At 36.5% G+C, this 263,141-nt stretch overlaps 4 protein-coding genes and 1 long non-coding RNA gene across 10 annotated transcripts; 3 read left to right on the top strand and 2 right to left on the bottom strand.

The window, feature by feature from the left end:
• The first annotated feature begins 22,762 nt into the window (after positions 1–22,762).
• Positions 22,763–132,445, top strand: LOC5574632 (Down syndrome cell adhesion molecule-like protein Dscam2). The gene is made up of 23 exons (XM_021844202.1): positions 22,763–23,459; positions 36,074–36,122; positions 54,166–54,388; positions 59,454–59,596; positions 59,661–59,822; positions 59,875–60,024; positions 61,328–61,448; positions 65,341–65,458; positions 81,638–81,861; positions 93,985–94,112; positions 104,514–104,813; positions 105,472–105,603; positions 105,660–105,809; positions 116,521–117,003; positions 117,059–117,275; positions 121,038–121,412; positions 124,151–124,761; positions 124,828–124,989; positions 125,043–125,189; positions 126,762–127,466; positions 128,320–128,755; positions 128,960–129,354; positions 132,220–132,445. The coding sequence occupies exons 1-23, from the start codon at positions 23,427–23,429 to the stop codon at positions 132,420–132,422; spliced, it is 5,667 nt and encodes a 1,888-aa protein (XP_021699894.1). The 5' UTR covers positions 22,763–23,426; the 3' UTR covers positions 132,423–132,445.
• Positions 132,446–141,138: 8,693 nt separating this feature from the next.
• On the top strand, positions 141,139–158,263 carry LOC5574637 (programmed cell death 6-interacting protein). The gene is made up of 6 exons (XM_001661504.2): positions 141,139–141,485; positions 141,556–141,674; positions 146,431–147,467; positions 150,910–151,753; positions 157,711–157,890; positions 157,955–158,263. Exons 1-6 carry the CDS (start codon positions 141,274–141,276, stop codon positions 158,071–158,073), a joined length of 2,511 nt encoding a protein of 836 aa, XP_001661554.1. The 5' UTR covers positions 141,139–141,273; the 3' UTR covers positions 158,074–158,263.
• A 1,471-nt stretch (positions 158,264–159,734) lies between these two features.
• LOC5574635 (carcinine transporter) lies at positions 159,735–184,143 on the bottom strand. Of its 2 annotated transcripts, none has more exons than XM_001661503.2 (8): positions 183,986–184,143; positions 171,280–171,375; positions 171,019–171,217; positions 170,696–170,954; positions 170,371–170,620; positions 169,931–170,307; positions 160,260–160,438; positions 159,735–160,014 (listed from the first exon to the last, which is right to left on the bottom strand). In XM_001661503.2, exons 1-8 carry the CDS (start codon positions 184,099–184,101, stop codon positions 159,835–159,837), a joined length of 1,656 nt encoding a protein of 551 aa, XP_001661553.2. In that variant the 5' UTR covers positions 184,102–184,143; the 3' UTR covers positions 159,735–159,834. The 2 variants fall into 2 exon arrangements, with proteins under 2 accessions (XP_001661553.2, XP_021699893.1); XM_021844201.1 differs by having other exon boundaries at positions 171,280–171,358; positions 183,986–184,080.
• LOC110676409 lies at positions 169,948–220,326 on the top strand. Its single transcript, XR_002500354.1, has 2 exons — positions 169,948–170,036; positions 219,774–220,326. It is a non-coding gene; the product is annotated as an uncharacterized LOC110676409 (long non-coding RNA).
• On the bottom strand, positions 199,750–262,455 carry LOC110676408. Of its 5 annotated transcripts, XM_021844197.1 has the most exons (18): positions 262,162–262,443; positions 261,889–262,045; positions 249,587–250,090; positions 243,700–243,880; positions 242,187–242,264; positions 241,366–241,505; positions 231,474–232,931; positions 230,694–230,962; positions 230,384–230,627; positions 220,332–220,519; positions 220,060–220,261; positions 219,733–219,983; positions 208,926–209,119; positions 208,731–208,864; positions 207,377–207,511; positions 204,703–205,129; positions 201,180–201,250; positions 199,750–201,123 (listed from the first exon to the last, which is right to left on the bottom strand). In XM_021844197.1, exons 3-18 carry the CDS (start codon positions 249,931–249,933, stop codon positions 200,280–200,282), a joined length of 5,163 nt encoding a protein of 1,720 aa, XP_021699889.1. In that variant the 5' UTR covers positions 249,934–250,090; positions 261,889–262,045; positions 262,162–262,443; the 3' UTR covers positions 199,750–200,279. The 5 variants fall into 5 exon arrangements, with proteins under 5 accessions (XP_021699889.1, XP_021699888.1, XP_021699891.1 ...); XM_021844196.1 differs by lacking the exon at positions 261,889–262,045 and having other exon boundaries at positions 262,162–262,455; XM_021844199.1 differs by lacking the exon at positions 261,889–262,045 and having other exon boundaries at positions 199,750–201,105; positions 262,162–262,455.
• Between the last annotated feature and the right edge of the window lie 686 nt (positions 262,456–263,141).

The following is a 263,141-nucleotide window of genomic DNA, read 5'->3' as shown; positions in this document are numbered from 1 at the left end:
GTCCACGCATTAATGACTACACTGATAGAAATACTTTAGTATTTATAATAACAGAGTCATGCTTAGTTGTACTATTTCTCAATATAGTCAACCCACCAAATCGCTTGGTGGTTCTGACCATGTTTCGTGTTATGTCCGGATTATTTCCGGAATGAAAAGAGCTTGACTTTTAAATACTGCTATAATTAAATGTTAATTTATTGGAAGTCAAATAACTAATGGGGATTTTTTTTTATTATCGTACAAATTGGGCCGATGGGTCTCAGATTTTCATGAAACTTTTTCCACAGGCAGGGCTCATGTTTTTCCGGAAAACTCAGGTGGAAATTTTTTGTTTTCCCTTGACACTACTTACTTTGAAAAATCATAACTCAAGAACAAAGCATCGTAGAAACAAAGTTTTTATATGAAAATTTAAGCAAATTTTCTCAAAAATAAAAAAAAATATGAACTGCAAAAAGTTTTCCACAAAATTTTCCACTGTTGGGAAAATTCGTAAAGAAAAGCCGGAAAAACTATGCCCGAACTCGTGGAAAATTTTCAAAAAAATATTTTCGAGAAGGTAATTTTATAAGCTTTAATCACTGAAATTTTTGGAATGCATTTTTTTTTCGTTTTTGAGTTATGGTCAATTTTGTGAAAAATGTCCAGATGTGCCATATAAGACTTTTCTTTGAAAAATCATAACTCAAGAACGAAACATTGTAGACACAAAGTTTTTATATGAAAATTTTAGCAAATTTTCTCAGAAATCCAAAAAAAAATATGAACTGGAAAAAGTTTTCCACAAAATTTTCCACCGTTAGGGAAATTCATAAAGAAAAGCTGGAAAATCTATGCCCGAACTCGCGGAAAATTTTTATTAAAATATTTTTGAGAAGGAAACTTTTTTTTTGTTCCTTAGTTATGGTCAATTTTGTGAAAAATTACCATATTAGCCTTTTCTTTGAAAACCCATATTTCAATCGAAGCATCAGAAAAACAAGATTTTTTTTATCAAAGCAATTTCAAATTTTCTAAAAGATCTGAAAGAAACGATATGGGATTGGTTTTAATGAAGTATAAGTCGGATTGGATTATATTTTTCATGAAACATTACACCGTTAAGCAAAGCTGAAAAAACTGTTTCTTTTCCATTCCAAGGGATTCTTTCTTTTCTATGGAACAAATAAGATTCTTTTTATATTTTTCTTTAATTTTATTTATTCAATTATTCAGTACATAACTTACATTTTATCTTAAAACTATCTATTTTTTCAACCGGAAAGATTGCCTTTGGTTATCCCACAGTTATGGATAGCACACAGATATGGATCAGAATTGGATTAAAATGGGAATATCTCATCAAATATAGTTGCAATTACACAGAACACATTTTACTAACGTGAAACATAAATCGGTACAACATCGCAATCAATTATAATATACTTAAGCATATTTTTTCCGTTCGTAGGAAATAAAATGTCATCCGTATTCCCAGAAGCGTTGATTCATAACTGTGGGGCATTGAAACCCATACCACAGTTATGAATCAAAGCTAAGACGATTCCGAAACAAACGTCAAAACATATGCTTTCACTAGCACACCATTCGTTTACCTCGCAGATAAATTGCTATTATAGTGTTTTGATCCATAATATGAGTCGATTTGATCCATAATACGGATCCTCCTCTCCCATTGATCCACATCTGTGGGGTGGACATCGTTTGCAATTTCCATCGAAATCGACACTTTTTCGTAAATAACCGGGTATTTTTAGGTGTATTCTCAAAAACAACTATATTTTGCAGTGTCAGGGAAGTAATTTTGTTTTGTACAACGTAACCATGTTTTTTAATCATATATTGTTCTGCAAAATTACCCTTAGTTGATCCATAACTGTGGGGTGACTGTACCACCAGAAGATTTTCGTTTCTTTGTAGTATTAAGAACCAAGGGCCCATTCACAAATTTCATAACGCTGGAGGGGGTGGGTGGGTGTCCTTGCGATGTTACGGTTCGTACAAAAACAGAAAAATATCAATACAAAAAGCGTTACATGGGGGTGGGTGGGTATCCAAAATGGCCAGTTTTAGCGTTATGAAATATATGAACAAGCCCAAAGCATGCTGTATTATCTTGGTTTTTATGTGCATCTGAGAATTCACTCGCAAAAATGCTTCGTTCGTCTTTTGGAATAAATGAATGATATTTTTTGTTCCAGGAATTGGAACAAGGTTAGAAAATCTCTCCTGAAGTAATTTTTCAGCCTCTGAATAGTCATTTTCAGTTGCATAGATGAATTCCCAATCTTTTTTAAATTGGTCTTTCACCTTTTGCGACACAGCCCAGTCAAAAAATTGTTGGGCGTTATTAATTTCCGCTGACTTTCTAATACTAGCATCTCTAGCCATTCGCTTAATATTGCCACCGATACCATCACATGGACCTTTTCCGTGTGAGGTTGGGAAAAAGTGCCATTCTGCTCTAATTTTAAAATCATTTTCATGGTTGCATACATTTTTGAAGACTTTGATCGAAGATTTGTCTTTGTAATAAATTACAAATGGATGTATTGTTACTTGAGGTCGTACAAAGTAATGGCTTTGAATGGAATCTTGTATCACGCACGAATAATTTTCCGCGAAATCCATCTGGCACATTATTTCTTTGTTTTCAACTAGTGATTCCTTTTTAGCTCTTATAAATTTATTTTGTTTATCTACTTTGAATTGATGCACAAGAAACTTCTCTGTGAGATTTTTCAAGTTTTCTATAAAATCATTTACATTTTCCTCTTTGTTGATAATTTCACAACGAGGAGAAATAATCAAAAAACAATACTTAACTTCTTCAACGTTGTTTTCGGGGGTGGGACGTTTCGCATAAAGACATTTCGCATAAGGACGTTTCGCATAATATTATGGGTGAACGTTTCGCATAATGGACGTTTGGCATAAAGAGAATTATATGCCTTCCTTAAAATGCTACCTGTTCTTATATGAAACTGCTTTATGCGAAACGTCCATTATGCCAAACGTCCTTATGCGAATCGTCCTTATGCGAAACGTCTTTATGCGAAACGGGTCACCCCCGTTGTTTTCATCTAAGCGATTGGCAACAAAATCTAATTTCTTTAATTTACAATCCTCACAGGACCTCAAGTAACAATAATCTGTACTATCTGGACATATCATTTGACTAGTGAAAAAGGTGTTAAGTTTTTTTTTTCTGTATTATGAACTTCAAAGCAATTAGTTTTTTTCAATGCATCAACCATGAATTTCATATTCTCATGTATCATGCAAACACAAACATTCATGGCCGATGAATCCTTTGTATAAACACATTGTTTTGGTTTAAGTTTCCAGAACGATGTGAATGAGACAGATTCCTGTTCACTCTTACAGGTTTCCAAATATTGTTTATATAAAGTATCCAAAGGGTCAAGCAAAATGCGTTTTTGAACATTTTGGCGCACTCCATTGGGTAACTTAATAGATATGGTATCTTTCAAGCCAGGAAATGGCCGACTGATATCATCCCTTTGGTAAAAATTTGAAACTATGTCTTGGACATCTGATCCATGCGAGGGTCGTCCTACTTTTGAAAGTGGTTGAATCCCTAAATTGTATTTTTTTTTGATTCAGTTATAACGTGCTGAGACACGTCAAAATGAGCTTTAACTTTGGCATATGACCAATTCCTAGGAAGTAATTTTAGAAGTTCAATTTGCTTGTCAGGTTCGGCTTTTGTAACAGCTGAGTTCAAATTTAATAAAACGGAATTAAAATCCTCTGTAACATCGACAATATTAGGCGGAAACCAAGTTTTTATTTTACTCAAAATTTGATTGAACATTTCGTCCATAGAAGCATTGCGATAGTTACTACTAGAAGCATCCAAACGTGAAGATTTTACTTGAAAAGAAATTTCCAAGAATTTAGCAAGCTCTTGTATTTTTTGTACATTATTTATAGAACCAACTGACTCACCCGAGGAAGGAGTTTCCTTTGGCGACGCCAACGAAGATAGTGGTGAAACTTGTTCCTCAAACGCCATTGCTTCTGGAAGATCCGTTACGAGAGCCTTCTGGTCACCGGTAATGGAGCACTTCACGCAAATTTTCATCTTTTCCGTAATCCACCGAACTCCATTCGAATGAAGCTTACTGATGAGGCCTTGGCTGATCGATCGTAGATTTGTCCTTACTGATTTGTGGCCGTCCAGTCCGAAGGGGTTACAGCATAAAGAATTGTATTCGTTATATTGAACTTTGTCCATTTCAACAGCTTCGGGAAAACTTTTTTCACCTTACAAAAAATAATAACGAGGAATATACAGCTGATAGACAACACTTGTACTTTATCACTGCTCTTTGTTAGTTTTTGGTAAACTTATGATTCTCAAGCCATTTCAACGCTTTAAACTTGAATTGGTGAATACCTATTTGTCATATTGTCTACCCATTTATTGAACTGTCAATTTTGTAGTTACCTAACAGGAAAAAATTGCCTACATTCTGATTGAAGAAAACTTTGTTTCTATGTAGTTTCGTTCTTAAGAAATTTTGTTTATGAACTTATAAATTTGTAAATATATGGTTCAAACAGCTCATCCTAGCAATATTTGATCATGTTTTAGGAACGATAAATGAGCGTATTGAAAAATATTGTAGGATTGGATCTTATTGATCGCTCTTTTCAAATATACTTTGTTTGAAGGCTGGAATAGCTAATCGGGTTTTCATTATTTGTTTTCATGAACAGTGAAAAATGTCCTGGGAAACTGATTCCATTTCAAAAATTTCATATTTTTGAGATAATTTGAATCCGGTTCGACAAGTCATGATGAGTATTGAGTCATGATTTTTAAACGAAAAGGCATGTATGGCAAATCTTTGCATTTTTTACAAAATTGACCATAGATCAGGAACTAAAGAAAAGTACTGCCTAAAAGTTACCAGAATTGAAGTTTATAAAGTTTCTTTCTTAAAAATATTTTAATTAAAAATTTCCGCGAGTTCGGGCATAGATTTTCCAGCTTTTCTTTATGAATTTCCTTAACGGTGGAAAATTTTGTGAAAAACTTTTTCCAGTTCATATTTTTTTTTTGGATTTCTGAGAAAATTTGCTAAAATTTTCATATAAAAACTTTGTTTCTACAATGTTTCGTTCTTGAGTTATGATTTTTCAAAGAAAAGTCTTATATGGCACATCTGGACATTTTTCACAAAATTGGCCATAACTCAAAAACGAAAAAAAAAAATGCATTCCAAAAATTTCAGTGATTAAAGCTTATAAAATTAGCTTCTCGAAAATATTTTTTTGAAAATTTTCCACGAGTTCGGGCATAGTTTTTGTGGCTTTTCTTTACGAATTTTCCCAACGGTGGAAAATTTTGTGGAAAACTTTTTCCAGTTCATATTTTTTTTTGGATTTTTGAGAAAATTTGCTTAAATTTTCAAATAAAAACTTTGTTTCTACGATGCTTTGTTCTTGAGTTATGATTTTTCAAAGTAAGTAGTGTCAAGGGAAAACAAAAAATTTCCACCTGAGTTTTCCGGAAAAATAGGCGACCCTGAATTTTTCTCAATATTTTTTATTCATATATCCATGAGCTCTGCCTGTGGAAAAAGTTTCATGAAAATCTGATACCCTTCGGTTCCCTATTTGGCCATATGTGTTTTCTCGAAAACTTTCACATTTTTAATATTTTTGAACGTTTTAACATCAAGATTCATTTGATATCAAACTACTAAAACATACAGAATGATTCAAAAATTGAAAATAATCAAATTATCATGTATGGTGAAATAGGGAACCATTATGTCCATAACTGGTACACCTACCCTAGTCCATATTGGTACAGCATAGGGTGTTTTATGTATTTTGGACAGTGCGTTACGCGTATATAATTTGGCCACTTCCATTTGATTTTGCCGTAAATGACCAAATTATATACGCGTAACGGTCTGTCCAAAATACTTTGATCACCCTACAACATGGCTGGCCTGAAAATTTGTTTGAATATCGAAAGCTTGTTCTTAAGACAATGTTTTGATTTTCTATTAATAAGGGGATAGAGACATTTTACATATTTATTACATTTGGCTTGAATGCCCTCAATGTGATTTTTGAAAGTTAAATTCTTATCTAGCATGAGCCCTAGATACCGTAATCCGGGGGCAAATTGATCGCTGGGGTGAATTTGATCAGGTCGCTACCAAATAGCATTTCCTTTCAAGGATGCTTAATACTTCGTTGCCATCACAGACATTCAATGTTTTCTAGTTTATAGATGTCTAATGATGATTTCAAACTATTTTATTTTGAAATAGGTCAGATTTGCATAGAAATATTCACAGTTTTTGAGGGTGTTAACAATACTGTTGAAAATATCGGTATTAAACAATCCGCTGGTGCTTAGCCTGTATGTAAACTTTGACTGTTTGAAATGTTGTGTAAGCTTCAGTTGTGAATTGCTGAACTTATTTTTGAAATCTTACGGCATTACAAGAATTGTTTTTTGCTCATAAAACCGTTTATTGTTGAATAACGTGTTTATTTTAAGGAATACATTGCATACATTTAGGTGTATTATGCAGATTTACAAAGTTTAATTTTGCAATAAAATGATAATATACACGAGTTGTAAGAATTTTGACATCATTTTCAGATTCAGGAGACCCAAATTTAGTAGATAGGGAAATTTTACATCCTAAATTATGCTTTATTTTATAGTGATCAATTTCGCCCCAATGTGTCATTTTCAATTTTTGATGTTAAAACCAATTTTATGAAATGTTAAATTTTATTTCATATAAAATCGATTACATAAACTGATAGAGATCAATGAAGTACTGATTTTAATAAAATAAATTTGACAATTTTTTAATTCCAAAGCAAAACATGACAAAAAGTTGTGAAAAAGTGATCAATTTGCCCCCGGATTACGGTACTTAACTTCATCTGACCAATTTATTGGAACCCCTCTCATCGTGACAACATGTCTACTTGAAGGTTTCAAATAAAGAGCTTTTGGTTTATGTGGGAATATTATTAGTTGAGTTTTGGAAGCATTAGGAGAAATCTTCCATTATTGCAAGTATGAAGAAAAAATATCCAAGCTTTTTTGCAATCGACTACAGATGACACGCAGGCTTCGTCCTTTGGCGGAGAGGCCTGGTGTCATCCGCAAACATAGATTTTTGACATCCCTGAGGTAACTCAGGTAAGTAATATGTGAAAATATTGTATAATATTGGTCCCAAAATGCTGCCTTGAGGAACACCAGCTCTTACAGGAAATCTTTCAGATCTGGAGTTCTGATAATTAACCTGAAGTGTACGATTGACAGATAACTTTGAATTATTCTAACAATGTATGTTGGAAAATAAAAGTTTTTTAATTTTACGATCAAACCTTCATGCCAAACACTGTCGAATGCTTTTTCTATGTCTAGAAGAGCAAGACCAGTAGAATAACCTTCAGATTTGTTGGAACGGATCAAATTTGTTACACGTAAAAGTTGATGAGTGGTCGAATGGCCATGGCGGAATCCGAACTGTTTATTGGCAAAAATTGAATTTTCGTTGATGTGGACCATCATTCTGTTCAAAATTACCTTTTCAAAAAGTTTACTGATGGAGGAAAGCAAACTGATTGGACGATAGCTAGAAGCTTCTGCAGGATTTTTGTCTGGTTTTAAAATTGGAACAACCTTAATATTTTTCCATTTGTCAGGAAAATATGTTAATGGATTAGATGCATGCCCTGATTCGCTACTCGCCACACCGTAACGCACATGCGCTAGTGTCTATGCACGAAAAATCGCTAACAGGTAACGCGAAAAATATTTGTATGGCGAAATGCATCTAACGAATTATTTCTCAAAATTGGGAACTATTTTCGAAAAAAATATTTGGTACCGGTTGTACGTAATGATAATGACTATCACGCCTACCAAATATTTTTTCGATTAAATCTTTCATTTACGAGATATTTGAAGTTAGATGCCTTTCCCCATACAAAATGAAACGAGAAAACTTCTGCTGATCAACTGTGGGCAAGAGCGAAGCAGGTAATCCATTGAAAACATTTGTTAAATATATCAACTAAAAATGATAAGCTACTTTATATGCTACATGTTCATTCGGCCAAACGTACCTCCCATTAAACTTACTGATGGAAAATTTCAATGAGTTACATGCATGCCTTGATTCGCTACTCGCCACATGGTAACGCACTTGCGCTAGTGTCTATGCACAAAAAATCGCTAAAAGGTAACGCGAAAAATATTTGTATGGCGAAATGCATCTAACGAATTATTTCTCTAAATTGGAAACTATTTTCGAAAAAAATATTTGGTAAGGTACATCAGGGCAAGTTGAAACGGGTGGGGCAAGATGAAATGCAAAGTTTTCAATAGGGTGCCAATGAATGTTAACAGATATTTTTTCCCTAAAAGTTTGTTCCGTCTGTTAACTTAATGTTTTCGTAATTAAATTTCTCATCATCGTGAAATTTCACTTCGATACTTTGCCATTCCATCTTACCCCAGCCGTTTCAAATTGCCCCGGTATACCTTACCTGTTGTGCGCAATGCTGATGGCTATCACGCCTACCAACTAGGGTAACGGTCGTATTTTGGACCCCCTAAGGAAGTGATTTTAGTTTTTTGTCCCAATTAATTAATTGCAAAACGTAACCAAGTCAAAGAACATGCCAAAATGTAGAGAAAAACTTCTTCTACGAGATAAATATGCCTATACGGTCATGTAGGATCCAAAAAACGTCGAAAATTATTGAATTGTGAAGCACTGTTTTTCATCATTTTGGACACACCAATACATTTTGGACCCTCAAAGTATATATTTTGGACCCCCGGCATTTTTTATCGTTTGGCGACAAAGTCCACAATACTGGTTGTACAATATGCTTGTTCATAGGCTAATCAATCGATTGACAATGGAAAACCGAATAAATTCTGCGCCATTAGTTCAGAAATTTGAAAAAAGTTTTTGTTTACATTTGAAAAAAAATTGATTATATTAAATTAATTTCAGATAAAATAAACACATTTTCTGAGTAAAAACGGTTGATGCAAGTGCGGAATAGTCCTATCTTTCCAAATGGTATGCGAATTGAGTTGTTCTTTCGATTTAAACTGGGAAATTTGCAGGAAACTGGCCCTGGGGGTCCAAAATATGTAGGGGTCCAAAATATATTGGTTACCCTATTGTTTTCAATGGGTTACATGCATGCCCTGATTCGCTACTCGCCACATAGTAAAGCACATGCGCTAGTGTCTATGCACAAAAAATCGCTAACAGGTAAACGCGAAAAAAATTTGTATGGCGAAAAGCATCTAACGAATTATTTCTCAAATTTGGGAGCTATTTTCGAAAAAAATATTTGGTACCGGTTGTGCGCAAGGAGGATGGCTATCACACCTACCAAATATTTTTTCGATCAAAGCTTTCATCACGAGAAATTTGAAGTTAGATGCCTTCCCCCATACAAAATGAAACGAGAAAACTTCTGCTGATCAACTGTGGACAAGAGCAAAGCAGGTAATCCATTTGATGCAGGCCAGATGTATACTATTTATCACAGATATATTTTTTCGATTAATGCTTCCATTTACGAGAAATATAAAGTTAGATGCCTTTCCCCATACAAAATAAAACGAGAAAACTTCTGCTGATCAACTGTGGACAATAGCAAAGCAAGTAATCCATTGTTCCTCTTTTGAAACTTTTTGATAATGCTCAAATATTCATGGGTTAATGTACAGTTTCATGAATATGAATTATAATACAGGCATGCCGATGATTTATCACTCATGAATTCATCCATGATTTCTCCAAAAAATTGTGGGTAGCCGGATCCTCTTCTTGGCTCTTTTAATTCATTTCGCATTAGGAGTTTTTGAAAGCCACTGAGCTAGTTTTTGGCAAAAAATGCGTCGTATTGTGGAGTTTCAGACAATTTGACCGATTATAACACCCAATTCCAAGTGAATCACGAAAGTGCCCAAGTAATTTTGATTGAAATATAGCTTGGTGCTAATAACTACTTTAACAGTTTAACTCTCAAGAACAACCTATTAAGCCTATCATCTTTATGCTAAATTTCTATTGTGCAAAACGTACCTTCCATTCATAAAACATACTGATGAAAAATTTAAATTTTACTCAAGTTAAGCCAACCATTTGCTCTCCCTTTCGGCGTTCGAAGGAGGCGTCTATGGTACACTGGTTTCAAGCAGTATTTTAATCATATTCGATCTTCTTTCATAATTTTTAATTCGAAATATTGAATAACTACCAAATATTACATCGTCCGTAATCTTGATCTTATTACACAAAATATTGGCCTTATTAGGTAGAAGTTAGTTGTGCAAGAACTTTTTTTAAGAGAATCTAATGAACTTCAATCTTAGTTTTACTTCAAATAGAAATTATACTTCTGCAAAATATTATTATTGATCGAACTACACTTTTATACTTATATTTTTCCTATACTAAAACATAAATTCTTATCGATTTGAAATCGTGTAAAACTTTTGGGATTTACACAATTTATAATGAATTCAATTCTAGCGGTGTTTAAAATGTCAATTTTTGAGACTTTTAATGAAAATGTGAGATGACAGAATTTTGATTTCACAAATCTGCTAAATTATTATTTACATATTAAAATATTTGTGATATACAATACACAAACGATATTTTTTTTTAAAAACATTGAAAATCAGCAAAAAAAAAAATTACACATTCGCGAAAATATTCACTTGTTTGATTAAAGTGTGTTTTGGCAATATCTTGAAATTTTGGAATAAATAACAATAAAAATTTCTAAATTTGATGCTCACCTAGATCTACAGTATTGGCCAAAACATTTGCAACTTTTTCGATTTCCATAAAAAAATGGTCAATTCTCAGTTATTTATGGACCGATTTGAATGAAATTTTCACAGAACATCAGATATAACTTGAATTTTAATATATATATTTTTGAATACATTTTCCAGTCACAAATTTAAATGTAATAACAATTTAACTAAAGTGTAATTTTCGCCGAAAAATTCAAAACTATTTATTTCAAAATTTGATAGCCCTACACAAAAACTGTCTTCAGCAAACTTGTTCATCATCTCAAAGTTGTAGAACTTGTTCAAATCTACAACTTTGCTGAAGATACCATCAAGCTATTCCTTCAGTGTTTTTAGTTATGTCAATTATAAAAAATCGTCAAAAAATTTACTTTAGTCAAACCCTTATTGCTTTTGAACTCGTGATTGGAAAAATCAATAAAAAATATGTGTCAAAATTCAAGTTATGTCTGATTTTCTGTTAAAATTTCATTCAAATCGGTCCATAAATAACTGAGATCTAGCTTACCAAAGTTGGTCATTTTGTATGAAAAACCGAAAAAGTTGCAAATGTTTTGTTCAACACTGTAGAACCTGCAGTAGATCACATTGGATGTTTTCTTCTTCATCGTAACACAGTGCAAATTTGATTTTAAAGTCACTTATTTAAGGATTCGAAGTCACTTTTTAGTCACTTATTTTTCAAATGTGGTCACTAAAATAATTATTTTCGGCACAATTTTTCGTTACCAGCGTTGCACACTGTAGCCGTCGCTGAAAAAATGTGATCGAAATTGTTTTGACCTTGAAAACATGATTTTTGTACTATAGTGTCTTCGGAAAAGTTTTTCCATAAAATAATCGTTATTATATGAAAGTGTCAATTTGCTGATTGATCGATCCACCTAAAAGTGAGAACAAAATTTTATTTTTCGTATTTATTAATTTAAAAATAAAGTTTATTCGAGAAAGTTGTAGGTAATATTAAAAGAAACAACTTTGCTGAAGACACCATATACATAACTTTTGATTTTCATGTACATTTGTGGAGTTTTTCGTGGAACGCCCCTAAAAATCACTTTTTTCATCATAACTTGGTTGGATTATTTTGTACAATTTTCAATTAATCTAGTGTTATTTGGTACTTGCAAAAACGCATAACTTTCTCCAAAAGAGCATATTTTTATCTCTCATGCTTTCCGAGTTATTGAAAATTTTATATAAAATTTTGCTCATTTTTGACACTAAAAATCATTAGGTTGCGCACATTTCCGCAGTCTGAAACTTGCACATCCAATGGTTTGAAACTAATACTATGAAATGTAGAGAAAGCCACTTTTACCCTGCTTTAGCCTGACGGTCAAAAGAAAGTCTGAAAAAATGTTTACTTACATGCATGTATAATTTACACTTATTTACAATACCCTATATTGGCTTAACTTGATTATCTGGCAACCCTGTATCGAATCTTAAGCCCCAAGCGCAATGTGAGCGGCAGCGCGGTACAACGGCAAAACGGCAAGCCCATCTTGAGCTACACTCTACTTGTCAAGTCAATGTTGAAAAGGATTTAGTCAACATGGGATTGATAAGTAAAGTGTAGATCAAGATGGGCATGCCGTTTTGCCGTTGTACCGCGTTGCCGTTCACATTGGGCTTGGGGCCTTATGCAACCGAATCAACAATGTAATCAATCAAAAACAGATCGGAATAATCTGTTCAAATGGGTTTATCACAGATAAACAGACTTGATATCCTACACAGACAAACAGACTAAATTCGTTCAAATATATAACGTTAGTATATGTATGAAGAAGGTGGCCAATAAGGGATTCTGATTCCGACTACTTTTGCTGAATACCGATTCTACGGAACTAAATCAATTATCACCAGTAAAATACCGATTATGAAAATTTTTCCACTAAACTTTTTAAAAATACTATACTTTTCTTGTTTTTCATTAGAAATTACTATATTTTGGTTCGATTATAGAAATCATTATTAACAATTATAACATTTATGCATTTTACAACAAATTATCAATTATATGAAAAATACTATTTTTGTTAAAAAATATTTGAATGTTTGTAATTTTTATCTGAAATATTTACCCTACCGGCTGTCATGTGATTTGCCACAACGTAACTGCTGAAATCTTAAGATCAACATATTGAAGATTAGATAACGAAATTTGTACATATATTTTTTATGATAAAATTTTGTTGCATTTGTCTATTTGTCTAATAATGAAGCATCCCGTTTATCCATCAGTTGTTATACATTGGTGATCGAACCAATGTATATAAGAGACAAATTTTAGCTACAGGTCGTCATAGTTACATAAAACGATTGTTTCATTGATGTTTACATAAATTTAAAAAATGATTTATCAAATTTTTTTGGGATCTAATCCACCAAACATGCAAAATAGGACTTTAACTTTCATTTAAGATATAATTTGGTTGAAACTACAAGGTTTAATTTAGATTAAATCATCAATCAATCAATCAATCAAAGATCAATCTCCATACAAAATTCTTCGTTTCTCTTATATGGCAAAATACAATACTTTTCTCAACCAAGAAAAAATAACTTTAGAGCATCGAAAGTATTATGAACTTTGTTGATAAATATTCTTATACACATGAGATTTAAGTTCTGAGGCAAATTAAGCAACTAAATTGCCGTACAAGCTGGCAAACTTGCATGCAAGTTGGCTGAAATCAGGGTGGATGTACGGCTGTCAACTACAAACAAAGCTCGCCTAACAATCATCTCTCGGGCGGGCCGGCCCAAACAGCATCATCTCTCACGCGGGCCGACCCAAACAGCACAGGTCGAAACGCGGGCCATGCCAGGCAGCAAATGCTGATGCATTTCAACACTCAAACAGCGGGATGCCTAGCAGCGTTGTGAACCAAACGAATACACCCACAAAACATGAACGGTAGGCGCACCTCGTTGCGTATACCCCCCCTGGCTGAAATAGTCAAATTTAGCATTTTCAACAGCAAATATCTCAAAAACTAGACGTGCTATGATATTTCTGAAAATGGCAATGGATTAAGCAACCCTTAATTAAGTAAATAGCGGTATTTTGGTGCTTGAGACAAAACCTTGTTCCGCAGTGTTATCTTAATTCAAGTTTTTTATTCGATTTATTTTGTAGAAATCGACAAATATTGCATCATAACTTGATGGGATAGAAACCAAATTTTGAACTAGCAAACATAAAACATTTATTCAAGCTTCGAAGGTCTTGCGATTCGAACCAAAGAGCTCCATATATTATGGATCCGACAGATATAAGGACAAACATTTTTTTTAAATATATATTTTCTCAATCTCCAAGCGTCGCGTCTAACATTTGAATAGTGCGCTGTGTTCATAAACATCGTAAGAATGCAGCGACACACAATATGATCGTAGAAATTTATCCGCGTGGATTTCAACCGTTCACTGTCTGTCTGCTTTGTGCCATTCTTTGAATATAAGTTTGAACCGAAGTCCACGTGTACAGGGTTCCGTTTGATACACTGGTACAGAGACGAAGCGCGTTTGCGGTTCAACCGGTTCAACACAAGTTGCAAGGTTCAAACTAGAGAAACTATAAGCAAAGAAGCGAAATGTTCCAATGGATTACCTGCTTTGCTCTTGCCCACAGTTGATCGGCAGAAGTTTTCTCGTTTCATTTTGTATGGGGAAAGGCATCTAACTTCAAATTTCTCGCAAATGAAAGCAATAATCGAAAAAATATTTGGTAGGCGTGATAGTCATTATCATTACGTACAACCGGTACCAAATATTTTTTTTAAAATAGTTCCCAATTTTGAGAAATAAATCGTTAGATGCATTTCGCCATACAAATATTTTTCGCGTTACCTGTTAGCGATTTTTCGTGCATAGACACTAGCGCAAGTGCGTTACTATGTGGCGAGTAGCGAATCAGGGCATGCATGTAACCCATTGGAATTCCAAGTTTACTGTCAATGTCATTCCAATCGAGCAGGAGACTTGTCAAACACTTTTTCACACAAGCTTAAAACGGCTCACACAAAAATGTTACCGCCCTAGAAAATTTTGCTTTTTCTGAAGTAGCATATTTTCTGAATACACGAGTGTCGGTTGCAATTTTCATGCTTTGCATAAAGTATGCTCTACTCATTACATTGATTTTCCACACATTCAGTCAATTTTTCATTCGTTACCCAAACCTGTGAAAATTCAACACAAGAAACCTGTGAGCCACTTTTAGCGTGGGATTCAACATTGGCAGTGCTGCGTAATAGATTTGGCATAGTTTCTAGATGATTTTTTTTGATTAAGATCAGATTTCGTTTCTTTGTATTTTAGACTCTTTAGTTCAAACCAAAGCGGCACATCGGTTCTGTTCATGGGAAGACTGCTGAAAAGTACTGTTTTTATAGCACTGAGAAGTACTGTTTTATTGCTTTAGGTGGTTTCAAAAACGTAGCAGAAAGATTTTGTGTACGCACAGCACAAAGGTACGATGCGCACTGAGGAAAGTAATACTAATGACACACTTGTGGTATACGTACCATGGTACAATTATCTTGAAATGGGTTCCATACTGATAATTGTCTTCATTCAAGTTAGCCTTGGAATAATTTTCTTGACAACTTGTACCATGGTATATGTATCAGATGTCTGTCCAAGGTATAAGCTGATTTAACAATATCTGCTTAAAAGCTTCCGTAGGAGTTTCATCCAGTTTAAAAAATCATACAACCTTGACATTTTTTCCATATCTCAGGAAATTAAAGAATGTATCGAAAAGTAATTAGCAACATGTTCATCTGTCCATGAAAAAAACTTTTTCATATTGTTCTTAGTGCTGTGTGTATACTTTTTATATAATAACAGGTTGCTGTTTTCCATTATTAGTTATAAAATTGTAAAGCCATTTAAAATAATTAGCACATGTTTTTAAAACTATTGTACACGTCTCAACATGCAGAAACTGTGCAAAGATGATTGAAAATTAAATGTAAATTACGCTTATGTATTCTAAATCATGCTTCCAATCATATGACTAAAATAATTTTGTAAAAACAATCATCTGCCTGTTGATTCAATAGCAAAAGTTAAATAAAGTGTAACATTAGAGCTGAATAACAGTTTTTTCTTCAGCTGAAATATGCTTAAGAGTGATTTGTTAAATTATTGTTCATCAAAAATGTTTCTTGGGAATGACCGCTAAACAGAAAAAAATGTAGGTATTTATAACAGCTATCACCAGTAATCGCTAGAAAAATAAATGTCGGGCGCTGGCAGTTTATTTTCAATAAATCATTGGAAAAAGCTCGAAAACATGTCCATTTTAAATTGTCACTTTTAGAATGATATACAAAATCTAACTTTTAGGTGAATGAATACGATTTTGTAATTTCACAGTCATATACATCATATGAGGGGCCTTCCTTAGCCGAGTGTTTAGCGTCCGCGGTTGCAAAGCAAAGCCATGCTGAAGGTATCTGGCTTGTCCTACAAATCTGAAGGCTTGCTCTTTTAGACATAGAAAAAGCATTCGACAGTGTTTGGCATGAAGGCTTGATCGTAAAATTAAAAAAAACTTTTATTTTCCAACATACATTGTCAGAATAATTCAAAGTTATCTGTCAAATCGTGCACTTCAGGTTAATTATCAGAACTCCAGATCTGAAAGACTTCCTGTAAGAGCTGGTGTTCCTCAAGGCAGCATTTTGGGACCAATATTATACAACATTTTCACATATTACTTTCCTGAGTTACCTCAGGGATGTCAAATATTTTTGTTTGGGGATGACACAGGCCTCTCCACCAAAGGACGAAGCCTGCGTGTCATCTGAAGTCGATTGCAAAAAAGTTTGGATATGTTTTCTTCATACTTGCAAAAATGGAAGATGGTGCTTCAAAAACTCAACTAATAATATTCCCACATAAATTAAAAGCTTGATTTGAAACCTTCAAGTAGTTGAAGTCAGATGAAATTAAGTATCTAGGGCTCATGCTCGATAAGAATTTAACTTTCAAAAACCACATTGAGGGCATTGAAGCCAAACGTAACAAATATGTAAAATGTCTCTATTCCCTTATTAATAGAAAATCAAAACTTTGTCTTAAGAACAAGCTTTTGATATTCAAACAAATTTTCAGGCCAGCCATGTTGTATGATGTAGCAATGTGGACTAGCTGTTGTAATACTAGGAAGAAAGCTCTGCAGAGAATTCAAAATAAAATTTTGAAAATGATTCTGAAGCTTCCTCCCTGGTATAGTACCAATGAATCACATAGAATATCCAATGTTGAAACATTGGAACAAATGTCAAATAAAATAATAAATAATTTCAGGCAAAAATCGTTACAATCTTCTATTGCCACGAATTATGCGTTATATATTTCGGTTAAGTTAGGTTAAGTAAATTGAAAGCGTTTTTTTTCTCTTGTAAGCAGGTGAAATCAACTCACCTGTAAAAAATCTGAACTGTTATGGCAAATGAAATGTAATATGTTGTTAATAAAATCTTAAATTTGTTTTACCAAATAAGGATGATAGTGTTGACTAATAACACAGAACACTTAGATATAAGAAATTAATGTAATGTTTGGAATGATGCTAATAAAGAAATTAAAAAAAATATGTCTGGATGCGAATCTGTTGATCCAGGATATTTATTGGAAAGCTGTAGGAAACTTGAGCAGAAGACGATTTTCTTGATTTGTTCTTATTGCGGATCAATTGTAGAATGGGTCAATTTTCAAACGTTTCCCATCCAATTAAAATCAAACGTATTTAAAATTCTTTACAGCGTTTACAAAGCAAATGCAGTACCAATGAACGTATTCTCATATTCAAAATAAGATTTCATGCCCATTTACGTAAATGGTTCAAAATTCTATCAGGACATACGCATTTTTGGCCCAATCTCACCCCCGACGACGGTATGCTTTAAGCATTAAGAGCAAAACTCGAAACAATTAATTGATTATTGTCTAAAGCATCAAACTGAGTACTGATTTCGATGGAATTAATAAAAAAAAGACAATTTCCGATACTAATAATTTTACCCTTGGAAGAAAGCGCTCATTGCGAAGAAACACCCTTCTTCAGTTAGGTAATGTTTAGTGAAAGTTTTTAATCTCACATTTTGGATAGGAAATTGTTGATTCGGAGATTTATCTTTCCTTTTGCCTTTTGCAGACCTCTCTGACATGTTACTAGTATTTTGAATTGCTGCGGTAAGTGAATTGTAATATGTTTTTTGCAATCCCTAATCGTAATTGGCTGTTTTTCATCATGCCAATCTGTCATGAAACGGCCTACTTTCCTGCACTGAAGTATGCAGTGCGGGAATAGTCATTACGCAACTGAAACCAGTGCTGTAATGATTCATTACGCAACGCTTCCTCATTACGCAACTGTTTTGAGTTGCGTAATGAATCATTACACAACAATTTTTCAGAAAATGTAAAATGATAGTTAATGCATTCCGATATCATCTTGAGGCATCTTGAGGCAGCGTTGCCGGATGAGGGCGAGCTCGATAGGGCCCCTCTTGAGGACTGCTGGAGGACAGTCAAAGCAGCCATTAACGACGCTGCCGAAAGCGTTGTCGGATATGTGGAACGGAGCTCAAGAAACGATTGGTTCGACGAGGAGTGCCAGGAGGTTTTAGAGGATAAGAATGCAGCATGGGCTGCAATGCTGCAGCATGGTACGCGGCAAAACGTGGAACGATACAGACTGAAGCGGAAACAGCAAACCCGCCTATTCCGGGACAAAAAGTGCCGCATGGAGGAGGTAAAATGCCAAGAGATGGAGTTGCTGTACCGCTCTCAAGAAACGCGGAAGTTCTATCAGAAGCTCAACACATCCCGCAAAGGCTTCGTGCCGCGAGCTGAGATGTGCCGGGATAAGGATGGGAGCATCTTGACGGACGGACGCGAGGTGATCGGAAGGTGGAAGCAGCACTACGATGAACACCTGAATGGCGCTGAGAACACAGGCACAGAAGGTCAGGACAGTGAAGGCGATGGCTACGTCAGCACAGCGGACAGTGGAAACCAACCAGCTCCCACGATGGGGGAAGTTAAGGATGCCATTCAACAGCTCAAAAACAACAAGGCCGCTGGCAAGGATGGTATCGGAGCCGAACTCATCAAGATGGGCCCGGATAGGTTGGCAGCTTGTCTGCATCGGCTGACAGTCAGAATCTGGAAAACGGAACAGCTACCGGAGGAGTGGAAGCAAGGCGTTATATGCCCTATCTACAAAAAGGGCGACAAACTGGAGTGTGAAAATTATCGTGCAATCACCATCCTAAATGCCGCCTACAAAGTGCTATCCCAGATTCTCTTCCGTCGTCTATCACCTATAGCAAACGAGTTCGTGGGATGTTATCAAGCAGGTTTCATCGACGGTCGCTCGACAACGGACCAAATCTTTTCCGTGCGGCAAATCCTCCAGAAATGCCGTGAGTACCAGGTCCCTACGCACCATTTGTTCATCGGTTTCAAGGCGGCATACGATAGTATCGACCACGTAGAGCTATGGAAAATCATGGACGAGAACAGCTTTCCCGGGAAGCTCACAAGATTGATCAGAGCAACGATGGACGGTGTGCAAAACTGCGTGAAGATCTCGGGCGAACACTCCAGTTCGTTCGAGTCTCGGCGGGGACTACGACAGGGCGACGGACTTTCGTGCCTGTTGTTCAATATTGCGCTTGAAGGTGTCATGCGGAGAGCCGGACTTAACAGTCGAGGCACGATTTTCACGAGATCCGGACAATTTGTTTGCTTCGCGGACGACATGGATATTATTGGGAGAAAATTTGAAACGGTGGTAGATTTGTTCACCCGCCTGAAACGCGAAGCAACAAGAGTCGGGCTAATGGTGAATGCGTCGAAAACAAAGTACATGCTGGTTGGCGGAACTGAGCGCGACAGGGCCCGCCTAGGAAGCAGTGTTACGATAGACGGGGATACCTTCGAGGTGGTCGACGAGTTCGTCTACCTTGGATCCTTGTTGACGGCTGACAACAATGTTAGTCGGGAAATACGGAGGCGCATCATCAGCGGAAGTCGTGCCTACTATGGGCTCCAGAGGAAACTGCGGTCAAAAAAGATTCACCCCCGCACCAAATGCACGATGTACAAAACGCTCATAAGACCGGTAGTGCTCTATGGGCATGAGGCGTGGACTATGCTCGAGGAGGACTTGCAAGCTCTTGGGGTTTTCGAACGCCGAGTGCTAAGGACGATCTTCGGCGGCGTGCAGGAGAACGGCTTGTGGCGGCGAAGGATGAACCACGAGCTCGCTCAACTCTACGGCGAACCCAGTATCGTGAAGGTAGCTAAAGCAGGAAGGATACGCTGGGCAGCGCATGTTGCAAGAATGCCGGACAACAACCCTGTAAAGATGGTGTTCGCTACGAATCCGGTCGGAACAAGAAGGCGTGGGGCACAGCGAGCTAGGTGGATTGACCAGGTACACCAGGACCTGGAGAGCGTGGGTCACAGTCGAGGATGGAGAGAAGCGGCCATGAACCGAGTGAATTGGCGTAATATTGTTGGCGAGGCTTTATCAAGATAATTGATGTAAAGCCAAATAAGTGAGTAAGTAAGTAAGCATTCCGATATCATTTCTGATACCCTCATGTAGTCTTCTACGAAATTACAAAAAAATTGTACGTAACTCGTTACAGAACTCGATTTTTATAGCACTCTTCGTTATTTACGACTCGTGCTGTAAAAATTATCATTCTGCAACTTGTTCCGTAAACTACTAATTACACAGTGATATAATAAAAATGAAAAAAATGACGTAGAGCATTACGTCCAGCGAAAAGTAAACTTCCAGTTCAAAAAGATCCTGAACAGTCATATCAGCAGGCTTAACGAACACTTACGATAGTACCGGTTGTTTTATGAAACATGCGTTACATTTTACATCTGTACTAATTCTCAAACAGAAATCGTTAACACTTCTCCTACAGTACATTTGGCAAGCATTATGTACATTTCCATACTTAATGAGGCCTAACAATCGACAGCTCGGAGCTTTTCCCGGAGTCAAGAATAAATCGATTTCTACATTCACCTGCAACTGTATCACATTGCATGTATTGTAAATATGTTTGTTTCTTGTGGCAGGAATCACGAGATGAAGTCTTCGAAATAAGAAAATAAAGTTATTTTTGCAGCAATCGTTTGAGTTCCCACAGAACCATATATATGTAGTGTGATATAATCAGGGATTTCAAAGCATGATAAAACAAGCCAGGTAGAACGAGTATAAAAGAAACGCACTTTGGATAATCAATTACCGGTAAACTACCAACAGTGGTACGTGTGGGACGTGATGTAGCCTAAACGAATAGATGTAGTTATACAAATATTTTGAGTTACTTGGGATTTATTATGCAATATATATATATTTGCTCCTATAGGTGAGAACTGATACAGAAGGCCTTTGAAACACGTACAATGATTGGCATCCTGATAGTAACGGTATTCCATTAGTGTGTTTGTTAATTAGTAAATTTGCTTATGGTTCAATGCCGCCATCCAAACATCATCTTGCGTCGGTCGGCATAATGCAGAGTACCTTGATATCACAAATATTTAAGTGGATTTCGGTCTCGCTTCAGTATCTATTTGAAGTAGCATCATCGATGTCATATCATCACACATGCTTATATACCTCCCGAGAGCAGAGGCGAGTGAATGGATACGGATGTCCTGATCAGATAGGGTGGCATATAGAAGCTGACTTTTACAGCAAGAGTTGTGCAGGAGAATTTATCACAAAGAGAACAACTTGTCTCGTCCTTTGCTACCTTTTTCCTACTCAGTTCATAAAAACCTAGGGGCGTTTACTTAGACGCGTGTATTTTGTAAGTGCTTGTGCCATGTGAAGTTCTAAAATATTTAAGATTTTAAAATTTTATAACAATCTGCAACAGAAGTTTAAAACCATGTTCATATTGGTCTCTGCTTCAAAACGCATTGATCTTAAAACATTTGGTAATATTTTAAATTGTGTATTGGTAAGGGGCTGTAGTTAATGGACGTGGTATATTTTGAAATTTTTTGAACATGTTTTTTTCTCATACAAAAAAAAATGAAAATTTAATTGGACCGTAAACTTAGGCCATATCACCCCTCTCCCTTCTATTGGACCACGTGGTTTGTGGATAGCAATGTTTGAAGTTCCGAAGCGTAAAGTGAAAATAAAGAATCTACACACTATTATTGTATTTAAAATTGAACTTAATTGCAAATTAATAAAAACTCGATTGCTTTATTGAAGTAACACTTGCATCATATTATTGACGGAAATGTTATAAACACTCTGTCATAATTCAATATCATGCATACATAAATTTGAAGTTTGAACTTGTGAATATGGCGAATATGGTGTTAAGATGAAGATATAATGAAGTCACTCCGAAATTCTTGCCCGACTGATTATCGCCTGGTGGTGACACTTTCGTCCAATTTTCAATATGATAAACTGTTCAGTTCTTGAGATTTGCGCTTTCAAAAATTTCAGTTTTGGATTTTAATTCATCTTCACCTTAATCGAAACATCTAACCAGGTCATTAAAGAAATGCTGTCGTATGAACATTGGCAAAAGATAACTTTATTATAATGATGTAATTTCCGATCAACATGAAATATATGCTTATAGACCACCCTAAATGACACACGTACGGCGATCTATCCACATATATACATGTTGTGGGAGTGTGAAGCGCAATCAACTAACTGGCAAGTAGTTATGTACAGACAGATATACCACAGGAAGGTAGTATACAACACATCACGAGAAATTGTTTATGTATCATGTATCATTTGAAAGGATTCTTGGCTGGAGGATATTATGCTGTTTGAAATGTGCAATGATATAGTTGGCGGCAGTATTTCGTGACGGACGGTCGTGCGGTTCTCGGTGTGCCTGGATCCTTTTTGGTTTGGCGGTGTGATGTGCTCTGAGAATTGATTCTCTAATGCTGATTTATATCCTCTTTTGGATTTGTAGCAACCAAACGTTCTGTGTGGGTATCAAACTTCATCATTTCATCATAGATGTTGCACTAGCGCAGCGTGGATAGGAATGATGTAGTGAACACGCTGCGTTGAGTAGGCTTCAGTGCATGGCGGGAAGGAGTGAGTGATATTAGTGGAGTGCCTGTTTGCTCAACACTGTGCGAGATGACGAGATGAGTATGTCGCTCTGGAACGGCTCAAATTGAATGGGGCTTTATTACCCACTCTTTTGTTTTCCACATTTGAATAAGGATGTAAAGTGATACAACGACCGTGGTGCTGGCAAGGATGAGGAAATAAAAGTGTGATAATTTATAAGCGAAACGACAAGTGTTGTGTACTTGTGGTTACCACCGGTATATGCTGAGTGTTTTGATACGATAAGATTATCCTTACTCGGAAGAAGTAAAGCAATATTAACGTATGATGGAATACAATGTGTCATGAAACAAGAGGAAGTGAAACTAATCAAACGGATTAAGGATTTGCGGAACTGCTGTTTTCAAAATCGATATGAATCGGAACAGGCGTAATATATATTTTAAAGTAAGTATTACAGAACTATTTATAGTTTTATTATGATGTACTTCGTTTTAAGAGCTCACGCACACGGGTAGAAATCAGAATCCAAAAACAAGATTATGGCTCATGATATCATGATTCCAGCGTGTTTTAGTCTTATGAAAATACACCATGATTTGGACTCATGATATCATGAGTCAGATTGCCGTAACGCAACACGCGTTAGGTTTTTGTAGCTGATTGCTCGGAATCATGATTCAAATGCCAAAAATGCTGAGTCGCGCATCGACAAAAAAAAAAAAAAAATAGCGTACATTGAGATTCGAGCCAAGAACCTTCCGATTGTAAGCCACGTATTCTACCACTCAACCGCTTTGTCATCTTGAAATAAGAGTGATCGATACGAATGAGATGAAGCAAAGTGCGACGCTTAGTGTTTTCACACTGGATGTTACGCTTATGAGGAATCATGATTATGACTCCATGAACCATGATTTGTGATCCTGATATTATGACCTAACCAATTTATTCATGGTGTGGGGATCAGATTTTTATCCGTGCACGAGGGAATATATCCGAAAACAGTTACCGTCGAGAGGGTTGACATTGGGCCTAGGGGATGACTTTGACCGCCCTTTTCGATGAACCTCATGGCTAGAGGGAACGTAAAAAAAAACTAATCTATGACCATCTAGTGGTTATTTATAACGCATTCTTGAATATTTCCACATTGTTTTCATTATTCTAGTATTCGTTTGTTTGGACCAATGTTAGGCCAACTCTTGGCCCAAAGGTAGCCTTATGGGGCAATGCCCGCACTATGGTATATTTCATTTCGTGTAACTTTGTGTAATTAAGGTATTTTGAACTGATCGTTAACCGCTAATGGATTAACTGCTTTGCTGTTGCTCACAGTTGATCAAGAGAAGTAGAATCATTTCATTTTTTTTAAACAAACTTAAACCACAAACGCAATCATAACGAACAAAACTATTTGTCAAAAAACTATGAACTGTATCATGAAAGGAGAAAAGAATGATTTTTACTAGCCAATTGTTTGACGACTCTTATTGCGTCTATCGACAAGATAGGTCATCTTTGAATAGCGATAAATGCTCGGGAGGTGGAGTTTTGCTAGCCGTTCTAACTACAAATCCCATGGGATAGATCCTCCTGGAAGTTCGATGATAAAGCAAGTTTGGATCGCTATCAGCACTGTTAATGGAATGCTATATTTATGCGTGGCATATATTCCACCAGATCGTGTAAACGACGAAATTTTAATCGAAAAACTACTTGTCTCCTTGAATGGATTACCTGCTTTGCCCTTGTCCACAGTTGATCAGCAGGAATTTTCTCATTTTATTTTGTATGAGGAAAGGCATCTAACTTCAAATTTCTTGTGAGTGGAAGCTATAATCAAAAAAATATTTGGTTGGCGTGATAGCCATTATCATCATGCACAACCGGTTGCAAATATTTTTTCGACAATAGTTCCGAATTTTGAGAAATAATTCGTTAGATGCATTTCGCCAAACAAATATTTTTCACGTTACCTTTTAGTGATTTTTCGTACATAGACACTAGCGCATGTGCGTTACTATGTGGCGAGTAGCGAATCAGGGCATGCATGTAACCCATTGCTGGTTGAGTTTTTTTTTTCAATTCTACCACGGTTTTCCGCTGATCTTCAAACTAAGCCGTACTGTAGAGATATCTTACACCTTTCCCTCTCTCTCTTTCACACATTAATATTATTATTAATCTTTTTTAATTGGATAGATTTCCCGCTTTCAAATGATGCAGTAAACGTTTAAATAGGTCTTCAATAGTATTCTGATCAAGCGTAATTTAAAAATAGAAATATTAGTAGTAGAACGCTAATGGCGCTGTTCTCACAAAAATGAATTAGTTTATTATCGCCTTTAACTGTATCTTTTCATTGTTTGTTCGATGCCATGTTGTAGTGGATGATTTTAAAATTTATTTGACACTTTGAGGACCGGTACTCAAGCTGTCAGCGCGTGGCCAACTAGATGTTGGTAACACGAACAGTAGCGACATTAGCATTCTTAGGTTATTGCTTCTACTAATTTAAAGCCTCATCATAACAAAACCAGTCATGTACGGTTTGAGGAGTTCCTACAATTCGACGTTCATCCATTTTTGAACATTTAAAATGCATTTCCTAGTACTTTTTACTTACAAATTCTTACAATTTCTATAAAATATAACTTTCACCTCAGAGTCCACGAAAAGCTTACAAAAGATTATATGAAACTAAAGTCAAGCGGACCCATGGACAGATCCGAATTGAACACCACGTAGTGTAGATAGTCCGAAAATAATGAACAAAACGGTCTCTTTTGGCGTATTTCTTCATTCTACGGCTGCATTCTACGGCTGCATTCTACGGCTGCATTCTGCGGCAGATAATCGACCTTTTAGCTTGTACTTCTTTTATTCGAATACTTGTTTTTGAACGTGCATGAACCGATCTTCGCAGTGACGTTTCCCCAAAGCTGTTAACGCATGACGGATAACTAAAGCGAAGGGCGTACTAAGGAACTCACTTCAAGGGACTAGAAAACTGCCCAGTGGTTTCGCCAACAAGAATGTTGAAGGTTTTGGCTTAACATTCATGTTTTCTTGTAATATACTGTGCGATTCAGATATAGGGGGAGATCCCCCAGTGCCGGACAGCACCCAATACCGGACAAAGTCGATACATTGAGAAATCATGGTCCAATCATGATGGTGTATTAGTAGAAAAGAAAGCTATTATGTAGACTAATGTTTGCGTAGAATAACACATCCTTGAAATATGCATCCCTTTTTAAAAAAGTAGAAAAGTTTGAAAATCTTTAAAAAATTGACGTATCTTCTTAAAGCCTGTCCACGTTAAATTTCGGACACCCAAATAATGGCAGCAAAAAATAGTTACTCATAATTCAACAAAAACAATTGTTTATTTCAGAATAAAAGAGTTATATCTACAAAATAAACAGTTGACAAGGATGATAATCCTTCTTCCCAACTGACTTCTGACTTCCCAACTTTGCGAGCCACATTTCGCACAGAAAGATTGGGATTTTTCTCAATAATGGCTACCACCTTCTTATCCATTTGTCGGGAGCATACTTTTCGATTTGTTCCACTTCCAACCTTCCGATCCACAGTCAAGCGCTGGTCAAATGATTTGCAAACACTAAATACCGTACTTTTCGGTAGCTTTAGTTTTTTGGCAAGATCGCGTACCGATAAATTCGGATTTTGCTGCCGTTCAAACAAAATGCGTTTGCGCACTTCCACTTGATTGGAAGCCATTTCAGTGAATGTTACGATAATGTAAACATGTTGTACCACGAAATAAAGTGGAGAGTTTCAGCTGTCATATAAGTGAAACGTTTCAGCAATCCGTGAAATAATTCAAAACCTACACTGAAAAAAAAGTGTCCGAAATTTATCGTGGACAGGCTTTAATTTTGAGCCTATTTAGTAATTATTTTGAATACGAAATAATACTTTGGATCCCGCAAGCATGATCGAACACAATCCTAATTTGATAGTATGAATGTATTTTGTACCACAATTGAAGTAAATATGAACAAATTACAATTTTGGTTAAGCACCTCCTGTCCCTTAGTTTCGGACAGCTTGATTTGTTATATGATATCTTTGTAATTATTGCATCAGTGTCTCAAAATACTTTCATTTTTCATGGGTACCGTCGACCATGGTATCAAACATGCAATAAAATTTAAGTGGAATGAACATTCATAACAACATCGTAAAATGTGCTATTTTTCATCATATATGAAAGAGGTTTTTGATAGGCATCTTGCAAACTAAGAAAAACTCAAATTATGTTTGTGAATGTTGCAATTGCATTGAATTGAAACTATTTCTATAGGGTAGACATTCAATGATGTTCAAATTAACCGAATTCGAGGCATTTCCAGATCGTGTCCGGTATTGGGTGCCACCTTTCAAGATCGATCAATTTGGTACTAAAATACATCATCAAAACTCAATGTCAAAATTCATATTTATATTTTCAAATTTATTTTTGTACACTATAAAGATGATAATATTTAACATAAATGGGTAACACGAGCCCATCAAATCAATATTTTTCGAACTATGAATTTAGTGGCTTAGGTGTCCGGTACTGGGGGATCTCCCCCTAAGCTAGGTATGCTGTTCCGCTCAAGAAAAGTAAAAATTTCTGCTCAAGAAATGGTCAAGAAATTTCCTACAGTGAGCTCCATTTGAAATGACATTTTTTTTTCAACTGCGTACTGCGATCAAAGAAAAATGCTTTTCTTGAGCATTTCTTGCAAGAAATTTCCCACGCATTGAGATAGTCGATTACTTTTCTGTTGAAGTGCATACTTTGCTATAAGGTGAAGAAAAACAATTAACTCAAATATTGAAAATTTAAATCATTTAAAACTGTTCTTCGAACGATCAAAATCGTTCGATTTTGAAAACATTCATTTGGTTTAGCTTGTGAATATTATAAGCTTTCATCATCATTAATAATATTCATAAAAAAACAGAGTTTTCGATTAATAATGAGGGTTTAATTTTTATACCGCAATAAATTATAAGGAATACTGCAATATAGAAAAATTACCTAATGCTTATCAAGTTTATTTGAATATTTCCTTATTTCTTTTCAATATGAACGGCTGTTTATAATACATGAAAATCATGATTGCTCGTAGTATTCCTAAAAATAAATGCAGTTACTAAAAATATATTTAAATGTGTAATATTCAGAAATTGATATTCTTTTAGCTGCGATGAAACGGATAAAAAAATGTAAATAATGAAAAATCTTGACAGTTCAATCAACAAACTTGAATCTGCCTACTAAGATCAAGCTATAAAACTTGTAGGGAATAAATGACAAATTCAATTTATCCCTCGTAGTTTTATGGCTAGCGCTGCTGCTGGATACTGCTCAATTGTACGCCTTATCCTGGAATACTCATAGGTTGTATGGACACTGTTCTACAGGAACGAGATTCAACGAATTGAGGCCGTTCAACGTGCTTCGCCCTTCGTCGACATAGGTGGAGAGACCCACTGAACTCGCCAAGCTATGAAAGCCGCTGCAAACTTATTGATCTGGACTAGTGATCCTTTATAAGAGAGATTAGCGGAAGCTGACATTTCTGTCAAAGTGTGAGCCAATCGAGCAGCGAGAGCTGTCAAAGCGTGAGCCAAACGAACATGCTTCATGTTTGTTTTTAACTTTTCTTGAGGAGTAATGTAATCCGCTTGAAATTATTTTGGTGAAAGTTGTTCTGCATAGAGCATAAAATATGAAATATTTTCCTTTTTTGAATTTTCGTCAATGCCATATTTAGTTGTTGATTTTTTCTGCTGTTTATTAGTTTGGAAATGTAGCTCAAAGATCTATAACGAAACAAAATACACTTTTTAGCAATGAGGAAGTCATGTTCGTGTTACAATATTATTCTCGACGACGAGCAAACTCAGCACTGCTGGTCTGTTGCCAAATCGTTCAATTTTACTTTCGCGTATCTCTCTATAAAGGATCACTAATCTGGACCTTACTCAGCCAAGACGAAATGTGGCAAAGCGGTGCTTCATCTCAGACCTTTTGCAAGGATCAATAGATTGTCCTCTTCTGCTCAGTTCATTGGACATCAACACTCGTCGCCAAAATCTCCGGTTTCACCCATTTCTGAACATTCCTCCCGCTTGAACCAATTATGGCCTTCTCGAACCAATGCGTAGCATGTCCCGTTAGGGTGGTTAAAAATTTAATAAAAGTGGGAAAATCCAATCTACCATATCTTCCTTACCATCCATACCATAAAAATAGTGTTCTGTGGAATTTTCAGCCTTTAGGTAGTAATTTAAAGGTGGCCCAAAGACAAAGTTGGAGAAATTTTGAAAAATGTTCCAAACACGTTAGTACTGGAATGTGAGTACAAACTTATCATCCCAAAGTAAAAACTCATTCTTCAAACCATAATGACGGATAGGAGAAATATTCATAAGTTTGTTTCTACTATTTAGCTTCATATGGGATTATAGCCCTGCAAACATGTACAAAATTTCCAAACAAAAATTGTTCTAAAGGGATTTGTTTCTTCGGCAACATCCTTCATTAAGGTTTGAAGAATGAGTTTTCACTAGTGCATGATAAGTTTGTACTTATAATATAGTACTAGCGTGTTTGGAACCTTCCTCAACATTTCTCCATCGTAATTTCCATATAAACCTACTTTGTCTTTGGGCCACCTTTAAATCACCACCGAAAAAGCTGAAAATAAATTAGAAATTGTTTTATTCAGTAATAAAAAGCGCTTGGAAACCAACGCGGAATTCGCTAAGGATTTTTAAGCACTGCTTACTTAATAGCCTTTTTTCAGTGATACTCGTGTGAGTAATTTACTAAACGAAAACTGCATCTGTTCTTGAAATCCTTCCCTTTCTTGGAGTTGGATTTCATATATGATCTGAAATTGGTCAATGCCAAACCATCTCTACAAAATCAAAAATTTTCGAATAAAAAACATTATACAAACTATTGTCAGTCAGTGTAGAATATGTTCATACTAGCGAAAATTAATTTTATTCTTTTTAGATGACGATTGCTCTTCACTGACATGAAATGATTTGAAAATGTTGTTCCAGATCCTGGGACCGTTTTTCTCAGGTTTAGATTTTTTGAATATTCTGCCAAGCTGTAAAGAAGTTTACAGATGAAATCCGACGAGTTTGTTAGTTTTATGTGAGATTTCAACCTGTGATTTAGTGAGGTTGTGTTTGAAAAAAGTAGCTGTTACGCAATAACTTTCGTTCACGCTCGATATAATTTTTGTTTTGTGTTTTGAAAAAGTCTCTATAGGATATCCGTCCTGAGGACCTATGTACGGAATTGAAATTCAAATCGTATTTCAGTTTCCAAAACCTAAATATTGTAGTATTTTGCAATGTGAAGTATCAAAACTATCCTTTATCTGGAGTATAGTAATGTAGAACAATAAAATTTGAAATCAAACATAAATTTTTTAACATAAAACTGAAGCTCTTCCTTTATCCTATTATTGCGGTATACTAACAAACATCCCGGTCAACCAGTGTAACAATTTCTTTATAGATCTTTGTTAGTTCTTACATCATGGGATATCAATTGCATCTCTGCTCTGTAGAATTTCCACCGCTCGTTATTTGTTTTTAAGAAACTCGGATATGACGTCGGATAATTCTTCGGGAGAAATCAAACGAAATCCTTCAATTAAGTATTTAGAATTTTCTTATGTGGACAGACTTATACCCCATTTTTATGTTTTGAACTAGCTTTACATAAAAATTTCATGAGATTTCCGTGAGTTCTCTTACATTGGAACTTTTAAATCAACGTCCTTCCTTTTAATCGGCTGTCCGAAGTAGACATATTAATATCGTAATATGTGGCCACCACTTTTAGATAAGTTCCATGATTTCTAATAGCTTTTAACGCTTTGAGTATAGCGTTTCTTGAATTATCAGCACGTTCTGTTGTTCTATGATAATTGCGAACATTGTATACTTATAGCTACCGTAATCCGGGGTATCATTGATCAGCGGGGTAACATTGATCGGAACGACTCATCTCATCAAAAGTTCGTATTATCATCTGTTGACGAAACATTTTCAAATCATCAATGGTGCTTCTCTTTCTTATATTCATGAGCTAATTGAAGTTAATATTTTTGCGAAAATTGTGTTTACCCCATTCGTAAATTTGTCAACTTTTCGAAATAATGATTTTAATTGACACTACCTAAAATTCATGTCTCACATAAGTTCTGCAAACGATACAAGCAAGAAAAATGTGGTTCTTAATAAAAAATGACATCGCCTAAAACTATTCCGTTGTCAAAACTTTTATAAGTATGTTCAATTAGGCAACATTACCGAATTACTGTAAAGAATGTAAAATTCCCTTAGGAAATTGCCTACCTTTAGGCGTATTCCGTGGTTCAAGGTGTTTTTAATTTAAAATAACTCAACAAGTGAATGACTTGTAAGCGTTTGACCTTCATATTCGGCTTCAGAGGCCATGATTTAAGTAAGTAACGACATTTTCAGTATTACCGAACGTTATATACATAGGTGATCAATGTTACCCCATATCAGCTAAATCCAAAAATCGCCTAAAACATTTTTTTAACATGCATAAATCTTTCATTAAACAAAATACAGTATTAAGTCTCGAGCTATGGGTGGCAGTACTTGTTTTAAAAATATAAAATTTGCAACATTTGCATTTCCAAACGAAATGTTAAAGAAACATTCAGAAAAATGATCAATGTTACCCCGGATTACGGTACCTAAAGAGAAAACACAAATTCAATTTCTAATGAGAAACTTTTCACTTGCCCCACGTGATTAGAAAATTGATGGTGTTTCAATTTAGTTATTTTTAGGTATGTATATGTCGAATTATTTCTTAACCTTTTTTTATTGCAGTTTAAAACTGTCAGAGGGGACAACTTAAAAGTGGTACAGAAAATTATTTTCTGCAACTTTTTTCCGCTGAAAATATTAAAATAAGATTGCACGTCGCCAACTTGTTACGGAGTGGTAGTTGACAGGATAACAATGTTTCGCTCTATTATGCAATTATGGCTGAAAAATCTCAGAATCGTTCCGTAGATAGAGGGACCGTATAAAAACAAAGGCTTTTCTTGATGCATCATTTAAAACTGTTCTTCGAACGATCAAAATCGTTTAATTTTGAAAACATTCATTTGGTTTAGCTTGTGAATATTATAAGCTTTCATCATCATCAATAATATTCATAGAAAACAGAGTTTTCTTTTAATAATGAGGGTTTAATTTTTATACCGCAATAAATGATAAGGAATACTGCAATAATGGGAAAATTACCTAATGCTTATCAAGTTTATTTGAATATTTCCTTATTTCATTCAATATGAACGACTGTTTATAATACATGAAAATCACTTACAGTCGACTCTCTACAATTCAATATTCTATAACTCGATATACTCTATAACACGATGGATTTTTTAGTCCCTTCAAATTTCCATACACCGTGCTCTCCATAAGTAGATATTTCTATAACTCGATATCTCCACTAGTCGATGTCACGTGAGAGGTAAATTTATCTCCATAACTCGATATCTAATATAAAATCCTCGTACATATTCGGGGAAACTTGGACCAATTATTATTTGAAAGTGAATGAATACCTGCAAGTTGTGGAAAAAAAATATGGAAAAACATGAAAAACAAAAAAAATATTGTTAATAAAACTAACGCATTTCGTAAGAAGTTTTCAAATAATAGTTTTTAGAACACTATCAGCAAAATATTATTGAATATTGAAATATAGAAGTGATCATATATGTATTAGTAGTACAGAAATTTGATCCTTCGCCTTTGGATTTTTTTGTGTTGGTGTATTCTATAATACTACGTTCAGACTAGAGCTGATATTAAGTAATATGAGCTATCTTGATATCAAACGTCATACCTCTTATTTCCAGGGAAGCTAGATGTATGGTTTCTGATATCAAGAAAGCTTATATTATTATTGCGTGTATAAAGTATTGGAAAAAGCGTGTCAGAGGGGGGAGGGGGGTCTAGAAATCTCGAAAAACTATGGACGTCATCATTGAATCGTTCTTAATACTATAAGTCGATGGTAGTGAGTGATTCCGTGCAATAAATAGCCCCAAGCAACCAAAAGTTCGGATAGAATAATATGTTTAAGCTTAATCAGCTTATCGAAGAATCATAAAAAGCATTATATGCAGCTAACTTTTTAAGTAATTATCGTAGTTCGAGTTCACAAAACGTTCACTTACACTGCTGCATAGAAAGCAGTTCATCTCAAAACAAAACCCCAATGAGAAGGAGGAAAACCAAAAAAAAGTTATTTTCACTGTTATTGTGCATCAACGCCAATATTTTGTTATGCATTACCTCATTCTTAGTAGGTGTTGATTTAGTATTTTTTAAAGTTACATTTTTTTAAATATTTGCTGCAAGACTCGAACTCGAGTTCTCCTCGTTGAAATCGTGGTCCATACCGGTACTCCATATGCGTCAATGCAATTGTGTATGAATTAACTTGTTGATTTCTTATGCTTGTGCTTCGATCTACTCATGTTGAAACTATTTATAATCTCAAATTATCTTTTAAATCATCTCTGAACCCATTATACACAGTTTGTTTTGTTTTGCAGTTTTTCCTCTGAAGTGCAAGTGGTCAAATTAAAAATAGCGAATTAAGAAAAACTTTATTGAAAAATATGAAAAAGCCTAATTATTTACTGATTTGCATTAGAAATTAACAATTTTGTGTAGGAAAAAGATATATGTACCATGCATGGGAATCCCAGGTGAGAACATTCGCAATGACAATAAAAATATTGCCTGGGAACGAAGGCGATGAAGTTTTTTGACGGACTTTACTCTAGTGAGGGAAGTGCTAGCTGTTATTTCCTCGAACCAGATAAATATTTGACTTGAACAGCATTTCTACGATGTAGGTAGGTAAATTCTACATATATTCAAGTGAAATTGTAAGTATTTTATGAACATTTTCGAGCCTTCGCGAAACAAATTGTATCGCTATTTTAGTCGCCGTTATTCCAGTTGAGGGGTGCGTTTGTTAGAACAAGTTTAACTTTTATTTATTGCTGTCTTGCATTTAAGACGACAAGAGCTTTTTTTTGCAAAGTAATACCGTAAAACTAATCACCGGAAACACTGCGGAGTGATAAAATCTGGTATCGGATTGATTGACAAAAAAGCTTTTTTTTTTTGGTTCTAAATAATGTTCAAAAGAAAGTTCAAAAGAAGTTTAGAATAAGTACGGTTAACATTTTAAGTGAACTTGTATTAGAAGTTCAAAACAAGTTCAGTTGGAACCATAACAAGTGCTTGAGAAGTTCACATTCGAACTTTATTTCTGTTTTTAAGTTGGAAAAAAGTTCACTTCTCCGCTAAATTAGATAAATCTGTAATAATTCTTGTTAATGAAGCAAGATGATTCTTCATCCTACAGCACGAAAATATGTTACGAAAAGAGATTCAGTAACGATGAAAAGAAATCGATGAATGCAGATAAACCCAACAATGCTGAATTGTACTCTTCAGCTACGGGATCATCCATTAATTGCGTGAGGGGTTATGGAGGGAGGGGGGTTTGAGATGTATTACGCGCCATACAAATTATTTTTTATTTATATACAAAAAAGGGAAGGGGGGAGGGTCGAAAAACCGCCAAAATTGTCTTACGAAATTAGTGAATCGCCCCTACTACGTTTACTGTGGGTTTTCACTTTTAAAAAATGCTCTTGTACTTCCATTACAGTACTAAACTAAACTAATTGTGGGCTTCGTAGCCGTGCGGTTAGCGACGTCAGTCGTTTAGGCGTATTGTGCTACGGAGTGTGGGATCGATTCTCACCGAATTCGAAGAAAACTTTTCGTAAAACGAAAAATTCATCACTGGTCCACTGGTCGTTCTGTGTGTCCGTTGTCTAAAGTTAGTTATGTTCAGTCTGTGCAGCCTAGAGGGTCTTGTTTCCCGGACTCGAAAAAATCCCGGGATTCGGGATTTTATTTTTAAAAATCCCGGGATCCCGGGACAAAAATCAAATGCTTCCTAAACAATCATGGAACGGCCGGAGCTGGTATTGAAGCAGTTACTAGTTTTATAGAGCAGTTTTATAATAACCGAACCTGTTTTTGAAAGTTAAGTTGAATTTTAATACTAAAAAACAATGTTATCTTATATTTCATTCATTAATATTTCACCTATCTGCAGTTAAAGTCAATGGGCATTAATTAGAGTTAATTTGAAACGAAAATCAAACGTATACATATAGCTATAGGTGATACCAATCGCTCTCAAATTTTACCAAATCTTTTTAAATCTACTCTCATGAACTCATTTACTTTCTTGTGTCATATGGAATCTTCATGCTTTTGAATAATTGGCTTGATAAACACAGTCACGTTAGTCCTGGAAAAGTGTAAGGTACTGCGGGCAAACTAAAACAATTACGAGAGAATAAAATGGCATTGATAAAATTTCATTATGATGAAAAATTCAACCACCAAAGCATTTGTTGACAAATGGAAAAAAACTGTACAGAATCCTGCTATAATTTATTGAAAATTTCGTTGCTAACAACAACAAAAAGTAAAAGCATAAGTGGCCTCAAACTTAAATAAAAACGCTTATTGAGTAAGATAAATGCAATAACTAAAATACATTCTTGCATCAACAGTCACCATAATAGCATACAGCTTGTTTTGTGCCATTATTAGAAAATAATTAAACAGTTTTTTTCTAGTTCAACAAGCAACTTCAGGAAATCCCGGGATTTTCGAAAACATCCCGGGATTCGGAATTTTCTAAGTCCCGGGATTTCCCGGGATTTTTGTCCCTCTAGTGCAGCCTATAGCTGAAGACGGTGTAAATTGTCTTTTAATGTAAGCATTTGGAACATATCTCAAAGTTTCTTTACAGTAATTTCCATTTAAACCTACTTCGTCTTTGGTACTCCTTTACACACTATAAAATTTCATTGTTGCATAATGACCTATACTTTTCTTCTTCTTTCCAGGAATCACTAAAAATGAGACTGTTATTAATGATAGGATTTTATGCAACTGGTGAGTAAAAACATTAGCAGTGTATCGAATGCCACATGGAGAGAAAAAATACTTAATCTGGGCAAGACTCTCAAAAATTTCACCTCGTTTTTTTATTGTATGTTATAACAAAAATTCCGAAGTATGCAACAGTGTTCTTAATATGTTGAAGAATATCTGTTAAGAAACAATCTGAAAATTTGTCGCACGCTTTAATCTTGAATGTGTTAAATTTAAATCTGATCACCATTAGTGTAAGAACGTACCTCATCTAATTGTCACATTTCTCACTTGTCTTGTCGCCTTTTCGTTCGTATCCTTAAAGCTAGCATCAGGTCCGTCCCACTCGGGCTCAGATTGGGTACCACTTCTAGTACTGCATTCGGTCCCTCGGTAGTGCAAAAGGTACCCAAGTTTGACAGATCGCAGTACACTTTGAACGGCATTCTAGATTACCTTATGAGCCATAAAATTTTGGGCGACTGCAAGGGACATGGGGGTCTTTAATTTGTCTTTGCTAGCATCCTTTCCACCGGTCATAAATTTTGACGCGTGTTTTTGCTATTAATCATCCCCCTTCTCCTGTGTCATAAATATGCAATGCGTTGAAAAATAACCTCACATCATAAACCGTTACTTACTTGAGCTAGCTGTGAAAGAAAAAGAAAAATGTGAAGAACAAATTGCACCGGGGACATCATTATACGAAAGGATCAGCATAACGTGTGTATGAAAGGCATACGGATCTCGATTGTTCATTGTTTTTATTTGTGAATGGGAGGATGTCATACATGCAAATAGCATGAGAGCTAAAACAATATTACACTCTCTCAACAAGGTTTTGTTTTAAAATCATTGCAGGGTGCGAAGTACCTGGCCTTTCATACTCATTAGTCTGAAAGCATATAAATTCGGAAGGTCGGTCAAATTAATCTAGTCAAGTTTCAGTTTTATGCGAGACAATATTTCAAATGTAAATTAACACATTTGAAATATTGTCTTCGGGGCAATATTGACTTTGTCAGCAACATCTTTCCGACATATTTTTTGTGGGTTCGACATTTAGAACATAATCTTATAAGGATTTGCATAAACTACGACATGCTTTCAGAAAGAGGGGATTTATGTGAACATAACAATACATTTACATTTTATTGTTTTTGTTTAATTTCTTTATTAGTGGATTGATCGCAGTAGGCAGCGCGCGCGAACGGATGTGGTGAAAATTGTGCTGTCACATTTTGTTCGTCTCCGTAAAATATAAGATTCGGCTGGTGAAACGGCTGGTATAGTTTTTGAAGAAAAAGTGTCTAGAAAAAGTGTAGTGGAAATGAAACGGTTTATTCTGCACGCGTTATGCTGCGCAATGCTTCGTAAAAGCCTAAGCAGAAGGTTATTTTTTTGTGTTTACGACACTTTACACCAGGAGGGTGTATTCGTGTCGGCAAAGGTGGACATGCATCGAGGACGGACCTTAAATTTTCAGGAGAACAAGTCTGGAGAGCCGCACATTGGATCGGATTGAGGGCTTGATCGAATGGTACTCGCTGATGATAACCAATCGATCAGGTTTTCAGCTTGAACCGCTCACGCTAAGATGGAAGTACCCATTAATGGGTAAAATAATACCCATTTCCAAGAAAAGTGGTTTAACTCATTAAAAGAGTAAAGTCGATTTACTCATTTAAGAGTATTCGCCTTGAACTTCAAATAATGGGTATTTTTCACTCTCGGTCTTCACAATGAACATGGGTAATAAAACCTCATTTTGTAAATGAATATTGCCGTAGATTGAGGTTAGGGATCCAGAGATAAAAGGTTACGAATATATCATTGAAATACCATTAAAAAACATCGTAAATGTATCGTACTATATTTACCATTCATATTTATTATTTTATTCTACAAATTTTTGAAATTTTGTCATTTGTTTATCATTGCGGATGTTCTTCCGGTGCTTTAGAATTGAAGACTGTGGGTCGCTTTAACTCCTTCAAAACATCATCCTTGGAGCCGGCCCAAACCGATTGGGTGAATTGAAATGGATGTCGAAGTGTCTGCAACAAAAGCACGATTTGTAAAAATCTTCATTTTTGAGGTCATTACAGATAGAATCGCCGAAATTACTTACGTTTCTGAAAAGCATCGTATGAAACTGGACATTTGATTTAATTGAAATATCGCGTGATTTACACTTTGACCAATTTATTTTTCAACAATTCCGGGTGGCAACGAAACAAAATCGTGCAATGGCAGTTTTGTTGATACCAAACTAGCATGTGTACAATTTACCCTTTATTTTCACAAGAGGAGATACTTCGAAATGGGGCTAAAGTACCCTTTTTTATGTCATTGGAAAATACCCTTTTTCTGACACTCCCATACTGATTATAAAAATGGGTACATGGTACCCATTTAAAGGGTACTTTAAAGTTAGCGTGCTGTCTGATTCTCTAGATTTGTGCTCTTGAGGGTTTGAGTTTTGGCTTCGTTTCATCTTTACTAGAAAAATCGTTTTTTTTTTCTTTGCGTCGTCGCGCCGCCGGACTTTTTTTATCATCGCACGAGTCCAATCGAGCTCAAATTTTCGCGTCGCCGAAGTGATATTTTGCTATTGTGAAATAAACTTGCTTATTAAAGTATCTACAGCAGCTCAATCAAGGATGGATGATAATTTTGGTGAGCTCGTTTCATGCTTTTATTTTAAATTTACAATATATTATGAAACGTATTTTTATCATGACAACGGTGGGAATGTTGCTTAAATGAATTGATTTAAAAAAATATGAACAGTTCGTCACTGTAAGTGTCGACATAGACACTTGCACATTAACATTAAAACCCCATACCTTTCCTTTTGCCTGTTTTTTTTTTCTCATCACAAAAATAAGCTTTGAATGGTTCGAAGCTAAAACTGTCGACTTACCTTATGTTCACGTTGTCTTCAATGTACTGATAGGTGATTTTTTGTACTGAGGTGCATGAATCGCATCACTTACCAAGGTGAATCCTGATCATTCAGCTATGATCCTTCCCACTAACAAAACTCCTTCCCGTGACAACCATGGAGATGCAGAGGAGATCTCGGTCTTTAGTAACAATGGATGTCACACTTATATTCCTTCCCTTCCCCGATGACCGTAAGGACGTGGCCGGCGCCGTTATTATTCGATTATTCTGGTCAATCACGGAGTAGCAACTACGAATTGTACGGTCATCAATGCTTATGCTTATGCTTTTGTTTAATTTCTTTATTAGTATTTCAAACATTACATTCATTTCTTATATAATATAACGCAGTAGAAGATTGTTCCTTATCTAGTTCGAAGAAGCTTTTCGTTAAACGGAGCACTCTCCACTGGTCTTAAGCTTTAATACTAAATAACGTCTATCAAAAACAAACAAACAAGTTTGGATCCCTTTTGAGTTTGGGTAGCTTTTTAAACAGCTCGTTCTCTTTACCATTCAAAGAACGAGCATTCCAATTTGAAATATTCAAATAAATATTTGGATCCATTGAAGAAACGTAATCGAATTATAAATTTAATAATAAATTTTACACCAACTTGGACTGTTTCAGTCATAGTGGTGTTTTAAACAGCATCAATGATTTGATTCTCAGTGCGCATCGTACCAGTACTTTTCAGTGCTAAAAAAACAGTACTTTTCAGTGCTAAAAAACAGTACTTTTCAGTGCTAAAATTAAAAACGGTACTTCTCAGTGCTACTAAAACAGCACTTTTCAGTATTATTTTTTCAACTATTGATCCCTTTACGATCCGTGCCTTCGATTTTTCGTTGGACCCGTTGGCGAAAGCTAGCGGTGGTAATCCTTCTTGGACATCGTCTTGGGAAAAACGAGACCACCTTCTTTCGTTTATTCACTAACATGGTTGCAACTACAAACAAAAGCAAGGGTGAATCTCTGAATTCACAACTTCCTTCCAAAAAAGTGGGATTTAAAACTGTCACTAAACTAGGCAAGAATGGAAGAAAGGACGTTTCTCCGGAATGCAAACTTTCTTCCAAGGGTGAAATGGATTATGTTGATAATTGCATCGAAATGAGCAATCAGTTCGATGCTCTAGACAAATTTTCTGAACACCAAATCGAAGCCGTATCTATCTCAGGCTCTTTGATTTAAGTGAGGAAGCAAAGAGTGCCGCATATCGTGGTCAGTTGTTCCGAATTTGAGGGATTTAGGCACGAGATCTTGAACACCATTAGGGGAATCAAGGTCTCCTTCCAAATCGCAAAGAAAGGAGACTGTCGCGTTTTGCCGGAAACTCTAAAAATCGCGAACTTCTTCTCAAATATCTTGAAGAGAAGAAGCACATTTTTTTTACTTATGACGACAAAACTGAACGTTTGTTTAAAGTCGTCTTGAAAGGTCTCTCAAGTGACTATAAGTCACCTGAAGAGATCAAAATTGGAATAAATGATTTACTTGGATTCAAGCATGGGAAACACTCACTCAGTTTTGGTGTTTCCCTCACTCGCTTCCACGCACAGTCGGGAGCGAGAAAGCCGTTTCTCTAACCAAGCCGAACGTTTCAATTTCCAGTGCCCATTCTGCTTCTTCGGCGAGCGCCAAGCGAAACAAAAACGGCAACTGATTGAGTCGCTACCGATTCTAAAAGCCGAAGGCAACCGAATGCATACCGAATGATTGTTTACATTCTGATTCCGTTGGAGTGGCATTCGGATTTGAGTGCTGATGAGTGTTCACTGACAGGCAATCCACACCACGGAATGATTCAGTGAGTGGGAATCCGCTCACTCAGTTCAATGCATTCGGCGAATGGATGCTTAGTGCTTTCACTCGTGCCTCGCAGATACAAGTGTATTGATATTCACTTCTCTTCGTGTTCCTTCCGATTCTTGCTTTTACACAATCGGTTTTGACGCTTTCATGCTACACTCCACCCAGTACGATTCAGCTATCACTGAATGTTCGGTAGCAGCAGATTTTTTGCTATTTTTTATCGGTGGCGTTCGGGTGAGTGAGTGAATTTTCCCATGCTTGCTTGGATTTCCCCCCAGGGGTCATGGTACAAAAAATTGCCGCATGGATGCTAAATGCATGATTTGCGGAGGTTCTTCTCACGCTAAGGACGTCTGTCCAGTGAAGGAAGATACCACCATGCTCGAATTGCGGGGGCAATCATAAATCAAATTTTTGGGCTTTCCTTTCGCGTAGGCGAGTCGTCGAGGCTCGTGCCAGGCAGATGAACAGTAATATCCGTTACGATAACGGTCGTTTCCGGAATTTGCCTGGTAGAGTATCGAACAATGCTCATTTTTCTGTTAACGATCGCTTGATTAGGAATCATACCCATCAGGTAGATCATAATCATGCTCATTCACAAACTAATTTTAATCCGTCGGGTAGCCGTTCGAGTCCTTTAATTACGAATGTATCTACCCAAGGAAAATTATTTGCCGATATCGTAGCAGGTAATTTGAACTCCTCCCCTTTTCATACTATGAGTACCCATTATAATTGTTTCAAACCAAATGGAAAAAAAACCCTGCCGCCACAGGAAACTTCTACTCCGCCTCATCGTCTACCGAAAATTCTAACGGGAAATCATCAGATAATGTACCCACTTCAAGTGATACACGCAGAGAAATCAATTTTGATATCAAATATATTCTGAATCATTACAACAAATTTTCTGTATTATTTGCCGGCTTATAGCCTTTCATTACTTCAATAACTGTTGGTAGTTAAAAATATTTATTGTTGAATTTGACGGCTGGGTATAACGCTCAACAAAATAAATATTTGATTCAATACGTTTTTCCTTCGAAACAACAATATTTTTGCATTATTTTCTTTTTAATTTTTAGAACAAAACATAGCTGTTTTTTTATTTTATGATATTTTTATTTGAAATAATAACATTTTTTTTATTGGCTACAGTCCCCTCTCTTTTCATTTTGTTTTTATTTTGTAATGAAAAACGATTATGGCTTCGACAGGCTTAATTTATTTACATTTTTCATAAATATGTTCTAAATGCTGTTAGTATCTGGGCCACTTTCCAAAAGTAGTATAATCATTGGATTTCTGCTCCGCAAACGACGAGATGAAATTAGCAGGGTTATAAATTACCGAAAATAGTTTTGATCGTTGTTTCAGATTTTTCAAAACTATTGATTGAACTTTTCCTGAAGAACGAATGAATCTTTCCTCGGCGGACATTTTCACTTTCGTTTAGAGCATAGAACAAAATGGCGGGTCACTTTACACTTCAACAGTGGCCATAATTGGAACAAAAAAATCTTCCAGTTCAAATGAAATTAGTTTTTGTTGTTTTAAAAATATATCTGATTGAGATTGCTGTCCGTAATTTCAACAACATTTCTGATTTATTTTGATAAAAATCATTGTTGTTTCAACCCAATTTATTCAATTACAACAAATTGACAGTGCTTGTTGAAAGTAATAAAAACAATCATTATTTTAAATGATTGTTAATTCTCTGCGTGTATGTCTGCCTCTGATTTTAATTTTCTAATTGAACAATTGAATCTAATGATTGATGCAATGTTCAAAATCACCACTATGACTGAAGCAGTCCAAGCCACCACTAGGACTGAAGCAGTGCCAAACATCAGTAATGGAATAATTCTCAAGTGCTCTGTAGGATATTTCTCAATTCAATGCCCTGATAGCCCTACATTAGGCCGTCTCTTATTTTTCGAAAATTCGAAATGTTATAAGTTCGTCATTGTAAAGTGCTCGTTTTGGTAAGAAAAAATCAGGTAAAAATTTGAAGTCCGTAAGTGGACGCTAAGTGGTTCCCCAACGACCCAAAAGTTATTGAGTGTAGATGGCCCCCATGCGCCAAATCGAGCTCGCTGCTCTAGTGTACGCAACATGAGTACGAAAAGCCACTAGTAACAAATTGATAATCAGCATAGAATTTTAAGTAAAATAATATTTTATACTGCGGATATCTTAATAACACTGCACGCTGATTTAAAATTCATAACTACAAAGGGATCGTTCAAATATTACGTAACGCAACAGGGGGAGGGAGGGGGTCTTCCGTAGTGTTACGTCCATACAAAAATGTTCATACAAAAGCTCTTACGTGAGGGAGGGAAGGGGTCTAAAATTGGCAAATTTTGCGTTACGTTATATTTGAATCATCTTAAATAAAACAAACTTCCATGCTAATTATCAACGCGCGCAGGACAATCTGTTACTGGTGGCTTTTCGTACTCACGCTGCGTGCACTAGAGCAGCGAGCTCGATTCTGCGCACGGGGTCATCTACACCTAATACCATTAGGGTCGTTGGGGGACCACTTAGCGTCCACTTACGGACTTCAAATTTTTACCTGATTTTTTCTTACCAAAACGAGCACTTTACAATGACGAACTTATAACATTTCGAATTTTCGAAAAATAAGGGACGGCCTACCCTACATGTTTTTTTCTCTTCTAGGAATCCATCTACGATAGACTTGGTCTTAATCGACTCTAGTCATCTCTGTAGCCAAGTAGTTACTCATGCTGATTTTGATTCTGATCATGTCCTTGTTACATTTCAAATATCCCATGAAGCGATATCCTATCAGCTCCACTTTCAATTATTTTCGAGCCGACTGGAATATATATGAAACATATATTGACTCTAATCTTGATGTTAACATTTCTTTACAAACAAAACTTGATATTGACAATGCTCTTGAAACTTCAACAAATTCCATAGTTGAAGGCAGGAGCATTGCGATTCCAAAATGTGAAGTAAAATTTGAAGTCGTGATTATAGACGATGATCCTAAACTCTTGATCCGTCTTAAAAACGTGAGGAGAAGGCAATTTCAATGCACTCGTGATCCTGCTATAAAAATTATATGGCAGGATTTGCAAAAAGAAATCAAGAAACGTTTTGCACAATTAAGAAACAAAAATTTTGAAAATATGATTTTTCAATTGGACCCTGGCTCTGAGCCCTTTTAAATCTAAAATTTATTCTAAAATTATCTAAAATTAAAAAAAAAAACCTCAGAAGCCAATATCGGCATTGAAAGAGGAAAACAAATTATTACTAACTAATTGTAAAATAGCTCGAAAACTTGCTACGCAGTTTGAAATCGCGCACAATTTTAATTTAGGACTTACTAGTCCAATTGAAAATCAAGTTACTCAGGACTTCGAAAATATTCTCAATCGAGAGAACATTTTCGAAAATTCCTGGGAGAATGATTTGGCAGAAGTGAGAACTATTATTAAAATTTTCAAAAATATGAAAGCTCCTGGCGATGATGGAATTTTCTACATCCTCATCAAGAAACTTCCAGAAGGTAGCTTATCATTCTTAGTTGAAATATATCAACATTTTTTTTCAATTAGCATATTTTCCTGACAAATGGACCAATTTTAAAACCATACAAAAATCCTACAGAAGCTTCTAGCTATCGTCCAAACAGTCTGCTTTCTTCCATCAGTAAACTTTTGGAAAGGTCATTTTGAACAGAAATCAACGAAAATGAACAGTTCGGATTCCGCCATGGACATTCGACCACTCATCAACTTATACGTGTAACAAATTTGATTCGTTCCAACAAATCTGGAGGCTATTCTACTGGTCTTACTCTTCTATATATAGAAAAAAAAAACATTCGACAGTGTTTGGCATGAAGGTTTGATCGTAAAATTAAAAAACTTCAATTTTCCAACATACATTGTTAGAATAATTCAAAGTTATCTGTCGAATCGTACACTTCAGGTTAATTATCAGAACTCCAGATATGAATGACTTCATGTAAGAGCTGGTGTTCTCCAAGGCAGCATGTTGGGACCACTATTAAACAATATTTTCACATCTGACTCACCTGAGTTACCTCAGGGATGTCAAAAATCCTTGTTTGCGGATGACACAGGCCTCTCCGCCAAAGGATGAAGTCTGCGTGTCATCTGTAGTCGATTGCAAAAAAGTTTGGATATTTTTTCTTCATACTTGCAAAACTTGAAGATTTCTCCTAATGCTTCCAAAACTCAACTTATAATATTCCCACATAAACCAAAAGCTCTTTATTTGAAACCTTCAAGTAGACATGTTGAGAGCCCAGATAGCCGTAGCGCAGATACGCGCAGCTATTCAGCAAGACCAAGCTGAGGGTCGTGGGTTTGAATCCCACCGGTCGAGGATCTTTTCGGGTTGGAAATTTTCTCGATCTACCAGGGCATAGAATATCATCGTACCTGTCACACGATATACATATGCAAAAATGGTCAATCGGCAAAGAAAGCTCTCAGTTAATAACTGTGGAAGTGCTCATAAGAACACTAATCTGAGAAGCAGTCTTTGTCCCATTTGGGACGTAACGCCAGAAAGAAGAAGAAGAAGAAGTAGACATGTTGTCACGATGAGAGGGGTTCCAATAAATTGGTCAGATGAAGTTAAGTATCTAGTAGACTGTCCCAGATCAGCATGGCAGAAAAATAATATTGAATAATTCCACGGGGCACCCCCAGGATTATTCCTTAGTGTTAGAGGAAGACTCCCTGAAAATTTCAGCTCATTTGGTCGTTCCATGAGTTGGCGCATTTGAATTGAAGTTAATATGGGATTTACAGCTCAAACATATGGGTAACAGCACATCGTCTACTGTTGGGTTCCGGAAAATTGTGGATCGCTTTCAATTGGACCCAGAATGTCAAAAACACTGTTTGATATAGTAGCGAAGAATATTGTAGAAGGTTGTACCATGATTAAAATTAATAAAGTTGGTGTTTTAACCATCTGAAGTGGATCATGCATTACTGCTTTGCATTTCGGTGGTAGCCACTTAGCGCATCATAGCCACCTATGACGCTGGGCGAGCTGAGGCACATGGCGTATGCATATAAGTGGTTGTACGGTAGGCCGTCCCTTATTTTTCGAAAATGTGAAATGTTATAAGTTCGTCATTGTAAAGTGCTCGTTTTGGTAAGAAAAAAATCATGTAAAATTTTGAAGTGGACGCTAAGTGGTCCCCCAACGACCTTGAAGGTATCAGGTGTACGCAAATTGTGCGCAAATCGAGCTCGCTGCTCTAGTGCACGCAACATGGGTATAAACAATAAGTACAATAAGCGCGTTGATAGTCATCATACAAGTTTATTTCCTTTGTAAATATGAATGTTACATCAACTAGCTTTATTCAATAGATTATCATTGTTTAAAACAAGTTATCAGTTTGGCCAGTACCACGTAGTTGGTTAAATGTTGACAATAAAAGAAAAAGATAACCTCTTTTTACCCTAATTGACAAATTGACCGGAACTAACTAACTAAAATAATATTTTATACTATGTACATCTTCATAACAGTGTACGCTGACATAAAATTAACAACTACAAATAAAACAAAATTCTATGCTCACTATCAACGCGCTCAGGGTAACTTGTTACTAGTGGCTTTTCGTACTCACGAAGCGTGCACTAAAGCAGCAAGCTCGATTTGCGCACGGCGGTCATACACCTGATACCTTCAAGGTCTTTGGGGGACCATTTAGCGTCCACGTACACGCAGAAAAATTGTGCGGTAAAAACTACCATTTTAGGGGGTTAACTTAAGCGCTCGCACCGGCAATTATCAGAAGACCAGAAATGCGCTTGATTTTACCATGTCTGAAGTTGGAATCAGATTGTTGTAAATTATTTCTGTCAAATGTGCCAGTAATGCGGTGGGGTGGGGCCCATAGCGTCGTGGTGTTTGGTAGTGGAGGAAGGGAGGAGATGACGTACCTGCTGCAACACGTGCTAGACTTCGTTGGAGAGACGTCGGAAAGAGTGGCGTCCGCATCGCTCGCCGGCGGAAAGTTTACTGGGTTTTGCACCGACGGCCGAATTTGACGTTTCGTCGGTCATCTTCGCGCCACCCCGCGGCTTATTTGAGGCGGTCACTTTGGGGATGTGTAGTGTATCGTACACACGAGGATACACTGTGAAAAACTATCCCGATCAGAAGCGTGTTTGCAGTCCTTCTTCCGCAGGCCGTTAACGTAAGAACACTGAAGGGGGTGAGGGTCCTGGTGATATATGGAAGCACCGTCTCTTTGGAGTCCGTGGGCTCAGCAGTTACACACGAAATAGTCTTCCATACCACGAACTCAACTATCGGTCTTAGCACCTCACTTCTATTGTTCCAGAGGAACCTTCGCTTAACTTCTTGTCTGCTTCCGATCCCGGACTTAAGTGAACGAGCTCCACCCGTGGATCGATCTCCACTCTCCTTTTACAAGTCCCCATCTCCATGCTCCTCCCATTCCCCCGTTGCTCCACTCCCTTCCTCTTTACAATCATACAGGATTTAGTGTTGTCGTGTTTTTGAAACATTTCAAACCGAGGGGAGTACAATGATTTCTTTAACCTCCGGGCTGTCGCGCTGTTGTACTTTGTACAACAGTTGTGATTTATATGCTATCATTTTGCAACAAAGATATCTATCGACACCAAACCAAAATGTATTCCTCAAGAATCTTCTTAAGAACAATACTCGACAGTTTCTATTTACAGTATAGCCCTTTATAATGCGGTAAAATCAAGAAATGTACATGGAAGTCGCATAATAATGAACGCACTATGTGCGGTTGTAGGAAACCACAGTTTTAAATCGTCATATCTTAAAATCCAGATAATATAGAAACTTGGGGTCTATATTAAAGTTGTTCTGGAGGTGAAGCGCTATCTGATGGTACCTCATTTAAATCGGTATTTGACCGCTAGGGGTCACTAGTGGGCATGGAAGTTTTACTTTTGTTTTGCAGATATTTCAGGATCCTGACTATTTAGAAGTATGTCGTCTTCGGCAAAGTTGTTTAGTAAGTTAAGGACTAACATTTTTCGAGCTAGTTGATTCAAAATTTTGCCACTAGGCGGCGCTAGTGAGCATGAAACTTTGAAAGCTTTGAAACTCAGGAGCCTGACCACTTAGAAAGATATTGTCTTCGGCAAAGTAGTTCAGCAGCTCAAGGGCTACCATTATTTGAGCCAAGAAATAGGGTATTTTGCCATCAGGCGGCGCTAGTGAGCATGATTTTTTTGTTTTGCGGATACTGCAGGATCTCGAATTTTTAGACAGGCCCCTTTCGGCAAAGTTGTTCAGAAGCTCAGGGACTATCATTATTTAATTTCTTGAACTTAAAGGATTAAACAAAGAAAGATTTTGAGCTATTGAACAACTCTGCCGAAGACACCATCTTTCTAAGTGGTTCTAGTGGCAACATTTTGAATCAACTAGCTCAATCAATGATAGTCCTTGAGTTACCGAACAACTTTGCGGAAGACGCCATCTTTCTAAGTGGTCAGGATCATGAGATCTGAGAAACAAAAGTTTCATGCTCACTAGCACCGCCTAGTGGCAAAATCTCGAATTTCTTGGCTATAATAATAATAGCCCTTAAGCTACTGAACAATTTTGCCGAAGACGTGGTCTTTCTAAGTGGTCAAACTCCTAGGATATTCGCAAAACTAAGGGTGTTGTACAAAGTACAACGCGCGACTACTCACGTTACAAAAATTCGCGCGACGACCGAAAGGTTAACTAGATTTTGAATTCAATTTTAGCCAATAGCAGTGGTTCTCAACTTAACTTAATGTTGCTTTCTTTCCTTAATTACTAACAATCTTTCTAGGTCAAACACTAACAATAGGATAAGTTTTAATTATTTAATATCATATGATAAGTTATTTTAAATAATAAGCTAAGGGAATACTACTACAATTATTTATTGAAAACTCAAATTAAGAAGACCTCTATTGTTGCCGATATCGTCGGTAACAGGGCCAGTCTAGTATCTAGGGCTCATGTTAGATAAGAATTTAACTTTTAAAAATCAAATTGGGGGCATTCAAGCCAAATGTAACAAATATGTAACATATGTAATATGTTAACTCTGTTAACAAAATGTTGATAAAATCTGAAATTTGTTTTATCAAATTAGGATGATAGTGTTGTCTAATAACACAGAACACTTAGATATAAGAAATGAATGTAATGTTTGGAATCAAACTAATAAAGAAATTAAAAAAAATCGTTCGGTTTAACTGTTCAGTTAGAAAACTAAAATCAGAGGGATGTTACTAGAACATGTTACTAGAAGTAGGTAAATTTTCTGTTGGGATTTTCCGTCAATGACAAGGCGGAATAGAAATTTGCCTCTGCGGCGACATAAGCATGGGTCTTTCCATTTGAATTGAATCAATTTGAACGATTACCCGTAGGGAGAAAAATTGAAATTGAAATTACCTGGGACATTTAAATTTCCTAGGGTATTTTCATTCGATCAGTTATGACGGAAGAAAATAATCTTGTGAATGTGCACTTTCTTGCCAATTTCTGCCTTTTCTAAAATAACGAGTTATTTAGGCCTAGGCTAGTGTATCTCGAGACCAAAAGATGTCGTCGCTTAGCAAACTCCAGGACAGAAATCTTTGGATTCTGCTGAAATTCCTTTAGATCTTGTAAGGAATTCTAGGTTCCACTGGAGTCCTCTCGACTACGTTTTCATTTCAGAACCTTGCTATTAATTCTTAGGATTCCTTTCTAGGATCTTTCTAGGAATCCCAGCATCTTGCAAGGAATCAGTAGCGTAGCTAGGGGGGTGCGATTCGCACCGGGCCCCGGTTTCTTAGGAGCCCCGAAATCATAGTGAATATTTCTCATGGCATTGAAAATTGAGTTTGTAACAAATTTAAATGTATAGAGGCAAGGAAAGTCAGGTTTGCAAGGGGACCTGAATTGGTAATGAGTTGGGGACCCTAAATCGTCCAGTATATTGATAAAGGTTGCATTTATTTCAACGCTAACGATCAGTACTTTTTAACAGAAAATCTTGGTTTTGGAATCAGAAATACATTTTTCTGTTAATCATCGAATATTAGAGGACCCTCTAAAAATTGAGCCTGAGAAAGCCAGGAACTGGTTTGGGAACATCTTATTATGAACCATATCCTGAACCAAGCCGAAACGAACGTAGAACATTATCTAAAGTCCTTTTTACTGTTTTTTTTTGTATTGCAATGAATGTTGATGTAAATTCTTGAGGCTCCAAAGATTACTACGCAACTACTCCATAAGTTCAAAGATATTCATTAGACTAGCCCAGCTCAGTATGGGAGAAATATAAAGTTCGATAAACCACGCGGCACCCCCCAGGATTATTCCTTAGGGTTAGAGGAAGACTTCCTGAAAATTTGGTCAATCCATGAGTTGGCGCAATTGAATTGAAGTTAATATGAGATTTTCAGTTCGAACATATGGGAAACAGTACATCATTTCCCTTTTTGGTCAGGGATAGCGGACTTTGGGACAAGTGTGCCACCCCTGCTTTTTATAAAAACTACAATATATATATTTTCTCTTTGAGCTTAACAATATGTTCCCTTATATGTAGTTCACAATACAATTATCAAAATATGACGAAAATTGTTCTATTTTTCATGTATTTACATCGACTTGCAAAGACAACCAAATTGTAGTGGATTTTTATAAGATTTCGTTGCTTCTAAATAGCATGTCGAAAGGTAAATTATTAACAGATTTTTCTAACGTACTGTACATCGTGAAACTATTCAAATGTGCAAGTTATTGTGGCATTTGAACGAAAAAAGTATTTAGTTTTACATTCAAAATCCAGTTTGGTTGAAATGTATACTTATTGGGGCAAGTGTGCCACCTACTTGGTAAACAAAAATTGTTGGAGTGAAATTTATAAAAATGTAAACATCATCAACAAAATCGTAATAATAAACCAAAATGAGGCACCAGTAGTAGTTTCTGAAGTATAGTAGGGGAATAACTGACATTTTTGCCCCCCAAAGTGATTTTTTTTCCCAAAATATTCAATAATAACATGTTTTTCGGCCTATTAAGTAGCGTTTTACATATCTACATTAATATTTTACCGTTATTTAGTGCTGATCTAGTTAAATATTATACATATTCGCCGTAACATAAGAGTTATACATATATTATATTGAATTGAGACAAAAATAACCATTTTAGTCATTCGAATTGATTAATAGGGAGTTACGCATGTTTTGAACCTTGTAATAAAGCATCCCCTTATTACGGTTAACTTAAAATTATTTTTTAAATCATCGATTAGAGTCTGCTTTGTGAGTAATATTAATAGGAAAGGTTAATGAATATGCGCTTGAATCCAGATACAACCTTTTGCAATTATGTTCATTAGGGTATCAACTAGTGAATTTGTCATTCTGGGCTCAATCGTACGCGATTAACTAGTATATCGAACGAAACATTGACATAGGGTCAATTTTCAATATATTTGAAACAAATATTCCATACAAACTTCGAATTGAATGCGCCAGCTGGGGGAGCAACCAAATGAGTTGAAATTTTGAGAGTTTTTTTTCTTACCCTAGGACAAATATCTAGGGGGTGCCCCGTTGAGTTTTACAACTTTTTTGTTTAAGGGCCAGTCTAATATTCATCTGCTGGAGTTGTTATATGGATTCATTCATAGCTTTCTTCAGGAATACATACAAAGATTTCTGTAGGAATCCTTCCAGAAACTGAAGTTGGAGAAACTTTAGCAACTCTTCCAGAAATCCATTTTGAAATTCCTTAAATAATTACTTAGGATATGCTAAGAGGAATACATTAAAAATTTACTTCAATCTTTCAACAGTCCAATAACGGATTTAAAACGCAAAATTTTCTAAAAATTATTTATAATATTCCTTTAGAAAATCTTGTAACGATTTATTCAAGAATTACACTAATTTACCTTGAAAATAATCCTACACAATATACCTAGGGAACGTTACGAATATAATTATATGTACTTGTGAATTTAATGAATTTATTTTTTGTAAGATGCTTATCCCAGGTTTATTCTAGTATTGGTGAAATTCGTGCAAAACAATTTCAAGGTACCTTATGAGAATTCTTCGAAAAGCTGTCATGAAAATTTTTCAGAAATACATCCAGCCGTTTTCAGAACCAATCATTTGAGAATTACCCAAAAATTGTCCCAGAAATTGCTCCATAAATTCTTCCAAGGGTTATTCCACAAAATCAATAAGGAATTTTTCTAGAACTTTGACAATAAATTGAACCTCATAAATTTCTACATAAATTAGGAGTACTTTCAAAGAGTTTTTGAATTATTTTTGAAATAAATTGTACACTGATTGTTCAATTTAAAATTTTATTCAGTGTTTATAATCACAAAATGACACAGCAATAATTGCTGCAGATCCTCCAAGAGTTCCGCTCAAGATTTCTCAGGGTGTTTCTTTGGAAATTTTGCTTGGTTGATTTTCTAATTATTATTTTATTAGTTTCTCTGAAGGCTCATCCAAGACTTTTTCAAGAGTCCAGAAAAAAAAGCGAAGAGCTTTCAAACACTTCCCTTTTGTATGAATTTATCATGTATTTCATCAGTGATATCTTAACGACTTCGTTTAGAAATATCATCAGGATTTTTTATGAATTTCCTCCTTAAATTTATGAAAAAATTCCATAGCATGTTGTTGGACAAATCCCTTGAGAATTCTTGTAACAATTCTTGCGGAAATTTTCATCGGAAAAAAAATCTGAGAGTATCATTGGGAAAAATTCTGGTTGAATTCTTCAACGTACCTCGAATGAAAATCCTGGATGAATTCCTTGGGAAGTCTGTGATGCAATCGTTTAATGTACTCCTGAAGAAATCTTCAAATTGACAGTTGAAGCAAATACCTGAATTAGATTCTGATAAAATTTCCGCACAAACTCATTAAATGCTACAGAAACTTTTAGAAATACGCGTTGAGAGTTGTATATCTATGGCGCTATCAGCCCTGAAGTGGTCGTTGAAAACATATCCTGTTTTCAGCATCAAGTTTATGTCATAGTTTGATATCAATACATCATTATTATATTTGATATCGTATATTGTTTTTGTTTTGCTATCTTTTTAATTTTTTGTTGATGTCAGTTTTATATAACACAATTTCTTTTAATGTTCCATCTCTAAAAACTATGATAATTTGAAAATAATGTATTTTTCTTATCGCAGGCTTATTTCGGTATCAAACTAAAAAAATGTATATCTCAGTAAGTTCTGAAACTGCTCGCAATGATTGCAGAAACAATTATCATTTTGCTTTCACTGACAGCAAAAATAGTTTTCAATTTGATTTCATGCGAATATTTTTCTGCTCTCAGTTATATTTTAACCGTTAAAACGACAACAAACTGAGTTATCAAATTTCGCAACATCACAACATCCAAATTAGTTTTCAATATGATCTCAAGCTTTGTAGGGTACTCTTCATTAATTGATATTTTTATTACTGAATAAAACGTTAAAAACCACTTCAATAACAGATGAACAGTCCATTTTTTTTCAATCCCAAAAATTACTGTTGATTGAAAATGTATTATTTTTTCGATTAATTGACTAGTCAATTGATACAAATCCCTATTTTGAAGGGCCTCCGAATTTGACTCCGCACCTGGCCCCGAAAACTCTAGCTACGCCACTGCAAGGAATGCTAATTTTCCAATGGAATGCTCGATGCCACAAACAACACAGGAATTCCAGATATGCCATCATCCAAAATTCCGCTGGAATTAGATAATTTCAAGAGTCCGTTCAAATCCATAAGATCCAGCAGGGTTCTCAATCAAAATTTTCAAGATTTCACTGAGATGCTGCTAAAATGCTACGGGATTTTGCTAATAATCTGCATATACAGCTCCCCCTCCTCCCCCTCTTCATAATGTTTTGTCTATGTAAAATTTGGAAAGCTCATGTGAAAGTCCATGTGTAGTATAAACGGCCCCGTAAGATTAGCTTCATTAGCAGTGGATTAGCTCAAGCAAAGTGTATACTTCGCACGAGCGTTTTAACTTTTATAGAGGGAGTGCTAAGACTCTCCTAGCGCTCCTTTTTTCATGCCATTGGTCCTACCCTCCCGTTGTTTTGCAAGACAAATCTCCGAGGTCTATTGAGTGCCCATACATATTTTTGCTCGTTTAGCACCCTGCTTCTTTTAATTTATTATTTAAAGATTTTTTTCTTATCATGAAATTTCATATTCACAGGAATGTTTGATTATAAATTTATTACTCGTGGATCAACTGGTCGAGAGATTGTTACTGCGAATATCCATGTTCCTCAATTCCTGCAACAACTGCCGTCGAATTTAATGTTCAGTAATGATACAGGAAGCTCTCAACTGTCGTGTTCTACATATGGTTCATCACAAGTTGAAATAGCGTGGATTCTGAGAGACGGATCTACGGCGACTAACATTCAAGGTTTAAGGTAAGGATTTTGAATTCTATTATGAAATAACTGTGTAATTTATATTTACTATCTCACACAAATCATTTAGTATATACATTTTTTTAACAACGAAAGTCAATAAAATTTTCTATGCCAAAGTCCGCGCTCCGGTCCACTTTTCGGTCCCACTGCGCAAAATTTCAGCTATATCGGTGAAACAGTAATTTAGAGCCAGCCTTTCAAAGTGATGAGAAGATGAGGAACTAACATCATGAGAATTATTTAGTGGGTTTGATAAGCTTTGTACACAATTAGAGAAAAAAATGTCTCAAGTGGCACAGTTGCCCTAAATTCCACTAACTGGTTCATATGGCCATGTATTGTGTATTTCTTTCACTACTGGACTGCGAAGTGCGGCTTCATAAGTGCGAAAGTGAGAATGAAGGTGCAGGATTGCATTCAATCATGTTGGTGTCTTCAGAGCACTTATTCTTTTATTTACAAAGAATAGGGTAACGTATATAATTTGGACATGCATATAATTTGGACAGGCTGGTCATTCTCTGCTCATTTACAAAGGGATGATGCAGAATAAATGTACGGGAAATCGTGTATTGCATTTAGAGTTACATATTTCTCAGGAGCACAGAAATGTACTGACGAGCCTCCAACCAAACCGTCTCTCAGCTCATCGGAATCCTAGTGTGCTGCGCTAGAAGGAGGCTCACGAAAATTCTAAAAGCGCGCGCTGGGTGATGTGCTCTCGGGGAGACTCGTCTCATGCGCTGTTCGGCGCTACGGCTCGCCATCGGTATCCAAGTTGTGAAACAACTGCTTAGTAACGAATAGCCTGTACAGCTATTTTCGCCTCACTATTCAGGTGTCTAGATGGCTTACATGATATAGTCGAAGACTCGCGATCCACGAGTTACAATTTCGATCCTCGTCGAAAACTTTTGTAATCACTTCAATTATTGTGCTGAATTTTAAACAGCACATGTGACGGAGCGCATGAGACCGCAGTGAGACACATCTCAATAAAAATGAGGCGCACCAAAAAAGGTCGCACAATGTACAGCGCTCCCGTGCGCTTGCAAACAATGAGGCTCCTGCACCTAAGGCTACAGCACGTGCACAGTAACTCTAATTGCATTATTAATATACTATGCTACTTATTAATGATGACCATTTTCATAACAATTACAAATTGGCTTCAAAAATATCAAAATTGTAAATTGTATCAACAGAACATCTGTGAAACCTACGAATGCAAGAGGATGTACATTTCAAGAACATACATTAAATGCAATAATAACGCTCAGAATCGGCATTTATAAAAAGTTTAGAGGTGGCAATATGATAAAATATGTCTAAAATTGAAAACCTTAACAAGAGTATATAAGGCATACATCAGGTGGTGTCCAAAATAGATTATGGTTTTTGTTCAGTTGATATAATTTGGCCATCTGATTAAACACACTGGAATGTCGTATGCATGCATACTTGCAGGCGTATTCCGTGGATCAGATGATATTTGCTTGCATTAACTTAAATTATTGATTATCACTAATATACACATCCAATAAGCGAAAAAATGCATAAGTCACATAAGAACTCTTAAAATTTTATGATGTGACCGTCTTTTTACTAAAACATTGTATGGATATTGAGATAACGCCCCTGTCCAAATTATATTTACATAAGGCTGTCCAAAATGTATATTTGGTGTCCGAAATGTATAAAAGACAGGTCGCACAAAAACGCTATTTTGGATGCTAATGCTACAGTTTGTAAGGTTTTTATCCCCAGAAACTCAAAGTACAATGAGACATTAAGCATATAAGTAACATAACGTAATCAAATATTAGTATCTAATGCAGTTAATCGATCGACGTTTCCAGACATATCCTTAGCCTGTCCAAAATACATGATTTACCCTAAGTCCCCCGAAGACATCTACCCGATTTGATGCAATTGCGCACTTTTATTAGCGTTTCCGCACTTGTAAAAACTATTTTTTCCAAAGCGCTCATATAATTTTGAAAAGCTTTATTGTTCACATTTGTCCATTATATCCATTATTACTAATTTGATTAAAACAATTTTACTTATCAACTATTGGTGGCCATTACCATAACTTGTTCTTACTTCCTCACCGTTGAACTAAATTCACTTGGTTCAGGAATTGCGAATAGAGAGGGCACGCTTCCGTATACTCCCACGAGCTCTGGGCCCGCTGTGGTGTCAAAGTTATTGGACCGAGTGAATTTTGTACACTGGTGGATAAGCCCATTGTGACACTTGATCGGGGCCAGACAGTGAATCAATTGTCACCCAACACGCAGTAACAAAGACATTGTCATCTCCTATTCTTGTTGCAACAATTTTATTACGCAACATCAGTTTATCAGCACTTGAACAGAATATGACAATGATCGATCACTACGTGCGCAACGATTTTCTAGGCTTCGCATTGCAATTTTCGAGAACTTTATCCGAGTTGGTAAGCGTTGACACATTATCGAACAGCATCCATAAAACAAATTTGGTTTTGTGTTTAAAATAACTGATAAATCGCGAGTTGAAAATGTTGCAACAATGTTGCGCTTTGTGATTGTCACGACAATTTTACTTTTTATTGTATCCTTATCCGCAACAGTTGGGACAAACGGTTGTGAGCGAGCTTGCTTTGTTGTTTGTTTTTTGTCTGTTTTGATGACAATTTGATTCACTGGGGCCAGAACACGTGGAGAGTATATGGAAGCGTGTCCCGCTCAAGTGTCACAATTCTTGGATCGAGTAAATTTAGTACACCGGTGGATAAGTGAATGGTTCACAAAGCAGCATTTAAATTTACTCAAAAGAAAAAAATATGAGATATCGTACGCAAGCTCTATATTGAAGCCATCCTGTTATTTTAAAACAGATGGAAGATTGTGGTGAATGCGATGGATTTTGTTACATGAAACTCGATGTAACATTTTTCATCTGTAAATAATACAATAAAAGTTTATACCGTGGTGAATCGATACCCGGACGCTTATCGAGAGATACATGTGCGAACTCTATTTTTAGTATTTTACGAATTTATTTGAAGTGTGATATTGACACATATAGTTATACACCATCAGATCTTGGTATAAGCGATAATTGTTATGTAAAAATTTATGAATATATCACGGAAAACATTGAAATAATCAAGAATGTCTTTGTCCTTAAATCCGGACAGCTATACGAGCATTGGTTTTAAATCCGGACACTTATAAATCAAAATCCAGACACCTGTAACGCAACATGAATTATCTTAATGAAATCCATAAAAAGTGTATTAAAATTAATTCTTATGCCACATTTAGGATCATTCAATAAAAAAATCGATGCAGGCGTTTGTTTTACGATGTAAATAGTTGTTATTTTTGCAATATTAACCGCTCGTAACACTTTAATGATATTATTTTCTGCTTTTCTATTTAATTTACTTTCCAAATTTTAATTCACACGGGTGAAACACAGTGCTTTAGAACAATGTCCGGATGTAAAGTCACTTGCACACCCGGACAGTCTCTTTTTACACGATTTGAAGTATATTTTCATGATATGCTACAAATGTAGTGCCTCAAACCATCTAAATATACGTTTTATTTACTGTTTGATCTAAAACACTTCTGGAAACGTGTAATTTAATCATACAATTGTTAACTGAACGTTGTGGTGCGTTCGTCGAGACTCTTTCGGTATTAACTCGCACTGCAAAGAAATCACGTCATACTGGAGCAACATATTTGTTTTTAGTTTTGCCAATTATTATGCATTTCTAATTAAATCACGAATGAAACTTATATGATCAATAAGGTTGAAGGAAGAAGTTATGTATAAAATGATACAAATAATTATTTAAGTTTTACATTCAAATAATGATAATTATCAGAGTGTCCGGATACTGGTACCGTCCGGATTTTTGATTCACCATGTGAGATGCAAATCTCGACAAAATGAGCTCCAAATGCTGTAAGTCAAACAAAACAAAGGACACCTAACAACGATTACTCATATCATCGCCAACCTAGTAATAAAAAGCTATCTTTGACATCGGGTTACATAAGAAAGCAATGGATTGCGCAATTGAAAATAACATGCTTATAACATAGCTCCACTAAAGGAACAGTGTTCCTATTATTAGTGCAAGGGTTTTTGCAGGGAAATTTGAAATAAATCGTGATTTCCATACATTTTAATGATAAAAGGATTTGAATTCTATCGACTTATGAGTTAAAATCACATATTTTATGATTTTATCCCTTAGGTGCACCTGCACCACTAATGATGCATTTGCCCTATACTTTTGAAATTTACACCCCTTTGTTTCCAACTCCTTCAAATGCCCTCCTTTTACAAAGCCAGTGACTCAAAATGTCCTCCATGTTGAAATATCCGTCTGGTAAGCCTAATCGCAGTCGGCCTTTACAAATCAGCAAATTTTAAGCGATAATAGTGACAGCGAGCAGCTTTGCGTGTTGAAAAGCGGATTAATTTTCAGTGAATTTATACAGTAAAACAACTTATCCTTCTAAACATGCAAAACTAATAGAATTATTTGTTTTTTTTTTATATATATTTCAATTTATTCAATGGGACATGGACTCGTGTTAAAATATCGATTCAAATTTTACTTGGTATCGAATCAAAATAACGAGTATTTACTCAATTTACTCGTATTATTCATCCCTACTTCGATTGTAAATATCTATGATTGGGACAAACATAAAAAATATCTTTTGACGGCATTCAAAAAACAAAATGATTTTTTGCATTATATTAAAAAATGCAGATGTGTTATTTTTGTAACTCAAACAAAATGCCTTAAAAGCATTTGAAATTATCAATTTCAGTAAGAAAAATTTTTGCAATTCACACTGTCTTCAGCCAAAGTAGGGTTACTGTACATCACTCGCGTCGAAAATTTGGCGCGAAATTACATTCAAATTCTACTAAAAAAACATTTGTAAAACGACGTGATTGGTCGATTTAAATCGTTTCGTCTTTTACTACATTTTACAGAATGTTATTTCACCAGAGCACTGAAAAATTCACAATTTTCTTCTAGGCAATCGTTTCCTAACGGCACTTTGTATTTCCCACCATTTCCGGGTCATTTATTTCGAACGGAAGTTCATGACACTATTTATCGATGCAGAGTATCATATCATCACTATGTTTTGCTAAGCAAAAACGTAAAAGTACGAGCAAGTAAGTTTACATTAAGATATTTTGTTTAGATTTAATAATACATTTCCTGTTCATATTCCTTCAGTTGTACGTCAGCCATACGAAATTTTAATAGAAAAGACTGATGTAGTTCTCGGTAGTACAGCATTTCTCCAATGCAATATTTCGCCTCATGCCCGCGAATTTGTTCAGGTGTCTGCTTGGTATCGTGATAAAGAAATGCTGATTCCGGATCGATCTGATTTAGGTAAAACAACTTATAAAGTGTCCATTAATTGCTATACTAACATTTCATTAAGGCATGCGTTACATCGTTACATCACCGAGTGGTGATTTATGTATACGAAATGTCAACATCGATGACAGACAGAAGCAATTCTCTTGCGTTTCAACTGATACACTCACGGGAGAAAGGAAAATAAGCACATCTGTGTTTTTAACTATAAAAGGTATGTTAACACATTAAATTTTCAATAACACAAATTTACTAAAACTATTTTTTAAAGTTTATAAAAGGCAAAATACGATTCCGTGATCCGGTTCAAATTTTTATTATATCTCACTTTTGTGGTTTTATGATTAATATCATATTAACCTATGATTAGATTTGTAATTTAGATAACATAAATAGATCTACTTACTCTTGAAATCAATTTAAAGCTATCGAAAGAGCGCCAAATGTTATTGAAATCACAAACAGTAGTTTTAAAAAAATCTGAGGCTGTATTTAACTAATATGTCACCTTTAAAAAGCAAGTGAAAACGTTGAAACAGAATATCTTAGAATGCTGCCAATGTTTTTCACTCTAATTGTAAAATTAGTTCCAAAAACACTTATCAAATGTTTCCTAAATTATCCTATCAGTCGTCGCGCGGTTTGCCGCCGTCATAACCACCACGCTGATGTGCGAGGTTTTTTCACCACTGTTATACAAAATACAAAAGCGCGACGACTGAAGTGTTGATTTGAATGAGCGTTGAAGAATTTTCGGATTATTTTCAATAGCTCCAAAGCAAGACAAGTTTCGGCATCTCGAATTTAGTGGCATATCTTCCAATACACTACGCCAAATATAGATGATTTCAAACATTAACAAGGCAGGGGTTGTCCTTTAATTACGTAAAGGTTTATGAGTGGGAGGAAGTTTTGAGTTTTGCTACGCAACACACACATTATTTTTTACTTCTATACAGAATGTCTTTCCATGGAAGGAGGAAAAGCTGCTGATATTTTTTACGTAATTAAGTCACTAAGAGCTCAAAAAACAAATTGACACGGAACTCTTGTACGTTGAAAATTTGTCCTCTTAATATGCTTAACTAGATAAATGCTGTTAATGCTACAACTAGATAACTAGAAATATTGCTTTTCTGAGTTCAGTGTGTCAAAACAAATGAGTTTGTACAGTGATTACACTATTATGAGTCACCCACTATTATGGGTAATTTCCTTTTGCATTGCATGTGAACAGAGTGACTAAATATCGTGTGATCCATAATAGTGTGACCACTGTAATTTAAAGTAACCCAGTTATAGTTTACGTTTAAATCATATTCTCTGCGGTAAAACCATCGCCTCCAAATTTTCAATGTTGCCCATCCAAAATTTTGAATTTCGTGTTATCTAGGTTGTTGTAGCATTAAAGAGACGAATTTCCCATAATGTTAATATAACTGTGTAAATCCGACTCACCGTTCTATGTCAAAATTAGTAAATGTAAATTTAATTTGTTCTTTTACATTTTTGGCAAGATTATATCCCTGATTCTGCGCCTATAACAACTCAGCGATCGGTAACTGAAATAACTTCCGATCTGGGTCACACCATTCAGCTCCCATGCAATGTACAAGGCAATCCTCAACCAATTTTCACGTAAGTATCCAGCGTTAACTTTTGATATCAATTCTTAATTTAGCAGTATTTATATCGGAAAACTTAACGGTTAATTTCTACTTTGAAACAAAACTATGTATGTATATTTTTTCACAATGAGTGCAATATTAAAGCTTTGGTGGGACATGAAGGGGACTCTGAATATGAATATGAGCAAGATTGATTGAGCCTTACTTAGACAATCGCTACTACTGTGTTCTGCGATACCATGCAATCTCTGTAATATTCAATAATTTAAATTTAGGAGATATTCTTTATAATAAACAAAGCGTCCGAGTAAGTTTACAGTCTACATGAAACTAAACCCAGTTCGATACATAATAAGGATGACTTCGAACTACTCCCAGACCAGATAACAAGATTATAACACATTTCTAACAACAGCAGTTAAAAATAACAGAAATTTATATCAAATTGTTATCAACAAGGTTTTGTTCTTAACTTCTTATATTTTTGATAATCCCTTTGTTAGTTTGTTGTAAGCAACAGTCAAAGTTATGAACAGTAATATAATTTGCAATAATTTTGTTGTTTTGTAACATCTTAGAAACACATTATATAATATTTTTGTTATACGTTTAGATATGTTCCGTTTTTATCAACACGATCGGAAATTTTCAGTTGATAAAAACGGAACCGTGACAAAATCGGAATTATTTTTTTAGAATTCTACAAATCTGAAAAGAAAATTGCAAATGGAACAGTATGTATATTTTACTTTTTTCATCATATACATGCAAAGTATTGATGTTTAGGGGCTATGAGGAATTTCCAAATTGATCATTCGCTTAGACTCGTAATGGAATTTTATTGTAGGTTCCAATCAATAAATATGACACTGCGACAAATCGTCAAAGAACAAATGCTCTGAAGACTTTTATTTACACTTTCGCACATATGAGGCCGCACTTCATAGTGCAGCGAAGGAAATGATACTCAATAAAAGCAATAATTTCATAAATGTACTATCATGAGATAGGTCATATATGTAACAATCGCTAAAGTGACTCGACAAGTCGAATACGACTCTGAAGACGGCCTTACAGTTGAGGTCGAAATACGCGTATATGTCAAAGGATAAAAACTCTAGGGGAATTAAATGGTAGAGAATTAAATTCTGATTTTTCGTTTATTTATAGCTATTCCACTTAACAGCTCGAGGATTAATTGTCGGAATAATTTGTAATTATAATAAGATTTGTAACATTCTTGTTTGAATTGATGACAATGTTGTTAGAACTTTTGTTATTTTAACTACTAACGGTACATGTTTCATAACGACTTATGATATCAAAAATCATATCAGAGAAAAACATTCTGTTATGATCTTGTTCCTTCCGTCTGGTCGAGTCATAGCATAATAAACCTGTTTTACCAATTACAACCTACATGAACTTGTGAACTCCTATTAGGTCTGTTGATTTATAACAATAATCATAGAAATAATCATTAATTAATATGGTTCACAGCCTCAATAAAATACATTCTATCAAGTTTCGAGTTCCATGATTGTTTACGGTTGTACAAATTCTCCTCTACAGGCCTTCGAATCAGCCATAGCCGGACGGTTATGAATGAAGTTCATACCCCAGCAAACTGATTATCTATCAAGTCGAAGATCCAACAGCTCTTCTTTTATTTATTTTTTCTATCAGTATTATTTAATTCAATACATTTATTCCTAGGTGTTTTATACTAGGCAATAATATCACCATAAATTTCATATTACACCTGATTCTGTTTTTCCACGGGGATGCGTACCGTGTAAAAAAAAGTTTTAACTTCAAAATTTCAAAGCCGTGCAAAAAAAGTAACTTAAAAACGGCCATGTAAAAAAAATCCGTGCAAAAACAGAATCAGTTGTATGGTATTGGTTTACCATTTCTTTCTGCCCCGAAGATCTGGAGCCTTGAGGTTTATACTCAGAGTCATTTTTGAATAATCTTAAACTGTTATGGAACTCAATTTCTTAGAATTCTGGCAGAATTTTCTATATATTATGTCATCCTGTCAAGGATTCTGCTGAAGATTCTGTGAGAGTTCTACCCAAGCTTTTCTCAATAGCATGTCAATTATTCTGTGAGAATCCTGCCCAAGCTTTTGTGACAAATCTTATATCTTCTTTAGATAATCCTTTGGATGTTGTTTGAATCCTCCCCAAAATTGTGTACAAATTTTGCCCACGATTTTGAGAGAATCCAGACTATAATTGAGTATTGAAAGTTCTTATAATCCTAATAAAGTTGCGCTAATCAACAAATAAAAACTGGTTTTCACATTACCACATACCACATAAAGATCTTTGAAAGCTAGATTTGGCTGATACAAATATTAATTTTCTTCTATTACAAACCAAATAAAAAGTCGAAATTTCAACCCTTGTTAGTTCACCCGGTAGGATGGCGATACAACTGACAATCGAACAAGGTGAAGAGAATAAAGTTACTTTGTCGATATTTTTTTAATAGAGTTAAAAAAAACCGCAAATTAACTTTCTTGGTAAATATGGATTTTACCCCTTCCCCCTCGTACCATCAAAGTGGTCTCGAACATAAGACAATTATTATTTGTATCAGCCTCATTATGAAGAATAGTTCTAATGATTATTCAAATTCCAAAAACGAGTGCATAGAATCCAGCTACTAAACATTACCTTCTATTCAAAATTTCAAATTAGAATTTAAGTAGAGCCTGAAATAGAACAATTGAACTTAATATGTTCTAACTTCAAATTGGTAGAAAAATCAATCGGCCAGATATGAAACGGGTATGTTCGGCAGCCCGTCTTAAATAATCTTTGATCTAAAATCTTGATAGAACTTAATAATTGAGCGTATTCGCAAGGCTCCGAAAGACCCCTTGTTTAATTTAAATGGCCGTTGTACTCTAAAAAATAGTAGAAAAAATCAAACAAGGCTTTATGGGTATCTATCATCCTTATCACTGGTTAAACATATTTTCAACTGTCCTCAAGAATTTCTTGTATAAGCGGTTGTTGAGCTCAATTTTGTTCATAAACCTTCGGCATATCACTTGTTATGTATGAAGATCTGTGGGGGCCCAGATAGCCGTAGCGGTAAAAACGCGCAGCTATTCAGCATGACCATGCTGAGGGTCGTGGGTTCGAATCCCGCTGGTCGAGGATCTTTTCGTAAAGGAAATTTTCTCGTTTCCCAGGGCATAGAGTATCTTCGTACCTGCCACACGATATACACATGCACAAATGGTCAGTCGGCAAAGAAAGCTCTCAGTTAATAACTGTGGAAGTGCTCATAAGAACACTAAGCTGAGAAGCAGGCTTTGTCCCAGTTGGGACGTAACGCCAGAAAGAAGAAGAAGAAGTATGAAGATCTGAAGATTTGTTTTTCACGAGTTTCGTTGTTGAACTAGAACATTAAGGCAAATCAGCGTAAATCTGATGGCATTGATTCATAAAACTTTCAGTTTCTTTATCTGTTTACATTATGATTCCATTTTCTGTAACTACTTTTTACATATACCCCTGACCCATCACGTAAATGGAAGCTTCAGTGTTTGAAGGAAAACTTACACAGTTTCTATATGTCTAAATATGGCTATCATAATAATCATAATAAATGTAATAGAGCAATAATTTTCATTTATCATTTTGTGCTAATCAAGTTAATAAACACTTGTACTTTTGATCTCTCCTTGTTGTAAAATTAATTTTTAGACATTTTTGCTAAGGATAATAATGGGATCCAATGACGAGAGATCTCGAAACAGTCTGTACCTAACAATAGCAAGAAATAACTGATACATCAAAAATTAAAAGACTCACAGTTCATACATTTCCGCCATTATCAATAAATTTAACCATCACATGGTCTAACATGTAGTTCCGTTTCAGATGGTTTCGAATTTCTGACTCCGGCTCAATGTATACAGTTCCATCAACTCAACGTATAATACCGTCACATTCGTTGCTATTCATACGGAAAACTGACATCATGGATTCAGGCAGATGGGTAATTATGTACATATAATCATATAAATAGATGTCTTTGATGGATTGCACCCGATGATACATGTGTCGCACTATTGATGTTGGAAATGATATTGGATGCATGCTATAGCATTAAATGCGTACATTGTAAGATGTTTCTTGTTTTATGTGCTTTCATTAACATACCTCGAACTCAATATCGAATTATTAGCCAAATGGAACCACCAATAAATTTATCTCAGGACACTCACATTTTCGAGAGCACATATCTTATCCATAAGACGAACATAATACAAACTAATTACTAGTTGGTAATGCACATGCACATTTTCAACCTGATTCTAGTGAAAAAGCTGTGATTAGTACTGGAGAGAATGTGGTGCAAAATGTCTGGAAGGTGTATCAGTTTTGGCTATTCTCAATCCATATTTTGTATGAAAATGCTGTAGGGGGATTTGGGGCATAATGAACATACGGTGCGAAATGGACTCAATAACTGAAAATATACACAATTCATCAAAAGTTGAAATTTGTATTGCATTTGAAATGTTTGACGGTATAAAAGTTAATTTTTTGCTCCAACTGTCCTTCAAAATTTGACTTAAAGTTTTTCTCAGTTTTAATTTGGCATACAAGCAAGGCCGTGGAAAAATCTAATTTTTAAGCAAAGTATCGAACCCAGATAGGTTCTTTTTAGCTATTATGATTAAGGGAAAGCCCTTTTACATATCGGAACGATTGACAGTCATTAAATATATTGGAATTACTAAATTTCATGCAAGTGTTCATTTCGCCCCGATACCTTTTACCAGCCTTGTTTTCGACCCAATTTTCTATCTCGCTTCTCTGACATATGATATGATTTTTGTCATCATGAATGAAAGTAGCTCGTCGTACTAACATCAAACTTGAAAACTAGCGAGGAGTATTTAAATTAAAAACATTGCCATTTTATGGTCTTAAAACGAAAATTTGCTTAACGTGTCAATTATGCCCCTAATTCCCCTTAATCACTATAAAGAACAGAATTGGCCAAACACAATAATTATCCATGACAATGGCATAGTAACTAAACTTTCTGGGTATCTTTTTCTTCTTGGCCTTACGTCCCCACTATGACAGAGCCTGCTTCTCAGCTTAGTGTTCTTATGAGCACTTCCACAGTTATTAACTGAGAGCTTTCTTTGCCAAAGTTGCCAGTTTCGCATGCGTATATCGTGTGGCAGGTACGATGGTACTCTGTGCCAGGGAAGTCAAGAAATTTCCATTACGAAAATATCCCAGACCGACCGGGAATCAAACCCAGACACCTTCAGCATGGCTTTGCTTTGTAGCCGCGTGTTAGAGAACCACACGGCTATGGAAGTCCCCAAACTGTGTAGGTATAAGATGACCAAAAATAAAATAATTGACATAACTCAATAAATTGGAGGGATAGCTATATGATGTCTTTAGCAGAGTTGTAGATTTTGATAAGAAAATCAAGATTGACGAGGACATTTTTTGCGTAGGGCTTTTCAATTTTCAGAAAAATCGTCAAAAAAATCACTTTAGTCAATCCGTTATTACTTTTAAGGTTATGATTAGAAAAATTCCTCAAAAATCTATGTTGATATTAAAGTTATGTCTAACGTGCATGAAATTTTTATGCTAGGTTTGGCCTACCGAAGTTAAACTTTATTAGGCTGATACGAATTTAATTTTGACTTTTTGTCACCCCCCCCTTCAAAAATGTCATGCCAAATTTGGAATTTTGAGGGGGCACTTCAAAAATATTTATGAAAATTTCACAACATTTTAAGATTTTCAAAAAATTCTTTAACAAATCCGATGAGTTTTAATTTTTTTTCAAATTAAATGCTTTATTATTTATTTGCCCCCCCCTCGTCCAGTCGAAGGTCAGTGGGACAAAAAGTCAAAATAATATTTGTATCGGCCTTATATGAAAAATCGAAAAAGTTGAAAAAGCGTTGTCCAATACTGTATATTTCCCTATATATAACGGTTGGACTTGAAGAAACAATCCTTTCAATCAACATTGGCAAAAATAATGCTTATCAATTTCAAACGATCGAAACGTTTGAAACTAAAAAAATATCATTGCCAGAAACTTTTCTAGAAATCGACATGCAGAGGAAACGGCTTTTTATTAAAAGCGGCTTTCGGAGGAAAGTTAGCATTACCCTGTCTGACACAAAATTGTTGAATACTTAATACAACCTTAGTTCTCGTTATTCAAAATGTTAGTGAATATCTTTATTCCATATAGCACTAAAAATATGTTTGTTTTATTTTTTTTAAATTATGGTTCATCTCTCACGGCCAACCAGCTGAGTGGAGCAACTACCGTTCAACTGAACATTACATATACTTTTCAATTGGAATAAATGAACAAATTAAAGTGAAATTTGCGAATTGTGAAACTTTTTATTATTTTGACAACTTAAATTCGAAATAGTAATTAACATAAAAAATAACAGAATTTTAACACATTTACCTATGTGACGTGTTTTGAACAGTCTGCGAGAGTTAAAATTTTTATCACTTCGAAATGAGTTGTAAACCTACATTTTACTATCACTTTCATTATAATATAAAAATTTATAATTGTTATTAGCATTTGGAGAATATTTTAAATTTTTCGTGAAAATATTGAGTTGAAGAGTTAAACTTGCATGGAAAATTGAATCAGGTAGAATCGAGTCAAGGAAGATCTAGTTAGAGAGGTATCGACTTACAGAGGGATCAGAGTATGCTAGATTGAAGGGATCGCACATTCCATAGAGATACAGAATATCAAGTAAGGGAGAGTTAACTGTAGTTGTCTTGTGTAGTAGCGTTGGATATCATTTTATGAAATATGAAAAACATAGATTCTCGTTCAGGGGCCCAGATAGCCGTAGCGATATACGCGCAGCTATTCAGCAAGATCAAGCTGAGGGTCGTGGGTTCGAATCCCACCGGTCCAGGATCTTTGCGGGTTGGAAATTTTCTCGACTTCTCAGGGCATAGAGCAGTGATTCCCAAAGTGGGCGAATTCGCCCCCCTGGGGGCGATTTTCGGGTCCAGGGGGGCGAAAATTTGCAAAATGGAATTTGGGGGCGAAAATACTGAAAAGGGGGCGAAAATGAGAGAAACTGAAAACAACGAGACTCAATTTAATAGGATATTATACTCTTATTGTCTAAAGATTCCACATCTAAATCATTCCCTCTTTTTGTTTGTATCTTTTAATATTTTCTTGTAAAATCAAGATAGACAAAACTTTGACACACATTGTCAAAGACGGAATGTGTTTGTAAAGCATACAGTTTTTTAAGCATAAGAGTAGAAACTCGCTATGAGTTTTAAATTGGTAACTGAAATTTTTCCAAACAAAACGTATGCAGAACTATATTATGTAGTCAGAGATAGTTTGAAAGTGTTTTTAAAAAGATCAATTTCAGATCAATTCAGTTATTAAATATTTTTTAGAAATTGTTTCAAATATCTAAATTTAATAAATTGAGGTTTTATTCATGAAAGGGCTTTGGAATTGGGCAGCAAGTGTTAAAATTATTGTCATCCGGGTCCTCACAGGCAAAGTTTTCGACAAAACTTGTTACTAACTTATAGCACAAACTATTAAAAAACATCAGAACATTTTGTTAACAAAAATCAGGTACCATTTTGGGAACTACCGAAGACGTTAATCATGCATCTAACAATAGATTTGAAGAATTATCGGATAAAAACTTCCAGGTTTCAAGAAAAAATAATCTAAGCACAAAAAACGGTCTTACATTGCAGTTAACAAGGCAATTGAAAGTTTTTTAGATTTACCAATGTTCTCCTTTAAGTGTCGGAGTTTTCAAAATTGTCAAACATGTATTTCACAAAATTTGTTTTTACAATTTTTAAAACAATATGTTTAATCAATCAAATTAATAAGTTTCGAAATTCAGAAAGTCAGCCAAATTTTTTAGGTGCAGTGAAAACTGGAGCAGTAGCATGTAGGTTGTTTGGTTGTTTGCTGTTATGAATTACTTACCAGTACATCATTTTAAAGAAGGTCGTTTATTGAAATTGAAGAAAATATATCAATGAATATGATATGATCAATTTCAACTTCAAAACCACATATGTTTAACATGTTTAACATTGATAACTTAACCAATATTTGATTATTTATGGTAATAAATTGGTCTGAGTTGCAGCAGAGTAGAGCGTGTAATACAAATATTTCTAAAACATATCAGGGGGGCGATTCCAAAGATATATTGGCCTCAGGGGGGCGAAAGTCAAAAAAGTTTGGGAAGCACTGGCATAGAGTATCTTCGTACCTGCCACACGATATACGCATTCAAAAATAATCATTGGCACAGTAAGCTCTCAGTTAATAACTTTGGAAGTGCTCATAAGAACACTAAGCTGAGAAGCAGGCTCTGTCCCAGTGGGGACGTAATGCCAGAAAAAAAGAAAAAAAAAGATTCTGGTTCAACTCCACCTTTTGGAGTCTATATGAATCCCATAAAAATACGCAAAATTTCAGCTTGATCGATGAAACTATAACTTAGCGCCAGCCATTCAAATTCGTAATGGGGAAAACTCACTCACGATTAATGAGGAATACGAAGAAAATTGATAAAAATGTAACATCAAATAAAAATATTAAACAATGGTTTGGACAGTTAAAACATTGCAAAATATTCTTATCGAATGTTAGCATTGTGATACCGTAAACAAAAATCAAATTGAAAATACTTCAAACTTGTCGCAATTGCTTAAGATTTTTATTTAAACTTTTGAATAAAAACAGTTTTTGGAGTTTGTACCTAATTTTACCAGTTATCATCAAGACAAATATTGGAAAAGGAATGGGAGGGAAGTGCTTTAAAATAAAACATTCAGTTGATGCTTGTTTTGTTGTGTAAGAAAATCAATAAATCAATTCATTTGTACGTATTTAAAAGAATAAGTTTTTACACTTGTTTTCAAAATTTTATTAAATTCATGTCACTAGTTTGTCAAAAGAATGAGTGTATTTCATAAGAATAAATAATACACTATATTTCAACAGTAAATTTATTTCACTTTTACACAGTTGCTACAGCGATTTTTTAGAAGTTGCTAAATGAGGTAAATAAAGGGAGTCGATGTCGGTTATGGACCTTTTGCGTATTATGGACCCCAACATAAAAACATAAAATTTACAATCAAAGCAACCTTATTCCTATGAAAATCCACCGGGGGAACTTCGATTGCATAGTAAGTCAGAAGTTTCAGGCAAAATATTTGGTTACAGATATTGGAACAGTTTTGTAAATGAAACCACACAAGAGGGTCCATAATACGCATTTCCAGGTGGATCCATAATAAGCACGTCGGCAGCGAGCCGGATTACATGGGAATCAAATGGTGGGTCCATAGTAGGAAACGTCAAATTTGTAAACATTCCTATTATGGACCCCGGGAGGGTTTCCAAATGCATATTTCGCTGGAAAAATCGAATGATTTTGTATGTTTCATAGGCGTACTATGAAGCAAATACATTCAACTTGTTGTTAGACTCCACAAAACGTATATGCGTCTGAGATTGTAAGAAACGTCAGCCCGGCAGGGCGGCCTGGAGCAGGGTACTTCAACCAAACTTTGAAGTTCGGATGGGTTAAATGGGGAAAAAGAAAATATTCAATTTAAAAAAACATATATTCTACGTCTGATCTTAACTTGCTCCACTCCTCGCTACGGCACTGGTCGACGTCACACGTTGGGGCCCTTTGTGGTTAGCAGCGGTGGCGGTGGTCGTTCTCTTCTTATTCTTCTTCCTCTCCTTCTCTTACACTTCCACTTCGCACGGATTGTGCGAAGACTTCCTTGGGCTGTATTCGCCGCCGAAGCGTCGGTCGGACCCCCCCTAGCGACGCTGGTGTTTCTACACCGCGGACACCCACTCACCGTGGATACCTCCGGTAGACTCCTCGGAGCTCTACCACAGGTGGCACGCCCCTTTGTGCCCTACCTGCATTCGTCCTTCTTGACGGTTAACTGTGGGGGCGAGGTACTCTATCGGCGGAGCCCCCCCAGTAAGGACGGCGGGTATCTACATGGGTGCTGCGAACTAAATCCCTTTATATTTTCAAGCAAATCTTGAAACATGTTTCTTGTGAAGAATTGGGTTTGTCGTATTAGTCCCTCAAACGTTACTTTAAATTCTCTGTTTATTAAATTTCGCACTCTGATCTCTCTCTGGAAAGCTTGTATGCGTTCTAGCTCACATGACTTTCTCAAAGTGTGTTTATAAATATCTTGAAATAGGCTAATAGCCGGTCGGCGAGAAGTGCGTGGATATACACACTTAGATTAATCTGCCGAGACTCGGCTTTTTAAAACCGAGATCCGCACAGCCGAGCGCTCGGCAGTGATCTCGGTTTAATCGTTTTAACTGATTTACTCGGTTTGTATAAAAGGTTTTAGCTACTGTGTTCAACTGAGAATCTCGGCATTACAGAAACTGAAATCTCAGCAAAAATTAAAAACAATCATTATTGAGGCACTTCAAGGTGCAAAAGAAATGATTAACCTTGCTTGACATTTTGATGTCGTACAATAATACAGAATACAGCATCCGTTTTGTGCCTGCTCCGTATATGGTTATTTACGTGCCTTTGAAATTCTGCCAAGTACCTTACAATTACTTCGTGACAGAGAAAGCACGTAATGCCCGACATTAAACACTAAAAAACAACAACAAAAACAACATGGGCGTACTTACGAAACACCTCTTACGTCCTCCCGCTTCACAGTTTCCAGCATTTGGTCCATATTTTTTTAATTTTTCACTATATTTTTACAACTTTTGCTCACTTTTTTGACCGAACCGAAAAGGAATCAAGATGGCGAATGGTTAAACAAAATGCTGAGAATCTCGGTAAACCTAGGTGGGAAGCCGATATGTCAGCAATCAAGACAACTGACTTCGGCGAAAACATTTTTAACGTTGGTGCTCGGCACACAGTGTAGCCGAGATACGGGTAAAACTTAGAATTTACCGAGATTTCAGTTTCATGTGCTGCCGAAAGTCAGTTACAATTATTTTTCAGCTGAGTTTTCAGCAAAATGTGAGAAAGCCGAGTAAGTTCAGCAATCTCAAATGCCGAGCTCGCGAATAATTTTTAAGTGTGTATACCATTTTTATGTTATTGGGCCTCTGAATTACAATGCGGTGTTCGTTCGAAGGTTGTCGAAGGAACGCACTATCCCCTCAATCAACAAGGTGGGCTAATATGATGTATGAACTCGATTCCTAACATCATACCGAATAACATCAAAAGCAAAGATTCGGGTGGCATCAGCATCTCGAACGCTCTTACTTAATTTATTGCTCACTCTTTTTGATAACATACGCAGATTTCATAGATAAAGTCTCTGATGTGGAAGATCATATATTAAAAACAAATATATCTTTTATCTCAGAGATAACAATACCTTCTCGTGAGATTACAATACATTCTCAAGAGAAACCTAACCACAATCTCTAATGTTTGGCTCCGGCAATCAGGCTCCCGCTTGACAAACATTTTGAGTTAGTTCGCAGCACCCAGGTATTTACTGGGGTCCTTTGCGATTAGCCGCGAGATGCGAAAACCTCCTTTTTGTTTAGCCTCTCAATGGCGGCGACTCAGTACCCTTTCACTGTCACTATACAGCACAACTTTTCGGTCACGGAGCCGGCAATTTCGAATCCAGCAGGAATCAGTCGGAAAAACGATATGGGGTCTAAAACTTCCCGGAAACACTACGCACGACTTGATCCCATCGTGACTCGAACTATTCTCCCCAAAAAACGTCATCGATCGACCAAAAAACATTCCGCCATCTCCTGCCACCGTGCTCAGCTGTTATGTTGGTTTATGTTGGCTGCCGCTTTTCTTGCTACGGGAGGAGATGGAGGCCTAATTTCATTCAGCTCACCGATACATATTATTCGATAAATTTTACCCTACATTCTAAACTAACTGACTAAATATTCTAAATAAAATTAATAATAAAACGAACGGATGTCGAAACGATAAACGAATCGAACGAAACGCGTAGAGAATGAATTTCAGCTACTAAGGGATCCATTATTAGCATTGAAACCCAGATCTTGTTTCAAATAAAAACAAATTAAGCTATCACTAAATTCTAACATTCCAAATAAACAAAATTGTTGAATTTCTCACATTCTGATACATATAGCTTTGGTCGATAAGACATTTTATTGACCCACGAGTAGTGGAAAAGGAAATTTGAGCACTGTTATTTGGGCTTATTCTACGAGTTGCGTGAGATGAGAATTGCCGGTCTCGTATAGCGAGGTTACAATTCTCGACTCGAGTGAAGTGATTCGCCGTGTAAATTAAATGGAGTGCCACTTCAATCAAGTCGAAAATTGTCACTTCGCTATACGAGACCGACGATTCTAACCTCACACCGCTTGTAGAATAAACCCGATAGGCTATTCGTCTTCATAACATCTTATGCAGTCAACACATTTCAGACTTCCGTTTCAATTTGCTTCTTCAAGTGCTGGACTGCTTCTTCTCCAGTCAGAAATGGACGTTAGATTGGCATTTAGCTGAAAAAAAGTTCAATGCTTTAATACTTCGATGAAAATTAAAAATTTTGCTGTGCCAAAGCCTTTTGCATCGCAACCATTTCCTCCTTACTTCAATAACAAAAATCTTTGCTAGATAAATCACTGCTTTGGGATGGTACATAAATTATGTCACGCTATAATTCAACTTTTTTTAACGCCCCCCCACCCTTTGTCTCACTTTTTGTATGAGTCCTCCGAAAATGTTGTAAGGCTTGTCACGCTTGGTTCGACCTCCCCCCCCCCTTGGAGCGTGACGTAATTTGTGTATGACCCCTTTCGACGTTTTGGCATTCGACATTTTGTCCTTAAACCTTTACAATAGTGTCGGATTGCTTCGCGGTGTTCGGCAAAGTTCTTCATCGTAAAAATACCTAGGGACCGTTAAAATATTACGTAACGCAACAGGGGAGGGAGGGGGTCTTACATAGTGTTACGGTTCACACAAAAATTTAAAATTTTCCATACAAAAGCTGTTACGTGGGGAGGGAGAGGGTCTAAAATTGGCAAATTTTGCGTTACGTAATACTAGAAAAAACCCCTATCGAGATCTGCATTTAGATATTTTTAAAAAGATCACGACCTCTGGAGATTTTTCATTGCAAAAATAAGTTTTCCTATAGTGAATTCGACACAAACTTTGAACGGCAGGCGCTAAATTATTGTTTCACCGATCGAGCTGACATTTTAATTCGCATTTTACTCTAATCGTAGTTTGGAGACCTAACTGTATAACATTTTATTATCTAGCAAATCTGTTCAATCGTGCATCTCACGATTCATTACTGATACTAATTGAAACGAAATGTTATACGATATAATTATGTTTAGAATGAGAACCTGTACTACTTTCCAGTTAAGGATTTAAATTTTTCAGGGAATTAAAAATCAAATAAAGCCAAATATTTTGGCAATATAAGAACACCCTTTTTTGGTACTGGCAAATATCGATGTCATCAAATTAACTTTAATAGTTGGTAGAAACTCACCAAGTCATAGTGTCAGCTGATTAATCTGAAAAAGGTAGAATGTCTATTTGAAACGGGGCGCCCAAGTTCAACAAAGGGACCAAACATTCAAATAAAAACCAAAAATGCGGTTCAATTTATTAGTAAGATTAATTTGAGAGCATAGACATGGATTTCCAAGGTGCATACCTTGCGATCATTTTCAGTGTAGAATGTCTGCTTTGTGTTCTGTATAGTCTGTAACGCTTTGTAGGCGCGCGTTCCCGTTACTTCCTTTCCTAGCTTTCTCTACGAGCATCAGTAAGTACATCAAAAGGTGTCTGATGGATAGAGAAAGGAAGGCACATATCGAGTGATAGGAAATTGCAACATTCATGCACGTTCAAGATAGCCACGAGCGAGATATATAGGAGAAAATAGATAGATACGCTTTAAATTGCACCGTAGACGACGATACGCTCCGAAATATAGAGAGGCAGCACACGTACGCCACAAACCATACGCACATATACAAATGTAACATACTCACCATCCCCCACATGAACACAGTGATATGGGATTTGCATTGCAAATGGATATAATATCAAAACAGTTACTACATACTTCTTTAGATAATCAACTCTACCATCAACTGAAGTACGGCAGGATGCTGTGGGTACGTATGGAGATAAATGTGTGTGGTGAAAGGATGATACTCTGCTCATTGAATCAAGCCAGGCGGAAATTCTATATAGAATTGGAAAATCATGAACCACTCAAAATTCAATTATTCAATATTTACTTTATTGCACATCTATTTTTTGGAGTGGTTATCGACTCATTAACCCTACATGCTGTCGTATCATGGTAATACTTTTTATAGACTACATTATGCAGCAAACAGAACTGTGACAGGACAACTAAATTAGAAGCACGTGAATCGGTATAAGAGGAAAATAACACAAAAAGTGCACACGCGTTTATGGGGTGATCCCCTAGTACCTACCGGAAAACGCAGACCGTATAAAATCAACTTGAAGCTTATAATTTAACGACTTTAAATTTCAATGCTTTAAAAATTGGTCTAGTTACCAATTAATAAATATTATCATATATTTCAAAAATTCGCATAGGGTGGCTGATCCAGTGGTAGTGTGTGTCCCAATAATAGTCTTATCAGGTTGAAATTTTCAGAGCTTGGATGAGTTACCTACTTCGACTGATAGTAGCATCATAGTACTTGGGTAATACTATTATGCACGAAAAATGTCAAGAAGATAAATCCGGAAATAATTGTATGGCAATTGTATGCATCTAAAGATTTTTTTTTTATTATTGCAAATAAAACTGAAATCCCAAATCAATATGCATGTATTTGGTAGGTTTGGTCATCATTAAGCATAAGCAGATCCAATTAATTTTTGAAAAAAAAGTTTACAATCGAAAAGTCAAAGTTTAACGAAACATTTTTGGTATTCTTATTGTGACAAGCAAATAATGTTTGAAACTTGCATATTTTCAGAGTGTTGCGCTGGTGTATTCTATTCAAGGCAATACTGGGGGTGATAGTCTAAGAATGTTCGAAGAACGCTGCTATAGGAAAATCACTCCAAGTATTTATTCCTGAATTCCTCTAGACATTACACCAAAGATTATTGTCACCTAAGAGATTCGACTAGACTTCACGCACTACACTTCTTCTACGGTTTTCAGCAAGGACGGTTTAAAGAAACTCCTCAACACCAAGGGTACTTCACAGGCAAATTCCAAAGTTCACACCAGTGGTCCTGCGGGCCAAATGCGGGTAACAAATAGGGGGAGCTTCAGAAATAGTGACGAATGGATTCTTGCAACTAAATAACATTCTCAATATGATTACTGATATGAAAATGATAAAAACTCAACACAGCTTATGGTATTATGATCATTTTTTTTTTACTAAAGTTATTTTTTGACAAGGTTTAGTTTAATAACAATGTCATTCATAAAATCTTGTAGTATGACGGAATTTTCATTGAACATAATTAAAATTAAATATTTTTAATACTCTTACTTCTTATTGTAAGCAGAGATCACAATGAAAATTTCTTAAACAATTAACTTAAAAAAATGTTGATTTGTTTTAAGTTTGCAACAGTAAAAACTAAAGAACTTACCTACATATATTGCATGTTTTTGCATTTCATATTAAACTGACGTTCGTTAGAGCTGACGTTAAAAAATAGAAAAAATAGGGGGTGATAAAACTATTTGTTTCTGATGATAATTAGGCCACAGACAAAATTAGACCTTGATAAGAACGTTCGTGCAATATTGCAATATTGATAAGAACGTTCGTGCAAACATTGCGCACGCATATTTTTCCTTCTTAGGGGTCATGCACAAATTATGTCACGCTCCAAGGGGGAGATCCAAGCGTGACAAGGGGAAGGGGTCGAAACAGCTGAACAGCGTGATTTAATTTGTGTACCATCCCTTAGATGTTTGCTGAAGGACCCATTCATTCATTTATTGGTATTACATTGTTATTACAATAAAACCGCGTCAACAATGGATTACCTGCTTTGCTCTTGTCCACAATTGATCAGCAGAAGTTTTCTCGTTTTATTTTGTATGGGGAAAGGCATCTAACTTCAAATATATTCTGAATTGAATCTCTAATCGAAAAAAAATGTTTGGTAGGCGTGATAGCCATCATCATTACGCACAGAATCTATGACAAAATGTCGAATGGATAGAAGGTCGAAAGACAAAAGGTCGAAAGGACAAAAGGTCGAAAAACTAAATTTCAGGGACAAAATGTCGAAAATCTTTTTTCAAAGAAGGAAAAATTTCCCACCAAGCAAATAATTTTCGACTTTTTGTCCTTTCGCCTTTTATCCTTTCGACGTTTTGTCTTTCGACCTTTTGTCCATAAACCTTACGCACAACCGGTACCAAATATTTTTTCGAAAATCGTTCCCAATGCACAGTGGTCCAGGAATCAGTTTTATGCGGAAAGATGCATTTTGAGCTTTAGAATGAAACATTAGACGAAAATGGTCTTCTACAAAGTTGTTTGTATTAGTAAGGTCCTTTGTTTGGTGTTATTGAAAATTAGGGTGGACCACATTTTCATAGAAATTCTGTAACTAACTTTCTTATTTGTAGAAATTATATTATTAATGCTTCAGCAAAGTTGTAGACCATTCAATTTCTAGCAACTTTGCCAAAAAAAGTTTTTTTGTATCTCTTAAATTGACCGATTTAGAGCTATTTTCCTACGGTGACATAGGGTGGTCCGAACAAAACTGGTTTGCTGGCTCTAGAGTTTTTAATTCAAATTTCTCATCAAAGTACTCTATGAAACACTTTTAGAGCTTTGAAAAATGCGTAATTTGGTGAGTGAAGAAACTCGCTGTCTCCTTCCGTTTGAGAGTTATTGTTGTTTTTCTGTCAAAAACATGCCTACTTTGATTGTGAATATCTCTGATTGGGGCAAACATAAAAAATATCTTTTGGCGCCATTAAAAAAACAAAATAAAATTGTGTATTATATCAAAAAATTACAAATGTGTTATTTTTGAAACTCTAATAGAGTGCCCTGAAAATCGAAGGAATTTTAGCAGAAAATTTTTAATAACTTTTGAACTAAAATAGATCTTCTTCTTTCTGGCGTTACGTCCCCACTGGGACAGAGCCTGCTTCTCAGCTTAGTGTTCTTATGAGCACTTCCACAGTTATTAACTGAGAGCTTACTATGCCAATGACCATTTTTGCATGCGTATATCGTGTGGCAGGTACGATGATACTTTATGCCCTGGGAAGTCGAGAAAATTTCCAACCCGAAAAGATCCTCGACCGGTGGGATTCGAACCCACGACCCTCAGCTTGGTCTTGCTGAATAGCTGCGCGTTTACCGCTACGGCTATCTGGGCCCTCAACCCTAAAATAGATATCAACTATATTTTTGCATGAAAATTTGCGTTTTGTTAAGTTCTAAAAGTCGTTCATGGACCGCTTTGACGAGAAATCTAAAATAAGAAAGATAGGGCTCTTAAACTGTTTTGAAAAATTTCAAAGTATTTTTGTATTGTGTATGTATTTTTTTTATTATTTTGCATTTTGAGCATGAAAATAAAATTTTAGACAAAAATGATCTTCTACAGAATTGTTTATGAAAATGTAAGCTTTCATACTGTGTCATTTAAAACTAGGGTGGTCCACAATATCACACAAATCATATAATCAACTTTTTATTTGCAAAAATACTAGTATTTACTCTTAGGCAAAGCAGTAGAACTTAAAATTTTGATCAACTTTGCCAAAAAAAGTTTTTCTGTAGCTCAAAATTTGACCAATCTAGAGCATTTTTTACTAATCATCGCAGGGTGGTCCAACAAAAATAAGTTTTTCAACTCTAGTATTTTTAATATTAGTTTCTCGTCAAAGTAGTCTATGAACGACTTTTAGAACTTAACAAACCGCAAATTTTCATGCAAAAAGATTTGTGATATCTATTTCAGTTCAAAAGTTATTAAAGTTTTTGTGATAAAAAATATTTGTTTTCAAGACATTTTATTGGAGTTACAAAAATAACACATCTGTAATTTTTTAATATAATATACAATATTATTTTGTCTTCTGAATGCCGTCAAAAGATATTTTTTATATTTGCCCCAATCAGAGATATTCTCAATCAAAATAGGTATGTTTTTGAGAGAAAAACAACAATAACTCTCAAACGGAAGGAGACAGCGAGTTTCTTCACTCACCAAATTACGCATTTTTCAAAGCTCTAAAGTGTTTCATAGACTACTTTGATGAGAAATTTGAATTGAAAACTCTAGAGCCAGAAAATCAGTTTTGTTCGGACCACCCTATGTCACCGTAGGAAAATAGCTCTAAATCGGGCAATTTAAGAGATACAAAAAAAAACTTTTTTTGGCAAAGTTGCTAGAAATGGAATGGTCTACAACTTTGCTCAAGCAAGTATAATATAATTTCTGCAAATAAGAAAGTTAGTTACACAATTTCTATGAAAATGTGGTTCACCCTAATTTTCAATAACACCAAACAAAGGACCTTACTAATACAAACAACTTTGTAGAAGATCATTTTCGTCTAATGTTTCATTCTAAAACTCAAAATGCATCTTTCCGCGTAAAACTGATTCCTGGACCATAGTGCAATGGGTTACTCGCCACATAGTAGGTAACGCACATGCTCTAGTGTCTATGCACGAAAATCGCTAACAGGTAAACGCGAAAAATTTTTGTATGGCGAAAAGCATCTAACGAATTATTTCTCAAATTTGGGAGCTATTTTCGAAAAAAATATTCGGTACCGATTGTGCGCAAGGAGGATGGCTATCACGCCTACCTAATATTTTTTCGATCAAAGCTTTCATTCACGAGAAATTTGAAGTTAGATGCCTTTCCCCATACAAAATGAAACGAGAAAACTTCTGCTGATCAACTGTGGACATGAGCGAAACAGGTAATCCATTTTGAGAAATAATTTGTTAGATGCATTACAATATTTTTCGCGTTACCTTTTAGCGATTTTTCGTGCATAGACACTAGCGCAAGTGCGTTACTATGTGGTGAGTACCGAATCAGGCCATGCATGTAACTATGCATGATGATGGTAGGTGTAATAAAAAATATTTTTTTGATTATAGCTTCCACTCACAAGAAATTTTAAGTTGGATGTCCTCCCGCATACACAATTAAATGAGAAAACTTTCGCTTATCAACTATGACCAAGAGCAAAGCAAGTAATCCATTGTCAACCAACATGCAACAACAAAGACATTGTCATCTCTCATTCTTGTTGCAACAATTCTATTCCACAATAACAGTTTTTCACCACTTCAACAGGATTTGACAGAGATCGCTCACTACGTGCCCAGCGATTTACTAGGCTTTGCATTGCAATTTTCTAGAACTTTCTTCATGTTGATAAACATTGCCACATTATCAAACAGCATCCATAAATTCAATTTTATGTTTAAAATATCTGATAAATCACGAGTTGAAAAGGTTACAATAATGTTTAAAAATTTAAGAAACCATCGAACATTACCGAACGATAATGATTCGACAGCTTGAAAGTTTCAGTAAATCCTTAGAATAAATACATTCATTTAAATTATGAAATTCGTTTCATAATTTAAATTCGTTTGGATTTGATCATTTAAATCCACGTTTCTCAACAAGGGGTCCGCGGACCCCTGACCATATTAAAAGCAGTCGTTTTTTCGCCGTTACCAAGGTTGAGAAACAGTGATTTAAATCAAATAATCAAAATTCTGAAACTTAAATATCCTGTGTGCATGCGTTCGTTGAATGTTATTTTTAAAATGCATGTTCTTGTCACTTGAGAATTTTTTATTTTGTTTAGAGCAATACTTTACGGTGATGGTAATTACTTTTCTTTTCTTTTTTTTTTGCATGGATTTTGATTATATTTTTTCAATGTATTTTTTATTATAGAGATTTGATTTAGTTTAATTGTCTATGAATAATTTCACTGAAATTGACATATTTTTAATATAAATTTGAATCTTCTTTAGAATATTTTTCAAATCAAATATAGTCGAGAAATAAATCACTCTAATTCGTATCAATGTATATCTCAATATAATCCATTGTAGATATGCAAGGCATCTAATCAATTTGGAGAACAGAAGCTCCAAATACGTCTGACAATCAACTCGGAATTATCAGCGCACATCAATCCACAGATACAGGTGATCAATACTGGCAGCACGGCAAAATTTAATTGCACTATCGTTGGTTCGGAAATTGGAAAAATTGAGTGGTTTCATAACGGACATGCTTTAGCCGACACCGACCGTATGGGAAACGATTTCAAAAGGTGATGAAAATAGAACAACGTTTAAACCATTATTTACTGTGAATAGGTGAATAGAGCAGACTGATGCATGGTTGTTTAAGTCAATTGAGGGGGTTGGAAGCAAAGGAGTGCAAGTGGCGCAAGCCGAATTTCGAGGAAAATGGCTTTAAAATTTTTCACTTCATACAAATAGCATGGTATGGTTTGTGACGTGCCCTGATTTGGTCACATCTTTTGGGTTGGGCACCCGAAACTTGCTACTGGGAGGCCGGTATACCGGCCAATCTTGTGAGTATTTCTAGAGTCACTTTCGATAAAAATCATAAAATTTGATGCCCATACTCCATTTATGTTTTGCAGTAGCCACATCCCTCTGGGCACTCGGGACCTGTCACAGGGCCACCAGTGAACTTAGTAGGGTTTAGATATTTTGTTTTGTTTTTTTTTTATGTATTTTGACATAATTAAAAAAAAACAAATATAATCACTTTTTCGCAACGGTTTTTGACGAAATGGTTATTCTGCCGGTGGATTTCAACGGAATCTGCTCAGATTTTTATAAACAAAAATGAAAATTCACGGCAGCTTAAAATATAAGCGCTGACATCCTTCGGAAATCCGTTACAACTCCGTTGGGAAATAGTCACAATGTCCAGAAAAAATAACCGGAACATCTTGTTCATCATCATCATCATCATCATTTTTAAGAAAGTTATGCGTGTTTCAATTCTCACATTTTTTTATATATTTCAACCTTTTCGTCCTACTCCTGTATTCTATTTTTTCCGTTGAACGGGAAAATCGCTATTGCGATATTGCAAATTTTGAAGACAAGAGATTTTTTCAGAATATGTATTCATTGCAAAATAGATCAAAATATCACTTACACTTTTCACATGTCAGTGTGATACTTTTAAGGTGATTATAAAAGGAAGCCAAACTTCGAATTTGCATGTGCACCACAAATCTAGAGAACCTGACAACCGTTTGCCTTGAAAATCTGAACGATTGGTTGCTTGCTGATGATGACCAATCGATCAAATTTTCAGCTCAGTGCGCTGTTTGATTCTCAATATTAGTGCTCTTGAAAACTCGAGATTTGGCTTAATTTTATAATCATCTTGCGGATTTTTCATTGTTTGTTCAATGCCATGTTGAAGAGTAGTGATTCCCAAAGTGGGCGGATTCAATTATAAAATTTAATTTGGGGGGCAAAAAAGCTAGAAAGGGGGTGAAAGTGGGAGAAACTTAAAATATCATCTCATATCATTTGAAGAAGGCATGGTAGAAGACACTTAATTTAGAAAGATATGCTCTAATAATTTTAAGAATTATTGATTCCACACATGCATAACTATTCCATCTCTTTTTGTCTGTACCTCTAGGCACACTCATTTTTAAATTGTAATAGACAAAGCTGTGACAAGACTTTGTCAAACATTGCATCTCATGTGTATTGAGTGTTGTTTGATCCTTCGACCTTGACGCTTGCTCCTGCGGGAGCGGGCGATGAGGGCAGGATCGAACATGTCGCGCGTCATTTGCGTAAAGAAGGCGAATCTGAATTTCCTTAAAAAAATAACGTAGATGTGATTAATTCATAGTCACAAATAACATAATGGGACTATTCCCAAATTGTGGGTGGGTGTCTTCAAAATGTTGTACAACATTTGAAGATCATCCATGTAGGAGTGAGTGTAAAAACGGGCGTTATGAAATTTGAAGAGCGTTTCGAAGTACACAAGTATGTGAAAACTTGTGAGATTTTCGTTGAAATTTGTTTCACAAACTGACAAATAATTCAATTGGGCAGACGATATTTCAGATGTTGGCATCCTGCTTTTCTCAAATAGATTTGCCAAAATTACTCATTTCAATATTCTGGGAACACGTATTCTAATCAGTTCTTATAGCAAAAAAAATTCAAAAAATCTTGGTTACTACGATGGTTCCCTCAAACAGCTTTCCAAGGAATATCTGATCTATGACTCGATATTTCCATGAAACGATGGTCTCTTAATTTTCGACTCATAGAGGTTTGATTGTATCACATTTAGAGCTCCATACCATTAAATTTGATAATTTGACCAGTTTTCAAATTATCAAATATTTTTGATGTTATATACGTGTTCGGTTCAAAACCGAAGTTTAGTTTTAAGTCATTTTTGTTTTATTTGTTTTCCACCATTTTGTTTGAATTCAGCCCTAAAATCCATTACCTTAATGTAAACCCAAAATCATTGCCCCTTTTCCCCACTCCCCATGTTAATTAGTCATTTGCGCCTTTTCCCCAATATCCACAAAAGTCAATACCTTTCCCCCATTCCCGATACGAAAAGTAATAAATGTTAGTTTGTAAGTCAGCCAATCCAAAAGTCAGCCAGAATTTTCCATCGCAGCAACCCTCTCCCATCCAGCTTTGTAGTTTTTGTTCCTTTTTGTTGTTTTTGTTTCGTCTTTTGACATTTCCATGAAGATGGGAGGAGCCTATTTGAGTCAGTCGATTGCCACGATGCTAAAAACATAGGTATATAAGTAAACCACGTTGCGCAATGCGTATCAGTATTTTTTTAACCGTTGTAGTGATAAGATCGAGAATAAATCGCCGATTGAAGAAGCCAGCAGTTCTTTCCATTCACCGAAGAGCATCCAGTTCCCGTCCTCCACTGCCAGTCGAGCCGATCGCTGCTGCTGCCGAACCACCGACCAGATACAGTCCACCGTTTGACGCTGGCAATTTGAGTTGGTCCGTTCGTTCCTGTCCACAAATTGATCCCACCCGAGGTAGTCGATTGTGGACACGGTTCGATTGCACGCGGACAGCCAATTGTCTAGCAGCATTCGAGTTCCGCCGCTTCTGGAACAACAACCAGGGTTTCATAGTAGTGTTTGTCCCCTCGATTCGATCCACGGTCAGACCTTTCCGGTAATCTGCTGTGGACACCGTTTCGACTGCACACGGGCAACCTACTAGCCCTGGCCGGTTGTTGTTAGCCAGTCGCTGGAACCGATTGCACACCCGCAAGGATCCCGTTCCCTCCCGTTTGCCACTTTGTGCACCACACATTGTTTGGTCCCATTTCGAACCGGATAGCAGCATCGGTGGCATTCCAAGCGCAGCTGGAAGGACATTTAGTCAGCTCTGGTGGAGGAAAAAGAAATTGCTCCGCGATAATCCCACCCCGTACGGCGTCACTCGCGTTCCGGAAGTACAGTTCGCGCGAAGTGAAAAAATTGAAACAGGTCCGAACAAGTTCGGTGAAAATCGCAGTGTGTGTGTGAAAAAGGACAGTTCCAGTAGTGTGTGTGCCCAACCGGGACGAAGAAAAAGTGCTAAAACGTGTGTCGATAATGCTAGAACACACCCCCGTGAAAAGCAAGCAGGACAAAATGGCCGAGCTGAAGACGCTCGTCCATCTCCGTGGCCAAGCCAAGGCCAAAGTGACCCGGATCCGGAAAGCCATCGAGGAAGTTATTGAAGGCGGCATCGTGCAGTTCACCATTGCCCAGCTGAAAGTGTACTCGAGGAATTTGGAGACCCATTTCCAGGAGTATCTCAATTTGCACCACCAAATCACAGCTTTACTGCCACCGGAAAAGCTGGATGACAATGATGCCACCTACCTTCAGTTCGAGACCCACCACACGGAAACCGCCATGTTGGTGGAAGGACTGATTTCGTCCGCTACCCCGCAACCCAACCAACCACCGCAAGTGCTCCAACCCGATGCAGGTATGCAACCACAGATTGTTGTCCAACAGCAACCACTTCCGGTTCCTATTCCGTCATTTGATGGGAAGCCGGAAAATTGGCCACGATTCCAGCAAGTGTTCTCCGACATCATGAATCGATCCAGGGACTCCAATGCTGTGAAGCTACACCATCTTGAGCGGGCACTAGCGGGTGGTTCCGCCGCGAAACTTATCGACCCGAAGACACTCAGCGACGGAAATTTCGCCCACGCTTGGGAGATATTGCTTGACGTGTACGAAGACGAACGAAAGGCAGTAGACTCTCACATCCATGGCTTGCTGGGTTTGAAGCGGATGAATAAGGAGAGCTCCAAGCAGATGAGGGAGCTTTTGAACGAGGTAACCCGCCACGTCGAAGGATTGAAGCTGTTAGAGCAGGATTTGGAAGGCGTATCCGAGAGGTTTGTCGTCGTCATCCTGTCCGATGCATTCGACCCCGAGACGAGGAAGCAGTGGGAAGCCACCATTCCCCATAAGGAAATCCCAACCTATGAAGCCACCATCAAGTTTATGAAGGAGCGATGTTCTTTGTTGGAACGTTGTGAAGCCAGCCACCCGAAGTTGTCGTCCACCAAGGAATCCAACCCGAAGTCCACCCTGAAGCCCCAACCGGCGAAGTCGTTCGCTATGGCTACACCCGTAGCTAATAGTGAGGCGACCTGTGAGATCTGTAGTGCAAGTCATCCCAACTTCAAGTGCGACAGGTTTGTTTCCCTAACGGTACCCCAACGAAGAGTCAAGGTAAGAGAGCTTAATCTTTGTTTCAATTGTTTGAGGAAGGGCCACCTTGCCTTGAAATGCTCTTCCAGTAAATCTTGCCAGGAGTGTCAAGGAAGACACCATACCCTACTGCATGAGCCCAAAATTCCAAAACCCGATCCAAAGCCTGTTGACATTCCAAAATCCAAACCAGAATCTGCCCAAGTTGTCGTTAGTTCCGAAGTTCCACCTCCAGTGGAAAGTGTTTCGCCTCCTGTTACGTCTAATCCTGTCCATAAGGTTCCTCGGTCGGATGGCACACTTTTGCTTACGGCCATGGTTGACGTCCTAGACAGCCATGGAAATTCCCATCCTTGCCGTGCATTCCTCGACTGTGGTTCCCAACCACATTTGGTTTCCCGTTCATTAGTAGAATGTTTGGGAATCGACCAGGAACCTGTCCACGTTGAAGTGTTTGGAGCAACCGGTAAAAGATCGGTGCTCGATAGGAAGGCGACACTTTCATTCCGCTCCCGTTGTTCGAATTACCAATCCAAAATCGAATGTTTAGTCACCGATGTGGTGACTGGTCCCCTCCCTGGTCGAAGGATAGATACCCAGTCTTGGAACATTCCCTCAGGTTTGTTGCTTGCCGATCCAAACTTCCATACTCCTGGAGAAGTTCAGCTTTTGATTGGAATGAAGCTTTTCTTCCATTTAATGTTGCCCGGTCAGTTGATGCTTGGTAGTCAGCTGCCAATCCTAAAGGAAACTCGTTTGGGATGGGTTGTGGCCGGTGGTGCCGAGGATGTTGATGAGAATCCGCATTGCTATACAGCCAGTTTGCGACCGCTCACAGAATGTATGGAGAAGTTTTGGTCTGTTGAGTCGGTTGAGTCCATTGATGCCGTGTCTAAGGAAGAGCAAGATTGTGAACAGCTTTTCAGTTCCACTACCGTTCGAAATCCTAATGGTACTTACACTGTCCATCTTCCGTTGAAAGAATCCGTAAGCGAACTGGGGAATAACCGTTTATTAGCTCTGAAACGTTTCCACATTCTCGAAAATCGTTTTGCCAAGAATGCTGACTTGAAACAAGCTTACGTCGATTTCATTAACGAATACAAATCGTTGTCCCATTGCCAGCCTGTAGCTGAATCTGATGATGCCCCTGACAAGCTCGTTCATTATTTGCCTCACCACGCGGTCTTGAAACCAAGCAGTTCCACTACCCGATTAAGAGTTGTCTTCGATGCCTCGGCTCGATCAACTGGTCCATCTCTGAACGATGTTCTAAAGATCGGTCCTACCGTCCAGGACGATCTGTTTTCGATAATCCTCCGATTCCGAAAGCATCGTTATGCCATAACAGCTGATATCTCCAAAATGTACAGAAGAATCCAGGTTGATGAAAGTCATTCTGGTCTTCAAAGAATTTTTTGGAGGGAAAACCCCGATGATCCACTCCAGATTCTTGAGTTGATTACTGTCACTTATGGGACAGCCAGTGCTCCATATTTGGCCACCCGAACACTTTTGCAGTTAGCCCGTGATGAATCCCAGCGTTTTCCAATAGCGTCCAAGGTAGTAGAAGAGGATGTCTATGTGGATGACGTGGTGACGGGAGCTGATACTGTTGAGCAGGCCGTCAATCTCCGTTCGGATTTGACAAATCTGTTCAACTCAGGTGGTTTTCCAGTCCATAAATGGTGTGCGAGTGATGCAACCATTCTCGACACTGTTCCAGAGGAAGACCGCGAGAAGTTTATAGAATTTGAATGCTCAGATGTCAACAGAGTTATCAAAACCCTGGGCCTACTATGGGATCCAGAGCAAGATATCTTTCGTTTTCATTGTGAGCTTAAATTCGAACCATTGTCCATGCCAACCAAACGTATCGTCTTTTCCGAGATAGCCCGGTTGTTTGATCCCTTGGGACTAGTTGCCCCGGTGATAGTTTTGGCCAAAGAGATTATGCAACGTTTGTGGAAGAATAAGGTAGGATGGGACGATCCTTTGAATGAGGATACTTTGAAGTCTTGGCTTGAGTTTCGGAATTCTTTGAAGCATATTGATATGATCAAAATTCCACGCTTTGTTGGACTGGAAGGTGTCGAGTACATTGAAGTACATGGTTTTGCCGACGCTTCCAGTCGTGCCTACGGAGCTGTGGTCTATCTGAGAGTTGTTGCTGCCAAAGGCATCAAGATCTCATTGCTCTGTAGTAAGTCAAGAATCGCCCCGCTAACTCCTTTGACAATTCCAAAAATGGAATTGTGTGCCGCCCTGTTACTGTCAAGATTGATTCCCAAGTGCATTTCCGCTTTGAAAAACGACTTCCAGCGCGTCTGTTTGTGGTCCGATAGTAGAATTGTTCTCGCTTGGCTCAAGAAGTCTGCCAACCAGCTTGAGGTCTTTGTGCGCAACCGTGTGACGGAGATTAACACCACTACTGAAGGCTATGAGTGGTCTTACATCCGATCGGAAGAAAACCCAGCTGATGTCGTGTCCAGAGGCCAAATGCCACAAACCCTTGCGAGCAATTGTCTGTGGTGGAATGGACCATCCTTTTTGAAATCGCGCCAGTATGAAGTAGCGAATCCTGATGCAATCTCAGATTCTGAATTACCCTGTCTAGTTTTGACTCTGCCAGTTGTCTGTGCTACCGTTGCTTTGGATGACGTTCCCTTTCTTGAAGCTTTCGGATCTTTCCGTAAGTTGCAGCGAGTAGTCGGATATGCTTTGCGTTTTGTGAACAACTGCAGATCCAGCCGTGCAAATCGCATAATTTCCAAAACTCTGACTGTTCCCGAACTGCGTAAGTCGATGATTGTCATCATCGGACTGGTTCAACGTATTGAAATGTCGGATGAAATTAGCCTGGTCTCATCCAAGAAACCCAGTCGTCGTTTGGCTGCGCTAGATCCAATGTTGGTTGATGGCTTGCTAAGAGTAGGCGGTAGATTGGAGAATTCTCGTCTGCCTTACGAAGCACGGCATCAAATCATACTCCCGAATAAGAGTCCAGTTTGTGACTTGCTGATTCGAGACATGCACCTGGAAAACCTTCATCTTGGTCCCTCTGGATTATTGTCCTTGCTTCGTCAGAGGTTCTGGTTGATCAACGCCAAATCAACCATTCGGAAGGTTTTGAGGAAGTGTGTGACTTGTTTCCGCAGTCGTCCTCGTTGTCTGCAGCCCATGATGGGCCGTTTACCCGAGACTCGTGTTGTTCCTTCCGCTCCATTCTCTCACACCGGCGTGGACTTTGCCGGTCCGGTTTTCGTAAAGGTTGGTCTCCGAAAGTCCGTGAGAGTGAAGGCCTACATATGTATTTTTGTTTGCCTTGTCACAAAGGCAATCCATGTAGAATTAGTTTCTGATCTGTCATCTGCAGCATTTGTCGCTGCTCTGCAAAGGTTTGTGAGCCGTCGGGGTCTCGTGGAAGAAATCCATTCCGACCACGGCACAAACTTTGCCGGAGCTAAATCCGATCTCCATGATCTCTATTTGCTGTTCCGCGACGATCAGACTATGGGAAAGATCGATAAGTTTTGTTGCGCACGAGAAATCGTCTGGAAATTCATTCCACCTCGATCTCCCAACTTTGGGGGATTGTGGGAGGCTGGGGTGAAGAGTACAAAAACCCACCTACGGAAAGTCTTGTCGAATGCCTGCCTCACATTTGAGGAGTTCTACACTGTTCTCACACAAATCGAAGCAGTGTTAAATTCGCGTCCCCTCTTCGCTAACTCTTTGGATACCCACGAACCCTCTGCCTTAACGCCTGGTCATTTCCTTATCGGCAGAGAATTGGTCGCTATTCCTGAGCCTACGCTTGAAGATATCCCTGCAAACCGTTTGACCCGATGGAAATACTTGCAATCTCTCCGTGAACACTTTTGGAGACGATGGTCAAACGAATACCTCAACAGTCTACAAGCTCGCTCTAAGTGGTTCAAGGGATCCCAAAACGTAATTCCCGGATTGATCGTTCTGGTTAAGGAAGACAATCTTCCACCGCAGTCATGGAAATTGGGCAAGATCATGAAGGTTTATCCTGGCAAGGATTTGATAGTTAGGGTAGTTGATGTAAAAACTGCAACCGGGGTATACCGTCGTCCAGTTTCCCGACTCGCACCACTTCCAATACAAGAAAACGATGACGCACTCGCATCTGCAGATCCACAGTGAATCCCGGCGGGTGTATGTTCGGTTCAAAACCGAAGTTTAGTTTTAAGTCATTTTTGTTTTATTTGTTTTCCACCATTTTGTTTGAATTCAGCCCTAAAATCCATTACCTTAATGTAAACCCAAAATCATTGCCCCTTTTCCCCACTCCCCATGTTAATTAGTCATTTGCGCCTTTTCCCCAATATCCACAAAAGTCAATACCTTTCCCCCATTCCCGATACGAAAAGTAATAAATGTTAGTTTGTAAGTCAGCCAATCCAAAAGTCAGCCAGAATTTTCCATCGCAGCAACCCTCTCCCATCCAGCTTTGTAGTTTTTGTTCCTTTTTGTTGTTTTTGTTTCGTCTTTTGACATTTCCATGAAGATGGGAGGAGCCTATTTGAGTCAGTCGATTGCCACGATGCTAAAAACATAGGTATATAAGTAAACCACGTTGCGCAATGCGTATCAGTATTTTTTTAACCGTTGTAGTGATAAGATCGAGAATAAATCGCCGATTGAAGAAGCCAGCAGTTCTTTCCATTCACCGAAGAGCATCCAGTTCCCGTCCTCCACTGCCAGTCGAGCCGATCGCTGCTGCTGCCGAACCACCGACCAGATACAGTCCACCGTTTGACGCTGGCAATTTGAGTTGGTCCGTTCGTTCCTGTCCACAAATTGATCCCACCCGAGGTAGTCGATTGTGGACACGGTTCGATTGCACGCGGACAGCCAATTGTCTAGCAGCATTCGAGTTCCGCCGCTTCTGGAACAACAACCAGGGTTTCATAGTAGTGTTTGTCCCCTCGATTCGATCCACGGTCAGACCTTTCCGGTAATCTGCTGTGGACACCGTTTCGACTGCACACGGGCAACCTACTAGCCCTGGCCGGTTGTTGTTAGCCAGTCGCTGGAACCGATTGCACACCCGCAAGGATCCCGTTCCCTCCCGTTTGCCACTTTGTGCACCACACAATACGTATATCAAAATCACATATCATGGAGGCGATTTCGAAATATATCGGCTCCAAGGGGGCGAAAGTAAAAAAAGTTTGAAAAACATTGTTGTAGACGATCATTTATTTTGGTTTTCAAAATTAATTTCACACTTTGAGGCCCGGTGCTCACGCTGTCAGTTCCTGGCAATCCAGATGATGGTAACACAAACAGTGCGACATTAGCATTCTACTGTCACAATCGCCACCTTTCCAAAAGCATGATTCTCGTTACCCAGAAAGCCAACAAAGCTGAAAATGTTGCTATTATATTAATATATAAGCAAACAACACGATAAAATTTTCAAGGCGAACGGTTGTCAGGTTCTCTAGATCTGTGTACTTGAAAATTCGAAAAGAATAAAAATAATAATTAAAAATCAGTTTTGTGATAACAGCGCCACTTCTACTACTAATATTTCTATTATTGTGAGGGACAGGCATTGCAGAATTCGCTCTCATTTGAGTATGAAGCACGATCAAAGCAAGCAAAGAAAAGCATCCCATCTGTTGCGGTCTACGATCGACAATGTATCGCAAGTTATTACAAGTCTGATAAATGGAAGCAGCGAACGAGAGCCCCAAACAGAGAGCGATGATAAAATCCATTTTTCTCGCTTGTTTATCGTTGGGGGTAGGTGTTTTTTTCTTTATTGGCACGATAAACAATCCACGAACTTCCAATAGCAATAGTGTCCCCCAGGTTTGGAGCATGTTTAGAGGGGTTTTATCATGCACTAATCAATCTGATCAAAGTTGTAGCAGTATGCGATAAACAGGCTCTCATAATGTGCAGCATATTATGATATTTACAGAGAGCGATACGTGAAAGGTTCTCTCAATTTTCTCAGGATCCAATCCCTGGTGAGGGACGTATTTGCCTTGAATTAAAAAATAACGAATTGAGAAACATGTTTCCTATCCTAGTGAAATTTATACTCAAAACTGAAGGATTCTAGTTTTTCTGGAACTATCTTATGCTCTAAACTTTAAAAAGTACCCACATACAATAATTAAAATAAAAGATTCCTTGTTGAAATTTTCCATAGCAGGTATAGCAACCATAAAAATGCATCTACGTTTATGCTCGGGAAAAACAATCTACCACAATATGAAATCGTAATTACTTATAATACTTCAAAGCCGGAACATTTATTTAAGCCTTACAGGGGATAGACAAAACTTTGCCCGATTTCAAATGCTTAAAACTTTATTTAAATTGGATTATGATGGATGCATCTGGAAGCAGTCGAGAGTAAATTTTATTTTTTATTTTTTGGCCATGCAAATTTTTTCATCGGACACCGGAGATGTTCCGGATTTTTCGAGGTCATGTCAAAATAACATTCTTTGGGTCGCTTGTATCTTTGTGTGGTGTGAAATTGTACAGATGTTTACAAATTTCCTAGAAACTAGAAATAATAGGAAGTTGAATGCCGGTGGACGCATTAAGATTCGTTGGAAATCTTCAGAAATATGATCATTTCCGTAAAACTGGTTCCCCGCAAAATATGTTCAGTCATGTGTGTATTTCCAATCATATAAATATTTTCCAGAACTATATCCAAGTGAAAATCAAACTTTAAAATGATACTTCCAGCTGTCATGACCACTGTTTGAGGTACGAGGTAGGAAGTGGCCAATTTCAAACATGTATGGAATCATATCAATATGGGGAACACACTTCAATATTTTAAAAATTCATGCTTCCGGTAGTAATTTGATCACCGTCTACCATGTGCCTTGGAGAATGTGAAGCATTTTCAGAACCATAAGATGTAATAAACACTCTAAAAAATGGATTACCTGCTTTGTTCTTGTCCACACTTGATCAGCAGAAGTTTTCTCATTTCATTTTGTATGGGGAATGGCATCAATATCTTGAGAATGGAGAATGGAAAAGCTATCATCTTGACGCACAGCCGGCACCATTTTTTTTAAATAGTTCTCAATTTTGAAAAATAATTCGTGAGATGCATTTCGCCATACAAATATTTTTCGCGTTACCTTTTACCGATTTTTCGTGTATAGACAATAGTGGATATAATACATCCCAGGGGCCCTTAGAGAAGTAGCCAATGGTTACATGCATGTGCTGAAGAACAAATTATTACGAGTACTATCCGCTATCAGAAATAAAAATGTTTGAAAAAACAGGGCTGAGGATCACTGATCTAGGTATACAACTTCACACCACATAAAAATACAAGCAACAGAAAAATTGCCATTTTGACATGAAGTAGGAAAATCCGGAACAACTCCAGTGTCCGGTGACCAATATGCATAGCCAACCAAGTTCCTAAAACTAGGCCAAATTTTCCGTCGACTGCTTGCGGATTCATCCAATTTATAAAGTTACAAGCATTTGAATTTAGGCAAAATTTTGCCTATTTTAATCATTTTGCCTATCTTCTGTATTTATTGAACTGAAGTATAGAAATAAATTAAATAATAAATTTATAAATTTTTAAACGGTTCACATTCCATTTGATAAAATTTGTATGTATTTTCAATTTTAAAACAGAGTCACCGTAACATCCGATACCATTCTCACGATAGAAAAGGTCAATAAAGAGGATAGAGGTGTTTATCAGTGCATTGTATCAAACGCAAAGAGTAGTGCGGAAGCCAGTGCTGAGCTAAAAATTGGTGGTAAGTTTTTTCATTATCTGTTTTATCACATTTCTTTGGCGCAGTAGACTACCAAGAATAGGCCTACTTACCTTACCAGTCAGGCTAAGGCCTGGGTGAAGTTTAGAGTGACGAAAATTATGTACCATACCTAAACGCGTAGCTTCAGCAAGACAAAGCAGAGGGTCGTAGGTTCAAATCCCGCAAGTCGAGGGTTCTTTCGTAAAGGAAATTTCTTTGATAACCCATAGAGTAAATTCGTACCTGCCACACGATATACTCACGCAAATATGGTCAATGGAGTACCTGCTTTGCCCATGCCCACAGTTGATCAGCAGAAGTTTTCTCATTTTATTTTGTATGGGGAAAGGCATCTAACTGCAAATTTCTCGTAAATAAAAGCTTTAACCGAAAAAATATTTGGTAGACGTGATAGCCATCATCATTCCGCACAACCGGTATATATAATATTTTTTTCGAAAATAGTCCCATTTTTTAAATTCCCGTTACATGCATATCACCATACAAATATATTCCGCCTTACCTTTTAGCGATTTTTCGTGCATTGATACTAGCTCATGTGTTACTATGTGGTGAGTAGCGAATCAGGCCATGTATGTAACCCATTCAACTGTTATACAGCAGAAAGCAAATAATGGGTTATACCTTGGACAGACATCTGATACATGTACCATGGTACAAGTTGTCAAGAAAATTATTCCAAGGCTATCTTGAATGAAGACAATTATCAGTATGAAACCCATTTCAAGATAATTGTACAATGGTACGTATACCACAAGTGTGTCATAAGTATTAGATACATGGCCTGATTCGCTACTCGCCACATAGTAACGCACATTCGCTAGTGTCTATAGTGCGCTGGTTTACATACACGTTACATGTCACCAACACTACTTAAAGAGTGCTGGTGGAAAATATAAACGAAGATCAGCTGTTCCCAGCAAAATCAAACGGTAGTATTTATTTTCAACCAGCAAATTAGCGCATGTGTTCGTGACACCGCTCGGCGAGAACTCAATGCACGAAAAATCTCTAAAAGGTAACGCGGAAAATATTTGTATGGTGAAATGCATCTAACGAATTATTTTGAAAAAAATGGCGAAATGCATCTAATGAATTATTTCTCAAAATTGGGAACTATTTTCGAAAAATATTTGGTACCGGTTGTACGTGATGATAATGACTATCACGCCTACCAGATATTTTTTCCGATTAATACTTTCATTCACGATAAATTTGAAGTTAGATACCTTTCCCCAAACAAAATAAAACAAGAATACTTCTGCTGATTAACTGACGACAAGAGTGAAGCAGGTAATCCGCCAAACAGAAGAAGAAGAAAAGACTAAAACAACAGAAGAAGAAGAAGAAGAAAAGACTAAAATATGTTATGATTAAATGCAGCTTAATTAAATTGTCTTTATATTGGAAAACATTGTATAACTTTTCAGCAGTCTCCCTATAAACAGACACGATCCCAAGTAACACAGCTTATTTATTTATTTATTTATCAAAAATTTGGAAGAGGGAAAACCCCTTTGAGTGATTTCTATAGAAATCTCTTTCAAAGAGGCACAAAACCTCTTCATCTTTTCCAAAACGTTATAATATGAATATATAATCTATAGGCTCCAACGGATATAGACCATAACAGGGCCAAGCGCTTGAATTTCCAGGGTAACAACATCATATGGATAAAGGAGGGTCTTCATAAAATTATGGTACTGATCTGAAAATAAACGAAAGAAAAAAAAAAAACGCACGAGTATCAAACAATATATGAAATTTCATTTTTTTTTTTCAATGCCGTTGCTTATCAGCCTAGTTTTTTAGTTAGGGCCTCATTACAATCTACTTCTCAAACCAAAAGAATCAATGCTTAACAGTGCTACTTTTCATAATTGGGTTCCCATATATTCTTTGTGCCAGTTATCACCATAGTGGATTTAAAAGACAATTTACACCGTCTTCAGCCAGAGGCTGCACAGACTGAACAATCACGAACATTAGGCAACGGACAACACGGAACACCCAGTAGCCCAGTGATGAATTTTTCGTTTGACGAAAAGTTTCCACCGCCTGGGAGTGGGAATTGAACCCACGCTACGTGGCACAATACGCCTAAACGACTGACGCCGCTAACCGCACGGCCACGAAGCCCACATGCTTTCTAACATTAAACGGTAAATTTGATTGCACATAAACTAAATTTGTTCATTTTTCTCAGTAGGAAGCATCCTTTCATTGTTTGAAGTAGTTTCATCGGACGAAAATATAAATTTCGGTACGGGTGTCCTCTAGCAAATAGCTAAGAACGAGACATGTGCGTAATGCAATGTTTCGAAATGTTCGTATTTCGAAGAGTATTGTACGAATGTTCTTATCAAAGCCTCATTATCATAAGAAACAAAAAGTTTTATCCTTCCTGTGAATATTACTCGCTATATTGTAGTGGAACAATAACATAAATCTATGGGTGCTCCCACGATTGCAATAATTGGTACTATAGCGATAATTGGTTCTAGTTAACCTTTCCTATTAGTTCTACAATGGTAGCCCTCTCCCAGTTCCATGTGTTGTTTTGATTTACTTGCGCGTATACCGTCTCTCCTGCAACAAACTTCCGTTTCGCAGTACCATGCATTTTGCTTCTCTGCTTTGTCACAGGATGCTTCTATTGGCGGTTTCGCTCGATGGAGTGATGCGAAACACTCGGAGAAAAACTGGCAGTGATTCTTCCAAAGTCTCTCCTCCCGAACGGATTTTCCGTAGAGTTAAGTGGGCAAAAATTCAAGTAGGGCAAATGTTTTTTGCAAGGTTTCTAGCCCAATTTAAAATAGGTATTGATGGTTATGATGGTTCGAATGCTATTCAAGCAAGAGTCGTTTACGCCCAATATCATAGATATCGATTTAGATTTGGGAACGTTATAGAGATTAAATTTTGTTGTTTTTAGATTTCAAAATTGTAATGTACGGACGATCTTTCATTACATGGAACCAGTAGCGCAACCAGGATTTGGTTCTGGGGAAAGGGGGTGGGGCATGTTGTAAACTAGAAGGTACTCTATTTAAAAAAGGTAGTTTATAATAAAAACAATGAGTCGAGAAATTCAAGTATACACAACTCTTCTAACACGCATAGTTCAAATGGATTGAACAAGATTTCAATACATTTACGTGTTTCTATTGAATTGTTATTATTCCGTGTGGTTTCTTTAATATGTTTTCAAGTTTTTCAACATTGAGAATAATTTCTAAGCGTAGGAATTTGCAATGATCAGCATTGAAAAACTTAACTGCCAGTGGCAGCATAGTCGTCCTTTTAAAAAATTGATAGGGGGAGATCCCCAGTACCGGACACTTAAGCCACTAAATTCATAGTTAAATAAATATTAGTTTTATGTGATCCTGTTACCCATTTATGACAAATATTATAATTTTTTGACCAATCATACAAGGTGGCTCATAATACCGGACACAATCTGTAAATGGCTGGATTTCTAATAATGTGTACACCATCGAATGTTTTTACTCCATGAATGTTATTTCATAGCCATTTCAATGCATTTGCAACATTCACAAGAACAATTTGAGCTTTACTTAGTTTGCAAAATGTCCATCAAAAACCTCTTTCATGTATGACGAAAATTAACAGATTTTACGATCAACGGAATCCATGAAAAATAAATGTATTTTGAGACACTGGTGCAAAAATTACAAAGGTATCATATCACAGGAGGAGCTTGACCAAAATTGAAGTTTGACCTCATTTAGTTTAAATATAATACAAAATACATTCATACTTTTAAATTATGCTTGCGTGATCCAATATATTCAAAATAATTTCTAATTATGCTTAAGTTTAAGGCAATACGTCAATTTTTAAACCTATTTCAAACATCTCTACTTTTATAAAAAGGCGTGCATATTTCAAGGATGTGTTATTCTAAGCAAACATTACTCTCCTTAATAGCTTTCTTTTATTCTGATACACCATCTTGATTGAACCATGATTTGTCATTTTTTCGACCCTGTCCGGTATTGGGTGCTGTCCGGTACTGGGAGATCTCCCCCTAATACAGAAAATCGAGTCTAAGAAACGTACCCAATGGTCTTCTCCATTAACATTCCACAATATCCCGTAACACCTATGAAAGGTCGTAGAGTTCCCTGCATCTTTCTTAAGTAGGTGTTCAATTAATCATTCCTTCCCATTCCTCAGCATTAGCAAGGACATGGCCAGGACAGCTCTCGATCGTTGGAGGATGCGACAAACTTGTCTAAGAATCAAGGGTTGGTCCCAAATCTTTGACTTTGGTAACGGACGAGAAGGAGGCAAACCTCATACATCGCTCTAGGACTGTACCACCTACGAATTTGTGCGAATGGATTATCTGCTTTCCTCTTGCCCACAGTTAATCAGCAAGAGTTTTCTCATTTTATTTTGTATGGGGAAAGGCATCTAACTTCAAATATCTTGTGAATGAAAGTTTTAATCAAAAAAAAATATTTGGTAGGCGTGATAGCCATCATCATCACGCACAACCGGTACCAAATATTTTTTCGAAAATAGTTTCCAATATTGAGAAATAATTTGTTAGATGCATTTCGCCATACAAATATTTTTCGGGTTACCTTTTAGCGAGTTTTTCTTGCATAGACACTAGCGCATGTTCGTTACGGTGTGGCGAGTAGCGAATCAGGGCATGCATGTAACCCATTGCTTAATGCTAATGCTAGTGGAGTCGGGTTTCACTAGGACCAACTTTGTTTTTGATTAATGCGTTGTATGCACCTGAAATGTAAAGTGCTCAAGTAAAATTTCTCCTTTTTACCTAAGTAATTTTGACATCTGATCCAGTACGAGCGAAATGTCACTTTTACTTGCGGAATAATTGAGCGGCACATTTTTCCGTACGGAAAAAGTCACCAAAATTTAACGTTTTACTACAGTTTTGTAAAAAACGGCAATTTTTGAGCATATTACAATTAACCCTGTTCAGGGCAACGTTGTGACCCAAATTTAGTGTGTATTTTTCTGAAAACATCACTATACGTGAATATTGTAATTTTTGGTCAAATTTTCGTTGCATGGAATCAATGGATTACCTGCTTCGCTCTTGCCCACAGTTGATCAGCAGAAGTTTTCTCGTTTCATTTTGTATGGGGAAAGGCATCTAACTTCAAATATCTCGTAAATGAAAGATTTAATCGAAAAAATATTTGGTAGGCGTGATAGTCATTATCATTACGTACAACCGGTACCAAATATTTTTTCGAAAATAGTTCCCAATTTTGAGAAATAATTCGTTAGATGCATTTCGCCATACAAATATTTTTCGCGTTACCTGTTAGCGATTTTTCGTGCATAGACACTAGCGCATGTGCGTTACGGTGTGGCGAGTAGCGAATCAGGGCATGCATCTAATCCATTGAAGATAAAATCTTTTTCAATATTTTATGTAAGGGCGTTTCTAGGCCTATCATAAGGTTGCTTTGAGGTGTATTAGTTTTTGCATAAATGCTTGAAAACAATTTTTGGCCTATAGTGGGGCAAAAGTTCGAATCAGCGGGGCAAAAGTTCGAATCAGCGGGGCAAAAGTTCGACCCATGTATAAAATCACGGAAAAATTTGCAAATTGCCTAAAATCCACATATTATCTTCAAATTTAGTTAAATTTGTCTGATCGTGTGAAAACTGTTACCCAAATTTTACATTTCCACTTAGTTTTACGAAAAACTGCTATTTTTAAGTATATTACAATCAACCCGGTTTTGGGCATTTTTTTGATGAAAATTTAGTGTATTTTTCGTCAAACTTAAGTTTACGGCTGGTTTATGACAGGCATATAAAAGGTTCGATATTTTGTGTTTTAGCCAGCGAACTTTTGCCCCACACTAGATTCGAACTCTTGCCCCACCGGTGGGGCAAAAGTTCGAATAAGACAATCAATTTTGAAACTGTTATAACTAAAAATGGGTAAATATTTTGACACAAGTTTGTTCCGCAAAATTATAGCTTATATGTTGAAGGTTCACTGTATGGTATTTGTTTTGTTTTAATTGCTATTGTTTTCCTGGAAACTTTGGTTATACCACTAAGGTCGAACTTTTGCCCCACCTTACTCTATCGATATTTTCTGTTTCAATCAGCGAACTTTTGCCCCACACATGATTCGAACTCTACCGGTGGGAATAGTTCGTTTAAGACAATCATTTTTGCAACTGTTATATTGTTCAGCAACATTATAGCCAATATGTTGAGGGTCCACTGTGTGGTAGTTATTACTTTTCCATTGTTATAGTTTTTTTTCTGAAAATATAGATTATACCACTACGGTCGAACTTTTGCCCCACTTTACTCTTAATTCGCTTTAGTGTAAATGTAGAAAACGTTGAGGAGCTAGATTGTCGTTTTGGACCATTTTGTATGTACCGTAATCCGGGGGTAACATTGATAAGCGGGGTAACATTGATTGGAACGACCCATCTAATAAAAAGTTTAAAAAAAAAACAAATATTGATGGAACATTTTCAAATTATGAGTGGTGCCTCTCTTTCTTATAATCATAAGATAATATAAATTAAGGTTTTTGCGAAAATTGCGTTTGGTTCATGCGCAAATTTGTTAACTTTTTGAAACAATGATTTCTATCATTATGACTGACACTACGATAATTCATGTCTCACATGAGTTCTGCAGACGATGTGATCAAGTAAAATGCGGTTGTTACTAATTAAAGCATCGCCGAAAACGATTCCGTTGTCAAATCAAAATAAGTTTATTCCATTAGGCAACATTAATTAATTACTGCTAAGAATGTAAAATTTCCTTAGGAAATTGCCTACCTTTAGGCGTATTCCGCGGTTCCAGGTTTTTTTTAATTTTGAAATAACTCAAAAAATAAATGACTTGTAAGGGCTTGGTTTTCATATTTGGCTTCAGGGGCCATGATTTAAGTAACGACATTTTCAATATTACCGAACGTTGTATACTTGAGTGATCAATGTTACCCCATATAAGCTGAATCAAAAAATCGCATAAAACATTTATTTAAACATGCTTAAATCATTGGGAAAACAAAATTAAGTATATAGTTACGAGCGGTGTGTACCGGTACTTGTTTTAAAAATATAAAACTTGTAACATTTGTATTGTGAAACGAAAAATTTAAGAAATACTCAAAAAAAATGTTCAATGTTACCCTGAATTACGGTATATGAATCGACAATCACGTCGACAGGGTCTGCGTAATACAAATGGATGCGTGACCAAGGCTTCGATGGAATTGATATCATAATTCGAGAGTCGGCTTGGTTGGACTTCTTCCTGTGGTAGAACAGGATGAACATCGCTTGACAAAATCTTCTAAGTATGTCCTTGTCGATTGCCTTCATTCGGACTATGAACTATGTTTATGGAAAAACTGCAAATGCGTACTTTTTCTGTTTTGTTTCTTGTCCCTAATGCTAGAAATATTGTTATTGCTTATATTTCATCTCTATAAAATACACATAATTTTATATCTAAACACAATAGACAATTTGACAAATTTCCAAACATGTAGAAACGAACTCCATAGAATAAAATGTAGCGTAGCTAGCATGTTATGTGCACAAAAAATCAGTAAAAGGTAACGCGGAACATATTTGTTTGGTGAAATGAATATAATAAATTATTTCTCGTAATTGAAAATTATTTTCGAAAAAAAAAAAATTTGATATCAGCTGTGTAGAATGATGATGACTATCACGCCTACCACATATGTTTTTTCATTGCAGCTTTCATTTTCGAGTTATTTAAAATTACCTTTATCCACACAAAAAAAAATATTAAACTTCCGCTGATCTCCAAAGCAGGTGATCCATTAAGCAGTAACTTAAAATGCTTTAAGGCTCCCCCAAATCTACGCGACCTTTTACGGCGACAGCGACAAAAAATCGTCGCGATTTCGTTGTTGTGTCGCTGCAAGCACTCTTCTATGGAACCATCTTGACGAGGGTGGGTGTACGGCTGTCAACTAAAAACAAAGCTCGCCTAACAATCTCGTTTCCGACATAACTGTCATAATAACTAGGGACAATAGAAATTCGCGATTTCGCGGAGCCGCGAAATTTGCCCTTCGGCACGAACATCAGAAAATCCCGCGATTGTACAATTGTGTTCAATTCATATGAAAATCGCAGTTTATTTCTCTTTTTTTTTTCTATTGAATGGTGAATTTATTTTGAAGTCAATGTTCCACCAACAATTTTCGTATCATTTAGTTTTAACTTGGACTTCTTCAGGTTTGCTTGTTTCGTTCAAAAATTTAAAATTGTCACTCTGGTAATAAACTTATTATCTTAATCTGTACAATAAAAAGTCAAATTACTAAAACACAGTCAAGTTTACACATTTAAAATATACTTTCACTGAAAAAATGCATTTTAGTGTGAAATTTAACAAAAAGTTTGAGACCGCGACAAAGCCGCGAAATTTTGGTTTTATCGCCTCTAAGTCATCCGCGAAAATTCAATAATTTTGCCGCGAATTTTCATTGTCCATGTTCATTGTAATGACATGTGTGGCGCTGCATTCTTATGATGCTTATGAACACAGCGCACTATACAAATATTAGTCGCGACGCTTGGAGATTGAGAAAAAAATATATTTAAAAGAAATGTTTGTCCTTATTTCTGTCGGATCCATAATATATCGCATGGCAGGCATAATGGTACTTTATTCCCAAAAAGATACAACTTATTTTTTGAAAGGTCTCAAAACCATGATCTCTATTGTATTAAAATCACTCAAAAAAATCCTTACAGTTTGAGCTAAAAATGTGATGATTTATAGTCGGTGCACCATTCTCGTCAAAATAAAACTCAAAGAAAAAGTTCGGCCATAACTTAATGAATACTCAATCGGGTTTGGGGTCATTTGGCCGAATGCCATTTGGTCAAATGCCGTTTGGCCGAATTTGAAAACAATAGTGAACTACAGTTAGCATGCATTTGTAATGAATTTCAAAAAATAGTTTATTCTTAAAGAAGGACTTAGTTCAAGAAACAGTCAGTAATGCTAAAAGAAGAACTTCCTGAATATTTTGTTTTTGTTCACTTCTCTGCTAGCGGTAATAGCTACCAGCACAGATTTTTCATTGCGTTTGTAGTCAGCTATTGACAAAAACTATATCCGGTTTGCTTCAATGCTTCGAATCGTACTAAGTAAATTTATTCATAATTCTAGCAACCACGGATTTTTTTTTTTCACAACGGAGAAACAGTGGGCCTGTTTGACGTAAGTGTCTATCAAGTCGTTTGCGTATATCCGCAAGCAACGGTGCAGAGTTAATATTGTAGGAGAATGACATCTCACCTAAGTTAGCCCTTGTGCTTCAAATATATGTTTCATTAGACTCTTTATGCGCGTATTATAAGCCATAATTCTAATAAACTATGAAAAATGTTCAAATTTGAAAGAACAGCCTATGTTCAAAAAAAGGAAAAATCTCTTATAAAAATACAATCAAGTTTCATGCAAATAGTTATTATATCAGCATAACTACAAAGAACTGACGAAGATTTAAAGAAGGTAAAATTTTCAATTAAAATATAAGCTTAATTATTGACAATAGTTATAGAACTAGTACAAATAGAAAGAATAGCCTATGTTTAAAAGAAGAAAAAAAATCTGATGAAAATTACTCTAAACCCTAGCACATCGTTGGTAACCCACAAACGAACCAACCACCAGCTTAGAGCCGTGACGCGAGTTCACAACTTCGTCCTGAATAAACGGATAGTTTTAATTATGCTCTTGGAGCACTAATATGGCGACAAACATGATGCTCGACTATATCATAAAAATCAACAAAAATAATTAGCTGATCAGTAATTGGGCCACACTTATGAATACTTCTCATCAGCGTTGAATCAAATTGATTTTTTATTTGTTCATAATTCGGCCAAACGGCATTCGGCCAAATGGCCGATTTCAAATCTTTTTACATGCTGCTGAATTCATGTTTTGGGTAGACAAATTTTATGTTCTACAAACTTTCTATGATTTTTTTTTATGACAATTGTTTGAAAAATAACAAAGTTATGTAAACAATGAAATTTCCATTACGTAAAGATCCTGGACCGATAGGGAATCGTATATAAACGCCTCCAGCATGGCTTCGCTTTGTAGCCGCGAGCTTTACCACGAGGCTGAAGAAGATCCCACAATCATATCATAAATAGGATGAAAATAATCTGAAATACGACTAAATAACACGGCTCATTATACTTATCATTTTAATTGTACTTTTGAATAACCAAGTATACAATAAACACTGAAAAACAGAAATGATACACTTCAAATACGTTATTTTTGTGCAAAACATACTATATTTGAAATATTTTCTTACAGAGACGCCTCCGGAAATCATATACAGTTTTGCCGAACAAAACGTTCATCCTTCAGCTTTTGTGTCGTTGAAATGCATGGCTTCAGGATCGCCGCATCCTCAATTCACCTGGATGCTTGACTATCAACCAATTCTTTCTTCAGTACATCGATACACGTTCGACCAGTTTATCGATGGTAATGGTCACGTAACAACGCATCTGAATATAACTCACGTGAATGTGGATGATGGTGGGCTTTATACGTGTATCGCGTCAAATCCCATGGGAAGTATTTCCCAGAAGGCTCGGTTAAATGTGTACGGTAAGTGGGTTTTTGAACATTGTTGGTGTATAATGTCGACATAAACTCTTGTACATGTTTCACATAACATTAAAAAACCATACCTAATTTTTATCATTATAAAAACCCTTTGAATGGTTCGACGTTAAAAGTGTCGACTTACCGTAGGTTCACGTTGTCTTTAGAGTGACTGATAGGTGACTTTTTGAACTGAGGTTAAATTGATCGTTTAATCAATTAATTAACTAATAATTAAAGCTATGATCCCTTCAGACTGACAAAACTCCTTACCATGACACTCATGGAGATGCAAAGGTGATCTCGGTTTCTAGTAACAACAGATACCACATTCTTTCCCTTCCCCGATGATCGTAAGGATGTGGCCGGCGCCATTATTGACTTCTGAATGTTTGAAGCTCTCGAAAGTGTACATTGAAGATGGCATGCTACTCCCATGCTACATGTGCTTCTCTTGTGCAACCTCGATTATTCTGGTCAATCGTGGAGTAGCAACTACGAATTGTACGGTCATCAATGTTCATGTTCTGGGCTATTGAAGGATAACGTTCATTATGTGTGACTCAACTCCACCCCCGCTCTAAAATAATTTTGAACACTCTTGTACAACTGTCCATATGTCAACATAAACACTCAGGATTTATTATACGTTTAATTGTAGGACCACCGTATGTTAGAGCTATAGGTTCAATAAAAGCTATATCTGGGGAAAGTAAGGAAATTTACTGTCCATTTTCTGGATATCCAATTGAACACATCAGATGGATGCGTAATGGATTGAACATATCTTCAAGTAAGAAGGGTAAAACATATGTTTCAGCACGATTGTCATGTATAAATTTCTTTTAGATTCTAGGTTTGCAGTGGCAGATATCAATCATGGAGGAACATTGTTGATTCATCATGTAGATCCACTTCAAGACAAAGGAACCTTTACTTGTGTGGTCTCTAATCCCAATGGAGATGAAGCACGGAGAGAAATACAGCTTTTAGTCAACAGTAAGTATTTGAAAAAAAAACTGATAAATCAGATTGAGATGTAAAATTTTAAAGTATTTGTAAGTATTTGCTAAAAACAGTTAGTTCATTAAAGTTTAACTGTGTGCACAGGAGAAATAAAAAGTTTACAATGGTAGAATTAGTTGGTTGTTTGTTCCTACATGGTGTGCCATCTTTTATGTCGGTATGTGAACATTGAATAACCTTGATTTTTTTAATTTCTTTATTAGTATCATTCCAAACATTACATTCATTTCTTATCCAGGTGTTCTGTGCTATTAGACAACACTATCATCCTAATTTGGTAAAACAAATTTAAGATTTTATCAACATTTTGTTAACAACATATTACATTTCATTTGCCGTAGCAGTCCAGATTTTTTACAGGTGAGTTGATTTCACCTGCTTATAAGGGAAAAACGCTTTGAATTTACTTAACCTAACTTAACCTAAACATATAACGCATTAATCGTGGCAATAGAAGATTGTAACGATTTTTGCCTGAAATTATTAATTATTTTATTTGATATTTGATATTTTTTTTAACATTGGATATTCTATGTGACTCATTGGTACTATACCAAGGAGGAAGCCTCAGAATCATTTTCAAAATTTTATTTTGAATTCTCTGCAGAGCTTTCTTCCTGGTATTACAACAGCTAGTTTATATTGGTACAGCATACAACATGGCTGGCCTGAAAACTTGTACTTAAGACAAAGTTTTAATTTTCTTATAATAAGGAGATAGAGACATTTTACATATTTGTTACATTTGGCTTGAATGCTCTCAATGTGATTTTTGAAAAAATCTTCCATTTTTGCAAGTATGAAGAAAAAATGTACTTTTTTGCAATCGACTACAGATGACACGCAGACTTCGTCCTTTGGCGGAAAGGCCTGTGTCATCCGCAAACAAGGATTTTTGACATCCCTGAGGTAACTCAGGTAAGTCAGATGTGAAAATATTGTATCATATTGGTCCCAAAATGCTGCCTTGAGGAACACCAGCTCTTACAGGAAGTCTTTCAAATCTGGGGTTCTGATAATTAACCTGAAGTGTACGATATGACAGATAACTTTGAATTATTCTAACAATGTATGTTGGAAAATTAAAGTTTTTTAATTTTACAATCAAACCTTCATGCCAAACACTGTCGAATGCTTTTTCTATGTCTAGAAGAGCAGCAGTAGAATAGCCTTCAGATTTGTTGAAACGGATCAAATTTGTTACACGTAAAAGTTGATGAGTGGTCGAATGTCCATGGCGAAATCCGAACTGTTCATTGGCAAAAATTGAATTTTCGTTGATGTGGGCCATCATTCTGTTCAAAATAACCTTTTCAACAAGTTTACTGATGGAGGAAAGCAAACTGATTGGACGATAGCTAGAAGCTTCTGCAGGACCTTAGCATTTTTCCATTTGTCAGGAAAATATGCTAATTGAAAACATTTGTTTAATATATCAACTAAGAATGATAAGCTACTTTCTGGAAGTTTATTGATGAGGATGTAGAAAATTCCATCATCGCCAGGAGCTTTCACTTCACTTACTTTTGTCATCGGGCCCCCCTCCCTTTCATTTTTAAAAGTCAGAGAGGGTAAATAAAAAAAATGTTTTATTTTGCGTATTGGTTTTCACTATTTTTCGTGTATTTTGCTAATTTTGTATTTTCAAATTTTTTGAAAAGTCAGAGAGGGTAAATAAAAAAAAAAATGTTCTTACATGAGATTACAGGTGTTATTGGTTTATAAGTCCTAAATCTGTTAGTTACTGCCAATAAGTTTGGGATTTTTTTTGAATGTTTTTCTTTTAGAATAATGTTTACGCCATTTTCACTGTAACAGCCATAGCCTTAGTGAATAGAATATTTTAGTGATTCACATGAATTATCATTTATATAAACCTTCAAAGAACATCTTGTTAAAATAATACATCTATTGGTTCTTAAAATGTATTTGAATACATGTTTTCTTATGGGATTCTTCTTCTTCTGAACATATAAATATTGAAAGCGTAATCATCATCCACAAGCTTTGTATCAAATGTGTTACTATACCTTGTCTTCATTGTGTTGTGTAAACGTTATGAATCTATTTTTTTGTTAAAGAATATAATCATATTTATGGAAAAAATTGCTCCATAAATATAAAAACTAAATGTAGAATAAGTCAAAGCTGCTTTTCAGGACACATTATCTCACATTCGCTAAGGTTTGCAAAGAACATGGCACAAGTGGACGTAGACGGGCAGTATTTGCCAATTTTCTTCAATTTTATTCAAAACTAGTGGTCCCGGCAAATCTCAAGATTTTGGCTTTTCAAGAAAACAAAAATTGTTTTTTTTTACATGAAAAAAATCCCAAATTTCCGTTTTTTCGTGTTTTGAAGGCAAAAGAGGCTATTGCTGTTCTCATTTTTTCTTGAAGGTTCAGAAAATTTTAGGTTTACTGGTTTGCTGAACCGATTTCCAATCTTTTTTATGGAATAAAAATTTAAGATTTCAACTTTTCAGAAAAAATTAAAACTCTGGAAAAAAAGGTTTTTACGCGAAAATATATAAAAAAATCTAGTTTCTTAGGAAATTTTTATATATTTTCACGTTTTTTTTTTTTTTTTTGTAAAGTTGAAATCTTAAGCTTTCATTCCATAATAAAAGATTGGAAATCGGTTGAGCTGTTCAAAAGTTATGATTTTTTAAAAATAAAAAATATAATGCGTTGAGACCTACAGTGTGTGCCGATAAAAAATGATTTTTTATTTTCAAAAAATATATCTCAAAAACTAAAAAACATGCATCGCTGAAAATTTGACAGCAAACGTAAATTTTTCTGAACTTTCAAGAAAAACTGAGAACAGCAATAGCCCCTTTTGTCACGAGCCCATCAAATCACAAAAAACGCAAATTTGTGTGTTATACGTAAAAATACATTTTTTTTGTGAAATTTTATATTTTTCTTGAAAAGTCAAAATCTTTAACTTTCATTTCGTCCAAGAAAATTAAAAATCGGTCAAACGGTTCAGAAGTTATAATTCAAAAAAAAAAATATAAATTTTGCAAAATCGCGATTTTTCTGGAAATGTGTATCCTTATTTCGGATAAGAAACGAAACAGCAAATTTTCACGGAATTCGGTGGAACTTTTCGTGGAATGGCTGTATATATAGAAGATAGATAGACAAATTAGTGAAACATTTTTACAATCAGAAGAATATAACGTACATGTTATATCAAATTAAAACAATCTAAGTTTAATTTCAAGTTCTAAGTGCAACATTTTCGCAGTGTTCTCAATATTGTTACTAGTTTTAACACAATTTGAAGGTTGTTCTTGTTGATTTTATCAATTTAGTATTTTCTCTCACCAAATGCTCACCATGCTTTCCGCTACGTCAAGCTTCCAAGGATTTGAAATATGTCGTAAGAGTTTGATATTTTTTGTGTTAAGGAAATTTTATTCATTGTAAATATGTTCTGCAGCTTTTGATTTGAAATGGTGTACATGTCCTTTTTCTGTGTCTTTGTGTGCTTTAGTAACTTCTGCTACGTGTTCTTTAAAACGTGTATTGAGAGTTCGTTTTGTTTGTCCTATGTAAATTTTATTGCAGTGGTCGCATGTAATTTGGTAAACGCTTGATTTATATAAACTGTCAATGGAAGTGTGGAATGGAATAGTGGTTAATCGTTCATCTGAACAATTCACAGATGAACAATTGACCCTACTCAACAAAGGACTGACCTACGCTATACCAAAAAAACCTGACACGACACAAACAGTCATAGACATTGAAACAGCAATCAACAATAATAATTTACAGACTTCACAAATACAGGAAATCAGAACACACACCGCCAACATCATCCGCAACACGAACACTACACCCAAAAACAAAGAACACAACATAATCAAACAACTCAACACAAAACCGGTTTTCTATTTAAGAGCAGATAAAGGTAATTCTACTGTAATTTTTGATAAATCTAAATACGAAGAAATAATGCAGAACAAAATTAAACATGGACCTTACCGTATTCAAAGAACAGATCCTCTTCCAGGAATGATAAGACGTGTTGACAAAGCGTTAAAAGAAGCAAAACCGGTTTTTGGGTAATGTTGTAAACTCTCTGAAGGAATCTAACCCTTCATTACCAAGAATTAAAGGACTTCCTAAAGTTCATAAACATAAACACGAGAACAATACAAACGTTCACTTACTACTCTGACACAAGAACATCCAACACTCAAACGTATAGCCGTCAATTACAACGATGAAACAAAAAAGCTACGCCCAATCCTACGAAAGTTTGGTTTCGAGTTAATTTTTACCAGTAGAAACAACCAACTCCAAACTCTCCTAGGTTCAACAAAAGACCCAATTGACAGTTTATATAAATCAGGCGTTTACCAAATTACATGCGACCACTGCAATAAAATTTACATAGGACAAACAAAACGAACTCTCAATACACGTTTTAAAGAACACGTGACAGAAGTTACTAAAGCACACAAAGACACAGAAAAAGGACATGTACACCATTTCAAATCAAAAGTTGCAGAACATATTTACAATGAACAACATTTCCTTAACACAAAAAATATCAAACTCTTACGACATATTTCAAATCCTTGGAAGCTTGACGTAGCGGAAAGCATAGAAATTTTCAAACAAAACCACAATAAATTACTAAACAAAGATCAAGGAAATGGGTACTCTTGGCTGTTTAGACTTATACCTAACCTTCACACACACAATACATAAACACATTGATTGACCACCTGCCAAACAAGCAGGAATTTGTAATTTTGACAATCCTTTCATTTTATTAGGTACACAATTAAAAAATGACCCCCTGTATACGATTACAGGTAGAATCTAGTTCTAACATACCCACACACTTTTTCTAGTATAAATAATAGATCCATGCGATGTTCTCTTCAAGTCGAGCACTCGACACTGAAGAAGTCTGTAAGTCGCAGACGAAATAGGCCTATCTGTCAAGATAAGCAACACATATTAGAGTTTAAAGGTATTTGCTCACCTTAGTGATTTTAGTATTTTTTTTTTTTGCAAAAAGTGAAGTGTTAAAGTTCATTTGTAGTTTCAATTTATGAATTTCATGACTTGTAAATATTAATGTGGGAATCATATTTTTATCCGTGCATGAGTTCTTAGAGGATTCTATCGAATGCCTGAGTATTTCCATCGAATTCTGTGCACTTTGACCAGGATTCTGAGGGTTTCTAGAGAGATCATTAGAATTTCTAGAGCTCTTTTCGGTATTTTCGAATTTTCTCCTTTCTTAGAAAAGAATTCTAAGCGGAGGTCTTGATCCAGTATTGTGTAAAAATCTCAAGCATTTTTAGCAAGCCTCATTGCATGAATGTAAGACTCGTGCTGTAAAAATCTTCATTTCGGATCTTGATGCGCAAACTACTATTTCACAATTTCTTATTGTAATAAGCTATTTTTCATCACGTCAATCTGTCATGAAACAGCCTACTTTCCAGTAGTTCCAGAGTTGCGTAAATTATACATTACTCAACACTCTTGCATTACGTATCTCTTTTGGACAATAGTTTTAGAAAAAATGAACAATAGTTTATATCATGTTATCCATTTCTATCACTTGTCCAAAAGACAAGTTAGAAAATATGATGAATTTCATGACTTGTAAATATTAATGTGGGAATCATATTTTTATCCGTGCATGAGTTCTTAGAGGATTCTATCGAATGCCTGAGTATTTCCATCGAAATTCTGTGCACTTTGACCAGGATTCTGAGGGTTTCTAGAGAGATCATTAGAATTTCTAGAGCTCTTTTCGGTATTTTCGAATTTTCTCCTTTCTTAGAAAAGAATTCTAAGCGGAGGTCTTGATCCAGTATTGTGTAAAAATCTCAAGCATTTTTAGCAAGCCTCATTGCATGAATGTACGACTCGTGCTGTAAAAATCTTCATTTCGCAACTTGATGCGCAAACTACTATTTCACAATTTCTTATTGTAATAAGCTATTTTTCATCACGTCAATCTGTCATGAAACAGCCTACTTTCCAGTAGTGTATTATGCACTGTGGCCAGAGTTGCGTAAATTATACATTACTCACATTGGCGTAGGAACAGGGGGGGCCAGGGGGGCCTGGCCCCCTCCAGAATCATCCAGGCCCCCCCCCCCCAGAATTTTTGATGACAATAAAAAAAAAGTAACAATTTTACATGGAGCAGAATCTTCTGAATCAATTTACATAACTCTTGTTATTGATAAAAATCTCTTCAGTAGTTACGTTATTTTATGTTAGAGAGAAAATCTCGTTTGAGTTACACAGCATCAGCGTGGCGGTTCTGAGTTCGTTGAATCGCGCGACAACCTTAAGCTTAACCGTCCGGCTGTCGTTCAATTGACTGCTGTTAGAACTAGCTTCTCGTTGTATGCGATAAGCGCAATTTTTCGACATCTCAGTTGCAAAAAAAAAAAATACCTTGGTGTAAAAGAGCGTCAATATCCTGGAAATTTGATTTCTAAAATTTCTTTTTTTTTCGTAATAACACTGTGGAACACGTTTTTGCCTCAAGCATCTAAATACCACTATTTACTTAATTAAGGGTTGCCGAATCCATTGCCGTTTTCAAAAATATCACAGTGCGTCTAGTTTTTGAGATATTGGCTGTTGAAAATGCAAAATTTGACTATTTCAGCCAACTTGCATGCAAGTTTCCCAGCTTGTATGGCAATTTATTTGAATAATTTGCCACTGAATTCAAACTTTATGTGTATAACAACACTTATCAGCAAAGTTCATAATACTATCCATGTTCAGAAGTTTGTTTTTGGTGTTTTAGAAAAGTATTATATTTTTTCATATTAGAGAAACAAAAAAAATTGTATGGAGACTGCAAGCATGTAGAAAAAATCGATTAATAAAAATTTAATCATACAATTTCAACCAAATTGTGTGTAAAATGAAAGTTGAAATCCTATTTTGCATGCTTGCTGGATTGGAGCAAAAAAAAGTTTGATAAATCATACTTTAAATCTCATGTAAACATCAATTTAACCAGTGTTTTATACAACTTTGGTGACCTGTAGCTAAAAATTGTGACGTGCAGGAACATTTCTGAGAACATCATAAGATTCAGCGGCCCCAAATCTACTAGAGACACATAATTTGAGACACGCAAAAATGTAATTTTTGTTACGCTGTGTAATCCAAAAAAATTCTGTTTCAGTATAAAGCAAGTGAATATGCACTGTTTTTGTTTTTTTAGGATACCCTGTTCGAGGTGTCCGGTGATTTCTTTTATCCTCATAAATTTCGGCATAGCCAAGTTTTCTTCAGATAAATGAAAGAAATTTAACCTGGTGTGAAATGTAACAAAATCGACCATATTGTTTTATTTCAGCAATAAATTCTCTCTTTGATTTTGATTTATTTTTTTAAATATTCTCGCATGAATAAATTCATTGCTTAAACAATATTTTTTCAAGAAATCTTATAATTTCTAGCAAATATTTAAAAAAAAACTTTTAGATGTTCTTTATACAATTTTAGTGGCTTCAGAAATTTTGCAAATATCTTGGAAATTAGTCAAATAATATTGTGGGACTTGTTCATCCTTTCAAAACAAGTCTTCCTATTGGACATCCATTCCTGCCCTGTCCATGTCTACTTTTTATTAGCAAATTGATTCCGAAATATGTTCTCAGATTTACCTAAAATATGTTACCCAATCTTTCAAAAGTTCAGTTTTCCCTCACAATTTCTCCAAAAAATAATTGATTCTGTCAAATCTAATACTGAGGTATTTCGCTGAAAATTCTACTAGAAATTCTTCTGCGAATTTCTGTAGTTTTCACAAAATTGTTATTACAATTTTTTTTCGCGAAGTTCATCAAAGTCCTTAAGAAATGTTTCCAAAATCTGTCACAAATTACGTCAAAAATTCTTCTATGTTTTTTTTCTTGAAATGTTGATTCAAATCCCCAGATTGGAAAAAAAACATTGATTTTCAAAATGTCTCTTGCCTTCGAATCTTCAGAGGAAATTTGTTGAAAAACCCTAGACAAACTTAAGCTTTCGAAACTAGCATAGCGGTAAAAGAATTTGTAGAGAAACATGTAGCAAAATAACTGAGAATGGGGAAAGCATTTTTTAAGATATTCATGAAGAAATTTGTATTGATCTTCCTTAACACACTTCTCTAAAAATAATGTATTTGATAGTGTGTCAGAGTCCATTTTTTGTTCCGCCCTCGAACTTCTAGATGTTTTCTGGCAGAATTCTAGAAAATCAGAAGTCAAGAAAGAATAGATTTCAAGGATAATATCTAATGAAGATCCGAAGGAACTTCTTGATAAGTTTTGTGTTTTATTTGTAAATTCATTAGAAAGGTTTAAATTATCATGTAATTGCACCTCTAGAGAAAAGATTATAAATTATCTCTCAATGTATCATTGCCCATCTACTGTTGCACCAGTTTCAATATTTTGTTTTTATCCTTCCTTCACATGATGCTTTGAGAAACTTCGTACAGAAATCTTTCCATACTCCAAAAAACAACATTTTGAAGAATCTTAAAACGGTAAATTGTAAGCGTTTTGAAAAATTACAAAATTCTTATACATATACGTATACGTTCCTGATTTCTGAGAGTCGATCAGGAATTCCTCAACAAATTTTCAAAGTAATGTTAAAGTTTCCCCTAAGATTTAAATTCATTAAATTCTTACATTATGAATTTTACCACATTACACCTTTGGTAATGTTTTAAAAATATACGGGCAATATTTCGCGTTAAACTTTTACAGTACTACTTTCAATAAAAAGTCCATCTGTTTCAACACCAATCATTTTCTATTAAAAAAGACTAAGAAAAAATAACAAGATTGTTTGTAGTAAATTCGACAAGGACCACCTAAGCTTTTCTGTGAGGTTACATTGTCAACAAGTTTCAGAATTCTTAAATTCTTGCATTTTACGGCAGGAATAAGGTATTTTTTCCGAATTATATTTAAGCTGCAATTATTAAAAAATACCAACAAAGTTTTTTCAAACCTTTTTTTTGTAAGTGTTTCCTTAGGAATCTAAGGAATTTGTATAGCAATCTCTAAAGATATTGATATATTTTTGGAGTAATTTTTGAACCAAAACATTATTTATAACAGAAGCCTGAGATTACAATTCGGAAAAAATGGTGTTATTTCTAAAACCCAAAAAATAGTTGTTGTAGAAGTTTTTTGTGAAGTTCAAGAATGAATTGCAAAATCTTAGTAAATCTGATGAAAATTTCTGCAAAAAATTCCCCAAAAAAATCGTTAGTGCAGTTTAACGAAAAAAGTTTCGGAAAATACTTAGATAAATCTCTGTTATTTTTTTCGGAAGAATCTTACGGAAACAATAATATAATTCTGTAAGAATAAATTACGTGCCAATTCTCTGAGTATTTTCACGGAAGAGTTTTTGAAAGAACAGTTGAACGTATTCCGCTAGGAATTTTATAAATTGTTAGAATAATTCAAACATTTCGTAATTTATGAACAAAAAAAATCGAGACAGTTTTTTACGGAATATTGCTCATTGATTTTAGAGAATTCCAAAAAAATAATTATCTGTGAAAAAATGCAGACAGATCTGCGGAAAACTTCTTTAAGAAATCATGATTAACATTTTTCCAATTGAATTATTTTTAATTGCTAATGGAATTCTTGTGGAATATTACGAGGAATCCTTAGAGTAACACGTGGAAGAATTTATGCAGGAAGTCTGGAAAATTTTTGCTGAGATTTTTTCAAACAATCCTGCAGAGGAGATTTTGGAAGTTTATAAAAGCAAAATTATAAAAACTGTAGGCGAACTCTTTGAAAAATTCGTGGAATGAATCCTTGCTTTGTACTATTTTCTGGGAGAAATCTTCAGTAATTCCTTAACAAGTTGCTAATGAACAACTGCAGGATATTTTAAACTAACAATTGGTATTTATACGTAATAAGTGCGTAGAGAACCTTACAGGAGAAATTATTAACATAATTTCTAAAACATACTCTGGCGGAATTCCCAATGAGTTTTTTAAACAATTCGAAAAAGTTTCTTCGTGAAATATTTTAGTGAGATTAGAAAGTCTCAGAACGCTTTTCCGTGGGAATCCCAGGACAAACTCAATGAAAACTGATTAAGGAGTTCTTGAAGAAAGCGCTGAAGAATACGAAAATAATTCATGAAGAAATTTCCGTAGGAATTCTCTGAGGAATCTCTTCAAAGGACATGGTTAAACACCTGAAAAACGTGGAAGAATCACAAAGGACATTCCTTGCGATATTTTTTTTTGCTAGAATTAAAGGAATTTTGACCGGATTACAAAAAGAATAAATGTTTTCCGTAGCGAAAATTGAAATTTACAAACATCACCCATGTGCCACGAAATGAGACAAAATAACAAATAAATAAAATCAATACAAATCTGTTAAAACTAAGAAATTTGTGAGAACCATGATTATTGGGACCGGCGTTACTTCTGTAAAAGAAGTATTTGCTAGGCCCCCCCTAGGCCCCCTCCAGAAAAAAATTCTAGCTACGCCAATGATTACTCAACACTCTTGCATTACGTAACTCTTTTGGACAATAGTTTTAGAAAAAATGAATAATAGTTTATATCATGTTATCCATTTCTTGATAGTTAGCAAATATGATTTTAAAATGAAGTTTTCCAATACTTCCAGGCCCACCCGTCATTGAACCGTTTTCATTTCCCAAATACGTGAAGGTTGCTGGAAGAGCACAGCTTACTTGCTCGGTATCGTCCGGTGATATCCCGATTTACTTCAGCTGGAAGAAAGACGGAATAATTATTTCACCCAGTTTACAAGTGACTGAGATAAAGGATGAATTTTTTACTCTGTTGATATTGAAAGAAATTTCCGCTAAGCACAGTGGAAAGTACACGTGTTTTGCACTCAACGCTGCAGCTCAAGTAAACTACACTGCCGAGCTTCTGGTGCAAGTCCCACCAACTTGGAAACGAGAACCAAACGACTTATCTGTAGTCCTAGGTAATACTATTTCAGTACCTTGTGAAGCAGATGGTTTCCCACAGCCTCGCATAACCTGGTTGAAAGGACAAGGCAAGATGTCTGAACAGTTTCATTCAATACCGTCAAAGAACAACACTCTCAGTGTCAACTATGCGACACCCTCGGATGCTGGTAAGTTTTTTTTTCTCTAGATTAAAAAAAATCTTATCGTTTCATTATCTTTTAGGGTACTACATGTGCGAGGCATCCAATGGAGTTGGATCTGACCTTTCAAAAATCATCCATCTGGATGTCCATGTTGCAGCTCATTTCGACATACCATCCAAGAACATGTCTTCGCGACGAGGAGATACTGTTACACTGGAATGCTTAGCTCTAGGGGACGAACCTATTGATGTTGTTTGGTCACACATGGACTCTCGGATAGATTTCAACACATATAGGTAAAACACAATGTGGCTAGCTGTGCAACTGAATTAAAATCATTATGATTTAAAACACCTTAGAGAAGGCGGCGAGGAGAGGGTGGTGGTAATATTCACATCGAGTGCAATTTTTTGAATGTTTATCGTACCTCGTGGTACCGATTCCGGATAGGTCAATTTTATTTTTCTTCTAAACTGGCAAATTTTGGTGTCCAACAAATCATTCTAAGGACATTGGCCACTTAAAGGACAGTTTCAGTGACTTCGCTATGAACCAGTTTTTTACAAAATGGGAAAATTCCGAGCTTCGACAATATTGTTAGTTTCTGGGTGGTCTACCCTTCAAATAGTTCACTTGATCAGGTTTGAGTTGGTTTTTAAATATGATGATGAAGTTTGACATTAAAGTTTGTCAGATTAGAAGAAAAATAAAATTGACCTATCTCGCATCGGCTCTAAGAATCGAAAAATTATCCATAAAAATTGGCGTAAATACGGGGGTCTTAGCCATCCCTGGAAAAGTTTAAGCCCCCCTAGAAAATTAAAACTCCCATAACAATATTGTACAATATAGTTCATACATAATTGGATCAAGACATATGCAGTAAAACTAAAGCTGATTCCAAAAGGTATTCAGAAAAGAAGAAGAAAGGTACGATACAGCTGCTTCCTACCATGCTTAAAAAGTTCAGCCTGGAGCTGGCTTTCTCCCAGTAATCATACTTTTTCTTCAACTCTACGATAACTCTTCTATTATCGGGGGCTCTAAATGCAGTTTTTAGTCACTGCCACAAACGGCACCGTTCGGCTAAGGAAGGCTCCCAAAGCTTTAATTTATTTTATTCAATTATTTTTATCTCATCTGTAGAGCCTTTTAATCACTGCTTCCATTATTTAGGAATATTGTGGTATCACCCATATTTTATTTGGTGCTCATCAAATATCCTTTCACAATTGAGATGTGATAGACATTGGTTGATGTGTCACACTGTCCCAACTGGACACAACTCGTTTTATAAAGTCTAGTACCCTATTAGGACTACCTTGCCAAATTTCCAAGGGCTCTAATAACCCTTTTCCAAATGTTAACATTCTCTGATTAAGCAATGCTCCGCAGTTGCAGAGTAAATAGTCAGCAGTTTCGTTTTTAGCTTGACAAAGCGACATTCAGAGGATTGGATTCTTCCTATCTTTTGAAGATGATACCTACTTGGGCAGTAGTATGGGACACAATTTAGATTCTCGCTCCAGTCCACTTTTTGGATTGCATTTAGGCCCCATAACAACTGTGCAAAATTTCAGCTCGATCAGTGAAACTATATTCTAGCGCCAGCCCTTCAAAGTTTGTATGGGATTTACTATGGGAAAACTTATTACGCGTTGCAAGAAAAATTTGGATTCCTGGAAAAACCACCTATATCGAGTAGGAAATTTTCCAGGCAAAACATCAAAGACAGCTATGCTCGTTACTAGGATGTTGGTTGTTTGTTTTGATTGATGACATTGGGAAACAAATCTAGATGATGATCGTTATGACTGTATTGTATGCTATGAACACTAAAACATTACTATATCTCACATAAGATATGCCATGTTATCCCAAATACAGCATCAGCAGGTGTGGACAGGTTTGGAATAGGTACCATTCAGACATGCAGATCTGCTAACTGTGTAAATAAAAACTCATGGCATGGCTTGGGTCAAAACCGATGAACGCTCGTAGTTGAATTGAGAAACACGATGCGACTCCGTTGTTCTTGTTTCATTGCACCATTGCAAATCTTTAAAAGATTACGATGCAAGTTTTCTTCAGCAACATTGTATATCTACGATGTGATAGGAAAGGCCCCCAGCTGGTGGTGAATTATTGGTGATGCTTCTATCAATCATCACGCAAAGCACACTTTGTTAATTTTGTTCTGTGCGGCGATAGCCCGGTGCGCGTTATTTCCGCGAGCCTATCCAAATTTTTAAATTTCCGCGCAATACTTTTGCAAAGAAAAATCGCCAGAGGTCGCCCATTGTCCTCTATAAAAAAAAACTTTTGAAACAAACATTTGGCTTGTATTTCAGCTTGAAACACAGTGCGACAGCGCCCCATAGCGATTACCTTGCTGATACCAGGACCGAAAACTCCAGCTCCGGTATTGTCGCCCATCTTTGACCCGTCGGTATAAATTACAATAGAACCTAGACGTAAACTTGGCCCACCAGAATCCCAAATATAGCGGCTTGGTTTAACCACTTTAAAGGGAACATCATAGTTGGTCTTCGTTGTCATCCAATCTTCTATTGTTTTCATATCGGAATTCAAATTGAATTCCTTGATGATCTTCATGTGATCAATCAAATCACTATCTAGTATTTTATTATAACGAATAAACTGCAAGGCATTTTTTGCATCTTGCAGTTTAATGCAAAGGCAGTATAATAAGAGGGTATCCAAGGCAACCGATGGTTTACTTTTCATTGCCCCTGTCATTGTTCTACAAGCAAGTCTTTATAACTTAGCCAGCTTCTTCTGAGCGGTTACCTCATTTGTCTTGGGCCATCATACCAGCGAAGCATAAGTAATTTTTGGTCGGACTATTGTTGAATAAATCCAGTTTACCATATTAGGTCGCAGTCCCCAAGTTTTTCCTAGGGCTTTAATGCAGACCCATAGGACATTAGTACCCTTACGTATGACCTTGCTCAGATGAGAGTTCCAGTTCAACTTTTTATCCAAAGTAACCCCAAGATGTTTAACTTCTTCCGAAAATTAAATTTGAACTCCATTCAAAGAAGGCTGTGTAAACTTTACCTTTTTCCTTCCGGTAAAAGGCACGATAATAGTTTTTGAAGGGTTAACGTTCAACCTCTCTTTTCTACACCATTTGAGAGTAATGTTTAACGCAGTTTGCAACCGATCGGAAATTGTGTTATCAAACTTTCCACGAACCAAGATGGCCACATCATCGGCATATCCAATTACCTCAAAACCTTGATCTTTTAGATTTCTAAGGAGTTCGTCTACTACAAGAGACCACAGTAAGGGCGATAACATTCCTCCTTGAGGAAATCCCTTAGTAGATCTTATAGATATTTGCGCACCTCCTAGATTAGTAGAAATTTTCCGATCCTTGAGCATAGTCATAACCCATTCGATAACACTTTTATCCAAGCCCCTTGCTTCCAAGCTGAAGCTCTATGACTGTAAGATGTATTATCGAATGCTTCTTCAATATCGAGAAAAGCAACCACGGCTATTTCTTTGGCTTCAACAGATTTCTCGATTTTATTTACCAGCAATTGCAGCGCCGTAATGGTAGATTTACCTGATTGATACCCAAATTGATATTTACAAACCCATTAACCTGAGTTGATGAAGTCATCAATTATTTTTTGCATTGTCTTCAAAAGAACAGAGGAAGGCTTATAAGCCTATAGGTCTAAAGGCTTTGCGAGTTGTTTCCGTTTATTCAATTTAAACCTCATGAAATTGAATGAAGTGTACTATTTCAAAAAGAAAAAAAAACTCAAATAATATGTCAACTATGTAACTAATTTAACTTCTTGCAACATGTGTAATGATGTTTTTAGTTATATATTGAATTGTTTGTTCGAAATAAGGTGAAAGCGATTTAACTTTAATAGAACAGTTAGAGAAATGCAGCTTAGGCAAATTAATTAGAACTAAAAACGATAACTGGTCACCGCTACAGGAATTTCCCAATGCAATCAGTGGTATCATACCATAGTATAAAAATAGTTATTTTTATGTTTTTTTTTTAATTCTAGGTACAGCATTGTACAGATGAAAGTAGAAAACGGAGTTCGATCACAATTATCCATAAGTCAAACGGAACGGTATGATTCTGGGAAATATGTGTGTGCAGCAGACAATTCTTATGGTTCCAGTGAACATGTTATACATCTCGCGGTACAGGAACGACCCGATGCACCATCGGATTTAGAAGTACTAGAAGTGGGAAGCAGAAGAATTAGATTGTCCTGGAAACGACCGTACGATGGAATGTCGCCAGTGCTCAGCTATCTCGTTCAGTATCAACCTTTACGTATGGTTAAGGATTATCTAGGATCAAAACTGGATACATCATGGGAAAATCCATCGGTAGTTAACATAACATTGTCAAAAGTTAATGAGGTCCAAAAGTAAGTATTTATATGACATGATACAAAAGAATAGCTTTTTTTAAAGTTATCACTTTCCAATAATGGAAGATTCAAATATGACGTCCATGATTCTAAACCCCCTCATTCTTCTGTTTTGCTTTTTCCAATATCTAATACATGCTCTGTCACATTTTCGTAAAACCAACCTCCCTCCCCAAAATGATGGACGTCATTTTTGAATTATCTCCAAGACTGATACAGATATTAATTATATTTTATGTCCAACATCACTTGGGAGGTACGAGGGAATTATTTATTATAGGCAAGAACAAAAAAATTAAAAGCAAAGGCGTTGTAGTTTTCCTATGGAAAAAAGTGATGACAAATAACGTTTTTCTTCGCACCATTTTCGTGGCATTACGTCCTCGCTGGGACAAAGCCTGCTTCTCAGGTATAGATGTTCAATGAGCACTTCCACAGTTATTAACTGAGAGCTTTTTTGCTAAAGTTGCCATTTTTTGCATTCATATATCTTGTGGCAGGTACGATGATACTTTTTGCCCAGGGAAGTCAAGGATATTTCCATTAAGGAAAGATCCTGGACAAATCGGGGATCGATCCCAGATGCCTTCAGTATGGCTTTGCTTTATAGCCGCAAAGTCTATCCACCATGCTAAGGAAGGCCCCTACCAAATTCTTATGGGAGATAACATTGCGGTGTTTCATCAAACGCGGTTGTATTGACTGGTCCGCTGAATATGATACACCGCGCGGCTGTTGTAATGTTTCTAAAAACGCGCATTTGCCCGAAATTCCACGCGGCGAATGTTCTTGGAAAGAAACAACCGCGTTTGATGAAACACCGCAATGTTAAATATCTCCCATAAGAATGAGGTGAAAAAAGAGCAAAACCGAGGTTGTTCCTTTCCTCCAGGGAACGCCGCGTGTCATTTTGAGCAAATGCGCTAAAACCTTTCCGGGAACATTCGCCGCGTGGAATTTTGGGCAAATGCGCGTTTTTAGAAACTTTACAACATCATGTAGCGGACCAGTCTGATGTTCCGTCATGCTTCGTTAACCAAGCGACAAGGGTAGTTTTTCGTTTTCCACATTTGAATCACAGTCGGAAAACATTCCTTTCGAAAAGTAGTACGATGCGACTAAATGCCTCGGTGGCACTAACCGCACGGCTACGAAGCCCACGTTTAAGCTGAAAACTTAATCGATTGGGCACTAGCTGGTGTTGACCAATCGATTAAGTTTTCAGCTCAAACGGGTGTTCGGTTCTCCAGATTTGTGCTCTTGAAAATTTGAAGCTTGGCTTCGATTCTTCACCTTAAAGACTTTTCACTAAAGTTCTTGAATAGTGACTGCAGTTTTTTTTTTTTGCATTGAGGAGCGTATCGCTGCAACATATTTTTGAGGTTTCGATTTTCTCTATATACCGTGTTTATGATACTGATAGCTGGAAGACAAAACTCACTGTATTTTGAAGACAAAACTTGCGGTATTCTTGGACTAAATTCCGATTTTTTTTTATCTAGGATGCATAATTGCGATATCTTCTAAATACCTTCTCCATGTATAAAAGTTATCGAAAAAATATGTTTAGTGTTAGTCAAGGTCCGGGATTCGAAGCGTCCGGGCAATTCAAATTAACACGGTACATTTGAAAACTGTCAACCTTTTTTTTAAATTCCTTTTCACTGCATTTTCGTCCTTTTTGACATCGAAGTAGGCTACAATCAGAGGCTGTATGTCCTCAGCTGTAAACGATTACATAGAAGACTCGATTTTGTCAGCCCCTTTTCAACACGTTTTTCGGCTGTAATTCAAAGTGTGATCAAATTATCAATGTTATTTCTTTCCCAAATTATCAATATTCATTGTACCTTCAACATAACTACTATTTTGAGAAAATTCTTTCATGAAACGGTCAGAATAAAAAGTTTTTCGCTAAAAGGGGCTGACAAAATCGGGTCATTTTAGATCAAAACAGCGAGAAAACTCATAAACATGTTAAGCTAAGTATGCGGTTTAGGTCAAGAATAGTACTGCGTACTGCGATCAGAAAAATGTGATTTTCTGGACCATTTCTGGGGAGAAATTTTCTACGCATCGAGATAGGCGATTCCTTTTCTTATCAGTAGCGAACCAGCCTTTAAGCGAAGTATGCACCTCAACAGAAAAGTAATTGCCTATCTCGATGCGTGGAAAATTTCTTGCAAGAAATGGTCAAGAAAAGCATTTTTCTTTGATCACAGTACGCAGTTGAAAAGAAATGTTATTTCGAATGGAGCTTCCTGTTGAAAATTTCTTGACCATTTCTTCCCGCAGAAATTTTTACTTTTCTTGAGCGGAACAGCATACTTAGCTTTAACCTGGAGACAATTTTTATTTAAAATAAAGTTGTTCGGGATCCCTCGGAGGATTTTTTCGAGGAACATTTAAAATGATTGCCAAAACCCTTCATTTTCGAACGGTGGAGGATTTGGCGATGCCTATTTTTGTGATAAACATTAGCCGTATACACGCCGGATAATATAAACGACTATCTCCAAAACGAAAGGACAATGTTTTTTTATTGGAAATGTTTTATCATAGTTTATAACCATTGAAAACAGGAAATTTAATCTTTAAAACTAGGTATAGCAGAACTTCAAAGATCGATCACAACTCTTAATAATTAAGCTATTTTCAGATAAAAGCTCAAGAATTGCATAAAAGATAACGGACTATATTTAGTTAAATAACCAAATTTCATTTCTCTTCGACAGTGTTGAAAGCAGTACGCGAGATGAGGCGTATGTTATAGGACTCCATCCAGCAACACAGTATTTGATGAGAATGCTTGCGATCAATGAGATCGAAAGTTCATCCTTTACCAATCCCTTAGTGGTAAAAACACACGAAGAAGCGCCAGCAGAACCACCTAGTAATTTGAAAATAAAACCCGGGGGAAAAGGTGAACTGATTGTGACGTGGAATATCCCTAACAAAAACTCGTGGAACGGTGAACTCTTAGGTTACATTATAAGTTGTGTCGAGGAGAAGCAAAATATCAACTACATAGAGAACACCAATGTAACGAATTTAACATTTACTGCAAATGGTTGGGCAACTACAAAAATGTCGATCGCCAATTTGAAGAAATTTACAAGATATGCCGTGAAGATACGAACATACAATACAATGTCAGCTGGACCATGGAGTCCAATTACTTATGGCACTACAATGGAAGATATCCCAGAAGCCCCTCCACAAAACGTTACCTGTCAAAGTCTTTCTTCTCAGAGTATTAAAATTGTCTGGCAGGAGCCTCCCCTTCAATATCACAACGGTGTTTTACAAGGGTATAAAGTTTTGTTCCGGCCACTAGCCAATAACAGTAAGCAGCTATATTCGTTTTCATGAAAAAAAAAAAAAAGAAATCTATATAAAACTATATTTTCAGATGAATTTATACTCCCATATGATATCAAAAGGACATCTAATTTAGAAACATACCTACAGGCTCTCTTAAAGGCAACAAACTATTCCATTCAGGTTCTTAGTTTCACATTGTCAGGGGACGGAATGGCAAGCAGTCCTGTGTATTGTTCTACCGAGGAAGACGGTAATGCTCTTATTTTTTCTAATCAAAAATCCTACTAATCGTTATAATTTCAGTGCCAAATTCACCGGCTGGTATCAAAGCTCTTACATTGACTGCTGATTCTATTTTAGTATCGTGGCTAAAACCCGTTCATTCCAATGGAATTATTTCGCATTACACAATTTTTAGTAAAGAAAATGGTAAAATTGGACCAGCAAAAAGTAAGTAGTTTTTTTTATTTGTTCATAAGGTCGGAACAAATTTGAAATTTTTTTTCTCATCTGGCCCCTCCAATTTGGTGAAAAGCAGGAAGGAGAAAATAAATAAAATGTCTCAATTTCAGTGTAATTTGAAGTGACCAGACGTCTCGCATTTAGCGGGATATTACCTACCGCATTATGATGATTTGTCCCGCGCTGAAATGTATCACGCAATTCCACTCAAATCATTGAAATGTTCTCATTCCTAGAACATTTTTCGAGTTATTGACGTCTATTTTGCATTTCTTTGAAAATTGTATTATTTTAATTCACTTTCAATTTAATATAGTTACTCTACATCATACAACTAGGCTAAATGCTCTAATAGTGGAGGTATTAAGCACTGCACTATTCAACTTAATTTAATCGCTCAAAATTCAAGAAGTGCAAAGTAAAGTGAATGTACATAGAGTGGCTATTCAGATATGATAAACGAGCTTCCGTTATTTTCTGGCGAATTTTAATTCCTCAACCCGTTACTTTTGTCTCTATCATTGGTACAGACACCCTATTGCTGTTAAAAAAGGAAATAAAGACCATTTACTAAATGAGAAAAATGATTTCAGTGAAAAATTATACCTCTACTATTGATAAACTGTTCCTGCGGTATCTTTTTAAGATGATTATAAAACGAGGCCATGCTTTGTGTTTTCAAGTGCACAAGACTGGAGAATCTGATAACCGTTCGCATTGAAAATCAATCAAATTGCTTGCTTGCTGGTATGTGACCAATGAGATACATTTTCAACGCAGATCGCAGTTTAGTTCTCAAGACTTATGCTCTTGAAAATTCGAGTTGTGGCTTCGTTGTATAATCACCTTCATGAGTTCCTACAGTTGCGTATCCGCTGTTTTCTTATGGAATCCTCCGTTATAGTAACACATTATCGCAACTATTGGTGCAAGTGTGAAAAGTTTAAGCAGTTTTAGTGCTATTTCATCAATTTAGAAGCGATTTAAACGATGTTTTTTACTATTTCGTGTATTGACAAGCCAATATATCGATTGGTAGTGTCGGTTCTATGGCTAATCCAATAAAATCAATATAAATGGCACTACCGCAATTATAGGAACACCCACAACCAATGAATCACTTTCCCTACTTATAACGTTTGTAATGAAATTTTACAAGTTCAAATTATGAAGATGTTGGCTGCGCAACATTTTTAGTAGACTAAATATTTATTGGTTTTAGAATTAAACATAAAAAACTGTAATATCTAACGATGTTCAATCAACGAAAAACATTCAAGTGGAAGAATTTTATAAATTGTATGATATCCGATACTTCGAACAATTGCATATTGGAGTCCCACCAATATTCTTATTTCACTGTTATAAAATTCTGTGAGAATTCCGTTCAGGATCGTGTAAAAATTCTTCCAAGGACTCTGCAGAAAACTTTTCCATGCTTAGAAGCAAGCTCTGTTCCAGTATAACACCAGAAAGAAAAAGATTTTCGCTCTGAAAAGTAAAAAGTTAAAAAAATTATAAAGTTATTAAACCTAATTTAACGTTATTTTCTTTTCCTAGGTTACATTGCACGTATAGAAGAGACAAGTCCATTGTTGCATGAAGTACGAGGATTATTAGAAAATCGCAAGTATGACTTCTGGGTCACAGCATCCACTTCAAAAGGAGAAGGTGAAGCAACTACTGTAATATCACAAACGACCAGCACTAGAGCACCGGCAAAAATAGCATCTTTTTCGCAAACAATCAAAGCTGTCGTTAGATCTACAATATTTTTGGAGTGTATCGCAGTGGGAAATCCTACGCCAAGAACACGTTGGATCACGAACGATCAACCAGTAACTTTCAGTCCCTATTATGCTATTTCACAAGGATATTTAAAAATTCATAGCGTTGAGCCAAATCTCTCCGGAAATTATACCTGCTCAGCGAAGAATTTATTTGGTGAGGATGATATATCGTATACGCTGATAGTATTGCAGACGCCGAACATAACACTATTGTCCAAACAGTATGCATCTCATGATAGCATTGGTATCATGTGGGAAACTGCAAATGATAGTGGAACGCCTATACAAGGCTATAATCTGTTCTATAGGCCAACTAATGGAAATTGGATCAGTATTCCAATATCCTCAGACCAAAATGCGTATGTTCTGAACGGTTTAAAATGTGGTTCGCAATACATTTTTAAAATTAATGCACATAACAAAGTTGGCATAGGACCTTCAACTGAAGAACTCATTGTTTGGACGAAAGGCAAAGGTAAGACTTTTGGATACATGTAGTTACATTACATTGCAATGATTATAAGATAATATTTTCGTGACAATAATTATCTATGCCAATGCATTAGCATTGATAATTATTGTCACGAAAAGATAATCTTCTAATCATTGTCTTACATAAAAGGGCTTGTGGTTATAATCCGCTGAAAACATTTTAGCCCCTCTAGAAAATTGAAACATATATTTGAAATACCAAAATTTGTATTTCATATCATTTTCACTAATTTGTTTATATAATGTTTCATTATCTACAATCGATGTTAACACTTTTTGGATTAAATTCATGTTCTCTCGCAAAATGGATTACCTGATTTACTCATGTCTACAGTTAATCAGCAGAAGTATATCTTTTAATTTTCTAGGAAGAAAGGCATATGACTTCAAGTTTCACGAAAATGAAAGCTTTAATCCCAAAAATATTCGGTAGGCTTATATTTTTAGAAAATAGTTTTCAATCTCGAGAAATAATTCCATAGCTGCAATTCACAATACAAGTATTTTCCGTGTTGCCTTCTAACGATTTTTTGGACAATAACACTAGCGTTGTGCGTTACCATGTAGTTGAGTAAATAAAAAAAATAAAGTGTTGTGGTAAGTTGTACGCCTACTAAATATACTAAAATGAAAGTTTATTAGATTTTTACCTATTAAAATGGTTTTATTTCTGTTGATCATCTGAGAACATGACGGGTAGTTCATTGATATCTCGAGTTTAGGCGCAAATTATTAGCCTAATGAACATTAATAATAGCCATGTTATACTTGAATGCCCTAAACTTTTGATCAGAGTAAAATATCTGCATAACATGTACAGTTAACATTATTTTCAGCACCACAAATACCTCAGGAGAATGATTTGATAGCAACGAATTCAACTTGTCTGTATTTAAAACTCAGTTCTTGGCATAATGGCGGATGTCCAATATCACATTTTTCTATCGAGTATCGTCGACTACACACACCTTTCTGGACAACGGTTTCTTCTGATATATCAGGAGTAGAACGGGGCAATAAAAGTATCTCATTCTGCGATTTTGTGCCTGGTACATGGTACGAACTAAAGATAACTTCCAATAATGATGCCGGAGAAACAACTGTGCAGTTCAATTTTGCAACAACTACTCTTACGGGAGACAAAATACCACCGTTCGAGTATCCAACTATTGAGATTGATAGTACAGCAGATACATCCAATATGCATGATGATTTCCAATGGATTCAAACAAGCGTTGCAGTTGTAACTTTAGGGTCAATAGCAGTTGCAGGGTAAGTACTCTCATTAGTTACATATGAATATGTTGAAAAAGGCCTTCCTTAGTATTGTCACATATTGTGTAACGTCTGCGACTATGGAACAAAGCCATGCTGGAACGGCCTTCGTTCGATTCCCGGATGGTGCATGATTTTTCTGCCAAACTACAATGCCTATAGCCAAGATGCTTATTGCTGAATCGTGTTGTTTTTTTTTAGATTCATTTTAACTCGTTATAAAAGGATTTACTGCTTTTCGAATACGAGAAACAGCATCAGTGAATTATCCAGTAACACAAATCAAAAGGACGAATGCGAATATGCACGTAATCAACAGGTTTATAGTTCATCCCCAGTAAAAATTATAGACAAGGAAGACAGTTCCGAAATGTACGAAATATCACCATATGCCACATTCAACGACAACAACGAACGTATTTTAAAAACGAGATCACGCGACAGAACACCATCGTCAATGGATTATTCACTGCATTTTCGTACATTTGGACATCCTGAAAATGAGCTCAATGCAACTGCATATCCTCTATTAGAGTGCACAGGATTTGGAAATGCCAAAGAGAAAACAAGCTGGCATAAGAAAACGCATAGTGCAGGTTAGTAAAATACTAAATAAATTGAATCTTCCATTGTAAGTTCAATAATAAAATGAAAGTGCATGATGGTGCTGGCTATCAAGCCCAACATGTTATTAATTAAAATAAAAAGTGTTAAAATTAGCTTTGGGATTTGCAGTTAAAAATTGATGTTCGATTTAGTGAGCTCTTTTCATGCTTTTATTTATATTTAACACATTTTGAAATACAGTCGCCTCTCCACATCTCGATATCGAAGGGACCATCGAGATAGGGAGAGATCGAGACAAAGAACATTAATTTAGTGAACACTAGATTGAAAATCACTCCGTTACTAGGAAAATAATAAACAAACAAACTTCATTTCAAGTTTTTAAATTTTTCTGAAACACTTAAATCTGGTCTAGTAACCTTTGATAGTGTTCATATCGACATATGGAGAGAAAATTGGGAACGAAAAATAAATAGGAACACAGCGAGATATGGAGATATAGAGATAAGGAGGATATCGAGATGTGGAGAGGGAAATCGTATGCAGAATGAAGGGACCGAAGCAATCATCGGCATAGGGAGAGATATCGAGATGTAGAACATCGAGATGTGGAGAGTTGACTGTACATATTTATCATAACAATGACAGGAGTGTTGCTTTCATGTATTTATTCAACAAAACATAAATGGTTTGTCACTATAAGTATCGACATGTTGCTCGTTTTCATATCAACCTAAGAGACATAACTTGCCGTTTGAACATTTTTAATGGTTTGTCACTAAAAGTACTAGGTATATAGCTTACGTTGGCTTTAGAGACTGATCGGTAACTTGTTGAACTGAGGTTGCAAGAGTCACATCACCTACTAAGGTGAATCCAGATCATATAGCTTTTAAACCGTCCCCACTAAAACAAACTCCTTCCTGTGGCAACCATGGAGATGCAGAGGTTTTCTCGGTCTTTAGTACCAATGGATGTCACACTCATAATCCTTCCTTTTCCCGCTGACCGTAAGAACGTGGCCGACGCCGTTATTGACTTTAAAATGACTGAAATTCTTAAAAGCGTACATTGAAGAAGGAAAGCTACTCCCAAGCTACATCTACATCTGTTGACTACTTGTACTCTGAGACGAGACTCGCGGAGACGGTCTTCTTTTTCTGTGATTGCTGATTTTTTTTTTCTCATTCCACTCTCCGTTTATATCAATCATGCGCAAGCCGTACAAACTCTCACATGAAAATCCCAGCAAAAAAATATTGCGTTTGCATCACACCGAAGAATAAGCGTACCAGACATTATGAATAAAATTAATAAAAAGTCTTGTATTTAGATTTACCAGCATCTTTGTAAAATTGAATTTCTACCCTCTTTTCCGAAAATTCCCACCAAGGGTTTGTGATCTGTATAAACAATGAAATGTTGACCATAAAGCAATGGATTACCTGCTTTGATTTTGTCCACAGTTGATCAGCAGGAGGTTTCTCGTTTCATTTTGTATGGGGAAGGGCATCTAATGTCAAATTTCTCGTAAATGAAAGCGTTTATCGGAAAAATATTTGGTAGGCGTGATAGTCATTAGGATCACGTACAACCGGTACCAAATATTTTTTCGAAAATAGTTCCCAATTTTAAGAAATAATTCGTTAGATGCCTTTCGCCATACAAATATTTTTCGCGTTACCTTTTAGCGATTTTTCGTGCATAGACACTAGCGCATATGCGTTACTATGTGGTGAGTAGCGAATGAGGGCATGCATAGATGTAGATGAAAAAACCGAATTTAGTACTTTACCATTTAATTCCACTAGAGTTTGTATCCTTTGACAGATACGCGTATTTCGACCTCAACTGTAAGGCCGTCTTCAGTGTCGTGTACTAGACTCGACACTGAAGACGGCCTTACAGTTGAGGTCGAAATACGCGTATCTGTCAAAGGATACAAACTCTAGTGGAATTAAATGGTAAAGTACTAAATTCGGTTTTTTCATCTACTTATAGGTATTCCACTAAACAGCTCGAAGATTTATTATCATGCATAGATGCCCTTCCCCATACAGAATAAAATGAACCTTAGTTGGACGTGCAACGGATTTATAATGCAATGCATATTGAGTAATGGGTTACATGCATGCCCTGATTCGCTTCTCGCCACACCGTAACGCACATGCGCTAGTGTCTATGCACGAAAAATCGCTAAAAGGTAACGCAAAAAATATTTGTATGGCGAAATGGATCTAACGAATTATTTCTCAAAATTGTGAACTATTTTCGACAAAATATTTGGTACCGGTTGTGCGTAATGATGATGGCTATCACACCTACCAAATATTTTTTTCGATTACAGCTTCCACTAACAAGATATTTGAAGTTAGATGCCTTTCACCATACAAAATGAAATGAGAAAACTCCTGCTGATCAACTGTGGGCAAGAGCAAAGCAGGTAATCCATTCCATTGTATACAACATAAGGCCATCCACAAGTACTTCTGAAATATCCTAGAGAAGGACACTATGGAAGGACGTCAATCCGATGATTGCAATCCATATCATGCGACACATCAATCTTTAAGATTTTTTACTAGGAATGTAATAATTTCTTGCAACCATTGGGTCATTTACAAGTACTTACGGGATGCTCTGGTGCCGATAATAGCATACCTTATCATATGACCCATTATTCTTCATGCAACATTTCCATTTTTAAATGCAATATTCAACAAAAATGCAAAAACCGATAATTGTTGCCCTGGATTAGGGTATCTTGAAATGCATCGAGCCATCTTTTTTTCAGATTGCAGCATCCTACCTTCTTGGATAATAATTAGGCGTATCCTTCTTGTATTTTTTTTTCTGTAATTTCCACTACTAATTTCATTCATTACTTTTTACAGGAGATTCTTCAATAAACCTACCCAGTAGCTCTGGATATAAGCACACGAGATATGAAGAAAAGTATCACTCTAGAGTCGGGAACAAAACACCAGCTCCTAGCAATTTGTCAGAATCTGATAGTAATAGCCCAGTCAACGAATTTTCAAGAGCGCCTACATTCAGAATGCCGGAAAAATCACCACGTTTCCAGAGTAATTTATGAGAATAAATAATGCAATAATAACACATAACAGTATTATTTTTATCCGAAAATGATTGCTATAATAACACATACATAACAGTACACTGAAATGAACGATGAAGGTTGAAGTAATAAGAACAATAATTTACTATTCCAATGATGGTTGACTGATTATTAATGCTTTTTATGTGCATCGATACTTTTTATTGTCGAAGTGGTACCATTGTAAAATTGAGGGCACAACCTATTTGCAATCAATACGAAATTAGTAGGGGCCCAGATAGCCGTAGCGGTAAACGCGCAGCTATTCAGCAAGACCAAGCTGAGGGTGGTGGGTTCGAATCCCACCGGTCGAGGATCTTTTCGGGTTGGAAATTTTCTTGAATTTCCTGGGCATTGAGTATCTTCGTACCTGCCACACGATATACACATGCAAAAATGGTCATTGGCATAGTAAGCTCTCAGTTAATAACTGTAGAAGTGCTCATTAGAACACAAAGCTGAGAAGCAGGCTCTGTCCCAGTGGGGACGTAACGCCAGAAAGAAGAAGAAGAAATTAGTCTGCACAAATCTAGAGGCGTTTTGCATTTCACCATCTAATAATGTATATTTAACTGCAACGCTGCACAGTGGCGCATGGCCGGACAAAATCTCAAAAACTCATGTTCTCAAAATCACTTGTTCATATTTTTTATAAACTTCTATGCCATTGAGACGGTTCCTCAAAATTTGAGATTGATCTGTTTTGTTTTCGATTTTTGGCAGCATCCTAAGTGTGGGAAAGTCAGCAAAATTGGACTGCTTAAAATTCATCAACTTCGTTCACCTTCGTTCATCTCAACGAAATCATAACCCATTTAAACTCAACAGGTCTCATTTGAAAGCGTAGCTTTCAAGTTAGCTATAATAACATAAATTTTAAAATTTTAAGTTGTTATTTGAAGCAAAAAATATTTTTTACAATCTCCCTCCAAAATTTAGGTAAATTTTCAAAACGTCGTCCGTTTTATGTGAAGAGTTTCGGTAAAATGAGTCACTCACTATGAAGCACCAAATCATCCATACTTTCAAACGTACAAAAATTTTTCTTGCCCCTCTTTTCCCCTAGGGGTGAAAAATCCATTTTCATTTTTCATTATAATTTATCTATTTCATCATTCAAATGTTTCATGTTTCATAACTCGTTTAAAGTTTACCTGAAATTGCTAAAAGAAAGTTGAATTTGTATCTCTTGTTCACCTGAACTTTATAAACCTTTATGTGCAAATTTCTGCATTTCAACCAATTTTTTTTAAATAAAAGCCTTTTTATTTGATTGGATGAAAAAACTTAAAATGGACAAATTTCACTAGAAAATCGAATTTTCAATGGATTACATGCATGGCCTGATTCGCTACTCACCACATAGTAACGCACATGCGCTAGTGTCTATGCGCGAAAAATCGCTAAAAGGTAACGCGAAAACTATTTGTATGGCGAAATGCATCTAGCGAATAATTTCTCAAATTTAGGAAATATTTCCAAAAAAATATTTGGTACCGGTTGTGCGTAATGATAAAGGCTATCATGTCTACCAAATATATTTTCGATAAAAGCTTTCATTTTAGATAAATATGAAGTTAGATGCCTTTTCCCATACAAAATGAAATGACAAAACTTCTGCTGATCAACTGTGAACAAGAGCAAAGCAGGTAATCCATTTTGAGAAATAATTCGTTAGATGCATTTCGCATACACATATTTTTCGCATTACCTTTTAGCGATTTTAACTTATTGGAATCTCAAGAAGTTGAAAAAAATCTGTTTTCTAACTCTGTTCTCTCCAGAGCAGGGTTATTTTAAACCGCTAAACGTTAAACGAACCGATGAAACGGCCTTAGAGATAAAAAACAGAAGCATTTCAAAATTCCCGATTTCAGCAACATCACCATTTTGGCAACATAAGAATCACACCTTGTTGCCAATATCGGTAAGGCACTGTATTGCTAATGATGATGACTACACGCCTGCAAAATAGTTTTTCGAAGAAAAGTTTTCATTTATAGAAAATGTGAAGTTATATGCCTTTCCCTATATAAAAATAGGATGATCGAAAATAACATGTGCCAAGCAGGTGGTCTTGAGATCAAGAATTATTTTCTAAAACGTGCCGGGCGTGGACCGAAACTACCGATGGGTTGTTCATAATGATGCTATCACGCCTACCAAATATTTTTCGAAAAATGTAATTTTCAGGAAATCTGAAGATCAGCGTTGCCAACCTTCCAGATTTGTCTGGAATATTCCAGATTTTTGAGGCCACATTTCACAAAAATCTGGAAGATTTGGCCTCAAAATGTCGCTTCAAAAATCTGGAAAATCCAGATAAAATTTGAAATGAATTTGTAAGGTTTTGTAAATATCTTCTAAGGTTCTTCATATACGACATAAGCGATCCAGACTTTTCCTGACAAATTTTTAAAATCTTGCAGATTTTTGAAAAGTTGACTTGGCATCTCTGAGTTTGATGCCCATTCGCGACTACGAATGTGATTACGTTAAGCCAAATTTCACTTCCACTTACAAAATCAAATCACTTCTTTTGATCAACTGTGAATATGAGCTCAGTTATTCGCGATGACGAAGGCAATTGCCACAGTTGACCCTATGCGTGAAGCTCAGATTTCTTCACATGGCAATGCATAGGAAGTCAATTTTCCAATTCTTCTAAAAAATTGAAAACATAATTTAATTAAGTGTACGGGGTTAAATTTATATGATAAGCTAAAGAATCCGCAGAATATCAAAAATCAAAATAATGTGTATAAAAATCAAAATAATGTACTGAAAAGATTTTGAATAGCATTTGAAATTTCCCTTCCTTGCCGGGTAAAATTTTTGACGCTTCACGCACAGACTTCACAAACTTTTTCTAGATAACGTGAGTAGGGTAGCCGACCGTTGTAACGGCCACAACGCACAATCTTGGAGTGTATTTTTTAATAAACCTTAAAATTTAAGCACAGACAAACAGACGTAACACTTGAAACAAATTTCTTTAAAATCCATCACCCAGTTTACACCATCATCATCTGGTGAGCATGTTGCACGAAATACTGTTTCGTGCAACAAGACCTGCAGATGGCGGTAGTGTGAAACGTCAAACACGAAGGAAAACGACGCGCGCGCCTTTGGTTGTGACATGTCGAATTTGAAATGATCGCTAAATAAGTGGTCGATGGAAATTTCGTCAGTGTTACGTCTGTTTGTCTGTGATTTAAGTATTTAATTTGAGTATTTAATACTCAACAGATGTCTCTAATTTGCAAAAAAAAACCAAACACAACGATTTTAGCATTGGGCGTACATGCCCTCGTGACTTTAATTGTGATCGCGATTTGTCAGTGGTGTAAACGTAACGGAGAGCAAATACTCAAAAGATGTCTCTGATTTACAACGTTTGACAGTGCGACAAGAAGTTTTCATTCGAACGAGCGTATAAAACGTGCTATTTTTTGAAAAAATATCTGATTACTCTGTAATCAGATCGCCTTACTTTTTGCGAGAAATTTGAAGTGTTTTTGAAGATAATAAAAGAGAGCATTTTTGACACCCACGCCAGGTTTCAATTCTCGATTACTTTTTCAAATCGACGTAAGTAACTTTCATACGGTTTTGAGAAAACTAATTGAGAAGAATCACAACCTGTCTTCCAAAACTGTTTTAAAATGAATCACCTTTTTAACATTTTTTCGCCGTGTACATCGCTCAAATTTTGCATACAATCAGATCGCGTTCAAAAACTAGGTAGTTTCTATTATTTTCAACAAAAATAATTATAACAAAATGATAAGCCGTTTCATACAGTTACTTTCGACGTTTTTCTACCAGTGTAAAATCGGCTCAAGTAGTGTTTTGTTTTGATTCGTGGTTAAGTCACTTTGTCTCTCTATACAGCGGGGCGGCGAAAGTAGTGGTTAGGTTGCGAATGTTGAAAATCTTACTTTCGTCGTTTTGTAAATCCGGAAATTAAACGTTCTAAAAATCTAGTTGGGTAGATGTGGAATTTCGTCTGCGAAACACGTAGTAAGTTTCGCAGACGCACTTTTTTGACTTGAGACTATTTGAATAAGTTTTCGAGAATTTATGACCTTAACCTATTTTTGAGTTAAAAATTTTTAGTGTGCATGAACGTAACGCAGAGTAAATACTCAAAAGATGTCTCTGATTTACCCGATGTTTTCGTTTAACAACGCGACAACGCGACAAACGAGCGCCGCACGAAAACGCACAAAACGATAAAAGGCGGCGTCCAATATCTTCAAGAACAACTTCAAATTTCTCGCATTAAGGCAAATGGATCAAAAGTGAAAAAGCAGTTTTCGCCGTTAAAATCGACAAATCGAAAAAAATAAAAACACAGCATTTGCAAAATAAAAAGGCTGTGTGTTTTTATTTTTTCCGATTTGTTGATTTCAAGCGCAAAAACTACTGCTTCATTTTTACTTGCACCTTAATCGGTATCCATTTGGTACGTACAACCGGTATCACATATTTTTTTTCAAAAAAAGGTCCATTGATCAGTTGATCAGCAGAAGTTTTCTCGTTTCATTTAAACAATATTTGCATTTTTGTCACCCACTTTTTGTTGAATATTTCACGAAATTTTATGATCCCTTCATAATTTTGAAATTTATGAATTTATTTCGGTGCATTGCCTTTGCGGGACTTTCCAACCGCGGGTTGCGATAATTTTTCAAACCTATTTTTGGGTTAAAATATTTTAGTGTGTTAAGTTTTTTTTAAACGTAACGGAGAGTAAATACTCAAAAGATGTCTCTGATTTACAGAAATAACAACCCTAATACTTATGACACACTTGTGGTATACGTACCGTTGTACAATTATCTTGAAATGGGTTTCTATACTGATAATGGATTACCTGCTTTGCTCTTGCCCACAGTTGATCAGCAGGAGTTTTCTCATTTTATTTTGTATGGGGAAAGGCATCTAACTGCACATATCTCGTAAATGAAAGCTTTAATCGAAAAAATATTTGGTAGGCGTGATAGCCATCATCATCACGCACAATCGGTACCAAATATTTTTTCGAAAATAGTTCCCAACTTTGAGAAATAATTCGTTAGATGCTTTTCGCCATACAAATATTTTTCGCGTTACCTGTTAGCGATTTTTCGTGCATAGACACTAGCGCAAGTGCGTTACGGTGTGGCGAGTAGCGAATCAGGGCATGCATGTAACCCATTGTCTTCATTCAAGATAGCCTTGGAATAATTTTCTTGACAGCTTGTACCATGGTATTTGTATCAGATGTCTGTCCAAGGTATAAGTTTTCGTTTGACAGCGCGACAAGAAGAACGAGCGCCGCATAAAAGGTGCATAAACTGAAACTTTTTGAAAAAATATACTGTGGTACTCTGTACCTGTACATCGATTAATGCGAGAAATTTGAAGTTTTTTTGAAGAAATTGTTAATTTTTCGTTTTCGTTGATCGAACGAGCGCCGCACGTGTTGGGGACTATTTTTGAAAAAATACCTGTTTTGTACGCCTTACTTTTTTCGATTAATGAAATTTGAAATTTTTTCGAAGAAATTCTTATTATTTTTTTTATTTTATTTTATTTTTATTAAAAAAGAGAGTTTTAACACCCCCCAATTTTTCAAACTTATTTTTGAGTTAAATTTTTTTTAGTGTACATGAACGTAACGCAGAGTAAATACTCAAAAGATGTCTCTGATTTACCCGACACGTTTGACAACGCGACAACAAGTTTTCGTTCAAACGAGCGCCGCACGAAAACGCACAAAACGATAAAAGGCGGCGTCCACAAACTAGTGAGCTCTCGCCGATCGGTGACACGAACACGTGCGCAAATGTGCTGGTTGAAAATAATGCCATTTGATTTTGCTGGGAACAGCTGATCTTTGTTTATATTTTCAACCAGCAATCTTTAAGTAGTGTTGGTGACATGTAACGTGTATGTACACGAGCGCAGAAACCACTAGTGGGACAAAAATATCAGGGCAATTTGAATTTGAAATTCTTCATACAAAAACCGTTACGTGGTCCAAATGGATTTTCAGATTGATCAGCAGAAGTTTTCTCGTTTTATTTTGTGTGCACACTGAGGATATCGGTGAAACAGCTGAACACCGTACTTTCGTCGGAATTTTACGGATTCCAGTGAATTTATACCGAATACTGTAAAAATTTACAGTACTCCGTTGATATTTTATCGAAGAAATCCCAACGAAAAAAATCTTCAAGAACAACTTCAAATTTCTCGCATTAGTCGAAAAAGATCGTACAACCGGTACCACATATTTTTTTCTTAAATAGCCCACAGTTTATCAGCAGAAGTTTTCTCGTTTCATTTTGTATGAACACCCAACCACTTGTTGTTGAATATTTCACGAAATGATCACACTCACCCACTCCCTTCAATGTGCCACATTTCGGTGCATTGCCTTTGCGGGACTTTCCGATATTTTTTCAAACCAAGTTTTCGTTCGAACGAGCGCCGCACTTTCGTGCGCATAAAAGGTGCATAAACTGAAATTTTTTGAAAAAATATCTGCTACTCTGATCGCCTTACTTTTTTCGATTCGGAATTTGAAGTTTTTTTGAAGAAATTTTTCGTTTTAGTTCGAACGAGCGCCGCCCTTTCGTGCGCATAAAACGTGGGAACTATTATTGAAAAAATACCTGTATCGCCTTACTTAATGCGAATTTTTTTTAAAGAAATTAACACCGACAACAAGAAATTAACAAAAGTGAGCAGAAAATCTTTTTTTTGACACCGTAACCCTTTGTGGTTAAATGTTTCAAACCGCGGTAATACCTATTTTTGAGCTAAATTTTTTTAGTGTACATGAACGTAACGCAGAGTAAATCTCAAAAGATGTCTCTGATTTACCCGAAGGCCCGACAAGAAGTTCAAACGAGCGCCGCACGAAAACGCACAAAACGATAAAAGGCGGCGTCCACAAACTATAGTGGGACAAAAAAATCAGGGCAAATCAACTTTTTTATAATGGATTACCTGCTTTGTTCTTGCCCACAGTTGATCAGCATTTCTCGTTTCATTTTGTATGGGGAAAGGCATCTAACTTCAAATTACTCGTAAATGAAAGCATTACTCGAAAAAATATTTGGTAGGCGTCATAGCCATCATCATCACGCACAACCGGTACCAAATATTTTTTCGAAAATAGTTTCCAATTTTGAGAAATAATTCGTTAGATGCATTTCGCCATACAAATATTTTTTGCGTTACCTTTTAGCGATTTTTCGTGCATAGACACTAGCGCAAGTGCGTTACTATGTGGCGAGTAGCGAATCAGGGCATGCATGTAACCCATTTGAAATTCTTCCGTTACGGTCGGGAGGTGGTCCAAATGGATTTTCAGATTGATCAGCAGAAGTTTTCTCGTTTTATTTTGTGAGCACACAGAGCTCATTTTTTATTTAAATCGGTGAAACAGCGGGGAAACACCGTATTTTCGTCGGAATTTCACGGATTCCAGTGAATTTATACCGGATATTGTAAAAAATTACAGTACTCCGTTAATATTTTACCGAAGCAGGAATCCCAGAAGTTTTCTCGTTTCATTTTGAATGGGGAAATTTCCCGTAAAACGAAAAAAAATCTTCAAGAACTACTTCAAATTTCTCGCATTAATCGAAAAAATACTTGGTACGTACATATGGTACCACATATTTTTTTCAAAAATAGCTCCCACAGAAGTTTTCTCGTTTCATTTTGTATGAACAAAGCAAGTTTATCACCCATCCACTTTTTTCACGAAATTTGTATGAGCACACTCACCCACTCCCTTCAATGTTTTGAAATTTATGAACCAGTCACATTTCGGTGCCTTTGCGGGACTTTCCAACCGTGGGTAAAAATGCGATAATTTTTCAAACCTACTTTTGGGTTTTAAATATTTTAGTGTGTGATCAACTGTAAACATAAACGTAACGCTGAGTAAATACTCAAAAGATGTCTCTGTTTTACAGAAATAACAACCCGAAGTTTTCGTTCGGTTTCGTTCGAACGAGCGCCGCATAAAACGTGCATATTGTTTTTATATTATTTTATATTATTGGGAACTATTTTTGAAAAAATATTTGTTACCGTAATCTGTAAATCAGATCGCCTTCAATTAATGCGAGAAATTTGAAGAAATTTGAAGAAATTTACGAAAAATTGTTTGAATAACGTGCACAACTCAGCAACTGCGGTAATTTTTTAAACCTCTTTTTAAGTTGAAGTTTGACGAAAAACGCACAGAAAGGGGGACAACAAAAAAACAACATGAAACGTATGAAATTTTTCATACAAAAACCGTCGTTTTATTTTGAGCTCGTTTTACCGGAAATCGGTGAAACAACGTATTTTCGTCGGAATTTTACGGATTCCGGTTAATTTTTACCGATAATTTCCGTTTTCGGAAACTATTTAAAAAAAAATATAGAAAACTTTGAGATGCATTTCGCGTTAGCGATTTTTCGTGCACACGTGTGCGGTAAGAAGCAACTTTTTTGAAATTTGTGAAATTTCGTCGTTTTCGCCAGAAATTCTGTTCCCCACGTTGAAAAAATTTCACTCCGGACATGCGTTACAAACTCTGTAACGGAGTCACGGAGTGTTAATTTTCATGGAAAGTTTACAGAAAAATCGTTTTAAAAACCTCAACAGATGTCTCTGATTCAGTCGATAATGCAGTTATTTATTTTGTTTTGACATTTCGCGATCCGGATGGCATCACTTCTGTGAATCATCGAAATATTTTCCTGCTGCATTGCAACTGGTGAAATCACAAAAAAATTGAAAATTTAGGGAGCAAAGTGCATTGAAAGTGTCGAAAATGTCTGATTTGTTAAGTGTTCCGGTAAAGAAACCGACGGATGTGGATGTTACACGACCACTGAACAATTTGATCAAAAGTTCCTACAGTAATTTGGGATCGGAGAAAATAGTCGAAATTAGTGAGTCTGTAAACAAATTCAATCAGCAGCGAAACTCTGCCGTTTGGAAGGCTTTTGAGAAATTTGAGAGTTCCCTGGAAATTCTATACGGGTAGATACCTAGGCTGATAAGCTGAGAATTTTGTTCAAAAAAATGACAGATTGAACGGATATATTTTTAGGTACTATGATCAACTGAGTGCTCTCGAAACTAAAATTGTGGTGCAAGATTTCCAGGTACCGTTTAAATGGAAAGATGCGTTCGATAAGGGGTCAATATTTGGAGGCCGGATGAGTTTGAGTAAGTTAAAATTTAACTGTAACAGTATTTTATCAATCATACGAGATCCTGTCAGTCATGCTAGTTAAGAAAGTTTATGAAAGTAAATGAAACTCGTTGAATGATGACTAATTGATTGGTCATTCTGTCTGTATTCATGATAATTAAACCCGTATCTGCCTAGCAAAAAAGTGAGGACTAGTAGGTCTGTTATTATAGACTTTTTAATTTTAATCAAAATTTCTAAAACATCTTTATTTTGAATGGAATGTCTCTAAAAACTTTTTTTAATAAAATTATCTCTAAAGTCACTATTTTCCTTCTGCTTGCAGTAAATTCGGGTTCGTAATACATACATAACATACATAACTAGGAATTTCCACAAGGATTACTTCAGAGACTTTTTCACAAATATTTCCAGTAGTTACTCTAGCAGATCTTCCAAAGATTAATACAGGAGTTCTTCCAAGAAAGCCCTCAATGTGTTTATTCCAGAGTCCTTGAATCAATTCGTCACTGCTTCGTCCAGGAGCCTTTACAAGAAGGAGTTCCTACGCCGATTACTCATTTCTCTAGTCAGTTTCATATGAATTCCTACAGTTGTGATCAGAATAAACAGAATAGGCCCATTTTCATACAAAATGCTCATCTTTGGCATGTTGTAACTTTCCATATGAGCGATCGGCATGGAATTTTGACAGAGAACTACATATAGGGATGGTACACAAATTATGTCATGCTAAAATTCAACTTTTTCGACCGGGGGGCCTTTCCCCCCTTTGTCACGTTTTTTGTATGAGTCTTCCGAAAATTTTATTATGTTTATTATGTTTTGATCTCCCCCCACTCCCTAGGAGCGTGACATAATTTGTGCATGACCCCTATACTCAATTTCATTATATAATTTTTTCACACTACTCGCTTAAAAAAATAAGCCCCAGGTGATATCGCTGAAAATATTAGTAGTATTAGTAATTTAAACATCTGCTGTATTTGAGGTTTTTGAACATTTTTTAACCAATCGTTCCACAATAGGGCGCTTGCAGCAAACAAAAGTGTGCCCAACGGCCCCCTTTGATTTTGCTGGGTAACGGTTTGAAACGGAAAACACGTTACGAAACGTTTCCCAGCAAAATCAAAGGGGTCCGTTGGGCACACTAAACAAAGGCTGCAAGTGCCCTATTTCCAATCAACCTATAAATGCAGGGCTGTTACACTGCCCATACTCGCATAAGAGTCCCATATTATATGGGATTTCCTATATAAATGGGACTGTTATGCGAGTATGGGCAGTACAGCAGTCGCGATTTTCGTGGATTTGTAGCGGATTTGCGTGGCTGATCGCGAAAATCGGGGGTCAATAAAATACAGTCGCGAAAATCGCGGATTTGACAAATCATGCTGCGGAAACCTTCAATCGTTGCTCATTGTGTACACTGAAAGTGCAAAGCCTCCCCAACTAACAATTTTAGGGGTATAAGCCAAGATTATTTGCTCTGTGCTGTATAACAGTTGGATTGAAGAAGCAAACGCAGCAAAAATAAAATGAAGTGAGCTGTCAAAAATAAAACTATTAGCGCTAATACAGCTGTATATAGGGGGGTCCGTAGCCTTGAGGTTACGCTTTCGCTTCATAAGCGGAAGGTCATGGATTCAATTCCCAGCCCCTCCACAAAAAAAAACCCGTCCAGCCACCAGAAGTAGGGACGTTCCGATATTGCGAAGTATCGATATTTGTTTCGATACGATTATCGAATCAAAGTATCGATACCACCGATATATTGATTCAAAATATCGATATATCGGAATATCATATGATATATTTGAATGGAGCGAAATTCCTATATCGCTTAGTGAACTGCCGTTTAGTTTCCTAAGATTCGAAAAAAAATCGTCTAATAATCTTGGGTATGGGTATTTTGACCGATATGGACAAAAATATCTTTTGTTAAGATACATTATTTTACAGTTCGAACGGAAACTGCTTTTTTAAATACAAAAAAATATATAGCGGGAAAACCTTACAATTGTTTTTCTTATATTAGTTTACGATATATCGGAAGAAAATATCGATATCACCGATATATTGAATAGGAAATATCGATACCAAAATATCGAATATCGAAAGCAAAATATCGATATTCCGAAGTATCAGAACGTCCCTAACCAGAAGACGCCGCACGGAGGACCGTGCTTTGGGGGAGCACATTCATCCTCCGTCAGTATCAGATGGTGACTGAGACAAACTGACCCTCTTCGTAGCAAGCTAGCCTCAAACGGCTTAGGAACACGGCAAAATGAACCACCGCAAGAGCAAAGGACTATGGCTTATGGAAATCGATTGGACTGAACAGCAGAGCTCTCTCCTACCTGCTCGGTGTGAGAGTAAAAGAGTAGAAGAGAGTGACAGCAGATATAAAATATAGATTAGTTAAAAATAGATCTGTATCGGTATAGCAGATACAGACGAACAGAATCCGGCACAGTAGTGGCCACGAGCACGGAATGCCTTAAAAAAAAAAAAAAAATACAGCTGTATCGCAAACGATTAGCTGAATATTCGTCAGTTATCGCTTTTGCTGCTTTCACTAAGCTGTAACTCAACACCGTAAAAAGTAGAAACCCAACAGTGGTTTCTGGCTCAGTGTTGGTGCTAAGCCAGCATGTAAACTTTAAGTATTAAAAATGTTGTGTAAGCTTCAGTGTGAACTGCTGAACTCATCTTGAAATCGTACAGCATTACAAAAATAGTTTTTTGCTCATAAAACCGTTTATTGTTGACTAATGTGCTTATTTCAAAGAAAATTGCATACATTTAGGCGTTTTATGCAGATTTACAAAGTTTAATTTTGCAATAAAATAATGATATACACGACTTGTAAGAATTTTGACATCATATTCAGATTCAGGAGACCCAAATTTTGTAGATAGGAAAATTTTACATTCTAAATATGCTTTATTATATAGTGATCAATTTCGCCCCAATGTGTCATATACAATTTTTGATATTAAAACTAATTTTATGAAATGTTAAATTTTATTTCATAAAAAATTGATTACATAAACTGATAGAGATCAATGAAGTACTGATTTTACCGAAATAAATTTGACAATTTTTGAATTCCAAAGGAAAACATGACAAAAAGTTGTAAAATAGTGATCAATTTGCCCCCGGATTACGGTACTACATTTGTTATACATAACTATTACAAAATTTTCAGATTGTTCACATTGCTAATACATTATTTTCAACGAATTTTAACATATTCTAAAGTAATGTATTTGAGCACATTATTGATACATTTAAAAATGATGTACTACAATACATGGTTGATACACTAAAAAAATATATATTCTGTGTGAACACCTTTTTTATCAATGTTCTCAGATTGAAATAAATATTATAATATTTAAAAGTGTTATTTAGGAAAATTTCCAAAAGATTTTTAATATTACATTATGTACACATTCGAATAATTTACAAAAGAATTATACGTATTACCCACATTGAATAATTATGTATAGTTGTCGTTTCAATGTAATGCTTACGTGAAATCATGATGTTCAGCCAACGTAGAATACATTGCCAATTTTTTAAAAATAATGTTCAAACACTGTAGAATAATGTAATTATCCACACATAGAAGCACATACATCAATAATGTAATGGTACGTTTAACATAATGTAATAATACATTTAACATAATGTTATAATGCATTTAACATCATACATATTGCCCACATTGTCAAATTATGTGTTGCTGTCGATTCAATGTATGCCCACATTATTGCATGATGTCAAATCAATATAAAATACATTACTGATACGTTTTAAAATAACGTTTTAATAATGTACATTCTGAAGAATAATGTAATTTCCACACTTAGAATCACATTCAAAAATAATGTAATGGAACGCATTACATGACGCTGATACATTTAAAAATAACGTATCATAATACATTCAAAAATAATGACGTACATTATTTTCTTCGCATTTTTAACACATTTCAAAAATAATATAGTAGAGATTGTCACTGTATGAAAATTCGACCCGTAATCGGTTCATTTTTTTCCAAACCGGATTCAACTCGAACGCAAGTAATATTTTTTTATTAAACCTGGACCGATCCGAATCGAAAAACTAGTTGAGGCCGATAGAGCCGTAGGGTCAGTCAACTCTGAGGAGAACAATGAGATATAGGTAAATTTTTATTAGAATGTGTTTGACGTCCGCGTACATCCGACAAGAAAAACGATAATATATTTGCTTCAATTTTTACATTTCATTACATACATACATTACACATAGTTATGCCAAATCTCTCATAACTTGTGATCTCGTCCTAAAAGCCATTGGTATCCAAGCAAACGAATGCATTTACACGTTATTCAACAATGCTACGATGAAGAGAATATTTTCCACTATCTCCAAGTGGTGGTGATACCTTCATCCTGGTCCATTCATTTGCTTAGAAACAAGGAGCTACACACTCGGTTACCAATGGCTTTTAGAGCGAGATCACAAGTTACGCGAGAAATGCCTATTGTGTAATAGGCCTCATGCTTAAGTATAAACATGATACTTATCTGTTAACTCATGCATGTAATCAAAAATGTATATTGCGCTCAAGAATGGCACTGACTTACCTTGTCCCACCCTACCTTAATATAATTTACTGAATTGAATCATCATTTTTTTTATCAACCGGTCGGTTTAAAACCTCTATAATAAATAAAAAAAATCAAATTTTTAATTTCCTGATATTTGTTTTAGCTCTGACATCGCTAAGCTACGAAAAAGTATGCATTCTCTTCAACATCGCGGCCTTACAAAGTGCAGTTGCATCTTCACAAGGGCTCGACAACGACGAGGGCTTGAAGCTAGCAGCTAAGTTGTTCCAACAAAGCGCAGGGATCTTCAATCATTTGAAAAGTGCTGCTCCTGCTGCTATTCCACAGGAACCAACGATGGATTTCATGTTAGAGACCTTGAATGCCTTGGCGAGTCTCATGCTAGCACAAGCTCAGGAGATATTTGTCTTCAAAGCAATCAAGGATAGCATGAAAGATCTGATTGTAGCTAAGTTATGTTGCCAATGCGAAGAAATGTATTCGGAAGCATTAAGACTGTTGCAGAAGGATTCGGTTCGCACTTTGTGGGATAAAGATTGGATTTCTACCGTTGCAGGCAAACAAGCTGGATTTCACGCATTGACTATGTTCTACCATAGTTTGGTCTCTAAAAGCAACAAAGCTATTGGAGAAGAAATTTCCCGACTTCAAAAATCTGTAGAGTTGTTTAAGATCGCTCAATCCCGTTCTGGTAAACCAAACTTCCTCGAGGAGTATGCTTCGAAAGCACAGAGAAATCTTATTGAAGCCAAAAAAGATAATGACTTCATTTACAATGAAATGATTCCTGACATTAATTCACTACCAGGACCCGGAAAAGCACAACTAGCGAAATATCTCCCTATTGCCAGCCCGATGAGCCAGAACTTTAGGGATTTATTCGCCGATTTGGTTCCAGTAGCATTGCATCAAGCTATGGCTGCATGTGACAACAGGAAAAGCGAAATAGTTAACGGCGAAATTATGAAACTACGAGAAGCGACGCAAGCAATAAATAATTTGCTTTCAAGTTATAATTTACCAGCTGCTATTGAAGTGACCGAAAGTGGGTCAACATTACCTCCTTCGCTTCTGGAGAAAGCCAACACCGTACGCGAAAAAGGCGGCATTGAAGGTCTATTGAAGATGGTTGGCGAATTGCCTGAATTGTTGAATCGCAATAGGGAGATCCTTGATGAGGTAAGTTGGGTTTGGTTAGTTTCTTTACTTTAGATACTCCGCATTACAATTCCTAAAGATTTTTTTTTGAGGAATCTCTGGAGTATTCTCTAAGCTTATAATTAGATAAATCTTCGGTTTGAGCAAAAATTCAAAGTTAGTTCTCAAAACCAGGGTGTCCACTCATCTGGGAAAATCCGGGAATTACAAATGATTGGAAAAAAATACGGGAAATTGTCGGGAATCTGGAGAACACAGTGGAACAAACGTATTAAACATAAGAATATCTGTTTGTTTCAATTTCAAGCTGTATGGGCGAAACTAGAAAACTTTACTAGGAGTTGCATGACTGCCTGACATTGACAACTCGTACCTCGCATCATTACTAACTTTAGAATTAAATCTTTGCAGGATTGGAATCATGATGATAATTGACCAGTTTCTTGAAAGTTCTTTGAAAGATTATTTGCAAGGTAGTTAGTGGAGTTGCTAAAAAGATAGTTGGTTGGTTTTTCTTGAAATTCTCAGTAGATTCGTGTGGTTGTGCTACTTTTCCCCGAATGTCGGTTCCCCGAATGTCGTTTCCCCGAACCCCAGTTCCCCGAATATCCCGTTTCCCCGAATAGCCCATTTCCCCGAAATTGATTTTGGCACGCATATTTGTCATATCTTCATACATTTCACGGTGGTGAACGTACGTCATCTGATAATACACCCTTCTTTATTTGATTGGCGGTTCTTACGAGTTTTACTGTCCTCAGCATTTATGGCAACATGTGTATAGTCAAGAATGACCAAATACCTCCTTCTTTTGATTGGTTATCGTATTTTCTAATTCACAATTCTGCCACTGAAAACTATTCTAGCACCTATTTGAACTGCAGCCACTTTTCGGGGAAACGGGACATTCGGGGAAATGGCATTCGGGGAAACGGGTCATTCGGGGAACTGGCGTTCGGGGAACCGACATTCGGGGAAACGACATTCGGGGAAAAGTTGCACAATCGATTCGTGTAGATTGGTGAACAATTGATCAAAAAATATATATGATATTTGTCTTGGACAGTGAATTAAATTGTCATCGAAACATACGCCGATCAAACAACAAAACAAGCACGCTCACAATCGTTTGTCCCAACTTTTGCGGATTGGAACAGGTCAGTGTTGATAGACTCACACTCAAAATCTCAATCAATACGCTCTCCCGTGAGAGCAAACTCATTAGAGATCTGCTTTGCAAATCTCACGCTTGAGATTTTGATGCAAAATCAACTCAATCAACTCAAACCGTAAAAAATGATTCAGTCGCAAAACCCGGCAAAAACTCGTGAAACCCGAATGTTGTTGTTTACGTTAGAAAGGATTAACATAATTTTACCAGACTAACAAGAAATTATTGCCGTGTGTGAGTGAACTGTGGAAATACGAGACAATGAGTTAAAAAGGTGAGCCAACTCATCCATGATTTTTTGACTGCTGAGTTGTATGATTGACAACTCACGCATGAAAAATCTCAAGCGTGAGTTGTGAGAAATTGAGTTTTTCACAACACTGGAACAGGTACAATCTCAAGGAAAAAAGTCATGACAAACACAGGGGGTTACATTGTTGCAACCTTTGAAATTCGTGATTAATCAGTTGTTGTGAGCACAAAATCTAATTTGATTCATTGTTGTTATTCGATCAACACGGAGGAAGTTCTCGAAAATTGCAATGAAAAACCAAGAAAATCACTACGCACGCGGTGGGCGATCATTGTCATATTCTGTTAAGGTTTTGATAAACTGTTGTTGCGGAATCAAATTGTTGCAACAAGAATAGGAGAGGACGATTTCTTTGTTGCTACGTGTTGGTTGACAATTGATTCACTGGTTTTGGGAAATTCTGGACAGATTGAAATAAATATCGTTTGGTGGATTTCTGGAATAAGTGATGATACTGATCCTTAATGAAGTCTTGTCACTAGTTTGACTAGTCCTTGATCTATAGCAAAGTTATCATGAGACCCCTGACGCGATTTCTGCTGATTTACAGAGAATTATTCCAATCATTCCCAACAAATTCTTCTGTGGAGTATCAGGAGGATATGAAATATAAAACCTTGCATCGTGGTAGGCTTGGAAATGAGCAGGTAGTTAGTCGGAGAGAAATGTAGTAGGAGGTTGTGATCGGAGATATTTTGGGTCAGTGAATAATAAAACATGTTACTAATATGAACTGTAATCGTTTCGTTAATTTATCAAGTGATCTGAACTGTAATCGTTTCGTTAATTGGCAAGTTTTTTTTATGGATAAATAAATAGCGGTATAATTGAACAGTTTTATGGGTGAAATTATGAACCAGCCGAACTATGTCTAATGCCTAACTTCGAAGGCATTCTCAGAAGGGATTTTTTTTTTCTCAGAAGGGAATGGGTTGGCAATTGAACATTGCCCCTTTGTGGAAATATAGTCAAAAGTTACATACATAGAGCAGAAATTTGTTCATACAATTCCAAATTTTCTTAGGACATTATATGAATTCTAGATGAATGTTTTTTTTAGATATTTCAACAAAGATTTCACTTCATATGGTTATGTTCAAATCTCTTCCGAAGTTCAAACCTTTATTTTACAAGTTTAAGCAAGAAAACATAAATAACTTAGATTAACTTCTCCAAAGTTGATCATTGTGTATGAAAAGAAAAACAAAAAATAATTATTCGTAGGTGTTTTTGTCATATGTTGCTAATTTTTGAACCCCCTTCAAAAATTACCTAAGAAGTTACTGGATTACCATCTGAAGGTATCCTTGTAGAAATTTTGAACTGGTTGAATTCTTAAAGACATCTCAAACGAAAATCATGAAGATAAAATATAAAATATAAATAAATATAAATATAAAAAAAATTGGGCTGAGAAATTCCTGAACGTATCTCTGAAGAAATTTATCTATGAATCGCTGTACTATCCTGGAGGTATCCTTTGAAAATATCATTTTTAAATTCTTTAAGGTATTTTGAACCAAAATCTTAGTGGATTTCACTGGGAAGTCCATGAAGGAATCACCGGATCAACACCGGAAGATAAATTCGTAGGAAATTTTGAGCGAAAACCAAAACTGCATTCCGTTGAAATTTCTGCAAGAAATAATGAAATATATATTTATAAAATGGTGTAATGTAATGGGAATCCTTAGAAATAATTTTTGAGAGATGCCCTGTCGGATTCTCTGAAATTCGTACTATAATTGAATAGTATTATCTGATCCCTTTGGTTTTGTTCAGTTTTTTTTTTCAAACATGAGGTCTCAAAAGTTCTTATTTTTAGACACTCAGTCGCTACCAGCCCTGTTTTTTTTTGTTCAGCTCAGACCCCTCTCGATACGTAGAATTAACAATACTCAAAAAAACCCTTCCACGAAAAAGTATACATAATTCAAAAACTCTAGACAGTTAATAATTATAAATGCTATATTTTTCAGGCTGAACGAATGCTAAATGATGAATGTAGCTCAGATGAGCAACTGCGTGAGAAGTTCAAGGAACAGTGGACTCGCACTCCTTCCAACAAACTGACCCAAACATTCCGTGATAATTGCGAAACATATCGCAAGATAATCAACAATGCCATAACGGCGGATAAAACAGTTCGTGAAAAGTTCGAAAAGAGTCGTCGTGGCATCGAACTATTATCCATGTCTCAGGAGCAGCTTGCTAATGAGGTACCATGTGGGCCTACAACCAACAAGGATTGCAATTCATCTGCAGCACAAAAACTGCGAAAATTGATGGAGGCCGTTGAAACCATCAAAGCCGAACGAGATGTTATTGAATCCGAATTGCGCTCTGCTACCGTGAACCTCAAGGAACAATTTCTGTCGGCACTAGCGGCTGACGGTGCTATTAATGAACCCGCTATATCGTTGGCTGAAATTGGGAAAACAATTGCTCCCCTACAAAATCAAGTCCAGGATAATCTTTCACGCCAGGAGACATTGATTCAAGATATCAAGCAGGCTCAGCAAGAGTTTGCTGCTGAATCCGGTTCTACTAATCAATCAAGCGATACAATGCTGACTCAACTAGCGACTGCTTACGACGTGTTCTCCGAACTGCAGCACAATTTGCAAGATGGGGTTAAATTCTACAATGATTTGACACAGCTGCTCATAACTTTCCAGAACAAAATATCTGACTATTGTTTCGCACGTAAAACCGAAAAAGATGAATTGCTGAAAGATTTGACACAACAAGCTAGTCGCCAAGCACAACCACCAACTCCTAGCATTCCTGCACATCTTGTGTCTACTACACCAGCTGCTCCCGGTAAGTAATAATTTATAATTGTTTTTAAATACATTTTCTTTTTTCAAACTTATAGTAGGGGTAGGCAGGGAAAGATGACTATCCATGGCAAAATAAGTACCCCTTGTTTGTGAGGGTCTTATTTTTAAATATTTTTAAGTTTGAACTGCAAAAGATTAGTACCAACCCGAGCAAAGCTTGAGATCATATTGAAAACTAATTTTGATGTTGCGATGTCCCGAATTTTGATAACTCAGTTTATTGTCATTTTGGTAGTTTTAACGGTTGAAATATCAAAACTGAGAGCAGAAAAATGTTCTCATGAAATCAAATTGAAAACTATTTTTGCTATCAGTTACAGCTAATTGAAAACTGTTTCTGCTATCATGCAGAGCATATTGAGAACTCATTGAAATATACATATTTTCTATCGATAATAAAACGAATCTGCGACAAAATAAATGCTTTATTTTTATATTATCATGGTGTTTATAAATGTAGCACGAATAAGTTTTTAATCTTATAAAATGAAACACATTAACAAAAAAATTGAATAATAGCAGAACGAAAACAAAATATGATATCGAATATTTCAATGATAAATTGATAACAAATTATGACTAGAGATGTACCCAATAGCACTAATACCGAGTAGTGGAAAAATTTGTATTCGGCCAAACGAATATTCGGCCGAATATTGACTTAATGTTTGGCCAAATGAAACCTTAATATTCGGCCGAATAACATCCGTATGTTTATCCAATTTCTCAAAAACTACATTTTTAATCTTAGACTAAACCCAAAAAAAAACTTTTTTTAAAGTAGGGTGAACATTTGAAAGGAGTTTGAATTGAAATAAATAAACGTCTTCTTAAGGTTTTGAAGAAATTACAAAACCATAAGTACCTCAGTGCACCAGATTCCGCTCATTTAAGGGAAGTTATGTGTTCAAATATTTATTATAAAATAACTATTGTGTCGATCGATACTGTTTGTATGTCACAATATAGCTCCAAGTATAGGTAATCAGCGGCATAATAAAAAGAATTTGAAAAACGTTCATAAAAAAATATTTAATTGCATTAGTTATTGCATCAGTGTTCCTATTTCCGCTCACGCTAAACAGATTTCGTGACGAACTTACTAAAAAAAGCATTATTTCGAATTTCGTTATTTATCCTAATATGTTTTATGGTCAAACCATAGCTACTACTGCAATAAAGAAAGCTGTATACTAAAATCGACATTTCTTCAAAATTTGGTTTAATTTTTTGCATGAGCGGAACACTTAAAAATACCTAGTGATCCAATAACCGCTCATGAGGTGTTGTGTTTTCCATGTAAAGAATTATTTTATCAAATGAAAATAATGTCAGACGACTTCAATTGAAACTTGTTGATATTGCTAGAAGATATCCGTGCGAAAAATGTTGGTTTTTGACAGGAATTTTTTTTTACACTAGTGAGCGGAAATAGGGGCATGAGGATACTGGTGCACTGATGGTACTGATCTTTTTTTTCTTAAATTGAGGAATTGTACCTATTGATTACAATTTTGATCCACTTGTTGTTTTCTTTAAGAAATCAGATTAATACGTTGTTTGATTCCTCATCAGACTTCTGGAAGTGCTTCATAGAAATTGGAACAAATAGACCGTCGACCACTGATTCGCATAATAAATGAAGAACGTGAGCAGTAGTGTCGCAAAAATATCGAAAGTGTGGAAAACCCTGATAATTGATGGGTCTAAAAAAGGTATGAATTTCAAACTCATCAAACTAGTCAAGCCTCATATTTTTGAATATTTGGCGTCAAACTGCAACCATAGAATCCAGAAAAAAACTGACTTTTTTAATTTCTTCGTGTGAAACATAGTTGTATTACAATTTGTTTATTTGTTAACTATTCGGCAGACCGAATATTCGGCAAAATCAAAATAATCGAGCTATTCGGCCCAAATATTCGGTACATCTCTACAATTGAATGAGACGAATTCCATCCAGAATGAGCCGAAAGAAATAAAAATCGTACTCGATAGTCTTCGATTTGGATTAAATTTTGCACATGTTTTTGGTTTGGTAGAATAAGTGTTTTCCATAGAAAATTTGATAATTTTGACTCAAGAATCGTTTGGACTATAAGAAAAAAATATACACTGAAAAAATATTTTATTTATTTTCATAAAAAAAAATCAAACATAAAACATAAATTTTTAATTACACGAAAACCCTATTTTTTATTTTTTTTAATTTTTACCATAGAACATCAATAGTAAACAGATGTTTGGGACAAAGTTTCATGATGGAGAAATTTTTAATAACAAAGTTTTTCTAAGAACAACTTTTGGTCGACTTTCAAAATTTTGGTTTTTGTCAAAATAAATACGTTCTGATGATACAATAAGAATCTTGAAATGATTATAAAAATCATAATGATTATATGAATAATTTCTCTAGAATTACCCACTTTCGAATTATATCGAGTTTAATGCAAAAATTTTATTTTAATATTAAAATAGGCCGTTTTCATTAGTTATTCGCGACGGTTCACTACAACTTCTTCATAGAACATTTTTATCTAAAATCAACAGTTTCGGAGTTAGAATTTTTCAAATAAGTTGTATGCAAAAACATGTGCAAAATTTACTGCAAATCGAAGATGGTCGAGTTCTGTGACTGACCGATTTGACATGAAATTCGTCATGAGTATTAGCATCACTACCCACAATCAGCAGAAAGCCTTCTGTTAGGCAATATACGACAACTCGTTTGAAATCATCCGTTGGGGATGTTTCATCATATGGTAAATATGCCGAACGATAGACGTATTTCCTATTGAGATTACCAACAGAGCCATCAATTGAGATAGCACATACATCTCTGGGTGTTAACTCAGAAATGAGTATAGCAACGATTGCTTTATTAACGAGCACGCATGCACGAGGCATGGCACACGAGTTCACCATCCATGTTTACTGAAAGTATCAAAAACTGTGTCCACAAGGTTACCAAGATAGAAGATCCCCTACGAAAGTAAGGTTCCTGAATAAACGCCACTTGAGCTGTAGCGTTTTGCATGGGTCTGCAAAGATTGATCGTTGCTGATCTTTCATGCTAAAAAATGATCTGAGCTATCCTAACCGTAGTCACTACCCTAACTGGACAGGATTAAGCTTCTTAAAATTTCAGCACGCAAAGACCGGTAGCGAACACTGTAAAACGCATAATGCAAAACCATAAAGGTGAAAATTTAAACTAAATTACTACATCTTTATAATCCCAACCCTATTTAGCCTCAGGATTGAGACTAAAAAAGGGCAGCCGACTATCTCGGAGAAACACACCATTTCTCCGGGTAGCACAGGAAGCGCACAATACTATGCAGGGAGCCCTGGTACTCCACATGCTTCATTTACGTTTAGGTTTTATTTAGACCCTTCCTAACCTTTCATTCTTAGGCACGGAAAGCTTGAAGCCGCATGTATTAGGGGTCACCTGTGACGTGGACTTTTACCACCGGAACAGGCAGTCCGTAGTGTTAAATCTTAGCTAATTGAAACAACCGCTACCGACACGACGCGGCCATCTAGGCTGTTCGGGAAAAGGAAGGTAATTCTTATGATTAGCTCCTGACGTGCCCAAGCAGCTTTCATGTATCGAGTTCTTCTTCTTGGCATTACGTCCCCACTGAAACAGAGCCTGTTTCTCAGCTTAGTGTTCAATGAGCACTTCTATTCTTTGCCAAAGTTGCCATTTTCGCATCCGTATATCGTGTGGCAGGTAAGATGATACTCTATGTCCAGGGAAGTCAAGGAAATTTCCATTACGAAAAGATCCAACCGGGAATCGAACCCAGACAACTTCAGCATGGCTTTGACTCGAACCACTTGGCTACGGAAGGCCTCTAAAAATGTATCGAGTTATAGAACACAAAACTAGTGCAAATGCGATCCAAGGGACCATTGAGGTAGCCATGAAAACCAAATTTTACTACACGCAGCGAACTGGACTATCGAATTTCATACATGTTGCTTTATGAAAGGTGGAACGATTGTTGCAATACGAACGCTTTATGTATTGTTTTAGCATCACCCCACATCAAGGCGTGATTTGAGACGTCATTTGAATAGGCCTATAGGCGCGTGGTGTACGGTCGGGCCTATCGATCGCAAGGTTCTTGGTTCGCTTCCAGGTTGCCGCGAAAACGTTTTTTGTTTTCAAATTCTGGTTTCATAAGGCAAATTTATGAATTTCAATCCGATTTCTTGTGGCGAATTTTCATAAGGGGTTCCTATGTTTATCGATAGTCCATTTGCCTGAGTGTATGATTCGACAATTTAACTGCCAAAATGGGGTTTCTAAAAAAAGTGCTTGAACAAAAGTTGTTGCAAATGAGCTGTATTATTCAAAATCATCATAAAAAAATTTGATTGTTTTTCAATAGTTAGTTGATTGTTTTTCAATAGTTTGACACTTAGGTCACTTATTTCGATGTTTGATGAGACAAATAGGCGTATAAATTTATTCCAATCATTATTGAGCTAATCGTAGCAATTCGGTTTAGTTAGCGTTCGTCAAAAATCGGTGGATCACCTGTGCTACCAAGGGAAAGAGAGGGTTAAACAAAACCGTGCCAAAATTGATTTTTTTTATATTTTTTTCTTTATTTTTATTTGTTAGGTGCTCCGTGCACTTGGCCACTACTATGCCGAGTATCATATACAGATTCTATTTATATCCTAGTTCTTATTGCTATTTCTTTCATACCGAGCAGGTAGAGGAGAGTGCTGCCGTTGGTCCAATCCATATCCATATCGAAGTCCATTGGTGTGCGGTGGTTCATTTTGCCATGTTTATGTGTCGTGTGAGGCAACAGCCTACAAAGAGGGTCAGTGTGTCTCACCCACCATCCGATACTGACGAAGGATGGATGTGTTCCCCAATACACGGTCCTTCGTGCGGCGTCTTCTGGTGGCTGGACGGAGATTTGTGTGTGGGGGGATTGGGAATCGAACCCATGACCTTCCGCTTACGAAGCGAAAGCGTAACCTCGAAGCTACGGGACCCCCTATGGAATTTAATTGCTAATATTTTTTTAAAGAATATCGAAAAAATGTTGTCACATCATCCTTATAGAACATTCTTCTTCTTTTTCTTCTTCGTATTAATGTCCTCACTGGGAGAGAGCCAGCTTCTCAGCTTAGTGTTCTTGTGAGCACTTCCACAGTTATTAACTGAGAGCTTTCTTTGCCAATGTTACCATTTTCGCATTCGTATATCGTGTGGCAGTTACGATGATACTTCAGTTAGAAAACTCCTAGACCTAGGAAAATAAACAAAGCGACCTACAGTTAGAAATGCGACTATTAAGTTATGATGAACTTTAAAAACCTACTGAAATATGTATATTTTCCTCTAGTTCAATAGTAACAGAGTATCGATAAATGTCCTGGCTGAAAAAGCCTTGGCTATAGCGCCATTGCTCGCTCTCTGAAACGAAAAGACATTGTTACACAGCAATTATTTATCCCCTTAAATACATCAATATGCTTCAAATTTTAACACAGCTGCCTCAATTAAATTATAAAACAGTATCAATCTATTTCGGAGGGATCTCGGAGATATTCTTTGTTTCAAAATTGAATAGTTCACACTCAATTTTGGCACCTAGACTAAATGCCAATTTCGCGGAATTGCACAGCTGAACCACAGGAATCACTTCATTGCATTTTTTCAGTTCCTTATGGGTGACATAGCACCACCAGCCGTTTGAAAATTTCGCCGGGCGAATTAATTACGCGGATTTGATATAAATGTGACGGCAAACGAGGGAAAGCAACCATTTGCGCGCACGGTCTGCTGCAATGTAACCCCTATAACAGTTTGGCAATTAAGAGACCTAAACGTACTTTTGCCCCATAAGTTGGTTTCAGATTAAACAGCATAATAATACAATATTTTATTCCTATCCCTTTTAGAATCGCCATCTTCATCAGCTTCGGCACCGGCACCAACATCTGCAATGCATACTCCGTATCCAATGCAACCCCAGGGAATGCCGGTGCCCTATGGAGCAACTGCCAATGTTCCATATCCAGCGTATGTACCACCTCCGATGCCTCAAGGATTCAATCCTTACGCCACACTCCCATATCCAAGTAAATACTTAATAAATGTTCCTAAGGAGCCGAAATGATTTTAACATATTTCTTTCCTTTTTAGATGCTTATCAAGGGTTCCCGCAAGCTCCGGCTTATTATGGAACTTATCCTGGCGCATACGCGAATCAACAGGGACAGCAACAACCAACGCAGAATCCGAATAAACCATTTGGGTGGTAAAGATTGTGATGAGTTACGGCACATCTCGCACTAGGCGTGGCATTTCCGCCTTGAAGCTATAATGAGCTTTCGCATAATTAAATATACCGATGTGAGTTGTTGTCAAAACATAAAGAGATAATTTTGTTTACGATACTATAAATGTTTACGAAAAAAAATTTCAGTAAAGAAGTTAACCCAACATACCATATACATTGTGTTTTAGTGAGGCGTCCAAAAACTAGAATACCAACAAAAAATGCGTTTGCATCTTAGAGTATCTTCAGTAAAGTACAAATCATATGATGAGTGACAAATTCAACTTCGCTAAAGTTGCCAGTTAGGTATACATTTTTTGACTGATTTTTTCAAGCGGTCCGTAAGCAAAAAAAAAGTCCACCAGACATTGTATACGTAGTAGGATCGAGTTTACAATTGACACTTCCAATCAATGAGAGCGACGCATTCATAAACAATGTTGGCTCAGTGAATTCGCGTTCCGGTGCTGTTTTCGAGCACAAATTGACGAATATAAGTGATTTATTGCTCTCAGGAGCATTGTGCGTGAAAAATCAAAGTGTTTCAAGCATCGCATTAGATTTTTTAATTGCTACGGTGAGTAGAAATACGAAGTTAACGGGCACCGAAAAGTCAGCAAACAATATCTCGGTGTGTGAAAAAGAAGTGATTCGGTAGTGCGCGGTATTTTACAACACAAATCACAGCAATAACTACGTGTTTGCATTCAAAAACTGGTAATATGTGAAAAACACATGATGGAATGCTTTCAGTTAAGAAACCACCCCTCTACAAATAATCATTTTTTGTGATCGCTCTCGATAACACTGAGAGAAGCGTGGGAGGAGGGAGCGGAAAGTGAAGGGGGGAGTAAGGTGCATGGAGAGAGAGAGAGAGAGAGAGAGAGAGAGAGAGAGAGAGAGAGAGAGAGAGAAGAGAGAGAGAGAGAGAGAGAGAGAGAGAGAGAGAGAGAGAGAGAGAGAGAGAGAGAGAGAGAGAGAGAGAGAGAGAGAGAGAGAGAGAGAGAGAGAGAGAGAGAGAGAGAGAGAGAGAGAGAGAGAGAGAGAGAGAGAGAGAGAGAGAGAGAGAGAGAGAGAGAGAGAGAGAGAGAGAGAGAGAGAGAGAGAGAGAGAGAGAGAGAGAGAGAGAGAGAGAGAGAGAGAGAGAGAGAGAGAGAGAGAGAGAGAGAGAGAGAGAGAGAGAGAGAGAGAAAATCAAACAAACAAACATCGGTTTCAACAATGACAAAATCTTTACGATGTCGAACATTTGTTTTGCTCTGTATAAATCCATGCCAAATATTTTGCATAGTGCACTAACAGCTTTAGTATGTGGCGAGTTGCGAATCAGGTAATGCATGTACCTCATTATTGCTCAAAATAGAGAACTATTTTCGAAAATATAGGTATTTGGTTTCGGTTGTGCGTAATGAAGATGGCTATTACGTTTTAACGATTTGTCATGCATAGACGGTAGCGCTTTGCGTTACAGCAATCAGACAGTGTCAGAATAATGTCAAAAACGTGTTTAAATGATTTACATATGATTTATCTGAGAGACGAACCAGCCAAGGGCTGAAAGTCTCTTTAATAAAGAAAATTCATTCATTCATTCATGATTTATCTATTGCAATTTTCGGTGTATTTTTTTCAGTAAACAACGTGTTTAAATTATTCTTATATGATTTATCTATTGGAGTTCTCGATGTATTTTTGTGGTAAATAAATAAAAATGCACACTATTAACAAAGCAGCTGGTACCTCCTCAATTTTTATTTTTTCGTAAAGCTTCTCTGAAAGGATTTGTCAAAACGGTGCGTTCTCCATCGTCCAAAGTTTGCGGTAGGCTAACTCCTTTTGTCTCCGGCAACAAAAGACTTGCGCATCCTCCACTAATAAGCAATATTCCCATAATGATTAAAGGAAAAACGGTCAACTCACTACCCTGAAAAGATAAGAAATAATTACGGTTGAGTTGAAATATTAAAATCATGTCAGATACTTGATCTTGTGTAATTTTTGGTAATTTTCAATTTCGTTCGAGACGTCTCGCTCCCATAATTATTAACAATACCAACGATGACAACTAAAACAGTTTACGCCACGGTAACATAAAAAGCTAGCATTCCCCATTTTTGTATATCATTAAAACCATTTAAACAATTTATGCGTTCAATGTAACTGACTTACCGTATAGTTGATTAAAGGAATAACAATTGGCCCAATCATTCCTATCACTGAACTGAAGCTCATTCCCAATCCACGTACAACGGTTGGATACAGCTCAGAGGCAGCAAGCGGTAAAATTACAAATGCAGATGATATTCCCATTTTTCCTATACAATATAGCGCGAGAGTAGTAGTACGATCTGAAAGAAATAACAATAGTTGTACTATGTCTTATTGTTGTTCCAGTAGTAGCACTAATGACATCAAAAACGTATGTAAATAGTTTTTATGTTTAGCGAAGATTAAAAACGATTGCAAATTCTCATTGTAATAGGCTGTTTTTTTTTTTCAAACGCGGCATGGCATGACCTTTCCCTCACAGAATTGAGCGTTGAGTAATAACTCATCACGTGTCCTGTTTAAATAACTCACTACGCAACGCTAGTTCATTACGCAACTAGTTTTTGTTATGTAGTGGCTCATTGGGGTGGTTCGAAAAATCGTTTTCACTCAAACATCGCTTATTCTAGGTCAAATTCTGAGAGTCCTCCCAAAATTTGAGGTCATTTGTTTAAGAACTGAGACAGCTTTTATGAGAAATCTTAAACAGTGCTTATTAATCTTCTAAACATGCAGCATTGTTCTGGCTTGAATGATAGTACACACTAATATTTTTTTTTAATTTATCCATGACCAGTGCCGTACCGTGCGACTTGCCAGATTGGCACTCGCCAAATTGCATCACCCAACATGGATTCAATGTGTTTTGCTTGTGTCAAGATAATCATGTTCAAGTTGGTCAATTCATAGATTGGCGCAATGAGTTTGTTATGATAAAATCGATGAGCTTGGCTATCGATTTCCATGTTCAAAATTTCTAAATAGTTTGTGATCAACCCATAGCGAACTAAATTATGATTGAACCTCGTGTCGAACGACATGCATCATCAGGTGGTAGGTCATTTGGCATAAAGTCGTTTGGCATAAAGCGGCATAAAGTCGTTTGGCATAATGGTCATTTGGCATAAAGTCGTTTGGTATAATGGTCGTTTGGCATAATGGTCGTTTGGCATAATAGTCGTTTGGCATAATGAGTCTGAAATCAAGATTTTCTCAATTTTTCGTTTATACGTTTCTATTGAATCTTTCTAATGACATCAGCCTTGTTTGAAGTCAATTGATAGAAAATGACACTTTATTCAACAATCATTCACTCTTGAATAAATTTATTCATGTTGGGGAAATTTTTTTTCAATAGTATTTCATTATTTATCCAGAAATTACCCTTCTTTCAAATATTAATTCTTCTTTTGAGTTTCGCTATTGTAACACATTTTTACACTGATGATTTATATATATATATATATATATATATATATATATATATATATATATATATATATATATATATATATATATATATATATATATATATATATATATATATATATATATATATATATATATATATATATATATATATATATATATATATATATATATATATATATTTAGCACAAATTTACCCTTCTTTTAACTGTTCTATTTTTTTGTAAATATGATGTAACCATAACTATAGGAATGAAAACTGTTGATTAGGCTGTTCTTTGGAGCTATATTTTTTAAGTATTTTTTTGTTCCCAACTGACAAAAGGTCGGCAATCGATAACATTGATCTGCTCAAATTATCAGCGAAAAGAGAAATCGATTACTGCAATTACTTCGATGGGTTGTGCTACTTTTCCCCGAATGTCGGTTACCCTAATATCAGTTCCCCGAATGTCGTTTCCCCGAATGCCAGTTCTCCGAATTTCCCGTTTCCCCGATTAGCTCACTTCCCCGAAAAGTTTTTAGCACTAATAATTGTCGTAACTTTATACATTTCAGGGTGGTGAACGAACTGACCATCTAATATGCACCCTTCATTATTTAGTTGGTGGCTCTTTCGAGTTTTACCGTCCTCAGCATTCTTGCCAACATGTGTATAACCGAGAATGACAGAATACTGCCTTCTTTTAACTGTTCATCGTTCTTTCTCGTCCCCGCTTTTCGGGGAAATGGCACTCGGGGAAAAGTAACACAATCATTTTGATGATTCTGAACACACTTTTTTATATGATTTCATTTTATCATGCCGCAATAATTTTTGGCATCCATTCTTCTATTGGTTTAATTATAAATTTTCCTTTCTTTTTAAAAAAGGCTGTTCTTTATATTTATATTGTTTTAAATTTTATTATGTAGTAAAGCTAAATGTTAACCATTTTTATATTTTGCTGTTTTATCAATTCTTGCCAGATGTGTTATTAGAATTATAATTACTTTAGAACCTGCTAATATTCAACATCTTCTTTTTTTGGGGCAAACGCGTGATCTCCTTCCGAGACATGATGGAAAAAAATATTATTTCAATCTCAAATTTTCCCTTCTCTCGATAATAGTCGGTGTTTTTGATGTACACTTCCAAAATTAGGATTTATATTGAACCGTAGAAAAGTTTTGCCACAAATATTTTCTTTTAAAGGCGTGTTGTTCATCTGAGCTATGCTGTGAAAAGATTTTTTTGCGTTAGAGCCTAAAACATTTTAAACGAAAAATAGTCTGCTCTCGTATATAGGCTATTTTTGCATTAAGTCTCATTGATAGATGTTTGGATTAGAGTTTTTGATATTTTGCAAATATAAATCCATTCTTTTATTCAGTAATTTTCATCGAGTGTTACGTCCAAACTGGGACAGAGCTGCATGCGAAATATTCTATGAGCGTTCCCTTGATGAATAACTGCGAACTTTTTTTTGTCAATTTACTGTTATCAAATATGTACTTTGCAACAAGCTCAAAGATACTCTATGTTCTGATATGTAGAGACCCGTCACGAGTTTTATTTAGTAATGCTCTCTAATGTCACAACAAATTTTGAAATTCTTAGCTTAGAAAATCTCTGAACGCTTGTTTATAACCTACCAAAATTTTTTGCTATGGGCTCGGTGGTGTTGATCTCGATAAAAGCTTAAAAAATGCTGATATTTATTTTAAGTCAATCATTATGCCAAACGGCCATTATGCCAAATGACCATTATGCCAAACGACCATTATGCCAAACGACCATTATGCAAAATGACTTTATGCCAAACGGCTTTATGCCAAACGACCTTATGCCAAACGACTTTATGCCAAACGGGGTACAATCGCATCATCATGCTTCTAAAGAGAAGAAGCAAATTTTGCAGCTCAAAGTGTTAGATGAAAATTTGTGAATTCGATTTTTCTTCTATTAGTAAAATTGTCCGATATAAGAGGATTCTACCTTTTTATAAGAATACATTGATTATAATGTATGGTTCAGAAGAAAAATCGGATTCCACTAACAAATTTTCCTGGTTTTCAGTTTTGAAAAAAAATGGGATGTGCTAAACCCGGGCTTCCCAAATTATGGATTTGTGGCCCCCCGCTTGTTGCTGACTCACTTGTTTGCACAAAAAAACATTTAAGTGAGCTTGCGACAAGCAGAGGAGTCTCGAATCCATATTTTGGGGAACAAGAGTTCTTCTACCAAATTTATGTTTTCAGTCTCATGACATTCATGTTCTGTTACACGTGGCTATCGAAAGCCACTCCATTTCGAATTCAATAAGCAAATCAGTCTGTTTTCATAATTTAATATTTAGACATTCATGTTTGCTTCAAATGACAACATGACAGCTACCACGCTCAAGTCATGTGGTTTTCCTTATTGCGCAAATCTATAAGTAAAACACATGATCTTGACGTGTAGATTTTTCTCAGTGAGATGTGGATCAGTGGTGGGAGAGGAGGATCCCTATTATGGATGAAATCGACTCATAATATGTATAAAAACACTGTAACAGCACTGTAACCTGCGAGGTAAACGAATTGTGTGCTGTAGTGAAAGCATACCTACGTTTTGGCATTTGTGTCGAAATCGTCTTATCTTTGCTTCATAACTGTTGTATGGTTTTCAATGCCCCACAGTTATGAATCAACGCTTACGCTTATGAATACCTGTGTAGGCTGACCATAAGCTGATCTTAAAAAACCGGGACAAATGAAGAACAAAAACGGTACAATCTTAAAAAACGAAAATAATATTCTACAAGAGAATACTCTTCGTGATTCGATAAAAAAAAACAATCAACGCTGTCTATAAATGTATTCAATGATTTCTAAGAAGAAGTTTGCCTTATAAAGGGTCATGCACAAATTACGTCACGCTCCAAGGGGGGGGGGGGGGGGGGGGCAAGTGTGACAAGCCTTACAAAATTTTCGAAGGACTCATACAAAAAATGTGACAAAGGGGTGGAGGGGTCAAAATTTAGCGTGACATAATTTGTGTACCATCCCTAAGCTCGTTACAGTTTTCAATGCGAAAGAATTTCTTCTGGATTAGTAGAATTTTCCCTTGTGAAAAGTTAGAATTTTCCCTTGAGAAAAGTTAGTTAGAAATGTTTTCGTTAGGCTGGTCAAATCATAAACGTAAATTATATACAAAAAAAACTTGGAATATTGAATGGACTAGTGTTTAATTTGGATTCCCTTTAGATATAAGTATTCCACTGAACAGCTGGATGATTTACTATCTCAAAAGATCGTTACAATTTTGCCCTGAAAAAAAAATTGATTCTGAATTAGTAGAATTTGCTCTTAGGAAAAGTAAGACGAAAATGTTTTCATTATGATGATCAAGTTAATCAATGTAAATTTTTCTTAAACTTTATGTTATTTTTCTTTTAAATACATTCTTTTCCTAACATAATCTAATTAATTGCGTGTCAATAGTAAAAACAATAATTGTGCAATATAATTTGCAATGTGTGTTAGATAGTGTACCTATAGGGCTTAGAATATTGATTTGAAATATGTATTAATTACAAATAACTTTGTTCTTTTTTTTATATGATATCGATGAATGACGTAAAATTTATGTCGACAATGCAAATAAGCGTTTCAAGATTTAATTGTGTTTAAAAATAAGCTTTGTAAAAGAAAATTTGAAAGGGAATTGAAAATAGGTTCGATTGCTGGACTCATCTCCAATATAAGTCTCCTCAAGTCCAGCCTCAATTTACGTCTAGATTTTGGATGACGTTTCTATTTCATATGGAATTTAAACGACATCAGAAAAAAAAGTTTCACTGAATCTTGACCCCACCATGTACTTAAAATCGGCAAACAATTGGCATAAAAAACACACAAAAAGTTGTTCAGAAGCATATGATTACTGAATAACTACCAGGCTTCCGAATTCTCACTCACTCTCACGATAATGGATTTATCCCTCACAGCAATTTTCAGCGATTTATCAGCATTTTTTCATCTCAGGACGCAAGATTGCATCGCTGCCAAGCGATCTGGAGTGGAAAAATGCTGACAAACTTGCATCTTGTCACCTTTATTCACAGAAGAGAGGATCGACGAAGAGAAATCGATCTTGCGATTTACACCCTTATTCTAGCACACGCTTGAATTATCCCCGGAGTGGAGTGATTTTCGGTTATCCACCATCGTAGCTCCAGGGAAAATTAGTGTGAGCGATAAAATATGTTCACGTGAGGAAGCGAAAAAAGCATTCTCCTTACGTGCGAAAAATCGTAGATTTCGCATCATTGATACGAAAATTCAGAACCCTGATAACTACTGAAAAACATTATGAAGACATAAAACTCTGAAAATAAATAGAATCTGTTTATTATACTGCTGTTTTTCGTTTTGACTGTTGTGTAATATGTAGTGTCTATTCTCAATCTAAAATAACGGGACAATTTGAGTATTTTCGACAGCTCGTCAAGGTGATTAAAACGGTACTGTCCCGGGACGTATGGTCAGTAGTGTGGGACAAAATTTAGATTCTCGCTCCGGTCCACTTTTTGGATTGCATTTAGGTCCCATAAAAACTGTGCAAAATTTCAGCTCGATCGCAGAAACTATATTTTAGCGCCAACCGTTCAAAGTTTGTAGGGATTTACTATGGGAAAACTTACTTTTGCAAAGAAAATTCGCCAGAGTTCGCCCATTAATCTCTATAAAAATTCTGAATACAGACCTCGATAGGTATTTTTACGATGAAGAATATTGCCGAAGACCGCGAAACAATCCGAAACTTGTGAAAAAAGTTATTCAATGAAATCCTATTGGCAACGCGACGTTGATTAACACGTAAAGGAATAACAATAATAACAAAATCGGACAAAATTTCCGAATAGTCTATGCTTAATATCTTTTTTCACAAGCATCGGATTGCTTTGCGGTCTTCGGCAATGTTGTTCAACGTAGAAATAACTATCGAGATCTGTGTTCAGAATTTTTATAGAGGTCAATGGGCGGCCTCTGGCAATTTTTCTTTACAAAAGTAAGTTTTCCCATAGTAAATCCCATACAAACTTTGAACGGCTGGCGCTAAAATATAGTTTCTCCGATCGAGCTGAAATTTTGCACAGTTTTTATGGGACCTCAATGCAATCCAAAAAGTGGACTGGAGCGATAATCTAAATTTTTCATATAACCGTGTCCCAGGCTTGGTCAGCCTATACCTGTGTGCTATCCATAACTGTGGGGTGACTGTACATTAGAGTGATGCAAATTTTGAAATTTTTGCTCCCCTATGCTTAAACGACTTATATTATGGTTAATATCATTCTCCCAAAGTTTGAAATAAATCGGAAGAAATTTGACTGTGCACAGGTCATTTGAAGTTTATATGGAGATTACTATCGGGAACGCCATGCTTTTGTGTTCAGCCCTCTATCTCTTCGTCATAATATTTTGTGGAAAAGTGAACAAATTCTTCTAATGTGAAATCCTCCCAGCTACAACTTTGCCGAAGACCACTTTTTGATTGGACGTCAGGATAAATTGTTATTCATCATCATAAAGTTGGTTTGGATGTAGCATGCTTCACCAACTGTTCGGCAGGCAACAGTGCACTATGGTCCAGGAATCAGTTTTACGCGGAAAGATGCATTCTGAGCTTTAGAATGAAACATTAGACAAAAACGGTCTTCTACAAAGTTGTTTGTATTAGTTAAGCCCTTTGTTTGGTTTTATTGAAAATTAGGGTGGACCACATTTTCATAGAAATGATTAAACTAACTTTCTTATTTGTAGAAATTATATTATACATGCTTCAGCAAAGTTATAGACCATTCAATTTCAAGCAACTTTGCCAAAAAAAGTTTTTTTGTATCTCTTAAATTGACCGATTTAGAGCTTTTTTCCTACGGTGACATAGGGTGGTCCGAACAAAACTGGTTTTCTGGTTCTAGAGTTTTCAATTCAAGTTTCTCATCAAAGTAGTCTATGAAACACTTTTAGAGCTTTTAAAAATGCGTAATTTGGTGAGTGAAGAACCTCGCTATCTCCTTCCGTTTAGGAGTTATTGTTGTTTTTCTTCCAAAAACATGCCAACTTTGATTGTAAATATCTCTGATTGGGGCAAACATAAAAAATATCTTTTGACGGCATTCAAAAGACAAAATAAAATTGTATATTATATCAAAAAATTACAGATGTGTTATTTTTGTAACTCTAATAAAATGCCTTGAAAAACAAAGGTTTTTAAGCAGAAAAACTTTAATAACTTTTGAACTAAAATAGATATCATCAATATTTTTGCATGAAAATTTGCGTTTTGTAAAGTTCTAAAAGTCGTTCATAGACGACTCTGACGAGAAAATAATATTACAAAAACTAAAGTTAAAAAACTTATTTTTGTTGGACCACCCTGCGATGATTAGGAAAAAATGCTCTAGATTGGTCAAATTTTGAGCTACAGAAAAACTTTTTTTGGCAAAGTTGATCAAAATTTCATGTTCTACCGCTTTGCCTAAGAGCATATACCAGTATTTTTGCAAACAAAAAAGTTGATTATATGATATGTGTGATATTGTGGACCACCCTAGTTTCAAATGACACAGTATGAAAGCTTACATTATAAGAAACAATTTTGTAGAAGACCATTTTTATCTAAAATTTCATTTTCATGCTCAAAATGTAAAATAATAAAGAAATACATACCATGAAAATCTTCAAAATAGTTTTAGAGCCCTATCTTTCTTATTTCAGATTTCTCGTCAAAGCAGTCTATGAACGACTTTAAGAACTTAACAAAACGCAAATTTTCATGCAAAAATATTGATGATATCTATTTTAGTTCAAAAGTTATTAAAGTTTTTCTGCTTAAAAACCTTTGTTTTTCAAGGCATTTTATTAGATTTACAAAAATAACACATTTGTAATTTTTTGATATAATATACAATTTTATTTTGTCTTTTGAATGCCGTCAAAAGATATTTTTTATGTTTGCCCCAATCAGAGATATTCACAATCAAAGTAGGCATGTTTTTGAGAGAAAAACAACAATAACTCCTAAACGAAAGGAGATAGCGAGTTTTTTCACTCATCAAATTACGCATTTTTTGAAGCTCTAAAAGTGTTTCATAGACTACTTTGATGAGAAATTTGAACTGAAAACTCTAGAGCCAGAAAACCAGTTTTGTTCGGACCACCCTATGTCACTGCAGGAAAAAAGCTCTAAATCGGTCAATTTAAGAGATACAAAAAAACTTTTTTTGGCAAAGTTGCTTGAAATTGAATGGTCTATAACTTTGCTGAAGCATGTATAATATAATTTCTACAAATAAGAAAGTTAGTTACACAATTTCTATGAAAATGTGGTCCACCCTAATTTTCAATAAAACCAAACAAAGGGCTTAACTAATACAAACAACTTTGTAGAAGACCGTTTTTGTCTAATATTTCATTCTAAAGCTCAAAATGCATCTTTCCGCGTAAAACTGATTCCTGGACCACTGTGCAGTGGTGCTCCTGGCGGGTAGAATAGATCAAAGTAATCCAGACTACTATGTTCTACAGCAAAAAAAAGCAGTGTTGCTCTGAAAGTAATTGAATGATCATCTCAGCATGATATAGACTTTGTTATCAATAATAACAAATTATCCTTACGTCCAATCAAAATGTAGTCTTCGGCGAAGTTGTAGCTGGGAAGTTTTCACATGAGATGACTGTGTTCACTTTTCCATGAATTATTATGACGAGCAGTTAGAGGACTGAACCCAAAAAGTTTGCCTTTTCCATAGTAATTTCCATACAACCTTCAAATAGCGTGTGCACAACCAAATTTCTTCCAAATCACTTCAAATTTTGAGAGTATCATTTTCATCATAATTGACATTGTTTAAGCATAGGGGAGCAAAAACTTCAAAATTTGCATCAGTCTACTGTACATTCTCGCGTGACTTTGTCATAAAAGGATAAATCTTTTAGCTGTTACGTTTGTTTGTCTGAGGTACCAGGGCACACCTAAACTAATTGAATGAATTTCTTGGTTTCCTCATAGTAATTCGCATACCGACTTTGTGCAGTTTTCATCCATATGAGCTCAAGTATTGGGAGGACATCAAAATCTGCCATAGAATCCAAAAAGCAGCGTAAGGCAAAAACGATTTGAATCACCCTATACACGATAAGTGAGGGGGTTTATGGACAAAGGGTCGGGAGACAAAACGTTCAAATGACAGAAGATCGAAATACAAAAGGTCGAAATGATTCGCTAGATGGGAAAATTTTTCTTTGGAAATTTGTTTTCGACTTTTGCCTTTTTGTCTTTTCGATGTTTTGTCTTTCGACGACGATTCAGTGAAGATTTTTGTACTTACCAGTTTGTGAAGTATAAGTGAAAAGACAAGCTATGCCTCCCACTAGCATTGAAATGCACAAAATCCATCTTCTACCGAAATAATGAATACTAGGCCACAGAACGATGTAAGTAGGAAGCTCCACTAAACCAGCCAGAAAAAAATTGAAAATTTCGTCGCCACCGAGGGCTGGTGCATAATAGCTTAGACCTACATAGACGCTTGTATTAGTGAACCATATAAACGTAATGATGGTGGTTTTCCGGGCCATTTGACGACCAGCAAATAGATCTCTTATACCATACTTATATGTCCCTTTGTCAGTCACATCTGTAGGTACGCTGAGTTTACATTTAAGAGTATGTTCATAGTTTGTGGGAATAGACTTCCTGTTTAATCTAAAAAAGTGAAGAAAATTATCAATCAAGCATTGAAAAAAAAGGACTTCAAAACTATATTACTTTGCCATAATCGTCATAACTTGTGCGGCATCTTTAAACCGGTTTCTGGCTACTAACCAACGTGGTGATTCAGGAATAAAGCAATAGAAGGCAAATAATAGCAACAACGGAAGCGATACAGCTAAGGACAGTGATCTCCAATCTCTAAACAGATATACGACGCCAGCAAGCATTATTAGGCCAATCGAGTACGCTATATTGGACACTATGGTACAGAAATCCCGTTTCCTTGGCTCTACTAGTTCGATAGCTAAAAATAAGAAAAATGGTAGGAAATGCGCTTATGAATATATATTTGGGAAGCTTTATGATCAATATTGCTTACCTAAAACGTAAGGACTGGATAGAATGGCAGGTACCGTTAAACCGACTATGAAACGAGTAAGCAACCAAAGTTCAAAGTTCCACGTGAATACACCCGATGCACATGCAGCTACTTCTATAAATAAGTATACAAAAAAAGAATTCTTGCGTCCCCAGTAATCTTGCATGTATCCAAATACAAGATTCCCTACGAGTCCTCCGATTCCAAATACTATCAGCGCTGCCGTGGGATAAAACTCCTTTTCACAAACCAGATTCCACTACGAATGGAAGAAATGAATCAAAATTTTGATCAATATTGTAAGCTGAAACTGTTAGTATTACCTCCGTCACGACAGTAGATTCAAACACCGAAGTATCGTATTTCCACCCATATACACAACTGGTGATGTTATCGAAGGGATCCTTGAACACTGCTGTGCTGTTCTCCGCGTTCAGCACGTTAGCTATTTGCGAATAATTTCTAGAGTACATGCTGCACATTGCAAGTTTAGATCGTCCATCTTTATATTCCAGAGGAATGCTGTCAAATTTTAGAAATAAGATTAATGCTACAGGCATGATTTTTGAAGCTATGCGTGCTACCTCAACTCTTTTGCAAGAGTCGACGCCCATGGTTGTACTTTCTCTAATTCTGGTATCCTGCACCAATGGTTGGGAATTGCTGCAATGAACAATTGACTATAGGGGGTTTGTTTTATTATCATACAAATCAATCTTTTATTTAACATTGTAGATAAAGTAATTCCAGTTAGGAAAGAGAATCACAAATATTCTCTTAGTACTGTTTTATTATTTACAAACGAAATGCAAAATTCGTACAAAAAGTGAACATCCTGGTGGTTTATGATAGGTAAAGATGAATCAGGGAATTGAGAAATGTATAATTAACCTTGATTAATTCTAAGGCCTACTCAGTAACTGAACATCCAAAAACTTGACAATTACTCCAAATTGTCGAAAATGACAAATATGAAGTTTTGGGCAGGAAAGTGATACTTTGAAACTCAAAACACATAGGACCGGGCCTTCCTTAGCCGAGTGGTTAGAGTCCACGGTTACAAAGCAAAGTCATGCTGAAGGTGTCTGAGTTCGATTCCCGGTCGGTCCAGAATCTTCTCGCAATGGAAATTTCCTTGACTTCCCTGGGCATAGTGTATCATCGTACCTGCCACACGATATAAAAATGCGAAAATGGCAAGTTGGCAAAGAATGCTCTCAGTTAATAAATGTGGAAGTGCTCATAAGAACACTGTTCGGGGTGATGATCTCGTGGACTGTAATTTCGGTGATGCCCAAGTTGCTGTATGGACTCAGCGTGAGGAGAATCCTTGGGGGGTTCGGCTGAGTGAATTGGCTAAGCCAAGAAAAACACTTCAATCTCCTTCTGTCTACTGTATTGAACAAAACTTTAACTTGACATTAATTCACTTTCTTCTCTTGGTGTTGGTCATTCCACTCGTTGAAAAATACTGATGATGTTTCTCCTTCGCTTGTCCTTTTTGTTGCGTGCTGGAGCCTGTTTTGCAAACGAGTCTCCACGCATCTCGGTGGAGGTAGATTTTCTGCGCATAGTTTCGTGGAATTTTCCATCCTGTGGTCTCCTCGCTTTGCGCACAGGATGATGTGTGGAGAGGCGATTGCACGTTGCCAGATTTGCGTAAGCTACGTCGGGGGTACGCAAATTGGCTCGAATGATATTATCTTGCGTACGCAACATACACCCCCCGGTGGACCATCGGTTCAATTATTGGCTGTATCTAGTTGGGTGATTATCTTCGATGGGCAAAATTGACAACTTCGTGATGGCACGACGAAATGTTGTTCCTTCACTGTACACATCCACAGCTCGTACCAAGTTATCTGGTCCTGGATACACAGCAGTTACACGGCCAAGCTTCCAATGCAGTGGTGGTTGATTCTTGTCTTGGAGAAGAACAATCATACCTGGTCGCACGTTTGCGATCTCCATACGGTTTTTCTTCCTTGGCTGCAAACTTGACAGATAATCTCTGGACCAGGCTCGCCAAAAATGTTCACGCATTAATTGCATGTGCTGCCAACGGGTCAATCGACTGATCTTCACGTCGGTGTAGGTTGGCTCAGGAATTGCCGTCATCGGACGGCCAATCAAGTAATGCGATGACGTAATCACCTCGGGATCTGCAGGGTCGTTGTAAACGGTAAATAGTGGGCGTGAGTTGAGTATTGCTTCAATCTCACACAGCACCGTAACCATTTCCTCAAACGTCAGCTTAACGTTTCCAATTACTCGTTTCAGATGATTTTTCGTGCTTTTAACGGCGGCCTCCCATAGACCGCCGAACTCCGGTGCATCTGGCGGAATGAATTGCCACTCCATTTCCTTGGATTGACAATATCGGATGATACGGTTGACTTCGTGCTCCTTCTGAAACAGTTCGTAGAGATGATGTAATTCGTGTTGAGCACCTCTGAAGTTGGTTGCATTATCGGAGTGCATTTCCGATACGATTCCACGGCGGCTGACAAAACGTTGCAAAGCTGCGATGAAAGCGTCGGTGGTCAGATCTGACACCAACTCAAGATGCACAGCCTTAGTGGACATGCAAACGAATACTGCGATGTACGCTTTCACCACCTTCGGTCGATACGATCCTTGCTTTATCAGCATCGGGCCAGCGTAATCAACGCCAGTAACGCTGAACGGCGGCGATGGAGTCACTCGTTGTTTCGGTAGCTCTCCCATCAACTGGGAAACGTCGGATGGATTCGTTCGGAAGCACTTCACACACGATCGGATTACCTTTCGTACTGTCGATCGGGCATTCAACAACCAAAACCGTTGCCTCAGTGCAGACAACAGTCCAGCTGGTCCTACATGCAAATGCTCCTCGTGCAATGCTCGTACCAGCAACTCTGTTACTGTATTCTTGTTTGGCAAGATGATTTGATGCTTCGCTGCTTCAGGTAGTCGTGATTGTGTGAGTCTTCCACCAACTCGTAGTAGATTTTCATCGTAGATTGGATGCAGATCTTGTAGACGCTTGCACCTGGTGTTGGTTTCGATTCGGTGTATCTCGTCGCTCAGTTCCACATGTTGAACAACACGCAAAATAACTACCATTGATTGTCGTAGCTCACTGACGGTCAAGTGTCGTTGCAGAATACGCTGAGTTGTCTTCTTATGGGTGTTGTTCTTGAAGCGTAGAACCCAAGCGATGACTCGTTGCAACTTGCGAAAGGAACTATACTTCGTAAGTTCCGGATGCTGCTCCTCGAATGCAGCCATCGTTATTATGGCTGCTGGTTTCAATTCTGGCAATTCGCTGTCGGGGATGTCTTTAGGTGTCTCGATGTTGAAAACCGGCTCGTTGAGGAATGGAGGACCATCCCACCATAGACCACTGGTGACCAAATCGACGGAAGTTTTTCCCCTTGAAACAATATCCGCAGGATTGGATAATGATCGGATATAATTCCACGTAAGTCCTTCGGTGAGACGTTGAATCTCGGCGACGCGATTGCGGACAAACACTTCCAGTTGGCCGGGATGCTTTTTTAGCCAAGCCAAAACGATTTCGCTGTCGGACCATAAAATCACTCGATGGAATTTAGTCGGGATGGCAAACAGGACTCTTTCCAACAAGCGAGCTAGCAAGAGGGCGGCGCACAGTTCCTTGCGTGGGATGGATACGTCGCGCAACGGTGCCACCTTGGATTTGCTGGTTAGCAAACGCGATATGGCAGAACCGTCGGACTGGATGCTGCGAATGTAGATGCATGCTCCAAATGCCACATTGGAGGCATCAGCAAAACCGTGCAGCTCGAACCTAACAGCTTCGTTGACGGTGACTTGACGTGGTATCGGGAAATCTTTCAGCAACGGTAGCGACTGCTTTAGTCTGATCCACTGTTGTTCGGTGTCGTCATCGAGTGGATCGTCCCACCCTTTCTGTGTTCGCCAAAGTTGTTGCACAAGCAATTTAGCGAGAACGATGGTAGGTGCAAACAGTCCAAGTGGGTCGAAAAGTTTCGCTACTTCGGAGTAGATGATTCGTTTCGTTGTTCTGCTTCGTTGACTGCTATCGTCATTGGAACTTGGGATTCCAGCTGGTAGCAATTCATCTGTCGATGGATCCCATAGTAAGCCAAGAATTTTGATCACCTGGTTGATGTCGTTGTCTTCGATGTTCTTCGTTTGTTCCCGTTCGGCTTCAGGAATGCGGTCAAGAAGCTCCGGTGAATTGGAGCACCATTTGTGGATTGGAAACCCACCTTTCGCCAGCATGCCTTTCAGCTGGCGCTGCGCATCGATGGCTTCCTCCAGCGTGTCTGTACCCGACAGGATGTCGTCAACATAACAATCGTTCGTTACAATCTCTGCAGCCATGGGAAAATCTTGACGTTCGTCTTCGGCGAGTTGATTCAAGCACCTTGTTGCTTGGAAAGGTGCAGATGCAGTTCCGTAAGTGACCGTAGTCAATTCCAGAACTCTCAGTGGCTTCGTCGGGTCGTCTCTCCAGAAAATTCGCAGGAATCTGGAGTCGTCGTGATGCATTCGGATTTGCCGGTACATTTTTGAAATATCGGCCGAAAAAACGTACCTGCGCATCCGAGCTCGTAGCAGAATATCGTAAAGTTCGCTCTGCACCACCGGTCCCACCAACAAAACTTCGTTGAGGGATAAGTGGTCTTCGGCTGATTTGGCACTCGCATCAAATACCACCCTACACTTCGTCGTGGAGCTGCTAGGGCGGAGAACTGCGTGGTGTGGCAAATAGTATGTCTTCCTACCGACATCGTCGTTGGTTTCGTCAACCTCCCGGCAGTGACCGAGATGTTGATATTCCTGGATGAAGTTAACGTACTGCGTCTTCAGGTCGGGATTTCGTTGCAGCCTGTTCTCCAGCATGTAAAAACGCTTTAATGCCAAAGAACGACAGCTGTCCAATTCACCAACGTTGTTCTTCATCGGTAGTCGGACTGTAAACCTGCCATTAGGTTCTCGGTTGTACGTAGACATGAAATGTTGCTCACACTGTTGCTCTTCGGATGACATCGCTATGGCGTTCGGTACTTCTTCCACTTCCCAAAATTTGTGGATCGAATCGGCGATATCTTCAATCGATGCCACTTGCGAATAGCGGATGTCCTCCAATGACGCATTGGTTGGAATAGCACCTGCTATGAGCCACCCAAAGTGCGACTCTCGTAGCTCTGGCAGGTGTTCGTCGATGATGATGTGCCCTGGTTTCAATAGTTGGAAGAACAGCTCTGCTCCGATCAGCATGTCAATGCTATCGGCCCGGAAGAATTTCGGATCGGCTAGTTGGATACCAACAGGAATGTTCCAACTTGATGTGTCGATGGACTTGCGCGGGATTGTGCCAGTAACCTTTGGAATTACCAAGCATTCCAGCTTGGCGCGGATATCGCTACAACGAGACTGCACACTCACCTCTATTTTGTCACGAGCAGTCGTTCGGATGTTGTTGATGCCGGCTATCGGCACACCGGCGGGCTGTCTTTGGATGCCAAGGGAATTGGCCATCTTCTCGCTGATGAAATTCACCTGGGAGCCACTGTCCAGGAGAACGCGGCACTTCTGCTGTTGTCCGTTTTCGTCACTCACCAAGATGACTGCGGTGAGCAACAACACTGTCTTCGGTGACTGCATTCCCTGACACGAGCAACTGGTGGACAAGGATTGCTCGCTTTTTGGAATCGGATTCGATGCGGATGGAACAGGTGCACTAGCCTGCTTCGGCTCGTCGAGAATTGTTGAAATAGCATTCAGGTTGGGCTTCGTCGTCGTGTTGGGGTTGTCGTCATGAAGTTGAGTGTGGTGACGTCGCTGACACTTCCGACAGGTTTTCGACGACGGACAATCCTTCGATCGATGCCCCTTCCGTAGGCAATTGAAGCAAACACCAGCTGCCTTTACCTTCTCCATTCTTTCATTGGCGGACAGTGCGTTCAACTTGTTGCATTGGAAGTTCAAGTGAGAACCACTGCAAAAGTCGCACCTGTCCGTCGTTTCCTGGCTCGATGTTGCTGCTGCATGCGCTTGCTGGCTGACTTGCTTCGGCTTCGGCGTAGGCGGTTTCGTGTTGGCGTTCATATTGGTTGTCGTCATTGAACGGGCGACTTCCCATCTTTCCAGCACCTTGCACTGGGATTTGAGGAAGTCTACCGTTTCCTTGTATTTCGGCAGATCGGTCGTCGTCGCAAGAGATTGCTCCCATTGCAACCTCGTTGAATCGTCAAGGGCGGCTGAGAGTAGGTACACCACCACCAGCTCGGACACTCCTGTTAGTGGCTGGTTTTGGTATTCCAAACTCTCTACGTGCTTCGTACATTCGTCGACCAGTTGTTGAAGCTGCTTGCTGGATCGCGATGCCATCTTCTTTAGCGATAGGAGCCCACGGATGTGAGTCTCCACTATCATTCGTTGATTCTCGTAGCGGTCGGTTAGGATTCGCCATGCGTGGGCGTAATCTCCTTCGTTCAGCGTCTTCGCGTCGAGTACTCCAGCAGCTGCTCCTACCAGTGCCTTGTCCAGGTGGTACAGCTTCACTGCATCCGAATCCCGAGAAAGCGCAATGACGTCTTGGAACATAGCCTTGAACTTTGGCCAGTTCGCGTAGTCGCCATCGAAGGTCGGAATTGGCGCTTTCAGCGGCTGCTGATGGATGACCACTTGCGGCGCAGGATTGGCTTGTCGATCCATAATACGCTTCTTCACTCCGGCAAACGTTAGATTGTACAGAGCTTCGAATCGTACATAAGCTCCTTCTTCCTGTTCCATTGCGTCGTCCGGGATAATCGCTATTATCTGACTGTGGAAGCCAGAGAATTCCGTGTACGCCGACTGCAAATTGCACAGCAAACCTTCCAGTTCTGGCAATCCGAGTTGGCGATCTAATGATTCCTGGATGCGGAACACTTTATTCAGCACATGATGTCGTTGGCGTGATAATGCTTTAATTCGCACCATCATTTCACTGTCGGCAGCAATCTCCATTTGCTCGTTGGAATTGCTCTCACTTTGCTGCTGTCGTTGCACTCGAAAATTCACAACGTCGGCAGGATCGGTCGTCCCCTTCGCAGGAGAATGTTCTAGCGGCATTTTCGTTCAGGGTTTTACACTCACTGTCTTCCGAGAAGCTCGATTATTCTCGGCTTCTTTCGCGCACTTTTCTGCTTCACTGATCGGCGTTTCGATGCAAGCGGCACTGCTTGCTGGTTGGTCGGCAATTTCTCCTCACACCTTCGGGACAGCAATCGGGAACCACAATCCGGTTCGATGGACCAATGTTCGGGGCGATGATCTCGTGGACTGTAATTTCGGTGGTGCCCAAGTTGCTGTATCTAGCGGTGGACTCAGCGTGAGGAGAATCCTTGGGGGGTTCGGCTGAGTGAATTGGCTAAGCCAAGAAAAACACTTCAATCTCCTTCTGTCTACTGTATTGAACAAAACTTTAACTTGACATTAATTCACTTTCTTCTCTTGGTGTTGGTCATTCCACTCGTTGAAAAATACTGATGATGTTTCTCCTTCGCTTGTCCTTTTTGTTGCGTGCTGGAGCCTGTTTTGCAAACGAGTCTCCACGCATCTCGGTGGAGGTAGATTTTCTGCGCATAGTTTCGTGGAATTTTCCATCCTGTGGTCTCCTCGCTTTGCGCACAGGATGATGTGTGGAGAGGCGATTGCACGTTGCCAGATTTGCGTAAGCTACGTCGGGGGTACGCAAATTGGCTCGAATGATATTATCTTGCGTACGCAACAAACACTAAGCTGAGAAGCAGACTTTGTCCGAGTGAGGACGTAATGTCAAGAAGAAGAAGAAGAAGAAGAAGACGTAGGACCGGATCCTATTCTTGGTACTATTGTTTCACTACGGTAGTGGAGTTTTTTTGAAAGCTATAGAGCTCATATTTGGCCAAACTATGCGTCGTGTCAGAATATTTGACCGAGAAAAACCCCCCATGCCCAAGTAAATGATGGAAGTGCCCAGATGGTTATGCACCCTAATTGGACGGTGTTCAGACAGCCTGGACTAGATGATTTTTTGGCGTTTTAAAGATACGGTAAGGACTCCATCAATTTTGATTCTTCCTATCCCTATGCTACATACAAAGGTCGGACAAATTACCGAACAGGCCGAAAAGTCAGTAATAATAGTTTACGGAACAAGTTGCAGAATGATTTTTACAGCACGAGTCGTAAATAATTACGACGAGTGCTGCAAAAATTGAGTTCTGCAACGAGTTACGTACAACATTTTTTGCAATTTCGTAGAGGACCACTTGAGGGTATCAGGAATTATATCGGAATGCAATCACCATTTTTCCACAATTTATGAAAAATTGTTGTGTTATGATTCATTACGCAACTCAAAACAGTTGCGTAATGAGAAAGCGTTATGTAATGAAGTACTGATTTCAGTTGCGTGATGACTATTCCCGCACTGCATACATCAAAGCAGGAAATTAGGCCGTTTCATGACAGATAGGCGTGATGAAAAACAGCCTATTACGATGAGAAATTGCAAAATTAGTTGCATAATGATGATTTTTCCAGCACCAGTTGTACATTTATCCAACAAGGCTCGCCGAGTTGGATAAATACAACGAGTGCTGAAAAAATCGAGTTTTGCAACGAGTTGCATACAGCATTTTTTGCTATTTCGAAAAATGCCGTTTCAACTGGACGAACTCTAAAAGCACAAACAAACATTTCAAGAGAACTCACATGGGCAGGGCATACAGCCATGCGTAGTTTCAATTCATTTTTTCAATCACGTAGGCTGTGACACAGTAGTACCCATGAACACGGTAAAAAGAAGCAAGGTATTATACTCCGAAAAATGACATTTGGCAGTGACGTCATTCCTATCGCAAACTCGAACGAGTGCAAAAGAAAGCAAGGTCTGCTCTCCTTTACTATCTTCAAGGCCTCATGCTGGACGATAGGAATGACGATACATGTTTTGGTGGAAAATCGTTGTTTACACGTGGGAATAGCCTACCTTGTTGTGTCTACCGTGCCCATGAATGTCACAAATTTTCTCCCTCCCATCGGTATCATGCAGATCTATTAGAGGAATGAGAGGAATGACCAGGTAAGAAAGCACAAATGGTGGACGATCCGATCCCACATCAGAATCGCCAACCTGTGTCGGGGCCTGATCGCACAGACTCTAGTGAAGTGACTCGCCGTGTAAACCAAATGGAAAGTCACTTCGCTCGAGTTGAGAATTGTCACCTCGCTATAGGACACAGACAATTCTCACCTCAAGCCAGACGTAGAATAAATTCAAGAATCAGATGCAATTGTGCTTATTCTGTGCGGCATGTGAGGCAAGACGAGTCGTTGAGGTGTCGACTCGCTTCCACGTCACCCGAGGTGAGAACGACTCGTCTCGAATCACACGCCGCGCAGAATAAGCATGGCATGAAGAGACTGGGACACTGGGTTATTCGGGTGACGCCTACCAAAACAGTAATGAAAAGTGCTACTTTTCAGCACTTTTCGGCACTGTTTCTTTTGGTAGGAAAAGTAGGCCGTTATGTTGATCAACTTCTCAATGAGAAGTTGATTGATTTGCAACGTAATTGCAAAAAAACAATTACCGACTATTCAGTATTTGATGTTTTTTACTGACTTGTCGTCTAAATCAAATCAAAACAATCTGATGCACATGCGGGAATTTGTCAAATGAGAATCTCCTGCTGAAGAATTATCCGGCGCTAAGAGACACGTCTATGGCAACCAAACTTTTACTGCACTTATTTTGCGCTTTCTTGTGGTAAGTAATCGAAATTTAGTGACAAACTCAACTATTTTAAGCAAAAAAAAAAAGGCTCAGCACGATTTTAACTGCTTACGTTGGTAAATTCGGTTGGTTTCCATACAAGAGGTAAGTTCATCTGCATCATTGAGTTTGCCTCTCGTATGCAAACCAACAACATAATAATGATTTTGTCACACATTTTTCGATTACTTCCACCGAGATATGAGCATACCGTAGATGTCTATTCTCACGAAAAATGCTTTATAAGGGACATGTCCATGTCGATTGATATTTTTTTTTTGTATAGATTTTGGAGGAAAAAAAACAATATCCGGAGGAGCAAAGCGTGAAGCATGGGAAACTGGAAAGCCAGTATAAACGCTCTACAGTTTTCTAATCTAATCTAATCTAAGCGCTTGCACAGCCAATATTGAAAAGCATCCTGGAAACACCGAAATATCTTCCAGTATTTTCTTGTCAGTATAAACACTCTACAGTTTTTGGCTAAGCCTGATTTGCTACTGAGAAGGAATCGCTAAAGAAATTTCTCGCCGATTCCTTGCAGAAATTTTCTACAGCGACTCCCATTTGAACTGACATTTCCTTTCAACTGCGTACTGCGATCAGAAAAAAGCGCATTCTTGATCGATTCCTTGCAGAAATTTCCCATGCATCAAGATAGGCCGAGAAATTAATTGTCAGCAGCGAAACAGGTAGTCAGTAATTTCCATCAATCAAAACATATTTTGGTTTAGACAGTATCCATTTATTACGAAACGCTAAAATTTGAAAATTTTGACCACCTCCCCCCCCCCCTCCGTAACGCTTTTTGTATGATTTTTTTTAAATTTTTTTATGAGCCGTAACGCTTAAGCCTACTCCCCACTCCCTCTAGAGCGTTACGTAATTTGTGGATGCCGCCTTACTGGGTTTTTTCGGTAATCGTAAAAATTACCAAAAATCCGTAGTTCCAAAACCCAGTAAAATTTTACTGGGGTCGGTAATCTGAATTGGCGGTGTACGCCACTGTGCACTGTGCAGCCCTCATCTTCAGAGGACTAATTCATCGCAAATCGAGTGCCACTTACTCGTAAGTGTACGTATATGGACGTGAAACGTATTTCCTTAGCGTTTCTCAGTGCTTGGAAAATTTCTTATATGAATCGTTAAATTGTTTTTTTTTTAAATCACAGTACACAGATAGATTTCATTCATTCACAGAAGATTTCATTCTGAGCACAGCTTACTCTAGAAATGTTCTTTATCGATTTCTTTATGCTACGTTCAGACTAGACTTTATATTTAGGGTGGGTGTACCATTAGTAGCCGGTGACCGCACTAGTGGGTTTTTATAGTCGTTTTACTAAAAATCGTTGGTGAATATGTTTTGCCATGATGGTCACGAGCTACACGCAACTCTCCATAACTCGATATTGAAGGGACCATCCAATTAGGGAGGTATTGAGTTAACATAAAATCAGTGCAAATGCGATCCAAAGGACCATCGAAGTAGCTCTTGATATCGAGATACGAAATACTGAGTAAGGGAGAGTTGACTGTACTGTACGATTGATTCACAGCTTGCTTTTCTTCAAAAAATAATCGAGAAATTACTTTTTATTAAAATTTAAACTTCCTTGCATTATTGTACTTTTAGTAGCAATACTAGGAGAAAATATTTCTTTTATTAAACTAACACATTTTTTGCGTCAATCGAAAGCATTTTAAAAAATGTTAAAGGTTTGTAAAAATACGATTATAATTTGTGTTTCGCCTACGCCGTAGGCACATGAGTTTCTATAGTGGCTCAGGGGATATTGAATACAAAAATATGATTTTTCGTAATTTTAGTATTTTCCTACAGACCAACATAAAAGGTGACGATCCACCCCTGGAGATCGTAGTGTGCTGTGCACGTGTACGGATGCATTTTTTCAGCTGTCGTGCTTCTCTCGTTCTGCATATCGCCATCCGCGTTCAGCCGAATTTCGGCTGATGGTTATTCATTTCATCATCCGGAGGATTTCCCGCAAGCTTCAATGTTTTAGCAGTTTCAGTGACCACAATATTTGTTTGTGTAATAATGTTTCGAATTATTTGTGAAATTAAATTTTACAATGAAGTCAAGTGAAATTGAATCCAAAATTCTTTCGGAAGCAATGCTCGTCGCGTGTGGTGTTTTGCGAAGTATTGTTCCAATTGAGTCTAGAAGTCACGTAGGGAATTGATTAAAGTGAAATTATGAAATCTGAATAAGAAAGATTGGATTGAAGAAATTTGTAGTGAAAATAAATCACTTTGTTCAGCAGAGTGTGCTACTACAGCCTGGACAATCGAAAAAGTTTCACGCTGTCGGCCGTATGGTGAAAAATTTGATGCGGGTGATTTTGCTCAACACGTGTGTTGCCAAGGAAACTGACTGTGATGGCTTGTCGGCTTACTAGGAGAACTTTAAATGCTATGGCCTGCTGTGATACGTACATACGTACGCCTGAAACCTTGTGAGGACAAAACTTTTAAGAAGAAAGAGTGTGGTGTGATCGGTTTACATATTTGATGTGAACAGAAAATTTTCATTTTATTCTAACGCGTTGCACTATTTAGTCTACCGTTAACGGGTGATAAAGTTCTTTTTTTTTATTAAAACTTAGAGTATGTATGTGTTTGATCGAAGACACATTCAGGTAAGATAATAAAACATTCATGTGTCATTTTTCTCCCAAATTAAGTTTCTGCGGCATAAGGATTGATGAAGAGTTGCAGCTTTGGTGAGAAATTTCAACATACTGTTTTTTTGTTCAATGTGATGAATTTGTAGGTTTTTACACACATTTATCTGAATTCACAGCATAATAGGAGAGGGATCAGATTTAATTTTCTTTTCGTTTCAGAGAGCGAGTAACGGCGCTTAAGCCAAGGCTTTAGAGCCAGGACATACGGGGGAAATACCTGTGTCCCATCCCAGGAAAAGGAACACAGCGATGAAGTGTGCATTGACTTTCTTAGCTACGCCACTTCCACCGATTTTACCTATCCCCCTTAATGAAATGGTTGGTACGGTTGTCCCCGTTTCTTCACTTATAAAATTGAAAAACTTTCGCTCACCATGTTATTCATTCGTGAATAATCTGATGGTCGTCAATCTTTCAATTATCTTAAAACCCAAGTCTGCACAGTGGGCCTGGCCATTTTGATGTTTGTGTCATATTGTATACGATATGCTACAAATATTAATATCGACAAGAAAATACTGGAATCATATCCAGTATTTCCAGGATACTTTTCAATATTGGCTGTGCAAGCGCTTAGATAGATTAGATAGATAGACAGACCAACATAAAAGGTGACGTTAAATTAATGCCTCTGGCTTTATCATTCGATTTTCACTGGAAATAGCGAATATGACGTTTCATATTAGGTTAGCTTATATTAATTAATATAAGTTCTAGTCTGAACGTAGCATAAACAAAGATTCAAAAATGACAATCTTGTACGACCGTTACAGAGCTCACCTGTACGCATGGAAAGCGCATGGTATTACAGCTGGCAAAAGCAAAACACATATCACAAGTTTTTGGTATAATCCAAATCCACCCACTTCTGGAAGCACTGAATCAAAATCCATCATTCTACTTTGGAACTGTGTTTGAAACTGAGCACGCGACAAATCATGACCATAGCTGTCAGTGAAATAAAATTTGCCTCATTATGTCTCATTATCCAATAAACAAATTGATTAAGGGCTCCATAATAAAGCCACCATACGGTACAATGAGATGATAAATAACACAGTGGAGGCATATTATGGATTTGCCAGACTTAATTATATCACTCAGCATTTTTTATAAAAAAAAAAGTATCCAGCTACAAATTACGTGACCCTGTAGGAGGGGGCGAATATTGACTCAAGCGTCATCATAGAATCTTCTTAAAAAAAAAAACAAATTTTTAATGAAAATTTCAAAGTAATACATAAATTTTAACTTCAGCATTACGTATTGAATGGGCGTGTCTTAGCCCTGTAATTGACATGCAATCTCAAATGTGCTCAACCTATATCCCAAAAAAAAGCTATCAAACTTCTTGCTTCGCTCTTGTTCACAGTTAAAAGTTAACTACAATTTCTCATGAAGTTCATAGACTTCTTCTTCTTCTTTCTGGCGTTACGTCCCCACTGGGACAGAGCCTGCTTCTCAGCTTAGTGTTCTTATGAGCACTTCCACAGTTATTCACTGAGAGCTTACTGTGCCAATGACCATTTTTTGCATGTGTATATCGTGTGGCAGGTACGAAGATACTCTATGCCCTGGGAAGTCGAGAAAATTTCCAACCCGAAAAGATCCTCGACCGGTGGGATTCGAACCCACGACCCTCAGCTTGGTCATGCTGAATAGCTGCGCGTTTACCGCTACGGCTATCAGGTCCCCGAAGTTCATAGACACAAATGTCAATTTGGAAAAATTGAGATGCAAAATTATGAAAAATAATGGAATTGCTCTTATGGTCTTTGATTCTTTGATCCCACAACCTTAAATCGAAGTCCTTCACGACATTATCCAAAAAATAAAAACAACCTCCAATTCAACACTGTTATTTGCATGCACGCTTAGGAGTGTTGAATTAGACATCTAAGAGAGCAGGAGGATGCCAAGCTATGAAACAGAATGTAGGGTCGTAAAGGACTTTGATTTCAGGTTGGCCGACGGCGCTGCAGATTTGTTACTCGTTCACGTGGGGAATTCATGTATTCTCGGTAGTCTAAGCCGATGCCACGCTTCTTTTGTAATTTTCACGAACATCTGCAGACAAATATATATAGGGCGTCTGTACCAGTGATAGTGGCAATAGTAACGGGTTGAGGAATAAAAATTCACCAGAAAATAACGGAAGCTCGTTTTTCATATCTGAATACGTCATACAAAACTTTTTCTATTCTATTTTACGTAAAAAATAATTTTAGTATGATATAATCATTGAATCTTTCAAAAATGCATTTCCTCCATGACTGGAACATGTTCCAGTAATAGTGGTATTTGCTAACGGCTGTTCCTATAATAGTGGTTTACATTGATTTCCCATTGAAACCCACTATTATAGGAACGCCCCACTATTACTGGTGCAAAGGAGCAAAAAAGTTAAGGTTTTTAATTATTTTCTACTATTTCCTTACTTATTTCCAAACAAATTTTATACACATTCATAACAATTTAACAAGGGCCATGTTAGAAAAATACACATAAAAATAAAATTGTCCATTACACGCTTGAAACCGCACTACCACTATTATTGGTACACACACTACCACTGGATCAGTCACCCTACGTGTTTATCTGTTTACACTAATGCGCAGCTCGATACTCTATTGATTCATACCGACAGACTTGTTAAAAGCTTTTTGGAAACATTTTACAACGCTTCGGACATCTCTTGTCAGTGTGACTATTGTCGGCAGCCTCATTCTTTTCGGCAGATTTGCAATAAGAACTGCAGGCAAATCTCTTTGGCAGCTCCGAATTCATCGCATATATTTTAGCGTGTTCATTTAAATTCATGACATCTCTGGCGAAATTGTATATTCAGTCTCGAAAATCTCATCAGCGGGAAGCTGACAGAACAAAGAATCATCTGAATGTTTTCATTGGTGTGTAGAAAAATACTGTGCATTTGGCGTTTGAAATTTAGTTGTCGATAATGGTTGAATGGTGCCGAAGCCGTAAATTACCCTACTTGGACACTTCCTTGATTCAGTTGGCCTGGGGGGTCTTGACCAAATTCTCCGAAACTTTGCAGTAAGTTTTAGCAACGATTTCAACTCATTTCCTTTTTCCTGGTCCTTTTTCTTTCAGTTATATTAGATGCCAATCCAAACACATCGCTTTCTAATGTATATGCTGTTACCAAAGACAAATTAAAGACCTTCATGTCCCTTGCAAATGCCCAAAATTTTATGGCTCATAAGGTAATCTAGAATGCCGTGAAAAGTGTACTGCGATGTGTCAAACTTGGGTACTTTTGCTCTACCGAGGGACCAAATGCAGTACTAGAAGTGGTACCCAATCTGAGCCCGAGTGCGACGGACCTGCTGTTACCGTTGAGAAGATCTTAATTTGTTTATTGGTTTTCCAGAATAATTCTCAGTATTTGTTGTTAGTTTAGTGTTTACTAAAATTAAATTCATTAAATGTATTATAAGAAATTATGAAGAAATGTTGGAAGATCGCAGCAAGCCATGCGCGCGGGCGGCTACGTTTTTAATTTTGTGTCACGTTTACCTCGTTCGCCTTTTTTTTCGATTCCGCTGGTGAAAATTAGATTCGGAGATGGCGCAGCACCACGTGCAAATGTTCTGTGGAAACATATTTTTCAAAGTGATAGGGTTCCGGTACCAATGGTTGTAATGTACCAGTAGATTGGACGATTGGACTAAGGAATAAAGTGTACATTTTTCGATAAAAACGACATGTGTTATTTTTGGTGAAAGATCGCCTCTAGTTTAATCGATTTGCCAAATTTCAGCTTTTTAATTTATCAAAAACCCATAGAAATAATTAAGTTTACGCAAAAAAAAAAAAATTGCTTCCTTGCACCAGTAGTAGCCGTCGTGTTCCAATAGTGGATCAACGGATGGAAGCAGTTTTTAAAATGGATGTACAAAAATCAAGAAAAGTCCCAGAGATGATCTTTATGCTTCATTCGAAAGATATTAGTTGCTGTGCCGAAGAAAAATGTTAAACCTATGTAAAAAAGTTATATTTTGTTTAAAATTCCTTGTATCATTTCCGAACGTCTACTACTGGAGCACTAGCGCAACTACTGGAACACGTGTACTGGTACCAATAGTGGCTCAAGTGATTTTATGCTGAAAAAATAGTTTTATCACTCTTTTTATATTTTTCCCATATAGTATAGGTTAAAATCTTTCTGTTGCCAAAAAAACATTGTTAAGGCTTTTCGTTATTATGTTATGATTTTTGATAGCTTAGGTAGTCCACTAATGGAACTGGCACCCTAGATGTGTTTTTTATCGGACATTATATCTGAAGATGTTTTGTGATATTTTTTTTTTGTTTTTATTCGATTTGCTTGCGTTTAGCTCGAGAGTGCTCAGTGATGGCACCATCAATTGAGTTCGTTTCGCGCGGTTCGTTTTTTTTATCTCTCGTGCGTGTTGATTCAAAAATTGAATGTGATTCGTGGATGGTCGGTTCGGGATGGATTAATCTTAATTAAGAACTGCAGTGCGTGCCTTTTAATGGGCAGTGATAAGTAACGGCTCAAGCTATTGTTCATTATTAGAGGAGCGACAGACAGCGGCGGATTCTCGAAAATGGAATTTGGTGAGTTTGTTGTGATCAGCAGCTTATAATCGTAATGCGTAAATACTAACCATTTGTCGGCCTGAACGTCTACCGAACGTATCCTATGGCGCTACCCGACTAGAGGCATATAACAAAAATAAAATAATATTCCATCAGAATATGATTCACATATCTCATTATGATATAATTTTGTTAGATACTGTTATACACAGAAAATATTAAAACAAAAATATATCATAATGTGCTATATTTATTTTGAACATGTTCCTATTTGTTTATTTTTAACAGTTTTATAATAAAATTGAACACATATCAGTGCATTTCAATAAGTTACAATATTTGGAAATTTACTTTTTAATTTCTAGTCTTACGATTGTTTGGTTTTAAGTTTTTTCATCCATTTCATTTTAATCCTATTAAAGAATAGAATTTATTGTTTCAACATTACACTATCTATATTGTTGTTAATCATATCAAAACATACATTTTTCTAACTTATGATAAAGATGAGTTACTTTGGGGGGAAAGAACATAAAAGAAAAATCCCTTGGATTTGTTAACAAAATGTTGTAAGTGTTTCATTTAATAAATGAATAATTGCAGTATTTAAAAATTAACTTGTTGCTACAGAAATTCAATATTAATTTGCTTGTGTTATTGTACAACATACATTTTTCTGTTTATTACGCGGAATATCATGTCTTATTTTGAATTTGTTTTACCGGCATATCGGTCTATTTTGCTCAAAGTAAGAAGAGCATGGAGAAGAAAGCAATGAATACTAGATGTATAGGTGCCGTAAGGGAACGGCGAGTGAAATTGGATTAGATGTTGAAGAGGGCATACCATATGAAACAGTATTACTTGAAACGTCCTTCCTTTTGGCTAACGTCCCCTATGGGAACGGCTTGTTGTGTTTTTAGAATGACACTACCAAGACAGCCTGGCTTTGATCGTGCTTCACACTCAAATGAGAACAAATTCTGCAATGCCTGGCCATAGGCATAACTTTATGGGCAGCACAGTAACAACATAAAAATGAGACAAATCGATATTCTTATATTGGGAATACATATTTTTCCCGGTGTGTTCTGCAATTTCCTGGATGTTTCCCGTGCTTAACCCGAGGTTTTCCCGCTTATCGGATTTCCCGGAGATTTCCCACTTGTAAAAAAAAATATGTTGTATTTTGTATGACGAAAGGCATCTAACGTCAAATTTCTCAAAAATTGAGAACTTTTTTAAAAATATACTTTATCCATCACGCATATCATAATTATGCTTGTTCCGTACAGAACGAGCCGTAAATATGTGCGTCTCAAACTTACCCGAGTGCAGCCCCTTACACAGCCCACCCTGGCGACGCCTCTGTGGCCGAGAGTTTCCACAGGGAGCGGATGAACACCGTGAGTGACCGTCTGATCACTCGTGTGTTCCCAGACCATGAGTCAGTGACCGAGCTAAACGCATCGCGACTATACCACATGCTTCTAGGAGCTTCCGCGTTTTTCTAGAACACGTGGCGCGGTGCTATAAATACGCGACACGTTCGCGTAGTCAAGTTAGTCTTGTTTTAATCCGCTGCGAATATACGTCGGAGTGAAGTGATCCAAGTGAAACGTAAAGTATGTAAGTGTTTGGTTTGTTGATTGATAATGTTGAAGGGATTTTGTATTTTGTTTGTCCGTTGAAATATATGACAGGAAATGTTTGTAATAGTTGTGTAGGTTTTTTTTCAGTAACACTAAGCATACAGCTGGGGCAAACATATGTCAGCTGACCGTAACCATTCAGGCTACCACCCACCGAGCTCCCAAAACCCACCACCAGATATGTCTGGTAGCATAGCATTCGAGCGGCCATGAGGGGTGGCGAAATGGGGCCATTGTAGATATCCCGAATGAAAAAGGGTAATGACCGACGACCTAGGTCAAGAACCTCTTGGGGAAAATGCAGATGACTGGTCGTTCACTTGCCCAGATACAGTTTGGATATTGGATATATTGAAAGTTAGAAAGTTAGACGAAAGATTTATGTGAGAAAGTAGTGAGCGGAGAATAGACACCAGGTAACTACCAAACCGTAATTTCTATTACCGTGGTTTGAAACCATTTTGCATTCCATTAGGACCCCGTCGATTTTTTGGTATGGAAACCACAAGATTTCTATTACCGCCCTACGACGTCCTAGAGGCCTATTCCGGGTACTTTCCGGCATCGTTATAAGCCGAAAACCGATCCGTCATCAAATCGGTACCCTAGGACACGTAGGAGGGTCCCAGCAGGCTGCAGCCGAAGTTGCCCAAGCCAACCCGAGAAGAGCGTGGCCAGACGTGGCCGAAGCAGGTGAGCGCCGAAGGCCGATACCAGCTCGAGAGGAAGGAGTGGACAGGTGGTAGCCGGAAGAAGAAGGGGCCCCGAAGTGAAAAGGTCAGATTAGCTTATAAGAAAGTGCTAAAGAAGTGATTAGCGAGAAGAAGGTTGTGGCCCAATGAAACTGTAGTGAAGGAAATAAAGTAGGAGTTATGAGCAGTGAGGTGCTTGGGTTTTCCTAAATTTCTAGTGCGAAGATTCCATGTCCGCGGTAAATTTAGGTGAGGGTGTGACCCTGAGGCAGTTGAGTCGGGTAGTCTCTAAGACGCTCCCGATTGGCTGGCTAATACTTACATGTAGTGAACAGTAGTGTAATAAAGTAGTGTAAAGTATACTAGCAGAATCAGTGGTGTTGATTCCCTTCATTCAGAAATATACGATCCACCTCGATCCGACCGGAGTTGGCCATGGTTAACGTGCCAACAATGCCTAGGATATTATGTATTTTGGACAGGCTAAGGATTGTCTGGAAACGGCGATCGATTAATTGCCTTAGATACTAATATTTTATTACGTTATGATATTTATATGCTTATTGTACTTTGTACATTGTACTTTGAGTTTCTGGGAAGAAAAAACTTACAAACTGTAACATTAGCTGCCAAAATAGCGTTTTTAGCAGCCTGTCTGTTATACATTTCGGACACCAAATATACATTTTGGACACCCTCATGTGAATATAATTTGGACAAAGGCGTTATCTCAATATCTATTCAATGGTTTCTTAAAAAGACGGTCACATCATAATGTTTTTAGAGGTTAAATGTGAATTATGCATTAATTCGCTTATTGGATGTGTATATTAGGGATAATCATTTAATGCAACCAAATATCCACGAAATTCTGTTCAAAAGTTATGATATTTCTAAAAATAAAAAATCTAATGCGCTGAGACCTACAGTGTGTGCCGATGAAAAATGACTGATTTTTTATTTTCAAAAAAATATATCTCAAAAATAAAAAAAAAAAACATACATCGCGTAAAATTTTCTGAACTTTCAAGAAAAAATGAAAACAGCAATAGCCCCTTTGGTCCCAAGGCCTTCAAAACACGAAAAACGGAAATTATTGATTTATTTTTTCATATAAAAAAAACATTTTTTGTGAAATTTTATATTTTTCCTGAAAATTCAAAATCTTCAAAATCCAAAAAGATTGGAAATCGGTCGAACGGTTCAAAAGTTACGTGTTCTTTTTTTAAAATAAAAATTTTGCGAAATCGCGTTTTTTCTGGTCATCTTATTTCGAAAATAATGGTCACTCTAATCAAAAAATCCAAAAACACGTGTATCCTTATTTCGGATTAGGAACAAAATAGCAAATTTTCACGGAATTCCGTGACCCACTTGATCGGTTTTTCATGGAATGGCTGTATATATATATATTATAGTAATATAATAAATGAAATAATAATTATAATAAAAAATAAATGAATAAAAAAAACCTTTTTTTAGTTGCTCATCGAAAACAGGTAGTGGAAATCTACGCTACATTTGAATACATTTGGATGTCATCAAAAAATAAATAAAACACCATTCATAATTAATGAATTATAATCAATCAGATTCCAATTATATTCAGTGAATTTTATTGAAAAACTCTAGTCTTACACATCATACGTTTCGTTTTTAAATTGGCAGTAAATTAGTGACGTTCAATTTCTAAATATGTTTTATTATATCTGATTTATTCACATGTCATTGCTTTTATTGTTTACCTCAAAAGTATAACTAATTGATGCATCGTTAAATAAAACTAAGAGTGAAATCAAATGTTCGATGTTTTTATTCTCAACTGTAAGATGTAATCATTTGTTAACTTGTTTGTGCTACGATCTAGTTATATGTATATAACACTCAATCACTGTAAAGTTTAGAGCTATTCAACGATATCGCAATGAAGCACAATGGAGATTGCCTACGGCAGATTGTTTATTGATCATTTTGATCTAATAGTTCTAGCACAGACAAACAGAAGTGTAACTGACAAAATTACCATCGACCACACTTTTAACGATCATTTTTAAATATAGTTTTTTTAATACCTCACGACAATCGTTTTGGGTTTGACAAGCCTCGTGCCACATAGCTAATTATGTTTCGTGAAATATGGTCATTCGGTGATGGTCCCACTTCACCATGTGTTTGAAAGGGAATCTTTATAAGTGATACGTCAATTTGTCTGTGGTTCTAGTTTTTTTAAAACTTAAGAAAACAAAAAAAAATGTGTGTAGTATTGGTAATTATAATCCTGTTTAGTTAATGTTGTCCAGCGATCAGCTTTTAGATTTGCATTTTTAAGCAAACTTTTTGTTCTATCTCGATGTGAAGAAATTTTGAGCAATGAGCGATTCTGTGCCAGAAAAAGGGTTTTCTCAATCACAGTTGATTGGTGTTCCGACAGACTGGACCGAGTGTTTTTAACGATTTCTTTTTTTGATTCGGAATGACAAAATATTTGCATTGTTTGTTGCAATAATGAAACTTATCTATTTAATGAAGCATCTGTAACAAAATATCATAAAAAAATACTGGATTGTCCTTGGTTTATTTTAACAAAGCCAAAATATTATCTAGTCCGGTCGATCTGAACACCGACCAATTGTAATTACACAAAAATAACTCTATACACTCGATTATTTATTGGCTTCAAGTAGTTTTCTCTTCTTCACTTAAGTTAAGAACTTTGCTTAAGGAATGTCTTGCCCGAATCGATCAATATGAATTCTACCGCAAACTGTAATTTAAAGAGTATTTCTTCTCAGTCGCGTACTGTAATGAAACATAATTTATTGATCGATTCGTACTAAGAAATTTCACTATACCGTTACCAGAACAGAGCATAGAATATTCATTACCTTTATATGACACCATGTTCAAATGAATATCCGTAAATTACTTCAAGCAAAATTTGACCATTTTCGACAAATCCCACCCCTCTATGTGGCATTTTTGTATGAATGGTTTAAAAATGTTGTATGGATCACCACGTTTTTCTTAAGTCCCATTCGATCGATGGGGTAAAGAGTCCCGTAGCGCAAAATCTTCACTTATTTTAGTTTGATGTTCCGTCACATGAATTGAGCACATTTGTTTCTTGGTGTTATAATGACATTATGCAATAATTAATTTATAGGAAATGCCAATTTGACAGCGTAACAAAAATGACGTTTTTGCGTGACTCAAGGTTTAAATTATGTATCTCTAGTAGTTATGGAATTGCTGAATCTGATGCTGTTCTAAAAAATGTCACAATTTTTAGCTACGGGTCTTAGATCTATATCGATTTTTTCAACATGCTTTCAGTCTCCATACAAAGTGGGCAAAATACAATACTTTTCTAAATCATAAAAAAAAACTTTTGAGTACTGAAAGTATTATGAACATTGTTGATAAGTGCATGCATGCAAATTAATTGAAATAGTCAAATTTTGCATTTTCAGCAGCCAATATCTCAAAAACTTGAAGAGCTATGATATTTTTCTGATAGACTTGACAGATTCATAAGATTTGTTGCGATTTTTCTGGATTTTTGTCGTCTATTACGCGTGTCGTTTATGGAAGTTTTGACATTTAATCGTAAGATTCAACTCATTAAAAGAAAGTCATTCCACACATCCCACGATTTTCTTGAAATATTTATGTTTATTCTTCAATAAATAATTCAACTGCCACGGCATTTTTCGTAATTGCAAAAAAAAATGTCGCACACGTCGTATTCATCTAACTCGGTCTCGTTGAATAAATGTACAACTTGTGCTGAAAAAGTGTGCAACTTGTTGCATAGATAACTGTTAGGGCAAGTCGCCTAATGTTGAACGGCTAAAAACGTCGCCTATTGTTGAACAGCCCGTGTATTCCTTATGGCGTGTTCAACAATTAGCGAGCATTTTGACCGTTCAACAATTGGCGATTTACCCTAATTAACGAAGCATGTTAAGAGTTGAAATATTCTTGCATACTTCAACTTGATTTTATCATATACTTAAAATATACCTTCTTAAAAAGCATTACCTTCAAGTTTGCAAGCTTCCCAAGAACCAAAACCAAATTCGCTACTGGAAAGCGGCCATGAAGTACAAAGGTATTCTAGCCTTCTACCTTCTACTCGTTGGAATATTTTTGCTTTTTTGAGATAAATGTACAATTAAAATAGTTATTTTAATTGAAATACTTTCGATGTTATATTGTGGCGCCAGTACTTTGAGTTAAATTCGTTATTCTAATAATTTATTTCCGCTGTTGTTACCATATGTTGAACATTGCTGCATTAATCATCACCCGCTGTAGACACAAACTCGTATACGATAGCCCTTAATAGTAGCTGCATTTGAATGCATGCAAAATGTACGTATATCACCTCCACATTTGTAATCTTATATCCTGTCATATACGATCGTGTTGTTTGCTGGGCAGATGGATTATACAGCGCACTACTTCCGATGTTAACGTATAAAAACATGAGCGGAAGTCAACGATTGACAATCGGAATTCGATTTAGTGCTAGATTCACAATATTCTCCAATGAGCGAGAAGAAAAAAAAACAAATATGTGTAAAACACATGTGATTTATTCTGATAGCTGTTCATCATTAAACAAACAATATTTTATCGATAGATGGTTTGATCATTCCATCATTCACATAGCACAAATTTGCATCAAAATTGACGTTCCCATGAGAAATTGGTGAAATCTATGCAAACTTATTATATTCGTTCAAAACTTAACTACTTAGATTCTTTGTATTTCGCTTTGAGCTATAGTTCGATAATAACTTCAAGTGTATAAAAAAGTATAAAATGTGTAAATTACGTTTAAAATCATTTGACTGTTCTGTATAGTTATTTCATCGACAAACCATTGAGGGTAATTAAAGATTGTTTTGTACATCACGCAATAGAGAAGCTAACGTCATGTATTGTGAGTTGGTCCAACTTTATCAATTCTAACCCTTTTGCGACAGGAAAACAAAACGTCGAAGAAACAAAACGTTAGGGTTTAAAAAAGATTAATGCATTATGCGTTACGTGAAAACTATCATACAAGGTAAAGTTAAAACTTAAAGTGCGCAATTAAGTCGCATCGCTTGGTGTCTCCACATTAACAAAGGAATGATAGCTGCCAGAACAGCTCTCGATTATTGGAGGTTGCGTCAATCTTGTCTAAGAGTTAGTTATTAGTCCCAAATTTCTGACTTTGGTAACGGACGGGAAGGAGGCAACCCTCATACAATGGTCTGTACCATCTACGAATTTGTGCGAAATGCTTAATTCTAATCTAACCGAAGTAGATTGTTATTTGAGCACCATAATATGATGAAATAATACGAATAATTAATTGAAATGCAAAAAGATCAATAAAAAACATAAAATAAATAAGAAGAAGGAGAGATGTAATAGTCAAATTAAAAATTCTATATGTTAAGTCCTATACTTTGGCATTCGACGTTTTAACGTTCCACGTATTGTTTTCAGCCGCAGATTTGGCATATCGCGATACTTTAGACGGTCTTAAACACATTCAATTTACTTAAGCTGCGGTTGTACAAAAAATATTACCTCTTCCCGGATTCCTCGAGCTGAAACATTACGCATCTTCTTCTTCTTGGCATTAACGTCCTCACTGGAACAGAGCCTGGCTTCTCAGCTTAGTGGTTTTATGAGTACTTCCACAGTTATTAACTGAGAGCTTTCTTTGCCAAAGTTGCCATTTTCGCATTCGTATATCGTGTGGCCAGGTACGATTATACTCTATGCCCAGGGAAGTCAAGGAAATTTCCTTTACTAAAAGATCCTGGACCGACCGCTTTGTATCCACAGACTCTAACCACTCAGCTAAGGAAGGCCCCTGTATCTATAAAGTATATATATATGGACACGTATCACTCTATACATATTATTTTTTAAAGTGGCGCCATTATTGTTGAATTACGATTGTACGCCTACATATTGGCAAAGCACTCAGTCACTAACTGTGAAAGTGCGTATACAAACACTGAGCAGAGAAGCAGTTGGGACTGAAGAAGCCAATATTTTTTTTACGGAGTGCTCCATTTTAAATGACATTCATTATCAACTGTTTCCCTTGAGCATTTTTAGCAAAAAATTCCCCACGCCAACGAGGTAGACTATTACTTTTCTTTTCAGGTACATAGTCCCCATTAAAATTGAATGATTTAAACGTCTTGGAATCCAACTTCTGTTTTGCACCAGAACTTCCAAGGCACAAATCTCACGAAAAAAGCAACAGAGCCCAGCGTAGATTTGATTTTAGTCTCATGCACTAGCAGATAGCTTAAAATAAGAAGAGCAGAAGCCTCCCTATTTCTCGATTACTTTTTCAAATCGACGTAAGTAAATTTCATACAGTTTTGAGAAAGATAATTAAGAAGAATCACAACCTTTCTTCTAAAACTGTTTTAAAACGAATCCCTTTTTTTATCATTTTTTTACCGTGTACATCGCTTAAATTTTGCATGCAATCAGCTCGCGTTAAAACACTAGGTAGTTCCTATCATTTTCCACAAAAATTGTATGATGAAATGATAAGTTTCAATCAATTACTTAGGACGTTTTTGTACCAGTGTAAAATCGACTCAAGTAGTGTTTTGTTTTGATTCGTGGTTAAGTCACTTTGTCTCCCATACAACAGAGCGGCGAAAGTAGTGGTTAGGTTGTGAACGTGGAGAATCTTACTTTCGTCGTTTTGTAAATCCGGAAATTAAACGTTCTAAAAGTGAAAAATCGAGTTGATTTAGAGCGGAACGTGTAGAATTTTGTCTGCGATACACGTAGGATTGATAAACTAAGTTTGTTCACTTTTCTGATTTGAGTCTGTTTGAATAAGTCTACGAGATTTCTTGAGATTATTCCTTTGAAAACGCGAATAGAGGCATAAGTCTTCCATTTTGACGGCCATCTTTAGACCTTAATTCAACCTTAATGGTAGATATTGAGTAAGGCAAGTCCATATAAATATATACTGTATAGGTGTATACAATGCGTAATGCTTCAGTTCGATGGCTTCTTGGACACGTGGTTCCACGAAAACAAAGTGTTCGTAGTTCAAGGTGCTTCCAAATTTATCTCATATGCTCATGATTAGTTGCCATAGGACATGACTATCAATTTTGAGAATTTAAATTCAATAATATGATGATCACAATTCAACAACACACAGTGTTGGGTAACGTGTATTAATTTCATTTAGGGAGCAGCAAAGAACAGATTTTGAGTTCAAAATTGTTGTAAAACGTACGGAAGAGCCCTTTCTTAGCCTAGGGATAACGTCCGCGGCTACAAAACAAAGTTTCTTTTCGTAAAGGTAATTCCTCGAACTTCCTTGAAATGGCAAGAGAAAATTTGACAAAGCTCTCAGTTAATAACTGTTGCGATCTCCATAGATCACAAAGCAGGCACTGTTTCAGTGAAGACGTTATGTTAAGAAGAAAAAGAATGTACGAAACCTTCCAGAGGTACCAATAAAATTGGAGCAAGTATCAAATCTAAAAAAACAGTTTTCTCCATACAAATCGACAAATAGAAAAAAATAAAAAAATAAAACACAGCTTTTTTATTTTCAAAATTAGGAAAAACATCTGTGTGTTTATTTTTTATTTTTTTATACCACTATGACGAAAACTGCTTTTTTGCAATGTCTTACCGTTACGCCAATCTGTCATGAAACAGTCTGCTTTCCTGCACTGAATTATGCATAATGATTATTACACAACGCTTTTTCATTACGCAACAATTTTTAGGAATTGTGAAGTAACGACGAATGCATCTCGATGTTATTTCTGATTCCTTCAATTGGTCTTCTACGAAATTACAAAAAAATGTTGTACGCACCTTGTTGCAGAACTCGCTTTTTACAGCACTCGTCATAATTATCAAACTCGGCAAGCCTTATTGGAAAAATGTACGATTCGTGCTGTAAAAATTTGCATTTTGCATCTTGTTGCGTTAACTACTATTTTGCAATTTCTCATCGTAATAGGCTACTTTTTATCACGCCAATCTGTCATGAAATGGCCTACTTTCCTGCACTGAAGGATGCAGTGCGGTAATAGTCATTATGCAACGCTTTATCATTACGTAACTATTTTGAGTTGCGTAATGAATCATTACACAACAATTTTTCAGAAATTGTAAAATAATGGTAAATTCATTCCGATATAATTTCTGATACCCTCAAGTGGTCTTCTACGAAATTGTAAAAAATGTTGTAAGTAACTCGTTGCAGAACTCGATTTTTACAGCACTCGTCGTAATTATCCTACTCGGTAAGCCTCGTTGGGTAAATTAACGACTCGTGCTGTAAAATCATTTTGCAACTTGTTCCGTAAACTACTATTTCAGATTCGACATTTGCTGCAATTTTACTAGGGCTTTAACTTTTCAGTTGTTGCGTGAATTTTTGTAACGCGAGTAGTCGCGCGTTGTTTTTTGTACAACGCTTTTGGTTTTTCATGTTATACATAAAATATCTTGCGATCGAGATTAAATATAGAAAAATCATTTTCGACAAAGTTGTTTAGAAGATCAAGGGCAGACATGCGGTGGTCATTCAAATACGGAATTCCGCCACCAGGCGGTGGTAGTGTACATGAGGGTTTCGTTTTAAAAATCTCAGGATCCTGAAATATTTCGTCTTCGACAAAGTTGTTCAGTAGCTTATTTGAACCAAGAAAATTCGAGATTTCGCCACCAGGCGACGCTAGTGACCATGAAACTTTTGTTTTGCGGATATCTCAGGATCCTTACCACTTGAAAAGATGACGTCCTCGACAAAGTTGTTTAGTAATTCAAGGCCTATCATTGATCGAGTTAGTTGATCCAAAATATCGCCACCAGCATGAAACTTATAAGTAAATGAAAAACCGAATTTAGTACTATACCATTTAATTGCACTAGAGTTTGTATCTTTTGACAGATACGCGTATTTCGACCTCAACTGTAATGCCGTCTTCAGTGTCGTGTACTAGACCCGACACAGTACATTAAATGGTATAGTACTAAATTCGGTTTTCCATTTACTTATAGATATTTCACTAAACAGCTAGAAGATTTATTATCATGAAATTTATGTTTTACAGATATCTCAGGAGCCTCGGCATTTTTTTTGATTGAACTTTCTACAATTTTGTCTCCATCCAATGAAACAAGATATTTTTGTTAAACTATCTCAAAACTTTTCAAATGGCAAGTGTCGGTCTATTCACGTACAAAACACCTTGATTTGAATATACGATCATGATTACCCACTTTATTGTATATATATAATAGACCATACATGAAAACTCGACCAGGTTTAAGTTTTCTTATTATTGCCGGCACTCCACTGAAACAGAGCCTGCTTCTCAGCTTAGTGTTCTAGAACCACTTCCTCAATTAAGGCTGGTTTGCTGCTGACAAGAATAGAATCCCCTATCCTGATGTGCGGAAAATTTCTTCCGAGAAATGATCAAGAAAATCACATTTATTTGATCGCAGTACGCAGTTTTGAAGAAATGTAATTTCAAATGGGGCTTTCTGTAGGAAATTTCTTAACCCAATTAGTCAAGGAATTTCTTTAGCGAAACAGCATACTTTGCTTTACACAGAACTCAAACACCTTCAGCACGGCTTTGCTTTGTAGCCGCGGACGTTACCACTAGGCTAAGGAAAGCCTCAAATAAGCTTTGGATGGATATAATAAGAAACTCTCGGCAAATAATTTTACTGTACCTATACACCAGGAAGTATCTGGATTTCGTGGAAGTCTTATAGCAATCGTTAAATGAAATCGTGAGAAGCATCGTCAGAACAATCCTGGAGGATTTTCCTCTGAACAATTTCTTGACTTACAGAACTTCTACTGTAACTGTAAATCCCATAGAAATTCTTGGTCAAATTGTCGTAAAAATTCCCGAAAATATTTCAAACTTGGTCCCTACAAAATCTCATCGGTATTGTGTGGCGTGATTCATAGAGAATTTAATAGAATAATTTTGAGGTACATAATGCAGGATTATGATTCGTGGTGATCACCATATAATTAAATGAAAAAAATCTTAATCTGATAATAATGTTCAAGCATGCTGTGTTCGTGTCTTCCCTGTGAAAATTACAAATTTAAATTAATTTAGCACTTTGAGAAAAATCCGGTGTACAACCATCTACCGTACGTCGTTTAGCATGATTATTGCCCTTAATCCTTTGTCGAGGTACTTTACCTTGTCTATTGTTTTCGTTTGTGACATCAATTGATGACTTAATATCGCTACTCTGATTGACTGATTTTAGGATACTTTGATTAAATCCATGAGAGGCATGTTTCTCACGTAGTTCCTCATGTAATTTATCTCGCAAAAGAGCACTACTGGTATCGGATTCAATAAAGGGAGGAGCAAGGCCATGAGCAACTCTCTCACTTATTGGTATTAATTTACGACTTTCATCTCTGGAATATTTTTTATTTTTTACGTACAGCTCAGGATTGAGTGGCGATCTTCTATTTTGTTTCCCTTTTTTAATGGGTAATGCAGGTGGCTTCTCCTCAGGTTGACTATTTTCAATTTTTCCACTAAACGTATCAAATTTATTTGACGCTACTGCTTCTTTCGTATCTTTCCCCGAGTATGTGTCGAATTTTCCGTCTCCATCTTTTAGCTTACCAAACGTTTCAAATCTATGCGTGAGATCTGGAGGCGAGTTAGTTATGTCTCTACTCAAACGCCTCCCAATTGAATCCAATCGCTCACTCAGTATACTATCAGTACTAAATCGTCTTACATTCAGTGTTGAAGGATTCGAGTTATGCCGTCCTAACCCAAATATGCTCATCCTGGGACTGCTTTTTATTTTTTTGGCTGGAGTGCTGGATTTGCTAGGAGACGCTTCCGGTATAGCATCTTTAGTTAGTGTTTGATGTAATGTGTCTCGCTCTTGTTGCTGAACTCTGTTTAAGTACATATTTCTGTAAAATGATTGTATGACATTACTGTTCTATTCTAAAAAAACTCAATCGCATACCTTCTGATTTCCTGAATCATATCGAAAAACTGTGCTTTACTCTTACGACGTCTTCTCTGTTCGTCCTCCTTCTAGGTCCAATTGTGATAGTTTGTATTGAATAAAATAAAAAATCAACATTATAAGGCTGGTACAAATTAGAATTGACTATTCATCACCCATCCCCTCATTTTTTTTTCTGGCCAAAACTTGTGTTTGGAGGTGCGGTCGTAAAATGTTAAACTAAATACATTTTCTGTAATTGATTGAATTGGCTACAGTTAACGACGAAGACGAAACAAAACGTTTGGTTCGATGAGGAGTGTCAGAAAGTGACAGACTGAAGAATACCATCAGCAGCATATGAATGCCGACTCTCCTCAGCCTCCTCTTTCCAGCAACAAGATCAAATGGATTTATTTTTTGTTTTCATACAGAAACGGTTCCGTGTGAAAACAGTTCATTTAGGAAAGATGCTTTATACTAGCATATGAGTGGTGACTCAACTCAACAAAAAGCAGTACTGAAATGAGCCTGTACATGGTATAGAACGCTTAACTTTTAGGGAGCATCCATTTATTACGAAACGCTAAAATTGAAAATTTCTCTCCAGATCTTGTTGCACCTGATCAAGCTGCCTCGCTCGCTGTGCACCACGCCTTTTTGTACCAACCGGATTCGACGCGAACACGTTCTTTGCAGGATTGTTGTCCAGTAGTCTTGCAACATGCCCTGTCCAACGCACCCTTCCGGCTTTCGCCAGCTTCTGGATACAGGGTCCGCCTCCTGCACACCGCCAAAAATAGTCCTAAGCACTCATCGTTTGAACAATAAGTGCTTTCAGGTCTTCTTCCAGCATGGTCCATGCTCCCTGTCCCTAGAGGACCACCGGTCTTATTAGCGTTTTGTACATGGTACATTTGGTGCGGGGTGAATCTTTCTCGATCGCAGTTTCTTCTGGAACCCATAGTAGGCACGATTTCCATTGAAGATGCGTCTCCGCATTTCACAACTGACGTTGTTATCAGCCGTTAACAAGGATCCGAGGTAGACAAACTCATCCAGAACCTGGCATCCCCGTCTATCGTAACACTGCTTCCTAGGCGGGCTCTGTCGCGCTCGGTTCCGCCGTTCAACATGTACTTTGTTTGTGAAGCATTCATCACAAAACTGACTTTTGTCACTTCACGTTTCAGGCGGGTGTACGATCTGACACCGTTTCAAATGTTCTGCCGACAATATTTATATCATCCGCGAAGCAAATAAATTGGCTGCATCTTGTGAAAATCGTACCTCGATTATTGAACCCATCTCTCCGCATGACACCTTCTAGCGCGATGTTGAACAGCAGGCACGAAAGTCCATCACCTTGTCGATGTCCCCAGCGGGATTCGAACGAACTGGGATGTTCGCCCGAAATCTTCACGCTTTTCTGACCACCGTCCATCGTTGGTCTTATTAGTCTTGTGAGCTTCCCGGGAAAGCAGTACTCGTCCATGATTTTCCATAGCTATTTGCGGTCGATGCTATCATAAGCCAGGGGACGGACCTGGTGTAGTGGTTAGAACACACGCCTCTCACGCCGATGACCTGGGATCGAATCCCATCCCCGAGATAGTCACTAAAAATTTCAATGACGACTTCCTTCGGAAGGGAAGTAAAGCCGTTGGTCCCGAGATGAACTAGCCCAGGCCTAAAAATCTCGTTAATAAAGATAGAAAAAAAAAATATCATAAGCCGTTTTAAAGTCGATGAACAGGTGATGCGTTGGAACTTGGTATTTACGGCATTTCTGGAGGATTTGCCGTACAGTGAAGATTTGGTCCGTCATCGAGCGGCCGTTGATGAAACCAGGTAGATAACTTCACACAAACTCATGTGCTGTTGGAGATACACGACGGAAGATAATCTGAGATAGCACTTTGTAGGCGGCACTCAGGATAGTGATCGCACAATAGTTTTCACTTTCCAGTTTGTCGCCCTTCTTGTAGATGGGGCTATGACCCCTTGCTTCCATTCCTCCGGCAGCTGCTCCGTTTCCCAAATTCTGACAACCAGCCGGTGACAGGCGGCCAACCTCTCCGGGCCCATTTTGATGAGTTCAGCTCCAATACCATCCTTACCAGCTGCCTTATTGTTCTTGAGCTGGCCGATGGCATCCTAAACTTCCCTCAATGTGGGAACAGGTAGGTTTCCTTCATCCGCCATGCTGACACAGTCACTTCCTCTGCTGTCGTGACCCTCTGCGCCTGTCCTCAAGAGGTGCTTCGTCAAGCTCACCCTCTTCCAGCAACGCTACTCCCGTGCAAGTGGGTGCGACATTACTCAAACTAAGCCTGTTCGCGAGTCCGTCATGTTTGTTTGGCTTTGGTTTATCTCGTGAGGTGCTTCGTGATACGAACATTTCCTTCACTGAGAGTATTTGAGAAAAAAAAAAAAAACAAAGTAATATTCAGCAGGAAACCAGGTAGAAGTCAGAGACTTCGTAGAAGGCTATGAATATATTGACTATTTATACACACTGCATTTATACGGGGGATACGTGCCGGACGAGAACAGCTTTCTAGAGAAGCTCACAAGATTGATCAGAGCAACGATGGACGGTGTACAAAACTGCGTGAAGATCTCTGGCGAACACTCCATTTCGTTCGAGTCTCGGCGGGGACTACGACAGGGCGATGGACTTTTGTGACTATTGTTCAATATTGAAGGTGTCATGCGGAGAGCCGGGCTTAACAGTCGAGGCATGATTTTCAAGTGATCCGGACAATTTATTTGCTTCGCGGAAGACATGGATATTATTGGGAGAAGATTTGGAACGATGGATTTGTTCTCCCGCCTGAAACGCGAAGCAAGCGTCAGGCTAATAGTGAATGCGTCGAAAACAAAGTACAAGCTGGTAGGACGTGGACTATGCTAGAGGAGGACTTGCAAGCTCTTGGGGTTTTCCAACGGTGGCTAAAGCTGGAAGGATACGCTGGGCAAGGGCATGTTGCAAGAATGCCGGAAAATGCCCTGTAAAGATGGTGTTCACTATGAATCCGGTCGAACAAGAAGGCGTGGGGCGCAGCGAGCTAGGTGGATTGACCAGGTGCACCATGACCTGGAGATCGAGGGTCGCAGTCGAGAATGGAGAGAAGCAGCCATGATCATGAACCAAGTGAATTGGCGGAACATTGTTGGCGAGATTTTATCAAGCTAATTAATGTAAAACCAAATAAATAGAAATCAATAACGTGCCGTGTAAACAAAAATCCACGCAAAAAACCGTGCTAATATCCGTGTAAAAAAAACCGTGTTAATTCTGGAATCCATGTAAAAAAACCGTGGTAATTCTAAAATCCGTGTATAAAAAAAGCCGTGTTGATCCCGAAATCAGCGCAAAAAAACTACCGTGCAAATTCCGAAAGTCGTGTAAAAAAGCCGTTTAAAAAGAAACCGTATATAAAAAACTTTAGTGCATAACATATCACAATTTTTACTCTGTTGTTTACTTACATCACAAAATGAAGATTGTAATACCTTTGATTTTAAAAGTACTCACCCGCTTGATACTTTTCTGGAATAAGCTGGTTATTTGGCCCTGCCGAATAGTATGCACCAGCTCTTTAGCGGCGTGATGAGGCGATACAAGCTCCACGCAGTTGATGAAGCGATATAGCTTTTGACTAAAGAACATAATGTTCCGGCTTCTCCATATAGTATTCTTGGGTTGATGTCGCAGTATAGGCAGTGTATACTTGTAGAACAAATGCTCAAAAATTAAAATTAAAAGTCCTAGTATCATTCCCAGTCCCAGTAGTAAAAACACCCCTGCCACGGCAGCTACTCCCAATGGCTTCGGTTGGCCGATATCGCGATCGAGTTTGAAGCAGGCCAAACTTCCGTACCATTTGGCTGTTAGGATATCCAAATATCCGTCACTAGAATATTTGGATATCAATGCCGAAATAGTCTCCTTTAACGGAAACCTGCAAAGAAAATTGAAAAAAAAGTGTTACAAACTTCAAGCACTATTCTAATTCACAGAGCTGATGTTCTTAAAATGTTCTAAGAAATATAAGGTTTAGGGACAAAATGTCGAATGCCAAAACGTCGAATGCCAAAACGTCGAATCCCAAAACATCGAAAGGGACAAAACGTCGAATGTACAAAACGTAGAATGCAGTGATTTTTCAAGCGAAGGTTTTTGTTATTAAAGATAACAAGCGTTGCTAAGAAAAAAAAAATGGTTGCGATGCGAACGGCGTTGAAAACAGCGAAATTAACAATTTTCATCGAAGTAAGTGGGGACGGACCTGGTGTAGTGGTTAGAACACACGCCTCTCACGCCGAGGACCTGGGATCGAATCCCATCCCCGAGATAGTCACTAAAAATTTCAGTGACGACTTCCTTCGGAAGGGAAGTAAAGCCGTTGGTCCCGAGATGAACTAGCCCAGGGCTAAAAATCTCGTTAATAAAGATAGAAAAAAAAAAAAAAAAAATCGAAGTAAGCATGGAAGAAATTTTCATAAAAATGTCAATCGATTTCTGACGAGAGAAGAAGCAGTTCAGCATTTCAGGAAGTATGTTGAAATTGAAGTCTGAAATATGTTAACCACAACAGATGTAATGAAGACGACTAGCCCCTGGACTCACAAAACCACAGATGTATGGAAAATTAATAGCAGTGCACAATTTTACTTTTCCCTATTATTCGTGAATGAAAAAAAAAAAAAATTTCCACCAGAGCAATGTGCATTAGAATGTGAGAACTTTTCCTTTTTTTAAATATGGAGCGTAAGTATTTCGTGATAGCTTATTTTGTTTTACTTTAAAAAAGATTTTTACCTCAAAAAGTTAAAATTTTTCTTAATGAATTTCTTTTTTTAATGTGCGTTGAACTAACTACTAGTTATGCTATCTGTTGAAAAATAGTGCATTATTTATTCTTTTAAAATACCCTCATTCTTTCAACAAACTAGTAACATCCAGAATCTATATACAGAGAGTTGCGCGAAAAGACTTCTTTCGAAGATTGTTCTTCTTCGGGTTCAAAAATAGTCCCTATCTGATTTGATGGTCTGCTCGCGAGGTAGATCGTTTGACAGCTCGATAGGTAGATTTGGTTTCACTCTTCGTGCAGCTCTCCATTCATAGACTCTGCTAACATCAAATTCATATAAATTTGATAATTATTGAATTATTTATTCTTTGAAAATTTACTCATTATTTCATCGAAGTAATGAATCGATTAATTGGTTTGCTTTTCAGAAACAAATATTCTTCATAAGAATATCCATATTTTTGTAACATCGAGTATTGAATGTAAAGAATAAAAAATGAATTGTAAAGAAGACATTGAGTTTTTTTTTGCGTTGAAATTGTGTATAGTTTTGTCGTACAAACATCAAATAATGAGAAAAATACAAGCATCAATTGAAAGTTTTATTTCAAATCACGCCCCTCGCATCGCCTTTCAATGTTTGACTAAAAGTAGCTCTTTGATGATAGACTCCGATCATTATTTTATAGTCTGAAAATTATGTAAACAATCTTACGTACTTTCGACAAGTTTGTTTTTTATTTAATTATCCCTTCAAAGATCAGCTTAAATTCAACGTGTCACGGTGATAACGTAGGAAAAGACTATATATTGCAATGTCTTAACTATTCAAAACCTTGTTTAGTTTTTTGATTTGACGTTACATTTTTTTACATTCCTTATTAATAGAACAGTTTGACGTTTCGTCAGATATACTCGCATTTTATTTCGTTTTCGATGTCTTCTCTTTTTCGACGTTTTGGCATTCGACGTTTTGGCATTCGACATTTTGTCTTTCGACGTTTTGTCCTTTCGACGTTTTGTCCCTTCGACTTTTTGTCCTTTCGACGTTTTGGCATTCGACGTTTTGGCATTCGACGTTTTGGCATTCGACATTTTGTCTTTCGACGTTTTGTCACCCAACCGAAATATAACCTAATGTCTATGAGTTTTTCAGATTCGTAGGCTTTGATTTTAGTTTTTTTTTATTCTTTAGTGTTCAAAAATCTAATTAAGTATTCTTTTTGTTTTTTTTAAGTATTGCAGTTTTATGGTTTTGTAGGTTATTTTTAGTTTTTTAGTTTTACGATTTGGACGACATTGTGTTGTCTAATTCTTTTTGGTTGTGGATACTAGAAATGCAGGATAAACTCTTGTTTCTTGATGTTGAATGTAAGTAGGTTTTATACGTACCCTTTCGTCATTCCTATTGCGTATGAATCATCTACATATGTATCGCCAACTTTTTGGAATGAACATCCTTGATCAGTTGCTCGATAATAGTCTAGTATTGGTGAATCTGCCATCAACAGATCAATAGTTCCATTTCTGAAATAAAAATGAATAATATGGATGAGACCTATTTGCCATATGATCCACCTTTCAAATATGAATGTAAACTGTTGTTTGAAAAATCCAGAACAACTTTTTCAAACCGCAGCTTTTCCCATCAACCCCAGTCATGTAATACATACACTACCCACCATAAGTATGGAATCGCGTATTGCAACACTCATACTGAATATTGCAGCACCTTGAAAAGTTTAGCATAACCTAAAATAAATATTATCTCGTGATTCTGAATGCTAGATCATTGTATTTTTGAGGTCATCTAAAAAAAAACACGCCTTTGAGCCCCTGCGATTTTTTATTTTTGTTGAAACAACTTTTATCACTTGATTTTGGGTGATGCTAAACTTAAAAGTGCTGCAATACTCAGTATTGCAACGATTCCATACTTATGGCGGGTAGTGTAATTTATTAAGAAAAATACCATCAACAAATGAAACTGATTACTCTTTATCTGTTAGTTAAATGTGTTTGCAAGAATGATTCGACTGTATTCTGTGGTGTAAGGGAGAAGTATCGGTTTTCAAAGATTGTTCCACCCTTTATTTATGTTGCTCTGAAAATGATCTCTGAATTAAAGTCGTAGGGTGCAAAGCTACTTGGACACTTCCACGATTTGTTTGAAACTTTGCAATAAGAAGCGTTCAATACGACGCATATTGTGGCCAAATATTAGCTCAGTAGCTTTTGAAAACCCCCACTGCCGAAGTGAATCTAAAGTGTAAAGAATAGGATCGGGCTCCCTATACTGCCGTGAATCGCAAGTCAGTCCCATCTGCATTTTCGTCAAAATTGAGTTGAGTTCAGTTTCCAACATATCTTCCAATGGTCTTTCAGCTGCCCTATTGAGATAATAATATTTGTTCGGAAAAAGTAGCCGCATATCAGTCCCACAACAGATTTCCGCACCGTGTAACACAAAAATGAACCGTGTTCTGATCATTTTTATATTTTACTCAGAAAGATATCGTAGTGAAAAGCAAATTGTGAAAGTTTCATTAAGATTTGAACATATTCCAATCCTCTGGAATTTTTTGAATATTCATATGGAAAACGAGTTTGGAAACTTCACACCCCATTTTCTCAATGCCTACTTTTTACAGATGGGACTGACTTGCGATTCACGGCAGTATACCTCATATATAACTATTTTGGTAGAAATTTCATGATATAATGCGGTGGACATTGTAATACTTACTTCAACCTTTCGATGCCTTCTTCAATATTAGTAAGTTGGTATTTCTTCATATGCTCCCACAAAATTTTATCGCTTTGTTGGACATAGTACTCTGTGGCGGTTGCAACCGGTGCACCAATACGTTGTTTTAATAACTGTGAATAAAAGTATGAGTTTTAACTTGTTTGCGAATCTATAAATTCAGAAAGATCTTACCGGTCCACTGTAGCTTCCTGCTTCATTGTGAAAAAATAGGCCTGCTATAAGAGCTGCAATGTTGGCAGTGTATGATGCCACGAAAATAACACTGAACCCACCCCAGACATTGATAAGAAACTTATTCGGCCATGACTTTGGAGCTTTGAACGCAACTAGATGTCCACATAGCAAGCCCCACATCACCCACAATGCTGAAATAAAACAAAGAAAACACTATGTATTGAAATATTGTTGGAACATTGCGGGGAAATAGCAATAAGCTGGGGCTCAGATAGTCGTAGCGGTAAACGCGCAGCTATTCAGCAGGACCAAGCTGAGGGAAAGGAAATTTTCTCGACTTCCCTGGGCTTAGCGTATTTTCGGACCCCTGCCGCTGCCACACGATATAGGGTAAGGGATCTAATTTTCGACCCTGTGCTAATTTTCGAACCATTGATAGAACAAACGTGATTTAAAGTACTATTTAAAATTTTGAAACCTTCATAAATCATTGGAATGTGTCATTGCTGTTATACTTGTAATGATGTAATAAAAATTTCATTTATATAACGTTATTTTGATCTTAAATTCATTCATCCGATTTTCAGCTGTCTGAATCAGTCCTGTTTTCTTGCAATGATGAAAAATTGTCACATTTGCAAAAGACTCAAATCAGTATGAAAACTGATCAAAGAAATACCTGTTCAATGAAGGTTGACAAAAATAGACCAAATTTAAGCATATTGTATTGAATTATTTTCCTTCATAAGCAAAAATACACATAATTATACGTATAAAATTGTTCGAAAATTGAAACACCATGTTTCAATTTTCGACCGGTCGAAAAAGCATGCCATGATTTCAGCAAACGGTGTGTTTCAGTTTTCGACCCACCATCATAAGTAAACATTCGTGCATCACGGTGGCGCTTATTCTGTGAAGTTAATCGCTTGTTTCAACGGTTTTCATAAAAAATGGTGAGAAATATACTGATCTTGCTTTAATCCCATCAAAATTATATGTGTTGACTTATTACATCGTCCAAAAAACTACAGATAAGTCTACGCAGAAACCGACATCCAGGGTGTCAATAAAGAAGGAATTCCGAAATCGACTATACATATATTCGAGATTAGAGAAATCGCAGCCCTTCTTTCGTCCAGGACCGGACACAATACTAACAATGGAAGAGGAGACAGGACTCGAAGAGTGGATACTCAACAGTCAGCAACGGGTATGGCCAGTTGCACGTGACTCAGTTTCGGAGTCTGTTAAAGGGTTTCTTGATCCTGTTGAAAGGCCTAACAATTTTAAAAAACAATCGGTCAGGTAAAACCATTATAAATTGTCTTAGTTTCATAATAATTTCAATATTAACTCTATATATACAGGCCGCACATGGATGCGTTTCTTCTTGAAAAGACACCCAAACTTCACAATTTGAACTCCTGAATTCGTCACGAAGGGTTTCTCAGTCGGACATAAAAAAGTGATTTGCCAAAATTGAGGTTTATTTGAATGTGGATTCAAAGTCAGTTTTGGCACTACGTGGAAGCCGTAACGTATACGATATCGAAAGAGGATCCAGCAAAACCAACATCACGACTATGTAGCAAAACAGCAAACAAAATCCAAGCCAAAGACTAAGAAGCAGACAAAATGGAATGTCAATTAGCCGAAGAGTAAGTTTTGTGTGTTTTTTTTTTAAATTACACAATAATCAAATGAAATATATGCTCTAAATAAAATGGTGTTTTGTGTTTGTTTTTTTTTCAACGAAAAATTGATTTATTGATACAAAAATCAAGTAGTGTCCACGTCAGCTCTCCTTGGCCGAAAATGTCTTGATCTTCCCATGTTTTTCAGAATAAAAATGCATCAAATAGAAAAAAAAATGATTTCTATTCCCTTTAGTGAGACAAGCACAAACTATATATAAATACCATAAATTAGTGTTTTCCTCATACAATACAACGTATATACTGCTGCAATATGCTGCAGGTCGAAAATTAGCACAAGTATGGGTCGAAAAATGAAACAATGGGTCGAAATATAGCACAAAAAGATAAAGCCATTTATCCCGAAAAATACAAAAAAATATAATGATATATCACCTAAAAGAAGCTATACATGAACAAAAAATACGTGATTTTATTCAATTGTCAAATTTAAATATTAATAAAGGCATTTTTGCAGGTTACATAGGAGTTTTCATCACATTTGCTGGTTTCATGGGTCGAAATATAGTGCTTTTACCCTACACATGCAAAAATGGCTCATGAAATGCTCATGAGAACACTAAGCTGAGAAGCAGATTCTGTCCCAGTTGGCACGTAACGCCAGAACAATGTAGACTGAGGATTTTCTGTTGGATCAATTTTATTGATTGATTTTCAAATTTGACTAAAGAAAACAAAAAGTCTTTGCTGGAGTTTGAGATAAAATACAGTGTATTTCTATTTCATCTTTACTTTTTTATGTGAACTTGCCCAGGATTACCAACAATCGCAGTAATCATAACAAAGTTGCAAAAAGTTGCATACAAAATTTTAACATAGGTATTTGTGTGAGGAAAAACGTTCCAAAATTTTTCCGTGGGTGTCAAGAAATGGTAGAAAATTGAACTGTCTCCTTATGTGGGAGTTTTTCAGAGTGTGCAAATAACTTCAATACAATTCTTATCCCGCTTTTCAAGGGATATGGTTCCGGTTTAGTAACCGTTCAGTTACAGAATTTCTTGATTTATTTTAAATTTCTGCATTTTGTAGGGTGAACCGTAGCGTTTTGTTTGTTTTTCTTTGGTTTGTGTTTGGTAAAATTTGTATGTTAACAACATATTATAAGTGACTATACCATTTAATACCACTAGAGTTTGACAGATAAGCGTATTTCGACCTCAACTATTATGCCGTCTTTAGTGTCGAACACTAGACTTGAAGAAAACCATCGTATGCATACACTATATATTTAATAAATAATATTTGTGTATGATCTGGAAATGCTTTGAATTCTGTAAATTTGTACATCATTGTTTTTTTTTTTACTTTAGGAATAGTATTTCATTCTCAATTCAATGCATTTTCTACTTTCATAAGAGTAATTTGAGTTTTACTTAATCTGCAAATCGTCCATCAAAAGACCTCTTCCATGAAAAATAACACATTTTACGTATTGTTCTGAATTTTCATTCTTCTTATTTTTATTGCATCTTTGATACCATGATCGATAAAATCCATGAAAAAAGAATGTATTTGGAGATAGGGATGGTACACAAATTATGTCACGCTAAATTTCAACTTTTTTGACCCCCTTTGTCACGTTTTTTGTATGAGTCTTCCAAATTTTTTGTAAGGCTTGTCACGCCTGGCTTGACCCCCTCCCCCCCCTCGGAGCGTGACGTAATTTGTGCATGACCCCATACAGTTGCAAAAATTACAAAGATACCATGTAAAAAATCAAGATGTCCGAAACTGGGGGACTAGAGGTACAAGACTAAAATTATAGTTTGACCATATTTAGTTCAAATATGGTACAAAATACATTCTCACTTTCAAATTATGATGGTTTTCCATTATTCTTGCGAGATCCAAATAAATTTCCCATATCCAAAATCATTATTAAATAAGTCCAAATTTAAGGCGATACGTCAACTTTTTATCGGTTTACAAGCATCTCTGTTTTTCCAAACAAGCATGCATATTTCAAGGATGTGTTATTCTACGCAACCTTTACTCTCTATAATATCTTCTTTTTCTTCCAATACACCATCTTGATTGGACCATGATTTCTCAATTTTTCGAAGTTTCTAGCTGCTCTACTGGAGAAGAGTTGGCTCAAAGCTTCGAGCTTTGCTACCAACACAGGCAAAATACAGACCAAATGAGCTGAAATTTTCAGTTCTCTCAAAATTCTGGTCATGAATTTCAAATAACCTTTTACCAAATTCCACATAATTTCTTATCAGGTTCGAAAAAGTCACGTTATGTTAGTTGTTCTTTTTTTTTCTTCAGATTCTGTGCAGGACCTTTATAAAATTCTGGAAAGTATTTTAGAAGAATCCAGTTCATTTTTTTAATTGAGAGTTTTCACAAATTTACAAGCTGCATTTTCACAGAATCCTAGACAGGATTTTCAAATAACAATATGTGGAATTCTGACAGTAAATCAATGAATATTTTTGAATATGTTTTCTAAAGAGGATTCTAAAAAAATCATGGTCATTATTCTCACAGCGCCCACATCAGTATTTTTAGAAAGTATCTTATAGCAGATCTTGCATAATTCTCATTTATTCCTGGGCAAGATTAACACAGAATCCATGACTAAATTTTACATAATCCTGCGTAAGAATGATCTTTACCATGAGAAACGTTCGATATTGGAAAGAATATTAAAATTATTTGCGAGCAAAATTTTGGCGAACAAAGTTTGGCCCGCCGTACAATGTTTTTTCACCAATTCGGCCCGCAGTTCAAAAAGGTTGGGCAGGCCTGGCAAAGAGTATCATCGTACTTGCCACACGATATACGAATGCGCAAATGGCAACTTTGACAAAGAAAGCTCTCAGTTAATAACTGTGGAAGTGCTCATAAGAACACTAAGCTGAGAAGCTGGGTCTGTGCCATTGAGGACATAATGCCAAGAAGAAGGAGAAGAAGAAGAAGTACTAAATGCGGGTTTTCATTTACTTATAGGTAAACAGCACTAAACAGCTCGAAGATTTATTAACATAATAAATTTAATTTGCCGTAGCAGTTCAGGGGACTTTCCTTAGCCGAGTAGTTAGAGTCCGTGGCTACAAAGCAAAGCCATGCTGAAGGTGTCTGGGTTCGAATCCCGGTCGGTCCAGGATCTTTTCATAATGGAAATTTCCTTGACATCCCTGGGCATAGAGTATCATCGTACCTGCCACATGATATACGAATGCGGAAATGGCAACTTTGGCAAAGAAAACTCTTAGTTAATAACTGTGGAAGTGCTCATAAGAAAACTACGCTGAGAAGCAGGCTCTGTCCCAGTGAGGACGTAAATGCCAAGAAGAAGAAGAAGTTCAGAATTTTTACAAGTGAGAGTTGATTTAACCTGATTATAAGAGAAAAAAAAACGCTTTTAATTAACTTAACCTAAATATATAAGGCATAAATCGTGGCAATTAAAGATTGCAACGATTATTGTCTAAAATTATTAATATTTTTATAAGATATTTGTTTCAATGCTTGAACATTGGAAATTCTATGTAACTCCCTCAGGTAACTCATGTAAGTCAGATGTGACAATATTGTATAATATTGGTCCCAAAATGCTGCCTCGAGGAACACCAGCTCTTACAGGCAGTTTTTCAGACTTGGAGTTCTGACAATTAACAAGTGTACGATTTGACAGATAACTTTGGATTATTCTAACAATATATATATTGAAAAATTAAAGTTTTTCAATTTTACAATCAAGCCATCATGCCAAACACTGTCGAATGCTTTTTCTATGTCTAGAAGAGCAAGAACAGTAAAATAGTTCCAGATTTGTTGGAACGAATAAAATTTGTGATACGGAAAAATGTATAAGTGGTCGAACGTCCATGTAGGAATTCAAACTGTTTATTGGCAAAAAAATGAATTCACGTTGATGTGGTCCATCATCATATTCAAAATGACTTTTTCAAAAAAAATTATGCCTCTTCTCTTCAAAATGTTTAAGAAGAAGTTCACATCTTTAAGAGTTTCTGGCAAAACGCGTCAGTCTTCTTTCTTTGCGATTTGGAAGGAAACCTTGATTTCCCCAATGGGTTAACAACTTACCAAGATTCGCGGCGCTCTTTGTTTCCTCACTTGAACAAAAAAGCCTGGACTAGAGGCTGATTTGATTTGATGTTCGGAAAATTTATCAAAAGTCATTGCTCATTTCGATGCAATTATCAACATTAACCATTTCACCCTTGGAAGAAAGTGCATTCCGGAGAAACGTCCTTTTTTCCATTTTTGTAGTTTTTAGTAACAGTTTTAACCCTTTCTTTCCCACAGCTTTGTTCGACAATTTAACTGTAAAAATGGGGTTTCTAAAAAAAGTGCTTGAACAAAAGTTGTTGCAAATGAGCTATATTATTCAAAATCATCATATTTTTTTTTGATTGTTTTTCAATAGTTAGTTGATTGTTTTTCAATAGTTTGACACTTAGGTCACTTATTTCGATGTTTGATGAGATAAATGAGCGTATAAGTTTGTTCCAATCATTATTAAGCTAATCGTAGCAATTCGCTTTAGTTAATGTTCGTCGAAAATCGGTGGATCACCTGTGCTACCATGGGAAAGAGAGGGTTAAAACCAATTTTTTTGGAAGTAAGTTGTTAGCGGCATCGGTGGTAAGCGTGATTGCCTCTCACTCCAGTCGGTCGGGTACCAATTCCCATCGACGTCGTCTGGATTTTCTGAGACATAAAATCTCTGATCAGTAGGTGAATTCCGGCGAACAATTTCTTCGAAGAGAAGAAATTTTCTTTCATTACGCACCAACAAGAAAATTTTCTTATCTTCGAAGAAAATACGCGCCGGAATTCGTCTACAGGTCTTCCTTCGAAAGAGAAGTACAACCGTTGGTCCCGGCCCATCTGTTGATGGGTTCAATGGGAGGTGTGTGTGTGTGTGTGGAGGCCTCCCTGGTCGTCCGTCTTTAGGCTTAGTACCAGAAATTAGCGGACGTAACACTACAATCGATGCCAAAAGGTGTCGGTTGGCCAGAAAAAAAGAAGAAGTAAGTAAGTTATGAATTCCTTTCGTTCGTCTTTGCCACCATGTTCGTGAATTGACGAAAAAAGAAGTGCTAAGAGGATTTCCCAAGACGGTGTCCATGAAGGATTATCACTGCTAGCTTTCGCTAAGGGTCCAACGTAAAATCTAAAGTACGGGGATTATGGGCATAATGGACACATTAAGCAAATGGTTATTTTAAGACCATAAAATGTCAATATTTTTCAGTTACCCTCGACTGGTTTCCAAGTTCGTAATCAGAACGACGTGCTGCATTCATTCATGGTGAGAAATATTATTTGATATAATAGAGAGACAAGATAGAAAATTGGGTTGAAAACGAGGCTGGCAAAAAGGTATCGAGCAAAATAAAAACACTTTCATGGAATTTAGTGAAAACTTCATTAATAATTGGTATCAAACGTTTTGATGGCTCTATCACATTAGCAAGAAAAAACTTCTCCAGGTTAGTTACTTTGCTTAAAAGTTAGATTCTTCCACCCCCTTGCTTATAAACCAATTTTAAGCTGAGAAAAAATTAAAGTCAAATTTCAGAAGATAATTGAAACAAATCATAAACTTTTATACCGTTATACAGTTCAAATACAATACAGATTTCATACAATGCACAAAATTTTAATGAAATATGCATATTCTCAGAGATTACGGAGGTGTCCTTTTCACCTCGTATGTTCATTATGCCCCTAATCCCCCTATGGGTCCAAACAAGGATTAAAAAGGGATCAATAATAGAAAAAATAGTACTATTAATAGTAGTAATAGTACTGTTTTTGTAGCTCTGAAAAGTACTATTTTTGTAGCACTTAAGAGTACTGTTTTTGTAGCACTGAGAAGCACTGTTTTATTGCTTAAGGTAGTTTAAAAAACTCCCGAAAGCAGAAAGAATTTCGGTACGCACAGCACGAAGGTACGATGCGCACTACTGCAAATATTCAACTCCCTCTGCAGAGCACCATTGGTTTTGAACAAACTTGCAACAAACCAAATCAGATAAATACTATGTTATAGTTTTTTTTTTTTCGAGGCGCTCTGTGCTTGTGGCTACTAATGTGCCGGAATCAGTTGATCTGTAGCTTCTTTACCGATACAGATCTATTTTCAACTTATCTATATATACATCTTACTTTCACTCTCTCCTACTCTTTTACTCTCACACCGAGCAGGTAGGAGAGAGCTCTGCTGTTAGTGAGGCTAGCTGCCTGCGAAGAGGGTCAGTTTGTCTCAGTCACCATCTGATACTAACGGAGGATGGAGGTGCTTCCCAAAGCCCGGTCCTCCGTGAGGCGTCTTCTGGTGACTGGACGGGTTTTTTGTGGAGGGGCTGGGAATCGAACCCATGACCTTCCGCTTATGAAGCGGAAGCGTAACCTCAAGGCTACAGACCCCCCTTCATTAATAATTGGTATCGAACGTTTTGATGGCTCTATCACATTAGCAAGAAAAAACTTCTCCAGGTTAGTTACTTTGCTTAAAAGTTAGATTCTTCCACCCCCTTGCTTATAAACCAATTTGAAACTGAGAAAAAATGAAAGTCAAATTTCAGAGGATAATTGAAACAAATCATAAACTTTTATACCGTTAAACAGTTCAAATACAATACAGATTTCATATAGTGCACAAAATTTTAATGAAATATGCATATTCGCAGAGAATACGGAGGTGTCCATTTCATCTCGTATGTTCATTATGCCCCTAATCCCCCTATGGGTCCAAACAAGGATTAAAAAGGGATCAATAGTAGAAAAAATAGTACTGTTGATCGGCTTTTTTTGTAAAATTGACATTAAAAACATAGCATTCACCGAACGTTTCAACCTAATAATGGAATCGGTCATCCTCAGCGGTTCGTTAAATATTTATTTCATTAGAAACTTATAAATATTTTTAAAACTTACATGCTATGAACTTAACTACGATGACGTCACGCTGCAACTTCCAGCGGGAAGAAAACCTTTACTGCGGGCCGTGTTTACAAAAAATGAACGATTTCGTTGTGCATTCATCCACTTCATGTTCATCCGGTGAACATTCGTTGTCCGGATGTTAGTCCGGATGTCATTTAATGTAAACATTGCCCGCATTTAGAGCAGAAAAGAAAAAGAAAGTCGAGGATAAAAGAAGACCGTGGATAAGTCCATATTGCAAGTCATGTACCATCATCTACTTGTTTACTTCTGTTTTTATCTATCATTCGTTTCGTGTTGTAAGGGGGTTGGTGGTCTGATGGCTACCGCTTCTGCCTCATAAGCATTTCCTCGTACTTTGTAGTTGTATATCTCTCACTTGCATCTATCTTCCATTCTAAATCTATCACGCTAGAACCAGAGACGGACAAGAAACCGTTTCCCTAACGCTTCCATTCTTCCACGCGCATGCCTTTCCTTACGCCTGATACATAGGCAGTCTGCTAACCACAAAAGCAAACCTCTCTGCCATGCCTTTCCCCCAATCCATACACTCCCGCATGAACTGGCTTTAGATGCAGTGGTATATACGGTCTACTTGGAAGCCAGTATAATGCATCATCAATTCCGCCCCCTTCCCCACATTGGTCTGCATTCTGACGTGGCAGGCACCATTGTCGCTAAAAATAGAAGATCACCAGCACTTATACACTGAGGATGCCTGTTAGTCCCAAGCAGTCATTCGGTTGGTTCCTTGTGTAAATGCAGCTGATCTGGCGATACTGGAGTAGCATCCACGGGCGGCCAATCAAGCTCAAGCTCAAGCTTATTCGTTTTGTGTTGTAAGTTTGTTGGTGTTTTGTACATTTTGTTTTTGTGCTTTTAACTTATCTGTCAGGCCATTGTATGCGGACCTGAACTTGCAACCATGATCCATATCACCGCCAACCTAGCAAAGAAAATCAATCTTTGACTTCGCCTTTCTTGTTAAAAATCTTACCGCGTTTGGTGTTCCCGCATTTAATATTTGCATTTCAAACGCACACAGCAATACATGTTATGAGTTCTCTCTTTTAACTAATATTCCGAACAATAGCTATTTGAAATTTGTCTTAAAGTATCAAGAGAGTCAGGTCTATATTGTGAGTTTTAAAAATGATTGTTTTATAATTTTCTTTTGAAATAAATGTTTATCTATTAGTAGGTCGAAACGTTTGGTAAATGCTACGTTTTCAATGTTAATTTCACCGAAATAAACCGATGAAGTCATCTACAAAATTACAAAAGCGGTGACGAACCTGACGTAACAATGAGTCATGAAATAAAAAGCAAGAGATGAAGAGTCGACCAAATACGTGGGGAAAAAGGAAATTTTGGTGTAATCAAATCAAAAGCAAGATTTTGAACAGATTGAATATAGGCCTTCTGCATAAATAAGGTTTAATTGAAAAGTATTGCTAATCCAATAATCGTGATGTCTGTGGGAGAATTTTTCAAAAAAGCTTCTTCTCCTTCTTGGTATTACGTCCTCACTGGGACAGAGCCTGCTTCTCAGCTTAGTGTTCTTATGAGCACTTCCACAATTATTAGCTGAGAGCTTTCTTTGCCAAAGTTGCCATTTTCGCATTAGTATATCGTGTGGCAGGTACGATTATACACTTTGCCCAGGGATGTCAAGGAAATTTCCATTACGAAAAGACCCTGGACCGACCGGGAATTAAACCCAGACACCTTCAGCATGGCTATGCTTTGTAACCGCGGACTCTAACCACTCGGCTAAGGAAGACCTTTTTCAAAAAACTTGAAAACATAAAAATTACCTATATTGAAACTATTCAACAATATTTGTCACCCACTCCATGACCTATTGTCAAGACATCTCAAAATAAGTCTGAGTATAGTAGCAAAGCTCACAGCCAGTAGAGAAGCTAGGCAAAATACTGGACGCTTCGATGCTTACTGGTTCCCCGATGGCTTGCTCAATTTTCACCACCTAATTAAATTTAATTTCAATCTTGTCGCTCCCTTGCGACGCCTATCCACCTATTCATTTTATCATTTGCAAAAATCGTTTTCAGACTTCCTTTAGCTTTGAGTCGTATGACCGATACAGCCATAAAAAAAAATTCCTCAAAATCATCATTAACAGCAATACTTACCAGACGACATACTGAAATTTTTGCTTCTCTGTCTTCCCCAGGGATTTAGCCCGAATGGACTCAACCACTCGTAGATGGCGACAGCGATGGCAGTAACATTCAGTGAAGTAAAGATAGCGATCCACAGTTCCGGAGAAAATGGTAACAGAAATGCTAATAATGGTACGTCCGGATTTGTTTGAGGTGCTGCCAGCAAAGACACACCACCGTGGAAAAAGGGAATGCTAAAATCTATTACTTGAGCCCGCTCCCTGGAAAGATCGATTGCATATGATTAATGAACAGATAGTAAATTATTATAAACAGAACTTTTAAAAGGTTACATACCGCGAAACACTCAACGGTGCAAAAGTAATGTCAGCGCTTCCAGTAACAAGATCACCAATGATTCCATTCCATTGAATTTTCGGCATCTTGGACAGCGGTACAATCTTTAATGGTGGATCTGTTACGACTTTTGGTGGATTTAAACTCAATTCGATAATCTGCGACAACTTAGAGCCACGCTTTAAACTTCTACCAGATTGTGCTGTATTTTTTATAACAAGTAAAAATATTGATTAAAGTTGAACAATTAGTCAATCGCTATATAAATTTACCATCGAATTTAGACAATTCTACTCTTCTGTTTACATCCTTTTTCGGTTGTGTGGTTTGATAACCGCTCTTCATTGAAGTTCTACGTCCAAATAATCCATCATGAACAATATAGAGATCGAATTCAAACCCTAGGTCTGATGCAACCTTTTGTAACAAATCCATTGATAGCCCGTAGCAACATCTAGCGCTGAAAAGAAAATCGTTATTCTTAAGATATATTAACGATTTGTGCAACGAGAGGCTTCATATAGATTTTTGAGTTTTCAAAAGCATAAATAACACTGCGGAACACGTTTTTGTCTCCAGCACCAAAATACCACTATTCACTCAATTAAGGCTCGCTGAATCCATTGCCGTTTTCAGAAATATCATAGCACGTCTAGTTTTTGAGATATTGACTGTTGAAAATGCGAAAATTGACTATTTCAGCCAACTTGCATGCAAGTTTGCCAGCTTGTACGGCAATTTATTTGCTTAATTTACCACAGAATTCAAAATCTATGTGTATAACAATACTTTTCATTAGAGTTTATAATACTTTCGATGCGGAAAAGTTATTTTTTGAAGGTTTAGAATATTATTGTATTTTGCCATATAAGAGAAACGAAGAATTTTCTATGAAGACTGCAAGCATGTTGAAAAAATCGGTTTAGTCGAAATTTAATCGTGAAATTTCAATCAAATTATATCCAAAATTCCCTAATCACGTGGGGCAAGTAAAAAGTTTCTCATTAGACATTGAATTTGTGTTTTCTCATTAGGTAGCTATATAGCCATTCCATGGAAAAACGATCTAGTGGGTCACCGAACTCCGTGAAAATTTGCTATTTTGTTCCTTATCCGAAATAAGGATGCACGTGTTTTTGGATTTTTTGATTAGTGTGATCATTTCCGAATTAGGGTGACCAGAAAAATCGCGATTTCGCAAAATTTTTATTTTCAAAAAAATTATAACTTTTGAACCGTTTGACCGATTTTTAATATTTTACGACGAAATGAAAGCTAAAGATTTTGACTTTTTAGGAAAAATATTAAATTCCACAAAAAATTGCTTTTTTACATAAAAAAATCAATAATTTCCGTTTTTTCGTGTTTTGAAGGCCTCGGGACCAAAGGGGCTATTGCTGCTCTCATTTTTCCTTGAAAGTTCAGAAAATTTTACGTTTACTGTCAAATTTTCAGCGATGTATGTTTTTTTAGTTTTTGAGATATATTTTTTTGAAAACAAAAAATCAGTCATTTTTCATCGGCACACACTGTAGGTCTCAGCGCATTAGATTTTTTTATTAAAAAAAATCATAACTTTTGAACAGCTCAACCGATTTCCAATCTTTTTTTATGAAATTAAAGCTTAAAATTTCAACTTTTCAGAAAAAAATATAAAACTTTGAAAATATATATGTTTTACATTAAAATCAATGGAAATTTCTAAAAAAACTAGATTTTTTTATATTTTTTCATGTAATACAGGTCGGACTCGATTATCCGGAGACTCGATTATCCGGGGACTCGATTATCCGGGATTCGATTATCCGGAATTTTAGACTCGATTATCTGGAATTTGGTTTTTGATGTTTTTGTTTTTCTATTTTTATGCATAAATCTAAAATAATTTGGTATTGCAATATACAGTATGAATGGTTTTGCAGTATTGAACGTATTTAAGAAGGGGGGTTTGAAAAAGTGGGTTTTGTGTATGCAGTTCCATTTTTTTTTTTCTTGTAAAGACCCCTACTGTTCCTAGAAATAATTTCTGGCTACATAACCGCATCGTATAAATTAAACAACAAAAAAAGATAATACAGGTCGGACTCGATTATCCGGAGTATCGATTTTTTTTTTCACTCCGAATAATCGAATCTTCCGGATAATCGAATCACTAAGAAAAAAATTAAATCTTCGATAAAAGAACCTAAATTTATCTTTTTTTTTGTTTTATTTATATGATGCGGTGGCGTAGCCAGAAATTTTTTCTAGGAACAGTAGGGGTCTTTATAAGAAAAAGATTTTTTTGGCCATCATACACAAAAACCCCTCTTTTCTTAAATCGGTTCAAAACTGCAAAACCATTCATATTGTATATAATGCCAAATTATCTCAGATTTATGCATAAAAATTGAAAAACAAGAACATCAAAAATCAAATTCCGGATAATCGAGTCTAAAATTCCGGATAATCGAATCACGGATAATCGAGTCCCCGGATAATCGAGTCTCCGGATAATCGAGTCCGACCTGTATTTAAGTTCTTTTATCGAAGATTTCAATTTTTTTCTTAGTGATTCGATTATACGGAGGATTCGATTATCCGGAGTGAAAAAAAAATCGATACTCCGGATAATCGAGTCCGACCTGTATAATATTTTTGTACATTTTTTTCAGATTTTTCAATTTTGTCTGAAAAGTTGAAATCTTAAGCTTAAAAAAGATTGGAAATCGGTTGAGCTGTTCAAAAGTTATGATTTTTTTTTAATAATAAATCTATTCCGCTGAGACCTACAGTGTGTGCCGATGAAAAATGACTGATTTTTTATTTTCAAAAATATATATCTCAAAAACTAAAAAACATACATCGCTGAAAATTTGACAGTGAACGTAAAATTTTCTTAACTTTCAAGAAAAAATGAGAACAGCAATAGCCCCTTTGGTCCCGAGGCCTTCAAAACATGATAAAACGGAAATTATTGGTTTTTTTCACGTAAAAAACATTTTTTCTAAAATTTTATATTTTAACTGAAAAGTCAAAATCTTAAGCTTTCATTTCGTCCCAAAAGATTGAAAATCGGTCAAACGGTTCAAAAGTTATATTTTTTTTTTAAATAAAAATTTTGCAAAATCGCGATTTTTCTGGTCACTGTATTTCGGAAATGGTCACTTTAATCAAAAAATCCAAAAACACGTGTATCCTTATTTCGGATAAGGAACAAAATAGCTAATTTTCACGGAATTCGGTGACCCACTAGATCGGTTTTTCATGGAATGGCTGTATAAGTACCGTCAAGCCACCATTCACCGTGCATTTAAGAAAAATCTGCACTTCAAAATATTATATAATTTTTCCAAATCATTCAAAGCCAACTAGAATACCACTACGAAGCGTGAAGTTATACCATAATTCAGGGAAAAATCTAAAATTAGTGATTATTTGTTATATAATAATTACTCAAAAACTATGTTTACACATGTCATGATAAGGTCGCCTCGTACCGTTCTATGTCACCATTTACCGTGCACGTTGGTGCACCATTTACCGTGCGTATAGATTTCGACATGATTTAATTTCGTATATTGAAAAAAAAAACGTTGTTGGTGGAGCAACTATGTTGCAAGTAGTGTGCGCACTCATTTTTAAGGCTAATCAAATCTTATTTTATAATAAAAACCACAGAAAGTTGAAAAAGTAGCTACATCATTATTTTTTCATTAAAATCGTTATAGGAGGTTTGACTGTATTGTCCAAGCCATTTCATATTCGCTCAAAAACTATATGTAAAGTAGTTAAATTACGACATAATAATAAATCTAATATTTCCCAATAATTTCAAGCCTTTTACACTAATGCACGGTAATAGGAACCATACATATTGAAAAGGGTCCATTTACCGTGCATTTGTGTTTCAACTGAAAAACAATACAAAAAATAATTTGCTTAAAATCTCATGGTGCATACGATGAAATACATCTTACTTGAAGTATCTACAGCAAAAACTTGTTGAAATTATAAAAAAAAATGATACTCTAACGTTCAAATGAAAAATGTGAATTTTTGGCGTATATACTAAGAGTGTTAAGAAATCCCATTATGTATTAAACAGAATTCACATTATTTTGACTAGATAAACTAGGTTTTTCAAAATGCTTTGTGACGAGAACAGCTTCATTTCATCAGTGTTATCTCATTTTGCTGACAAAAGAAAAGTTTGTGAAAATTTTAGGAATATTTTGTTGGAATTTGTATATGTGCACGGTGAATGGAGGCCGCACGGTGACTGCCCAAGTAACCGTACAGCTGTATATAGTTGGATCAATATCACTTTATATGCTATTATAAAATATGGCATATAAAGTCATACTGCATTACATGTCTCATTAATGCAGTATTAAGGTGGAAAAGGGCGCTATTAAAGTGTAAATACGGCTGCATTTCCTAGCTCTATGTTGGCAATTGCTAAAGTATAGTTACTGTCTGTACCGTATAAAAGCTTTAGCCAAAGTGTATTTAATGCACCATTATTTTTAGATCAAAAATAGAAACACAAAAATATTATTGTATTTTTTTGTTCGTTGGATGTCAGCTCAGTGTTGTTTACGAACTTATTTGCTTGTCTTTTTTTTTTGTATGATTGGTGGGATTCGAACCCAAATTAAGTGAGATGTTTTCGATGACTCGCCGCGCCTATCCTCCGGACTATGGATGCTGCATGTCTTGTCCGGGAAATTGTGCAACTTCAAGCAGCGCCCTTTCGTTGCCGGTGGCAAATACTGTCGATTTCTCTCTAAGTTGGACCATCACAAGTGTGTAAGCTCCCTCAAAGTGTGATAGCAGGGATACGTCGAATCATGATAATGTGTTTAGTGCACTTATTCCTTGTGGTTCAAGGAACAAGTGCACCAAATACGTTGAGATGATCCGTTGCAAGCGTGCACTCTTATCACACTTTTTCTGCACTCTACAAATTTCGTGATAGTTCAATTTGGGGTGAAGTGCGCAATAAGTTGGTGAGCACGACTGTTGCACTTTCAAGTTTACCGCGGCTGTCGCTCTGTTGCTGTTGGGATTTTGTTTTGTTTTCATTGTGTGGGGCTAAAACAGTTGCTCATCTTCACGCTTTATGTATCGTTTTAGCATTTTGCCACATTGAGTCGGTGATAGACCTGTGGTGTACGCACGGGCCTATCAATCGTAAGGTTTTTGGTTCAATTCCAGGTTGATGCAACTTTTTTTTTGTTTTCAAATTCTGGTTTCTCATAAGATAAATCCACGAATTTCAACCAGATTTCTTGTGGCGAATTTTCATAAGGGATATTTAAGTATTTATATAGTCTATTTGTCTGAGTGAATGAAGGATCGACGATAAATACTGCATTGAAGTCTTGCCGTTTTTCTTGCGATGAAGCACTGAGTAAGATGATGCAATGAAGCATTGAGCGGTGACCGTATATCACCCATTAATGCACATTTCATTGCAACAATAAAGCAATGATACATTGCATTCATAAAATGGGATTAAAGCATTATTGCACGCATATTGCAGAATAAAAGCAATGATGCATTGCACTCGTTGAATTAAAGTTAAAATACGGTAATACCTTAATGCTTGTGATTACTTGGGTGGTGACTTGACGGTATACAAGATTCGCAATTATCATAGAACAACAGAACGTGCTGATAATGCAAGAAACACTATACTCAAAGCTTTAAAAGCTATGATCATGGAACTTCTCTAAATGAGGTTGCCAAACATTACGATATTAATATATCTACACCAGACAGCCGATTAAAAGGAATACGTTGATAGAAAAGTTCCAATATAAGAGAACACACGGTAATCTCGTGAAATGTCTATGTAAAGCTAGTACAAAACATAAAAAATGGGGTATAGATAGGTCTATTTACATAAAACAGATTTTGAATATTTTATTGAAGGATTCCGTATGATTTCTCCCGAAGTGTTATCTGACTTTCTTAAAAACAAATAACGAGCGGTGTAAATTCTACAGAGCAGAAATGCAATTGCTGTCCCATTAGGGTGGTTAAAAATTTAAAAATGTTTGAAAATCCAATCTCCCATATGTTACTTACTATCATTATCATTAAAATAGTAGTTCTGTGAAAATTTCAGCTTTCTAGGTGGTGATTTAAAGGTGGCTGAAAGACAATGTAGGTTTATATGAAAATGACTATGGATAATTTTGAGAAATGTCCCAAACACGCTAGTGCTGTAATGTAAATACAAACTTATTATCCCATAGTAAAAACTCATTCTTCAAACCATAATAAAGAAATTTGCTGAAGAGAGAAATTCAATCCGACGGATAGCAGAAGAGATATTCATGAGTTTGTTTGCTATTATTTAGCTTAATATGGGATTATAGCCCAGTAAATATCTACTAAAATCCCAAACCAAAATAAGCTCAAAAGGAATTTGTTTCTTCAGCAATATGCTTCATTAAGGTTTGAAGAATGAGTTTACAATATGGGATGATAAGTTTCTACTTGCATTACAGTACTATCGTGTTTGGAACATTTCTCAAAATTTCTCCATAGTAATTTCCATATAAACCTACATTGTCTTTGGGCCACCTTTAAATCACCACCTAGAAAGCTGAAAATTTCACAGAACACGATTTTTATGGTAAAGAAGGTAAAAAGCATATGGGAGATTGGATGTTTAAACATTTCTAAAATTTGAATTGCCCTACTGTCCCATGATGTAAAAACTATCATTGTAAATGTTGCAGTTATAATGTCGTCGAATCATTTCACAATCATAACTGAACAGAAGAAAATTCCACTTGCCCGACGGTACCTTATACGAAAAGGCGTCTAACTTCAATTTAAGGACTGTTCATTTTATAAAGTGGACACCTTGTTAATGTTATATCATTTATATTTTTTAATACAATCGTAATCAGTTTTCTGTTCATCGTTCAACTACTTTTCTACGATGTTACATATTAAAACATAAGATCTAACAAAATGCTTTTGGTTGAGGAACTTTCAAATTTTCAAAAACCCTTATTAAAAGCTGTGTTTTAAAGTTTAACATGATTTGTCGCATAAAAAAATCCTCATTTTTATGAACAAATTGTATGTTCGTATCCTTTACTACTCTAGTGAAGGTAGAGCTTTAAATCAACCAACCATATTCCACCAATCTCTGACACTAGCTCACTCTAATGATTCATGACCAAATTTGCAGAAATACCTTCCTTTTCTCCCAGTAAAAAAAAGTAAAAAGCGTGGGCAAAATTAGTTAAGATTACTAAAGAAACTATATTTGTATAATCGGAAGCTAAATCGTGAGTCGTGGTCGTTTTGTTGAAAAATATCTACTTTTAAAAACATGTACGCATATTGACCGATCGATTCTACTCATTTCAGATGCCTTTGAATATAAAACATTATTTTTTTAAATCGGTAGAAATTGTTTTAAAAACTAAAAATTACTTGTTTTTTTTTCAGGAGGTTTCTAATCGATGATGCTTTTGTTGAACAAGCGCTTTTTGAAAATAAAAACAAAAGATTGCCGAATTTTTCTGCCAACTTCTAATAAACATTGATTTTGATACCCTTCGAAAATCGACCGTTTAAAAAATTGTTCCTTATTCAATTATTTTATTGTTTTTTTTTTTATCACAAGAACATACCTACAATATTATTCGAACGATTACAGAGAACCGATTGTGATTTCGATAATAAATTAAAGAGATATAGCATTCAATTTATAAAATAAACAATCCTTACTTGAAAATGAAAAATTTATGTTTTTTTAAGTAGTCCTCAATCTTGAGAAATTACTTTTAGACGCATTTCGGTGTACAAACTTTCTCTGGATTACGTATTAGTGAATTTTCAAGCATATACACTAGCGTTGTAACGACAACGTCAACAAAAGCCCTGCCGAAGCTGGTCCCTGTGAAAGTGAGTGCATGCAATCAGTTCTCATTACACTCTTGGTACTCGAATGACTTAATAAATTATCAGTATGAATTTGACTAGTACAAAGTAAATAAGTGTTTTCCCAAAGCTAAATCCGAAAGATTCCATAATTATCCAACATCGGTCGTAACAGTTCTGGCAACCAAGTTGAAACGGCGCGAAATTTCGTGCAGAGTGCGTGAAAAATTAGTGAAATTTTAGTGCTAGATGCACGGATCGGGAAAGATCTGGACTGATTTATTAATTTTTCGTCAACCGACGTAGACTAGTACATTTTACTTATACATATTTTTGTTTTATTTTTTATTACTAAAATTATGGAATTTATAAAAAATATTGAAAAAAAAGTGTAGTGTGAGTAATGTCAATTTCACTTTGTTTTATTTATGTGTTGCGATTTCTAATCAATCTATGTTTGAACCATCGTTGAAATGAAAATATTTCTGTTTTATATCATATCGGTCATTCGGTGATCTATCGGATCATATGCTTGCTAACAACAGGCATGTTGATACACTTTCAGTTCATCTCTGTCTGGCAGAACGGGATTCATATCCCCCAAAACTACAAAATTGATTATCATTAATGAAAAGCAAACTGTTGCACCTTAAGCACCGCCAACACATTTCAAATCGGAAGGATTTTGGCGCGCTCGAACTGACAAATTATCCGTTGTGGTGAAATTGCTTCCGGACTCTTTTCAAAAACAGTCGAGATAGAAGCCGAGCCGGCACTTCGGAAGTCCAACCGGCGAACTCCAGATTGGTGCTGCGAAGTCAATAGGTTTGGAACGTGTTAAAAGTTGTTTGACGAACAATGCTTGGTGGGTCTGCATCAGAAGACAATAAGCCAGCTACAGTGATGGTGAACAAAATAACGAAAAGAAGATATTCTTTGTATTCTCGGGGTCTCAACTTTTGTTAGAAGAAGCAAGGTTTGTAATGCTACAGATAACAGATGTTGAAGTCCGATTGTAGAACTGTGTAAGCCAATTAATGGTAATTTTGAATGGCAACACAAGTAGCAACATCGTGGTGGCGCTGTCATCGCTAAGTTTCCATGACCATGTCAGTGGTGAATATGAAATATTTTAAGATTCACCACTGATTGACGCAATTCGCTGTGTGGCGGTGCTAGTGATTGCAAGGAGTTTCAATTTGAATATTTACACATGTTTTCGGAAAATTTTCGTTCTAGCATAAACATCTGTTATCTGTGGTAATGCATAACTATAATATAGATTCTTGTACAATGTTATACACGTATTTTGTAGAAAAAGACAAACATCAACAAATGGTTGAATATATGAATCAAAATTGTCGAGGATCCGGGCTCCCTACCTATGTTGCTTTTTTTGAGATTCTTTTCTTTAATATTCTTGATTTTTTTTCTCAAAACTGGTTGAAAAAAATATTTTTTGCAATTCCGTTGCAAATCAGCCTACTTTTTATTAATAGACTGGACAACATAACGGCCTACTTTTCCTACAGCACTAATATCAGTATCGAAAAGTAGCACTTTTCAGTACGTTATTTATTTAATTGTACAGAATTTCTTAATGACTTACTCAACTAGTTTCCGATTCTACATCCGTTTGACGAACCAATTTGAGTCGGATTCGAATCGTAGATTCGTATGTAGAATCAGGAGTTAGTTGACTGTGAGGGATTCTGAGTTATGTAGTGGGCAGTAGGATATGTAAGTTCACTACAAAAACAGAAAGGTATAATTGCAATTTATATCACTGGAGTCATGGAAGGATATTCACTCAACTTATCAAACACATTTACCTCCCGAGTTCTCCAAAACGAGATCGAAATTTTAATAGCAAAACAACATTGCTCTCGTGAGAGCTCCGTCATTGCGACGTGACGAAGTGAGCACATGGAATATAGCCTCGCCTAGTGACAGTGAGAAGACTCGTTTCGTCAGTGTCGCAAGTCGATCATGAAAATAGAAGTAATAAACCATAGAAGAGTCGCTGTCGTCGCAGTAGGAACATCTTTTGCTGGCGGAGATAGGCGGGGCTATAAATGTCAACGCGAAAATATATGCAGTTTGACACTTATGTACCCAACATGTTTCCGAGCGAGAACAAAGGGAAGACCAGCGACATTATTCTTCTATGGTTTATTATTTCTATTATTATGAAACTTAACAGCCCTGGCTGGAATGCTAACTACGACTATCATTCAGTTTATGCTGAAGAGTCAGCTGCAGAGTTAGCCCCCCCTGAACACGTTATAATAAGGAAACGATCATCCTCTTTCGCCCAATGGTGATGGATTGGATTTTAAATAATTATATTTGAAACCACAACGAATACTTGGTTAAAAGTGGGAGAAATGAACCTGTAATGAACTATGCGAGAAATGAACCTCTAGCTTACCTATAAATGTATCTTTTAGACCTTTCATCATCTGGTTCTATTTCCTCTCCCAGATCTTTTCGGCGTTTTTGTATTTCAATCTTGTTGAACATCTTCGTGAGGTTTTGCCTTCCTGTAATGTACACTTTGTAACACAAAAGTCCGCGTAGACACTGCTCTCGATCACCAAGTTCTGTTTCCATAACAAAGGGAGGTGCTACAGCCACAACCACTCGAAACACAGAGCGTGCCTTCGATAATAACCCTGAACAAGACAAAAAAAACATCAATCAAAGACATATAAGAGAAGCTTCAGAACAAAAGTTAATACCTGTCACCACTATATCACCACTAGGCCATACAATAGTATCCAAGTGAACATTTCGTCCGGATATAAAGCCAACTCGACGCCATTTTGTTGAACTAGTATTCACCATGCGGCTGCTGAGTGATTCTTGACGAGATTCATGTTTAACTATAGGACGTTTCGTGACAGGAACTAGATTAAGAACTTCAAAGTGAGTTATTAGTGATTTTTCCACCAAACCACCCATTATTGCCTGACCCGTTAGGCCTTTTGATGCACCATCTTGTAGATATCTGAAAAATAATATTTGAAATTAGGAAAGAACTTAATAAATAAGAGTTTATAAGTTTAAAACATTAGAAGGTACCGTAAAATCGAGATTAGAATAGTTCTTATCGCCCTTGGCGAGTTTGCTACTATGGATCAGTAAGGTGCAAATGAATTTTTTTTTTGCAATTTATCAACGTAATAGACGGTTTTTCATCACCGCAATCCGTCATAAACGGACTACTTTCATGCACCGAACTTTATTTGTAGTAAGAGTTTATTACGTAACTAGTTTCATTTTGAGATTTAAAACGATTACCTACCAAAAATAGACAATTTTTGTTGTGCACAACTTGATATAATATTTTCAAGACGTTATACGAAATAAATTAAAAAAATACGAAACTCAGCGCAGAACTTGATTTTTACAGCACTAGACCATACAGCTCAACAAACTTGTTGGATATATTATGACTTGCCCTGTAAATACCATCATTTGGCACCTTGTTGTGGAAACTAGTATTAGACCTGCATTACCTTGTAAATAGTTCAGCTTTTTTCAGTTCTCCTCGGCTAACCGTTCCATAACAACCATTGCGATACTGTGGAGCTCCGCCTTTTGTGCGATCACCACCACGCGTACGATCATTGTTCCCTTTCGAAGTCCACCAGGTTTGCTGTCGTTTTTGTTTGGACGTTATGATTGGCTTTATGGTGCTATTATCGGTAGTATTGCTTTTGCTTGAGTTTTGGAAATTTGTTTCGTAAACGTGATCTCCACTGAGGAGTGGATCAGTTTTACTACCATCCAGATTTTGTAGTTCCGCAGAATTGTTATAAGTAGATAATTCAGTAACATTAACTTCGTTATAATTTGGAATAGTACTATTGTTAACTTTGTTTTCTACGGCATTTTTTGTTTTGTTAAACGTAGAAATGACATCGATTTGATCCATTATGCTCATCGCTGAACGCTTGTACTTTGTAGATTTATTGTTTCGCTGATTTTTTCTACTCGACGATTGTTGTTTTTCTTGGTTCCGCATAAATTTTCGGCCGCTATCTCCCTCTTGTTCAACCTTGGCCCAAGTTGATGCAAATAATCGCACAGCAGATCGTATGAAGTGACGGTCGACTTTCATCATCACTGGTCGCAACGCCAACAGCCCTACTGGGAAGTCTTGGAAATGGTGAAACAACACATGCGGTGATACGTTATAATGCCTTAGAAAACTGTTGGCACGTTTCATTTTTAAATCCGCTAGATTTTCCTCAACATCAAATAAATTATCTAGATCACTACGGCTCATATGAACACTGTTCTTTTGGTTTTGATTTCTTTTTTGTGGGTCGATAGTAAATCTGTAGGTAGCACCATTAGATTGGTTTAGATAGTCACTTTTCTCTAAACTATTTGTACGTTTGAGTTCCTTTAGGTCTTCACTTTTGGGGTAGTGACTGATAATGGATAAATTAACATTTTCACTATATAAATCCTCTTGACTATCAACGGAGCGTTTAGTTTTATCACCTCTATTATTGTTGCCAACAAGATTTTTAAAATTCAAAATATTTCTCTGAAGTTCAACAGCGTGGTGGGAGCGGTTTGCATTTTCAGATTTTGTACGATTTTTTTTATGTTTTGGATCATAATACTCGAAATCCAATTTTCGTTCTACGAGATCAGCAATATGTGACTGTTGAATTATGTCCGTAGAATCATAAAAATCGTCTTCAAGTTCTATTTTACCAGAATGGAACGGATTATTTATCTGCATAGAGATATCTTCTTCAGCATCGTTACTAAAAACACCAATTGGCATTTGCATCGGATCGTAGAATTCCGTTGTCGTAGTCGTATCTGCCCAAAGCCAAATGAAATGTCCATTGAGCATTCTCATTCGTTGAGCTTCGGCTAGAATACGACGAGCTTCCGACAATTCACACAACATAATTACGACACCTCTGGTAGATTGTGATACTTTTTCAAGTTGTCTGGAAATATATAAAACAAATGGGATTAATGACGAGTATTTCCTATTTTCTAGTTACAAAGTTACGTGTTACTATTCTGCAAAACATGAGATTATGAGCAAATATCTCCTTCTTTTCAATGTTTCTCGTTCTTTCAATTTTACTACTTTACGTTTCTCCAAAAGTCATTCGTAGAAACAACATTAAATGCAGAAAATTAGGGTTTCCAATCTGGGGAAGAATGTTTCCCAGTAAGTTCTATTTCATTAAAACCAATGTCCTCACTAGATCACTAGTTATATTTCAATAAGTAAATAAAAACCAAATTTAGTACTATACCATTTAAATCCATCAAATTGGATTTAAATGGTCCTATGGCAGATACGCGTATTTCGACCTCAACTGTAAGGCCGCCTTAAGTGTCGTGTACTGGACTCGGCAGTACACGACACTGGAGACGGCCTTACAGTTGAGGTCGAGTTACGCGTATCTTTCAAAGCATACACAATTTGGTGGATTTAAATGGTATAGTATACTGCCCTTCCTTAGCCGAGTGGTTAGAGTCCGCGGCTACTAAGCAAAGCAATGCTGAAGGTGTCTGGGTTCGTTTCCCGGTCGGTCCAGTATCTTTCCGTAATGGAAATTTCCTTGACTTCCCTGGGCATAGAGTATTATTGTCTTGCCACACGATATACGAAAGCGAAAATGGCAACTTTGGCAAAGAAAGCTCTCAGTTAATAAATGTTGCGACGCACATGCAAATCTTTTCGACGTTATGTTTTTTTCTAAGAAATATTATAGATCCGGCAGAAATAAGGACAAACTTTTTTTTTAATTTCTTTTTCCTAATCTCCAAGCATCGCGACTAATATTTGAATAGTGCGCTGTGTTTACAAACATCGTAAGAATGCAGCGCCACACTATAAAACTGATTTAAAAAAAGCGAAGCGGCGAGTTGAGGCGCATCGCGTATCACACTGGCGCAATCCGGTTTGGTGGCGCCGCGACAATACAAATCTTTCAAGAGATCTATTTCATAAATTAACCTTCTGTCTGTGCGAAAAAAAAGTTACGTTGTCTGTGTTTTGGGGTCAGATTGACCCCAAATTCAAATCGTAATAACTTTACCAAATTTGAACAAATTTTCGAGTTTTTTGCAGTTTTAGGAAGCGAATTTAATTAAGTTTTACTAAATAGAATATTCAAAAGGTGCATGGTTCATCGCGGTGAGGGATTATTGTGAAAAAGGACTAAAACAGCGTTGAAACCTTGGACGCTTATATCTCAGAAAGAGTTCTACAGTCAACTCTCCCTAACTCGATATTCAAGGGAACATCGAGTTAGAGAGGTATCGAGTTATAGAACACAAAATCAGTGTAAATGCGATCCAAGGGACCATCGAGGTAGCCATGAAATCCAACATTTACTATGGTTCTCTAACTCGATATCGAGATATGGAATATCGAGTAAGGGAGAGTTAACTGTATATAAAATTGTACTTTCTTTGGTGTAGATTTGCAATAGAGATAAGGCTACTACTACGCATTAGTTAGTTGGGAATTTCATCGCATGATGGCACTAGCTAGAAAAACATGGTTTTGTGATTCCTCTAAGCGATTATGACGTTCTGTAACTAGATCTTACGATGGTTCTAAATCCTGATAATTTAAACTTTGTTAGAAAACCCGTTTTTTCACCATTAGCGTACCACTCGTTTTGAATTCTGAACAGTGAATTAATTGTCACCCAACACGCAGCAACAAAGACATTGTCATCTCCTATTCATGTTGCAACAATTTTATTCCGCAACATCAGTTTATCATCACTAGAAAAGAATATAACAATGATCGATCAGCAGTGTTCGCGTAGCAGTGTTCGCATTGCATTTTTCGAGAACTTTCTCCGTGTTGGTGAACATTGACACATTATCGAACAGCATCCATAAAACAAATTTGGTTTTGTGTTCAAAATAAATGATTAATCGCGAGTTGAAAAGGTCGCAGCAATGTTGTGTCCTGTGATTGTCATAACAATTTTGATTTTGATTGTATCCCTATCCGCAAAAGTTGCAACAATAGAAATAATAAACCATAGAAGAATAATGTCGCTGGTGTTCCCTTTGTTCTCGCTCAGAAACATGTTGGGTACATAAGTGTCAAACTGCATACATTTTCGCGTTGACATTTATAGCTCCGCCTATCTCCGCCAGCAAGAGATGTTCCTACTGCGACGCCAGAGACATTCTTCTTCTATGGTTTATTACTTCTATTGTTGCAACAAACGGTTGTGAGCGAGCTTGCTTTGTTGTTTGTTTTTTATCTGTTTCGATGACAATTAAATACACTGATTCTGAATCATCAGAAAGCTGAGAAAAAAACTGAGCGAGGCTACAAAAACTAGGTGAGCAATTGTATTTACCCTATGAAATTCTGTAGAGAACAAGATAATGGTCGAACCGTTGAACCATTGAATTGTAGATAATGTAGTCGATATGTATTGAACATTTTGAATAAACTTCAAATATTTGTACGAATTTCCTTCAACTTATAATTTATAATGAGACCCGTTTTTCCCAAACGATCTATTGATGTGAGCTTTAGACGAAGCTTATTAAGTGTCAAGAATCATACTCGGTAAGTAGGCCTTGACCTGGCTAAAAGGTTTGTTTTTCTTCGCTTGTCAATTTTTTTCCCGTTTCAGATTCGAATTTTCCGAGGCTTCGATTTCCGATTTTGACGAGTTGGTTTATGGATTTTCTCAGTGTGGTTGCTTGAAGAGTTGCTGTTCAAGTTATTTGAATTCAAGTTTCCCCCTTTTTTCCGTCCCTGGAGTTTGGCTCACTGGAAAACCTTGAGTATAATTTTATTTTATTAATTTATTTCTTTTTTTTTGTTTTCTTTTGTTCATCTCACATTTGATCTTGTTGTTTTATTGATCTTTTTGTTTCCGTTATGGAAACTGATGGGGATGAGGGGGGATCAAAAGAGAATTCTGTGCATTCTGCCACCACTTCAATGACCAAATCTTTTCGAGTGAAGGTTTACCCTTCTAGTTTCTCTGGACCCTTTGTTGTCTATTTCAGGAAAAAAGAGAAACCTATAAATGTGTTGATTATTTCCTCAGAGATTTATAAAAAGTATAAATCTGTGAAGGAAATTAAAAAAAATTCTCTGGATAAATTAAGAGTAGTTTTTGGATCACGCGATGATGCGAATGCTCTTTTAGAATCCATATTGTTTTTTCAATTCCTATCGTGTGTACGCACCTTGTGATGCATGCGAAATAAACGGAATTATTTATGATGAGTCTTTGAACTATGATGACATAAGAAATCATGGTTCAGGCTTATTTAAGAACAAGTCCATTTCTTCTAAGATTTTGGATTGTGTTCGCTTATCTAAATTATTCATTGATGGAAACAATTCAAAATATGTACATTCTAATTGTATCAAGATTACGTTTTCTGGATCTGTATTTCCAGATTACGTAATGGTTGATAATGTTATTTTTCACGTGCGGCTTTATTATCCAAAGCTTATGCACTGTGATCGATGCCTTCTGTTCGGTCACACTTCTAATTTTTGTTCAAACAAGCAAAAATGTTTGAAATGTGGAGAACTTCACGATTCTTCCACATGTAAAAATCAATCTGAAGTTTGTATTTATTGTAAACATAAACACAATTCTTTAAATGAAAGTGTCGTTTATATTGAGAATCAGTCGAAATTTAATCAAAAAATTAAAAACAAAAACCTTATGTCTTATGCTGAAGCTATGAAATCTTCAGATAACATTGCTTCTCTTAACACTTTTGAAATTTTATCAGATGATGATAGTGATGAATGTCAGGAAAATGTTGATAATTATATTTACAAACCTCCTAGCAAAAGAAAAAGAACCACCAATAAGAAGTTCAATAAGCAGAACCAAATTTTTGAACCTCAACCATCTACCTCGTTTGATTTAAATTTCCCCCCTTTGAATAACTCAGCTTCAACTAAAAACATTCCTGGATTTCGTAAAATAGACGCATCCAATGATAATAGCCAAAACTCAAACAATTCGCCGAATGAAAGACCTAAGGAAAATTCTGATAATTCAATTCTAGGCATTTTAGAAGACATAATAGATTTTTTAGGATTACATGATTTTTGGAAAAAGTTGATCAAATTGTTTTTACCCATTTTGGCTTCCTTTTTAAATAAATTGAATTCTTTTGGACCCCTAATTTCGTCATTGTTTTCGTCGTAATGGCTTCTACAACCATAAATAGCATGAAAATTTTGCAATGGAATTGCCGCAGTATCATTCCCAAAATTGATAGATTACAAGTGCTCATTAACCGTCATAATATAGATTTGTTTTGTTTAAATGAAACATGGCTAACTGCATCAAAATTCTTTCGTATTCCAAAATTTAATATAATTCGAAAAGATAGGGATCCTTCATATGGAGGAGTACTCATTGGAATTCACGATGATATTGAATTCAAATATTTAGACTTAGCATTGCATTCGCAAATTGAATACGTGGCTATTTCTATAACAAGAGAAAATTGCGAGTTTTCTATTATTTGTTTTTATATCCCTCCGAATGCCAGTTTTTCTTTGTCACAAATTAAAAGTATTTTAAATGAAATTCCTCCTCCATTTTACATATTAGGTGATTTTAATGCTCATAATTTTGCTTGGGGTAGCGAAAAAACAGATGGTAGAGGTTCATAAATTATGGAATTAATTGATGATTTAAACTTACATATTCTTAATGATGGATCTTTTACTAGAATTGTTGTGCCGCCAAATCATCACTCTTGTATTGATTTATCTCTTTGTTCTAATAGTTTGTCAATGAAATCTTCTTGGAAAACTATTGATGATCCTAATGGTAGCGATCATTTACCAATTTTAATTGAAATTCAAAATCCAGGTCGCGGTAATGTATAACATAATTCTCATGTTCCTGACCTTTGCCAAAATGTTGATTGGACAAAATTTGCTGATATTGTTTCATTTTCCTTAATTAATATAAATAATCTGGCTTCTCCTATTGAAAATTACAATAATTTTTCAAAATTACTAATTGATTGCTTGCACAAATCTCAAAATAAAAAAATAGCGAGTCATAACAAAAAAAAAGCGTCCTTGCTTTTGGTGGGATAATGAATGTTCCATAGCTCTAAAAACAAAATCTGATGCTTTTAAAAAATTTCGCAGATCAGGCTCCATAAATCATTATTTTTTATATTGCAAAGCTGAAGCATTGTTCATAAGACTAACTAAATCCAAGAAGAGAAATTATTGGAAAAATTTTGTTCAAAATCTAGATCAAGAAACATCATTATCTACTTTGTGGTCAGTTGCAAGAAATTTAAGAAACTATGATTCGACTGTTCCTACTGTTTTGGAATATTTTGAAAAATGGATAGACGAGTTTGCATCTAAAATTTGTCCTGATTTTGTATCCAAATCCATTAGGTTTAAAAATAGAAGTCAAGATCATTTTCCTGAACTTTGTAGCCCACTTACATTAGCTGAATTTAATTTAGCATTGTCAATTACTAAAAATACTTCTCCAGGAATTGATAATATTAAATTTATTGTTTTGAAAAATTTACCTGATGATGGAAAGCTTCATTTAGTTTCAATATATAACGATTTCATATCTCAAAATATAATTCCCTATGAATGACGTTTCATCAAAGTCATTAGTATTCTTAAACCTGGTAGAGATCCATCATTAGCTGATAGTAGGAGACCGATTAGTTTGTTATCATGTTTGCGCAAAATTTTAGAAAGAATGTTACTGAATTGTGGGCAGAGAACAATAATATTTTTTCATCTTCTCAATTTGGATTTAGAAGAGGTCGTGGTACTCGTGACTGTGTTTCACTTTTGGCTTCAAAAATTCAACTTTCGTTTAATAAAAAACAGGATGTAGTTTCTACTTTTCTTGGTGTTTCTGGAGCCTATGATTCTGTACTTATTGAATTACTGTTCGAAAAGATGAATTATCTAAATCTTCCAAATTTAATCTCCAATTTCATTTATAATTTTTTTTTTTTAATTATGAATTTTTTTCATAAGGGATCCTCAAAATTATCAAGATATAGTCATTTTGGACTTCCACAAGGATCTTGTTTGAGTCCGTTTTTATATAACTTGTTCACCAGGGATATTGCATCAATTATTCCAAATGGTTGTTATTTGCTTCAGTTTGCCGATAATAATGTTATTTCTATTAGCGGCAAAAATAGAGAAGTCATTAGACATTTTATGCAATGTGCCTTGAATAATATTGATTCATGGGCTCATGAGAATGGATTTTCATTTTCAGTTCAAAAAACTAAATATATCATATTTTCAAAAAAACATTTCAATATAACCATTGATTTGTACCTCAATGGAGTTGAAATTGAACAAGTTGATGAGTATAAATATCTTGGTATATGGTTTGATTCTAAATTGACTTGGAACATTCATATTAAACAAATTCAAAAAACATGTTCGAAAAGAATTAATTTTCTTCGCACAATCACGGGTACTTGGTGGGGTGCAAATCCATCTGATTTAATAACGCTTTATAAAACTACTATCCGTTCAGTTATGGAATATGGTTGCTTCACTTTTGGAAGTGCTGCACAAACATATTTTGTTAAACTTGAAAAAATACAATTTCGTTGTTTAAGAATTTGTTTGAAACTTATGAATTCAACTCATACTCAAACAACAGAAATTCTTACTGGTGTTGTTCCACTCAAAATTCGTTTTTAAGAACTAAATTGTAAATTTTTGATGAATTGTTTCTCAACTAATCATCCAATTATCAATATTTTGAAGTCACTATTTGAAATTAACCCGACGAGCAAAATATTGGAACCTTACATTCATTGCTCCACTGAAAATATTGTACCAGTTCCATTGAATGGTTTTTACAATTGTAAAATTGATGTTCATACTTATCAACCTTTGATTGACTTGTCTTTGTTTCATGAATTAAAACAATTTCCAAAACATTTACATCCTCATTTTGCCAATATTTTATTTGAGCGTAAATTTGATGGAATCGCCCCTGTACAATTTTATTTTACAGATGGTTCAAGATACCGCGGGTTTTGGAGTATATAATGAATTTACGGCTCACTTTTTTAAATTGCAAGCTCCTTGTTCTATTTTCTTAGCAGAATTAATCGCTTTATACTTCGCTTGCAATTTAATAAAGGAGTGTCAACCAAATATTGACATTGTTTGTTCTGATAGCTTGAGTTGTCTTCAGGCTTTGAACACCATTTCTTTTAATTTCAAAACTCATTATATATTATTTATGTTGAAAAAACTTTTATTTGACTTACACTCTCAGGGATTTATCATAAAAATAATATGGGTCCCTTCCCATTGTAAAATTTACGGTAATGAGCAGGCTGATTTATTGGCTAAACTTGGTGTTGCTCGAGGACTAATTTATAACCGTAACATTTCTCCTTCTGAATATTATACCAAATTAAAACAATATTCTATTAGTAAATGGCAAATGTGTTGGAGTTCAAGTGATAAAGGAAGATGGTGTTATTCAATTTGTCCAAAAGTCAGTCTTTTTCCGTGGTTTCAGAATATACCAGGTAGTAGAAATTTTATTTGCTCTTTTTCACGACTGATATCAAATCATTATTCCTGTAACAGTCATTTATATCGCATCAATATTAAGGATTCCAATTTGTGTGAGTGTGGAATCTATTATGAAGACATTGATCATATTGTACTTCAATGTTCAAGATACATTTCACCAAGAGAAAAAATATTTAACAATATAATCAATTTTGGTCATCCAATTTCTGTTTCAATTCGGGATATATTGGGTACAAAGCACTACCCTTTACTTAAACTTTTATTTCAATTTTTAATCGATATCTCATATATTGTTTGATACTCGTTTTTTTTTTGTTGTATTTTTTGTTAATTTTCAGATATCAAGATGGTGTCTGGATGCCAAGATGATGCTTAACCCCCCCCCCCTTATCCCATTTTTTTCAAGATTTCAATGAACACTCAAGTCCAGATTATGTTGCTGTTTTCGGCTCTGTAATGGTTCTTTTTGCCGTATGAGCCTATAGTTTAAGTTTTTTTTGTTTTGTAACGTTATAAGAAAAGATAAAGAGGTTTTGTGCCTTTTTGAGAAAGATTTCGAAAGGAAATCACTCAAAGGGGCTTTTCCCTCTTTCAAAATTTTTAGTCAAAAATAAATAAATAAGTGTCAAGAATGCTTGCTTTTATGAGTGCAATGTAGCGTTAATCTCAGTAATGCCATCATGCACTTTAAAACATTTTCACATAACAGACGTTGATTTTCAATTAAGTTAGAATTGTAATATGATGCTTTTGATTACTTGGGTATTGTTTTTTTATGGCTCTATATCTGTCATGTGACTCATATGCAAGGGAAGTCTAGTTATTTAACTTACCTGTATATCAGATCATTATTAGTTGGCAACTGTAAAATCGTTGGAAGCAACGGATGTCGTTTCAATGCTTCTCCTTCGGCACTTTTCAATAAAATTGTTGTTTTTATATCCGAAAGGATGTAGAAGGAATACCAATGCGTCTGAAACATGAATGAAACACACAATTTATTTTTAAAATACAATTTACAGCATAGAATAATTTAAAATCAATGATCTTAAGACACTACACGTTAATGCTTCCAGTGGACATTTGCCCTTTGAAGGAAGCACCACACTAGATAACGGACTAGCATGCAACGCCCAGTGGCACAGTCGGAAAACATTCCTCTCGAAAAGTTTTTCGGCCTGAGGCGGGAATCGAACCCACACTCCTTAGCACGATGCGGTTAAATGCCTCGGTGACACTAACCGCACGGCTACGAAGCCCACTAATCTTAATCTAATACATGGTGGGCTTCATGGGCGTTTTTTAAGGTTTACTCACAAATTCCATAACACTGAAGGATGTGAGTGGGTGTCCTAAAAATGATACATCTCATACATTTTTTTTTTAGAATATTCATACAAAAAGCGTTACGAGGCCAAAAGGCCAAAATGGCATGAGCGTTTAGCTATTGTGAATGCTACGAAGCGTCGGTTCGATTCCAACTCTAGTCGGAGGAAATGCTTATGCATTTTCTAACAACGATTTTTTATACTTTGAAGATTTTGTCATAGATCGGGTGAGTTCTTATAAATAAATTCTTAGAAATTTTAATTATTAACAGGAGAGCTCAAAATCAATTTTCATGGTTGGGCTCAACAAACTATCGATTACATACCTGTAATAGCAAAGATCTCAGGGCCTCCAAAATTTCTCGTGCGGAAGGTTGCAGAATTGCTTGTGATTTTGACATATGCTAGAAATAAATGAATAACAAAATAAGTAACTGAATTGGCGTATTGATAAAAAGGGACACTGGGAATACTTGGTTCAGCACTATTTTCTTGGCATCTAGAACAGTTTTGTTTAAAGTAATTTTGTACAAAACTTTGTTACATGAAAGGCAATATGAGAGCGGGAAATTCACTAACTGCTATTTATAAAGAACAGACAATGTATCAAAAATTGTTCTGCTCTACCGTTAAAATGAGCTATAACCCTAGATACAAAACGAACAAATCGTCCTTCTTCTGAAGAAGTTCAAGTTGCGTCGAAACGTCGAGTCAAATAGCAAAGCTCATGTTTAACGCGAAGTAGGCCGTCTTTGAAATGTGTACAGGATAACGATGATTGTGGCTAATTTGTCTCACGATTGCAAATTAAAATAAAACACTTGGTTTTGCACTGACACAGCTGAAAAAGTATCAGCATACTTTTTGCATGAAGGCGCAAGTTGTGATACTTTTTTGAATCAATATTACTTATGACGACTGAGTTTTATAACTTTTAAATTGCAAGCTATAAAATCAACATGGCTGCCAAAACGAATTACGGGCATCTTAGCCTTTACTAAGGAGCCATCTATATACCACATGAACCTTTTAAAGGTGGGTATGGGGTACGAGGAAGTCCACGGGGGTGGGCGAAATGAATTGTCCACTTGGACATTGCTTGGGATCGATTAAATGTCCATGTTTATCCACGAGGAGGAAGTGGTTGAAAGGGGTTTTAAATCGGGATTCTATGTCCTCGTGGTATATTGAGGGGTCGTCAAGAAAGACTGTGCAAGGACTGTGTTGCCGATATTCCAATAATAATAATTAATTTTAACTTAAATGTGATACCTTCAACACAGACAAACAGACGTAACAGATAAACAAATATAGCCACGCGAACATTAACGCCCAGTGCTAAAAATACTGTATTTGGCTAGGCTGCGGTAGTGCGCAAACGTCAAACACGAACATAAGCGATGCGAGTGCCTCGAGTGAGCCGTCGGCAAACTACCAAACATAAGAATTGAGCACCCGATGAAAATAATTCGAGTGTTACGTCTGTTTGTCTGTGCCTTCAATGTTCAACCTGGGTACCCAGACCTGTCAAACTGCTGCCCGAGGATTTTTTGATATAGAACTGTACTAATTTTGAGTTAAAAATAATTCGCCAATGTTTCATTATTATTATGGTCTAATCCACCGGTGTACTAAATTTGCTCGGTCTGAGAATTGTGACACTTGAGCGGGGCACGCTCCCGTATGATCCCCACGTGATCTGGACCCGCTCTAGTGTCAAAATTCTTCGACTTAGCTGGTTTAGTACACCAGTGGATAAGACCATTATTATTATTATTATTTACAAAATATATAACGCATATGTAATCATTATTTTTTATGTTCTTTATACATACATACCTCATTTAAAGTTCCCTGGAGTGATGCAATTCCTCCTTTGGCCCAGAGAACAGGTAATTTCATAGAGCTGCCCGCCATGGCTATCATCTTTGCGGCTTGACCATCGCCTACTACGATCATACCAGCAAGAGGAACACCATCAATTACATCACAAAGTGTTGAAAGAACCTTCGAAGTATATCTGTAAGGAATGGTTTGTTAGAAAATAAAATTGGTAAGGGGCGATCTATTTATTACGTAAGGCAATTTTTGGGATTTTTCAACCCCCCCTCCCCCCATGATAAGATTTTTTGTTTGAAAATAAAAAATAAATTGTATGGCGCGTAAGAAATTTCAAAACCCCCTCCCCCCGTAAACCCTTACGTAATTAATGGACGGTCCCTAACAACAAGCAGCCGCTAATTTTATTTAGAAAGATTTTAACTTCGACATGACCAAAGTCAAGCTTTGTTCAAAGTTAAATGATAAATTATCTGAAAATTTAGCAATTTTTTATGTACAGTGCAAAATACCCAGTTTTCATAAGGTTTCAGTGGATGCGAGTATCAGACACTGAAGAAGACTTCAAGTTGTAGTCGAAATACGCGTATCTGCTGAAAGATAAGCCATTACTATGGAATGAATAGTCGAATCTACTTTTGATGCTTTTTACTGAGATTTTACTCTGCGGGTTGGAATACGTAAAGGAGTAAATATTTCTGAGTTACAATAACAAAACCAAGTACCGATATCTTGATCATCAATTGCAGTTTTTTTTAATTATCAAGTTTCAAAAGACCTACGATTTTTTATGTAATGGGAATTTTTTTTTTGCAATTCCGTTGCATATTAGGCTACTTGTCATCAAAAATTAAGCATACTTTTCTCATCAACAAAAATAGTACATATTGAAAAGTGCCATTTTCAGCTATGTTTGATAACTGTGCCGAAAAGTAGTTCTTTTTAGTTTTATTTTAGGGGTTGGCAAACTAATATCGGAGTAATCAAACTGCTCTGGATTTCTCAATGACTAGGGAGCCGGATCTCATTATTGGAACTCTTGATTCACTTCGGGTGTGTTTTTTTGAAAGCTACTGAGCTCATATTTGGCCACAAAATGCGCCGTATTGAAGTACTTCTTATTGCAAAGTTTCAGATAATTCGGCCGAGAAAAACCCCCCCTGCCAAAAAGAATCATGGAAGTGCCCAAGTAGCTCTGCACCCTACTATGAAAGCTACTGAGCTCATATTTGGCCACAATATGCACCGTATTGAAGTGCTTCTTATTACAAATGTTCAGATAATTCTGCCAAGAAAAATCCCCAATGCCACAGTGAATCATGTAAGTGCCCAAGTGGCTCTGCACCATAGCATAATGAAGCGAAATATTGGGTCGTATGAATAAAAATCGTTGAACTTTACTACATGTAGCATCTACTCAAAAACAAAATCCACAAAGTTTACTACACTTTTGGTATGAATAAAAAACTTTTCGAACATGTAGTACTTACTACTTTCGAACATGAGCAGTGACTGGAGCTGCACGTTAAGAAATTTCCAGTCAGAGTAACTCTGCACGTAAAGAACAATCTACTCAGAGTGACGCTTAAAATTAATACAATCATGCATATGAAGGAAATGCATGGAATCTAATCGATTACGCGACAATTTGCACAAAATCATGAAGATGCTCTAATTTGACAAGATTTGTAGTGTAATTTTGCGATTAGTTTGGTATTCTCTTTATGTCTATGATTTTATGATAATGGTACATCAAAGAATTTTCTGAGTGGTTTTCGGTCTTCGCCAACGCCAGTGATTGATGATTTTTTTTTAAATATTAGCTTAACATTTTTGAAGAGATCTTCAGACTACAGCTATCAAATTAGGAACCACATATTTTCTAGCACCAGTACTGAGATTCTAGTGAAATTGCGGTAGAATTTTGATGCTCCCCGTGTGTTTTCTTAACAGCATGTTGAATTCCGGAACTTCTAAGTGTTTCTGTGATATTCTCGTTATTTTGGTGGGGTTTCTGATAGTATTTTTGGAATGTCTAGAACTTAGTTTGTAGATTTTTAATTGAATTGTAGTGATTCCATTGCTAGTCGTTAGAATTCAATAAGGATTCTTATCGATTTCACAAAAAATCCCATTGAAATCTATAAAATATTTACCGACATTCAAAAGGTTTATATTAAAGCTTTGCTTTGAAATTCCAACGGATCTGGATCAACGGAATCTTAAAGGATTTTACAATAATTACAAAGATTGATTTTCAGAATTACAAATATTCACACAATAATTCGCAGGAATCCCACCATAATCTCATAGATTCTTACAGAAATACCGTCTCAAAGATATCCACAGAATTCTAAGAGATTAATATCCGGAATCCCATTCCCACCCCAATTCTAGAGTTTTTACCAGCTTTCTAATATTTCCACAATATTCCTAGAATGGTATTTAAACTTCCAGAATTATCATAAAAAATCCGACATCCCTATAGGAATCCCAGAGGAACTATAGCAATTCCAAAGGAAATCTGAGAATCTGAGATGTCAGAATTTACACGTAAAATTCATAATTACATTATAAATATCTGAATTCCCACCGACATTCTAAAATTCCTAGAAAATAACATAATTATCGTAATGCCAGAACTCACACGGATATTACAAATTGCTACTGCCGGTAATCTTATCGAAATCTTAGAATTGGCGGGGCGAATGTTTTCCTAAGCAAAACTCAAAATACCTTCCGAAATATCAAAACTCATATTATTTTCCCATGATTTTTACTCAAAAGTAAATTATTCCATTCAATATTCCGCATCTCAAAGCATGTGTAGCAACCTCTGAAGCTAACTACCAGTAGCTTTGTAGTAAATGCTACCTTTATTCACAGAGAAACAGACGTAACACTTAGAACAAATCGCGATCAAAATCATAGTCGCGAAAACATGTACGCCCAATGCTAAAAACACTGTAGTTGGGCGATGGACCAACAGGTGGCGGTAGTGTGTAAACGTCAAACACGAACAAAAACGACGCGAGCGCTGCGGGTGGTCGATTGACAAACTACCAGATATTCGAATCGATCGTTAAAAAGTTGGTCGATGAACAGCGATGAGAGTGTGACGTCTGTTTGTCTGTGCTTTATTCATAGCATTGCGTTGTTTGTAGTATGTTCGAAAGGTGTAGAAAGGAAAATGACACAAACATGTTCCACTCGTGTTCCACATATAGCGTTTACTACCGAGAATGTAGTAAACTCAACTTTACTACATTTTATTCATACGGGCCATTGTTTACCTTGTTTACCTGTCAAATATGACATCGTAACAAGTTGATGGCATGCTATCTTATTTGGATACATCTAAGTTACCCTCCCTAAAAACAGTTTTAAAATTAATTCGATGTGGATCTCAAAATAGCTTAATTGAAAAACCATAAATTTTCTAACGACGTGGGGCAAGTGAAACGAAGTTTTGTACAAAAAAATATTTCAGAATAACCGCTTATTATTAGTGGGAGTCAATCTAAAAATATACTCGACTTCATTCATTTATATTTAGAATCTTTATGATTCAAAGAACCTCAACTATACTACAGTCGACTCTGCACATCTCGATATCGAAGGGACCATCGAGATAGGGAGAGATCAAGCTATAGAACACACTTAAAACGAATATTAGATTTTAAACCGCTCATTTGCCAGGAAAATAGAGAAAATAACAAACAAGCAGACGTCATTTTACGTTCCTAATTTGGATTGAATCACGGAAATCTGGTCTTGTAACCGACATTGGTCATATCGACATACGGAGAGTAAATTGGGATCAAAAATCAACAGGATCGCATCGAGATATGGAGATATCGAGTTTAGGAGGATATCGAAATATGGAGAGGGAAATTGTATGCAGAATCAAAGGACCGAAGAAACCACCGACATAGGGAGAGATATCGAGATGTAGAACATCGAGATGTGGAGACTCGACTGTATTTTCGTTACCAACTTGCCCCACGGTACCTTCTAACGACAATTTTTGTAATTTCGTAATACGTCTCAGGCGAACATTCCAGTTCGTTTGGATCCCACCGGGGACTACGACAAGGTGATGGACTTTCGTGCCTGTTGTTCAATATTGCGCTAGAAGGTGTTATGCGGAGAGCCGGGCTTAACAACCGGGGTACAATTTTTACAAGATCCAGTCAGTTTGTTTGCTTCGCGGATGATATGGACATCGTCAGCCGAACATTTGAAAAGTCGGCAGACCTGTACACTCGCCTGAAACGCGAGGCAGCAAAAGTTGGACTGGCGGTGAATGAGACCAAGACAAAGTACATGCTAGCTGGTGGGGCCGAGCGCGACAGGGCTCGCCTAGGTAGCAGTGTTACGATAGACGGGGATACGTTCGAGGTGGTCGTCTACTTTGGATCCTTGCTGACGGCTGACAATAACGTTAGCCGTGAAATACGGAGGCGCATCATCAGTGGAAGTCGGGCCTACTATGGCCTCCACAAGAAGCTACGGTTAGAAAAAGATTCACGCCCGCACCAAATGTACCATGTACAAAACGCTCATAAGGCCGGTAGTCCTTTACGGGCATGAAACGTGGACGATGCTCGAGTTGGACCTGCAAGCAGTTGGAGTTCGCTTCGGATCCGGTCGGTACAAGAAGGCGTGGAGTGCAACGAGCTAGGTGGGCGGATCAAGTGCGTATCGATTTGGCGAGCGTGGGGCAGAACCGAGGATGGAGAGATGCGGCCACGAACCGAGTATTGTGGCGTGAAATTGTAGATTCAGTGTTATCTATCTAGATGTTAACTAAATAAATGAAATGAATGACCACGTCGAAAGCCGGATCCATACTAACCACCCCATTGAGCCAACGTTGGCTTATGAGTATTGTGGTACAAACAAGACAACAGTGCGACGCTAAAATTAAAATCTCTCACCGTTGTTCGTAGACAAGCTTAGGAGAGTCGAAGGAGTTTTGGAGACGGTTTTGAAGGAGAATATGGGGTCGTGACGGACTTTGATTTCAGGTTGGTCGATTGCGCTGCAGAATCGTTACCCGTTCTGTGGCGTAGTTGGTTAACGCGTCCAGTCTAGAGTATTGGATGTCGTGAAATCAAAGCCCACCAGAACGATTCCATTAATTTTCACAATTTTACATCTTAATTTTTTTTAGCAAAACACCGTCAGCTGGTTTAAGCCGCAATAAGGACATGACAACATTGACTGGCCACTGCCGACTCAACTTCAAATGACAAATATTCAGCGTGCTGACTCATTTGAGTGTGATAGTTGTGACTCCGATTAACTTCGTACCACCTGATATGTAACTGTCCAGTTTTTGCGCAAATGCGATTCCAATTACTTGGTAAACACTTATTAAATGAAATCTTCAGGATCTTCTGTTATTCTTAACTCGCTGTGGTAATAAGCTATAGGCTCTCTTTACGCTCATGCGTTTTGCAGTGCCCTTTTTAGGGCGCTGTTTTAACCCATTGTGGTATGGAGCTACATGCTCTCATTTCGCTTATGCGATTTTGCCTCTTTAACCTTCCAGTCGTCGCGCGGTTTTCCAACGTTGGAACCACCACGCTGCTGTTGTGAACGAAAAGCGACGTTTTTTCAACAGTGTTGTTAAGGGATCCCATTCCTATTTCCTCTCATCTTTCCCTACCCTTTCCTCTCCCATCGGGTAGATGATGAAATAGGCTCAAATATGGCGATGGCACAAATCTCCCAAATGACGGGGAACGTGCCTCTAGAGCCGGCCTTCTGATACCTGCACCAAAAAAAAGTTTCAAAGATTCTTTGCACCTCAACAAAATTTCAAATTAGAGGAAATGAAGTAAGAACTAATTCAACCAAATAAAGCAAACAATACACATACCTTCCATTTGATGGTAAGTCGATGATTATTGGTCGTAAAGGTGGGCCCTGCGGATTTGAAAAAGGTGCTCCCAGGTCAAGCAACGTTCTCGCTAGAGTACGTCCCCATAACTTTGCTCCACCATGTAATGCTATAACAAAATAAACTGCATCTGGGCGCTCTGGAAACACTGGTTGTTTGTTGTCTGCTGGAGATTGTCTTAGCAAGGCTTCCATTTTAGGACCAAACTCGTTAGCGTTGGCGACATTAGAAAAATCTAATTGAAATTCACTACCAATTACGAAATTTTGCGCTATTTTATGAGCAAACAAAACAAATATTGCACATATCAGTGATAATTGTAGCATCTTTCAGAAACCCGATTAAATCTCATTGAAATCACCGCTTCTGTCTCGTCCAGACATTTTTCATAGGTTTAACCATTCGATTGAGATCACGCGACTAATGTTATTTGGTGAATATTGGCATACAAATTGATGTTTGCTAATCTGTCTCATAGTAGTGCTGAAAAATATAAGAAAATTCACGGATTAAATTATTTTATAATTATTTTGTACGTAATATTAATTTGTTTATTCATTATATACAGTACTAGTAGAAAAAAAAGTTGATGATGTCAATCAAGAAAAATATATATTTTAGCCAAAGAAATATGTCTTGAAAAGACTTGGAATGCATTTTGTCTACTTCGTGTTAAATCCGTATAAGAAACTGTATCCTTTAGAATTATTAAATAAATTGCCAGAAATGATTTACTATCTGTTGAATGTAAGATTCAATAAAAAAAATACTATCCTATATTTTAGGAAATATAACAAAATAATAATATTAGAGCAATAGACAATCTCATTGATGGATGATGAAGTGTCTGGTTTTTTTTTGTTGGGGGTTGAAACTACTGCGTCCAATATTTAGAACTATTGTAGTAAAGTCTCTGGTAATTATCAGGTGAAAAAAATATATTTCGGGCGCCAAAATTATCAAAGGTTGACATGTTTCGGCATCTTTTTCAAAACCTAAACATATTCTATTGAGTTTAGCAAAGTGTTCGACATCATGACAAAATTTACTGAAAATGGCTTTGTTTCCATTATTTAATAAAACACCCTTCTGACCCTTCTGAAGTAACTTTGTCTAGTTTTCTCCAAAATTATGATTTATCATCACTTATAAAACTAAATCAAATAGTGAAGAAACCTTAACTTATTTTTTTCCTCTCAAACACATCTCAATAACCTTTGAAAAATTCTTACTTAGATATCCGAGATTCGACGGAATTAGAAATTTGGAATTTTACTCCTTCGTGCAATGCAGTGTTGGAAAAATAAGTTATATTTAGCATATTTCCAGCACCACGGTTCTTGCCTGTGGAACTTCCGTGAAAAATTTCTGATTTTGATGATTTATTAAAAATAACTGTAAGTTCTAGGCCTTGTTTTACAGTAGCTGTAGATAACTTCAAGTAATACTACATTAAAATTTCATATGAATTGTCCCAATAATTGCTGAGATATTTTAGATTATGATTCAGCCTGATGTCACCCCCGATGACGGTACTTGAAATATTAGCATTTTTTAGATAGAAAAGTATCTAATTCAATCTATAACCCAATACAACCTTTTATTTCAGAAAAGCACAAATATGTTTTAAATTTGAATTTCAATTTGGAGATTTGTATTATTATGTGTGTCCCTCCTTCCTTCTTCTTTACACCCTTCAAAGTAATTTTAATTATTCCCTCTTCTTCATACCCTTCAAAGTGATTTAATGACTAATGAATTATTCAGCAGCTTCCTCTCCAGAAATATCTTAGTTTATGAACAACAATCCTTGACTTATCCAGCAGCTTCCTCTCCAGAAATATCGTAGTTTATGAACAACAACTCTTGACTATATCTTTTTTTTTTTTTAATTTCTTTATTAGTATCATTCCAAACATTACATTCATTTCTTATATCTAGGTGTTCTGTGTTATTTGACAACACTATCATCCTAATTTGGTAAAACAAATTTAAGATTTAATTAACATTTTGTTAACAACATATTACATTTCATTTGCCGTAGCAGTTCAGTTTTTTTAACAGGTGAGTTGATTTCACCTGCTTATAAGAGAAAAAAAACGTTTTTAATATACTTAACCTAACTTAACCTAAACATATAACGCATTAATCGTGGCAATAGAAGATTGTAACGATTTTTGCCTGAAATTATTAATGATTGTATTTGACATTTGTCCCAATGTTTCAACATTGGATATTCTATGTAACTCATTGGTACTATACCAGGGAGGAAGCCTCAGAATCATTTTCAAAATTTTATTTTGAATTCTCTGCAGAGCTTTCTTTCTGGTATTACAACAGCTAGTCCATATTGGTACAGCATACAACATGGCTGGCCTGAAAATTTGTTTGAATATCAAAAGCTTGTTCTTAAGACAAAGTTTTGATTTTCTATTAATAAGGGGATAAAGACATTTTACATATTTATTACATTTGGCTTGAATGCCCTCAATGTGATTTTTGAAAGTTAAATTCTTATCAAGCATGAGCCCTAGATACTTAACTTCATCTGACCAATTTATTGGAATCCCTCTCATCGTGACAACATGTCTACTTGAAGGTTTCAAATAAAGAGCTTTTGGTTTATGTGGGAATATTATTAGTTGAGTTTTGGAAGCATTAGGAGAAATCTTCCATTTTTGCAAGTATGAAGAAAAAATATCCAAACTTTTTTGCAATCGACTACAGATGACACGCAGGCTTCGACCTTTGGCGGAGAGGCATGTGTCATCCGCAAACAAAGATTTTTGACATCCCTGAGGTAACTCAGGTAAGTCAGATGTGAAAATATTGTATAATATTGGTCCCAAAATGCTGCCTTGGGGAACACCAGCTCTTACAGGAAGTCTTTCAGATCTGGAGTTCTGATAATTAACCTGAAGTGTACGATTTGACAGATAACTTTGAATTATTCTAACAATGTATGTTGGAAAATTAAAGTTTTTTAATTTTACGATCAAACCTTCATGCCAAACACTGTCGAATGCTTTTTCTATGTCTAGAAGAGCAAGACCAGTAGAGTAGCCTTCAGATTTGTTGGAACGGATCAAATTTGTTACACGTAAAAGTTGATGAGTGGTCGAATGTCCATGGCGGAATCCGAACTGTTCATTGGCAAAAATTGAATTTTCGTTGATGTGGGCCATCATTCTGTTCAAAATAACCCTTTCAAAAAGTTTACTGATGGAGGAAAGCAAACTGATTGGACGATAGCTAGAAGCTTCTGCAGGATTTTTGTCTGGTTTTAAAATTGGAACAACCTTAGCATTTTTCCATTTGTCAGGAAAATATGCTAATTGAAAACATTTGTTAAATATATCAACTAGAAATGATAAGCTACTTTCTGGAAGTTTCTTGATGAGGATGTACAAAATTCCATCATCGCCAGGAGCTTTCATATTTTTGAATTTTTAATAATAGTTCTCACTTCATCCAAATCAGTCTCCCAGGCATTTTCGAAAACGTTCTCTTGATTGAGAATATTTTCGAACTCCTGAGTAACTTCATTTTCAATTGGACTAGTAAGTCCTAAATTAAAATTGTGCGCACTTTCAAACTGCATAGCAAGTTTTTGAGCTTTTTCGCAATTAGTTAGTAATAATTTGTTTTCCTCTTTCAATGCCGGTATTGGCTTCTGAGGTTTTTTCAAGATTTTCGATAATTTCCAAAAGGGCTTAGAGCCAGGGTCCAATTGAGAAATTTTGTTTTCAAAATTTTTGTTTCTTAATTGAGCAAAACGTTTCTTGATTTCTTTCTGCAAATCCTGCCATATAATTTTCATAGCAGGATCGCGAGTGCGTTGAAATTGCCTTCTCCTCACGTTTTTAAGACGGATCAAGAGTTTAAGATCATCGTCTATATGTCTACTGCATAGCAAGTTTTTGAGCTTTTTCGCAATTAGTTAGTAATAATTTGTTTTCCTCTTTCAATGCCGGTATAGGCTTCTGAGGTTTTTTCAAGATTTTAGATAATTTCCAAAAGGGCTTAGAGCCAGGGTCCAATTGAGAAATTTTATTTTCAAAATTTTTGTTTCTTAATTGAGCAAAACGCTTTTTGATTTCTTTCTGCAAATTCTGCCATATAATTTTCATAGCAGGATCGCGAGTGCGTTGAAATTGCCTTCTCCTCACGTTTTTAAGACGGATCAAGAGTTTAAGATCATCGTCTATAATCACGGATTCAAATTTTACTTCACATTTTGGAATTGCAATGCTTCTGGCTTCAACAATGGAATTTGTTAAAGTTTCAAGAGCATTGTCAATATCAAGTTTAGTTTCTAAAGAAATGTTAACATCAGTATTAGAGTCAACATACGTTTCATATATATTCCAGTCGGCTCGTAAATAATTGAAAGTGGAGCTGATAGGATTAAGAATCGCTTCTTGGGATATTTGAAATGTAACAGGGACATGATCAGAATCAAAATCAGCATGAGTAACTAATTGGCTACAAAGATGACTAGAGTCGGTTAAGACCAAATCAATCGTAGATGGATTTCTAGAAGAGGAAAAACATGTAGGGCTATCAGGGTATTGAATTGAGAAATATCCTGAAGAGCACTCATCAAATAAAATTCTGCCGTTGGAATTACTTTGAGAATTATTCCATGACCGATGTTTGGCATTAAAGTCACCAATGACAAAAAAAATTTGACTTATTGCGAGTCAATTTACGCAAGTCAGTTTGGAGCAAATTAACTTGCTGTCCAGAGCATTGAAAAGGCAAATAGGCAGCTATGAAAGTATATTTACCAAACTGTGTTTCAACAGAAACACCTAAAGTTTCAAAAACTTTAGTTTCAAATGATGAAAACAGTTGATGTTTTATACGCCTATGAATGATGATTGCAACTCCCCCACATGCCCCATCAAGTCGATCATTACGATAAACAAAAAAGTTAGGATTTTTTTTGAGTTTAGATCCAGGTTTTAAATACGTTTCGGTAATAACTGCTATATGCACGTTATTAACCGTAAGAAAATTAAACAGCTCGTCCTCTTTACCATTCAGAGAACGAGCATTCCAATTTAAAATATTTAAATTATTATTTGGATCCATTAGAAAAACGTAATCCAATAACAATTTGATTTGTAAATTTTACACCTACTTGGACTGTTTCAGTCATAGTGGTGGCTTTGAACATTGCATCAATCATTAGATTCAATTGTTCAGTTAGAAAATTAAAATCAGAGGCTGACATGTCATGTGATTTCCCATTAGAATTTCCGGTAGACGAAGAAGCGGAATTACCTGTGGCGGTAGGGTTTTTTCCATTTGATTTGAAACAAGTAGAATGGGTACCCATGGATCGAACAGGGGAGGAGTTCAAATTTCCTGCTACGATATCGGCAAAGGATTTACCGTGGGTAGATACATTCGAAATTGAAAGATTCGAACGGCTACCCGACGGATTAAAATTAGTTTGTGAATGAGCATGTTTATGATCTTCCTGATGGGTATGATTCATGATCAAGCGATCGTTAACTGAAAAATGAGCATTGTTCGATACTCTACCAAGCAAATTCCGGAAACGACCGTTATCGTAACGGATATTATCTTTCATCTGCCTGGCACGAGCCTCAATGACCTTTTTGCGTGAAGGACAATTCCAAAAATTGGACTTATGGTTAGCCCCGCAATTACAACATATGAATTTGGTGGTATCTTCCTTCACTGGACAGACGTCTTTGGCGTGAGAAGAACCTCCGCAAATCATGCATTTAGCATCCATGCGACAATTTTTTGTACCATGACCCCACTTTTGGCACCGACGGCACTGAGTGGGGTTCTGGTAATTTCCTCCAGGTTTCTGGAAATGTTCCCATGTCACACGGACATCAAACAAAAGTTTTGCTTTTTCTAAAGCTTTAATATTATTTAGTTCTTTTTTTGTTAAAGTGAACTCAATAATATTCTTGAGAAAGCCCTTTCCGAACAATGCCAGATTGGGTTCTTTTTTTCATGATGATTACTTGGACTGGGAAAAATTCAAGTAAATCATTTATTCCATTTTTGATCTCTTCAGGTGATTTATAGTCACTTGAGAGACCTTTCAAGACAACTTTGAACAAACGTTCAGTTTTGTCGTCATAAGTAAAAAATTTGTGCTTCTTCTCTTCAAGATGTTTGAGAAGAAGCTCACGATCTTTAAGAGTTTCCGGCAAAACGCGACAGTCTCCTTTCTTTGCAATTTGGAAGGAAACCTTGATTCCCCTAATTGAGTTCAAGATCTCCTGCCTAAATCCCCCAAATTCGGAACAACTGACCACGATAGGCGGCACTCTTTGCTTCCTCACTTGAATCAAAGAGCCTGGGCTAGAGGCTGCTTCGATTTGGTGTTCGGAAAATTTGTCTAGAGCATCGAACTGATTGCTCATTTCGATACAATTATTCATTTCACCCTTGGAAGAAAGTTCGCATTCCGGGGAAGCGTCCTTTCTTCCATTCTTGCCACGTGTAGTGACAGTTTTAAAACCCACTTTTTTGGAAGGAAGTAGTGAATTCAGAGATTCACCCTTCTTTTTGTTTGTTGTTGATACCATGTTTAATTAATAAACGAAAGAAGACGTGACCTTCGAAAGGTTTTTTCCCAAGACGGTGTCCAAGAAGGATTACCACCGCTAGCTTTCGCCAACGGGTCCAACGAAAAATCGAAGGCACGGGTCCAAACAAGGATCGTAAAGGGATCAATAGTAGAAAAAATAGTACTGAAAAGTACTGTTTTAGTAGCACTGAAAAGTACCGTTTTTAATTTTAGCACTGAAAAGTACTGTTTTTGTAGCACTGAAAAGTACTGTTTTATTGCTTTAGGTAGTTTTTAAGAAAACTTCCAAGAGCAGAGAGAATTCGTGTACGCACAGCACGAAGGTACGATGCGCACTGGTGACTATATCTTTATCGTATCCATTTTGAGGCTGTCCAAAACATGTGGAAAATTTACCATAAGTGGGGAAGGGGAATGAAAAAACCCCAAAAATATAACCACGTCGTTTATGAAAGACCTTGTGTGTACTATTATATTCACTACTACTTCACTACTTTAAATAGAATATCTAACAGATCTTTGAACTTTACACTAATTTATAATAAATTGAGATTACTATACCATCTCTGCTTAATTTCTTATCAATTTAGTGACCCTCAAGGGGCCTTTCTTAGCCGAGAAATTAGAATGCGCGGCTACAAAGCAAAGCCAGGCGTTATTACAAACTAAAAATTGATGAAAATAAAAACACACAGCCTTTTTATTTGGCAAATAAAAGAGCTGTGTGTTTTTATTTTCTTTGATTTGTCTATTTGAAAAGAGAAAACTGCTTTTGCAGTTTTGACATTTACCCCATTTTTACTTGGGCCATTAAACGGGGTCGATTCCTTATAAGGGTGCCTGGTAGGAGATGCAATCCTAGACAAAAAACAGCTATGAGGACAGAACTTGTGCCACTATCGACTTAAAGCAATAAAGCTTATTAAAACACTTGTATTTACGAGAATGACTTTTTTTTTATACTTATCTCGTTTATTTGGCAGGCTCAGGCGCCGTAGGGCATAACAGAGCCGAAATCTTTTCTTTTTTTACATTATTTACATTTTGAAATTTGAACTTATTTTAAAAACTATGTTAGTTTGCGGAAGTTTTAAGGTTAATAGATACATTTGTAACAGGGAAGGAAGGGATTTTTTGGAATTTCTTAAGCTACTTAGACTACTAAGAAGATGAAGCTTGAAGGGACAGGATGTCCAGATCTGTAATGAAACTAAACAGAAACCGTTTGTGGGTGACACGACGAGAAGTGGACAATTTGAAGGGGAAAAAGAAAGACAGGGAACGAACACAATCAAACTCGGATATTGATACGCTTCAAAAACAGATGGATTAAACGAGAATGACTTGAGGACCCAAAAAATTAGATATGAAACCTCGTCATCCCGTAGAGCTCAAATAGTGACGTTCTCCATTAAAGTAGTATTGGGAACGTTACAAATGTAACTTGATGTTCTGTGATTTGTCTGCTCGTATAATTGTCTTTATTTATTATTTTTTGTAACAGCGTCTGGGTTCGATTCCCGATCGGTCCAGGATCTTTCGGGATTTCACGTTTCCCGAGTTATAAACCAAATTTTGGTGGTGTTTTCAGTAAAGTTTCTAGTTAAGCCATAAGCTGAGGGGTGCGGTCTCGAACATTTTGGTCATTCAATTTGAACACATTTTTCCACCAGTGCTAACCGTTGTTTGCTTGCTTGTATCGCAGGAAACCATTTTCAAGGTGCACACTTAAAATGCTTCACTTAAAGCTTCTGCAATTTGATGAGGACAATAAGCCAAATGAATCAGCTGAAATAAATAGTTTCTGATTGTATGTTAGTATAAATATATTCCACAAAAGATCTGAAAATATTACGCATCAATAAGACCAAGTAAAACGTTTCTTCAACAGTTGATTGTATCTGTGTCACATAAAACGTATAACATTTTTTTGCGTGACGAAATAATAACCTAGGCACACTCGGATCATTTTGATGAAAATTTGAGCTTGACATCAGCCTGGCTGCTTGTTGATATTTAATTCGCACCCCCCAGGCCAAGAGCAATGATTAGCATACCTGATTAGTGTGGAACTGGGAGGGAGGCACAGATACTAAACACAAAATATGCTACAAAGTTTTTCCACACTGCAAGATAACTACAGTTTGTCAACGACAAACAAGACAGACTTGATTAAATCTTGATGTTGTTAATACCACTTGATGTTATCAATACCACAACTAAATGCAAGAAAACAACTACGACGGTGAACCTCATTGCCTCATGTACCGAACTTTTCTAATAAATATGATGTTAGTGCTAATAATCATCTCTAAAATAAAAAATCGAAGGATCCAATTTTGGGATGCAATTTATCACTTGTCAGTGCGATTATTGTTAGTTCTGAAATCAACTCTACATACTTAATTTGGGCCTCCGGAATCCGAATATGCTTGTCGAGTTCGTAACAAGACAATATTTATGAAAATAATCAATAACTAGATTTCAAGAACACCGCGGAAAACGCCTTAATATAGGCAATTTCCAAAGGATTTTCCTAGCATTCAACAGAAATTCAATTATTTCAACAAAACTAGCGTATTGGTACAAATTTTGATAGTAAAATCTGTTTTGGGGATATATTTTATACATCCTCACAAACTTTCAGGCAGACACCATGTCCAAATCCTTCTTTACAACTAGAAGTTTTTGGATGAATATAAATACCGCACCAAACATGATTCTGAAATTTTACATTATTTTCAAAGAAATCACCATTCTTTGACACAAAAAACTTCACTACACACGATTCGTCAATATTTAAGACAAACAAAGTACATTTACTACAGATTGCATTGATTTTGGTGCACTATTAGTTAGAAATAAAATCGCGTGACACTTATGCTTATTCTGCGCGGCGTGTGAGTCGAGACGAGCCGCTCTCACTGCGAGTGACGTGAGACGACTAATGTTTATCAAATGGGAGCGAGTCGACAATTGTCACCTCATTCGACTCGTGTCACCTCACACGCCGCGCAGAATAGGCACGACTGTGATCAATTTCGCCCTACTGATCAATTTCACACGAACTTACGGTACCTTCGATCTATCCGGACAAACATGGCCATAGTTTTTTATGCATTTAATTTTCATTTTAATCGGAATAAGTAAAAATATGCGTATCTAAAAACTTTATATTCAATCGGGATAAAAGGTGCTCTCGTGATACAGTGGTATTCCGTTTTTGGCATGCTCAATTTTTGCCACCCCCCCGATTTTGGCAACAAAATGGATCCGTTTTTGCAAAAATTTTTAAATTCAATCAAAATTAGTATTTTTTTTGTAAATATCATCGTGTCTTTTTTCTCAATAATTTAAACAGCAGGGCAGCTTCACGCCGACCGCATTCCGGATCTCCATCGTAGTCGATATTTCTCCAAATCCAACCAATAACTAGAACTCCCGTACGCGATTATTTACTTTGGGATGGTCTTGGGTTCGCAAAGTTTCATGAAATCTTTAATCTCTGTAAATTCCATTGAAATTTCAACATCTTTACTCTGGCATTCATACTGTGTAACCAGCCCTTTTGAGTCTGTCGACAAATAATACACTCAAATAAAATCATTTTTCAGATTTGTAACGACCCGTTTGAATAAAGCACAAGCACTGACACAAGAGCAAAAAAGTCTTGTCAGTCTTGAAAGTAACTAGAGGAATAGATTATCCCCCGGTTTTATCCTGAGTGTCTTGTTCCATTTATTTCGTCACTTAAAATGCGTCAAAAAATGAACAAAATCAATCAACATTTCGAATCTTATGTGATGAAATAAGCGAAATCGCATTAACCAAAACAAAATGCATTCATTACACAATTAAATGCCCTGAGTTTTACACACTTCAAAAATAAACTATGCATTTAACTCTCAATTAAAAATATTTGAATTTACTTATTGTAGAATTCATTGAAACCTAACGATGGGCAGTTGAATTTTATGATATTTTTTTTTGTTTTTCCAATGTGTGCAGCAAATAATTTAATTTTAGCGATAAAATGCGCCGTTTTATAACCCCACGATAACAAATGCGTTCGATCTTTTTTTTTGAGATTCTATATGAGGTTCATTTTTTCAATATGACCCAACATTCTATGGCTGTGCTAAGATGTTTATCAACGATATGAACCGCATGAAATAATCAAGAAATCTTGGGCATCCTTAGCTGAGTCTAACAGTTTCCAAACTGAATTCCAGAGGCTTTTTACGGGATCCTAGGTCTTTTTAGTGGGCTTCTGGCAATTTCCAGTGGACTCTATGTGGACATTAGGGGTTTACTGTGAGATCCTAAGAATATATAATTGATTATTGCGGATGCTTCGGAAATTCTGGCGGTTTCTAGCAAACTATTAGGAGTTTCTAGGGCGGCCTATAATTTTATAGCGGAATACTGTGGATTTTGAGCTTTTCTTGCAAAATCCTGAGGAATAGATTCCCACCAGTAGCCTAGGAAGTCCTAGGCATTTCGGAATTCCCATCGAATACTTGACTTGAATACGTAAATTCCCCTATCAAGCCGTTAATCTAACGTACAACTTTACTAGCCTCCTTTCAAAACTAGAATGACCAATATTTGAATTTTAATTTTCAATTCTCACTAGTGCCTTCTAGTTATTCGCGATGACGAAAGCAATGATCACAGTTGACCCTATGCGTGAAGCACCGATTTCTTTACATGGCAAAGCATAGGAAGTCAATTTTCAAAAGCTTCTAAAAAATTCAAAACATAATTTAATTAAATTCTTAAATTAAATAACGTTGAAATAAGCAAAGGGGCTGTCCATTAATTACGTAAGACAATTTTGGCAAGCTTTCAAGCTTTTTGTATGAAAATTAAAAAAAATATTTGTATGGTAAGGTGCGTTGGACAGATTTCACAGACTGAAGGTTGAAATTACTCATTTTAACCATTCATATCAAATATGCCACAACTTCCGATACTTTGAAAAGGGAGAGGGTACAAAAAAAGGGTAGGTGCATACAAATCTTAGTACAACTGTTTACATTGAAATCCAAGTTTAAAACATGAATTCTGCATTGAAAAATATGAAATAAAATACTCTATCGAATGTTGATTTAATTATATATTTTTATCAATAAATTCAGATCGAATTTTTGTCGACCTGTGTTACGTTGATGAATAATTCTATCTGCAAACAAACGACCAATAGCAACAGCACCAACTGGGATTTTCAATAATGCAAAATGTTTGCCTTTTTGCGTGCAATTGAGCTTTTGGGGGAGCAATGAAACCAGTCAATCCTTATGTAAGTATAAAACATACAATGCAATGAACTTTTATAAAGTTGCTATAATGTGACATTCATTGAAATTTGTTATTACAAACCAATTTTGCCCAACTAATGCCAATTTTCAATTAATTTGGGATAATAATTGTGATTTTGAGAATAAAAAACACCATGATTGATTGTCGACATCCGCAAGCATATAGTTCATTTCTATGTCCTGCACCACAGAATCCTGCAATGCTGCACGTGCATATACGAACGTGTCACACAGCATTTTATCTTTACTCTTGACATCTCCATTCAATTGAAAAAGGGCCATTGATATAAAACATCACATGCGCATTCTAAACACATTCATTGCTGTTAATTGAGCCTTGTTGGTCATTATTTTGTTAATTTAAAAAATGATCTTACTGTGGGTATGCCTATGTAAATTCTGCATCTTTCAGGTTTGTGTGCTGAATCTCTCCCATTTCTATTTTTACACACACCCATCATTTTCACACAGGATATTATGTATTGTTAATTGACGTGCTTCCTTTTCATATGATTTCTGGAAAATGGGACTTATCTGGGAAGAATAGAATGATAATAATACCACAAAAATAATAAACTGCATGTATCTCAAGGGCTTATTAAGTGTTATATAATCAATAGCCCACTATTTGAAAAACATAGAATAATTACCACAGGCATTGAATGCTGTTTATGTTTTCCAAATGGCTTCCATTATCTCTCTAGTCGTTGAATTGGGTTTGCACACTTTTACACTTTACTGTGTAATTATATTCCACTAAATTGAAAACAAGAATCACATTCACATTTAGTATTTATGTTAGCAGAGATTTTCAGTGACCCTGGAAAATTATGTTTCTGTGTTGTCCTTTTTTCTGGTACTACACTCTATCCTCAAATTTGCAATGCTCTTGCTGCATGACACAGATTGAATGGATCCTGTGAGCTGAGCAATCAAAGAGAAACTGGCTATAGTTGAAAAAGGAGAATCAAATTTATTCGCAGGATACGAGGGGTGTCCTGTCTGGAAATCACAGAGCAGTGTATCACTGAAAAATTGCTGTTCTGTTTCAATAATATGAAAGTCATTTGATTTCTTTTGATTATCATTATATAAACTGCTTATAACTGCAAAAGAGTAACATTTGCCTTTTTGTGTATTTGAAGTCAAGCATCGTTGAGGGTTACCGAATCATTAGCACATTCGATAGCCATGATAAAATTTACAAGTTTGCCCTAGGATTTTTGGAACAAAAAGTATCAAGTCGTTTGTGACAATTGGCTTGCTTAACCTTTTTGAATCGCGATCCAAATCTCGGAAACAACATTGTGTGGCGAGCCAAATTTTCAAATTCAGAAACAATTTGCAAATTTTCGGAAATCGAATGAAAATCAGTCAATGAGGAAAGAGTTACGAATTATAAAAAGGAAAAAAAATTAGTAATCTACAATATATTCTGTCAGAATTGAAATCAAGTAGGTGAAAATCCTTTGTTATATAGTTTAACCAGTTTAACTGTTTAATGAGAATGTTTCTCAAGTATTCTGTAAAAATCATGTCCTAGATTCTTTAAGAATTATGCCCAAAACTTTAAGATATAATAGATTCTGTGTAAATCCCTTCTTGGATTATGTAAAATTTATTTTTCTCA

Source organism: Aedes aegypti, chromosome 2 (genome assembly GCF_002204515.2).
Source record: "Aedes aegypti strain LVP_AGWG chromosome 2, AaegL5.0 Primary Assembly, whole genome shotgun sequence".
Lineage (NCBI taxonomy): Eukaryota > Metazoa > Arthropoda > Insecta > Diptera > Culicidae > Aedes > Aedes aegypti.
Note: the sequence above shows the minus strand (reverse complement) of the source record. Positions and strands in the feature narration are given on the sequence as shown.

Coding starts and splice junctions, on each gene's coding strand:
- LOC5574632 (XM_021844202.1), top strand. CDS start 23,427: ATGAATCGGAACAGGCGTAATATATATTTTAAA. Junction 36,123..54,165: donor GATAGGATTTTATGCAACTG/GTGAGTAAAAAC, acceptor TCATATTCACAG/GAATGTTTGATTATAAATTT. Junction 125,190..126,761: donor TAAAATTGGACCAGCAAAAA/GTAAGTAGTTTT, acceptor TTCTTTTCCTAG/GTTACATTGCACGTATAGAA.
- LOC5574637 (XM_001661504.2), top strand. CDS start 141,274: ATGTCTGATTTGTTAAGTGTTCCGGTAAAGAAACCGACGGATGTGGAT. Junction 141,675..146,430: donor TGGAGGCCGGATGAGTTTGA/GTAAGTTAAAAT, acceptor TATTTGTTTTAG/CTCTGACATCGCTAAGCTAC. Junction 157,891..157,954: donor CGCCACACTCCCATATCCAA/GTAAATACTTAA, acceptor TTTCCTTTTTAG/ATGCTTATCAAGGGTTCCCG.
- LOC5574635 (XM_001661503.2), bottom strand. CDS start 184,101: ATGATGGATTTTGATTCAGTGCTTCCAGAAGTGGGTGGATTTGGATTA. Junction 171,376..183,985: donor TGCGCTTTCCATGCGTACAG/GTGAGCTCTGTA, acceptor AACCCCCTATAG/TCAATTGTTCATTGCAGCAA. Junction 170,621..170,695: donor ATCCAGTCCTTACGTTTTAG/GTAAGCAATATT, acceptor TCTTATTTTTAG/CTATCGAACTAGTAGAGCCA.
- LOC110676408 (XM_021844196.1), bottom strand. CDS start 249,933: ATGCTACAATTATCACTGATATGTGCAATATTTGTTTTGTTTGCTCAT. Junction 230,628..230,693: donor TGGTGATATAGTGGTGACAG/GTATTAACTTTT, acceptor TGTCTTGTTCAG/GGTTATTATCGAAGGCACGC. Junction 201,251..204,702: donor TCCAGAAAAGTATCAAGCGG/GTGAGTACTTTT, acceptor AATTGGACCTAG/AAGGAGGACGAACAGAGAAG.